The sequence below is a fragment of the Sturnus vulgaris genome, chromosome 10, assembly GCF_052056855.1.
Source record: "Sturnus vulgaris isolate bStuVul1 chromosome 10, bStuVul1.hap1, whole genome shotgun sequence".
Classification (NCBI taxonomy): domain Eukaryota; kingdom Metazoa; phylum Chordata; class Aves; order Passeriformes; family Sturnidae; genus Sturnus; species Sturnus vulgaris.
Window position 1 is genome coordinate 8,409,555 of NC_142252.1, and position 257,972 is coordinate 8,667,526.

At 42.6% G+C, this 257,972-nt stretch overlaps 5 protein-coding genes and 3 long non-coding RNA genes across 16 annotated transcripts; 2 read left to right on the top strand and 6 right to left on the bottom strand.

The window, feature by feature from the left end:
- Positions 1-8,274: 8,274 nt before the first annotated feature.
- KCNE4 (potassium voltage-gated channel subfamily E regulatory subunit 4) lies at positions 8,275-11,373 on the top strand. Its single transcript, XM_014879587.2, has 2 exons — positions 8,275-8,414; positions 8,833-11,373. The coding sequence occupies exon 2, from the start codon at positions 8,859-8,861 to the stop codon at positions 9,348-9,350; it is 492 nt and encodes a 163-aa protein (XP_014735073.2). The 5' UTR covers positions 8,275-8,414; positions 8,833-8,858; the 3' UTR covers positions 9,351-11,373.
- Positions 11,374-33,329: 21,956 nt separating this feature from the next.
- LOC148222629 (uncharacterized) lies at positions 33,330-135,801 on the top strand. 6 transcript variants are annotated; one of them, XR_015805655.1, is made up of 7 exons: positions 33,330-33,528; positions 55,780-55,921; positions 55,995-56,099; positions 110,360-110,540; positions 121,077-121,194; positions 121,919-122,566; positions 127,583-134,548. It is a non-coding gene; the product is annotated as an uncharacterized LOC148222629 (long non-coding RNA). The 6 variants fall into 6 exon arrangements; XR_015805653.1 differs by lacking the exon at positions 33,330-33,528 and adding an exon at positions 55,448-55,572 and having other exon boundaries at positions 127,583-135,801; XR_015805656.1 differs by lacking the exon at positions 33,330-33,528 and having other exon boundaries at positions 55,457-55,921; positions 127,583-127,788; positions 128,389-135,801.
- Positions 133,443-139,204, bottom strand: SCG2 (secretogranin II). Its single transcript, XM_014879585.2, has 2 exons — positions 139,066-139,204; positions 133,443-135,799 (listed from the first exon to the last, which is right to left on the bottom strand). Exon 2 carries the CDS (start codon positions 135,783-135,785, stop codon positions 133,908-133,910), a length of 1,878 nt encoding a protein of 625 aa, XP_014735071.1. The 5' UTR covers positions 135,786-135,799; positions 139,066-139,204; the 3' UTR covers positions 133,443-133,907.
- Positions 139,205-149,322: 10,118 nt separating this feature from the next.
- Positions 149,323-169,503, bottom strand: LOC148222630 (uncharacterized). 2 transcript variants are annotated; one of them, XR_015805657.1, is made up of 4 exons: positions 169,311-169,503; positions 157,354-157,490; positions 150,332-150,482; positions 149,323-149,452 (listed from the first exon to the last, which is right to left on the bottom strand). It is a non-coding gene; the product is annotated as an uncharacterized LOC148222630 (long non-coding RNA). The 2 variants fall into 2 exon arrangements; XR_015805658.1 differs by lacking the exon at positions 157,354-157,490.
- Positions 169,504-173,019: 3,516 nt separating this feature from the next.
- On the bottom strand, positions 173,020-194,908 carry AP1S3 (adaptor related protein complex 1 subunit sigma 3). Its single transcript, XM_014879576.2, has 7 exons — positions 194,884-194,908; positions 193,659-193,753; positions 190,253-190,555; positions 177,126-177,304; positions 175,838-175,946; positions 174,396-174,533; positions 173,020-173,503 (listed from the first exon to the last, which is right to left on the bottom strand). The coding sequence occupies exons 1-7, from the start codon at positions 194,906-194,908 to the stop codon at positions 173,468-173,470; spliced, it is 885 nt and encodes a 294-aa protein (XP_014735062.2). The 3' UTR covers positions 173,020-173,467.
- A 50-nt stretch (positions 194,909-194,958) lies between these two features.
- LOC148222631 (uncharacterized) lies at positions 194,959-197,198 on the bottom strand. The gene is made up of 3 exons (XR_015805659.1): positions 197,063-197,198; positions 196,628-196,651; positions 194,959-195,093 (listed from the first exon to the last, which is right to left on the bottom strand). It is a non-coding gene; the product is annotated as an uncharacterized LOC148222631 (long non-coding RNA).
- Positions 197,199-197,446: 248 nt separating this feature from the next.
- On the bottom strand, positions 197,447-220,427 carry WDFY1 (WD repeat and FYVE domain containing 1). Its single transcript, XM_014879563.2, has 12 exons — positions 220,223-220,427; positions 214,124-214,191; positions 213,324-213,397; positions 212,137-212,191; positions 210,659-210,809; positions 207,917-208,029; positions 205,489-205,615; positions 203,972-204,077; positions 202,498-202,599; positions 201,607-201,737; positions 200,564-200,672; positions 197,447-200,312 (listed from the first exon to the last, which is right to left on the bottom strand). The coding sequence occupies exons 1-12, from the start codon at positions 220,357-220,359 to the stop codon at positions 200,253-200,255; spliced, it is 1,233 nt and encodes a 410-aa protein (XP_014735049.1). The 5' UTR covers positions 220,360-220,427; the 3' UTR covers positions 197,447-200,252.
- Positions 220,428-227,647: 7,220 nt separating this feature from the next.
- Positions 227,648-251,361, bottom strand: SERPINE2 (serpin family E member 2). 3 transcript variants are annotated; one of them, XM_014879561.2, is made up of 10 exons: positions 251,251-251,361; positions 237,638-237,912; positions 236,331-236,450; positions 234,960-235,187; positions 233,676-233,873; positions 231,052-231,250; positions 230,811-230,911; positions 229,726-229,812; positions 229,089-229,172; positions 227,648-228,314 (listed from the first exon to the last, which is right to left on the bottom strand). In XM_014879561.2, the coding sequence occupies exons 2-10, from the start codon at positions 237,891-237,893 to the stop codon at positions 228,277-228,279; spliced, it is 1,311 nt and encodes a 436-aa protein (XP_014735047.1). In that variant the 5' UTR covers positions 237,894-237,912; positions 251,251-251,361; the 3' UTR covers positions 227,648-228,276. The 3 variants fall into 3 exon arrangements, with proteins under 3 accessions (XP_014735047.1, XP_088026833.1, XP_014735048.2); XM_088170707.1 differs by lacking the exon at positions 236,331-236,450; XM_014879562.2 differs by lacking the exons at positions 236,331-236,450; positions 251,251-251,361 and having other exon boundaries at positions 237,638-237,889.
- Positions 251,362-257,972: the final 6,611 nt, after the last annotated feature.

Genomic DNA, 257,972 nt, shown 5'->3' on the forward strand with positions numbered 1-257,972 from the left:
TGTGCCCTGGGCACAGGGGCAGTTTTCCATGGGTGGTGTGGGCACATTCCCAGCATGGAATATGGCAGAGATTCCCAGGGGGCTGCACACTTGGTTCACTTTGATTCCACGTGCACCCCCTGGGTGTTCCTGATGTGCAGGGTGGCCACTCACAGCAATGAGGAGGGAGATGTGAGGAGGGCTTCTCCTTGGGCTTTTCCAGGTCTCTGGGAAGCCTTTCCAAATGTCTTTCATGCAGAAGGGAGGGTTTGGGGATAATGTTAACCTTGGTTAATGTTACATTAATGTCCAAGGTCCTGGTAGTGGATATCAGATTATTCAAATTCCATCAGCTGTCCACACAAGGCTGGATTAGGAGTGCTTGTGTTAACTGAAGGAAATAAAGTTTTCCTAACAGTTAAGAAGAAAGAAATCCTGTCCTGTTAGAGCTGGCATGATCCTGCATTGCTTACAGCCCATTCTTTACATTATGCATTTAGGGATCCTTTCCCTGCCCACTCACAGCTGTGGCTATGAGGACTAATACCAAAATACTGAAACACAGGAACAAATTTCAGGTTTCAGAAATCACAGCTTACTGCTTTCCCTCCTCTGCCTTGCACAATCCCTCCCTCTGGAGAGGATGCATGTGCTGTTGCTGCCTCTTTTGTATACTTTCTGTCCTCTTTGCTGTACACCTGGGTTTCATTCTATTGATGCTTTTTACACCCCAGATTGCTATTTTGTTCCTTTTGTTGTGTTTCTAAAGCAGACTTTTGGAAAAAGAATACAAATAGCTGTTCTGAGCGTTTTAAAAAGTGAGTGCTCTAAAAAGTGAATACAGTCAACAAATGCCAAGATGTAACAGATCAAACTGAAGTGCTATCTTAGTTGCCTCAGCTTGAAAGGGGCTGCTGTAGAGAACAGCAGTGATGTAATCTAAGCTGTGTTTGAAATCCCATGAAGATTTAGGTCAACAGGGTTGAGAGCTGAAATTAATGGATATTTGCTGTAACAACTGCAGTTAAATGTGGAGGTTTCACAACCAAAACTCAAAGGGAGCACTACAAATGTACATGATGCAGAGCTCCTGATGCTGTAGAAAAGTGAGTATCAGAGGGAGAGGGCTCAACATCTGGTATTCATGTGAAATTGAAAATCTCACAAGCGCTGAAGGTCACAGTGACCTGGGATGTTATACTGACATGGCTGTGAAACAAGGATGAGCTGCTTCTTTCTTTGTGAACTAACTTTGCAGGATTGGAAGAAATAACAATGAAAAAAATGTGGGTTGTTCCTCTAAGGCCTTGCAAGTGCTTTCACTTTGGCTGGGCTGGATGTGTGCTACTATGATAACGCTCTGTTCCTTTTATCTCTGCCCTAAACCTATTTCTGGGAGAGGAGAGTGAATCTCCCCCTGCATGTGTTTTCTGTCCTCGGGAGGATGGAAGATCACTGTGACACTGGGATTGTAGTCTCTACTGTAGGGTGTGAGTTCCTAAAGGGTGGAATATTTTTTTATAGTAAATGCCATGATGATCTCCCTCTCTGTTTCCAATCTCTTTTGAATGCTGTGTTTTCAAGAGCAGTGCTAGAACTGGATATGAAATACCCCTTAGTACGGGCAGGTACTTTAATCTTAAGGCAGAAAAATAGACACAGACCATGCTGGAAGCCAGACTGGTACCCTGCCTTGTATTAGCAGTTGTATTCCAAACACTCCCTAAAATCCTGCTGGATTCAGTGGGAGCTCTGGGCATGTCTGAGGCAGAACATGCATTGTTAAATGTTGATGTCTTTACCATTTCTTGATGTATGAAAATTAAACCCTCAAATCTGTGGTTTAGTAGGACTAAGCAAGAGCTGTGTCATTGATTTCAGAGTCTGTGGTTTCCCTCATGATTAAATTTCTGTCTGTTTGTTTTTCTTCTCAAATTCTTTGAAATGTGATCAACTTTGAGAACGGTTACACCTCCGAACCTGGGCAAGTGAAGTCCCTGCCTGTGTGAACTTTGCCCTGTCCATTTCATGAGAGAGGATCCTGCTCCCCTCTTCTCCTGGGCTTCCAAATATCATTTTTTCTAAAAAGCTCAAAGCAAAATGACCATGCCATGTTGGGCTTCCCCATAGCCCACAGAACTGAGGAGGAGGAAGAGATTACCTGGGGTGAGACATGAACTTGTGTAAGTGGCAACAGGTAATGTGCAGCTGCTCCTACTCAAAAAGGCAGCAGGGTCCCCGCTGATGTGAATCCATTCTAATAAAATGTTTCCTGGCACGGGGAATGACTGCATGCTTTCCTATTCGATCTCTGGTTGTGTTTCACTGGACAGCTAGATGTTTATCAGTGGCTCCATGAGCTTTGTACCTTACAATGGGCAACCAGCTCTTAGCTTTACCAATGATCTTTAATTTATGATCTCTAGTCAGGTGAGAGTTCAAGTTGAGCACTTGAATATTTTCAGTGTATTTTTTTGTCCCCTTTATTTCTTATGCTTATGAATTTCTCTTGTTGTAGAAAGTATTAAAATTAACAAAAGAAAAAGAAAAAAACTCAGATCTTCATGCTGCATGCGGAGGAATTTTTCAAAAGCCCTAGAAATATTGATACATATCCCTTTATCTAAAATTTGTAGTTGAAAAGCCTTCACTAATGTAAGTCAAATTGCTAATTCTGAGCAGATTAGAGCTAGAAGCTGTTCAGGGAGAATGAATGGACCTAAATAAGGACCTTTCCATAGCTGGGAGAGCAAGAAGTCTCTTTGCTGAAGAGAAAGGATTGGGTGTTTGGATTTGTCAATGAATTGCTCCTAAACACTGCTAATCACATTAGAAGGCTCTTGATTTTTTTTTGGTGGCATACAGAATTTTGTATTTTGCTTGCTGTTTTAGATCCAGATAGAAGCAAATAATGTTGAACACAGTTGAGCTATACAGAGTAGTTGAATCTATTTGATTCCAAAAGCAAAGTAAGCTTTGAGTTCCTTTTGTTTTTAAAGGTCGTGCATCCTACAGATAATTATATTTGGCAGAAGAAAAAGTAAAGGAAAAAGAAAAAACAAAAGTATTTTCAAATCAAGCATCACTACATTCACTGTGTCACATCAAAGGAAAAGGATAAGGGAATGTGAGGTATCGGTTTCATTTTATTGTGTGGAAATCTATGTTGATAAAATAACTTTGTAACTTGTCTTAGCTACAGGAAACAGAAATGAGGCTGTGATGACTTTGAACTCAGATTCTCATATTAACCACTGAAGAGTTTATATTTTTGAATGTAATTTCTTGTTATTGCTATCATGAGAGTTACCTGTTTCCACTGTTTCCAGTCACTCTTAGCTTTCTGAAATTCAGTTTAGAGGTTGAAAAGGAATGCCTCTCCAAAACTCCAAGACTCTCACAGCACATGCCTTACAGTAAATGCTAAATTTAGTCTGAACTGTTATTACAGATATCATTGAGGTTTTCTGTTGCTTGTCATCTCTCAGGATCTGAAATTATTTTGCCTTTACAGATCTTTGTTGTGTGCTTGGAGAGCAATTGCACACTCCAGATGTGGCTTCTGGGAAATCTCTTGCCACTGCTACAGCTGAGACTGTGAGTGCAGATGGTCACCTTGGCTGTGTTTGCTTCATTGATTAAAATATTTTTTGCTGCCCTGTGTGCAGAGAAGGCCTGAGAAATTTAAAGTTTCATGAATATGGTTCTGCTACAAAGGTTAAATGAAATTTGAATTAAAGCAAACCAAACTCTGAAATTGGAGAGGAGGCTGATGCATTCCTCTTCTGGAGTTATCTTTGCATGTTTTCCCCAGTGAAGGGTGTAAGGTAACAAGGCAGAGCTGTAGCATTTTACTAAGTTTTTTGTAGTTAATAACAGATCAGACCATTACTCCAATTTGGCATCCAGATGGCAACACAGTATATTATAGATGACACTGAGAAAATTGCCATCTTCCTCTAGAAATTGCTTGTGTCAAGTTTATGAAGGATGTCATCTATTTGTGCAGTATGAAAAATAAGGGAGAGTGATGGAAAAGGACACTGAACTTAGAGCCATGTGTGAGTGGCTCAAATGCCAACCCAGCCCTTGTGCCCATGGACACAGTGGTTGTTGCCTTTTTGGGTGGTGATCTGCCAGTGTGTTACCATGCTGTGCCAGCTCAGGAAATTTGTAGGTATTATTAGATTAATTTCACTTAAGTGGCTGAACTGATGAGGCATGGAAGCGTTAAGAGCACATAGTAAATAAATAAATAAATTTCATATGGTTATTACACTTAATAGTGTATTAATAGGCACGTGGCTTGTGCTACTTCTGCCCCTCATTGTCTACTCTGGGAATGAGTGTATTGCTGGTTTTGAACCAGCTTTTATTCCAACACACTCACAGGCTTCACTGAGCTGCACAGAATTTGAAAGGAGCAGGTGCTGATGTTTGTTTTGGGAGAGGCACTGCCAGTAGCTTTGGGGGGCTTTGGCTCAGGTGTGTGTTTTGCAGCAGGACCCAAAGTCAGTGTGTACCTCTCAGCAGGGCAGGTCCTTAAACACAAGACTGGATCAGGACCACACACCTCTATTTTATCATGTCTTCCTTTATGGTGTCAAAAGCAGCTCCAACTTTAATTGAAATAATATATCTGAGGGAAATATGTTGATCATCTTTTTGATCACCATCGGTTGGTTGTTCTTTGCCAACTGTAGTGTTTGGAAGGTCTAAATCAAAAATATGTTCATACTTGTATGGCAAAACTCTTCCTCCCTTTTCTCCCCAGCAGTAAATTACCAAATATTACTTCCATTAAATGTACGTGTGCAAGAAGAAAAATCCCAACAAACCCCAGCTCCTCTGAACTTCCTGTTTCTCTTTACTGGGTTTTTTCAGATGATAACTCTAAAAAAGCATGTACTTGGATACTCTTTAGAGTGGTACTGTCAGCAAACATTCATCAAACAGGCTCAGCTTCCCATAGGAGCTGGCCCTTTAACAATTGTTTGGTGTCTTTAGTCTTATTAACTCACTAACTGGGGCAAGAAAGATAAATGCAGCATCAGACCATGGATTATGCCTGTAATGAAGGGTTAGGCATATATTTTCCATGGCAGCCTGCAGAGTCATCTGGGTCTCTAAGGAGGTTTCATGTTGTCTTCATAATAGATTCTGTCTTTGTTCAGTTTTCTGACTGTCCTCAAATTTTTATTTGGAGAAAGGGCTCACATTATATGATCCCTTAAGCCATGTTGTGAATTCCTGCCCCATGGGATGCCTCAAGCCTCAACGTTTGCGTCCTTTGGTGACGGAGGTTGCTGCCACAAAAGGCTCTCTAGGAGACAGGGACCTTGAGAAAGAAAATCTGGCATCAACAACTATGTTGTGACCTTTTCATTATTGGAGTGCCTGGCTGTTGCTCTGCTTTATTAGCCTGAATGTTTTCCAAAGGGGGAATGTGGAAGGTGGTAGCAACAGCACGAGGGTTATTCTTAAATGTTACAGCCTTGTTTGGGATGGGTGCAAGGAAGGTGAAGAAGAACATGTGAGACCCAAAAAGCATAAGAGATGTGGAAGCGAAATTTCAGGGAAAGTTCTCTGAAGTTTGGGGAAAAAAATTGATCTGAAAGGAAGGAAGAAAGAGGCATCAAAAAAGAAGTAGCTAGTAAGTTTAACTTTAAAAGTACGTCATTGGAAATTAGGCAAGCTTTTTGCTGTGATCAATGGCTTTACAATGTAATTTGTGGCAAATATAATTTTGAAACACAAAACTAGAATGGTGATTTTTAATGTTCTAGGTCTCGTTTTAAGATGAAATATAGTTTCTACAGAGTACAGCTTGAGAAAGCTGACTGATGGTATTAGTAAACAAGTGGCATATGTTTTTCAGGTGGTTATTCCTCTGTGCCTTGCTATCCCTCCTCTTCATGTCTATAGAAGGCTCGGGAATTCCTTGCAGACCTTTTTAAAATTAAACTGTTTTTAAGAACCATGGGCTAACAGATGGAGAAGAGATGTCATCAGCTAGCCAAAGTAAACATAGTTGCAAAGAGTTTTCGTCAATAACTCTGCAGAATTATGCAATCCAATCATCTTTCAGTTAAACTTTTTGGGAATTGCATAAACCTATGGATGTACCTGAGCAGTCTTCCTGTGTTGCTGTTGGGTGCTCCAGTTCTTCTTGGTAATTTTGTACAGAGCTTCACCTACACAAAGACTACGAGGGTTTGGAGCAAATAAAGGATTCTATTTGCACGTGCAGGTGCCTACAGAAGAGCTGGTCTGCCCCTGCTCTGCTGGCTCACTGCTGGGAGCCATGGGGTGTCCGTGCCTCTGGAGGAGCCTTTGTGTCCAGGTGAGTGGTGACACTAATGACACGCTTTAGTTGGTCTTGTTCCCAGGATCAAGCAGCTTCCAAGAGGGTTTCATGGGCAGGGAGAAAGGATTTCTGCTTGTGCTGAGCCAATTTTCATTGACCCAACAATGCAGGCACTTCCTCACGAGTCCATCAAAGTCCTGCATGAGAAGGTCTTGCTAAAATGTGACACATTGTCTTTAATTTTTAAAACCCCCAGATTTCCAGAGCTGAATGGGGAGGGCAGATAGCACATGGAGCTGAGAAAGTTGTGAAGTAAATATTCCCTAAAGTTAACTAGAAAATCCAGAGACTTGCTCTGAGTTCTGCTTTAGCCCACAGCTGATATGCTCTTGTTGCCTGCTCGGTAATTTGTCAGGAACAGGGAAGAAGAATTCAGACTTGGCAAGCTGGTGCTGCAGACAGATTTTGTCAGATGAAATCCCAGTAGACATTAGTCCAACATCAACAGCTCCTGAGCTATCACATGGGAATGCACAGGGAGATAAAACCAACATCCTAAAGGGAGGATCCTCTATTTTAAGGTGCAGAGAGGGCAATCTGGCTAATGTAATTTTTTCCTTTCTTTCTGTAGATGTTCAGAGAAATGATGGAAAATGCTGGTTCCAAACACAGATACAATTCTGTCTTTTCTCCAATGCTCAACTACATCTAAAGTTGCTTAACTTCTCTTTCTTGGCTTTTCCTACATGTGAAGAGAAGTTAATCCTATCTGCCTTTACCTCAGAGGGATTGTAAGGGCAGAGTTTGGAAAAGAATTTGCTGTCTATGCAAAGAATCCACAAGTGACTGCAGGGAAAAAAACCCAGATCTACCGTTGGGAAACTCCAGCACCAGTCTACTGCTTTCTGGAAGTGGAGTGTTCTGTTACATAAACATCCTTGAAGCTTTGCAGAAGGGGTGACATTCACATGTGGGCCCTGACTAATTGGGCTTTGTGTGTGAAGAACGGGGATGGAGAGGATAAGGAAATGAAATCCCTAAGGTGCACGCTGGGCCTCCTTCTTCCCATGGCCTGGGCTGCTGCTTACGTGTTGGAAAGGGGTCTCAGAGCCTCCTGTGCCACTGAGCTGATGACTGGGAACTCTGTGGGCCCTGCAACCCAGGCTGCATCCTAAGTGCCCTCCCCAGTGGGCTGCGAGGAGTCCTGCTCTGCCCAGCAGCCTGCATCCCTCTGCCCAGGAGCTGCTAATGTCCCTTTGTACTTAAATCATCCTTAACTCTGGCCCTGGCCTCTATCTAGGCATGATATCATGCACACAGCATTAACTCTTAGCTGCTTCTATGGAGGCAGAAGGCAGCTGCAAACTTCAGGAGCTCCAAATTGCTCCCTGGAGGAGTCTGCACCCTTCCACTGAGTGTGTGGAGAACCTAGATCTCACAGTTGCTGCTCTGATCCCCAAAGTTAGGCAGCACAACACCCATCCATCCAAAACTCACTCAGTTCTCAGGGCCCAGCTCTGCCCAGCCCCTCACCTGGCAGCAAAGTGGAGCTGCAGCACGAGTTGAAAGTCACCACTTTGTTCTGCACACACTTTCTAAAGCTTTGTCACTAGTCCTGACCAAAGAACTTATTTCCTCCTCTATCTCTTTAGGGAAGACTGTGCATAGCAGACATGTAAATAACTTGGTAGTGTCTAATATAAAATTCACATGTGTATTTTTCTATGTGTTACAAAAAACCACACAATAATGATCTGCAGGTTTTCCATTCTGTGTAGCAGCTCTCAGGGTAAGAGGTCAGATTTAGCAACTGGGATGTTAAAGGAGCAGATTCGCAAGCTGAAAGAGCCAGTGTGGAACTGGTTAGGAAAGAGTAAAATCTGAATTCTCAACTCTTTTTCTTTTCACAGCTGTTAAGAGTTCAGTGGGTTGAACTGCAATCCTTCAAGTTCATCTGTTGACTCCAACACAAAACTATTATAAACTGTGCCTCTAAAACACGTGATGAAACATTTCTTGAGAGCTATTTATTCCAACTGCAGCAGAGGAAAGTTTTCAGAACACCCGGCATTTGGTAGAGGAAAGGTCTCTTGAGCTTTGCAAAAGGAGGAATTATTTGCATACCGGCGTAAGTTGCTTTTTGATTATTTTTTTCTTGCACCACTGAACAAAGCAATACTTCTAACTTTCCCCCATCATGGAAACATGATCAAGTAGCACAAAACTATGTTTAAGTGCCTAGCAGAGAATTTCTATATAGTTTTCTTTCTTTAATCATATGGATCGGGGGTTTTATAATTCAGCATTGAACTCAAGATAATTTAATATTATGTGTTTTCTTTCCTTTAATGTTTTCTGTGTCTGAATAAGAGTTCATTCACTTACAATACTAATGCAGAGTTATAACAGACTGAGTGCTTCAATCAGGTGTGGAGTTCACAATTACAAGGAATAAGGAAGAGTTTGGGGTAACATTTTTCCAGGTGTTTCTTTTACACCGTAGCTCTGAAGTTTGATCTTGCATATCTATTTACATTCTCCTCTAGGCTTTAGCTGTGGTAAAACACTTTCCATGCTGAAGATGGACCATGCAAATGTGACCCAAGCTATGCTTGATGCTGAATCCCCCAGCACAGAGAAGAACAACAGCAACGAGTATTTTTACATTCTGATTGTCATGTCGTTCTATGGGATCTTCCTGATAGGAATAATGTTTGGCTACATGAAGTCCAAAAGAAAAGAGAAGTCATCCAATTTGCTTCTGCTCTACAAGGATGAGGAGAGAGAGTGGGGGGAAGCTGTCAAGCCTCTCCCGACCGTAGCGGGGCTGAAATCGGTGCAGATCCCCATGATGCTGAACATGCTGCAGGAGAGCATGGTGCCATCCCTGTCCTGTGCCATCTGCTCCATGGAAGGCAGCAGCGTGAGCTCCGAGTCCTCCTCTCCAGATGTGCACTTCACCATCCAGGAGGAAGTGCTGGATTCTGAACTGGGGGAAGTGTCAGAAACACCCCTCAACGAGAGCAGCGAGGGCTCTGTGGAAAACATCCATAAGAACTCCTAGCACTCGCAGGGCTCCCCTGGTCAGCTGCCAAAGCCTGAGTGGAGCTCCCACTGAGAACTTGTGGCTCTACTTTTCTGCTCTGCAATGAACTCTGAACAGGTATCTGTGCTCCTGGGCCCAAGGTGTTCCTGAGAGCCGGCAGGACAAGGAAGCAGTGGTACCCAGCTGCAAAGTGTAACTTGCACACAATTGGGTTGCTTAATTTTAACTTTTCCATTATTATTTCTTGCTATGAAAGCTAAGAACATGGTGAATATATATGTATTTTCTAATGAGGTAATTATTACTGGCATGTCTCTGCATATTTCAGAATTCTGTAAATATCTGGGAAATGTTTGGGGAAGTTACCCTCATGCAAATGCCTGGTTCTTAAAGATGATGGGTAATGCTCATTCACACAAAGCTGTGATAGAATAGAAATACTCTTGCTGTGTTTTTCTTATGACAAACCACAGCCAACAGCACATTTGCTCAATGAGGCCTCGAAAGCTGAAAATTTGTTGATGCTGTACTTGAAGGGATATTGCAGCATGACTGGAGACTGACTTTAGGTACAGAAAGAATGAAAGACAAGGCAGAAAAAAAGAGGCATTGGGTTCCTGTGCAGTTTGTAAAGCCTGGGTCCAGACCCATGACGTTTATCTGTGTCTTTGCTTAAGTTATACCTGCACTGGCTGGGTCAGGTTCACCACCTCCTGCTGCCATCCAGCCTGTGACTGAGTTACTAACAGGAAAGATCTTTAGTTTTTTGCTTTTGTATTTTTTAAAGATGCGTACATTTGGTCACGAAAGGCAAAGATCTGTGAGTAAAGGAGATATTAAAAGATCTTTGTTGCAGGCTGTCAGATGTAGAAAGGCTCAAGCAGATGTTGCTCTGTTACAGCCCCTTGAAATATAGGTGGAATTCTGATTGGAATTTAACCTAGTAAGGGTGAATTCCTGGCCCCACTGAAATCATCACTTGAGTCAGGGACCAGCACAAGATTTTGTGCTTCTCTGTTGGAGTTAAATTCTCTATTTGAGGTCAGTAAAATCATACCCATTTACATCATTAAAAAATCTAGACTTTCTACTCTATTTAAGCCAGTGTAGGTAAGCATTGTGTTACATCTTTGTCAGCTCACATGTGACACATGCATTTCTATAAAGCTATTAGTAACTAGTTTTTAAAACCACCACAGACTTTCCCCTTCCCCAATTTAATGGTACTGTGACATTTTTCAAATGCTCATGAAATTTGTTGCTAAATTATTGCACTTTTAAAAGAAGTAAAAATTAATACAAATAAGAAAATATTTCAATCATACTTTATATTTTATAATAACTTATTACAGTGTTTTGATTAGTTTTGAAGCATGAGGGCTGAAGAGCCTGACTCTAAAGCATTGCACAGCAAAATATTTGCAAAATGTCTCCACGTATTTCCTGCACTAAAATAGCTCTGTGATTTATCCACTGGCATTAGAGCTTGAGAGACAGCTCGAAAAGCATGAATGCTGAACAGCAGCCATGAGCTGAGGCTGGAGTGAGCTGTGCTGCTGTGCTGGGAAGGGCTCAGAGGGTTAATGGATGCAGGGATCAGGGATCGCTGTCTCTCTCTAAGCACAGCACAACAAAGGCTCCTTTGTGCTCGCAGAGAGCCTGGTTGGGGCACACTGAAGGCAGCGGGAGGTTTTCCATCGACTTCACTGAACTTTGGATCAGACCATATAAAGCTTTTTGGTAGATTTACTCTAAAAGGGGCTGTTTTAAGTTTGAAAGGAGCCAAATTAAGTTTGGCACTTTGCCTGGAATCACTTGAATCCTGAAACTTTCCAAATGAGACTGACATGTGCAAGTTGTCACATTTTCCATTGCTTTCTCCTCCGTCCTTTACTTTTGGTATAAATGTATTTGTTTCTGTAAAAAACTGATGTATATAATTCCTAACATCGAGTTGTATATAATTGTCTCATGTATTTAAAGTTTATTGTTTCTACTGGCACTAATTTTATTTAAATAAAGAAACACATTTCCTGGAAAAGTCTCCATGCTCGTTCACTACGTCAACTAGATTCCCAGTAACGAGACTGGGCACCATTCCTGCAGGATCCTTTTCTTAGCCTCTTTCTGAAATGATTTTTTGCACTTTGCAGTGCTGCAGCATCGTGTGCTGACTGCAGGGCTGAGCCAGGTGCTCCAAATCCACCTTGGGTCCCTGTTGGATGTTGGCAGCACGCTCAGGTCGTGAGTGTGTGCAAGCAGGGCCACAAGGATCCCCTTCTGCAAAGACCTGGGGGTGCTGGGGAGGCTGGCAGAACTGCTAAGGAAGCTTGTGCTGCTTATTCAGCCTCTGGACATGTTTCCATTTTGAGTTTCAGACTTAGATTTGCATTGTAGCAAACTGAGTGGGCTAGGGTTGAGGTTATGGACAAGTATGTGACACAGATCTGTGATCCCACTGGATTTCCACTGCTTGGCCATGGCACACAGCTTTGACTCTGGCTCTCACTGCTGCTCTGTTATTCCCAGTATTATGCAGAGAGGGGGTTTTCAGAAACTGCCTCCCTAAGAAGGGGATAAATGTTTAGAGGCAACTTTGAACTTCCTTAAATCTGTTGAATTACATGTACAGATTCACCAGCACTAGTTAAGACCTGCTTGCACGGGGTAATTTGAGGTTGTTTCAAAAATCAGATTGCTACATAGTTCTATCTGCTTGCTTTCCCACAAAACAGGCTCCCCAGTGCTCTGCTCTCTTCCCTCACTCCCTATTAAATAATTCTGGGGCCTGGTCACAAGCTTCTGTGGAGCTGAGGCTGCCCATGAGCAAGGCAGAGTTTCCCTGCAGTCTCGCGGGACAGCGGCGTGTCCTGGAATAGCAGGTCAGTCCCGAACGCTCCTCTGCCACATCCACCCGTCCTGCTGCCCTGGGCCTTCAGCCTTCCCACTGCCACCACAATGAATCAAGAAACATCTGGCAGCGCTGCTGATAAGGAGGAAAAACAGAACAGAGAGTAAATTACAGCTCTGCTGCATGGATCGCAAAGGTACCTTATTGCAGCAGTTTCTTGTTTGAAATTGAGCTGCTACAAAGGGAAACACTGCCTGCTTCGGAGCCTGTTTACACTGAAAAGAACTACTAAACACAAAAGTGTGGCCACCTTCTTGCAGTGTGATGGAGCTATCCTTGGGTTGTGGGGTTGGGCAAAGCATGTAGGTAGTTCTGAATGTATTTGCTTTTGTCCTAAGGTGTTTGTCCAAAATCAGTATTTTGATGACACCAGGGAACAAAAAAAAAAGAAGCTAAAATCTATTTTAGCCATGAAAGTTAGATGCATGTGCAAGTGTATGCAATGATGCCTTGAAGACAGCCCAGTGACCCTAGACTGCTGTTATTCCAAAATAAGTGTTGCTAATCTTCAAAAGCTACAGATAGAAGGGGAAAAAAATTGCTCCCATTAATCTTGTTTCAAAATCCTTTTGACTACTAAGGAGTAAAAGGTAATAATATTGTTTTTTCCAAAATGAATGACATTTCCAGTGTGCTTCAGTAACAAAGTTAGATTCAGAGCTAATAGATCTTGGCTTGAAGGGCATGATAATTGACTGTAATTTGACTGAATGGAGGTGATGTTTTTTACAAATGTATTCTTCTTTAAAAGAACACAACAATTAGGCTCCCATTTCTTGGCAGTGCTATACCTCATACATTTGCTGCAGTAGTTACCACATACTCCCTTTGAGAGAAAAGGAGAAGAAGGCCACATGTGACCTGTGTACACAGGCTGGCTCCAGGACCTACTGTGAATAGAAATAGCAGCTCTCAAGGCTTCCAGCTGGGATCTGTGATAGGACCTGTCCTAAATCCTACCAGTGCATCACAGTCAGACACACCTGTCAGGTTACTCACCCAATAGGTGAACCTGCTGAATAAATGAAGGGGGAATGCAGAACCCATCACTTCCCCAGGCACAGGATTTCCCCAGCTCTCCCAGCATGGCTGTGCTCTAGCCCAGGGGAGAGTAAACCAGAGAAGGAACACTAAAGACAGAATCCACATTGCCAGGACCAGAGCACAGGTCACAGATGGTGGCAAGGCCAGGAACCTCATGTGCTACAACTCACTGCAAACCTCCCTCCTTAGCTTGGCCCTCTCACAGTGGGCTCCCTGGATCTCTCCCTCTCTCAGACAAGTGCCCACATTCACACGAATAATCAAATAGATTCTCAAAGAGTTGGAAAGGAAGGAAATGGGTAAATTCTCACGGTCATTTCTGTTTCTAGATCCTCAGTGCATGATGCTGGACAAGGATATGTGCACTGCTTCAGGACAAGGGGTACACAGGTCCCCAGGGAAAACCATGCTTTTATCACAGCCCTTTCAACCAAGAGGTAAAACCATCTGCCTTTAATTTTCATCTTAAAATTTCAGATGGGAGTCCCTAGCACATAAAAAACGAGCATTCTCAGAGATGCTCAAAGTGGGTGCAGCAGAGAATAGTTGGGTGTGCCAGGTGCAATTGTGGCAAAGCTGGAGCATTCTCTCCTGTGTTTTCTGACTTACCATGGTCATGTTATAATCTTTTTAGGACTTGTCCTAGTGGGAAGATGATTTCTTCCTGAGTTAACAGTTGGATCTAAGAGGCATAAAAGTTAGTAAAATGGTTTAGGCTATTGGTTTTCATGCACTGATCATACCTGCCTCTGTGTATTTGGTTGATTTACTTTTGTACTTTTTCCATTTTCACACACCTCTGCAGGTCCTACTGTGTATGGCCAAAAATAGCTGCACTTTCTTAGTGCATTGACACTTGTGTAACCAGCTCAGCTGGGCACGAAAATGGAAAATAGTCAAAAAATCAAGCACCAGTTTTTCAAAGTTTAATATGGCTTGGTTTGGGCAGGGTCTAGTTTGTGTTAGGCCAGGTTAGACTGAGGATTTTGCCACACAAATAAGTGACTAAAAAAAGGATATTGAAGGCAATTGGATGATCCATTACAGTCTGTGTTCCCAGCTCTACCCCTCAGTAATCTGTTCAGCTGGCCCATGCTTCTCTTGATTATTGTATGATGCTACTTATACTGCTGTCAGTGAAAATATGAGATGTTTCTGATAGATATGAAATGCTTGTGAATTTTAGATTAAAGGTATGGTATACACAAAACCCTTGTCCACTTAAGAACAACAATTTTTTTGCCCTCCTTAATACTACTAGGGGCAGCAGTAGTCACTGGCAGCAAATGCCGATTTCTAGTGCTTGGAATATTCAGCTCATCCCTCCTCAGACCCATAGAAGCCATGTAGCAGGGTTTTTTGCTTAGCTGAGACCTGGAGAGCAGGGCAGTAGTTCTGAGATATGGGAGACTAAATTCAATTTCCCCTTTGGTTCCAGGTTCACTGTGGTACTCTGGAAAATTACTTGCTTTGGCCAGATTCCCTTTTATAAACTTTAAAGAAGAGCACACCTTCCCTGCCTAAGGCTGATGGAAAGATAACTAAACTGAGAATTTCAGAGTGCTGAGCTCTGATGGAAAGTGAGAAAAGGCAGAAGAGTTGCTCGTAAAGAAGGAACCAATTAAAGAATTAAAGAATTTCCTGTGGTGTGAGCTCCAGCTGTTCAGATGGAACTATCATGTGATGCCTCCAGGCCCTGCAGCTCAGCTATGAATGCTGGACCTGGAGCAGCCTGCTGTGGGGCTGGTCCCCAGCCTAGCCCTCCCTGGGACAGCTGTGTCTCATCCCAGCAATGAAAACATCAGCTAAACACTGCAGGTGAGAGGATGTGAGACATGCAAGTGGTTTTGAATTCCACCCTAGCCAATACACAAAAGCTTGCTCTTTCCTTCTCCTCAGGAGGAAATACAAACTGTGCACCTCTAAGGATGTACATCCCCCTTTTCTTTCCTCAGATTGGGATAAACTGATCAAACAAGGCTTCCTGTAAGAGAAGAGAGAGGAAGAGGAAAAACCGATGTTGCTACTATTTTTTAACAATATGTATGGAGTGATACAGCAGCACACAGGCTGCCTTGAACATAACACAGGAGAGCCCCTGTGGTGCCTCTTTCCAGGCCTTAATGGAAGACCCAACCCATAATTTTCCTTACAAATACCTGATGCCACAAATTGCCATTGGAACTGCCAGTCCTGGCAGCAGCAGCAGCCACTGAGTGTCAGTAATTGTTTTCTAGCCTCCAGCACTGTGCTGCCACTGCCCTGGGAAACTGGGGACACTCGTGACACTTGTAGAAGCAGGGAGCAGTGCTGGGACTGCTGAAAGCCCAAGCACCACTGGGACATTTCTCCAGATCTGACTTTCCTCACTCATCACTGCATGAGAGCACTGTGCAAATTCAGGGGATGTGCATTGAGTGCATATGGGTTAATTTTCATCAGCTGCACAGGATTTTACACCAAAGGATGCTCTTGGCTTTGGTTACACGGGTGTTATCTAAGAAATGACACTGAGGCCAGTGGGTGATGTGATGGTAGCACCTACCCATGTTTACTGAGAATCAGCTCGTTGTGCCTCCACTGGAGGAAACAGCAGCAAGAGCCATGTCACATTCTGTTTCTCAGGGTCTATCTGCTCAGTGTTAAACATAATTAACTTCAGTCATGTCTAATTAGCTGCTCTTTGGCCAGGACGTGTATCTCAGATGGATGCTCACTGTAAAGATTTTTTTCTGCTGTATTCATCAAGAATTCAAGACCAGATGAAAATAATCATGCAGCTGACTTCTGCAGAGAGGTGCAAATGGCTGCTGAAAGGGCTGACCTTCATCATGCTACAGTGGCAAGAAAAATGTTGCCTTAGAGGTGGCTGCTCAAGGCTTTAATTACTTCAGGTGATCTATAGGCCCTTTACTTACTGTTTGTGTAGACATTTACACAGTGCATTATGCATTAGTTTTGTAATAAAACTAATGAAGAATATTCAATAGATCCCAGGATTTCTTCTGTCAGTAAAAAAGAATTTTTTCCACAGCTTTTCTTCCATGACCTTTAGTTTGTCTTGTGAAGTACTGCCATCAGGAACAAGAACATTATATCCACGTGGAAAGAAGAGTACAAAACATTCATATAGAATAGACAGAGTTTTGGAACGAAAAGTATCCTGTATAGGAATATTTGTGAGATACATGTGTGCCAGGGAGATATCAGAAACTCAGGAGCTGAGAGTAGTAGTATTAGACTCTGAGTCCTTGTATTTATTTTTTTATGATATCTAGACAGACAGTGAATTTTCCCTCATTCTTCTGTTAAGAGCTGTGTCAGTTTGAACTGAGAGAGTCCAATAATTGTACTTATATCTATGTCTGTTCTTGATGTGCCTATTTTTTCTCCCTTTTCTACCATTTTCCTACAGGACCATAGCCCAGGGAAATAATTTTTTCAGGCCTATCCTTGCCTTCTTTTTCTTTACTGCATGAAAGTTATAACTTAAGGCACTAAAGTCAGGTCGAACCTGATTTTTTTCTATTCCTTGGCACTCCTTAATGCTGACTGCTACCATCTCTTGAGTAGTGCAGTACGTGCTTTCCTACCAGCTACACACACTGACATATGGTTACCATCAATTTTATAGGGGCCTGGAAGCACAAGGGATTGTGTTCATTTATCCTGTTATAAAGTGGGGCACAGAATTTGTAACTTCTACACCAGTCACCAGTTCAAATGCAAACCCAGGGCAGCAGTGACCAACCTTGGTGTGGGACTCGATGGCTTTTGTGCCACAGGCTCTGTGAGACCGGGTCCCTCAGCACACTGAAGGAAGTGTTTTGAAGACAAAGAGGAGACATTTTATGCTCCATTCTGCAGAAGCAGGAGCAGGTCTGTACACTGGGTGATGTGAGGTAGCTGCTGAAGGTGCTGGCTGGTGGGGAATGGTGGAGCCCTCCCATCATTGATGATCACTGACACTCCCCAGCTGGTATCTGCTCACCAAAGCACAGCCCCAGCTGGCACCATTCACAAAAGGCTTCTGGGGCATGAGGATGAGAGGTATAGGGGTCACCAGCCCTTTTCTTATGCTGATGGTGATGTTGGAGGCTGAACCTTCTCACAAATGTTACACTCAAAGTGGCATCAGGGTGTGGTGAGGGGAGGGAGAGGTTCCAGGCAGGATTTGGGAACATAACCCTACATGCTCCCCAACCCCTGCAAGCCAGGAATTTGTCTCTCAGAAACAATGTCTCTCCCTTTCACTTTGTGTTTTTTTCCTTTTAGCTCCCTCTGGACTCTGGAAACATGCATTTTATTGCTACACAGCAACTTCCCTGAACTCTATCTGGAAGATTAATGGTTTATTGAAGAACAGGCAGGATTTAGATTGTCATCAAGAGACCCATAAAAGCAAGCATGTAAAAAGTGTTATGGAAACAGAGCGTGGCCCCTTGGAGTTTTCAAGGGTGGAAGCTGGGCTGTACACATGCCCTGCATCCCGCTCCCTCACCCCTTGCTGGGAGCACACGTGGAAGGGCAGTGGGAGTCATTTGTGCTGGAAATGAATGAGTCCCTTGCCATGAAATTTACTGTAAGTGCACCTTTTCACATCAGCTGGGTTTTTTCCAGGCTAACTTCTGCCTTGTTGGTGCGCGTGTGCATCTTGTACGTCACTGGGAACACACTAATGACCATCAGGAACATTTCTTTTGGAATCCTCACAGATATCCCTTGTGATCTAATTTGAAGCACTGCCTGGAAAATGATTAAATCCTCTCTTTGGTCTATGAGGGATTACACGAATCTGCTCTGCTGCTTCGGGCCACAGCCAGCTCATTCCTGTAGACATCCTCGTGCTCCTCTCCAGGGACCTGGGCTCTTAGGGAGTCCTGCACGTAAGCTATTGTTGCATCTGAAGGCCAAACTGTTCCATTTAAGCATGGGTCCACAAAAGTGACTGTGCTACCAAGCCCTAGGGAAAGACAGGGCTGCAGGTTACCAGCTGACACAGTGAAAACAGCACCCTGCTCTAACGCCAGCTACAGCCCTCAGCCTTTTTTACCCCTCATCTTTTATACAAGGTTCATCAGTGGTGATATATTCTGTGTGTGGAAATAATGGCTTCATAAGTATGCCAAGCATTGTTAGCAGTACATGGACAGTTACTGCAACCATTCCCCTGATTACTGAAAATTGGCTGAAGTTGCCTCTCTCCCCATGCTACCATGGGATGTGCATGATAAAGCCCAGACAGAGCTGAGCAGGGAATGCTGGAGCTGTAAAAACACAGCTGGCTTGGAGAATGAGTTCCTTTGGTAGAGGTTTAAAAGAGAACCTCTGCAGATTGTTAGGACAGCTCATCTTCACATATCATTTGCTCCATTAGCTCTGATCCAGCACCTTCCCTCAGTACTTCAGTTTCCATGGGCTTCCCTGCCCTCCTCAGCACCATGGGTCGCTTTCTGTATATCATAGTAGAAGCAGAAGTAAAATTAAAGTATTAAAGGAAATCCTGTTTCTTTAGTTGTCCATTATTCTTCTCAACCCAGCAAAGGTGCAGGTTTGCTCTTGGCTCCTCGCAGCAGTGGGGTTCCCCTGTAAATGGCCTCGAAAGAGCTCCAGTGGCCCTGGATCCTCTAGGTCTTCAGGCATGTCAATGAGGTCTCCTCACTCTGAATCTGTTCGGTTTTTGGTCCAATTTACACCAGATTTCTCACCTTCAGCCACAGATGTCCTCGAGGGCAGCCTACTTTTAAACTGTTGTTTATAGATGCTTGTTATGCATTTTTCTCCCCACTGTGCCCTGGATCAGGTGCACAGGAAACAGGCTGCCCTGACACAGAGCTCTGACCCACACAGGGCAAGCTGGGACCTGGGGTGTCCCAACTCTCCCTTCCCTTGCTGGGGGTGTTGAATCTGTCAGAGGTGAAGAACACTGTTGCAGGGATGGGGCAGGCATGAGCTATGGCCGCACAATTGCCTTTACACAGGGTTTCTGTGCAGCCTCCAGCTGTTTAATTCATGTGTGTGGAGCAACAGGAAGTTATTGAAAAATCTCTTAATTACACTGATTGACTCTCAGAAGAAACTATCAGGTGATAAAAGCCTTAAAATGAGAATTCCTGCCTCCAAGCAAGTGCAGCAAGTGGTGTGCAGCTGGGTGAGGGCTCGCAGCCCCCATGGGGCATCTCTGAGGTCTCTGTGGGGCACAGCCCCAGCCAGTGCTTTTGTAGCTCCATAGCAGTCCCACAGGGGATCTCTGAAAGAATCCTGTGAGTTGCATCCAAGCTTGTGCTCTTTGAGTCCCATAGAAGCCACAAGACCATTTTCCATGTGGCAGCCTGGGGACAGTGGTGGCTCCAGGGCATGCAAAGGGCAGGGGCAGAGGGTGGATGGCCCTGTCCTGGTCCATCAGCCCAGGCTGACCAGAGGAATAACAAACCTGTGATTTCTTCCTTAATCACATCTCCCAGGTGCTGCTGCTCACAACTACATGCTCCTTCATCCCCCAAGGCCTGTGATTAGTCCCCAGTAGCTGTGTCAGGATACACTTCATGGTTTAATTACACATCCCAGTCAGAGCAATGTCTCTAGTTGCTCAGCCTGTCAGGCCCCATTAGCTGAGAGCATCCACGTCCCAGCACTGAGCAGGCTGGTGAGAATGTGCCAGGCTTACCCAATGAGTGCTTTATCTTTGCTGCATCTTTAATACAAACTGCTCTGGCATCTCCACATCCTTTGCAGAGCTCCCTTGTGAAGGTACAGAATGATTGTCCCTGTTCCTGGGACTGGGCTGCTTGTGCTGTGCCCATGGAGGGGCCAGAGGGACGTGGTCACCCTTGTGGTGGTGACCACAGCTGTGGCCTCAACCACAGGGTAATCAGGAAGTATTTCCTCCCACAGGCTAAAGTCTGCTCTAGCTTTGCCTTGTTGATATTTGTGAAACCTCTAATTAGCTGCCCTTTCATTTTGCTTTGTATCTGAGGTTGATACCGTGTCATCAGCTTTTCTCAGGAGTTTTAATATTTCCAGTGACTTATGAAAAGGGCAATTCTGTCAGGCATTTTGTGACCTTTAACTTGGGAGAATGTCATTCTTGAGGATGACTGTGGCCATTTTGTCTGCTGTGCTCCTCATAGTGATAATTTTGTGATAATGGTCACTCTAGAAAACCAGACTGCAGGTTTTTAAGTGTGGACTAAGGAATCCCATAGTGAATTCATTTCTATTCAACCTACATACAAAGAAAATCTTGTTTGTTGTCTAATGCCTATAGTGAGGGACCTCAAATGAGCCAACTGGCCTGCAAAGGCAAAAGGAAAAAAATCTGGTGAATAGTAAATTTGTTGGGAAAATGGTATTTAGGTCATCCCAAAACTATTTGTGAATTCAGGTCAAATTTTCTGAGTATTTACTCTTGGGATTTCTTTTTCTTTTTTTTCCAGAGAGTGGATTATTTTTTTTCCTTTTACTAAACTCAGGGGTTGATACATTTGCCCACAAACTGGGAATCCCTCATACAGTTTCAGTCCATGGGTCTGAAACTGTCATCTTGAATGGAGCTGGATAATCCATTCCCACTGAATTGCCAGCACTTTTGAGTATGTTAGGAAGAAAGGGCAGTACACCCACAGTATGTCCCTCTGGACTTCTGTCCCTACAGCATAAAATATGTATTTCCTGAGCCAGAGAGAAACAAATTACAGACACTCCCTAGTATGGTGGCTAGCAAATACACAAAGGCAAGACTATATCAAATTTCTGCTATATAGTCTGCTCTGACTATAACTGGTATAAAATTGTACAAGGACATCAAGACACTGTGAGATTTGTTCGTCCTGTAGCCTGGCAGCCATAGTGCTCCCACAGGAGATGTGGGTTCTCTCAGGGCATAGGTAGAAATCAGTCTGGATCTGTTGCATCTTGGATTTATTCAACGAAGTAAATATGCTATCATTTCTTTTGCTGTTTAAGAAGCAAATGCTTTGTTGAAACAACTGTGTTTCAAGTAAAAGCCGTGTTGATTTAGTTTTTTATATGGAAACATCAACTTACTTAAATTTGTAAATCATCTTTTTGATTAAAAAGTTATTCACATGAATCTGTCAGAGTGGGGCCTTGTTTGCCAGCTGCTAAAGGAGGGGATACAAAGCAAGCAACTCAATTCACCAGAGCTTGCAGGCTGGGAGGGGAGATGTGGTAAACAGAGCTGAGGCAAAGTAATCTGGGATGTGGTTTGGGTGTCATGAGTCAGGCAGGCAATGGATAATAGGTAGGTCTTTGGCAATTGTGTTAATATTTAAAAACAGCCTGAAAGCCATAATTGGATCTCACTGCCTCAGTGTGCTTGTTAATGGTGCTGCTAGCTACAGCAGACTTTTATAGTGCAAGCATAGGGGAAATATTCAGCTCATGAGACAGAAGTCTGACCTCTTTTCTCCTCAGTCTGTCCTAAGTGTAGAAGAAAAGTGGAGCTAGGCTGACATTTATTTTTCTGAGAAGAAAGCAGCCTGTCTTTAAATTGTTCTTTGAGTTTTTCCATCTGATTTTATAAATGACATGCTATTTTACTGCACCCTTAACTGGAAAAAGACCTTAGATTTTGATGAGAATATGTCCTGTCTTTTTCTCAGTAGCTGCTAGTACTGGGGAAGGGGTGGTGGGCAGAATGTCAGTAGTGAAATCCTAAGAAACACAAATCCATAAGCACAAGATTTTAGATCAGTTCAGGACAACTCTCAGCATTCTCTGCTCATTTCCTTATACATCTGTTTTCAGTGGGAAAAATAAAATTCCTTTCAGAGTCAGGAAGGATGAAAACACTAGGCATAACCTATAAGAAAGTTTGAATTTCAGCTGCATCTCTGCAGTTTTTCCCAGTTAGCTAATGGGGCAGCTAATAGTGGTGTAGTAACATCTCAGAGTGTTGGTGCCTTTCTCCCCCATCCAGTCTGATCCATGCAGCAAACAGCTGAAAGGTCCCCCCATGGCAGAGACTGGGGAGAACCTTCACAAGCATATTTGCAGAGGATTGTTGCATTCCTGTAGGGTCTGGCTGCACAATATCATCCTGGGGAGGGGGAACAGCCCAGAGTGTGGTGGTGAAGCAAACAGGACACTGCACGGTGGGTCATGTCACAGCTCTGTACCTGACACTGAGCTCACTCAGATCCTGAGATGGGCCCGAGTTCATCAGTTTGGATATTTTACATATGACTGAGGAAAGTACCACACAGTTTTAGCCTTAGTGGAAGTGGCAGGTGCCTAATCATTCCCCGTGTACCTGAATTTTGTGCAGCAATTGGTATTTGGTGTTTGCTTCCTCAGACTTGTTGCAGGTTAATGCCCAGCCATTGAGCTCTGATTCCTCTGCATATTAGGATATGCTGATATTTGAAGGGAAATGTGTAATATTCTGGATTTGAATTTGTAAATGAATGCACAGCTTTCCTTGGTTGCTGGTTCACAGAGAATGCAGGAGCCAGCATAATCAGCAGTTCCAGGATTTATCTCTAAACAAATACCAACAAGAAAAAAGCAGCAGTGCAGCAGCTTGCACTGGATATTAATTCTCATCATTTCAGTGAGTAAGTGCACTAAGTAAGGATTTGTCTTAAGAGCTGCCAGACCATGGACAGCCTCCAATCCCATGGCACTGCAGGGGTATCAAAGTTCACTAAATGCATTTACCTGCTAGCACTCTCAGGCCAATATTCCTGTCTTAATAAAAGTACCAACCCTGTTGGACAGCATCTTTGATTTACAGCTGCATGAGAAAATTTATTTATTCTTTTTCAATACAAGAGAAGCCTAGAACAACAAGATAGTCAAAGGGGAATTTTAATGAGGTTGATCTCAGCAGAGGATTTTAACTGAAGCACATGGCTCAGAGACAATATCAAAAGGTGACATGCTTTACTTTTTTCTTCTAGGGGCCATAGCTGCTTTTCTCCTTCCAGGAGCCTGGGGCTGCCCAGTGCAGCCCTGGCTGGCAGCACCAGCCCTGGCACAGCTCTGGGGTGGGCTGTGGCTGCTGGCTCAGGTCCTGAGACAGCCCAGGACAACTGGGGGACTTGTCCTTGCTCTGGGACCGGTGTGCCAAACCTCAGCTGCAGAGGAGATCCTGGGCCATGGAGGCAGGTGTGGGTGAGGCCAATCAGGGTAATAAAGCTTATTAGTGCCCCCAGGAGTTTGAGCTCCTTTCCTACAGCTCTCCTCTTTGCTCTCAGGAGATGGAAAGCTGGAAGATGTTACTTTAAGTACTGCTTGTTTTTGATTCTTTCCTCTAGCTCACATTTGTGATTTTAAAAATAATTTTATTTTATGTGACCTGGAATATTTTTTGCAGTAAGAAAGCTGTTAGGCTCTTCTGGTGGAGGAATTTATAAGTACGGTGAGATCTATTGTGGTACCTTAGCATGTAATAACTGATCTCTGTGGGATGAGAGCTTTTTCAGTATTGGGGAGGTTTGAATGTAGATGCCTGTTACACATCAGGAAAATGTACCCTCTGTCTTGTGAGCTGCTCAGAAAGGATGAAAGGGGTCATACTGGTAGCCTGTTAAAGGTGGGTCAAGTCTAGGAGATCATGGAACTTCAATTCTGCTGCTTTGCCTAGGGCAGCTGAGAAGTTTCTGGTGCTTTGCATGGCAGTGAGTTCTTTTTGCTGCAAAGCCAGGGTTTGAAAGCTGGGATGAGTCACCACATTAGGATGCTGCTGTGTCTCAGTCCCACGTACTGGCTGAGTGACCCAGGAGCCGTGTGTGGGTGGGTTCAGTGGTGTGTGTGTGTGTCCCCAGCTGTGCCCAGTTCACAGAGGATGTGCACACGGGATGCACTGGGCTGATGCTCTGGGGCTGTGTGGCTCACTGCTTCAGTCCTTGGTCTGGCTGTGGTGTGATGTGCTCACACCTCTCAGGTTTGCTCCAACTCGGTGGAAGTGCAGGGAAAGAAGGAGTAGGAGGCAGAGTCATAGATGGCACAATTACCACAACTGCACTGGGCCGGGTCCAGCTTCCAGAAACTAAAGACAAACTTTCATGTGGAGTATTTCTGTGATTTGGTTGGTTGTTTGGTTCTTTTTTATGTTGGTTTTTTTTCCCTGCAAAGCCAGAAAGGTGTGCAAATTCATTGATGAGTTCCCTTTCACTGACAGTCCCTGCTATCATCACTAAACCTGGGCAGGATTTTGTAGATAAATATTTCAAAACTCTTTAAAGGACAATTAAGTGTCCTAAACAGAAGATTCAATGAAAGGTGCTACAGATGGATTTCAGATACACCTTTTATATATCTATCTGTACACCCATATTGACTCCTCCATGTGTGTGTGGTCCTATGGTGCAAGAACAGAACCAGCAGCAGGGAAAGTTCCATCAAAGGGCAGACAGGGTGATCTGAGAACCAGGGTGGCAATCTCAGTGTGCTGCTCTGTTCTGATGTTTCACATGGAACAACCTGTGAGAACACTGCCTCTGTCCCAGAGCACGAGTTTCTTGAGTCCTGTTATATACTGGTTTTGGGAGGTGTTAAAAGTCTTCTGGAGCACCATGAGCAGAGAACCCTGAGACATGGCAAACTGAAGGTGGAAAGAAATGTATGTTTTTATTTTTAAATATCTCTTCCTTGGAAGCTGTGGAGTATACTGATGTGTCCTTCCTGTTGCCTTTCTTCCTAAGCTTTTGTGTGACTTTCTGTCTCACAGCAGCAGCTGCCACCCGGAATTTGAAGGAAAAATTGCAAAAACCACTTATCACCAGTCGATTGGGCTTTGGGCACTGCTTTTATAAAAGGTACGGGAAAAGTTGCCTGGAAAAAAACCTGCCAAAGCATAATTATTACCTGGGGAACTGCCTGTGAAAAGTGATGTGAAGGCAAGCTCAAATCTCAGGATCTAATAAATTACTGACAGAAGAGGCTCCAAAAATGTGAAAACTTGCAAAAAATTCTCAAAGCCATTTTTTTAAAATCAGAAGTTATGAGAATGGCAAATTCTGCTCATAAAGTTCATATTATCTTGCTTTTCATTTTTTGCTCATGTTGCCATGGCACAGGAGCAGTGTGTGGAGGTAAAAGGAATAGTCTGTACTGCCCTCGCCTCTGAGAGAGAGCACGGTGCCACCCCCTCGAGTCCCTGCAGGCAGGGCAGCTGCTGCTCCATGCAGGTGTAAGCTGGCATCAAGCTGTGCTGGACATGGTGCTGTAAATTTGCTGCTGTTGTCACCTCCCTGTTCCCTGCACCCTTCTGTGTAATGGCAGCACAGCCCTGCTTGGCTTTTTTTTCTCTCTGAAGTGGGATCTGCCATCAGGACTTTGCAGTCTGGGAACTGCTCATCCTATGCAGGTCTTGGTGCTCCACCTGACTTATATTCATAGTTTTCTCTCGTTTTCAGGTACTGCCTCATTTTTAGGCAGAATCCAACTTCCCTAGAGGCACATTCCCCGTTTTTGTTCTTGTAATCACAGCTTTATTAGGGTTTAAAATTATCAAACCGACCACTGTGGTCTCTTGCTGAAAAAGGTGCTGAACAACATATATTAGGATGCTGAGAGACTATCCTGTGCAAGCATTATCCTGTGCTCCCTTGGTTTTATTCCTTTCTGTATGCATCCATTCTAGGGTATTCTTGGAGATACTGGGCTAGATGGCTTTTCTGGTCTATCAGGTAACAGCCCTTATCTTCCTAAGCTTTACACACATACCTTACCTAGGGGAAAAATAACTACTTACACAGAAAAAGCTTATTAAATATTTTTGTAATTCCAATAAGATACTGCATTAATGATGTTGTAAGCTGCTCAAATCTATTGGATAATCATAGTGTGATAATCACAGTTAGACTTTAAAGGGATTATTCTCAGCTAATGAAGTTTGCATCCTTTCGTTCTGCAAAAGTCGAAAGAGACATTTATTCTTCCTGTTGTACAGCTAAAGTGAGCAGAACTTGGTAGCTGAAAGCCTTGAGCTGATATGCATGGAAACACAGAATGACAATGTTTTGAGTCACTCTCAGAGAGGCTGCAGGTTCAGCAGATGTGAGGCAGTAAAACTGTATCTCCGTGAAAAGAAAGTTTTTTATGCAAACACTGCTCAGATCAGCTACAGGCTTGCAAGCTGTAACTGGCTTTGCAAATTAATAATTGTGTGAGTAAACCATGACTTCCAAACAGTTTGGCCTTTCACAGGTGTACAGAAAGGCAGGCACAAGCAAACACAGGTCATGGGGAGAAAAGAATCTGGTCACACTTGTAGTGAAAGCAGTTTGTGACACTGCTGGAACTTATCCCACTGGTAGGTCTGTGGATAAGGAGTTTTTAGACAGAGACCCTTAGAGCTGGGAAGAGTATTGTTCAAATTAAGAAGTGATTTTTAGCTCGCCTATATTATGAAGGTTACCTAAACTGTTAAGTCCCTTTCTAGCCACTTGCTTCCAAAAAATTGATGTGACTCCCTGTGATGTGCCACTTTTGGAAAGGGGCCAGTTCTGAGAGATGCAAGGCATAAGGGGTAGCTGAAACTTATTGCCCTCAGTATTGTTTGGGTGTCACCTGTGCAGGTAAATAAAGGGCTTGGGTATCTGTCTTTGCTATAAAGGAAGTTTATATCACTGTAGTCAAAACCTTCAGGTCTACTTAAGGACAGAATTTTGACTACACAAAGGCTCTGAAATTGCTGTTCAGTTTATTTTTAGGAAGTTTTGACTTTCTAATATTACCATAGCAATGGGTGCTGCTGAGACCTGCCCTTGGGCACAACTTTCATGTGTCTGGTCTGTTTGCAAGTGCTTGGTGGGTCCTGGCAGCACTGCAAACCATGGCATGCTGAGGCAGGCTCTGTGTGAGCCTCTGAGAAGGCTCCCAGGTGAGCAGGGGTCTGCATTTAGGTGTCCATGACCTCTCCAAACTCCAGATAACTCCAACAGTTCATTGTTCTGTGGGTATAAATGGTGCCAAGCAAGCAGAATGCACTGACTGTGCCTTGTGTAAGCACAGGGCAGAACTGGGGAAGGGCTCCTCAAAGTGGTGTATTTACTAACAGTAACCTAAGGCTTGTGCTGTAGGTCCCTGGTGTACTGGTTTAATACTTCCAAACTTGCCCCAAAGCTAGTGTGTGTGAAATTGCTGTGCTCATGTGCAGCAGTGCTGAAGAATTCCACTTGCTGGGGCTGATGAGAGTGGCTGCAATGGTTACAGGCTCTGACAAAGACCAAGCCTGGCTGTTCTTGACTCCCTGCTTGTGAGGAGGCAAGCAGGCACTTCAGGCATGCAGGGCTCCCTGGAGCACACACAGGGACAGCACCTTGCTGACTTGTCAGGGACGTTGCTGTGGGTGCCCCATAGCCTCTTAAGATGTCTCTAGTGCTCTCCACAAAGAAGTGGTATTGAGAGACCAGACCTGTTAAATGTAAGGACAATGCTGAGAGAGTGACTCTCTTCTTGTTGCCTGGTGCTTTGCTTTCTCCAGTGTCAGGGAATACTAACATGCATTTTCTTCAGTCCTATCAGATCTTATAAATGGATTTCTAATCTTAAAACTCCAGTTTAATCCCAAAGTACTCTAAATTTGAATTCCAGTCTGTTAAACCTACTTAAGACTTCTACCACTTCTTCTTCTCTGATTGTTCAAAATCCTTCAGTTAATTTTATTCTTAATAATGACCCACATGGCCTAATCACACAGTCCCAGAGTAGGCCATGTACACATAGACTTTATATCCTTCCAACCTGTGTAGTGCAATTTGTGTGTCCTGAGACAAAACTGCACCTGCTGCATTTTATGGCGGAATTTAAAGATTCTTGGGGCTCATACCTATCTGACTTTCTTGGCTGAGCAGAAAGTCTGAGCAAAAATAACTCAAAACCCCCCGTAGCTTTATCTTTCAGGGTGGGTAAGAACAAAGTGTAAAATGTGTGGAGAGGCAGTGCTATCTTATTTCATTGGCATGGATGTTGCTTTAGGATTGTTAATTCTGGCTGCCTTTTATCATTGAGATGTCTCTGCAAATGTGTTTTCCTTTCTTTATTCTATTGTATTATGACTCAGAGATTGTTTAAATATCTAAACATATAGATCACCTAAGTCAATCAAGACTGGATTGTAGATATTTAATTGCCTTATCTGACAGAATTCAACAGGAATTGAGCACACTAAAGTATTTGAAGGTCTGAGTATTTATTTTAAAATTTTTTTAGCTACAAGTAGGACTGGAAAGGTATTTTAAGTTTTCCCTTGCTTGCTCAGCTCCTGACCTGAGCACTGATTTCCCAGGAAGGGATAGGAATGTGCACTGTACATGTAATGGGAATGCAAATGACTGAAACAATGACCTGATCATTTTTTCAGTGCCAGCTGGTACCTGCAGAGCTGTAAGGTGGCAGCTCTTCATGCTGTAATGCTCAGAGTCAAATTTTACCCTCCAGGCCTGGGATGTTAGGGACCAAGCCTGGTTGGCTTGTTGCACTCTGTACTCCCTCCCCATTATTGTCTTTCACAGCCCTGCTGATGGGGGAGAGGGATTTGGCTTGCAGGTGGGATGTTGGCTAGTGCTGAGTTGCTGTAGCTTTAGCTCTGGGTTTTGTGAAACCTCTGATGCTGCAATTTATTTGGGGGCTCTAGGTTTTAGAAACCCACTGGGAAAGACAGTGGGAGTGTATGAATTAAGGTAGGAATGGTGCTCCTTCAGCAGAAGCAATGTAGATAGAAACTGCATCAGGCTGAGGATGGTAAACACTTTTAGCACATGTACATGCCTGATAGGATGGGATATTCAGTGATATTCATGTTCAAAAGATCTTATTTCTTCTCATGAACTGTCTGGTTTCCTTTCCCTTGGAGCTCTTGGTGTTCACTGTCTGAACTGATGATGTGGGTAAGATCAAATTCAACCTGACAAAATAAGTCAGAGGATGTGAAACCCTCCTTTTTTCCAGTCTCCCCTGTGAGCAAACAAATGTCATTTCACCCAAGTGAAAAGTTGTTCTCAACAGGGTTCAGACTTTTAGATTTAGTGAAATTATGTGTTTTTCTACATATGGAGATAGTTTTGGGGTTTGCCTGTGTGGGGAATTATGTTTTGTTTTTCTGCTTGTGATCCTTAAGGTGATATATTAAGAAGGGATTATTCAGTGCTGGCGGCTCATTCTTTCCTGCCCTTCCTGTCACCTTCCTGTAAAACTCTAGGCACCACAGGTCATGGGGTCAGGCAGAGGGGCAGTGCTTGAAAGGGGTTTTGCTTTGTGCAGGGATCCCATGATGCCAGGAGAACAAATGAGTAGATTAAGGGATAAATCCCATTTGTCCCTTTGGCTTCTAGATAATTAAGGATGGTGTGTTAGCTAGGCTGTCCTTATTGCTTTGGTCATAGTCTCATACAAAGACAGAGCTAAGGGCCATGCCTGTCCAGCAGAGGTGTGATGGTGCTAAGGCATCAGTTTTAGTAAGGGTCTAAAACATCAGCTAAATGGCAGCAACAACACCAAGCTGGAGTGTGAAACTGGAGGATCTTCTGGGAAAACAGGAGCTGTAACAGGAACACTTCATTCATTAAGACTCTACAATAAGCATGATTGTAGCTCTGTTTGGGCTGGTTCTTTCTAACCAAAACTTACAACTAAGCTAAAGAAGCAATCTTGAGATGTGATTATAAGGAGAAGGTACTTAAGTGTGAAGTAGGGGGAAGTGGAAAAAATGAGGCTGAGGAAAAGAAGGGTGCCTGTGGGAACAGCTCAATTTATTATTTTTTTCCTTTTTCTCAAATAATCTTCATTATATAACCTCAAGAACTTTGCTTTCATATTACAAGACTTACATACATAAGCCTAAACCTGAAGACATGGTTTTTGGCTTTGCTAGCAATCTTTTAGGAGACAAAATGGGCCCTGAGGACAAAGCACTTTGTTGTTTGCTTATCTTTGGAAGGTATTCATTGTTCTGTATTCTCCCTAGCCTCAAGTAATGTGATCCTAATGTATTGTATTGCTTACAGCTAAATGTAGTGTTTAGTCTTCAGATTTTATAGCACACAGAACTAGCAAAAAGTTTTGCCAGTCAGCTTGGAAATTTCCTGTGGTGAGTTATAAATGGTGTCAACATTAATGTTGGTGTGGGTGAAGGTAAAGGTCTCTGACTCTTTCCAAATCTGGCATTTACACTTCTAAGATAAATGTTGTGTTCTAATTGCATGATACATCACCGAGGCACCCAGCCCTTTCTGAGGATCCTTTTCTGTGGGGCAATCTCCACTGTTTCAAGCGTGTGTGCTGGTGTGACTTGGTCTAACTGCCTTGAATTATTTCTCAGAGAGGTATTGTGATGTCAGAAGAAGTTTTTGAAACAAATCCATAAAAATGAGTAGCAACAAATTGTCAAAGCTGCACAGTGTAGCCTGGGTGTTTTTGAAGGTAGTCAAACAGAACTTACTGAGCTGCTAACTGTGGTGCATAATATATCAGTGAAATTAGCTTTGGTGCCAAAGGAATAACAGATGGCAAATTGATGCTGATTCTTAAGGGAATCTGGCAGGATTAACTTGGGTAAGGATGACTTTCTACAGGAGAAAACTATTAAGCAATTATAATAAACAATATAATTAGTAGTCATGTAGATATGCTGAAGAGGAGATTCACACAAAGAAGCCATGCCTCACAGCTATGATGTTTTTGTAAGATCTCAATAATTAAGTAGCTAATTCTCCATCTGGCTTATGTTAGAGTACTAGAACTTCTTAAAAACCCTAACCAAACAAAAAAATAAACCCAAAACAAGCAAAAAACCCCAAAACACACATTGAAAATTCCTCACAGAGATTGAGTTAGGAGTAAAGCACAAGTATTCCACAGTTGACAATAATACAAAAGGCAGAAAAATAAAATAAGGAAAAATACTAGGAAAATAAAAGAGGAAGCACCTTCATACTTTGTTCTTGTCTCACTTAGTCTGTGCAGTTTTGGACTTTGCATAGTGTTCAGAAATTTCTGTGAAGATATAGAAAATGGTGACATTTCTTAAATTTGGAAGATATGATGTGAGGTAGAGGATGGGAAAGGCAGACCATGGCAGTTTATAAACTCAGAGATATGGAAAAGGTGACTAGTGAAGGCAGATTCAATATTTCTCATGACATGGGGTCTGTAAGTACATCATGAAATAACCAGCTGACAAGTTTAAGACAAACAAAACCCCCCTCACTTTTTTTTCCATAGAAACATAATTAAATGATGGCATGCCTCTCCACAGGATGTTTTGAAGGCCAAATGTTTCAAACCATTACTACACAAATCAATGGAAGAAAAAAATCCCACACAAGGCTCCTGAACAGTAGATACAGCCTCTGGTTGAGGAAGTTCAGAGCTGGGAGGATACACTTGGGAAATATTATCATATATTGTGCTACTTTCTCTAGGCATCCCAGCTGCTGCAGGGGAAAGCAGCAGATTAGAGGGATCTTTGACCTGACCCTGTACGTGTGGTGGTGCTGGGGAATCTCCCTGGTATATTCCAAGGCAGCATCTGTCCTCCTCCAGCTCCCTGCCCTGTGAAAGCCTGGCTCCTGTAGATGGATATAAAGCCAAGCCAATAAAAGCCATTTTCAGTGTCCTCTGCCAGCCCTCCTGACATCAGGAATAAAGAAGGCAGCTCGTCTCACCTCTTGCTTTCTTAATACAGAAGAATTAATTCTGGATAATGAACTAATCTTGGTGGGATTTCTGTTAGTCCAGTGGCTTCACAGCCAACCCGTTTCCTTCCCAGCTTGGTCCTGCAGCCTGTTTTATGCTGCCTGATGAATTTTCCAATTTGTATTCCCAAACAGCAGATTCTCTGAGACATATACCCTTTGTGTGAGGCCCAGCATAAGAAACTTGCCAAAAGTTTACCATAAAATTAAACTAGTAACTGAAGAGTATGTGAGATATTTCAGTAGTTGATGCTACTACTGTTTCACCCACTGTCATTTAAAAGTTTGAGGGTGTTTTGTTTTGGTGGAGGTGGGGGGGCTGTTTGTGTGGTGGGGTTTTTTTTTAAACAGGATTTTAATTCCCATATTTATGAAACAGCTAAAAGAAGTTTTCTCAGATTTTTCAGAAAAAAATCCACCTCAATATCTAAAAATGGAAAATTCAGAAAAAAAATTTGCTTGGACTGACTTAAGCATGAGTGAACACAGAGATTTTGCAATCTTCATATGGTAATGGTGTTTTTATATATTTGATAGCAGCAGGCAACACAGAGGACTTGTGAGAGTCCATTATTTTCCTGTGTTCATATGCAGTAGTGACGATTAACTATGCAGATTCATTGAAGCAGGTGACGATTAGACTGCTTTTTATCCTGACTTTTCAGGAAATTACATTTTATTTCTTGTGTGCTATTCCTAAACAGACCTAAAAATATTTAAATATTCCAGCTTCAAACTAAAAGAATCCAGGCCACATAATTGGATACCATATGGAAAATGTTTAAGTTGGTAGCTTAACATTCATCTGTGCTCTGGTTAGACACTTAGTGAACAGCTGTGGAAGTAAAAAACAGATGAGTAATTGGATCTGCTATCTTTGGAAACAGAATTCAATCCATGTTTTAATTTTCTGTACACTTGGAATGCTCAGCACGGTGCTGATGGGAGCACAGCAGAGCACGGAGCAGGTTTAATGAGTGTGCTGGCTGTGCCACCTTCCCAGGCTGGTGGCAGCTCTCCCAGGAGCCCTTTGATACAGCCATTGGAACTGGGTTGAGGAAATCTCTAGTACTGCTGTCCTTTATGAAGTTCCCCTGGGCAAATACCCCGTGTTCCTGTTGGGTAACATTCTTTGGAAAAGGAATATCCCTTTGTGTGGACTAGCTCAGTTTGTGACTGTGCCTTTGGATTGCAGCTTTCAGGAGCAGCTGATGTTCCTACAAAGGGAGCCTGGCTGCACCACCAGCACAAAAATAGCCTGACTTAGCAGTGAAAGGCTCTGTAGCAGTTGTAACTGAAATTACAAATATCTCAGTCTTCTTTTGGAAGCAAAACAAACCCTAAAAGTTTCTACTTTGTGTAGTTTTTGCTTATAGAACATCTCTAAGAGAGATTTCCTCTCCAATTATTTGACAGAGTTTTATAAAGAAAGCTGTTTCTTTAAAAGAATATCTAAATTGCAGGTTATTTTCCTCAGCAAGGCATGAAACTTCTCCTGTACCCTGAGACATGGTTTTGAGGGGGAAAATGGACAGCTTCTCCTTCATTCTCTCCATCTTCCCACTGCATGTTGAAGGTAAAGGAAAAATATAGTTTTGTCCTTTGTTTGCCAGGGTGTTCCATTTTATATTTGTCCCAAATTCAAGACCTGCAGCTCCTGGTGTATTGTTGCTGCTGCTTCATGGGATTTTCCCCCTGCTTTTGGCCGAGTGAAAGGCACAGCTGGTATCTTCTGCAAAGGGTGTGAGTGGTGACTGATGTGAAATCCCACTTTGCCAGGAGTGAGCACGGTGGTGAATGAGAGCTGGCTGTAATCAGGTTTGGACAAAAGATAAACCTGTGCCAGAGAGCTGCCAAAGGGCCTCTGTTATGTTGGTATTTACAGATCAGGTCAAAACGTAATCTAACAAAAGGGTTCACTTGAGAAGCCCTGGTGCATTTTGACTTGCTCTATTTGTGGTGTGGAAAAGTGATGCTTTACAGAAACTCATTTGAAGAGGGACTGCGGTTCACTCAGGTATTTACTGTGCCTGCTTGGACTTGGATGGGATGAGGGTTTGCTGAGAGACTGGGGAGAAGAAAGGAGCTGGCTGCAAGCACATGAGATTTTGCTCAAATTTCTGAGCACTGAATTCTCTCCTGTATGAGAGAGCTCACAGGGTGGGAATGAAGATGTAAAAGTCTCTGGGGACCATAATAAACCTGATTTTTCTCAGCTAAGTTTGATGGTGATCAAATAGCTGTCTTGGGGCTGGAAAGAATGGCATGGATTGATACTCCTCTAAGTGGGAATTGGAGAGGCTGGACTGTGATGTGGCTCAGGGCAGTTGCTTGTGGACAGCTAGAAAGCTGCTGCCAAGTTATTTGAGGAAAGTGCAAGCTCTCTGCTGTGTTTTTCCAAAATTAAGACTGTTCCCTTTCCCCTACTTAGTATTTTTTTTGTTTTTTCTTGTCCAAAGATGCTTATAAATTAGAAATACTGAGCTCTTTCAGGAAACTAGAGATTTTGTGGGCTGTGCTCTCTTGAGTTCTAAGATTTGTTCTGAGATTATGTTTCTTTGTTTTGGTTTTGGTTTGGTTTGGGTTTTTTTTTTTTTTTTTTTTGTTTTTGTTTTGCCTGGCATCATGCACTGCTTTGTTTATTTACACCACAATGTTCCAGGAGTTGGTTTGTTTGGAGATGGTGGTAATTGCTACTACAGAGATGGTGCTGACTGCTTTTGGCACTGTGCTCTGTGAGGTGCAATTCCTGCATCAAAGATGGAGACCTCTGATGAAATGCACTGCTTTTGATATTGCTGAGGACCTCTCAGAAAAGTCTTTTTTTTATATGCATAAAGGCATCCATTCCCTTACCTCCCTCATTAAAAAAAAAAATAAAAAATCTCTGAATCCCGGTGAAATCAACAGTGCAGCCACCACAGAGAGATGTTAAGAGATGTTTTCACAAGTTTAAAGATTCTGTCTACTCTAGCCATAAGTAACTGGTAAAAGCATATCTCTGATTTTTATTTTTTTTTAAATAATTAAACTCCTGGATTGTGTGAAAGAGCAGTAAGTACCTACTTAAAGGCAATGCCACTGCAGTCTATTCATCTCTTAATAGATGAGACATATTCATCTGTTTGAAAGTGCATTGAGTCAGAGCCTTGTACTGAAACTCCTATTTTGCTTTGCTCAGACACCCTTAACAATCTGATAAATAACAAAATTGCATTAACAAAAGGGAAAATGAGGAATTCTTTTCTTGACATATCCCAACTCCCCCTGGAAGAGCATTTGGCCAAACTCAGGACTGTGGACCTGGCCATACCTTTGTGCATGATCCAGAAAACTGAAAGCAAGGCTTAAGAACTGCCAGAACCTTCCTTGCCTGATGTCCTAGGATGACTGGAAGGAAGGAATGTGTGTGAAAGTAAAAAAACTCCCCAAAACAACACTTACAAAATTTTTTTTAAAAACCAAAACAACAAGACACCCTGTCATTTATTAGGTATTCCTTTCCTCAAAATGCTCTCCAATTCCTTTTCTAATTCTTCTGTTGCCTTTTGAGAGAGCAGTAAAGGAAAATATTGAATTAAACATATTGTGTAACATGTGAACAATGGGTTTTGACTAGAACACATTTCCTTACGTCTTCATGTCCAAATAATTCCTATCACTAGATTGGCTATTTTTAGCTTCTTTCTGACAATTTATCTGCTATTTTAGTTGCTACCTGCAGCAAAATTTGGATAATAGATGTGAATACTAATGGAAAAATCAGATCATCATCACCACACAGAAATAGTTAAGACTACTTTTCCCCATGTGCATTACTCTCTTTTTATTTGGAATAAATTCTATTTTCATTTAATGAGCTAATTAACAAATACTGGGAAGCTTCTAATCCTTCACAGTTTGGCTTAAATTTTTATTAAGAATGGGTATTTCATTTTGGGTTTTTTCCCCTCTGTTTTTATGATTGGCAAACTCTCTTGTTCTGTTTCTGTCCCTGTTTGACATTTTCAGATGAACAGAATGTTGAGTAGCACAGGTCCCAATATAGGTTTTTGGAGTACCTCTCTTCAAATGTATTTTAATCTGAAAATTAAACCCTTGTTTCTGTGATTTGAACTCAGTAATTCTTTAAAGACACTGCTTTATCCTAGAGAAAAGCCAGAGAATACACAGAAGAGTAGTGGCTGTCAAGGCCATTCAGAAACCTGTGTCAGTATCTCTGGGGGAAACCCTGGCGTGCTGAGTAATTTATTAACACACTGATCAATACTCAGAGTATTCTGATAGCTTTCCTAGGCATCACTGTGCCTGAAGGGCTCATTGACTCTTCCTCATTAAATCATATTTATCCAAGTATCTATTGATTCTGACATACAGTAAATGTTTTACTGGCTTACATAAGCAGCAGTCGAATTCTTTAGTCTCTTGTTTGCAAGAGCACCCTTGATCCATTTTTCAGATCTGGGAGTTGTTTGCCCACTCCGCCCCTCTGCAAGTGAGGAAGATTTACATGGCAAGCTGTGCCCTGTAATAGCCAGGCAAAATTTTATACCAGGGTCCCTTAGAGCTCCTGGGTGAACTCTCCCAGCCTTGGCTGTTTATGCAGCTCATGTTACAGAGCTGGGATAAAGATGCCCCTTCACCACTGTGGCTTGAGGCAGCTCCTCACACCGATTTCTTGGGCAGTCTGGCTTAGCAGGTGAACCTGCCTGACCTCCCTGTGCTGCACACAAATGGAAAGAATTCAGTAGTGCTTCTGAAACGGGCTTATCTGCTTAAGTGTTTATGTCTTTATGATCTGCTGGTTTCAGAAACTTTCTGGCAGGCTCCTGGCTCCCAGTACTTTTGAAAAAGTTTTTTTTATTAGTAGTCTTTATACCTACAGCAAGTAGTACTTTATGCCAACAATGAAAAGATTTTTTTAATATGCTTTTACCTTTAACTTGACAGAGTTAATTCCTTTTCCTGAGTTCTCCATCTAACCATATCTTCCACATTTTTTAATTTTTAAAAAATGTATCTTCTTATGTCTGTCCTTCCTCAGAAGTTTAACCACACTGTTGTTTTTATTGCTGCTTTTGGACTCGTTTTCTCTCAGATGGCTGTGAACCGAGAGTCCTTATGTAATGTTTTGAATTCCCTCCCTACTGCATGCAATTCCCTGCTCTTGTAGCTTCTGTTCTAAATTTTCTTTTAACTAAGATTAGCAATTTTTTCTGTAATTTATTTTAGAAAATTTAATATTCTTGTGGTAGAATTCTGATGTGTTTTCTCTCTAGTAATGTTATTAGAATTGACAATAATGTGGTCATCAAAGAGCAATTTTTCAGTGATACAGCTTGAGCTATATCCTGTGCTTGAGAATTACATTTCATGTGTTTTCTGAGGTTGTTTCTGAACTCATTTAAATTTTTGTATTATGCCACCATGGGCTTATCCAGTAAGTACAGAAGTAGCCAAAGTTTCTTGATGTTGTCAGTCTTTGAGGCCTCCCTAATCCTTGGCACCATTCTGTGGTCACTTTCATCATTGTTGCTGGGCTTGACCTCTACTTTAGGTGGGTGCTGTAGGCAAAGTCTATAAAGGAATAGTGCCTCCAACAAGAGAGACCATGTAGCATGGAAATGGAAGCATCTATTCTCTGTGATTTCTGTAATTGTTCAAAATACACTGACCTCCACCACCTTGTCATCCTTAGCAAACACGTCACTTAACATTCTAGTATCTCAAAATGCTTCAGAAACATAATGCTCAGTTTGAGATGTGATAAATATTATATATCAAGTTTGACATTTTGAAGTCGACTTTAGTGTCTGCAGAGGAAAGAACCAAAATCTAAGATTGCAAAACACCTGAGATTTTGAGAAAGCTCAGGTTACTGCATTGAAGCTCAGCTCACCTCCACAGGGACAGTTCTGCTAGTGTTTGTCAGCTAAATAAAGCAGAAATGCTACTTCTGTAGTGGAAAATATGAAAGGCATTTTAGAAAGCCACAATTAGCTGCTCATCTTATGATCTCTGGCAAAGGGCTCCTACTTGAGAGGCTATTGTGAGCAAGGCCAATTTGTTCACTGACTTTCTAGTGTAGAATAACTAATTTACATTACTCAACAGAGCTGAAAACAGCTGATGTTATTAGGAAGAAGAAATAAACAATTGTTGTTGGGAAATGAATGGAACAGTGTATTTTGCCAAGGGATAACTAGATTGAGCTTAGACAGAATTACAGTGATAGTAATGAAAATTGCATAATGAACTAAAGTACTGTGCAGAACAACATGTCTAGCTGTTATGGTAGACGTTGTGCAGCTCAATTGTTCATTATTAGGTAGCTGAATTCTCTGCAGGCTTGAAAAGGCACATGAATAATATTGTGTTTCATAAACTGTTTGAAGTAGAGGTCAGAAGTAGGCTCTGCTGGTACTGCTTTTCATTATTTCATGGTTGGAGCTTGTGTGAAGGTCTGTAAAACAGTTTGATAATATGCTGTTCGTATTGAATGGTCATCTCATATCCAGCAGTTCAATGCAAAAGCCTCTGTGAGGAAAGTAGTTCTTGAGACAGTGTGTCATAGCAGTGAGCAACAGCTTAAGAAAACAGCGTGTGAAGAAATCCCAATCTACAGGAAACAATAACACAAGAACCTTCATTTCATTCCAAAGACCTACCCAGCCCAGCATCTTCTCTGGTGACTGAAAATGGGTGCCTGTCTAGGGGATAATGTGGGAGGCGAGTTAATGAGCACAATTTTCCTGTGAATGCTCTCACAGGCTCCCATTTCCAGCTTGGAGATTTCCTGAGCCAACAGAGCTCCCATGTATTTGGTAACATTCCATAACTCTCCTTCTCATGAACACATGCAGTTTTCCCTCAGACACTTGTCAACTTTTAGCATTCATGATAGCCCACAGTGGAGTTCCTCAGCTTAACTCTTCTTCATGTGAGCAACAGCTTCTTTTTGCTCAATCTGTGGAGGAAAACCCTGATATGTATTTTCCAAAACCATAACCAGCAGTATGGCTAAATCCATGTTTAACATTATTGAAGTCATTCACAAACTCAAGGTGAAACTGGAACTGGGATCAAGCTGAGGGTTTTCTGTGCACTGCAGAAAGTGTCACAGGACCTTGGTTACTCCAAGACTCCCACTGTCACTCAGGAGAATTGTGAATAGTCAGTGCATTTGTGTAACTGCCCTGGCACTGTGTTGGGTGTTCCCTGGGGGTCAGCATCCCTTCCAGATTTAGCCTTGGTCTGACAAGCCAGCAACACAATCGGGCTGTAAGCTGTGGTGAGCACAAGTCCCACACACCTGGGAGTGGGAGAGGTGGGAGTGGGAGAGGTGGGAGTGGGATGAACTAGTTAACCACTCTGCAGGAAATCAGAATTCTTTTTCTGTTACCTTGAATTAGACTAGTCATCACATTTTGTATGGCAGGAAATCAATGTGTTCTGTAGACTTGGAAACCAGTTGTTCTGCACATACCTTCCCTTCTGTTTTCTGATCTAATGATTGCCTGTGGATGTTTATCCAAACTGTTTGATTGCTGCTCTGTGTTTGGTTGTCTGGACCCTGCTGTTGGATCTTGACTTTCTTGTTGATTTGGAGCTCTTTGGATAAGTTTATTTTTTCAGAGGTAGCTAACCTGCTTGGAGTCATGGTCTATGGCTAGACTCCAAGCTTAATTAGTAATAAAATAAAAAATAACATTAAAAAACCCCCCAAACTGGCCTACAGTGAATTAATTTGTGTATTCATTGCTGACTTGGAGTCTGAGTGAAGAGATATATCCATTTTACACAGGGAATAAAGTCTGTGTAAACTAGAGGAGGAGATAATTGCTCATGTTAAAAATCTGCTTCTCTTACCTTGAATTCAATCCACCAGCTCATGTACTTTGTCTTAACTAATATTTCACATGAGTTATGTGGCTTATTGTATATTCAGAGGTCCTAACTGGGATAAAACCTTTTCCAATTATTTTCCTCCATAATAGAGAAAATATCAAAAAAATTAAGGAGAAAATAGCAGAACTCCAGGGCTCAAACAGTTAAGAAAATTTTATCTTCATTAAGAGATTACCCCATTTGATTTCTGAATATTTTCTTTGGCAACAGAGCATGGGCCTGGGTGTTTGAAAGAGAATTTAACTGAAGGGAATGGTTGCATGGGGTAGCCCTATGGAAACTTGTTATTTACTCACATTATCAGCTTTCAGACTTAGGTAAAAATGTTATTAAATAAAGCTGGAACAAGAATACAGCAGTACTGTCCTGCCCTGAATCAATAGCAGGGTTTGACTGCTATGTTTTTTGATCAAGTGCATATACATATATATATATATATATATATATATATATGTATGTATGTATGTATTCACTATTTTAAAAATTGTTTAAGATAGAAGTGAGCAAAGACTTTTCACATAAGGTCTACTGGTATCTAATTGTCAGAAAATTTATTCAAATCCTCCTTGCAATTACCCAAGAAAGAAGCGTTTCTTCTTAGGAAGAAATCAAGAAAAGAAGTGGTTGAAGAAACAACAGATCTAAGTAGCTGGCAGGAAAAAAGGAAATCAATAAAAATGATAAATGGTGCTAGGCTATCCTAGTAACTATTTATGTCTTATACATCTTAGGATGCGCTTCTTATTTAGCATGCTAACATATTTTAAAGTAGAATTAAATAAGTAGCTAGTGCCGTTGTTTTCAGTGAAAATATGTAAAACTGACAAGGATGTCAGCATGATTTAACATTTGTTTTCCTGGCTGCAGGTTTTTTTATTTTGGTTAGCTCTTGAATAAAATGTTTTCACTGAGCAAGAGTGTGACAAATGTTATTTACTATGCTAAAATTTTAAAACCTTTCTCTCCGTTTAGGAGAATCTTTGAATTGTAATTTGTTGCATACAACTCTTTAATAAAAGGTAAAGAGTAGGTTGCTTTGTCATAAACTTCATGTATATCTATCTCAGCCAGGAAAATGTTTTCTGCTGCAATTCCTGCCTTATTCCACCTGTGTGGAAACCAACAGAACCTCTTAGTGCAAGCAGGCTGCAGCACTGCACTGCTGAAGAGTGTCATGCCAAAACTTGAGAGGCTGATGACATTTTAGAGAAAACAAGAATCTTGAACCTACTCATCCTTCAACACTGAATTTGGATGCATTGCTAAATTTTTTTTTTTTTTTAGTAATGTACTGAGTTTCACATTACATCAGACTTTATGTCTGGACTTAAAAATTCTCAGCCTGACTTGCAAGAGCCCAGACTGCTCAAATGCTGGTCTTGGAAGACAGCAGTATTGACCATGCAGGCCAGGCAAAGAGAGGAACAAACTTAGGTTTCTGTTGCAGCTAGAGGAAAGGCTCCTTTCCTCATGGTGAATAGCTGCTCAGGGTTAAGGAAAGTTTGCTTAAATGTGCACCAGTAGCAGCACAATCTCAGACAGGTAAAGGGCATTCTGGCTTGTGCTGACAGTCTTTGAAGTTCAACAGCTAAAAAGATTTCTCATACAGATCAAATTAGATTTAAAATGTATTGTTTTTTATTTGCCAAAATGAAAAATTTAAAATGTCTCCTTTTGGACCAGAGGTCTCAAATGAAAATACTTCTGAAATAAGGACTAAATTAAGATAATTGTTCCTCCTTGATGGTTGTGGAGATGTTAAATGGAGCTGCTACTCCCCTTTTTATTCAACCCATTCAGTTCAGTCCACAATTCTTCTGAATTCAAACTATACATTGCACCTCCTTAAGCATTCAGCTCTTTGCTTTTCTAAGTTATATAAAGTAGCATGGCTCTTAGGGGAAGGGCTGAGGGAGCTGTGGAATACTTTAAAATGTTTGGGAAAGCTTCTTTGGATTTCTGATCCTCTGTCTGCTGAAAAAGTTCAGTGTGGTCCCTTATAAGGCGGTGGAATGGTCTAGTTAATCCTTGGAACTTCCAGCCACCACCAATATGGAAAAAGCAAGTTTAGCATCCAATCTTCATCCAGTCATTTTTCTAGTCAAAACTGTTCTGCAAGCAAGTGACCTGCATATAAAGCAGCATTTTCTATCTGATTAAAGTTATTCTATAGCAGCAGTTGTACCTTGTAACTGCAATTATACCTGGAGAAAAGGTCTACTTTTGAGGATTTAGTTTATCAGGACTTAAAATACTTTTTTGACTGTTTCCAGATGCCTATATCTATGGATTATATATATTATATATTGCATATATTTATATGCAATAAGTGTAAAAAGCTTATTTCCCAGATCAGTAGCCTGCACCTTAAAAAAAAGTTTAGCACCAAAGAAAGAAGTATACATGACCAGAACTTTGTGTTTCACTCATAAAATAAGAGAAATTTTAATTCCCTGGGAATAGAAAAAAAATGCATATTTGAATTTTTAATGAGTCATTTAATCTTCCTCCTTACAAGCTGTTCTTCTCTAAGATCAAGTAGTATTGACTGTACAGTAAACACATCTCTTCCGTTGGTAAACAATTTGGCTGAATTACTTCTAAATACACGTTTAGTATTAGAAATGCTCCTCCCATCCACGAGTCAATCATCCCTGACCAGAGAAATTGTCAAATTGTCTGAAACAATCACCTACACGGAATTTATAGCCACAGGTTAATTTTAAACTTATTTTGAGGTTGGTAAACTTATTTACAGTTGGTAAAATAATAGGTAAAAATTACAATTGCCAGTGAGTTAGTGAGTAAGCTGTAGCTCTGTGGTGTGTGTGCAGCAGGTGGTCAGTGAATAGAGCTGCTGTTATCAGACAGACTCTGCCCTGGGTGGATCTCAGCAGTCTCAGACTATGCTTGAATAGCTGGAAAAGATCCACATCAGGCAAACAACAGCCACGGGGAATTTGCCAGTTCAGTGGGCAAGAAGTCTGAGCTGTCACTCCCTTAAAGTCAGTTCTCCAGGACTGATGTGTTCTGGTTTGTTAGCTGTAAAGAGCACATGGGACTGCACCAGATCTAGGGAAAGAAAAATGAGTGGTCTTGCAGGAAGTGATGGTGTCTGCCTCTTCCATTTCACACGGTAGGAACTCTTCCCTTCCAAGCTTCCCCCACCATATGTAGGAATATCTCAGTGTCTTCCAGTGGAATGTTAAATAATAGAGCTACCATCTGGCACATGACAGTGTGCCTGTCATCCTCTCCCTAAAGGGAAACTCTGTGATGTGAAGTGTCATGCTTGTGTTTGTGCTTGTTAAACACACATTGCTACGCAACTGTGTTAAAAAAGGAATAATGAGAAAAGTGGTCAAAATAGGAGGGAAGGAGCCTTGTGATCATCCTTCATTCCTGGGGGAATTTTCTGGATGGTGTCTGGCTGTTTCTGACATATGTCTGGCTCCAGAGAAGACAAACTCTAGCCTTCACCGTAGAGAGCTCCACCATGCCCAAGCAATGAATATACTGACCACAGTCATCATTACACAAGGAAAATAGCCTTTTACATTTTGGGTATACACTGTGGACAGTCTGAAGGCAAGCATGGAGCCTCTAAGACCTTCGGTGCCCATTTCTGGGTTAAACACCCTGTGTTTACATAAATGTGTATGTACATGCACGTGCAGAAATGGCAGCATGCTGTTGGCATACCACAGGCTTTTGAACTGTCATTGCTCACTAATTGCCAATGTACCTCAGTGGTTCACAATTTGTGCACAACAAACTACATTCTGCTGTCATGAATAAATTATTTAGATGTTTAGAAATTGATGGAATTCATGTTAAAGTTGGGAGGACCAAATTTGCTCAAAAAATAACAGCAGCCACTGAGGGAGGGGGGAAAAGCATAGTAAAGTTTTGTATCATGTGAAGCATTTGTATGATCAGGTACTATGTTATAGATTATTTTATTCAGCACCAAAAAGCATGTGTGATACAACATGTAATTGAAACCAGGTTCCTAAAAATTCCTCAGTCAAGATGAAGAATTGGTGTGAAGTAGTAACTTTAGAGCTGAGAGCTGCTTGTGCTCAGTGCTGCTGCAGAATGAATTTCTTAAATGCAATATACTCTGTTGGGTTGCTTTTCCCCAAACATTTAAATGTAGGTTTCTATGCCCGATTTTGTTCTTTATATAAACTGAGGGTTTTTTTTTTTTTGTAATGAGAAAGGGTATTGATGTGAGGCAGCAGTTTTAAGAGATATCTGTAACCAGGTAGTTAAAGGAAGAAATATCACTTAGCAAGTTCCTTTATGCTGCTGGACATTCAGAGTGCAAATGGTGCAGAAGCCATGCTTTAGTGTCCCCAGGTTGAACTCTGAGACATTTTCCTATATGATGCAATAAGACAATTTTCCTTATGCTATACTAGTAATGCAGCATTCTCCCTCTTTCAACACACTGTACTTCTCACCATTCATGTTTTTATCAAGTTGCTCAATCTCTTTTTTCTGTAAATAAAAATGAGGATTTTTAAAAATGAGAGTACCATGTGAGAATTTGTATGTGGTCCTTTGATGTGAACAAAAGCTGCTTTCCCATGCCTAGTCATCTGTCTCCTATGTAAATAGTTCTGATTGCCAAAATGTTACTGTTGAATTTTATAAGCCATTTGTGAGCAAAGAGAGAATGCATGCTTATTGCAGAATGTTTTCCCATCGTATTCATTTGACATGACTTTTAAAGGCAATAATAAAAAGTATGCTTTAAAGCAATTAACATAGAAATAGTAACAATGCAATTAAAATTTGTCACGAAGTTTTTGATATTAGTTGACAGTTTGTTGCATATTAAACTGAGACAGGAAAGTCTTGCTGTAGCTAAGTGTTTGGTTTGGGTTTTTTTTGGCTCAGTGTACGGCCATTAATTTGGTTTGATCCTGGTGCAGCTTTTGGAGAATACTGGATTAAATGAACTGAATTATTTGGTATGTTTCAAGCTCTGTCCGGGATTCTTTGAGTAAAATTTCCTTGGATGATGGCTGGGCTCCTGTAGACTTTCCAAATGGAACATCTCTCTGCCAGCCACCACAGCTTTGGTGTTATGCTCTCTATTCACAGGCAGGCCCATGTTACTATAATGAGCAACCTGTATTCCTGAGAAAGAAAATGGGGCTAAAAATACATATATACAAAATATAATTTCATATATGAATATTCAGGGTTAAAATCTCCATCTGATGACTCTATACTTTGATGGGTTCAGAAACATTCCTATATCAAACAGGACAAAATTCCTCTACTTGTGTTTGCTTCTTGAATTTGTATTTGGAATGATGGCTCCATACCTCTCTTTCAGTAGTTTTCCATGCAAAACCCTTTAAACTTTCAGAGTATTTTGAAATATGGATCCAGGATTCAGTACGTAGGCCACTTTGTGGGTAGCCAGGGTTGGCTGCCTTCTTTGTTTGCCTTAAAATCATGCAGTTATCTAACTCTCCATCCTGAGAGGAATTCACTTCTCTTTCATGATCATTTATATTCAGAGCTGAAACAGATTAACAGCTTCTAGGGAGCCCTGAGTGTGATAAAGGCAGGCCTCTAATACTCTGATTCCAGCTACAGAAAGAAAATCATGGACTTTGAAAAGGGCAGAGATCCACTTTGTTTAGCTGTGAATGCCTTTGGATACTGTGTAGGTAAGTGACCCTGTAGGACTACTCTGTCCTCTTCCACAGATCATCAGGACAGCAATACACCTACTTACAGCTGTGATATTCTCTGCTTCTTTCTCACAAATGGATACTGCAAACTGTTACTCCAAATGAGCACCCTCCTCTCAGCACCAACAAAGCCAATCTGATTGCTCAGGTATCAGCTTTTTCATGAATGGATGATAAAATGCCACTGAGACTTCTCAGGCTTCTATCCAAAAGCCACTCTCTGCAGGCACTGTGAACAATATAGTTTTTGCTGTACTGTTTTTATACATTTCTTTAATATTTGAAAATGCTACTTCTCCTTGCATGGTTTTGCTTCTTGTTAACAAACCAGACTGTTTCTGGGTCACCTTTCTTCTCTGATATTCCTTTCCATAATGAATTATGTCAAAAGGACTTATTTATTCTGCATAGATAAGGTCTAACTGCAGTAACAGGAAATTTTAGCTTTGTTCTGCTTTCTATCCAGTTTTATATCTAAATTGACTAAGGCATACAGAAATCAGATTAAATGACTTCCTTCAAGTCACGCAGTGAGCAGCTCATTTTGGATAGAATCCCAAGAGGATACTTGTGGTTCCCAGCCCTCCTCTGTAACCTCCAGACCACATTGTCTCCCCAATGCACAGTGCAATGAATTCAGTCTGAACATTAAATTACAGCTTTGGCAATGAAGTAAGGGGTCCCGGGGCTCCCATATTTGCTGTAGCTTGAAATTTCCAGAAGAGTTCCTCCTTGTGGTTTCTACAGCCTTCCCTGTTGACCATGCCCATGGCTGTGGGGCCCAGTCCCACATCAAGGGCCACTGCAACTCAGCTGCCAGTTCTCATGTTAGCCACACAGCAAAGTAAAATGTGCAGTTCTTTGTCACAGACAGAGGATGGCAAGTCATCACAGTGATTTATTCCAATTTTCCTGGCTTTTTCAGTCAGCAAAAGTTGATAGGCAAGTTGATGGTGGATTCCCATCCTCAGAACAATTGTTTATTAGTGGGGAGCTCTGTGGTCTTGGAGAGATAATGAGAGAGGAACTTAAGATCAGATAAATGTCTGTCTTGAGGGAGGGTTTGCAAATAAATGCAAAATGCCTTTGGTTGTTTCAGTAGCCAGGCAATCCTTCCCATTAGTTATAACAAACATTACACGGGAAGATGCCTCTCTAGACTACCTGAAGTCAATATCCCTTTATATCCCTACAGCCTCTGGGGAAGGCTCTCTTTGATGCATCACACTCTTGTGATCTGGTAAGGCTGAGAAAACCAGCCACTTGAATGTTCTCTTTACTGCCAAGCTTTAAAAACTCACTTTCAGAACCAGAAAAGAAAGACTGCAATTCAGATTTTCAAATGTTCTTTGAGGTTCTGTAACTCAAAGACCACTGAAAGTGGTCTCCTAGCTTGTGTGTGATAAGAATTACATTTAAAACATATGCTAAAAATTGATCTGTCCCCTTACAAAGCAGAATTACGTACCAATGATGTTTTGCCTCTGTTAAAGTCTTAAAGGCTGTTAGTCACTTCTGAAATAGAATGGTATAAAGCTAATGATCCAAATAGCAAAATCTATCAGGACAGGTTCTGCTATCCACTGTACTGGAGAAAACCTCTTGCAGTTTCTGATTCCTTACAGAAATATGCGGAGTAGAATAGAAATGGTCCACTCTTTGCAAAAACCTCTCTTTTCCTCAGCAAAAATTTCAAGCTGGTTCAATTTTGCTCCAGAAGAATAATAGATTCGAGTTAGTGTTCTTTTACTTGGTGATTTATTCATCTTATACAGCAAATTGTAAGTTTTTAGTGCATTTCATTTTCTAACTTTTTCATGGCTGTGTAAAACATAATTGTCTTTCCCTCTTTTGTTGCCCTTAAAAATGATGTCGATCTGCCCTGGAATAGTCACCTAAGCTGTAGTTCAGGTCTTTTATGCAGAACTGAGAGAAAATTAGCTTCATGTTAAATGGCAGTAACTTCTTCCACTAGAAAAAGGAAAAAATCATTTCTTTTATATAGCACCATTTTATACACATAGTCTAATATCTGTCTAGTTCATATCACCAAATAAAAATTGTAAAGATACATCAAAATTTTTTAAAAACAAAGAAACCAAGTCCCTTAAAACTGCAGATAATAATACACCCAAAATGCTCCTAAAGAGTGATCTGGGAGTCAGAGCTAATTCTGTATGTGAAGTCAAGTTCCCACACTGAGTGTTAAATGTCCTTTCAGCACCTCTGATGTCACACCACAAACATCTCTTCTTTTGGTGCACTCTGTATAATTAACACATTCCTTTAGTCACTGTCATCTTCCTTCTCCCCCTGCTGCCTCTTCCATTAGCTGGGGCTGGCAATGAGGCAGAACTGGCTTTGCCAGCTCATCTGACTCCTGTGGTCTTATGCTGGCCTCTTACCTGCTTCCCTTGTGCACAGGGTGCTCGGCATTTTAGTCTCAAATATTATTGAACTCCTAAAATCAGGCAAGGTTTAGAGAATGCTTTCTAGTGTGAATGAGCACATTCTTAGCTTACCAAACACAAACCTATCTTTCTTAAACCATATTAAACCACAGTTTACAGTGCTATGACTGTATAAATTGCCATAAATCATATTTTAAGAAAAACAGAAAGCTTCTATATAAAGTTGAAGTTTATTGAAATAACTCTGTTTATCAAAATCGACATGCTTTACCAAGAGCAAGGCATTTTGGTATATATATCTTAGTTTCTTGAAGCTCTTTTTCTATTCCACTCAAGACTATGAGTGTAGATAGGAAGGAGACAGAAACCAAACCATTTAGTCACAAGGACAGTGTGAGCTTGTTTGTTCACTAGCTGCCAGAATGGGAGGGAGTTGCCTCTACTTTTCTCCTTGTTTGTTTACCTAAAGCAGTTTAACTTCTTTGAATGTTAGCAGGAAGGAGCAGGACCTGTATTTATTGATTTATAAACTATTTGACAGTAAAATAGTGGATGAAAGACTCTTCCACCTCCACATTTCCCGTCCTTCCCTACAGCTAACCTGAAGAACAGATCAATTTGTACTAATGGAAAAGTTCTTGTTTTCAAGGATGAGCAGCCTAAACCATGGCACAGAAATGGATTCTGCCAAGCTGGGAGCAGACAGATTTGGAGGTAGCAGAAAAACATTGTGGTAACCCTGGCAATTGTTTATGCACATACTGAGAGACATGATCTTCAGGGAGCACATGTATCTGACTGCAGTTTTAGCTCAGCTTGAGGTGCCAAGTAGAGCACTGCTATAAGCGGGACCATGATTTCCTGGAGGATGCAGGTTTCACACACTGCCCTGCTGTGCCCAGGAATGCTGGAGGTTTGCATCACCACAGAGATTGCACTGTTATGTAAGTGATATCCTAAGGAAAGGCCATGGCAACAGCACATCCCTCCCAGGGAAGGTGGCTGCCTGAGACCCAGAAAAAATGGTGAGAGGAGTTGTTTATAACTAGTCTTCATTGAATTAGGAACCTGAACTCTGGTGAAGTTTTACAGGAGAACCAAGTCCAAAAGAGTCCAGCAGAGGTGGATCCCTTGGCCAGCAGCAATGGGACAAACAATTCTCAGATAAACAAAAGCCCTCCAGCTCTTATGCCAAGGCAAAAGCTTGATCTGTGGGTTTGAGGGTTCACATGAAATCAAAAGAGATGAGCTCTGTCTGGGAGATCAATATAAGTTATTGTTATTCAGCAACTGGATAAAATATTGTAGCAGAGCACAACTAACAAAACTAGTCTGAGAAAGAGTGGGGAAATACATGCACAGCATATAAAATTATTCTACTTAATTAATAAGTTTCTCACTAAATTTTGAAACTTGGAAAAATTTCAGTCTACTCTGGTCAGCCTGAATCAAGATTTCAGTTTGGAATTTAATTGTGCTCCGGGTCCCTTTCACAGAAGAATTAATTGTTCCATAAGTTCAGAAACACTGGTGCATCAAGCTTTCAATAACTATGCAGTGACACGGTGCAGTACAGAGGGTTTTTTTGAATGTGGATTTTCACTGGGGATTGGGCAATGTCAGGAATTGAGGATTTCATTTATTCAGTGCCTATTTTGCTTTCCCTGACCCTCACAGTGCCCTGTTCATTAAGAGTTTTCCTTCCTTGTATGTTTTAACTGGAATAGAATCGGGAAAAATAGAATCATGCTTATGTGAACAAGAACATTCTTATCTGCTTCTGTCCATTCAAAGGCAAATTGGAAGTTACCTTAGAGTGGCTTACACTTTCTCCAGCTATGCTATCCTTTCCTTTGGACTGGGGGCATCACTGGCTCCTTGTGGTACTTCTCTATGAAGTTGTAGACATTAATTCTGTCGTCCTTGAGTTTAGCAAGCAATAATGGGTTATTTGCTTGCAACCCGTTCTGTGCCTGTAATTCAAAGAGACTTTGTGTCTTAACCTACTTTGTATGCCCACAACTCCATCACTGCAGCTCATTTCATCTCTCAACTTTTTCAAATCTCAAATGTCTTGTCAGTGCTCTCTGATGACAATGTGAGGCCCATGAAACAAGAATTATTCCAAACTTTTCTGAGTTAAAACTTTCTGCAGGTTTAGCAACTGCTGAGCATCTTATGTGTCACTCCCATCCTGCACAGATAAATGAGTGTCCCTATATGCATAGATTTGAGATCTAAAATGCAGATATATTCTAATGCAAGAGAAACAAATCGCTTTCTTGCTTTTTCTTTCTGTTGTTTGAAATTCAGTTTTGGCACACTGTATACATACTTCTTCTGGCCACACAGCAATGCAGCTGAAAAAATTGTCACAAAGTTCAACAAAGGGAAAGTGAGAGCCAGGGCTGAGTCATTGCATGTATGAGAGCTGGGAGGAGGAAGCATTGGACTGTACTGACAGAGATTCAGAAAATGCTGAGGAATAATGTATCCCAGAGAATGCTGGCAAACTATCAAGAAATAAAACAAGAAACAAAATAAACCATGGCTCCACAAAGGGATGGAAACCACCCCCCACAAAGTCAGCCAAAAAAACTTTCCATCACAACACGAACATCAGACCAGTTCTCCTTAGTTTTCCCAAGATGAAGCAACAGCAGCATTGATACTTTTAGCAGTTAATTTAAAATACTGATCTAACAGATGCTCGGTGCTGGGCTGTTCATGTGAGCTGGCACACAGGTACTGCTCAGCAGGTGCTTGGAATGCCTGTGGTGAATGTCATGTGTGCCAGGGACCTGGGGGTGACAGTGTGGCAGGACCTCTCAGCACCTGAATGGGGGTGCAGCAGGTCCAGTGAGAATCCCCAGGTCCAGAGAAGAGTCCAATGATCACCAGACAGTCTGGGGACAAGAAGGTGCAAGGCCAAGTGAAGAAGTGAAGGCAAAGTGAAAGTTCAGCCAGGTTCAAAGCCAGGTGCAGTGAGCTTATCACATACTTCAGAGAAAAATCAAATACATCTCCCAATCCAATGGGCAGAGGGTGTCCAAGTGGAAAGTCCAGATGAGACAGTACAAATCCTATTTCTCTCACCTTCCCTGTTTTTATGGAAATTGGATTCAAGGTTGTAGCTGTGTGCTATTAAAGCAACAGCCTTTGGGTGTAGACAAATGAACCTTTAAAGAAGGGAAGAAGTTGTAGAAAAGGTTTATGGAGGAAGGCAATTATGAAGATATCTCAGGACATCAATGTACCTTGTACTCAGCAGAGACACTTGGAGCCTTGAGAGACCTGGGGCTATGTCCCATAACATCTTGCATGAGTTTGAAGATAGTGTGGCTTTTTCCCTTCTGCTGTGGATGTAAGTACTGGTGCTAGGTGCATGTCTATGCACAGGTAGTTGTAGTCACACCTGAGCTCCCTGTCTCAAAGGATAGGACCATCTCAGTGTCTCCAAAGGAAGACACAAGGAACCCTCTAACAGATAGCAGTACACAGCTTTATTTCCTAAGAAATTTCCTTTCTTGTCCTTTACTTTTGCACAAAATTTCACTGTTTCAAAAACAAACTGTTTTCTTCAACACTATGTGTTTTCAAATTGTACACTTGAGATATGGTTTATAAACTTATTGATAACAAATTAAATTGTATGTTCTTTTTAAGTTCATGTGTGCCTTAAAGTACCTGCTGGATCATTCTTTTCTGTGTCACTCTAACTGGTTAAACCAAGCTCCACTCTCCCACATCTTGGACAACCTAGCAGAACAAGCAGAGAAAATACCAGCACTTGTGACTTTATGGGAATAGAGGGAACTTAATTTCATTTTTTAATTTTATCATAGTTGCGTCCTTTGATCACTGACTGTGAGTCATGTGGAATACTTTGGCCTTCATTTCAGTGGATTTGTTTCTTGTTCCTAGTTTACTTGAGGTTACTGAGGGACGTGGGTTGGATTTATCTTTTCTCAGGATAGATTTTTGATTCAAACAAATCAAGTGTAACATCCTTGCTAAGTACCTCAATTTGTGTGTATTCATTTCAGGGTGCCTTTAACAAAGTCGAGTTTGGAAAAAATTCCTCTTTCTAGAGTTTAGTGTCACTATACTAGATTGAGCATTCCTTTGATATGTTGTGCCTCTCCCCAGAAATGTGTTCCTCAAGGATCCTGCATGGATTCTGTGGTGGTAGCTGTCACTAGCAGCCCCACTAGAGCTGCTTCTTGAGCCAGACCAGGCTCGAGTGTTTTCAGGACAAGGGTCAGAACATCCTCTCCCCTGTGTGCTCCAGAACGAGCTGTTCCAAGAAACAATTCCCCAAAGGTCAAACTTTCTGATATAAGAGAAGTTTATAAGAGAGCAGTGGAAATCCTACATAATGATTTTATTAGATTCTTGTCCCTTTCATCTCCCAGAATTCTGTGCTCAGCAGTGTTCTTAGTAGAGATCAGTAGCAAGTAACACTCATGAAGAGTCCTACAGTTTTCTGAAAGCAGAGATCTGTTTTCACTGCACAGTTCTGGCTGCACAGAATTACTGTAAGATTGCCTGAATCTTTGAACTGTTCTTTTTCTCTATAATCCCCATTATCCTTTGGCTTCCACTGAGGAGTTTCACAGAGAATAACTACAGCTGGGCAAATACAAGAGTTCCCTCATTCTCTAGACAGTATGGTGAAGATTGTAGAGGAGGAGGCTTTCCTGGAGGAATCCCTGTGGCCATAGAGGGAGCGTGATTTGATTTGAAAGGATTCATGCCATTGCAGTGGTGGACTTTTTTTTGTTGTTACACTCAGACTGTGATTTTTCATATAATGGCCATCCTGTGGGTCTGAACTTTGAGTGTCATAAAAGCTCCAAAGTAGTCTGCCCTAGCCCTTCTGAGGTAGCCTTAAGGGAATGTCTTTGAGGTCTGGGAGGAAAGACAAGGATTCAGAATACTGGAAAGGGCAAGAACATCAGAAAGAGGTGTAAAGGAAAAGGAGGAACCATAGATTAAGCCCACATTAGAAGTTGTAGATCCTGGAGTAAGTTTGATACTGCCCATAGTAACTCTCAGATATATGAACTTGCTGGTGTTTTCTAGCTGACATCTCAGCTGTACACTCAGTTGTGCATTCGTGGGGTACTTTCCCAAGTACAGGCTAGTGAATAATTAACTATGTACAACTCCATTACAGTAATTGCCAATATTTCATCTTTCAGTGCATACAAATGATATAATATGATCAAATCACAAAACAAAGCAGAAACAGATTTTTTTTAGTAAACGTCTGCTATTCAAGTCAATAGCACGCCTTCCTTCATTGGTATTTGAACTTAAGTTTAATTTTGAAAGTTTAAACTTATTCTGTGCCCCCCAGCAGCTTGTTTGAACTTTGGGGCAGCAGAGTCACATGCCCCTGCAAGATAACTTACAGGATGTAGCAAGAAGTCAACTCCACTTCCCAAAAGCTGCACTGAGCCCCTGTCTGACAGAGACACCTAAAGCTGTCACTGGTTTAAGAAATCCAGTGTCCATAACAGCAATCCTGCTCCTGAAGGAGTTTGCATTCTCTGGCTTGTTTATGTTGAGCATCAGCCACTTGGCACTCCTGTAGTCAAGTCCTTGTTGCTGCTGGCTCTGGCTCTGAATAGAATTGTCCGAATTAAATAAAGTGGGAAGATAGAAATGGATTTCTTGGTGTGCTGAGAAATGTTCAGTGCTTCCCTGTGGAGCAGGGAGCAATGACCACAGCTCAGGCTGTGATGGCCCAGTGCCCTGGGAAGTGTTTGTGCATGGGCAGAGCTGGTGAGGTGCAAGGAAGGTGTTTGTGGCAATGTGCTGGCCAGGTGTGCTCTCACCTGGGCTCTGCCTGGCAGATCTCACCCCAGCTATGGGCACTGCCTCTGGGCTCATTAGCAAGGTTCAGGCAGCTCCAGTAACAGAGTCACGAAGAATTTGGGAGCTGCCTTGTCATGAACTTCCCTGCAGATTTATCCCACAAGTTACCCAGGCTGTGAGCTCCAAGCAGGACCTTTGAGTGGAGTCTTGTTCTTGCTTCTGTGGGTGTGAGGGAGTGTGCTGACATTCCCAGGAGCCGTGAGATGGATAAACATCCTCCTGTGCACATGGGGGAACTGTGAGTGCCTCTCTTGCCCTTTTAAGCATTTAATTGTAAAGGGAATTGCTCTGAATGTCTCAACAGGAGTATTGTAAAAGACATAATTTCATGTAAGGCTTTACAAAGCTGGAAGTGGTTTTCAGGACAAAAGAAAGCTTAGAGTTGTTTTGGGGTTTTGGTTTTTTTTTGTTTTGTTTTGTTTTGTTTTGTTTTGTTTCAGTTAGAAGAAGTGGTAATTACATGTTTTGTGTTTCACGTGAGCTTTGTGGATTTTAAAGTGTTCTCATAAAACAAAGCTCTGTCATCTGTCTCTGCCATCCAGCAATCCAGATCCAGGTAAACTGTTTTAGGATGAGAAACCTTGGAAATATAGGATGCTGGCAACAGGAGCTAGTGAGCCTTCCATGATCTTATCTCCATGTCAAACCTCTTATTTTTAGTTCTGGGATGATTTGGTTTCCCATCTGTGCAGCACAGTGCCTCAGGCAAGCTGGCAGAAGCCTGGGCATGTTTCCACTGGAAGAAAGATTTCCACTGTAGTTGGCCTTTTCTACTGCTAAATGCTTTGGGTTTGATGAATCAGCATTTTCCTATGGAAAAACATTCCTTTGGAGAATTTCCAGTCAGAACAAAACCAAAATCCAACACATTGCAAAATCCCTCAAGAACGGGATTTATTCTCTACAACTGTTCTTGTAAGCGATTTTACTCTTCCTTGGTTTCTCTTTATTATAATAAAATAATAACACAGATGCAAATATCACAGGTAATGGTATTTATAGTGAGAAGAACTATTTTTGCCACTGGAAAGATTATGAAGTATATAGACATTTAAATATAGGACCTGGAAAGGAGGTAAAAATCTTTCAGATTCCTGTGTGGTGAAATCATGAATTTTGAGACCTTATTTTGCAATGCAGCAATATTAGACGTCATGGAAAATAAAAATAGTTTAAACAATTCCGTTTTTTTTTCATTCTCCTCATAAAACAGACTTAAATCTAGGCACATATTATTGAAAATCATAAATTTGTGAACACATGTTTATATTCAGCTCTGGTTGATTTTGACTTCATGTTTCTTCTGACTATCTATCCTGGACCAAAACATAGCTCATGCTGTTGGAAAAGAACTGAGGCCATAAATTGGTGTGGGTGTGAGCAGCAATAAACACAGCTCTTCTCTCTTGTCCTCTATAACACAGTAGGCGTGAAAGAAGCCATTAGTTCAGACTTATAATTGTGGGAAGGCAACTTTACATTTGTCATCCTTCCTTTCACAAATTAGTCATTCCCTTAAAATGAGCTTAATTATATTGTTTGATGGCATGTGTAATGAATGTAGTCCCTTCCTTTTTATTGGATTTACAGTCTAATGCTTCTGAACTCACCTGTGCCTACAGGATTTACACAGAATCTTTCACAATCTGTGTCAGCTCTCTACCTGGAGTTCAGCTAAGCCATAGACAACCCTTTTGCCTTAAGGTGAGGTAGCAAGTTAAGGGTGATTCAGTGACCTCTGGCATCTCTTTTTAAGCAGCTGAAGTTGAAGGACAAGCTCCATGCTCTACCTCATCTCTGAAGATTCTCTCTCTGAATAAAATTATAAATGAAAAAACTAAAGAAGGGAAAAACTCATCGCTTAAGTTGCAATTCAGAGACCAATTTTTGATTCTGCCATTCTTACTGTAGGTAAAAGAAGGCAATGCAATTTGATAGTTGTGTTATCCTGTGAAAAGAGATCCTCCCGTGAAAAAAAATCCTCAAGCTGCCCCTACAATGGAGATGTCCCTGCAGGAGGCATGATTTGTGACTGAGGAGTGTGGATTTGCAGGTAAGCTGGGGCTGGGGTGAGTTGATCTATGACTACACAGGCTCTGCCACTCACAAATCGTGTGTTTCAATAGCAGTGCACTTAATGGTTGTCTGAGTCTGCTGAGTGAACTTCTAGAGGTCCAGGATTTCATCCATCTTCTGCCCAGCAGTCCCTTGAGATGGGACTTCTGTAGCAGGTAAGGCCATATCTCTTCACACATTTAAAATAGCTTGTTGTTTAATGCTGTTTGGTTCCTCTCTATCCCTCCTATTGGGTCTGTTGTTTATGCTGTGTGGAGGCAGAGGAACATTTTAGTTAATTGTGATGAGCTCAGAGATGCAGCCGAAAAATGAGCAATAGAAACAGAAAGATAAAATCCCTTTATTTGACATCTGCCAAAAAGAGAGAGAAAAAACAAAGAGAACTGGAGAGAGGAAAAAATCATGTATTATACCTTTTAAGGTTCTGAGCTGCAGAAAGCAATCACAAATACAGCAGAGCTACTTTGAAGGTTTTAAGTAGCTGTTTGCTGACTATATGTAGATCTGGAAAGAATAAACATCATGAATTGTCTATTTTAGTTAGCCTACTTTAACTAGAAATGAATCCGAGGCACTAATTTCCAAGCATGTTTAGATTCGGAATGAATTGTTTCTATCTTTCTCTAATTGGAGATTCATCTACTTAGAAGACTTTATGCTGAGGGAGCTAAACGTGACTTTTTCACTGTGTAGAAGTCACACAGAATATAATTTAAAGAACTAACTTTCAGTGCCAAAACCAGTACTCCATTTCCTAAGAGACTTGGCATTTGGAGCATGGAGTTCATCAAAGAAGTTGACTCAGCTTTAGCTGAGCTCAAAGGATCACTGAGTTGAATGTGTGACTGCTGGGTGTCCTCTTTAGGTCTTCATTAGGAAAACAACTTGCTGTAAGTTATGGTGACAATCAAGCCTAAAGTTAAACTCCCTCCTAAAGGAGCAGGGTTTAGCTGCACTAAGCCATGCAGTGACAGGAGAACACAGGGCCACAAGAGGATGGGATTTCTCTTTGGATCACTACATATTTAGTGTGAAAGTGCACCTGCCTCAAGAGGCTGCTCAAAAATTCTGTACTCTGCATTCTTTAAACACAGATTAACTTCTTTTGCCTTTTAGGGAGCAGAAGGAACTCAGTATTAGTGGAAAAGTTTCCAGGAGTAGGACTGAGTTTACTTTTCTCCTACTTAGACTTAGAAAAGGAGCTTTTTTTTTCTGGTTGAAAGCACAATTTGAACTGATCTATGGGGTGCAAAGTTCTCTCCAAAGCTCTGATGGGGGTGAGATCAGTTTTGGACTAAGGCTTTCCTGTGAAGACGTTGATGGTTTGTAAAGCACTGTCTCAGCATATGCACTGTGGGCTGGATCATTTGCAGGACATGCTTTATTAGCCTATAGTGGCTTGAAGCATCACTTGAAGCCTGAGCTAGAAGTTCACTGCTGAATTTTCCCAAAGAGCTAAAAACATTTCAGACTTCTTAAGTAATCAACATATTATATAGGCAAAAATATATATGTAAATACTTGTGTAACTAATTGATGTTGTCATCATTTTGTATGAATATAGATATTAAAATTAATACAAGGTGCCTAAATTGTAGTCCACACCAGGTTCTTTTTATTCATTCCAGGCTGGAAATACTGCAGGTATTCCTAGCTCAGGGTGTTACCTGGAGTCTGAAAGGACCCACATTCACAGTTCCAAACCAATCATTCAGATTGCTTTTCTGCAGTAACTTTCACCAAAGTTACATTTTGGGTTTTTTCCAGTTTAATGGAACCTTTGGCTCAGGGTTTTAATGCAGATGGCTTTATATAAATCTTTAATGAATATGTTGAACCTGGGTCACTTGAACTGCTTTCAGATGATTTAATGCTGACTTCTGCTGTTATCAAGATCCCAGGTTGTGACCAGGCACTATTATTTTCCTTTCTTGCAGGAAAATTATATTGCTCAGGAGGGGAATTCAAGGAGGGAAATTTAGCTTATAATTGGATAGTAAGTATCTAGGGAGGGACAAATATTTTTCTCTCTTTCATATATACATATGGTTGTTAAATACTTCGGAAAGTATGTTGTTTTCTGAAACTAGTGAAAGTTTGTTAATAGTAGAAATGGTTTAAAGCAATTCAGCTATTCTAGCAATGCATGCAGAAGTTTTGGAAAATTTTCTACAATTTATTATTTCTGTGAAAAAAAAATGCTTTGTTAGCAAGCCAGCTCCTGCTTCCAGCACCATTTTAGGCCAAACTATCTTGAATTATCCCAGAACCAGCTGTCTTTTTTGGTTCAGATCAGAATGGGCACAGACTGAGCTTTGAATAGTGGCTTGAGATTTTCAGTGGTTTGCTACTACTTCAATTTTTTATTTAAATCACTAATGATCAGTTGATGATTATTATTCCAAGAGTGTTTAAAGCCCCAGTGTCCCATCTGTGAAATTAACTGGTATAGAAACCAGCAGAAAAGTAATCATAGCCTTAATCCCCTGTTCTGTCGCTGGGACAATGAAAAAACTAAGGAGAAGGTGAACATCCTCATTCCACATTTTGAGTTTATTAATAGATTTGCATTTATTAAATTAGTTTTTACTAGACTTTCATTGTGTCATAGGTCAATATTCTATGTTGGTACTCAAAGGGTGGTTCTGGAAGTGGAAAGCAAATTCTTTTTACAGCCATGATTTATCCTCATCTTGAACACTGTATCATATTAACAAAACATTTATAGTGTGAGAGGTACATGAGTCAAAGTATTGCATTAATAGTTTACACTGAAGATGGGCCAGAAATTTTCTGTGGTGTCCTCTGATGTGTATATATAATGGACTGAACAACCAAAAGGAAATTTGAATGTGGTAAATCAAATTGTTGCTCAACTCACCATCAGGAATCAGGAGAAAGTTTACACAGCTGCCTCTCAGCAGCTGCAAATAATAAAGTATATTTCTACCATCCTGTAGACACAAGTAATATTTTTACCTGGGTGAACAGCAGCTCTTGGCTGGCAACAAGTGGAGGAAAATGTCACTTTTTTCCCCTTTTTTAACTTTCTTCTCTTTGAATTATTGACAGTATTTGCTTATTTGGGGTGTGTTGTGTTGGAGATTTTCACCACGTGGGTGCCCTGCATTCATCCTTCCCCAGTGGTGTGGGAGTCCTGTGGGGTGGCTGCTGAGTGCAGTGGGTCTGGCACTGGTACAGAGCCAGGACTCACTGGCCAAGCACCAGCACTCAGAGCATTGCTGGGGTGCCCTGTCTAGATCTCATGTCCAAAGGGCCAGGCTGGATTCAAAATGATATCCAGTTCTGCCATGGGTCTTTTGGGTTATTATGGACAAATCTTTTTATTGCTTTGTTTCTCTGTCTCCCCATAATAAAATGAAATAATGCTATTTACCTTCTTGGAAGAGTGTGGGAAGTTTGCAAGTAGGAAATAGGATGAAAGGCAGCAGTTTTATTTTTAAATATTGGCACTGAATTCTTGAATATTATCAATGATTTCTGAATACTTTCATTTCTTATAACCAGGTCTATACAACCTCAGTTCACCTCCTTCTGCTGACACCTTTAAATGTTCTGCTCCACAGCTGCCACAGAGATTTCTGTAGGGCTCTGGTATCACTCTGGACAGAAGATAGTCAGGCTTTGAGATAAGCAGGCTCTCTGTGGATGCCTCTCTGGTTTTTTGCATGCATTGGAAAGAGCATCAGAAGGAAGTGAGAAGGGGGAAGGAAAGCACAGGCATTTCAGAGAAACAGGACCAAGTCTTTGCTGTAGAGCTCTGATATTATGCTAGTCTGATCCCCTGCAACAAAATATTGGCATGTTATAATCCATGCAGTTATTTTCTCAGTGTGAAGCAGTGATTTACAAAGACTTGATCACAAGCTGCAGCTTTTTCTTCCCCTCCCCAGTGTTCCATCTCCATTTTCCTAATGTGTTAATGCAGAGAACACTGCTTGGTACCATCAGATGTCTTGCAGGAGGACACCTGCCAGGTAACAAGTGCTCCTTTCTACTCTGCATTTTGATTTTAACTGGGGAGTCTCCCCAGCCAGAAAAATGCTGTGCTGACAATCAGTTGCTGCAGATGTATGTGTGACAGTACTCCCTGGAGTATATACAGCTCCTGGCTTAGAAACTCAAAGCTGCTTTCTCTAAGAACAGAAGATGATTTAATATATTTAGAGAGGGGTCTTATCAAGGTTAATCAAATTCTCTGTACCCTCTGCACCCCCATCTGTAATTTCCTTTAGTCAGGAAGTAGATGAGGTCTCAGTACTGCAGCCCTGTGCTGTGGGTGCTTTGTTGTACAGGGCTCTGCACCCTCACCTGCTGTTCAGGGCAGGGGATCTGTGCTCATGGATAGCTGAAAATGGTTCTGCTGCCCAGTACTGCTCTCTGCAGAGCTGGGAGTTTCTGTATACATAGTTCCAGGGCAGAAAAGTTGAAAGGGTTAAAAATCTCATCTTTTGGTTTCTCTGATATATTTGGGGTCTGCATAATGCCAAGTGAATCTGCTGGGTCAGGGCTCAGCACCAAGAGAGCTGCAGTGGAGCTGGCTCTGAACAAGATCATTCCAGTGTCTGGTATGGGGAAGGAGAGCTGCCTCGGCTGCCTTAAAGGAGATGTTGAACCTTAAAGCAGGAGTTTGCATGTCCTAAATAAAGTTAATGGGAGAGCAAGTGTCCCCAGGCCGGGAGCCAGCCTGCACCCCCTGCCCATTGCCTAAGGAGAGTCAGGATTCTGACAGAGGCACTCGGTGGGAATCTGTCATCCTGCAGCATAGCCAGAGGGCAGAGCTTTTCTACACGTAGTATTTATATTTCTTATGGCTGCTTAGAGCATGGTGCTCCTTTTGCTTGTTTTGGCTAGGCCAGGTATGAACTTTCCTTTTGCATTTTCTGGTTAAATTGTTTATTAGCACAAGATATTTGAAGAGTATTACATCTCCTTAGTGCCATGTTAGGTTAAAACACCAGCAAGCAGTGTCTTTAAGCTTTGCATTACCTCATTGTGCGGTATTGTGGTAAATGTTGCAACAAAAGACCAGTCCCTTGCTATGCAATATTGAGCAGAAAAGGATACAATTCAGTACTACTACTCTGGTAGTTAAGCAGAGACCAAGACTGTCATCTTCTGAAGTGGTTTAGCTTCACGGAATTCCCATGAATAAGCTGCAGATCTGACACACCATGGTCCAGCCTGTATCAGCTGAAGGGTAGCAGTGATGTGAAATCCAGGGCTTGTCATTGTTTGGACAACCCGAGCCCTCCCTGAATCATGGAGATGCTAGGTTGAATGAAGAACTTAATGTGTGCAAAGAAAAAACATTTTTATTCATTTAGCATACATAGAATACTCATATGTAGTATAAGCAGCAACAATAGACAAGTTTTAATGATTTTGGTTCATAGGCACTGTTTGGTTTAAAGCCTTTTGAGTGTAATTCCAACCAGACAATGTGAGGAATAGGATGGTGTTAAAAGACTGCCAGGGAAAAAGCATATACACACACAAGATGGAATAAGTCTGTAAAGAAAAGTGTTTTCTATTTAATATTTTGATTTTTTTTTTCCTCTGCTGCCTTGATCTGAACTCAAATCACATCCAATAATATTATTAAAGAATCGCCAGCCATTTTTCATTGCATTGGGAGTGGTTTTGGCAGGACCTTATTTTTTTCCTCAGCTCAGACACAAGTGGGTGGTATTTCTCCTGTGCTTCTGCTGTTATTCACAAATAATCCAGGGTGCTGATCTGTATGTTGGGGGCTTAGTAATCAGGAAATTTATAAAAGGTAATGACTCACCTGAGCCTTCAAATTAAAGATCAGCTATGATTCACCTGGACTCTCATAATTACCTCATTTTAAGTTTAAGACTTTAATCTGTTTTAAATCTAGTTACCATGGAAAAACAACTAAGAAGCCTTGCATATACATAGATTTTGTTCAGTGATACCTGACTTTCTCCTCTAGGGGAATGGGTTCATAATTCTGACACATTTTTATCAAAATAGGCAACCTAAAAAATTTTTTTAAATATGTAGCCTCGTAGGAGATTTATTACATTTGCCTTACCTTATATCATCTTGTATTATATTTGTCTTATTATTTTCAACTGTGAAGAAGTCTTTTTGTAAGCAGGGAAAAAAAATCCAGAGATGGAAAACTACTTATCCAGCCAAAGAGAGTGCAGCTATAGAACAGTTATCTAAATCTTCCACACCATTGTAAAAAATTACCACTTAATTGTCTCTAGTTTAAAAAAGAAAAAAAAATCACAAAGAGAAGTTCTTGGCATATAGCAGGTAGAAATAAGATTTCCATATGAGAATCACTGTTTCCAACTCAGCTCAAATCCTTTTAAAGCTTTTAAAGAATCATTGTCATAACCGTACATTCTCTTCTGTTTATTGTTTAATATTGTGTAGCTTGCAAGTCAATTACTTCACTGCAAGTTTGTGTTTACTCACCTAAATTTAGGCTGCTTTATTTGTTGAGGGTGACTATAATTCACTTAGCTACTGGCAAGGAGGCAGATTCCTGTGTGCTATTCACTGTCTGCTGGTACGTTGGAAAATAGAAAAAAATCTAAATGATCTGGGTGAAAACTGCTTGGGTGTTAACATTTCCACAGGGAAGAGCACTTGGGGTCTAGTGCAAATTCTTTATTGTAACAAGGAGAGGAGTCTTGTCCAAACAAAGTCTAATGCTGCATCATAGAGCCTACGTAGAAAAATTCTGAAGGCAGTCTTGAAATTAAAATTAGACTGGGGGATGTTACTACTTTTTAATGCCCCTTTTATTCTTTTGATAGAAGAGTAAAATCTCAAATGAAGTAAAAGCCAAACCTGCATTAAGAGGCAAAACTGGAAAAACTGATCTGAGAACAAGTAGCTGTAAAGTCAGAACTGTCACTGTGGCAGCCCATATACACTTTGTACCTGAGCACTCTCATGTCCCATTTTTGTCTCGATTACCTTTGGGTTTCCAGACTTGCTCACACCTGAAGGACCTGGAGCAGGAGCTGGGTCTGTGCCACAAGAGAAGCAGAGCCCTGGAGCCAGCCCTCAGTGACCCAGAGCTGTGTGTGTGTAAAGGTGAAGGTCTGGATTCCTGAAGATAGGAAACTTTTCACTGACCTCTAGAAACTTGTCCCTATTTTGAAGACACAGGAAAAAATGGGGTGCAGTTTGAGAAACCTGAAACCCAACTGCTCACATTAAGGAGCAAATACTGGTGGACACCCAGTCCTTGCTTCCATGTTAAAAGATTTGGAGGTATTCCTTGTGTGCCTGGAATTTTTTAGCAGTACTAACTTTGGCTGGTGAGGGTAACATAGCCAGCACATAATCAGTAGCTTGGATACCTCATCTCTCACCTTCTCCTGTTGCTCAACTTTATGCCATTTTCCTTATGTCTCTTTTCATTTTCTGCCAAGCAATTCAGAGTTGCCATCATCTCTTAAAAGTTTTGTGCCATATGAAATTCCTCTATACCTTGATAAATGTACTGTATATTTGTCTTGTACTCCATTTTTCTTCCTCTGCTTCTCCCCTTTAGTTTCACAGCGTCGTTCAAAGACTTTAAACTTTTCCAAACCCCTGCAGGGGTGTCTGTAGTTTGGTAGTGCTTTCCTCTTTCATATTCTTAAAAGCAAAAGTGAAACAAAAGTTTAATCACAACACAGGTTTCCCCTGAAATCTTCCTTTAATGGGGGCGTTCTTGTTTTATTTTCTTTCCACACTTGAAGCTCAGGCTTCTGCCTGACTCAGAAGGGATTTGAAGCTGGGTGCAAGTTATCTGTAGATGAGGGAAAGGAAGTGAGTTTGTTTTGATGCCCATTGTTCAGGCAAAGAGGTAAGTTTCTAGAGTTCTCAAGATTTAGTATTTAACTTTAATATCCATTAGTTGAAAGAGAATATAAATTATATTAGACATGCTTTGAATGGAGCTTTAACAGTGCCTGGATTACATGCTCTTCTGTGGTCAAAATATACAGTAGAAGTTAATTCATATAAGCTGAAGTGTTCATGAAACTCGAACAAATTCTCTAGGGGTCAGTCCTTTCAAGTGCTGCCTTAATTTTGTCAGGTTTGAAAGTCAAGCCCCCCAAACTGTGGAGCCTCAAGTCCACATTCCATGGGATAGTGTGTGCTTACTGGCATTACTGGGTGTCCATGGAAGGCCAGTGGAACAGGGTTTTGACCTGGCCTGTGGCACCAATAAGGCATTGTCTGACAGAGAAATCCCTCTGCTTCTGTGGACAAGGCTGCTTGAAAGCAATGCCCCAAGAGCTGCAGAGACAACACAGAAGAGAGACCTTTCCCCAGATGGGAGAAAATGGGATTCTATGCTTTAAAAGACAAAGCAGCAGAAAATTATTATCACTGTTAAGCCCAAATTTAAACTTGGCTGCTTTAAGTCCAGTTCTATCACCCTGCTAGCATAGGAGTCCAGCAGTCTTCAGCTCCCTAGTGGCACAAATGCATTTGGTATGGTCTGCTGGGTGTACAGTGAACAGAACTTCACTGCAGTCAAGGATGCCTCATTGTGCACCACAGAAATGTCCGTTGAGAATTCAATTTTTCTGTGTGCCCAAACCAGTCTTATTCATTTTCCCTTGGGAATTTCACTAGCAACGACTTCTTAAGAGCCTAATGAGAAACACTGGGCAGCCTCCACAATTGCTATTGGGATCTTCCCAACTTCTTATGGGAGAGCCCACAGTGAAGAGGGTACAGTGTCATTTTCTGAGCAGAGACGTGTCTGTGCTCCTTTCTCTGAGAGGCTTTTTGTAACTTATTTCTTCATGCACAATAGCCAATCTTTGTTCTTCACAGCTCATATTTATGTGGTTTTCTAAAAGCATTGTGTTTAATTCTAATTGGTTAGTAACTTATTGCAACTCAGTTCATTGGTTAGTAGTTGCTAGTGTACATGTTCATCAAAGACTTTCCTCTCTAACCATGTTTACATTCTTGTCTCCTGGGTAGAGCATGGTTCACATGAGTAGAAGTCTTTCTTGACATAGGTGCAAATTCCTTTCTCACAGGAACTTATCAGACTAGCTGTTAGGTGTACTTAGCTGAAATAGCAGGCCTGAGCCATGATTTTAGGAGGGCAACAAGGCTATTATTTTATAAGGCTTTACCTATATGCAACAGCCTTTCATTGAAAACAGAAACATTTTAAATTTTGCTCAGGGCCTTTTTTTCCATTTCCCCTTTCCTTTGAGTTGCATCAGGAACTTTTAAGCCCATTTGCTGTACTCTGTGCTCTCTTTTTGCCTAGGAATGTGTTTGGGTTCAAGATTACCAGTTCTATCAGGACTCAGTTTTGCTCAAACTGTTTCTTTTTTGCTCCATTTCAGGCGTGATCATTTAGAGTGAGTCCAAGCACACTTCACTGGTTAGATTTGAGCAAAGTGGCAGCAGGGAAACCATGACAAACTGACTCACATTTGTGTCCAGACTGTGCATGGCAAGAGGCACAGCAGAACAGTCCCATACGAGGGCTTCAGGCCAGCCAAAAAATACCTTATAGCCTCAGTCAGGGAGCAAGAGTGGATTTCTGTCTCTGTAATGACCCCAGCTTATTCTACTATTTGATGAGCTTTTAAGTCTCTTTAAAATTCCACTTTGGTTGAGGACACTGAGGAGATAGTCAAGTCCAACTGATTTGTCCTCTTTATTCTGGTATAACAAAAAAGGTTGTAACAAATATGTATAACAAAAAAAGGCTAAAGTGTCAATGTAATTAGTCTTTTTAGTAGCTTTTATTTGTTAGCTTACATACGACTTCAGAATTGCAATTAAACCTGGTATGAGAATATTCCATCAACTATTTTTCTAAAAGGAAAGGTAGTTTTATTTCTGGTAAATGTAAACATATTCAGAAGAACAGCATCTCATTCAACAATCCTACAATATATACACTACTTTTTTTTGCCTTCAGTACACAAGCATTCACTGCAGTGATAATGACATCCCACAGCCATGATAATGGCAAAGTTCCTGTCAGTGTTCTTTACACCTCTTTGTCATTTCGGTGGGTATTTCTCCTGTTCAGAACTGCACAGTTTCTTGTCTTTGCTTTTAGCAGAGGTAGCTGTTTTTCTCTCAGCAGAAACTCTACCTCAGCAGCTGTGTGCTCTGCTAAGCTTGTCTCAGGAAGCTCCTGGAAATCTCTTCCCTGTCAGAGCTTTCTGCTTTGCTCTTTGACACAATAATCTTTAAAGCATCTCACAGGAGTATTTCATGAATTTAAGCCCCAAGTGGTATGAGATTGGCATGTGGAGCTTCTAAAACTGTGTGAATGAGAAATGCCTTTTTGGCCTATTTGGAATCACATCAACTGTCTTCATCTTCTCTGCTTAACTTTATAGATGTGATAAGTATGCCTCAAATTTTGTGTATGTAACTGCACAGATTGGAATTTACTTGTTTTTTTTTTTATTCCAGTAGCATGTAAATGATTTCCCATGACATTCCACTTCTGCTTTGGTGTCTTGGACAAGCTGTTTGCAGTGATGTAGTAACTTCTCCAGACACTGGTAAACCTTATGCACAAACCTGCCTGACTCAGGTTTTGCTGCATCAGGTGAAAGCAGGCACATGGTACTCAGCTTAGGGACTAAAACTGGGGCCCGAGCAGATGGGAGGAGCCTTTCTTGACACAGCAGATGATGCACGTTGTGCAGATCCTCTCAGAAAACCTGCCTGCTTGCTTGCTTGCTTTCATCTTACAGCTAAATTCAGTTATAATAATTATAAGTTGCCTACTTAAATCCCTTCTGCTGTTCAATTAGTTGCTGTATTTACCTCACACTTATTCTTAAACCATAACTCTGCACTTTTTCCAACAGCTGTCATACTTCAGTGCAGACTAACCTCTTTAACTTAGTGGGGAGTATGAGTGTGACTGTTTCATACATGCTTTTTATGATCACAGTCACTTGCAAACTCCTTTAAGTTCTATGGGGATAAAAGACTACATAAATCTCTGACTATAGTTATTATGACTATGCTAACAAGAGCTGGCTGAGGAACAAGAAATTCTGTCTTGCAACAGCCTCTAAGGTTTTGAAATTCCCCACTGGAATGAGATCAAATCTTTTACTGTCTGTGAAGTAGAGCTGTTGAAACATCCATTTTCAGATTTCCAAGTCAAACCTTTTTTTAAATTTGGGGTCTTTGTGACTTCACTTGAGACCACAGATGCCTACACAAACTAAACTCTAGATGTCATTAAATAACATTTTATTTAATGAAAAATATTTTGTTGAAAACATTTTGAAGGGCTGTAACATTAATTTCTAGTGTTTCCATTTCAAGGAGAAAACCATACATTCTTATCCTCTACTTGGGAAATGGGAACTTACTGCATTTCTTCATGTTTAGAGCTTTGTAAACAGTCCTAATGGAGATGAGATTAGTAAATAATTGACAGAAGTGTGCATTTAGGGTGTCTACCTTAAAACAGAGTACACAACCAGTCTGAATGTCACTCTCCCTTGGCTTTGTTCACTGCTTGCTTCCTTCAGACACTCATGTGACACTTGCCAATTTTCAGTAACCACAGAAAACAGGTTTTCAAAACACACAGGGAGAACTATCAGATAACACCAGAATGCAACATGCATTGTGACGAAATGGAATTATTAGGTGACCTCTGGGAGAGTGGCCGGGGGGAAGGTGGATAACTATGTGTCTTGAAAGTAAATTGTCCTTCCATTGCCTCAAAAAAAGAATGTGTGAAAGATGTCAAAGGTCTTGCAGCAACTGGAGCTTTCGGACGTGTTGAGAAAGCAGAGCAGCTGCACGAGTTCTGTGAGGCTGCCCACAGGCAAGTGCAGTTCAGAGCAGGGGGGAGCAGCTCACACAATGCTCAGGTGAGGAATGGCCATTTCCTTGTGAATAATTTTGCCACTGATAAACAGGCTTGCATCCAGATTTCATTCTGTGTGTCCTTAAACTTTGCAGAAACAAAGTCTTCAAATATTAGTGTGTTTCAAATGGATTTTTTTTTTTTTACACAAAAGAGATAGCCAGGCACACCTCAGATACGGCAGGGGAAATGAAATCTGGCTGTATGCTGTGTGCTTGGAACCTCTCCATACTTCACAATGGAAAGTTCCCATCTGTGTCATGTGGGACTTGTCCATTATGGTTTTTCTTCATACTCCTCAGCACAAATTTGAAAAATGGATGGGTTCCTTCTGTTAAAGACCAGACAATAGTGCAGCAAATAATCTGTTCACAGAATTACAGGAGAGACTTTTATCTGCATCCAGATCATTATTCTCTTGGTTCTGCTTATATAGCATCTATTTCTCCCCTATTCTTCAACCTTCTTGTGAGAAGAATTCATTGTATTGATTAACTTCTGAATATCTCTTAGGTTTTTGCCATCTGAAATTTCAGGTACTTGCCAGCTCATAGCAAGCAAAAATACCAGGTAGGGATTGTCTGAGTTCAAGCTCTCTTCTGTATTTTCTGGATGAGGAATATTTTCGGCACTGCTAATCCTTTCCACCAACCCTTTTTTGGAAACATGGAGGGCAGAGATAATGGTCTAAGTGAGGAGGGGCAATAAACTTTTTTGATTTCTTGCAATATAGTGATGTGGTAATATCTGGGACATGTCCATGTGGTCTGGTTGTTTGATGTTGAGCGCTCCTGTGTGTTTCAAAGCTGCAGCTAATCATTCCCAAAAGCTAGAGCACACAAAGAAAGTGACTGGAAGGGACAGCTAGAATTATCAGAAATTATCTTTCGAATGGTTTCTCCCAAGTCCTTCTTGTGTTTCCATCTTTCAAGTGTTCCTTTCTCCTATTGGGACACCAAGCCTCACAGAACAGGTGGAGTGGCAGCAATACTCACGTACATAAAATTGACAAGGAAGACATAGATTAATGTTTTGGTTTGAGTGTGGGTTTTCTTGTTATTGCTCTTTGTTTGTTTTATTGGGTTTTGGGGGTTTTTTTGTTTGTTTCTATTAGTTTGTTTTTCTTTTTGTAACAACTAGTTTAAGCATTTCTTGTAACTAGGCTTATCTACTGCTCCTCCAGCAGACAGGAGTGTTTTGTTTATTTTAGCTAGATGGCTAAATCCTTTAAGCCTCTCAGAAACTTACTCCTGCATTTCAAAGAGCTCTGTGAATACAAAGTGAAGAGAAATATAAATATGCAGAGTGAACTGTCACCCTTGCATTACTTACTTATTACTTACTTACTGTGCATTTGCCTGTGATTATTTGAGAGCCTTTGTCTCAGTTAATTTCTGTAGTCTTCGTCTTGCTCTACTTGGACTGCTGCTCTTATTGGCATTCCCATGATCCCCATAATAGCTTTTACAGGATTTCTTCACTTCCAAACCTTGTAAACCTTGCCCTTCTGCTTGATGTTGCTCCCAGTCACTGTAGCAAATCTAAAAGATTTGATCAGAAAACATGTAGTTCCCATTTAAGGACTAAATTGAAGCTTTTCCTGAGAGATTTAGAGCAGGGTGGTATCATGTGTGCATGTCCTTTGGAGCTCAAGAGAAGGCTGTGTTGCTCTCAGGGCACTAGTGTGGCTCTCTATCTCTCACCAGTACCTGACTTAATCAACCATGATGATTTAGTCACCTTGAGCTCTCAGGTGTAGATGTGGCTGGTCAGATAGGCAGGCACCTGTGCTCAGACTAGAGAAATACAACCAGTAGTGTCACACAGTCCCCCATGTCCCACTGTTCTGGTTCTCTCCCTTGGCTGCCTTCTCTCCAGTTCCAACCCAGGACCCAGCTCTGCTCAAATTCTCTTGTGTTTTTTCTATCACTGACTGATAGAGGGAAACACTAGGAAGACATCAGACACTCGTGGGCTGTGTAGATGGCAAAATGTAATGTCTTTTTGTAGAATGTAAAGCAATTGCATGGTTAGGCCATAAATCCAACAAATGAATAGGGTCCCGTTAGTTAAAGGATTTCTGAGATTGCCTCTGCTGCCACTAAAAGCTGTTAAAATGTCACTGCAGGAAGTGACAATCTGCCCATGCAAAAGGAATGTTATTTAAGGTACTACATTACATGGGAAGCTAGTTCCAGAGCTGCTGTTTTAATGACTTTATCATTCACAAATTAACCCCTAAGCACTTCCCTCATGTAAGTGCAGCACACACAATAGATGCATGTTGACACTGCTTTGAGACTTTCTCTTTAATTTTCCTAAAGGTTTTTTTCTTAAATCCCTTTGCACTGAGTCCCCTGGAATCGATGGAGATACCTAAGCCAGTTTGGCAAACCAGAAATGGAGGTTTGCTGCAGCATCCTTGAGGCTTTTTCACCCAGCAGCTGGTGAGGTGGATTACAGCCTGCATAGGTCCACAGGCAGCCTCCTCACCTTTCCCACAATCCAGGTCTTGGGATCTTCTGGACAGCTGACTTTTCTGTCCTTCACTGGCTGCAGGAAGGTGACACAGTGGCAGATTCCCAGGGAAGTGTGACCTGTGGTCAGTGTTGTGTCAGTATGGCCAGCACAGAGACACGAACCTGAACCCATCTTCCTCACCACCACAGCTCTGAGAGGAGCAGCTGGAACCCACAATGGTAAAAATACAGCCAGGGGAGCTGGAAGCATGAGGGAATGTAACCCAGCTGGCTCCTAGAGTTTGCAGATGGACTCCCCCTGGGTTAATCACTCAGCAGCCAGAAATCAAGTGGAGCTGATCCCTGAAATACACTGCGAAAACAGAATAAAAAAAAGGAAAATACATTAAGCCAATCATTATAACAAGGCAAATAAACATGCAAATAAATCATAACAGATCGAAAAGGAGTAAGCTGCAAGGACGTGTTTGTGTTGTTTTTTTTATAGTTCCCACTGAGCTAAGAGGAGAAATTAAAAAGAAAAAACTTAACTGATGTTGAAATCAAATTGCAGCATTCAAAAGAATGTGATTAGAATATTTGTTTATCCACCCACCTCAAACACTCTTCTTCTCTTGGGGACACAAATATTGCAATCATAAGAACAATTTTAATTTACGTGGGAAATACATCTTCATTTTGCCCTACTTATAACTTGCTGAAGGGAGATGAGACCTAGTGTTAGAGGGCACTTTTATGGGAAGCTTCACTTAATAGATTTGAGGGAGAAAACATTGTGTGATCAGTAGGAAATTGCACTTCTACTGCCAGCAGTGGTGTGGTGGGTGTGTGGTAAATCCTTGTGGCAGTTTTCATGTGTGTGATGGAAGTGTTTGGAGTTGCTTGTGCAAATGAAATGAGTGGGATTCTGCCAGCTGTGATGAAGTGCTCCATTTAGGGAAAGTATCACTAGTAGTCATATCCATTGTCTTAATTTTTCATGTGCTTCCATTAAAGAGCTCTAAGATAAAACTTCTAAGTCAGATGGAGAAAATAAACTCGGCTGACATGTCATCCTTCTGTTTTCCTCAATAGTCTTTAGAACTATTATGTATATTATATAAATACTGCTGTGTTCTTTTTTGCAGCTGTTTTCACTACAAAATGTGCATTTTTCAAAACCATTTTTAATGAAAAAATGAACCAAACAATGGGATGACAGCTAGAATAAGTGAGTGAGGGAATACAAGAACTGAAAGAAGGAATCAGAATGATTCTTTCTCAAGGTTACTTCTTAAGTTTTAGTTTGTGACATTGTCTTTGTAATGGCATGAAAATTAGTATTTAACAAAAAATATTAAAATGTCAATATGGGAAAAAGTATTCTTGGTTGGAAATAAATCAGCACAGCACAAGTACTTCAGATCTGCTGGGAAGTTGCCTGAGCTCTTCTGGAACATGGTATGTAAATTCAAGACTTTACCATTCTCTGTATCAGTTTACTGCAGCATTATCCATAATATATAGATATATTTTATCTATATAGAATATAGATAATTATATCTATAATTATTATAATATATATAATTATTTATAATATATATCTATAATTCTGTTCTGAAAGATATCTGCTGAGATGGACACAGCCTTCATTGTTCCCATTTTCTCAGAGAAAAGGTTTTGATCAACCCTGATGTTTCCATGTATCTTCCCAGAAGTTGGTTCCATTTTTCTCCAAAGTCTACCCTATTTCTGGACAGCAAAAGCCAGTGTTTAAATTTCTCCAGTAGAAGGTCAGGTTCTTGAAAAACTGACATTTGTTAATGTGCTTCACTTCAATGAACACAGACGTGCTCCCTTGTCTTACTTTAGGTTGAGACAAAACCAGTATTTACTGTAGGCCTTCAATATGTACATGGGGCAGTACAGTCATGTTTGCAAAGGAGTCCTTGTTTTGTATCCCACCATTTCACTCATACCCAACTTACCTTTTGCTATTTACAGCTGCAGATTTTTTTTCCTTAAAATACGGTTGCAGAAGAATGTGTGTGCATGTTGATGCAGTTGATAGAGAAATTGAGGTAGCATTTCCTCTTTATGCTTCTACTTTAACTGCTAATGAGTACAAGGCAAAACTTTGAAGACCTGTGTTTGGGTGCAAAGACAGTTCCCTGAATGACCTGTAGCAGATAATTTATACAATGTTGGTTTATTCCATTAGGCCCAAATACGTATTTCCCATTTCTGCCAGAGAGCAATGCCAGAGAGCAAACACTGTATCCTAGTGCTCTTTGCAAGGGCATGTGAGCACGAGGCTGAAAACCAGAGACATCTAAATTGAGATTTCGGAGTTATTGGAAATAGCACGTCTCATCTTGGGGTTTAGGCTCACAGAATATAGAGGTGTAAGCTTTGGTAGAGTGTCTGCTTAGTGTATGAGTCTGCATTTTGATTGTAAAGACAAGGAATATTGGCCTGAGCAGGATCTGGTCTTTGTCATTTGATTTAAAGAAATGCAGGGTTTTCTAGCAATGATGTCCAATTTTCTTCTCATACTTTGCTCCAGTTAATTATTTTGAGACTTCTGGATTTACCAAGCTCTGACAAAATTTTACCAGGTGTCAGAGACCACATGTTTGAGAAAGCAAAGATTGTCTTTTTCCTTCATCCAGCTTTCTCATGTCCTCAGTGTCCCATTTAGCATCGTAATTTTGCTGGTAAAAGAAATGTCAGATCAAAAATATTTCATTGGTTGTTGGGGTTCTCTTGTTAAATCCCCTTGCTCCTTAGTGACCTTCTGTGCCACAAGCTCTTTCTGTGTGGAGGGAGATGGATTTCCTGGTGTTACTGAGTGACATCTAAGAGTCTCTCTCCTGGTTGAGAGCTAGCAAGGACGTCATGGGAACAGGCAGTATCAGGAGGATGGAAACTTTCCAGATGTCTTAGACGTCCTTTCGGCAACTGGGCTCTGGTGAGTTTAGCAGCCAAATCTGCAAGTTTTCAAGCTGAAAGATGTATTCTCTCTGCAGTGGGTAGGAAACCTTCTTCCCCACTCACAGCACATGGTGAGATGTGTGTGGAGCTGTGTGTGCCCCCAGGTCCCCCAGGAGCTGTGGGCTCAGGGCCAAAGCCATTGAATTCTGCTGATGGTGCTGCTGGGGGGGCTTGGGGTTAAAACACAAGTGCTTGGTTTGTTCTGGTTTAGAGGTGGCAGCAGGCAGATCAAGGAAGAGTTTTCCAGACTGAAGAATGAGGTGAATAAATAGTGGGCAGAGTGAGAGATGTGGCCTTCAATTGCAGCAGGAAGGTTTAACTTTGATGTTAGGAAAGTTTTTCGGTGGCGAAGCACCAGATTATTATTCTGCATCCTCTCCACACCTGGCCTTGTGCCATTTGTGACAAACAGGACATTTGCAGCTCTCGGTGATAGGACCTCTACAGGTGACTTCAGACTCCGTTTTGAATTATTCAGGTCTCTCAACCTGCATATCTATGGATTGTCACTGGCTATTTCTCTGTACATGAAAGCGTTATGCCATTCACTGCTCAAGAACAAGCTTGTGCTTTCTCTCTGAAGTTCATGAATTTAATTCTGTTCTTTCCTGTTGATATTGGCAAGTATCTATCAGAGAGAGTACCCTGTGTGTTTTCATTGTGACCATCTGTCCTGGTATTAACAAAATGATTGCATAATCCAAACAACAGAATCCTTTGAGGGAGGAAGAAAAAGAAAGATACACACGAGTCATGTGGCTGACATGCACCACAGTGATCCAAATAATTGAGGAATCAGAAATAATAATAATGTATTAGATTTCTCAGTGGAAAAATCCTTGATCTTCTAAGGAACAATTAAAAATATAATATGCAATAAAAGCACTCAACTGTAATACAAATATGTGCCTCAGGCTCCATAGCGTTTATAGAACAAAGTCATCATGGTGCATTTTAAAACTGAGAAACATAATTAAAATGCCTTCTTGACAAGGAGAAGAGACATTCTCTTCCCATTTGACTGACTTTCCTATCTGTTCTCTCTCTGTGGAGTGCACAGGGAGAGCAGGGCCACCACGAGGTCAGGGTGGTTGTGGCTCCTCATCCCTCCAACCTCTGCAGAGTGTTCAAAGCAGCATCTGTAGGCACTGATGTTAAGTGGGCTCTACCTAGAGTGAGACAGATGGGAAATTTGGTTGCTTTGTTGTAATTATTGAGCTGATGAGTCGTACTTGTTGCTTGAAAGAAGGTAAGATTTTAACATGATAGAGAATTTCAGCTGTCACTGACTCTAATTAATCTGTTGGGAAAACAGATTGAGACCTGCAAGTAAAAGTACAGCTGCTCAGGAAACACTATTAAAACCTGTAAGCATCCTCTGTTCTGTTACAGAAAACAATCCATACAAGTTAATTCATGAAGCAACTTCAGGTTGCTTTGTATTCTTTACCTGAGCCTAAGCTGTACAAGTCAGCAGCATAATTTCTGAAAGCATCCTAGAACTGCGAGCAGCTTTGCGATACCTCTGGAATTAAAATAGATTTGTGAGTTTGAATGGGACAAATGCATGTGGTGGTGATGCTTGTGATATTTTTCTGATTAAGAAAAAGACAAAATCTTAAGTTATTTGTGGTGAAGAATGCAAAAAATGCAGTTTTGTTCTAGAATCCCTAGACATAAACTCTGTGTCTTGCTGTGTCCTTTTGCAAATTAAGAGCCAAGCTCACCTTGACTCTGAAAACAGACTGGCAAAAAATTATATTAAGGAAGGATGATTTCTCATTGGCTAATGTTCTCACATGCAAAAGGATGATCTTCTACTATTTAAAAATGAAATTTTGATGATAGTAATGATTCCTTTCAACAGCTGAAGAGGTGATAGCACTTTGAAAAAAATTATAAAGAATGTATATTTTTTACTTCCTTTTTTTTGGTTAGTCTATTTATGCCTTTATCCTATAATTAATTATTTGAATGCAAATTATTTGGTTACGGTGATATTTGTAACACAGATAATTTATTATCTTTGGTAACAATTGTTTTGTCTAATATTTGTCTAATTCTGATTCTTTTAACTTGGTAATGGCTGGGAGAAGCTCAGCCCATTGTCAAAAGCAGAGGCAGAGAAAGAGCAGTTTCTGATAACTGCTGCCTTTGATGTCCATATTCCATATTCCAAGTAGACTATACCTTTGTGCTTTCAGTAATTTACAATAACCAACATAAGGTTCAGTATGCTGGCAAGCAAAATGTAATTTATTTTACTCTCTCAGAGAAAGACTTTCAATGTATGATGTGTTATGGTTACTGGATAAGAGGATCAGAGCTTGGTGTGATTTATATATACTCTCACTAACGTTTTGCCATTTTTTTCCCGTATATGGGAACTGTGAGGATAAAGAGGGAAGATTTGAAAACTGAAGAATATACTTTTGATCTCCAGGGAAACGTGCTTTCAGATAAAAGACTCTTGTGTTGGTAAAAAGGGGCAGCAAAGTAAGACTGGCAAAAATGACTGCTCCTAGAGAAGATGGATGGATCTGCTGCTTGCAAACATTTCATTTAGAGATGATATATTGTGCTAACCTTGGTTCTCTGTGGAACAGCAGGGTAATGTGCTCTTTACTTTCCTTTTTAGTTAGAGCTGGTGCTTGAGGAGAAAGCCAGCTCTTGCTGTGAGCACAGCATTGGTGTCAGGGGTCTGACAAGAGGCCACCAGCTTCCGTGCTGCTCTGAGGCTGGCGTGGGAGAGGGTGGGCAGGAAAACTCTGCCAGGATGGTGACCAGCCTGGCCTTTGGGCCCTTCTCTTCAAGGCATTATGCAAAGGATAATGGCAGAAGGAAGGCACAGGTGCCAGTAAGGACAGGGACAGGAAGGCAGTGCTGTGGCAGCTTTCTGCATCAGTCTTCTCCATTCCTGGTTAGTCCAAAATGGTTTTTTGTAAGCCTCAAAGGTCTTTACTACACTGCTGTTGTTGTAATGATGAGCATAGTCACAGTGGTAAGAAGCCTTTGTGGAAAAATAGAAGAGCTTGGTTCCTTCATCTTTTTGGCCATAAAATCAAGGGAAAATTGCAACAGGCTGTTGAATCCTAGCTAAAATTTTTCCACTAGGATCTGTTCCAGTGGAGAACACACGGCGACTTGCAACCAGATAGATTGTGTCTCAAGTCTGTCCAGCTTGAACTTGGATAACTCAGGAAAGGAAAAAGAGACCCACGATGCTGCAAATGCTACAACAAGTTTTGAGTTTGAAATTGCAGAAGTCCTTGTGCAAAGAAAATAGAAGTACAGTGGAACTGAATTCAATAAAGAGGAGCTGTTGTAGGGGTTGTGCCTGGAGCAGGACTCCACAGCTCCACACAGCTTTATTAACAACAAAGAGAGCAGAACCAAGACTTTTTTAATGAATGTCTGATGCCACAGAAGGGCAGTGAGGAACATTGCTCAGAGCATTGTAAGAAGACCAGCACTTCTGCCTCTCCCTTTCTGAAACTCCATAGTAACTAAGGACAGAAACATATATTGTTTTATTGTGAAGGAAATTAAAACAGGCTCTGACTTGGAGGAAATCTTGCAGAGAAACCAAAAAGACTGCCTTGCCCTTTTTTGTGTTTGTGGATTCAAGGGTCCCTTTAAGTACTTTGGGGGACAATTGGGGGAAACTTGTACAATTCTGTTCCATGTCCTGAGCAATGCAGTGGGTTGTGCTGGACATAAATCTAGAGCTTGCTTAGAGCAAAGGAAGCTTGCACCATGTTGTGCTTCAGAAATGGGAACCCACCCCATCCTCTCATCTCCCCACACCCATCACAGGATCAAAGCTTGCCCTTAAAAGCAGCCTGTAATATGGCTCTGGTTGCTGACATTTCTGCTTTTTGCTATTTATTTCTGGCATTCATTCCCGTGGGCTGAAAGGATGAGAGGTACAATCTGTGTTTTGACAGACTTGGTTTTTATTTCTCATTGAAGTAAGCTTGGAAATGGGCTTCTTCATTGCATTGTCTTATGGACTAGTGGAATGGTTCTTTTTTGTCTTGTGGTGATTGTATTTCTTCCTACACTGGTTATCAGGACTGCATTTTGGATTTATTCATACACATTTGTCACATTTGTCATTGGTTTTCAGCAGCATAAATATATGGTGACAAGAATCAGATCCTTCGATGTGAAGAAGGAGGTGATGACTTACAGTAATGATTTTATCTTTAACAGATTGGGCTGAAGGGGTGAGACTTTACCAGATTAAGTGAATAAATGTGATGTGTAAATGGAGCACTTGTGCAATGAAAACATGCTCACCTTTCTTCAGCAGGCTTTAACCTTTTAGGACCAGTTTAGCATATGCTGATGTAATGCTATCTGTCAGAATCTGCTGTCTTCAGCACCAGAAAAGAGATACTGGTCACATGTGGCTGCTGACCTTGTCAGCTCTCTCACGAGTTAAATGTGAGCTTAAGAATGATGTGTTTCTCTCTGCCCTTAAAAGCCAAATGGCCACATTATGACTTTAATATTTTTTTCTTACATTTCTGAATGTGGATAAAAGCTTTTGTGAAACTTTGGCTTCAGTGCACACAAGAGATATGAAATTACAAAGGCACAAAGCAATACCCACAAGCATTTAATTTCAACTCTTTTACCTAGTCCTTTGTCTTTTTGGGGAAGGGGAGTTGATGTGGGACAGTTTTCAATATCTGAGGTTGACAACACTGTATTTTACAGATCCCTGGAGTAATGACCGTGTTCCTTTTACTGGTCTTTGCTGAGCCCTGAAATAGAGGGTGTGGATAGTTATTATAGAAGCAGAACTGGACAGTTAATATGTTGTTACTTCGAGCTCTTTGCAACTTGAGTAGGCATTACAGCATGGGTTATATTTGACTCACATTTTGAAGGTTACCTTCACATCTTATGAGCACTAGAGACCTTTCCTCCCCAGCTTTTGTTTTTTAAAAGGCTTTTTAAAATCTCTAAGACACTCATGAACTTCAAATTTGAAGTGAGGGTTTCGGGTTTGGTTTTTTCCTTCATGAAGGAATCCTTCTCTTATAAGGAAAATGATCCAAATATATATCAAACCTGGTATCCTACTGAACAAAAGCAGGTAGCATACCAACACAGCCTGGTTTCTTCAGTCAAGCTGTCAGTAGCTAAAACGGTATGGATTAATGACCTTGTATCCCCTCTTTTGACATGCCATGGAATAACAGAAAGACATTTAACAGCAGTCTTTCAGCCTGCAGGATACACACTTCAAATCCTGCAGGCTGCCTCTCTTTTCTGGTGCTCACGTTTCAAGGTGGTAGGTGCTTTTTTAGCATCAGTAGAGGGTAAGGGAGGGGTGGGTGTTTCAGCAGCAGGGTGAGCTGCTGCCTCGAGCTCCACAGTCTTTGGGTGATGGCTCTGATGAGAAGGGTCAGCTTTAATGCTGGACTGAGGCTTGCACTGGCTGATATCTGTGGGGATCTTGGGAAAGCCACTTGGAAAGTGTTGCAATGCAGAAAGCGCTGGAATTGAATCTTGCATCCAGATGGCAAGTTGTTAAAAGAGCTATTTGTGTTTGTTACTTAGTCCATTAGAGTGAAATCAGTCCCAAAGATCACAATCACTTGTGCAACTGCTGTTTGTTCTGAGGCAAAAAGAGCCACCAGAAAAACTCTTTTGCCAACACAACTCAGTCTGTATTCTGGGATTTTACTAACAAAGTTCTGCATCAAGGCAAAACAATGTCTGTAAGGGGCACCAGAAATGCAGGAAAAGTATCACAACCTGCAGAAGAGAAGTGTATGAATTTAGAGCAGTGACAGAAGTATCCCCCACCTTCCAGTGAGGCCCAGGCATGTGCAGAAGTGCTGGTGATTGACTGCTTTAATTTGAAATCAGAAGTTGGCTATTATGGATGTCAACACTAGAACTGGTTGAGCATTCCCACAAACATATTTCTGAGAGGAAATGACGTGGGTCATGTGTATTGGAAACAAAACTCAGAGCATCTTTTGAAACGTTTGTAGGTTTATTTATCTAAAGGCAAACAAAACAGACCAGGAAATATCTTAGCTCTTTCATGGCTCTTTCTACTTGTTAAAGGATAGGAATAACAATAACAATAACCCCAGGAAAATCTGAAATGCAGATATTAAAAATAATGAGCACTGTTACAAACGTCTGAAGGATTTTTCAGAGTGTTTTCCTGGCTGGGTTATTCTTTCTTTTCCTGAGCTGGCTGGAGGACAGCCCCTGTTGTGCAGACTCTGTCCCTTCCAGGCAGCTGTGCTGTGAACACTTTGGGTTTGTCACCGTGAGTCCATAGCACTGGCACCTCCATCCTGTGTGCTTCCCTGGGTGTTGCAGAGCTGATGTAGGGCACTCATCCTCCCTGCAAACCAGCCACCCAAGGGCCTCCCAAGCTCACCTGCAGCTCAGGCTGAGCAGGGCAAGATGGGTTATGCACATCCTTCTTCCTCAGTGTCCACACAAGAGCAAACAGCCTCAGGCTGTGCTTCAACCTGTGCATCCACATCCTCTCAATTGCCCTTCACATCTGGACCCAGTCAGAGCTTGCACACAGCTGTGGAGTGATACCTGCACCATAAAGGGCAGAAGGTGCTCGTGCTACAGATGTGAAGTTGGCAAGAGCCAGAACAGAATTAAAGATGTTTGGGTTGGTTTTGGTTTTTTTCCCCACTACAGTTCAAAGCTGAGCCTCTGAAATAATAGGTGTTGTATGAAAAGGGCTTTTGCACAGAGTAATTCTCTGGAATAGGAATTTGTTTCTAACATCACATACTGTGTTTTCTTTGACCATTGTTGTTGGCTGTCCTAATCACTGCTTCTAAAAGCAGCCAGCCAAGGCCTTGCCCAGGATTTTTACAAGAGGTACCACAGGTGAAGAGCCTAAGCAATTGTGTGTTTAAAAATAGCATCAGTGTGGAGGAGAGCATCACCCCTGTCTCCTGCATTCAGTTCTTCACCAGCTGGGGGAATGAACAGTATGTTTTATGCTGAATGTTGAGGGATCAAGTGTGGTTGAAAGCCATGACCTCTCCAGCTTTCTATTTTTTCAAAGGCTCATTCTTTTCCCTGATGTCATTAGTGTTGCTATGGAGTTTCACAGTGCTCCACTTGGAAGCTGTTCATGCAGTTACTTACACATGCACTTAAATGACTTAATGAAATGTATACAAATTTTTATTGAGATGATCTCTGCTTTAGAGATTGTCTTCAGTCTGCTTGGTAAAATATAAACATTGGGGAAGACTCAGTGTCTGTCATTTGAGAGTTACAATCAGATTTGGCAGAATAAATCAGACCAAAATGTAGGCCCCAAGAGCTTTGGCTTAAAACCCCCAACAAAAAGCTAAAACCTCTTGGTCTGAAGATTTAGTGAGTGATGGACACTGGGATGATGGAAAATGGAACTTTTACTTCACTCAGTGTCAGAACACACTAGTGTTGAGGTTTCTTGTTTCTGTGTCAGGTTTGAGAAGAGGGAAGATCAGTATTCCCTTCCCCTGAGTCTCCACAGGTGCTTGGGTATCTTCACTTTGGTTCAACAAGTTACAGTGCAGTAGGTTACCTGTGAACATTTACTTAGTTCACAGAAATACAAGTCAATTTAAGCTACAGTAAAAGATGTTCAAACTGTTGTCTTAGGTCAAAAGCATGCTGAGAGGCAGCTACTAGGTCTCAGCTGGTACCCAGTGGTTTCTGCTTTATGAATCTGAACTTTGGCCTTCGTCTCAGTTCTGTTGAGATCCGTCTCTGCTGAAGAGATTTGCCAGCATAGCTGTGCTAACAAACAGTCCCTGTGTAGACCCATCTTTTACTGAAGGAAAGTGAATTTGCCATTAAAGTTCACCAGTTCTGTTGAGTGAAATAAGCCAGACCAGCAAAAGGACTTTGAAATTCTGTACTCTTGGGTTTTGTCTGCCAAAGAAATGTCAGTTGTACCTAATTAGTTTACTTATACCAGCAGAGGCTCAAACTGGAGGGTTGGCCTTATTTTCCTTTAGATTCTCTTAATTGTTCCACTTGACATTGAACCTGTGAATGGAAACCAGGGGAGATGGGGTCATTCACAGAGGCTGTTCCACAGTCCTGCCATCCATATTGTGTCACCAAATTAATCATCTTTCTCTACTGAGTTAAGTAATTCCATTGATTTAAAGAGGATTTCTCACTTGAAGAAATCTTCATCACATTCAAACCTAAAACTGCACTACAACAGAGAGAAGTCAGAGCTTGGGTTCAGGCTTGGCTACATTGAAGGCAAATACCATTCACATGCAGGAATGCTGTGGTATAATGTGATTTTGTCCATCATATATGCTGATTACAGATCTGAATGCTTAATCAAAACCCTGTAGGAAATAATTCATGATGATATAGATCTGTAAGCTTAGATTATTGATCTTTAGGCCATCAAGTATTACACATAATTTACTGGGGAGGTCAGTGCTGTTATCTCTAACTTCAGTGCTTTCTGGAGCATGTATTATGGCTCCTCAAGCCTAGAACAAATACCAAATGGGGATCTATTTATCAGATTTATAATTTTTCTGTTCCCAGGTCCCCTGATCACTAGTCTGAGTGATGCAGAATCCCTGTGTCACAAATGCAAGGGAGCTCTGGCCTTGGTAACTAGCCTGGAGCACACAATGGATTGTAAGGAAAGGCTTCTGCCTAGGTGTGGCTCCAGCCACGTTGCCATGAGGATGGAGCAGCATAACAAAGCCTTTTCAGAAATCTTTGTCATGTTCTTGTGCTACAGAGGCTATACATCTTATCCAGTGAGGCAAAGGCTGCTTTTGCTCACAGGAGGTGCCTCACATGGAGCTGGGCTGTAAAGCCAGCATGTGTCAGAGAAGTGAGAGCTGAGCACGCTCAAGCAAGCACCAGCTTTGCAGCCCGGGGTGTACCAGGCCTTCTAAAAGCACCCTTGAAGTTTTCTGGTGTTGTTAATAAGCACAGGTAAGGCTGTGGATGCTCTCTGTTGCCTACCTGCTGTGATGTTGTGCTGTATTTTCTCTGGGCTCATGTTTGCCCCTGTTCTCAGCCCTCTCCAGTGAGATGCTGTTACTGCTCAGAGGTTTGTCACAAATCCTGGCTCCACACACTGCAGTGCAGGTTCAGGTAGAAGAGAAGACTAAAGCCTGGCATCACACCCTGCTCTGCCTTTCACTCTGATGGTGATGAACATTAAATCATTCCTGCCATGGTAAATTATATTTATGTCTTTAAAATAGAAATATATAGGTATTTATGACTAGACAATAATGTTAAGTATAGATTTATTAATTTAATAGACCAAGATGGTGTGCTTGTAATAGGACTGGTTTATTTAATTGCTAGCCTTAACTATAAGTTTAAAGCTACTTCAAACTATGTGGCAAACAGTCTGAAAAGTAAGAATATATTTCCATGCATTCTGCTTTTCCCTACATTAACAAATGTGCTTGTGACCTTACAGAAAACAGAACTGGAGAAGGGAAAGCAATTTCCTAGCATGGACTGCCAGTGTTAGCACACAGGGACATGCCTGCCTGCTCAAGGCACCACAGACAGGGAGGACTTGTGTCAATTCCTTTAATCAGCATTATTGCATATTCCATGCTGTGTGTCCGAAATGTAAGGAGCAATACGAAATTGTGGGACTGCTGAGATCTCCTGGAAACAGATTTTTCATGATTTTATGACCCATCTCACTTCTAGTTGGCCTGGTGTTTGTGTGAGCACTGTCTTTTCCTCTTTGGTGGTTTTAAAGTCTGTCTGAACTGCATTGCTAGAAAGCTGGGCTAGTGAGAGAGGCACAGAGGAAACATGAGTGGCTTGTGTGGATTGCTGGTGCTTGTGTGAGAAATGTCCTTTCAAAAGTAACCCAAGATGAACACACATCCTTAAATCTGTTCTGCATTCTAAATTGCAGAAAATCTTCAATAGGTCTGAGCTCCTGCAAATCTCAGCTAATTGCAATGGTAGCAGTATGCTGAAAATTACCTGTTGTTGTGGTCGACAGAGACAGTGAAGGCTGTATTTCTCTCATTAACTCTCTTTTGCTTTCTTTTCTTTCCATTTATGTTTTAAATTAAGTAGTCTTCTGGCTTTTGGGCAGCTGAAACAAAGGATTCCCCACGCTGGTTAAATAAAAACTCCTTTCATAGTCCCAGTATAAAAGAGAAGAGCTGAGAAGAAATGGGTCACAGCTAGGGATGCACAGCCCCACCCCTCAGTGAGACTCACTCCGAGCTTCCCAGCTGAGCACTGAAATGTGTGCAGCTCTGTTTGCCCTTTTGTTTGATGTCCTCTTCATTTCCTGTTTAAGTGATCTGAAAGTAAAACAACCAGCCAAGGGAAAAAAAGCCCTTTCATGACTACAAACAGGGCCCAGCTGTGTAAGCTGGGCTGCACAGAGCTACCCAGGACTGCCAGAAGGGTCCCTGTGCCTCGGATGCTCTGCCCTGTGCAGAGTAATTGCTCTCTCCTCCCCCTGAATGTCTGCCCTCTTCTAAAGCATCTCTAGCAAGGCATTCAGATTCATTAACTCCTGAGCACAGCCCCTTTTTCATGTCAGTGTCTATCAGAACTAATGCTACTGGGGGTAAGAGAGGGTAGAGGGTACAGGCAGCACAGACAGCAATGTCACATCAGTCATCTGTGCAAGGGCAATAGGAAAGGACTTTGGGGAAAGATTTCCCAGAGCTCCTTTTGATATTGGCACTGGAGGTAAATGACCTGCAGGGACATGACCTGACTGCAGTCACAGCATGACTTGCAGTGGGTGTGTTAGAGTCAGAATAAATTGCAGAGTGTGTCAGTAGTGATCTGTGAATGACACAAAACCAAACCAAAACTTTCTCACCCTGCCTGCTGCTACAGGAATACAGGCTGTATGAGGTGCTGCTTTGAAAGTATTTGCTTTGCTTGAGAGGAGAGAGAAAAATGTAGGAAGGGAAACTCAAGCAAGAGGAATCTAAATGCACGGCTGCAACAAATATAAAAGTTAGACTACATAAAACTAGGTCTCTGCAGACAAGGGGGAGGTAAATTCCCCTCAAGCACCCCAAGCTCAAGTGAAAATGGTAGTACTTAATTCCAAATAAAATCTATTACTGTCTGAACCTGGAGTGTATTGACAAAGGCTTCAGTCTTTTCAATTGACTCAATAGTATATAGTGAAGAGGGAAGAAAAAAATCCCAGACATCTCTGTGCCTTCGAACTTTTTTCAAAGAAAGCAGCAGGAGAAATTCAGTGAATTGATCTTTCTCAGCATAACTTCATGAAGGGCAGCATGGGCAAGGAAAAATATGTTTTTCTTTCTAAAAGAAAAATGTCACCTTCTCACCTACCATTCATAATCTCCTAAGTACTTGATTGCTGTGTGTATAGATAAAGGGTTTGAAAACACAGAATCATTTTCAGACTGATCCTCTGCAGTGGCTTCTACAAAGCCACTTCATTTTTTGCTTCACCTTTGCCATCTGGTGACGGTTTTCTGGCAGAAAATTCTATTTAAGAGCTGTTTTGTGCATTTCCTCGCAGAAGCTGTTCCAGGCAGCAGAAGGTGTTGCCATTTCCTGACCCTCAGCTCAGCAGGGGCAGGGTGCAGGATGGAGCTGGGCATAGCCCAGAGGCGGCTGGGGATGCTTTGTGCTTGCTCCCCAGTATGTCCCAGCAAGGGGAGCCTTCCCGTGCTGAGGAAAGTGAAGCAGGCACTGACAAAACGGGTCAGCATCTCTCCTCGGGGCTCCACTTCCTTCAGCCCCGGTGGGACCAGTTTCCCTGTCCCACCTGGGGGGTGGCCAGGTCACAGAGCTGCCACACAGTGCTGACCTGGGATGCTGCAGGTGTGGGGTGAGAGGGCTGAGACACCTCACCTGCATCCCAGCACGGCTCCCACATCGTCCTGGAGAACCTGGGGGTGCTGTGGCACTGGGTGCAGCTGGGGGCTCTGATGGCAGCTGTGGGCAGGCCTGCAGGGGCTGTGCAGCTGGGGACAGCCCTGCAGGCACCTCGCTGGTGTCTCTGCTCCACCCAAGTGTCCAGCTGTGTGTTGTGCAGGGAGCTGTGCAGGGCCAGGGAGCTGCTCCTGAGCCAGTGCCTGCAGTACAAGGGGAATTGTCCAGGAATATCCCTACTTTGCTTCTCCCAGGCTCTAAACGATGTCTTGGGTTTTAGCTTTTATATTTTTCAGATTCTCTGCTGCTTAGTGTGTAACTCTGAAACTTCATATTAGGTGTTGGTAAGTTCTCTTCACAGGGTAGTTAGACAAAATAATTCCTTCCCAGCTGGTACCCAAAAAATGATAAACAATGGCTAAGGGAAGGGGGCAATCCAGGGGGCTGAGACTTCATAGCCTGGGGCTGTGGTTGGATAATTGACCCCAATATGTAGATGAACCAAAACTTATAAAAGTGTAAAACTCGTGATTGGGATCCACCTTGGATTTGATTTGGGTGTAGCCCTGGCCAGGCTCTTGCACTGCCCAAAGTGTATCCTTTCAATACATACCTATTTTATTCCTTTTAATCTGTCTAGTCTCTGTTCCAGGTCAGCCTTTCCAGGCATCACCATCACTCCTCACTCAGGGACTTATGGCATTTCTGCTGTTCCCTCTGTGCACAATGACCTAGAGCTAGGAACAAGCAGCCATAGAATCCTGATACTACTGAATATGATAACTGGTTAAAATACAGAGACCTGATCTTGTGACTCAGCCCCTGGATTGCATCTTCTCTTTCCTTAATTTCCATAGGAAACTAACATGGCAGTGGAAGGTTACTTGTCTATTATTCCTCCCAAAGCTTTCTTTCTGCTTAAAAATATGTAGTTAACTCCTTTATTTGTTCTTGCATGCTCACTCTTAGAAGGGTCCATGAGCTTGGACAAGGTATATTTTTTCTAGTAAGCACTATATCTGTCTGCACAGTGAACTTCCACACATCTTTCTCTGACTCCTTCAAAACAGCCCAATCCTAGCATTGAATGTTTGGGGTCTTCCTTGGCTTCCTCCCTCTCATATTTTATTTAAAATTCTTAATTCCAGGAAATCCAGATGAGATGAAAGCTTTCCTCTCTAATATTCTAGATGCAAATCTTACTAAATTCCAAGCCCCAAACCAAGTAACACTGTAAACTGGGAATAAAACTTAAATGAAGACAATTAATCACTCTCAAGTCAGTTCAGTAGCTCATACATTCTCTGTGGTCTCATCACATTCTTATTAATGGACAAATTTGCCTCATGCATTATATTCTATACATTACACTGCATAATTAGAAGCTAATAGGAAGCAGTAGGCAGCACGCCAATATTTAGCATTCAGATATCTTTCAGAGCTTCAGTATTTGAGGAAAAACTTGATTATTTCTCAGACACATTTCCACCTGTGTCTAGAAAGGAAACATGCTTTTGGAGTCTCCTTTCTCTAGACTTCTAGATTCTGGGAAGCTGAACTACTTGCATATGCAAAGCTAAGGGATTATATTTGTAATTAAAAGAAATCCTTAAGAGTCATAGATCTATCCAACAAAGGTGATTGTTAGGCCTGCCAGCTGCCCCAGGCTAACCTCAGCTTTAAGAAACTGCAGAAATGTGGTTATCCTAGTCTTGAGGAAAGGCTTAATGGTGGTACCTGGAAAAGACAGCATGAAAAAAAAGCACAGCCCTGCACACTTCTCCAAGCCAAGGCTGCCTGTGACTGATTGCAGGTACAGGAGCCGTGCCCAGTTCACAGGCTGCAGTAAAAACTTAAAATTTAACTACAGAAGCTGAATGTGGCCTTCTGTAAAAGTGAGAAGCTCATCTCTTCAGAGGAGTGAGCATTCACAAGAGCAGCTGATGGAGGATGTTTGCCACACATTAAACATCCCCAGGTAGCTGCTCCCAGCTAACTATGCCCTCAGTTAGGTTTGTTACTTTGAAGAGCAAGGATTCTCCATGTAAAGACAAACCTTATCCTAAAACTGCAATCTGCTCTCTCCAGGCATGGCCTGTTTTATATTCTTGGCAGTTGTGAGACACTGTCTGCAGAACGAAGCTGGGAGCCCTTTAGTGGGGTAGAACATTTGAAAATTTGGTCACCTGTCTGCAAATACCTGCTTGTGCAGTGGCCCCTTGTCCAGGAGCAGGTGCAGCTTGTTCAGTCACTGGTTATGAGCTCAGTATCTTTTATCTCTGTTCCCATTTAGCACACTTTTCCTGATCTCATCCCCTTGCTTGCTGGGTGTGTCTGTACCTTTGCTGCCCAAAGGCTTTGTGGCTGTGTCTTCCTGCTTTCACTGAGAAGTAACTGTGAATCCCCTGTGGTGGTCTCTCACCTCTTCTCTGAGTTATTGCTTCCACTTCTCATGGGAAGCAATCTCCTCTGTATAGAGGAGAAAAAATTATGATTACTTCTATCTGCAAATTTTCTCCATATAGTTTCCCAGGTTACAATGCATGAAAAATTTTGAATCTGTAGAGGTTTTCATAAAAATAAGCTGTCTGAATATTTGTGACTGGCAACTGTTACCATGCCAGAAACCAGTCTACCCAATTCACCCTTTTTGTCTGTGAATAAGGATGCTCATCTTTAGCCAGGTTCCGAATAGGTTCATAGCAATGGAGAAAAAGCCAGAGAAATATATATATTCTAGCAAGTAAGTCAACCTCCCTCTTTCAAAATCCCAAAGGAGGAGAAAGGAAAAAAAAGGAAAAGGAGACACTCACTTAGAACTCTTCCAGAAGCAGTCAAGGATTGTCACTTTTTCTTTTCAGATATCAGATTACATTTATTGGCTTAGTAAACTTTAAGTGTTGGAGACAATAAAAGCCTAGACTTTTTGTCATAAGGTGAGTAGCTCAAATAGCCTAATTTTTCTCCTAACATCTGATTCTCAATTTTCTCCCTTCTTATGGCCAACTAAGAAAAGTTGCCAAAGTTCACTGGCCAAATTGGCTCATTTAACCAGAAGTGAATATCTCACCCACACACTAAACCACTGGGATTTCCTCTAATGTAGTAGATGTCAGCTATAACAAGCCCTATTAATAATTAATTGAGTTCCTATTGGGACTGCCTGAACAATATTCTTTGCTTCTTGTCAAGCCCCAGCAGAGTGCAGTAGCCTAACTTAGTCTGACTGTCTCATGGGCAAGCACATCCATCCAGTGTGACGTGACCACCCTTTCACCACTTTCCCTGTGCCTATGGTTTGAAAACTTCAAAGAAGGGCAGATTTGTCATATTGCCTTGAAATTGTGAGGGCTTAAAACCATGGGGGTGGCAAGACACACGTGTATGTTCTGGTTGATACAGGGTGTTTTAATATCTCTGATGACCTTGCTCTGGTAGCATACCTTGTTACAGGTGAGATGACACAGCCCTTTTGTTTCCCCTGGGGTTCAGGGGTTGCTCCAGGGAGTCAGTCAGGGGTTAGGGTGTGTGATGTCTCCTCTGCTCCTTGAATGGCCAGGATAAGTGGTGTTACTGAGCTGTGCTGTGCTCCCCTGTCAGCCCTGCTCAGTGGGAAATGGGGTGGGCAATTACAGTGTCCTTGTCACCAACTCCAGCTGGCAGGGGAGCCTTGCTGGGGCAGGTGGTGAAAGACAGTGAGACCAGATGTCTCTGATGAGTCTGGAAGCTTTGTTGTTTCCCACATAGATGGAGATGAGCTTGACATGGTGTATTTAGAGCAAGCAGAGCCCTCTCCCTGGCTGCCTCCTGACACCCCAGCCTGCTCCAGGGCTCTGTTTATGGCTGCTGTCTGAGCTGGGGTCCAGGCAAGCTTGGGCTGACAGCACTACTGGCAACAACCAAGGCATTCCAAGTCTTAGACTTAGCTGGAGGGGTTTTATCAACACAAACATGGCAAATCCTAACAGAATCCAGCACTTGTCCCTGTCGGCCCTGTTAAAAATAATAATGTGTTAAGCTGGTCGAATAAGTGGACTACTCACAGTCAATCAGTTTGGGAATTTTGATATGACTCATTTCTTACACTTGCTCTTAGTTACAGCTCTAGTAAGTCTCAGCTGTATAAAAGAGACCTAAATTAGTTTCAAAAGGAGCAGAGGAGGAAAGTGTTTCATTCTCTGATCAGCCCTCAGTTTCTAACCACTATTTTTGTTGTTCAGAGGTATGCCGGAAATAATTTTCTAAAAGAAATGCAAAAAATTACAGAAGCTCGTTAGTATTTTTTAGTTTATTTGTTATATGTCACGAATGTGGAGAAAGACTTATTTTTTTGTATGGGTTCCAAAGGACAAAGGTCATTTGTTTTGCCTGAAGGCTTTAGTCATTGGTGAAGTTATTTTCCTGGTTCCAGCCCTGTTCTTTCCAGGACATGTATCCTGCTATTTGAACTATCCTGTGAGCTGAATAGACTTAGCTGAGCTGGAGTTCATGTCCTGACCTGCACCCAAAGTTGCATGAGATTATATTTGAAAAAACAAAGCCTTGAGGATTTGAGCAGTTTTTGTCTCCCTAAAAAGATAAGGAATACATAAAATCTCTGAATCTGCATACTTTATTCCTCAGCCTGAATAGGTTTTGCCTTTTCATCCTACTGGGATAGAAAATTTGTATTCTCTCAGGATTTCCTGGCTCATGAGGAATCTCAGCTACTGCAAGGCTCATAAGTAGCTGCACATCAACAACTATCTGAAATCCTGTGGAACAAGATTCTGCTTGGTCTGAAAGTGCTGGAGCAGTGAGGACATGAGGATGAGGCTGACAGGGCTCACACAGACCTGCTTTGCTGACAAGAGATGCTAATTTTTCTGAGATACTCTTGAGGTACCTTAAGGGACTCTCCCTTCAGGTGAGAGCATCCACCAAACTTACCCCCTTTTGCCTAGACTGGACCATAAACCTCACCTTTAGAATCACAGAAGCATGGAATGTGTTCGGTTGAAAGGGAAGTTGCAAATCGTGTAATTCCACACCCCCTGCCATAGGCAGGATCCCATTCCCTAGCTCAGGTTGAGCCCATTTGACCTCCCTTAGAACACTTCCAGCCATGAGGCATCCAAAACTTCTCTGGGCAGCCTGTTCCAGTGCCTCACCACCCTCACAGTACAAAAATTCTTCCTAACCTCTATCTAAACTTGTCTCTTTCACTTTAAGATCATTGTCTCTTATCCTGTCACAATCTGCCCATATGAAGAGTCCCTCTCCCTCCCTTTTATACGGTACATTAAAAACCTGCACTATGTCCACTTTTTTTTCTATCCTATGTGTCTTTATAATGTGTAAGGGATTTTAGGAATCACTTGCTTTAAGTCCTCAAACTGCTGTGTAGCAGTGCTAAGGCTCTATCACAGTTTGTTTTTCCTGTGTGAATGAGTTGTGTGTCTGAATCCAACATTTGACTTCAGAGCTCTGCTGTTACTGTGATGTCTTTTTAGTTTCAGGTTTAGCTGGAAATTGCTTCTCGGATTTTGAAATCCCTGCTCAAATTTTGTGAGGAAGAGGGTCTTGAATGGAGATACAGGTTTGAAACATGAAGCTGAATTCTAGTTCTCACCCTGACTTCCAAGGTGAGCAATGTTTTGTTACTGCTGCTGTGTGCAAAGCTGAGGAATCCCAGTGAAAAGCACTACAAAAATTGACTCTCACCTCTAGTGGGAATGACCACTGGAATATCAGCTAAGCTGCTTCCTTTTCCTCAGTGAGAATCAACCACTCCAGGTATTAATTATTCAAAGTTGATGTTTCTTCCTAAATATTGATATTTAGAAAGAATCAAGTGGCCCAAATGGCTCCAAGAATAGCTTCCCTTTGTTATTTTTTAATGTGAACGTTTTAGTTTGCTTCATCATCCAGGGATGTTTTTGCTAAAGCTATATACATCACCCTGCTGAAAGCACATGAAGCATTAAACATCTTAGCCCAATGTTTTAACCTGAATGTTCAGGGCTTGACAGACAGCAATTTCTAAGGTCAAAGTACATCTATTTATGTGTATCTCCAGAGATACAGGTACAAGATTGTGACACATTAAGCTGTTTTTGTAAACAAGCGGCCAGCAAGCTGCCTAACCCATCGATTGCATGTAGAATGCAACCTGCCAGGTAGGAGAGACTGCAACTGCTGCAGGCTTGTCTTAGGTTGCAATGTAAGATATAACCAGAAGTATGTATCCATTACCACCTTCATTAGCTGTTAAAAACAGGTGGGGCAGTGTTCTTTATCTCTTCCATGAGTCATCCCTGATTACTCCCTCCAGGGGGGCTGTCTGCATTAATGGGGTATCAAATCTCACTGCAGGACTCATAGAGTTACATCACCTCATTGTGAGATGCTCCACCCGGGGGAGAAGCCAAGCATTCCTACCTGGATATAATCTGAGATTCGGTGCATCAGGAGAGCACTACCCACTGGATTCCCAGAGGAGAAGAGCTCCATAGTCACCACTGGACCTCCAGAGAAGGACCAGACTTTACTATAGGATTGCTGCTTTGACAGAATCACATCCATCAGTCCAACAGGACTGCAGCCACCATTTAATGGGACTGCTGCCACCACCCTGACCAACAAGGTCTCAGGTCGTACCCTGACTCTGTCAGTTTAAGGCAGTGTTTTTGTATTACTGCCTTTTTCTTAATTTTCCTATTAAGTTGTAATTCTGATTTAGGATCTCCCACTGGTTGACTTTCACACTAGTACAATGCTCTCACATGTTAGAGATCCACCAGCAGCAGCCTGATTTGTTTCCCTGAACACTTCCTTGGGGTTCATTGCAACAGTACTATCAATCAATAAACAAACCTCTGCAGTGGCACCCCTTGTCTGGCTTGTTTAACTTTTGAAAACATGGCTGGGAGAATGGCTGCCAGTACCAAGAATTAAAAATGGAAACACTGTTCTTTTCATTCTTACTCCCCCAAAATGACTAAGTGCCCAAAGTCACCCTTTTCCAGCATGTTTGATTTTTGGAATGGGCTGCAGTCTGAGAGTAATTAGCTGCACACTTTCCTATGGATAGTTGTTTATTAAGTGTTTTTATCATGTTGATAGCCCAGCCTGAGCCCTACAAACAAATGCATGGTGGAAGATGATGGTTGCTCCACATGCAGTCTCCGAAGGCTGTAGGCAGCAGCTGGCCAGGATGAGCTGAGCACAAGTTGAGTGAGCTGTGGCTGTGTAAAAAGCATTTGTCTTAGTAGAGCATCTCCCAAACCATTTTGTGCCATTTGTAAGAGAGGCTGTGAGAAGTTTTCATTTTACTTCATGTGAAAGTCTGTTAGCGTTTCATACAACCAAATTGATTGGTGAGCTCACAGGCAGATACATATTGACTGAACATGAAGACATTTCCTGCTTTTGTCCTGCCCTTGAATGCCAAAACTTTGGGCCTAAACCTAAACTACTTGCTGAAGTACTTGGAAATATTATAATAAAGCCATAAGTGTCTTCCAAATATACTTCATCTTCCAGCCCTGTGTTTTTCCAGCCCAGGGAAAGGAGTCTGCTCAGTGTATGTTGTTTCCCTTTAGGCTGGCAGGGAGGTACTGGTACTGCCAGGTGGCTCAGCAGGGCAGAAGGCCATAGAGGAGCAGGGGTGATAAAAGGTATGGCTCCACAGGTCACTGAAGATCCTGTGTGAAGGTGTTTGTGTCTCTCACCCTCTCTCCCATCTCCACCTGCTCCACTCCATGTCTCTCACTGGACCAACATAGAAACTGATTTAATGAGTGATCTGAAAGCCTCACTGGTTTAATGCTGTGAGAAATTCCCTTGGCTGCTGAAGCTGGCTCCTGGCACATCTCAGTGAGAGGGTGGGCTGTACAGCTGTGAGCAGGAACAGGAGAAATGCAGAGAAAAGGGACAGACTTCTGTCTCAGCTGTGAGCAAACACTGCTGCCCATGAAACTGCAAGCACAGTCTGAGCAGAAAGGCTGATCCAGGACAGAGCCTTGGATCCTGGAGGGTTCCGTGGTGATGGAATGCAAGACATCTAAATCCTACACTTCACAAAGATAACAATTGCTACATGCTATCACAAATCAACCTCCAGTGTCTAGGGTCACTTGTTTCTCTCTAGATGAATTAAAAGTGGAAGGTAGTCTCTTCAAGATGTTTTTAGGGCTTGATAATGAGCTATCAAGTGTTGCTGGGTTACAGTCCCACATATCAGAAGTTGCATTTACACTTTAGAAGAGAGGACAACCTTTCCCTGTGTAATATTTGATGTATTAGAATATACACCATACTAATTTATTTGGATTTCCCAAGCAAATCATTGGGCTAGCTGATTTTGCCTGCTCACATCTACAGGCCAGGATAGTTGCATTTAGATTATGCATGTTGATTTATTTACTATTATGTAAATACAGAAGTGTTGGAAAATATTTATTGATTTAGGAGAGTGTCCCCCCTGCTCCAAGTTTACATGAACTGAAAAGTTCTGCATAAGATCTCCTGTTTAGTATGAAGATATAAAATGTGAAGATTTGCTAAAATTATACACAATCAAAAGCCACATATCTAATTAATAATTCCAAGCACCACAACTAAAGTTATATTTCTGAGGGGATGAAATTTGCTCACCAACGTGCTTTCCCTTCCAATGAGTGAGACATCAGCTTTTATCTAAGCAGCAGTCTTTGTGGCGTCAGAGGGAATTTTGTCTGATTTAGAGGATCTTTGCAGAAGCTCTTCATCCCATTCTTGAATGCTACAGCTTACCAGGACTGTGTTAGGATTCTGATACACTGACTGCTGTCTTTTACAGCCACAACTTCCTGAAATGTCTTTCTCCCAGTCTTCAGTAGCTGTTTGTAGAGAGAAATGAACTGACAGGGGAGTGGAAGAGAAAAAAAAAGGAGAGAGAAAGAAGGAACTTTGCCATTGTGGGGTTTTGGTGGCTGTTTTCACTTTTTTGATAAAATAGGTTCTGGTTTCTCTTCCCTGGAGGACCTAATGGCTGAAAACCCAGAGCAGGGAGAAACCTGGAGAGGTTTGCGAGGCCCCTGTTTGCTTTTTATAAAGTACTAAAATCATACTGGCAAAAGAATGAATTTAACCTTACAGGAACTCAGCAGTGCTTTTGGCACTGACTTCCTTGAGGTCTTTTGGTTACCAAATAAATCAGTGCACACAACAACAAAACAGTGAAGTGAAACCTGATCCCTACCTGCATGTCCAAGCAGCTGGAGGCTCTGCTGGTTCGTTTCAGTCACGTCCGCCAGGGCTGAGAGCAGATAACACATGTTTATTTGATAGCTGAACCACTGTGTGTCTCATTAGCTGAGAATGATTCATGAGCTCTGAGAGGACTTTTCCATCTCTTTATAGTAGCTAAACCCATGCCTGAAGTCCGTGTGAGCCCTGGACTCATCTGAAAAGCCATCTTCCTTGTCCCACACCCCGTGACTCTTCTTGCTACAATTGCATTCATTATTTTCTTTCTTTCCCAGCACTGGTGTGCCCAGCACAGGACTGGACAGCACAACAGGAGGATCCTGGGTGGATAGGAACACACTCCTCAGGAATTACCTCCTCCACAATTCCCTAGACCACCCCCCCCCAAGTTTTCAGCCCGGGATTCCTTTCTAGATCCCGCTTTCTAAAAGTGCCAAGGAGTGCAGTGATGAACCAGACAGCCCAACACTCCTCCTGCTGAGTGCCCACCATCCTGCTGCCCCAAGCGCCTTGCAAAACAGTAAAACAACAAAAACAATCAAAAGGACATGTTTTACAGATGAATAGAATTATTTAATATTTGTAATTGCAAATAGGCACAGAATACCAAGACTCCTTACGAAATTCCTAATAATCAACTGACCTACATTTGCAGACTTTATAATTGCATATGGATTCTGATTTTTGAAGGCATTGTGAGTTGCAAGTTACTAAAGCTATAAAGCACTTTGCAAGGTTTAATAGATACATGTAATTACCCCAGGAAAATAGAATACTGTAATAAAAAGACCTTGAAAATCCATTAGTATAACCATAGGTCCCAATCTACATTCTACAATAAGCCACAATTCAGATGGGAGTTCATCTACAATGCTGGCATGTCAATAAGAAGAAAACATTAGAAGGCTTATATAAGTATTTTTCCTTTAATATGGAAACTTCCAGAAGTCAGCAGTAACTTGAATCTGCTGTTGCCTGAACTATAAAACCAGCTTATTTGAGAAAAACCTGCTGAAGAATTGTCATTTTCTGAAGATGGAGAGACTATAAATGTGTGAGTAAACTTTGTAATATTTGTCTTTTGCTAAAACATACCAAATGTTTGGTTCCCTCCCCTGATACCATGATAGACTGGGGGCATTCCTCTCACAGAGCCAGCAAACTGAGGAAGGTAAAATGAGTCTGAACATTGCCAAGGAATATAAAAGACTGTAACAATTAACTGGGATGGGGAAATTCAGTGTACATGTAAATACTGTTTGACAGAAAGGAAAATGTTACCAATGTTTCTATGTTGGAAAAACACTGGTAAAAATGGGAACTTTAGTGACACATTATGAAAAGCAAACATGGAATTAGGGAAGAAATTATCAAGTTGCAGCAGAAAAATTGGGAAGGTGAAAGACAATTTCATAACAATGATCAATTGTGTTTTGCTTTGCAGGGATAAAAGTTGCAATTTGCAGGTTGTTGAACAGTTTGAATGTTGAATGGTCGGAGAGCTGTTTTCCTTTGACTGTATATGACTTTTATACCCACTGGTTCTCAGAATCCAAAATGCTGCATAGTTATACATGCTCCTGGACAGACAAAATAGATTACCTGCCTGAACTGAAGTACTGGTCATTGTTTATGGAAATCATGGAGGACATGAATGTGTGAGAGGTGTGTTTGGCACTGTACCATGTAAAAGGAAATCTGTGTTTCCTGAGTTTGCATTTCAGGCTTTCAGCAGATCATCACCCACAGCTCAGAAGAGCATCCTTACCCTCACCTGCTGCCCATGTGCTGCTTCCCTGCTCACTCTGCACGTGTGTGCCTCCCTCTGTGCATCCCTGTGCATCCCTGTGTGCATCCCCTGTGCATCCCCTGTGCATCCCTGTGTGCATCCCTGTGTGCATCCCTTTGTGCATCCCCTGTGCATCCCTGTGCAGCAGGTCCAGGCTGGAGCACTGCCTACATCTCTCCCTGCGGATCCTGAGCGCTCCTGGAGCTCAGCAGGACCCTCCCCATCCCGAAGCCCTGGTTCTGAGCTGCCCGGCTGAGGAGGGCGGTGTCCGGCTGGCCTGGGGCGCTCCCAAGCGTGGGATCGTGTTGACCTCTAGTGGCTGTAGCGGGACCTTGGGGCTCCGGACCGGCCATCCCCCGCGACAGAGAGCCCAATACAATGCTCGTTTCTTTTTGTAGGGCATTATCTCACATTCTGCATTTAATCTGTTGATGGCTCATGGGGACTTTTTCCCAAGGTGTGTTTATTTTCCATACAAAATGTCTCAGCTGTCTCGTCTAGGGCAGTGTGCTATAAAAGCCCTAATAAAAAGCCCTAATCCATGTCTTCATGTTCTCCTTACCCTCCAGGAACCTCCTTTCCTGACTGCCCACGATGTGCTTGGGCCCTTTCACGTTCATGGGGAATATGGGTAAGGCTGCTCAGGGAGAGCAGTTCGTGCCTGAGCAGAGTTCTCCCCAACCATTGCATTAGAAACAGGAATGTGACAATTTGCCATGCATATTTCAGATGTGCACTTATCTTCCAGCCAAAGCCTTGAAATTTTTATTGAGAGAGCATAAAATTTCTGACCATTTCACATGCTTCTGTGAAACAGCTCTTTCTGGAGCATTTCTTCTCTTCAGGAGAAGTTCAGAAGAACTGGTGTTGCTGACAGTACAGGCAGAACCAAGGGATCACTTGTGATCCTGTGTGGGTGTGACAGCTATTCTACGGAGTGGTGGCCCCAAGGGAGGCCTCATCATGACATTGCCAGGCTGAAGCTGAAGGTTGGCCCTGTTCCTGTGTCACAAAGCAGACATTCGGCCTCACTAGAGTCTGTGAAGACTGTCAGAGGGTGGCAACGTTTATCCTAAACCTTATCTCATAATTTAGCTGTAATTGAATCCAACCCTGAGAGCCTCAGTTTGGAAAATGAGAAATGGGCTGTCTCTTACATCTCTAACCAAAAGTGGGCATAAATAATTGATAATAGATCAAATTTGCTGAAGTGTATAAAGAAAGTAATCTGTTTTCTTGCCAGCTGTTATGCTGAATAACTGAGAGGTTTTAGTGAAGACGGATGATGATGTTTAACATCAGTCGCTTCATGCACATTGTTCTTATCATTGTTTGTAATTTGAAAATTATGCTGGGGGCTAGACGAGATTAACAATAGGGAAGTGAGTACCAGGGAAAACAATATAACTCTCTGAAATGGAAGAAAACAGAATAATGTGTCTGGCAAGTCACAACAGCCTTGAGGAAGCTTCAGAGCTTGTCCTCCAGCTGTGAGCTGCCACTGCCTGTGCAGGGTCCAGCAGGGCTGCTGTGCTCTGCTGCATTCCTCACACAGACTCTCTTGTAGAGGAACTGCAATGCCAGCACCTTTGCTCTTTTGTAGAGAAGGCAGCTCTTCACTGGCCTCCAGATGCTTACAGCTGCAAAATAGCTGAACTAGAGATTATATGCCTGATAACTTGTATTCTTTTTAGTTATACCACTCGGCTTAAATAAAAGATTACTTTTTTCACACCTAAAAAGAAAAGAGTGAGGTGTAGAAGATCATGACTGCTTGGATAGGGAGATGAGTGTGACACAAATTAATGTCAATGAAGTGATGAGGCTATTTCCTCTCTTCTTGTCAGCCTTTTCCTGCAATTAGAAGCTATTTTGTAACTTGCTTTCCATGTGTAGTTTGAGGGCTTATGATCTTGAGATGATAGGAATCAAACATTCTCCATGAACATTATTTGCTTATGTTGGATCTCATTTGCAAATTAATAACCTACATTTAGTTTTTCTGATCTTAATCTCACCTAACGCATTCTTGAGCAAAGAGCTGCTAGTTTTGGGCTTCTATTTATGGTAGTCAGTATCACAGCAGTGTCTTCGACTTTCACCTTAGGATTCAAGACATCAACTCGGGTGAAATCCCAACTCTTAAAAACAATGGTAAGAGTCCCTTTTGCTTGAGGTGATTGGATTTCAGCCTTTGGCTTTAACAGCTGCTGTAAAACATTTTATGATACATTAACCTTTCCAGCTCCTGCCATTAGACCTCTGAATGGAAGACTCAAGTATGTTTGCTAATTGATAAGCAGACTCTTAAAAGTGCTCAATTGTTAAAAGTGGATTTAAAAAACAAATACAAGAAGGTGATGGCAAATTCATCCAGCTGAAAGGCTGGTTTTGTTTAAACAGGAGGCTTGCAACTTGTGTTGTTCCATCATCAATGTGTTCTTGTTGCCTTCTGCTGTAAAGAACTTTGCTCTAATTAATGTGAGAGTTTGTGTTTATATTTAAGAAGGAAAAGTGTGATTTTTATTTCTGTGGTCTGATTTTGGCAGGCTGCCTTTCTAGTATGCAATTTGAATTGAAACCAGAAACCTTGAACACTGTAACACATTTGTTGACTTCTGCTTCCAGTGCTTTTATTGCTTCTTTAACAGGTGTGCATTCAAATGAAAATAATGTTCTTTCAAAGCCACAGCTGCTATTTGCAAGAGAAAGCTAAAAGTATGTGTATGTGTAGAGAAACCTGTATTTTGTGTTTATTATTAACAAAGTACTGGAAAGTACTTTGTGAAGCTTGTGCTGAATTTCATGCTGCTTCTGAAACTGTCTTCTTCAAATATGTAGTTATGTAAAATCAGGAAATTGAAAAAGGGGGGAATGGAGCATAATCAGATTAATTTGTATATATTGCTGGAGTTATATTACTTGAGATGCTCTGCTCAGAGAAACAGGCTAGAGAAATGTCAAGAAATTTGTACCAGTACTGCTACTGCCTCTTCCCTCCCCACTGCCGTGTTTCATGACTGGTATTGCAAAGCACTGATTTAACCAGGAGGAAGCTGCATTCATCCCTTTGCAAACATTAATATGATTATCAGCCCCCCATGCAGCATTATTATGTATTTGAAACTTGAATGATGAATACTTTCTATGCTGAAAATAGTGATTTCCTAAATTCAATCCAAATCACTTTTGGTCTTTCTAGCTGTGGGATATTTTATGGGTGAACTGAAATCTCCTCAAACTATGGAAACAACCACTGTGTAAGTCTGAGCTACACTCCTTTATAATGACACCGTTTGGCTGGCTTTAGAGTAGTTTAAATTGATGTGCAAGAATTTGCATTCTCTTTTCTTTTTGAAATAACAATTTTGGCATCCTAATCAATGGCTATCAGTATATTTTGTATGTAACAGTTCTTTGTGCATAATTACAGACAAGAAGAGCTTCCCTAGCCTATAAAAAATTTTCATATTTATTCAGAGCAGCAAAACCCATGTACTGCTCGTGAACATCACTGAACATATCTCCATCAGCCTCAGCTTGACTTAGCCTAGCTTCCTTTATAAAAAATAATAAAAATGTATTATTCTATAGTCTTTTTTCTATCCCTGTTAAATAATGATCTAATAAGGGGGAAAGTTGTGCCAAGTGACTACTTAATTTGTCAGAGTACTTGGAACAAACAAAAGTCTGTCGGTTCCTTGTCTGGCCTGTTACGTTACATTACAGTGAAGCATTTTATTTCTGTGGTTAATTTTCTTTATTTCAGGAGCAAAGGCTGAAAGAAGTTTTATCTCTGAGCACGGTGCAGTTCACAGCCAAAACAATATTCCTACCACTTACTGGAAACAGCCAGATGTTTAAATGTCTGCTCTGAGGTGGGAACACTGAAGTTCCCTTCTTGTCCTTGGAGGGGAAACATTTGGGGAGGAATCCAAAACTGGATGAATTAAATAGCAAATCTCCTGTGGAGAGGCTGTTGGTGTTTCAAGATGGAATTCTGTAGATAGAATAATGTATTTTTTGGTTTTCTCTCTTTTTGAACAAAGAGGTTTACACATTTAATTGGTTCTTTTGCCAGGTAGAGTTCAATTGCAGTGAGACATTTTGTTAATGCAGATGTTGGTACCTGTTTTGTATATCCGTGTCCTTGAAGTGTGGTTGTTATAGCAACAGGCTTAACTATTAAAGAGGTTTTAGTCTTATATCTGCTTCACAGAAATAAGGTAATTAGCTTTTTGCAGCATCTTTAAATATCATGCTAGCTAGTACAAGAGATGAGTATCACTTATCTCCCTTAGTAAATTAACTATAGGGTATTATTTTTTTCCCCAAAGGCATCATCTCTAAAATGGGTGTGTTATTAGTCTGCCTAATTTCTTTCTGCCTGAGAGAGAACGTGGGAAAATAATATTTAATCTACATATGCAGTGTTAAAATGTGCAAAAATGGTTACGCTTCAAAGAACTTACAACCTGGATAATTCCAAAAACCAAATTCCAGATGTGGCCTTTTAGCATTGAACATCTTAGCCAAACTTTGCATCTGCACTTCATAATTTCCTGCTCGGTGCTAGCTGTCACTGCCATCATATTGCTCCAAGCCTGTTCTGCACACTGTTCTCAGCAAGAACAGAGTTAGACAAGCAGTCTGGAAAAATGGGTACTTTTGAGATTCCCTCTGGATCTGCTTTTCCCTTAAAATTATTTTGAAATTAAACTCCTCGCTGCTGTGTGAGCTTTCAGCTCAAAATTTACCTGACAGAATTATCTGTGTTAGGATCTGGTTGTGGGAACGATCTCTAAAATCTGTTTTTCCCTTCAAGCAGCAGTATACAGGAAGGGCAAGGTGGGGGAGTGAAGGGAGAAACCTTCAATTTGTGTTTGCATCAAGGGATGTTCCCCAGACAGGAATAATGCAGCTGTGGGAAGCTTTGTACAAGGGGTTCCGTGGTGCCTGCAGTGATGCTGAGCTCCCACTGCTGCCTCTGCAGGAGCTCAGGTGGGGCTGGCCCCACTGGGATGGGGCACAGGTAACCCTGGGGGAGGACAAGCCCTGTCCCTCTGTATCCCTCTGTAAGAGCCCTGGGGAGGACAGCCCAAAGCAGCTTCCCTGGACACTGCATCCTGTGCTCCTGGGCTGGTCCCTCATGCAGATGTTGGGGTGCCAGGCACAGGGATGGGGAGAGGAGCTGTGCTGAAATGCAAGGTTCAGCTGCCAGAAAATGGGCACTGTGAGGTGCTGAGGTCCTTTCTGCAGGCAGCACCTCCTCAGCCACTGCAGGGCTTCCCTCTGACATCCTCCTTTCAGAGGCTGGGTTTTCTTCTGGGTTATGGGGGTTCTGTTACATTTTGGGGTTTTTTTAATTTCTTCTTCCATTGAAATGTCTGAAAAAGGAAAATGTTCAATGGGAAATAATTACTTGTAGGAGGAACTGAGCTTGGACTGTAGTGTGTGTAACAGATTCTGGTGTAGGGCCTTTTGAGACAGCATTGCTGTTATTCTGTCTCTGAGTGAAGCATTTCACTTTCTCAGCTATGTGGTATTGCAGCATCTTGATACCAAGTCTTGGGACTAAGGGTTTGTCTCTTGGAACTTGGATCCAAAGTCTGACAAATACAATGAGGGAAATCCTTCACAATTCTGGGGAGAGCTAGAAAGGTGAGGGGCAGCAGACAGCACCAAGAGGGGAGCAGATTTTGGGGGTATAATCTTTTAAATTGAGAAACCTGAGGTTTAATTTTTACAGTCCCTATTGTGATGATCAGATTATCAAGTTAGGAAAAGCAATGGTGCATTACAATGAGATAATTGCTGGTTCAAAGAGAACAGCAAGAGTTGTAGCTGTGTGTGCTTTCCAGCATCTTATTTGCCCATGGCACCGTGGTAATTGAGCATACACAAATGATCTGAAATTAAATTTGAATATTTTTGCACAAGCTAAATGTGTAGGGTTTTTTTCTGGTATATATGGCCCAGAGCTGCACCAGATATTGATAGTCTTGTTACTAGATGGTATTGATCTAGTAGGTAATACTGATCCATAAGAAATGTTAAATGATATTGATGAATTTTAATTAATTCTTTTTAATAAATGAACTTTTTTTTTTAAATAAACTTCTGTGCTAAGAAGTACTAATAGGGGATCTATGTAATGATTGCAGGACTGTATGTTTACTCTCGTGGCACAGTGCCTGCAATGTATGTCAATAATTGTGGTCCAAAATTAGCAGTTTTGAAGGGTTTGAATGGTTATAATTCACTGATTGTCATATGCACCATTTCAAATCTGTCTAGGGTTGTTACTGAACCTACAGTCCAGCTTTTAATGGTAAGAGGATGATCTTTGGAGACAATTTGGTTTGAGGGGGAATTGAATCTGGGGTGAAAGAAGTAGCTGCTTTTTTTTTTTCCTTTTTTACTTGTCTTAAAAATAGAAATGGAAATCTCAGTCATGCCTTTAATGACAGTCTGCAAATTGATTCCATAAATTTGTGAGCAGTGTTCTGCCACTTTAAAAAGCATGCCAGAACTCATATGATACACTTGCACAATATGACCTTTTATTTTTAAAAAATGTAATTTTCATCTCAGCCTCCAAACCCTGGAGCTTCTGGTTTCAGAGCTGTATTTTGCAGATCTCTGTTGCTCTCTCGACCCATTGCTTCCCTGTAGCTCAGTTAACAGGCCGGTGTGGTATCTGGATGTTTCTTTTTCTGCTCATTAACTGGTCCCTGGAATCCGGGCCACCCTCCCAAGCTCCCCTGCCTGCTGGGCTCAGCAGCTTCCCTGCATCTCCTCCACCCTTCACCGCTGATGGGCTGCACATCTTTGCTGGAGCAGCCTGGAAATTACATTTTGCAGGGCGACCTGCTCTTGGGCTGCCCTAGGAGCAGCACAGCCACTCTGGTACCCAAAGCATCCCTTCCCACCCCAGCCTGGAGATGCAGGAATCCACCAGAATCCTGCAAATCCAGCTCCCATGTGCCTCAGGCTGCAGAATCCATGTCCCACCGGCTGTGACGGTGATTCAGCAGGAGCTCTGGTGACTCACTGAGCGACCGGGGAGATTAAAATCCATTCCTGCTCCGGAGATGACAAGCTGCCCTTTTCGTGCCGCATTAATCCGGGCTGATAAAAACCAGCCAGAATTGTTAACGCGGCCACGAGAGGGAGCTCACAAATCCTGGGAATGCCACGGGGATTTATCGAAATGACCAACGTGTTTTAAATATAGTTATTAGAAATTATACTTGTTTCTTAATTCAAATCAGTTTATCTTGTCCTTTATCGAGTTTGGTTTTTTCCTGAAGTCTTTGGAAGGTGTTAGCAGATTTAACTGTCGAGACAACCATATTCAGGCTTCATTCGTGATCATTCTCTTTATTGAATTTTGGTTAAAATTTAACCGAATTCTGCTCTTAGGCAAGAAAAAACATCCTTTAGAAAACTGAGACGTCAGACATGGCCAATAACTGTGTTCTGTATCACTTAGCATATGCATGTAACCTTCCTTTCCCTATAACTGGACTATACACATAAATTCAGGGGGCTATGTGCAAGGTTCCTTCCATCCCTTTTAGCTCGTGTGGAGCTCCAGAGGAAGGACAAATCTCAAAAGGTCCCAGGCTTTGTCTCCTGTCATGTGTTGTGAAACAACTGCCAGGAGAACACAGGAGGAAAAGGCTCTTACCAGCAAACCCAGCCACTAATTGGTGGACAGTAGAGGGATTTTATCCCCAGCCAGCAGGAACTGCCCATGGAGAGATGACAACCTGGCCTCAGGTCTGATGACATTGAGAGCAGGACACAGCATCAACACAGCTTGTATCCCATGTTACATCACTCAAAGGAGCTCCAAACCTGCATTTATTCTGTAAATTATGGCCAATATTAAATCACATCATAAGAAAATGGAAAAAAACCCAACCAACCAACACCATGCATGAAACTTTCCAAGTAGCAGAGAGAGACTGTGCAGCTGGCACACTGAAGGGAATAATTTCTTGTAATTACAGTTTAAAACTTGGGAGGATTTTTTGGTGTTTGTGGGGATTATTTTCCTCCCTCTTTTAGTTTTCATGAGCAAGTTAACTGAATGTTTCTCCACACCATATACATTTCTTGAGGGATCTTAGAAAGGAAAAACACTTGATGAAAAAGAGTGCAGTAATCGTCAACATTTCATGTATGTATGAAGCTCTGGAGCATTTTCAAAGGCTTTTTTTTCCAACTTAAGTCTCTAAAAGTCTCTAATTGGCTTCACCCTGAGATTATTCCCATCTAGAAGTCTGATGTGTTTCCCTGCATGGCACTCTGTTTGCTCCTGGTTCACAGTGCAGCTGAGGAGCTGGCTGGCTTCTGAGTGATTCCCAGCATGATGACGTTCCTCTAACGTCCTGTAAAGAAGGAACCCTCTTGCTGCTATGGGTCTATTTATTGAACAGGAAGATGCCTTAAAAGCCTTTATTTCCTCTGGCTGCAGCTTCCACAAGAGTCAGCAGGCTCATTAAATAACCATTTGAATGACATACATTTGGGGTGCATTTCCCCCTATGCTGCCAAGCCAAAGAGATTCTAAACATGCCTTAGTTTGATGTGGCTGGAGGTTGAAATGGGATAAAAGAAGGTGGAGTTCCCACTGGCTGTAAGCAAAGGAGCAGAGGGTGGGTGCTCTGAGAGCTCAGCAAAGACTTGAAAAAGCTGCAGCTACAAGAGTACTGAGGTTCATCCAGCCCTCTCACATCCCAATGCTTTGACCAATCCTTGTGCCCAGGCAGAAACCTGGGAACCAGAATAGCCCTTCCTTTTCCATAGCTCCTGTTGCCGTAGTGAAATCATGGATACAGCTTTTTCCAGCCAGCTCCTGGGGCCCAAACCACTTGCTGCTTCTCCTATGCCTGTATGGTGGCTTCATGTGCATGGTCCTTTAGCTGCACCCCAAATTCATCCCCTCCATCAGGCAGATCCCCATACAGTTTTCCCAATCAGATCTGAGGTCTGTACAGGCTGCGTTGGATTCACCTTCTGCTGTGTAATCTGTACTTCCCTTTGCATAACAGTTCCAATGAGACTGGATGACATGGAGTAGAAGATCCAGGCTGTTTCTTTGTCACTCAGGATTGACTTCTGCTGACTAATGCCTAAGAAATTACATAAACTTTTTACAAAGAAAAATGTGCTATATTGATGGAATTTTCAATCTTGTTCAAATGTCAGGCAATCTGCTTGCAGAAATTAGCGTTCTCGTTTCTTGACTCCTCGACCTTAATAACCAATGTAAATATTGAACCAACCTTTTAAAGCTGAGATTACTCATTTAAATCCAATTGGAAAACATGGTGATTGTAAGGACAAAAATGTCAAGGAAGTTGGGGGGCTGAGTTATATTTGCCAGACGTTTTAGGCTTTGAAATCTGCTCATTTCCTGCCAATTCCAAGTCTGGAGCTGTTTGTGGAGATCATTTGTGTTGGCCTAGATGTTACAGGCTGATATGAGCTTTTGTATTTCCTTGTGAAATGCACCATTAGGATGGAACATGTTGTGCTCCTCTGTTTCTGGTTGCTAAGTACCCATTCTTCACAGCTGTACCTTGAGGCAGAAATTTAATAACCCTGTGATGTTTACTGTCTTTCCTACAGAGCTGCAAGATTTCTAGTAATAGGAAGGAATACAGTCAAACAGTGCTTTAACCAGTTGGATAGAGGCATTATGGACAGGTTTTCCTGCTGGAGTGTTATGCATGTATAGAAATTAACTCATGCTTGCCAGTTTAGGTACTGTTCTGCTATTAGTGTGACCCCTTGGAAGTGCACTTTTGCAGACAAATACTGTACTGGAAAGAAAGGGATAGAGGGAAAAAAAGTAATTTTAAATTCAAAATTGCTGTCTTTCCTGAACTAATACTTTATATCTCTGAAGATAACTTGCCTTGAAGCTTAAGACCTGGGCAAATATCAATGCTGTTATGTAATAATATTTAAAAAAATAAAACCAAACCAGTCATCTCTCTGAAAGAAAAAGTCATACCATTCCTATTAAAATGAATGCAAGGGATCCATGCTGTTGGAGCTGAGGAAAGCCTAAAAGCCACCTACAATTTATATTCTGTTTCCTATTATGAATTCTGTTGACCACACCTGTGGTGTTGTGGAATTTCGAGCTTTTACATTGATGGGGATTTAGCACATCAGAGCAGAAGGTGTCTGCTGGTTGCTTGGGGAGATACAGAGAATATCTGTGTGCTAGACAGAACAGAAGCATGTCAGATAAGGTTCCTATTTGTTGGATGAAATCTTTGCCCTGCTTGATAAGATGTTGATGACTTTGATACCTTTTCCTGTCAATGGCAGGGAGGTTGGAACAAGATGATTTCTAAGGTTCCTTCCAACTCAAATCATTCCATATTTCGATGATTCGGTGATTTCCTGGCTAGAAAATGATAAAGGTTTGCCTCTCCTTTGGACCTTCATGCCTTGCCCTTGTGTTTCTAGTGAGCTTAGCCAAGAAGCCCACTTGCAAAACTGCTGGAAATCCAGACATATTCACATCTGGAGCTGTCCAAGGACATTTAGTTTGAGCTTGCCTTTCCCTAGATTCTTATGTGTGAAAAAGCTGCAGTTTATATCTTCCCTACATATTTGCAGGAGCAGCTATTGCTAATCTTCCAAATAAAATTAAATTAGAGCAAGTTTGCACATTTTGATTTGCCACAAAATCAGCATGACAAAATAGCTCCCTAAAGGAAACAAGAGGGGTTTTTTGTTTTGTGTCTTAAGATGAAACAAGATGAAATTGTCTTGCAATGCAGGGATCTGTGAAGGAAGAAGCCCACATTGCCAGAAGGAAGGAGGAAAGCACAGTGCTCCAAAGAGACAATTCTGCTTGATGAGCTGTGTGTGAAGCATGACTGTCTTCAAGCAGAATCAGAAACCATGTGTGATATCTGAATTTCAGTAGAGTGCTCTTCCATTGTTTACCTCTGTTTTGTGTTTCCTCTCAGACCCTTTTCTCTCATCTGAAGAGTCTGGGATTTTTTAAAGAAATATAAAAACGAGTTCCCATTCCAGTTGTTATTGAGCACCTCTGATTTATGGGAAACTAGATAGGAGCACTGTGTTCCTTCACTTTTCATGGATAATTAACTGCCTCAACTATATTTGGACTTCTTTCAAACTGCAGATTTATTTACAAGAATGATAGATGATTTTCAAAGAAAGTTTAATAATAATGTACATCTACTGGTAGCAACTAAATTCTTAATTTCTTAGCTGGGTTCACTCCAGTGTAGGAGCAAATTTTGCTATCCAAAGTAGGATATTGTGGTGAGAATGCAGCTTGTCATCAGCCTTCCATGAAGGGGCTGTGTTCTGTATTCAATATATTTTCTAAGAACTCCATCCCAGGGAAGGCTTAAAAAGACTTATCAAAGCCTTTTGCAGGGCTGTCCTGTGTCTCAGAGGAGGGGAAATCAATGCTGTTTTTCCTCTCACTGAGCAAGTTCTTAGTCTTGGGAAATCTTTGCAAGAATTTATGATAACTTGAAATGGTCCCACTTTGGGTGATTTGGTGAGATACTTTCCTTTCCCCGAAAGAGTGTCTAAGCTTTAGTTGGAGATGAGATCATAATTAAGGTGATCTTTCCCACTCCAGCAATCAAAGCAGCTTTTCAAACCCTTTTTTAAAGTACTGTCTATAAAGCTCCTAAAAACTCATAAACACATCAAAGAGTTAAAAATAACTACTGTTGTTTCCCTATTGCTTTTTCTCCAGTGCTTTGAACTGCATCCTCTAATCTCCTGAATCTCTGCTCACAAGCCCTTCCCACAAATGTCCTTTGCACTCTGTTAAAAACACAATCTACTGCTTTGCCAATATATCCTCACACTTTGCTGTATATTAGCTCATCTTCATTACAATATCTTTAACTGGAATTTGCAGCTGATCTTTGAGGCTTTCCAGTGGAATCAACATTTTCTTATCAAAATAAATTGTTTCCCAAAAGGTTGGAATTGAATTCCTTGCTGGAATTCAACGCCACCAAAAGTGAAACTGATTTATTAATTAATTTCTTTGCCATTTTGTTTGTAGGTTTTTTTTCCCAAGGTGATCTCTGTTGCTTGATTTACAGATGCAAGTGGTAAGCAAGGTGGACCTGTTGTTTATTCTCTGGGTGTGTAGGTCTGCAGCTGGGAAGAATGAGCAGGTGTGTGGATCCTGAGGAGCTCATGTTGCCTTAGGCCCACACCTGATTTTCAGCATAGCCTGGGCCAGGGGTTAGAAATTGGGAAGAAGGGAGAAGTCATTTCAGCTGAATAACTATTTTATCTTCTCTCTGTTTACCTAACTACTGTGCAAAAGCCAGGCAAATCTACCTTATAATCCTCTCTTGAGAGAGATGCAAAGAATAAAGATGGGTGTCAGGTTGGGAAGAAAAAGAGCAGTGACTTGGAACAATCCAGCAGTGTTTACCCACTCTGAACAGCAGAGATAAGAACAAAGGTGATAAAGAAGCTGAAATCCCACATCAACAGCACAATATTAGAAGGGTAATTAAGATTATGGACCTAAGGGTATGAACTGCAATAATGGAAGTGGAGTACCTGAATTTCAGGTTACCTAGGAAAGCAGGCAGGTTGGACTGACCTGTGCAGGCATTGATGAAGCAAAGAGGCACAGATTGATCCCATCCATGCTGGGATGCTTACCTGGAATAGGTGCCTCACCTGGAGCTGGAGCACAGCCTGCCTGGCACCATCAGTTTGCCTGATGGGTAACAGGGCAGCTCCATGACAAGCAACCAAGCAATGGCAGCAAAAGGGTGCTTTTCTGGAGCCAAGTAAGTTTGGATTTTAATTTTGACTCTTGGTTGGTCTTTTCCCCTAAATTCTACCCCATATCTGCAGAAATTTTTGTCTTTAATGAGCCTGTGCAAATTGCAGTGCCAATTGCTTCTTGGATCCTATATACAAATGCACACATGCTGTACCCTGGTCAGTTCTATTTATAACTGAATACTGCTGCTTTGTACTTCAGTGCTCATATATGGCAGCCAACTACAATTAACTAATTCATTAATTAACCAGAGAATTTTTACGTCTAGTGACATGCTTTAGCTTTGCTGTTCAAGGAAGGAGCAGCAGAAAACTGTTCAGATTTTTAAGGAGGCTGGAGTAAAGCTGTTCTGAAAATCTACTTTCCAGCATTTACTATGCCCTTGAAGGATGAATTGAGGCCAGTTGGCAGGCTTTCCTCAACAGAGATGACAAAACTGATAACATTTTATAAGCTCCCACTCCATATTTCTGTTTCTTGTGACTATTCTTAGAAAGAAGAGTTTTTATGGGTGCTAATTATACCATTAAAATGCCAACTATTCACGTCTTCTCTAAGAAAATTGCTGTAATACACATACTCAGTAACACTTCTTTGGATCCCAGTGATGTGCTGGTGGGTAGGTGTGACCCACAGTGAGTGAACACTTGCAGTCTGTCTAAATTAAGGAGAGCAGACTAAAGCAAAGATGATGCAAGAAGCAAGGCACATCCTCTTTCTCTTCTCTGACTGGCCAGGCCTGCATAAATTCTCAAGACCAAGAGAACATTGCCTGAATGCCCAGTCATGTCCTGCCATGGAAAGGTTACAGGTCTCTTGTACTACAGAGCATGTGTACATATTAGTGCCACAGCTTGAATGGAAATACTGGGGTTTGTGCTTTCCTCTGTTTTGGAAGAAATTATGCAAGCAAATTTCTTGTTCGTTGCACCACCTCTAAAGTCTGGTGCAAAATAACTTCCCAGCATTATCAGAAAGGTAGGATGTGCTCCCAGTTCTTAGGATTGTCTCAAATAAGGCATAATATTTGGTGTTTCTAACCTAAATGGTTTTGGGTCCTCAATTAGAGTCAACTTGTAGTATCCTACCCTTCATTCCCTGACTTATACTTGGCTGTTAAAGACCACAGATTTTCCTGCAGACCTGTCAAGTTAAATGAGTCATGAAACAATGCCAGATAAGTAATTTAATATGGGCTTATGAGCCTATTTTGATAAACTTATGACTGAAGCCTTGATTTTTCTGATACAGACATCCCCTTCAGATCCAGCTTTTCCATTTCTTATGTAGTTCTCTTGTTGTTACTTTGTCTGCAGATGGAAACAAACGTGCACAAACGCTATGCAGTGATGTAATGAGGCTGTTCAAAATAAAGCTATCACCTTCACAAGCCTGGAAGATGATTTGGATTGAGATGATGGATGCAGACGCCTGTGAGCTTCAACTTTCAAAACGAAGAGAAGTACATATGAGGCGTCAGGAGCAAAGAGCCTGAAGGTAAGCCCATCACTGCCTACAGAGAGGCCACAAGGGCCCCAGCAAGGGGCAGGGAACAGCCTGAGAATGGCAGTATCTCTATCTCCAGAGAGGGTTTGCCTTTTCTTCTTGAAACATTCTTGGAATCACGAAGTACAAAAACTTACAATTTGTTCTATTAAACATGGGCACGTCACGGTTACTTGTACTCAATGACTTGATGTCTCTTCCCACGTCATGCCTAGAGCAAACAGCAGGTCCCAGTGGCTGGAGAGGGATGGAGGAGGACAAGTGTGCAGCCATTTGCTGTGCCAAAGTGGGAGTCAGGCTGTCCTGGGTCTGTCTGCTGGAACAGCAGCCAGCCCACCCTCCCAAACCTGTCTCATCCAGCCTTGTCTGTGGTTCCTGCTGCACTTGCTGCTGCTGCAATGGCACACAGTGTCTTGTACCAGGCACAGGACAAAGCATCTGCTGTGAGAGAAACATTGAGAAAGAGCATTTTGAATCTCTGTGTGGTGAAAAACTGCTCAGATGTTATCTAGAAAGGTGCAAAGGGACCTTGTTCTTCAGGATGAAAAGCACGAGGCAACCCAAGGCACAAGGGCAGCCTGCAGAGAAGAAATATTGTCTTTCATTGACGTTTCTGGGTGAGTCATTCCCCCTCACTCTGACTCAGCACCGAGCACTGCCACACTCCCCAGAGCATCTCTGTGCTCACAGCAGCCACTGCCCAAGAGGAAGAGCCCTGCTGGGTCTGCAGGGCACCCTGAAGGCTCAGCGTGGTGGCCTGGCCAGGCAGCTGTGCCAGGGAGCCTGGGGCACTGGCTCTGACCCCAAGCTCCTTCTGCAGCCCAGCGCTTGGTGAAGTCTTGCTGACATCTAGCTGAAACCCCGGCTGGCCAGAATTTACTCGAGAAGCTTAGCACCGAAACGCCCAGATGAGACAGGAAGACCTTTCTGTGATGTGTAAACTCTAGATCTTTCCCATTTGCTGGGAGAGGCTGTCTGCATCGTGCTGCACACTTGTGCCCATCTCCCGAGCAGCAGGAGCAGCTCTAGCCCTTCAGCTCTGCTGTTGCCATGGCTTTGCCCCAGTGTAGATGAGATCACAAACTGGCTACCTGCCACGATATATGGGCTTTTGTGAGAGCTGAATTATGCTTGTCATTGTTTGCTTGGGTGTTTTCTCCCCAGCAAGACTAACGGTAGCACTGCTCAGAAAATCCTCACCTTGAGAAAGATGTGGTGTTGATGTTTCCTTTAAAAGGGAAAACAAAAGGAACTAAAATAAGTTAGAGAACCAAACAATCCCTAAATTTGGACACAGTGTCTCAGGGTGTGTTTTCAGTGGTTTTGTCTTCGGTGACATGTCTAATAACTTCTGTTAGCACTGGGCTGAACAGAGTGCTGGGGGGCACAAGGTCCAAGATCAGTTCTCCAGATGTGCCACCAGTAAATCTGGATAGATGGGGATAAATCTTGCAATGCTGATGTTTCCCTTAAAAAAACCAAACCAAAACCAAAAACAACCCCAACCAGTGTATGTAATTTTTCTATTTTGTCTCTTCAGATGATATTGATGAGGCCCTGGTATGGCTCTGCAACAGCCCTTTAGCAGGAATACCTTGGGCAAAAATCTGTCTGGTTTTTAAAGTGCTAAGGGTATAAGTGGAGGTAGGTGAGGTAGGTGTAGGCACAGTTGCAGGAGACATATTTGATGTGCAAAGAAATTTTTCCTTTCCCTTATCCACCTGGCTTATGTGGCTGGGAAAATTTTTCTAAACAGGACTCTTCCTTTCCATTTTGTTTTGTATAGCACCTATATACTGAATGCAGTACATATCATATATGCACAACATTCAGAACTTGTACACTATGAACTAAATTATCGGACTGTCTGAACAAAAATTCTCCTTTTAAAATGTTCCAATGTCTTCTGAAACAGTTAAAATTCAAACATATACAGAAGTGTTGCACCTCTAGAATTCTTTATGTGAGGATGTGTCTTCCTGTAAGAGAGTTATTTTTTATTTTCACAATCCTTTTATTGAGGTTTAAATTATCTTGAGTTATTCAATAAAACCCACGAAATTGCTCTTTACACAATTACTCAGAGAGAGTGTTCCATTATGTGACAGTCACACAGCCACATAATATCCCTTTCATCATAACTTTCTGCTGCCTTTTCCTACTAAGTGTCTGAGAAAGTTAGACAAGTTCAAAATATTCCAGTACTCTTGCTGGCCTGGGTGCTGCTGATGCCAGAAGAAAGTCTGGGTATTTCTGTGTGGCCCAGAGAGCCTGTTTATTAGGATAAATGATGTGCATGTGCCTCACCACCCTAACCAGGATTCTCTGACCTGACTTGCTTTCACAATTTCAGAGCATCTGATTTCCTTTCTATCCTGAGCATTGACTTTCTGATGAGTGTTTTTTCCAGCATTTTTATATGAAAAAAAGTGATGATGGTGATGATGCCAATAATTTGAGACAGACTTAAGTCTAAGGACTTGGTGGGTTTTGAGGAACACTTAGAGGTGTGAGCTTGAGGGGCTCAGGGTTGGAGTCTAGTCCTTATGGGCCCTATAATTCTTGGATCAGACTCTGGTCTCTCTATGTCTCAGTTTCCAGCCTACAAAAGGAAGAAATTTCTCAGTTGCAGTGGGGTGGTGTGAGCATAAATGTTAAAAATCATTAAGCACTCCACTACTGTGGTAATGGAGGCTCTATAACAAGGATGGGCAGAGAGCAAGAAAGCTTTTAACATGGTTCAGTTTAGTTTTTGGAATCTAACAAGTTGGAGCTAAGTCCTTGATGGTAAAAATCAGAAGTTTCACTGATCCGTTGAGAATCTGCCTGGTTGAAAGTTTTGCAGATGTTTTTATGATTAGAGCTTCCCAGACATGAGCAGAAGACTTTTCCTGTGTGGGCCTGTGCATGGTGCACCAGCAGTGGGAGGATTTCAGAGCAGTCTCCTCATCCTGGATTCCAGCAAGATGTTCAAACATATTCCCCTGCTGTGCCTGGTCAATAAGGGCTCAGAGAGTTCTTAAGTCTTGAAAAGCCACAGGAAGGAAAAAAAAGGTTGAATGTGTATCTACCCCTGAAAAAAAAAGTGGTATTTTAAGATACATTAAAGTTTTCTTCATGGAAAACTATGGTTTTACTCCCTATGTTCGCAGGCTGAACTATTTTCAGCCCAATATCCATTAAAGGGTTTGTTGTGCTGATCTGGCTGAATGAATAGCTTAATTATAAACAGTCAAACATGGCAAGAAAATATGAAAAGCTGCAGGTGCAGGTCCCCCAGCAGGGCTCTTTGAAGTCAGGCTCAGTTTTGAATGCTCTTTAGGTTTCACTTTCACCTTCCAGGAAGCCTCCTGGCTGGCAAGGAAGGTTTTCTCTCTCAGAGCTGCTGGCAGCCTGGTTAAGGCCTGGATGGTGGGTGAGGAAGGGATCTGCTCTTCCTTAGCTACATCCATGGTGTTTGCTTCCTGATTCCTTTCTGCTACTCCAGTTTCCCCTGGAATGCCAGTTAAATTGTTTATTTGGTACTCAGGCTGTGGAGAAAGTGTGAACCACAGGCATGGGAGCTGTAGGTTGCTGTGAATTTTTCTCACACTACTGATGGAAATTCAGTGCTTGAACCCAGTTGTGAAAGTTAATTTGGTTTCATAATTTTGGCAGAAAATAATGTGTTAAGAGAGCCAAGGTCATCTTGCCTGGTGATTAAAAAGTGTGTGAGGTCTGAAGAGGCAGTGGGGGATCTCTCCTGTCTTGCATGGCAACTTTCAGCCATCTGCTTGTGAGAGTTTGTCCTCTGCAGTGCTGCAACAGGGCATGGGCAAGATGAATGGGAATGGAGAAAAACTCACCTTTGTTCCCGTTCCCCTGTGAAGATACAGCTCCTTACAGCTGCAGACTGGAGCAGAAATGCCACTGCTGATACCCTGGGTGCCTGTAAACTCAGAGAACTTAATAGTGATGGAGAAGGAAAAAACAACATAAAAGGGAAAGTTAGAACTCATAGAAGGGAAAGTTATTTTCTCCTGAAAATTTACATGTAAAGCAGGAATTATTTCTTATTCGAGCCAAAAATATGAGCAACATATTTTTTTCCTTTACCAGAATAGAAAATATTTCCAAACACATTTATAAAGAATGACGCTTTTTAAAATTAATTTAATTATTTATTTATGTTTCTTGTAAGAAAAAGAAAGCAAAATGTTCTTGGGAGGCTGTAATCAGAATAAAGCACTAAGGGTAGGCTTTATGCTGGATCACATTTCCAGGTTTTTCCATTCTGTAGATGAGCCAGGTGTTTGGAGTTTTCCTGCCTTCAGAACACCAATTTCTGTGCTGCCTTTACCTGGCTCCCTGCACTGGCACACGTGCTCCTTTCCTCTCCAGAAACAAAGGCTGCTGGGGTTCCCTGCTCCACAGAGGAGATCCAGAGGGTAAGCCAGGCTTCAAGGCAGCTCCACTTTCTTTAATTATTTGTCCTGAATGGAGCCACCTGAGCATGTGCCAGTTCCTGGGAATTATGCACTGCCCAGCCTTGGCACCTTACCCTTATTGTTTAGGTGCTGCCTGTTTCTTAGGGACAATTTTCACTTTTGACTTTGTTAAAAATGTTCTAAGTCTTGAAACTTTCTCTCTTTGATGGTGAAGGATATGTTATAGTTAGCCTTTAGCAAGTTTGATTTTTTCCATGACCTTTTATGTGTTATTACTCATAGCAATGTGTGAGAACACTTGCATGTGTAATGAAAGCCATTCTGTCCCTTTATTTAATTCAATAAACATTCATCTAAGAATTAAGATTTTTGTCTCTATGTTTGAGAAAGAGACTTCATAAATAGCAGCCTTTCATATAATCACGTTTTCATATGTCTTCAAGATCAAACATGTCAAATAAATCATACAAGTCAAGCCTCTTGTTCTCCAGTTGGCTGTTGAATGAATGTGCTAAATCTAAACCCTCTCAGGGCCAGAGTTTTGGTCAGAGGCATAAACAAATGCTTCTTCATCTAAGAGCAGAAATTTTTGTCACTGGGTGAAAGTTAGAAAATATTAAAATATAAAACCAAACTGGCAAATAAAAACAGAAAAATGTTTTCCTGTATATGTAATGAGAGTTCTGCAGAATCTTCAACCCATCAAGATAAAAGCATTTGCTCCCACTGCATAGGACAGGCAGGACAAATCAGCTGTTCCCTATTCCATACAAGCTGGGCTTGTGAATTCAGGCCAGCTGCCTGCAGTTAATTGTGTCCTGTGCTGACAGGCGAGCAGGGGAAAGGGGTTTGGAGGTGCAGACCTCCTGGGCTGTCCCCAGAGATGATTGTCCCCCAGGCAGCAGAGCAGATAATGAAAAACGTGGCAGGGAGGGCTGGAAGTGAGAGCAGTGCAGGTTTACCAGTGAGTCATGGTGTAATGCTGGTAGCAGCAGGGTGCTTGCCAGGATGAGTCAGAGCATGAAAGGATAAAGGTACGGGTTCCTGAGCCTGGAAGTGATGGTTAGTGCCTGCTCAGTACTTGAGACACGTCCTTGTGCTGGCTCTCCAGAGAGGAGGCAGCTGGGGGAGCTTTGGGTGGGACACTTGGTGTCCAAGGTGGCACAAGCAGGCTCCACAGTGGAACTGCTATCACTGGCTTCAGCTTGACGCTGGACCTGGGCTGAGATGATTCCCTCTGGTGAGATGTTTCCACTTCAGACTTGCTTTGCAGCACAGGGAAGGCTGACTTGCTCCTGTCTGCAGAACCAAAATCAGCTACTTCCCTGAAAGAAGTGGAAAATTCAGAGCAGCATGCATACTGCTTTATCTGCCTGCCAAAATAAAGCTATTGGGAAGAGAAAGGCAAAAGCACAAGCCTGGAGGAAGGATGATACAGAAGCAATAACAATGTTGTCTCTGATCCTTCACTTCTTTGACAGCCTGGATGCTGATTGATTAGGAATTTGAAGTGCCAGCTTTTCTCTTTGCCATCTCTCCTGTGGTGGTACAGGACTGAGGCATTGCCCCTTGTTTCATGCAGCTCCTGATTTTCTCTTTACAGCATGCTTCCCATCAGAGAGGCAAATACTGATTTTTCTAGCCAGTAAAAGAAATAGCAGTCAAGTCAAGATGCAGTGGAAATGTGTAGCAGGAAAAATTCTAGAACATTTCAGATACCAGTACTCCCCATAGGCTCAGATACACGGGAGACTGTTGCCTGCAGGCCAGTGTGGGTCACAAATGATTGTGCAGGATGGGATTGTGCTCAGGATTTTCTTTTTCCATGGAGTTCTCAGGGCTGTTTTCAGTGCCCTGAGCCATTCTGTTTGTTACTCTTCAGCAGAGTGACTCCTGAGCCGATATTGAGATGCTCCAGCTCTCATCCCCTCCTTGTTTTCCTCTAGGTTCCTCTTGTACCCCCTGTACCTGTGGCCACAAACATCAGAAATCATCCTTGTCACTCCAGCGCTCAGTGGGTGCAGACTTTCCCTTGGGTGAGCTGGGCTCATAAACCAGGCCACGGGAAATAATCAAAAGGTGATTTTGGTCTCAAACAATTTCCCAATGCAGCCATTTGCCTCCTGACACACACCCTGGTTCTGCTGGCCAGGTAAGCTGGGGACACAGGGCCTGAGGTGGCACACAGAGAGTCCAGGGCTGCCTCAGGAATGGCAGCTGGAGCTGCTGCTGCTCTGCCTCCCTGTTGCTAAGGAAGGTTTCTATGGCAAAGGCCCACCAAGAAAGTGAGAATTAGAGAGTTAATGTTCAAACCAGATGAACTTGATATTATCAGCAGGTGGCTTGTACAGGAGAAATAATCTGCTGGAAAGGAAGAGTGGCCGTCTCAGATGCTGTGCAGAGGAGGAGGTGCAGCTGGTGTGTTTGTCAGTTCATCTCATTTTAATGTTGGTAGTTTGTGGTAAATGCAAACTGTTAAATGAAATGTTGGTTGTGAGGTTTTCTCATTACAGGAGTGTTCTTGCAGGATGATAAGCTGCAAGCTTCAGTCACACTTCAAAAATTCTTACTGTCCTGTAGATGTGTCCCCATCAGCTGGGGTAGAGAGTGGGGAGGCAAATGGGACTTGAATCCCCTGAGAAAAATGCTCCAGTCAAAGTGAACTCTGACTACACACAAGACATTTAAAAATCTTGGCATCCTTGAGGCTTGCCAATACCTGAGCATCTTCCTCAGCAATTCCTGGAATAGTCCCAGAGTGGTGCTGGTCTCTTTTCTGTGTGTGCTGCAGAAGGACTTTTGTCTCATCCCTTGTCCTCTGGGGTATCAGTGATGTCTTTGGGCACCGAATCTGGTGTTTGTAGAACTCTGCAGGAGACTGGCTCTCCCACACCTGCACAGGTTTGAACACACAGTTTCTCTTCTCAGGAAAGCATTTCCACCCCTGTGCCAGCTGGAGGCAATCTGGGAGGCACAGAGCTCCTGCATGTGGGACATTGCCCCGGCAGTAGAGGCAGGTCACTGGGGAAAGGTTACAGAGAACAAAAGGACACTTGTCCTTCTCGATGAGGGGCATCATTCACCAGGGATTTGGTTTGTCTGGGGTGGACCTGTCTACTGCAATTGTAATTCAGTGCAAGGACACGGTGGCTGACTGACAGATGGTCATGTGGAGTGGATGCCTGGGACAGCAGGAGACCAGGCTTGGTGCAGGAGGATCCTCCAGTGCTACAGCTCCAGTGAGACATCAGCCCCAGCAGTGTCACAGTGCTGGATTGAGAGCCAGCAGAATGTCTGTTTATCACATGTTATGTATGGGAAATGAGCAGATCTGGGTCAAAAACGGGGTTTCATCCAGGTCCTGGCAGGCTGTAGTTAACCTTCTGTAAATGGACCATCACTTACAGTTTCTGACTGAAGTGGGACTTCTGAGGTTGAGATTGCTTCTTGACAGAAGGTATGTGAAATCTCATGCTACTGAAACTAGTTATCCTTCTTCAGCTATTTCTCAGTGCTGTTGGTCTTCCACTTTTAACAAGATTTACATTTGCTGAGGGGAAAATGCATGATAAAATGGTATCTGCTATGTCCTGTGACTGCTCTGATTGCCTGTAGCCTGCCTGCCCTTCCAGAAAGCTTGGGATAAGCTGCTAGAAGTTCCTTCCCTTCTGTGGTGCTGCTCTGATTTTCTTTCCTTCTGCAATCCTATGGATGGTGCTGCTAATTCACTTATGACAGTAACCTGGCCAGAGGCTGTCCCACTCCTTGGTCATGGTGGCAGAGCAAGAAGATTAAACTCTTGAGGTTAAATGAGTGACCTGGCAGTTCTGCTCAGCATTTCTGTCTTGCTCTGTGGTGAATAGGTGGTGGTTGTCCTTTATGCAGCTGATTAGAAGAAAGTGGTTAGAGAAAAAGCCTGCATTAAGGCCAGCTGCTATTTTTGTTCTGTGTGATGAGAGAAATACCAGCTTGGCCACTGTGCCTGCCTTCCACCTCTCCCCAGCTGGAGGATGGAGGGAGGCAGGGGCCACAGCAGAGCCACAGTGGTTTTCCCATCTACCCCAGAGCCTGCAAGTCCCACAGATTCTCTGTGATCAGAAATATCCCTGTAGGTGAGCCCCTGCTACTGCTGCACTGTGCTGCTGTCCCTGCCCTGTGGTGCCAGATTGCACATTTGGGTTTGGAAGCCTTGGGTCCCTCTGGTGATTCACCCCAGTGCTCTCAGCACCATCCTGTAGACCCAGCTCAGCTCACCTTGCTGCTGGGGAAGCATCTCCTGGTCCCCAGCCCTGAGCTCACCCTGTGCTGTGAGGCTGGCACTGCAGGGAGCAGCTGGCAGGAGGTGTCTCTGCCAGGGAGCCTCCATCTCCCTGACCTCACAGGGCAGAGGGGCTGGACAGCACAGACCTGGGCAAAAGGAGGCACCTGGTTCTGCTCTTACTGACATTTAGGGACATATGTGTTCTAACTTTAACACTGGCTTATCAATGTCAGGGTTGTTTGCACTCTAACTTGAAAGCTAAATGCACTTCAAAGCTGAACTGACTTTAGGTACATTTTTACATACCCTGCTACTGCTCAGAGGCTTTATTTCACACACCTCTTGCATGGCTGCAGAAATAACCACACAGACATGAGTGTGGTCTCAGGGACACAGACCAAGGGCTTCCTCTTTGCTGTGGGGACAGGAAAGAGATGTCATGCTCATCTTGCATTGCCTCAAAGTTACCTTGCTACAAGATAAATAAATCCTTGTAGAGGAAATAATTTTCTCAAAGTTACAAAATACTTCCTTAAAATATTCATCTTACTGATTTCTCATGCTCTTGGATGGTCAGACTTGCACGGGCTTAACTCAAATCCAAGTGGAAAGATTGCTGGTGGGAAGTACTTTACAGTGTGTTGGTTTTAAGAGGTGCAGTAAACCACTATAATGGTGTGCCAATCCTGCAAACTGTTCCATGGGATCAGGACAGATGCTGCATCTGTGATCTGGGCTCTAATATTTCTGACAGCATCAAACCCAGACATGCTTACCACAACTATGAGTTACGATTTTTTTAATAGTCATTATTCATCATTTAAAGATGTAGCTTAAAGACATTACAGACTGTTGCCAGAGCTTTGATGTATAATCTGCAGAGGTTTTTCCCCCCATTAGATATTACTGCAGAAGTGACTTAAACCTCCTCCCTCAGTTAAACAATTCTCTAAATGTCATCACTGTTTACAGTATTAGCAGAGCACTCAGCAATGATGATCTGTGCTCTGACAGCCTGGGAGCCCCTACAAGCAGCAGCAGATTTACACTTTGCTGAAAACTGGCTCATTATCTCCAGCAGCAAAACTCCTCTCATAAATAGTCTGATGTGCTCAAGCTGCAAATGGAGTTTGTATAGAATGTAATAAAATCTACTTCCTGGACACTCTCCTAGGTGTTTTAGCCCTGATTTGTTCTCCATCCACATGCTGAGGTCACCTGGGCACAGGTGGCAGCCAGAGGCACTGGTGTGTGGTGCAGGCTGGAGAGCTGCAGTGGGATGGGCTCCTGGCCACTGGTGTGCCCATGGGCACAACAGGAGTGTCACAGGGAAAAGAGCTCAGCCTTGCCACAGCAAAGCAAGGCCACTGTCCATCTGCTGAATGGCTCTGCAGCTAACAGGGTGCTCCAGGCACCTCCCAGCAGCCTTGCTTTCAGCTGTTATGGGCACACTGCATTTCTAACTGGGTTTCTCCTAATCCTGACTGGCTTCAATTGGGAATATGCCATGCTATATCATCACACACACACGAGGCTGTTAACTGCTAAAGCTGTTATTCTCGTTCCACAGATAATTGTTCAAATTTCACTGTGTCCTTGCCTGGATGTCCGTTCAGAGCACTGAGTTCTTTGGTCTGATTATGTGTTAGGTGAAACAGTTTTCCCTTCCATCAGCTCTGTGTTTGCTGTTTTCATGTCATTGATTGCTCGTGTGCTCTGAGACGGGAAGGACAGGAGCTCCAGATCCGCCTTCTCTCTGTTCTTTCTGACCTGCTGTGCTTCAAGTTTGTTCTTTCTCTTCTGTTGCTTGTCTTCATTTTCTTTTTTTTCCCTCTCAAGTTCCTGAGCTGGAAAAAAAGCAGGCAGCAGAAAATGCGAGAAGGGGAAGATCACTGCTGTTTACAAGTGCTAAAGCCTGTTTAGCATCAGCCACAGAGTGGTTTCCTGAGTAATTGAGGTAAACACAATTCAATTGGGAGTTTTTTTCCTGTGAGATCCATTGTTTGTGGTTAGACAAGAAGGTGGCAGGAAGCACTGTGGCAGTGGGCTGGCTGGGTGCAGCAGAGCAGCCCGTGAGGTGTGCTGGAGAGGCAGGGCTGTGTGGGGCACTAGGGGTGTGACAAGCCCTTTTTCTTGCCTTTCTTCCAAATGACCACCAGACAAGGCACTGTCTCTGCCCAGCCCAGAGCTGTGGTGGTGTTCTCCAGCTCTGGTGCAGAGAAAATGCTTGGTTCCTGCTATATTGGTCAGTGCTCCTGCTAAGGGGTTTGTGTGTGGAGGAGAAGACACAGGTCCCAGCAATCATACCTGGCTGAGTAACACAGACCCAAAAGCTCTCAGAGAGCTCCAGGGTGGGAAACCTATTGCCCAAGCAATTCAGAGACGCATGAATAGCTTTTAGAAAACAGCTCTAAAAGTCAGAGAGAAGTTAGAAATACCTCTGTCTTTCCATTAGCACCATGAAACAGCCACTGATGGTTGCACAGCTTGGGTGCATTACAAACGAAGCTCCCTTTGGCTGGTGTGCTGTGCTGGGGAGAGCTGTGACCCCGAGCCCACCTTCCTGAAACAAAGCTGTGCTGCACTGTGAATGGTTGAACATTTTTCCTTGTCCTTTTTTTTCTGTGTGCTTGTGAGTGTATAGCACCAGAACCTTACAGCAGCTATCATCCATTTACCAGCAAGCAGCTGCTGATAAAGCCAGAATTCATGGAGCAATGTTGGATACTTACAGAGAAGGGCTGGCCCTTGGCTCCGTTGTTTGGAACACAATGCTCTTCATTCAACAAGGAAGGCACAAACCAGTTATAGTTCAACTAATCTTACTAATCTTCTTTTAATTAATCTGTTTCAATGGAAGTTCATTTCCACTTGCACAATCAGCCTGGCAAAGGCGGATACTCCTGCAGAAAGAAATCACCCCGGCAGAAAAATCACTCTTGAGATCAAGCCTAGGAGACATGAGACAAACAAGCAAACCAGATGTACAGAGATAACAGAATAGGAAATTGAAGAACAGTTTATCCTGCTGTCTTTCCTAAGTTGGCTGAGTTGCTTTGCACGTGTGACTAATGTTGCAGAGGCAGCTGCTGCTGCCAGCAAGAGCCAACACCTCATCAGGACGGATGCAGCACCAGCCTGACTCTGCACATGCTGGAGAGCAGCAGGAGATGGAGATGGCTGCTGGGAGTCTCTGAAGTGATCAGAGGCTGGGTGCTTTCAGTTCTCTTGCTTCCCAGTGAGCCTCCTGTAGGCTGTACCTCCCTAGCTGTACATGGAGCTGGTCCTGGGACTGTCTGTGGCATCTGATCAACTCCCACTGAGCAGCTGTAAGTGTCCTGCAACAGCTACCTTGTTTTTACTGAAAACTCCAGCAATGTTTCTATTTTAAATATAGGAACATAACAAAATCCCTTCTAGGTCTGTGGAAAGAGTTTGGAACTTAATGCCCAGTTAGGGCAGATTTTAACACAAGGTTTAAAAGCTTAGAAACAGCATTAGAAAAAGGAGGGAGCTTTAGAGCTTTGCCTTAGGGACAGGACATATTTCACAGAGATGGTCTCTAAAGAGCTGTACAAAGTCTGGGAGACACTGATGGCAGTGGTGGACTCCCACTGAGCTCAGAGCAATCAGATTTTTGCCATTAATTTCTCTGTAGGCATTAACAGAGCACAGCTAGCAATGTAATAATGGATTCTGCTACAGCTCTGCAAAGGGTGAAACCAGAGTGTAGTAAAATTTAATATTTCTCAATAGCAGCAAATGCCCTGAATTGTGAAGGTGCTATAGATATTGCAGAAACATTTGGTAACTAATTGGCCAGAGTACTTGTGGATACTTTTAGCATTTCCTGCTAGAAATTGAACTGAAAAGGCCAAGGCTGATGCAATTATAATCCCATTTCTGTATTTGCTGTGTTATATGACCTCAGGCAAGAGCTGATCAGCCAATTCCTGACTGTGTGTGCGTTGCAGAGCATTGTTTCTCACTCAGTCTGCACCTCTTAGACATTTCCTGGGGCCAGTGTGGGCTGCAGCACCGTGTTCAGGTAGACCAGCACCAGCCCTGGGTACCTCCTGGACTGCTGTGGGCCCTTTGCAATAGCCCCAGATGCCATTTCCTAATTGCCAGCACAGGCAGAGAGGTGGTGGTGGTGTGTCTGGTGCAGGTGGGGTGCAGGAAGCCCATTCTGAAAAGGGGAGCAGCACTGGGGGTCCCAAGGCGTGGGTGAGAAGAGCTTTTACTCCTGGTGGACATGGGAGAGCATGGCTGGGAAAGCTGGCTTGGCAATGCAGAAAGCTCACAAAGGTTTGGTTTCATCTTGGATGTAGCAAAGAAATCAAGAGTGAAAAAACCTCCAGATATTTCTGGAAATCCTCCAGCTATCTGTCTTTAAAGATAACTGAAGAAATAGCCTGTTTCCTCTTTGCTGGCTCGTGTTTGCTACACTGCAAACTTGGCATTCTAAAGGCAGGAGAGGAACGTGGGGACCAGTGACTGGACCAGTCTGAGAGAGCAGGAGCAGATGTAAAACCCAGGTCAGGGTCCCTCTGGTAGCCCTGGCACACTTGCCACCAAACTGCTGGGTGCCCTGCTCCAGTGAGAGGGGATTCCTCTTGGAGGAGCTGATGAGGTGCCCAGGAAAGGGTGAGTTCACCTAAAGGAGTGAACGCACCTGAAGGGGCCATGGAGAAGAGAGGAGAAGGAGAGGGATGTGTTCCCCTTTGGTGGACCCAAAGCTCCAGTTGGTTGCTCCTCCAGCCCTGTGAGCACGTGGAAGATGTTTCACCAGAAAGTCCCTTGGGAATTGGTTCATCTGACAGATACATGCACACACACACAGAGCTCCTGCAAGTGCTGTGCCATCAGGTAAGACTCAAGATCATTCTTTGCAGATGCAGTAACCTGACTCTGTGATTCATTTTCCTCATGACTTGGTGTTAGCATTAGAGCTGCAGCAATTTCAGGTTTGAGGAAGAACCACCCTGTAAGTAAAAGAATAATTTACATGGAAGTAACTAATTGGCATCTCAACACTTTAATATACCTACTTACAACTGCATTTTGTGTTAGAGAGTATTATGTGGGGTAGCTAATGACACTGTCTTCCTTCCCCTTTGAGCTTTCTGCAATGGGCAGAAAACCATGCTGCAATAAGAGGGCTGCTCTCTGCAAATTACTTGCTAAATTGAACTGTATTCTTGAAATTAACTTTAAAAGTCAGTTGAACTGCTCTACCAGCACTGCAGAGTTGAAAATTACATCAAATTCTACATTACATGTGAAGAAAGCAAACTGGCTAGTTCTGGGGAACAGAACTACAGCTTTTATATGCCATTATCAGTAATGGTCCCTGACAGGCTTCTCTGGAATAACAATGCTTCCATGGATGGTAGGATACCTTATTCTTCATGCAGGATATTTTGCATCAGGCTGTAGTTGTGTCTCAACACATTTATATGATATTTAATTCTTCACTAATTCCCTTGCCAGAAGGAATGCAGAAAGCCTCTTATAGATGCTATCAGCTGCAGAAATGCTGAAAAGAAGATCTTATTTTCTGCTTTCTAGCTTAAGAGAGGAGAATATTTTCTTTTCTTGAAAAAAGATTTTTTATCCTGAAAAATTATAGTCCCCTTTGAGTAAAACAGTCTGCAGATTCCTGAACAGGTAAAAACCCTTAGAAGCTAAACAGAAAGGGAATTTTCAGAAGAGCATATAGTTCATTTTATGTTCAGATGATTGTTGCTTTCAGTTTGTAGTTCATTTTTATAGAAGAGCTTTAAAAGCAACTTCAAGAGCTGTATAAAAATTTGTGTTGTGTGAAATGAAGTGTTTGGGATTTGATAATGTTTGGATTCATATAAGTTTTGGAGAAAATGTAGCATGGATAGACTGCAAGACAAGCATGCCTGTCCTTACATGGCCCCAGCCACTACCCCCCGTCTTCCCCAGGCTTGAGGATCAGGCTCATGAAGGAAAAAACCTTCCAGAGCTTGCCCAAAGTCAGGGGGCTGTGGCAGGGGAGGGCAGGGCAGCTCTGTCCCCTGGGAGGGGTCCCCCTGCACCCACCCAGGGGAGGCTCCCCAGCCAAGGTCCAGGCTTGTCCCAAGGTATCCCAGCTCCTGGGGCTGCAGGACACTGGGCAGCTGTGCCCTGCCCGTTTACATTTATAACTGCTCAGTGGGTGGGTTTCAAGGGCTCACATGAGCATGTTCCCGTGGGGAAATAACACTGCCCCTTCAGAGACCTTGGACGTTTTGTCCTTTGGCTCTCCACTCGCTCGGGCTGGGGAACAGGGTCCTGTCCCAGCTGGGCTCCTCACCCTGCCTGTTCTCTGCTGCCTGCTGCTCTCTGGGGCTCAGGGCAGAGGAGAGGCTCTGCTGGGCAGGGACCTGTGCTCTCCAGAGATCCTGGCTGCACATGGAATTGTCACACTCAAACAGGACAGAGACGGGGACATCATTTGTCTCCATGTAATTATTGGTCTAGAGGGCCAAACCTTTGTACTGAATGAAGTCAGGAGAGCTGCAATAAGTTACCCCAGTACACAATGTGGCTTTATAAGGAAAAGCCAACCCCAATGTTTTCTTAGCTTTGCCAAGGCACAGCAGCTTGGAAAGATGAGCTGTTTTAATGTAGGTACCCAGTTTTGGCATCCAAGTTGTGTCACAGTTCCAAAAGTCATAATATTTTTAGAAGAACAGCATCCCTGGCTTTGGTTTCTTTTGCCAGAAAATGGATAAGTAACAGAAGCACTGATGAGCCAAGGCTGGTGCCTTCCTTGTGAGAAAGTCAAGCTGAAGACTTGTGGCAGACCTGGTGGCAGAAGTGGTCCCCCACACCTCATTCCTAACCCATGAATGTCAGGCAGGGTTTTGCCTGCTCTCCTTCCATATTTTTTCCTGTCTTAACAATGGCTGCACTAAAGCACCTGCTGCTTTGTACATCTCAATAGACTTTGTTATAAGGGGGCTGTATCTCTGCAGTGCCTCTGCTCACCCAGCGAGGCTTTATAAAGTACTGCACTCCTTCTTTGGCTCTTGAAAGATGTAAAGTAAAAAGGTCGAGCTATAAATCCAACTTTGTACTCATAGGATATGTAGGAGGACAAATAATTATATCTTGTCAGGCAAATGACTCTTTAAATTATTTCCATCTCCACACATAGAAAGTCACAGCTACTGCAATGTACAGCTCAATAGGTAAAATGTGCAGCTAGCCTAGAATTGTAGTACATCTATTTTCAGGTGCCACAAAACACATGTTCATCAAGAAGGCTATTAAAAAAATAATTTCCTAAAGACATCAGCACTAGGCTATCGAGGAGATCAAGTACTGGGTAATGAATTTCACCAGCAGAATAATGTGCACTATAAAAAGGTGAGCTATGAGGCAAAGTCATTTCCTTAGGAAAAAGGCAAGTGTCTCAATGGTCTTGGCATAGGATAACTATATTCTACTTTATGTCTGCAGTTTGATATGTAAAGTAAGTATTTTTAAAAGGTCACTTCTTTTTTATATTTATAGAACAGTCTGCTGCTGCTTTTGGCTGCTTCTTTGGAGAGGTGCTATAGGGCAGGAGTTCATTTTAAATAATACCCAAGCCAAAGGTGAAGTCCCACCGTTTTTTCCATTCTGGATATTTAAGCTGTAGGAGCTGGTCAGCAAGAACTTTATCCACAATAAAATAGATTCAGAATTTATAAAGAAGATGATTAAGCCATGCTTACTGACTCATGCACTGAGCTAAGTCAGGAGGATGGCAAATGGAAGAAAATGAAATTATACAACCTGACTAACAAATGAGTTACCTGAGAAAGTAACCACTGAGGTGTCAGCTCAAAGATAGAAGGCTCCCAAAGCCTGAGGTTGCCCAGAGGAATGCTCATCTTCAGGCAGTCTCCAGTCCCATTTCCCCAGATGATTCCATTATTCTGCAGCATGGGCAGGCTCCCAATTATCATTTATCTGCTCTATGGCCCATGGTGGTAGTGAGTGGCAGGGATGGGAGCCTCTGCAGTCTCATTCATCACCTGGCTTTAGAGAGCACTTCAACAAACATCCAGTATTAAGTTAAAAATGTAAATGTTGCCTTTAGCAGGGTAAATGAAATAAAGCTAATCACATTTTCTGTGCCTACTTGTGAATGAGATGGATGGGAAAAGGTGTTTGAGCAAGTATTGTTTTACTGAAATGTTCTTGGAAGGTCTTTGTCAAAATATTGTTCCTCAGGAATTTGACCTGCCTGCCAAAATTTATTTTAACATATTTTTTAATATCCAAATTGCTTACCATCCCCTTTGTTCTCATATCTGTGCCTGAACCGTTTTCCTATTTTTCAGAGTTGATACTCCAGCCTGTTTGGAAGGCTGGTGGGGAGAGCTGAGGGGAATCTGGAAATAGCATCCTAGACTGGAGCCAAGAGTCTGATGTGGCTACGTGTGCATGGAGCTCACAGAGGGCACATTGCTCCAACCTGGAAGGAACTTCACAGCCACAGCAGCACTGAAGGAAACCAGAGGTGCTCTGTGGCTTCCCCTGCAAAGTGGTTTGTTTAACACACAGTAAACCATATGTCTGTGCATTGTCACTGTGTCTCCAAGCGTTTGTGCTGGTGTCCCTGACTGTCCCCACACTGGGGAGGGGGACATGGGGCTGCCAAGGCAGTGCCAAGCACTGCTCTGTCCATGGCAGAGGATGCTGGTTCCTGCTCCTCTGGGCTGGGAATGAGCTTCAGCTTAAAAACAGCCTCGTTACGTGGGATATCACAGCATTTCCTGGCACGGAAACAAATAGCAGCAGGCAGCAGAGAGTTGTGTGAAGCTGTTAGATCCACCTGCACTGGGTCAGATATAAATAAGACTGATGCAAAAGGTGTTGCCAAAAGGGGAAGCAGGCAGTAGCTTTGAATTCTTGTGCAGCATCAGAAAAGTGCATTGTGCTGACTCTAAAAGGAGCAAAGGAGAAACAGCATGAAATTAAACTAAATCAGTATTTTTTGTAATAAGGACAAAAGTAACAAGTAATAAAGTTTGAGAATTTGGCGGCTTTCCCTTTTTTCCTTAGTTTTTTACAGTTTTGTCATTCTCAACAGTAATTTTTCTTCTAGAATTCTAGAATATAAATATCCATAAACTTTTCCTTGCAGATAAAGATCCTGTGGATGAAATAGCTCCTTTGTCATGAGGAGGAGGCTCAGGAGTGCAGAAGACAGAACATCTTGGCATTAGAGCAGCCACTGTGCCCCAGCCATTTGTAAAAGTTTGTTCTTCAGTGGTTCAGACCATACACTCTGAGTGAGGAGAGGGCCAGGGGGCTGACATTTAAAAAATATAAATTAGAAAGTCAAAAATGCATTTAAACAAAGTTCAGCCTGACTATTGCTTCCAGGAAAGCAAAGTCTTAGGCCACAGGTGAGAATAAAAGCTCAGCAGTTTGCACAGTAACATTTCTCTTGTCTAAATTACCCAGTGGAATATGGTGGTAGTTGCAGACTTACATACAGAATAAAATTTTCCAATCTAGTTTTTTCTTCTTAGCCTCTTTCAGTCACTATAAAAAAGTTTCTACCTTGTTGCATTCATGTTTGTAAAAAAAAATCAATTGATAGTGTGTTGGGTCTGAGTTAATTTACCCTTGCAGAAAACGGTTTTCCTGTCAGATTATATTTCCATCTCAAAACTTACTTGCAGGGATTTAACACATCTCCTGTTGTTATGCTGCATGAATAACAAGCAAAGAATGTTGGGGTTTCTCCATTTAATGATTTATCTTTGTTTTTTACCTTTTTTGTGTGTGTGTATAAGCTGTTCCTGGCCTGGCTCTCACATATTTAATAGCAGAGTACAAGAGCTGGTAGATCTAAGTGGTTTGTTGTGCTGCTATGACATTTATTAGCAGGTGGCAAAACATGTAGCCATGGTAAAAATGTGTTTCTTTGCAGAAATTATATGTTGCATCTCATCCAAGCAGTCTCATACCTTCTCTTAGGTCAAAGAGGAGAGAGAAAAGTGGGGATGGGAGGTTTCTTTTTGCATTCAGGCTCAAGATATGTACAATGTGAAACTAAATGGTATCTAAAATTTGAGCTAGGAAAAAAGATCCACTTAAAGGAAGTATGCTTCTGGAAAGAGTTTTAATAGACAATAAAGAATGACCATATGTTTCACCCGGAGATCTCAGCAGACAGATGCTGTGCCCCTCCTTTATGTGTGTTGGTATAAGCTTAGAGCAAGAGGAAAATAAACCAAAAAGGCTTTCCCAAGGTGACCCTGAGCAAAGTTCTGTCAGGGAAGGATCCCACTGTCTCTGGTAATGAAGTGTCCCAATGGTGTTGACTTCAGAGCATTAGGAAAACTGCCCTGATGTAGGTGACCTCCTTGAAAAATGTGTGCTCAAATTTGCATAAACACTTTGTTCTCATTAACCATTTAAATGGAGTGGCACAAAATGCACCCCACAGCTACACCAGAAGAGATTTACTTAAGCAAGAAGCCAAACAAACCCGGTGGACCCAGATTTGCTGACATAATCAGGTAGGTACAAAGGTGGTATAAAGCTCAAAATTCCCTTTACATCCTGTCTTGGATTCTGCTCATCCAGCCCAGAGGAGCTGGAGGCTTTGTGCCATTCCCACCAAGGCATTCCATGGGAGCCTGGCTTCTATGCCAGGGTAAAGCATGGGGCTCTCTATTCGGGCTGGTGCCAGGAAGGGTTTTGGGAAGGATACCACTGAGCAGCAATTGGAGGAGCTGGGAAGTTGCCAAACAACCCCTTTTCAAGATCTCCTTCCCCAGGTGTGTAGGACCTGCCTTGTTCATGGGCTGCAGGTTTTTTGTTTTGGCAGAGGAAGACAGAGCTCTGCATGTTGGACCATGTCATTACCCAGCAGATCTGCTGAGTGGCTGTGGGGAACTTTTAAAATAATTGTGCCGTAGTTATTCACCGGGGTACATTACATTTGGAATCAGAGGTCACTTTCCTTTCTTTACAAGGGAAAACATTGTGAGGGAACCTGTAATTTTGAGTACACTAATTCCAAGACATTTGCAGATACCAAGTGGTTTCCTGGAATAACAGCCTCTCTCAAGAGAAACGTCAAATGCATTTAATCAGCCACATTTAGAGCTCTGCTACATCTGCAAATGAATTATTAACCATCTCAAATGTTTTTGAATGATCCAAAAGTCAGGAATAAGGTGGCTCTTCAGCTAATCAGCTCTGATTCAGGGCTTCTCCTTTCCACTTTATGCACTAGAGGCTCTGCACCTGCCTGCTGCTGCTCACTGGAGTTCCTGTGGCTCACATTAACCTCTCTGGAGGCACCTGGGCAGCTGAACAAATGCAAAGTGCAGCTGACATCCAGCTGTGCCTGTATGGATTTATGCATCACCTAGTAAATAGCCACTGCTCAGTGCCGTGGAGCCTGGGGGAAGGTCTGGGATGCTCCAGGGAATGCTGCTCCCACACTGCAGTCACCACTGCACAGCCCTTGGCCACAGAATTCCTCTGCCCCCGTGATGTTATCCATGACCTAACTAATGGAAGGTGGGGCTGGGTCAGGTGTGTCTGGAGATGCAGGTTTGAATCATTAATGTTCTCATTAGTAACAGCAAGAATGGCAGAATGAAGCTGTGGGACAAAGCACAGCTCGGGCTGCTGTGCTCCAGCCCTGGCTCCCCTTTGGCATGTTAATAAAATCATGGCTTATGTCACTTCTCCCGCAAAAAGATGTCTTGTAAAATGCTTTGGGAAACAGTTACAATTGTCACATTACATGCAACTCAGCCCCCTTCCACTGCACGGTGGAAATACCCTTTTAGAAGGAAATAATTGCTGCAATCTCATTTCTCCAGTCGAGGTAATTTGGTTACATTAATTTTTGAATCAACAAGTGTTCTCATTTAAGAGCTCCAGCTGACAAAATAATGGAACCATCAAGAGGCAGATGTAAACAAAGCACTTGCAGTCGCATATGAATTAATGAAAAAAACCCCCAGCATTTACTTCTATGGGTACTAATGAATGAATTCTAGTGTATCTACGAAGAAAAATTACCTCAGATGCTGAGGAAGGTGTTTAGTAGCTTGGTGCATTAGGACCAGAATTTCCATTCAATCTGAGTGTTAGGGAGAGCCTTCAATATGAGGACACAATGAAGCAAGTTTTAGGAGGAAGATTTGAGCAGAAACATTTTCTTTGCTGGACAAAAGCCACTGACACAGAGAGTATAAACCAGCTGCATCTGGGATGCTGTCAAATCATAACACAAAAGAGAAATTAAAAATCTGCTCCTCACTTTGCCTGAGTAAAAAATTGCAGGGTGGTCACTTTATTTTGTATATAATTATAATAATAAGCTTGATAGTGTATCTGTTATGGATTATGCATTCTGTGTGCATTATTATCAACATGACTGTTTGTCCCACTGCACCCATAAGGAAAACACAAACCACAGACAAATGAAAGCAGGAGCAGCCGTGGCTATTAAGAACAATTAAGCACCACACAGCCTCTCTGCAGGGGGAGGCTCTGGAGTGGTTTAATGGAGCAGATCTCATGATGGGATGTACATTTGGATAATGCTGTCTCGCAAATTCAGGTATAACTATCACTCTTCTGTGGAAGCCTTGGTTGCAGAGCAACCAAGAGGCATCTATAGCTACCAAGAGAGTGCTGCCTTTTTAATATTTTCTCATTTCATTTAATTCTAATATAGAGTTGGAGATGAGTTTGTTAGAACTAAAGCACTTCAGAGGGAGATTAGTTGTCTGCTTTCTGTGGCTTGAAGAGGAAAATGTACTGACATAACTTCTTAGCTTGACACTTCCATATAGTTGTGTTAGACAAAGAGTAATTCTGTTATTCTAAGCATGACACCCCTTTTCTTGGTTGTGAAGATGAACCACAAGGTCCCTAATGGCTTGCACATGCTGTGAGTGAGGTGGTCTTCTAAAGAGTGATGTAGTTACCCGTGCCAAGATTAGGATTTTCCGAAGCTTATTTCCTCTTCTACACAGTGTCTGATAGCATCTGTCCTTTTATAGGTTTGTACTACTGGTTTCTTAGATCCAAAATCATTCTGGCATCCAAAATTTTCATTGAGCTCTCCCTAAGAGCTTGGAGGCAGTCAGCTCCCCAGGGCTTTGGTCATCTCAGGAGCCTGGGTAGCCCAGGGCAAGGGAGTGCTGCAGGATAAAGAACGGGACACATGTCATGTGTCACCATGTGTGACATCTCTCCCAGGTGCTACACATACTTGGAAAATCAGGGATTTTATTGTCTGGTGTGTATCCAGGAATAATGTCTGGAACAGGGGCTGAGCTCCTGTAGTGATTGCTCAGGGTAATGGTGACACTGATGAAGTTTTATTTCTGCAGCCTTTGTACTTCATTACACATTGCCTTGCCAAAAATCATCCCCACCCCACTTAGCCCAGATGAGCTGCTGCAGAGTACCACAGGGAAAACCACTTTTAAACTATAATCCTGGAAATGAGCTGTCCAGTGAAAACCACCTCTGACTCACAGAGTTATGCAAGCACATTTCCATCTGTGAAAGAGCCAGAACCTTTCCAGACCAGCTACTGCAGGTCATAACAGGAGCTCAAGAGACATTTCAAGTGTCCAGAGAGTGTGCTGAACAGTAAAGGTTTTCTGTGCGTTTATGTGACGTGTAATGGTCATTTCATGAAAAAGGAAATTATATTTTTATCAGCCAAACCAATTCTGCTCCCCAGAGGGGAGTTCCCTGCCTGCCTTGCCTTGGAGCCTGGCTCTTTCTTTGTGGTTGCCATTGTGAGAGATGGAGGGGGACTCATCTGCAGAGCTGCCCAGAGCTCAACTACTAAGGTTCCATTTGGTATTTTTTCAGAGGTTCATCATCAAGTCTGTCTCAGCTGGACAGATCATTAGTGTTCCTGCTGCTGCCAAGAGGTACTGATATACCTCTTAATTATGTGAGGCTCAATTTTCAACTGAAAATTAATGCAGCTATTGCACTGATTGACTTCAGCAAGCTCTTTAGGTACCCCCTGCCCTTAAGGGTAATACCAGCTGATGTTCTTATTGCCCAGAAAAACACAAGTTTATGCTTAAGAACTTAATTTGAAGGAAAAATAATGTATTTCAGAAGAGTCATCTGTAGAAGTAAAAATATGTTTCCGATTAGTATGACTTTATCAACTGTCACAAAGAAACACAGTCGATTGTCCAGAAATAATTTATTCATCAACAATAAAACACTGAATAGAAAAAGCCTTGTAAATAAAACTATATATATATAATGCTTTATTTTTTTTTATTCGATACTGCACAAAAACCACTACAGACAGTAACAAAATAATCCAATTAATCTTAAAAATTTCAAATTATAGTTGTCACTCTTCATTTATCATGTTTTATTAACAATGCAAAGGTCATTTGTTTACATATTATACTTTTACTTGATATCATTAAATTGTTTCTTAAAACACTTGAAGCAATTTGTTGTTTGCCCCATAATTTATAACATATATCAATAAACAATATAACAGCTCTGAGAAAGATATGCAGACTGTTCAATGGTAAATAGTCTACCATAGGTTGTTCAGTGGGAGAGCAGGAATAAATCACAACTGAATTGGGATAGAAGTCAACACATTGGAGAGAAATAGTACTTGGGGAACAATTACATGTTTTCCATTGCTCGCTTGGTAATGTGATCTCTTTCAAGCTCTGATTTCTCCTGTTTTAGATACTCCAGCACCTTTGCCAGCATATCCTCATCCAGGTACTGCCTGGTTTGTGTGTCATCAGCTTCCCCAGCCACGGAGAGCCTTTTGCTGAGCGAAGCCAGCTTGGCAGCCTCCTGTGGTGCCAGCTGGTTGAGGTGCTCTCGGATGGCCTGCTCCAGCTGCTCCTCTTCCTGCAGGCTGCCCTCGGGAGCTGCAGCAGCGCCTCGTTTCATCTGCTTCGTATTGATCACCTCGGGGTATTTTGCCAGCACCTTTGCCAAGTAGTCGGCCAGTTCTTCATCCTTCTCATTCAGTTTCTCATACTCCGTTTGTCGCCTCTCCAAATCGTTCATCCAGGCAGCTTTGGGGAACAGGTGTCCTTTCAATCTTCTGGGAATGTAAGACAGTCTTGGCAAATCATTTTCTTGATTAAGACGATTTAGAAAGTAGGAGGGGTTCTGGTTAGCTAAATTGTCATTTCCCAGAAGGCTGACAATATCTTCAATATTGAGGTCTTCAGGTAGATTTTCTGGAATAAGAGGCTGCTTCATGTACCCGTTTTTAGAGTTTATATTATTTTTAAATATATCACTCTGTCCTAGATTGGTTTCAGTTATCTCGTCGAGGTCTTCTGGGAATTCCATTTCCTGCTCAGCTTCCAACCTTTCATTCTGAAGCTGTTTTTTTTCTCCAGCTTTCAACATGTCTATTAAATCCTCAGGAGGAATTTGCAAATTTCTTGAGATTTCTATCAGCTGAGCTATAGCCTGAGGATCAAGTTGTTTATCCAAAAACATGGACGCTCTCTTTTCCTCAAGTTCTCCTCCAGTCCTTAATTTCCTGTTCCCAGCACTACCCATCAGCCTCTTCAGGTAAAAATTCATTAGTTTTGAAACATCCTCTGACACTTGATCTTTATTTTCTCTTCTTATTTCATCCTCGAGCAAGCTGAGTTTTCCTGATCTTTTCATTTCATCATCAATCTCCTCTTCATGTTTATCAATTTCCTCTTTGCTATCTTTTATCTCTTCCTGGGTTTGGCTTTCCACTTTTTCCTCTATGGGATTCCAATCTTCTCCTCCAACCACATCTTCGTAGGCGATGTTATTCACTTTATACACATCATCTTCATCATCTGTATACAACTTCTGGTCCTCATCCAGCCTTTCTTTCTTGTGGTTGCTGGGTCCTGCCATCTTTCCCAGCTCCTGGAACACTGACTCCAACGTGGCCAGGCTCTGGGGGGTGTATTGCTCCTCCACGATTTCGTTGGTACGCTTGAAGGGACTGTCTCTTGAGCTGTCTTCATAGTGCCCAAGTGGCATCTTGAGGTACTTTTGCCACCTCTCAGGCCACTTGTAAGCCTCGTAATCATCAGTTACTCCAGCTGGCAAGTTGTTATCTGAGCTCAGAGCGTAAGGTTTATTCTCCTTTGGGCCAGCTTTTGACTCCTTCTCAGCTTGCCGCAAGGCTTCCAGCATTACCTTGACCCACTGGGACTCATCTTCAGTCAAAGAATCCCGTACACTGTCTGGGAGGTGAAGCTGGTCCTTGCTTTCTCTCTGTGGGAGGAGGTATGGGACACTTTGATAAGAGTTGTAATCGGGGCTGCTTTCTCCCTTGTTGGTTTGCTTGCGAAGGTCTTCGATGTATTCCAGTGCTTTGATCATATCGGGATTTGGGAGCCTCTGTAAGTTTTTCATTGCATAGTCTGGATCTTTTTGAAGCAGCTGGTGCTGCTGGAAGGAGGCTGCATCAACCCAACAGATTAGGACAAAGAAAAAGGTGAGAGCACAGGCTGCTCCAGGATGGAAGGTTTTGGTTTCTGCCATGTCTAAAATATTTCCTTTAAATAAAGAAGAAGAAGAAAAAAAAGAAGCTGTTAACACATGGAGACAGGCTTAGGAAACAGAGCTATGCAAGAAATTTCCTATCTCTATGCTCCATGTACTTTATGAACATTAATTGTCTAACGGCAGCACCAAAGTACAAAATACCCATCCTATATAACTCATGAAATGACACATACCTAGATGTCATTCTGATCATGAGAACAAAGCACCTAAATGACAAAAACAGTGCATCCATACATTTAAATGCTGCTCAAAATACTAATACTAAAACTACAGACAGACATATTTTGTGAGATTGCTCCATAGGGCATCTAATTTCATGCCAAGACAATGCTGCTGAATGGTGCTAAACTACAATAAAATTAATGTGATGAAGTGGAGAACATGGCATACAAAATTACTTGCAAGTTTATTTCTGTCAGTACTGATAGTACTGAAGTTATTACTTCCTTTATTTTGCTATTTCATTAAAAAAATTATTTGTATTACAAGTGAGTATCAGTTAATGACTCTATGAGTCATCTTCCTAGGGCAATGATCCTCTCTTATATGAGAGGAAAACTATAATTTATGCTAAAGGTACAGAATAATTTTACTGAATCCTTTAAAGCCCATCTTGGAAATGAGCTCGAGTAGGTAGGTTCTGAACAGTGATTTCATTCATTAGCTTATTCATTCACTTCAGCAGAAATTGAATCAGGTCCCAGGACAGGCAGAAACATGACCACTGGCAAATTTGGTTAGAATAGATCAGAAGAAGCCCATGTCTACTCAGCTTACACCAGACAAAAATAAACTCTGGAACAGAACTGGGGAAAATATGCCTCTGAGAGAAGTAAGATGATTACAGCATCACTGTGCATGAGGATACAGCTGCAAAAGCCCAGCCTTGGAGGGAGCTGGGCACCCTCCACACAGCACAGGGGGAAACTGCCATCAGTCATTCCCTAGGACATGCTCAGGCACTGGTACACTGGGGCCACGGGACAGATTAGACTCTTTTCTGATCCAGTTACATTAATAAAAAAGCACAATAATGAGAAAGGAATGATAAAGATAGAAACTGCTTTGATTAATTGACCTATTTTGGCTCCTTTGGTTTTTGGCTTGGTAAAAGCATCGTGTTGAGACACTGGTGGCTCATGACAGCCAGAAAGAGCCGTGTACACCCGTGTTTACCCTCTGCTGGAAGTAGTGAGTGAGCATGAATATGCTCATTTCAGCTCACTTGTAGATTTTTCCACTCAGTTTTTGTCCTTAACATAATGTGACTTAACTAAATAATTAAAGCACTATCAGTTCAGAGAGCTGCTTGTTTTCCCTCCTTCCGTATGCATGAGCAGGCTAACAGGCATAATAGCAAACAATTTCCCCAAACATTTCTGACTTCAAGCCTGGATACATTTGAGCATTGATTTCACAAATGATTAGTTCAAGAGCTGATTAGACGGTCCCACCCTCCATTTGCCCTGAGACAAAGCCAACACATTGCTTCATTTTCTGTCACAGAAAAGGCACTAGCCCTGTACATAAATGTGTATCTCCATTAAAAAAAAAGCAAACCCCCCCCCCAAAAAAAAAAACCAACAAAAAAACCAACCCCACCTGAACATCACCTAATTTTCTATTTCTGTACCAAATAAGTGAAACTAAGGCTTTCTTTTTCAGCAAAGACGGGTTATTAACAGAGTTTGTTTGATTAGCACATGAGAAATTGCCCTTTCCAGGGGATGGGGGAAGGGAGAATCATTCTATAATCATCTGCCAAGCACCTCCCACTCACAAAGACCAGGAACTCACCCTCCTTCGCTGCACACAATTTGGATTGTTACTGCCTTTGCAAGAGCTGTCAGCATCCCACTAAAATCAAGATGTGTGCAGCCAAGCAAAGTTTAGTTTAGTGTTCCACAAGGATGCTGCTTGATTGGGTATTTCCTTTGCAGGAATAACAGATCATTGGCCCCCTCTCTACATATTTTGTGTGCATTTGCCTCTAGGTCAATTTTTACTTCTAATTTATTGGTAGATGATATTTGAAAGCCTTGTCGAACAGATTTGGGAATGATTTCTTTTCAAAGCTGTGAGTTCAGGTCGTAAATCTTGTCATTAAATATACTGCGCTATCTAAGGTAAGAAGAATCCTCCCCAACCCTTCAGACTTGAACTCCACATTTGTTTTTAAAACGGGACATTTTAGCCTATCTTTAGGAAATATTGTAAACATTCTCTCCTGTGCCTCTCAAAGACAATACTCTAAAACAGCTCTTTTGTCTCCAGATCGATAGCCGTGAAGCCAGTCTAGATGGAGAGCATATTTTCTCCTCTATTAGCACCTAACAAACAGGAAAATAATCTTTTAGCCAACAAATGAAGATGAAGAAGCTTCTCTTTACCAAACGAGGCAATCATGATCAAAATCTAACACATACAAAGGCAATGCAGACTGAAAAAAGTTCCCTTAAAAACAGATACAGAAAATATCTCCTTTCTGGGATGTTTCCATGGTAGCAGTAATTTTCTCTCTCATTCTCCTAGCAATTGTTTCTGATGTGACTCTAATGTTTCCAGTGAAATTTATCTATGAAAACTCATAGGTTTTTCCCATAGATATGCCCCTGCCCTGAGAGTCTTAGGTGAAACTTAACAGCAGTTTTCCATAGGGAAAATAAATATATTATGCACTCTTCCTCCCATTTCTCTTTTGCAATAAATAACACGACTGCAGTGAATTTGCCTTGTTTAAAAGCATCTCTGGCCCTTTACCCTGTGGAAGGAACTGAAAACACAAACAAAACAGCAACGAGGGGTCAAAGCCCAAACCCAGAGCAGTTCTAGTGAACATAACGAGTGTCTGCATGCGGACACATCTGGGAAGTGACTCGGAGGGGGTTTGCACCCGAGGGAACCCCCGCCCATGGCTGTAGCGCCGTGTCGGGACCCGGCACGACCGAGTGCCATCGCTGCCGGGAGCGCTCGGCTTCCCGAGCCCCGGGCGGTGCTGGCAGCACATGGGTACGATAACACAACACCATGCAATATATACAGCGATAGGGATGTAGAGATGCGCTCCCTTGCGAGACCCAGCCGGGTCTCGGTGCGACTTCACCGCTCTCTCGGTGCTGGATCCCCCTGCCCAGCACTGGGGCTCCGCGGCCCCGGTATCCCTGCATCCCTGCATCCCTGCATCCCTGCATCCCTGCATCCCTACGTCCGTGCGTCTCTGCATCCCTGCATCCCTGGGACAGCCCGCCGGCCCTACCTGCGCCGCCGCCGCTCCGCCGCTCCGCCGCCTTCAGCACCGGGACAGCGGCCGCTTATACCGCCCTCGAACGCGTCACGGCCGCGCCCCGCCCGGCCCAGCTCCGCCGGACCCTCCGCGGGCGGAGCCAGCCCAGCCCAGCCCAGCCCAGCCCAGCCCAGCCCAGCCCAGCCGGCACCAGCGGCCAAAGCGGGGGAAACAACGGGGGAAAAGTAAAAAACACAGAGGGGAAAAGCCACGAGATAAAACAAGGAGAGAAAAGCAAGGAAAGGGGGAAAGGGTTTAAAAATAATTTTAAAAAGGCAGATGTGATGCAGCCAGTGTCTTCTGCTTCTCAGTTCTCACAGGCTGGGAGGAAGGACTTGATACACCCGATCTGCACCTCGGGGATGGGTGAGGATGACCCACACCTCCCAGCCAGGGCTGTGGGGCAGCAGCAAAGCTGGGGACACGCAGGGGCTGCAGGTGGGTGTGAGCCCAGCTGAGAGGAAGACTCTGCACCCCAGGGTCAGTGTGAGTGTGTGAGTGTGCCTTGGCAGGAGACAGCCTTTCAACAGCTATGGCCAGCAGGGGTTTTTATTTTTTTTCTCTTTAGCTCATTGACTGAGCTATTGTGGCACCTTTCTGGCTTTGTCACAGGGCAGGGATAGTTCACGGCATCTGTGGCCTTGTCATCAGGTGCAGGAGGCCCTGGAGCTCTGGACCAAGGAGGGATGGGCGCTCCTGTGGGAGGGGGCTGAGGGGAAGGACACCCGTCCATTGTTTGTCTGAGGTAGGTGGAAAATCTGAAGCATGTTGGGGAAAGATAAGGCAGAAGGCTCCTCCTGCCCCAGCAGCCCCCATCCCTGTCTGTGTGCTCTGGCTGTGCCTGTGTCACGGGACAGGGACCAGGCTGGCACTCCTCTGGGTGGGGATGGAGCCAGAGAGGCACTACCCATCCCTGGCACCACTGCCAGGCACTGCTGAAAAGGCCCTCACGGTTTTACCCCCATTGCCAGCACCCAAAAAGGGCAGTGCTTGCACGCCTGGATCAGTGGGGCGAGTAAATACCACCATGCCATTAATCACAAAACACAAGATGTAACACACGGCTTCAGCTGATGCTCAGAGTTTTAGCTTGTTCCTTCTGCTTCCTTTCTATTACAGAAAGGTTGTTTTACTTTGGCTTTTAAATAAGGATTCCTTTCCCCCAAAAATAAATCTTTCCTGACAATTTTGACCTTTTACAGCACAAAATGCAAAAAAACTTAGGATGAATGTACCTTCCAAGCTAATAAACATTATAAAATTAAATTATTGTAAGAACAGTAAGCTAGAAATAATTGTAGCCATGAACAGAAAACAAGATAATCCTGGTTGCATTTGCTGTAGTTGACATGGAGATCTGGAAATAGAGATCTTGTTTCACCTCACGTAGTTTTATGAGCAAATTCGGTATCAGTTTTTGTGCTGAAACTCTTCAGCAGCAGCTGCTATATTTTGGCCCCAGATTCCATCCAACACACTCACTTTCATTACCAGACCCAGGAAGAAAAGAGGCAAAAAAATATTGCATTAGGGCCTGTGATAGGAACCCCGAGGAAGGGGAACAGAAAGGCATTGCTGCAGTAAGCAGAGGGCAAGGTCCAAGTGCCCTCTGAGCAGCTGGGAGCTGTTACTGCTGAACACCACATCCCCTTCAGCAGGGCTCTGAATGCCCACAAAACACAGCTCTGCAGACATTGCTGTCACTCACACACCTCAGTCCATGGACAGAATACTCAATGTAATCAAAACCGACAAACAAAATAATAACAAAAAAAACCCAGAAGAAAATTACTCAATTCAGACTTTCAGGAATTTTCTTGTGCTTCTGCAGGTATTTCCAGCAGGCTCTTGTGCATTCTGTCACCAAATGACTAATACTTATGGAGCAAATTCTTTCCCATTAAATCATCCTGTTGAAACTCATCCATCTATCCCTGATCTTCCGCATTGGAGCACTTTTCAGACAACCCAAATTATTTGGCACATGAGGAAGATTCCATCCTCCTTAACCACTCACCTCAGATTTACAGCATATAAAGTCAGGCAGACACTTGGCTTAGGTCTCTGCTGTGGCTATTCTGGGTTCAGTGGATAAAATTTTCCAAAGGCTCTCTAAAACCCATCTGTCAATTTTACTCCATATCAAAAAGTGTTGCCTGGACTTTGTGCTTACGATTGATTGCATCCACACAGCCCTATAAGGAGGGCCTTACTGAATGTACTTTTTTTGGTCATATTGAATGTACAGCATTCTTTTCCTCAGAATGAGTCATGCAACAGAAAATTGGATCTCTTCTGTCATCAGAAGTTCCATGGCATTTTATACAAGAGTAAGATCGCATCACAGCATCTCTGAATTTTAGGAAATTGCATTAGAATTAGCTCAATATCATCTGCTTAAGCAAAGGGGCTGGGTAATCTTGTTTTTCTGAGTGAATTTTGACCATGCTGCATCCTTTTGTGGATGCTGGGAGCAGCCCAGCTCTATCTGCAGTGATTTCTCTGAACAGCTTGCCTTGTCACATGCTCTAGCTTACCTAGTCATGCATCATGAGAAGATAAAAGTTAATCAATCAACCCTGCACCTTGCAGCAAAACGCTTTTCTTTCATTCCATGCAAGAAGGATGGCATGGGGCTGAGAGGGGAACTTCACTGCAGCAAACAGAGGCTGGGGGGTTCCAGCCCACTCTGTTTTGTCATATCCCAGCTGGAATATCATCATCCCACAGTCAGAGGGAAAAGAAAAGTCAGGAAACTTGTCTTGAGGAGGAAGCATGGTCTGGCACAGGGCCTTGGGTCACTGTCCTTGTGCCCAGGCCCCAGGACACACCAGCACCAGGGGGGTGATGGTGGCCAGAACCACGGCTGTCCATGGGCTGTGGCCTCCCACCACAGCTGCCCAGCTCCCACGGGAGGATGGAATGATGATCCTGCTGGTGTGACCATCCCAGCACAAACAAGGAAGCAGCACGTTTGTCTGGCTGCCATGGCCCTTTTCTAAACACCAGAATGGTTTGCACTTCTGCAGCTCTAGCTCTCTCCTCCTCTAATTGGTGCCACCAGGATCAGCACTGCTTAAAAATAAAGCAGGGTTGTGTCAATATTGATTATTTCCCTCCCTTCTTCTGTTTCTAGTAGCAACTAAAAATAATTTACAATTCATTACAGACATGACATCTCCTGCAGAATAAATGGCATTGTAGCATTTAAAATTCAGTCCATATCTGGCCTGAATATCTTCATTTACTCTGTATATAATGAGAAAGAGGAGGTTTTCTTTCCTCAGAAAAAGCTCATATGCCATCATAGATACAGATTCTTTTAAATTATTTTAATTTTAAAATACTTGAACTCTGCTTGTGTCCAACATCAGACTTGTCATTTTCTGCTCATTTTGCATGCTTGAAAGATCAGTCATATTTGTATGCAAATATTTTTGCTCTCCCTAAATTTAGTGCACAATAAATAGCTCAAATTTCATTTCCAAAGCCATAAGGGGAGGGATAAATACAGCATTGTAAGGAAAAATAAAGGCTTTGCAGTTTTTAACCACAGTCCTTTAAAAGCAGGGATGTCAAGGCAAGTGTCCACTGGCTGTAGATCACTGGGCTTTATTCAACACTGCAACAAGATTAAACAGTTTTAACATCAGCCTGTCCCTGAGGGGACATTTCAAGAACAGGAAAAGCTAAAGGAAAAAGAAAAAAACAAATCTGGAGTTTTATCCAACATTTACTAGTTCAGGATTTCAGGCTGCCCGCTTATAAAAAAATTTACTCTGAAGAGGAGCTTTGGGCAAGGCTTGGCTGCCCCCCCTGCAGTCAGGGTGTGCCCAGCAATGGGGAGTGGTGCTCGCCATGGGAGCCATCCCTTCCCACTGCATTCTGCACCAGGGGTCACCTGAGGCTGTGTGCCACTGCTGCTCGCAGCCCTTCCCTAGGGCTGTGTCACCCCTCCTGCGGTGCCTCTCATCTTCTCCAGTGGCTGCTGCAGGAGCCCAGCCCCGCTGCCTCACTGCTGCTGCCTGCCCAGTCACCCACCCTTACTTTGGGATGCCTGAAACTCGGGATAATCCCATGGGAGAGACCCCCTGCTCAGGGCAGGGAATGGGATCTGTCAGCTCAGCCAGGGCCAGAGAAGCTCCTGGGCTGGAAGGAGCAGCAGATGAATCAAGAGGGAAAGAGTTTACTGCTATACTTGTTCCAGTATAGCAGCCTCCACTTTGAGTACCCTGCACAGGAATAGCAAAACACCAACGGATTAAGGAATATATGCCTTCTCATAGAACCACCAAATTATTTTTGTCTCCAGGCCTCCCACACACATACTCACATATTTTCTTCTATGGAGTTTCAAGGCTTTTCACAAGCCCGTGACATCTGCTTACCAACATTTGGTGTAAAAATATCGATATCTGCTCTGCATAGCTGTTCTGAGTGTTACATTTACCAGCCAGTAAAGATCAAGAGTCTCCTGGGAGCTGGCTGGATCAAACTGTCATGATTTCAGCACTGCTTTGCGTCAGACAGCAGAATTTAAAGTCAAAACACAGATAGTTCAGGGAGGAAGACAATGTGAAGCCCTGAGTCATACCCTGCTGAGGGTGAGGAGAACAGATTAATAGACAGCAAACATGAATGAAACTGAAGAGCTCATTTAGTCATGCGGCTGCTTCTGAAACCCAAAATAGGATTTATTTTTAGTCCTTGGGCATGAAAAGAGGATTTCTTTGCACTTTGCCAAGGAGAAGTTGAGAAAAGAGTTTTAATTAGTGTGGGGCAGACTCCCCTTCGCCTTGACACCCCGAGGGGCTCGGCTGCAGGGCTGGCTGTGCTCAGTCACTGCTCACAGGCTGCTCTAACAACTCATCATCCACGGGATGCTGCACGACCCAGCAACTTACAGCATCATTCAGATATGGAAGAGGCAGCCTTTACTCCAGCCCCAGGCAACTCTCCTTTGCTAAAGTTGAGCCAAAATAGTCTGCTTGTAGCCAGGTGGGGCTTGTTTGGGGAGCTGCACCACTCCTCACTGCTGGCTCATGGGGAAAGGAGACAAAGCACCCATGTCTTGGCAGCTGGAGAATCTGCACAGGTTCACCCCAAACCATTGGAGATTACATAACTGAAACCCTTCAGAGCAGCTGTGGCAACAACAAGCAGCAGCAGCCAGCAAAACCGGTTTGCCTGTGCCTTCCCTGTGCATGCCACCTGTGTCAAGGTCCTCAGCTGGTGGGAGTGCCCAGCCTGGGCTATTGGCCACCCTGGGGTATATGGGTCAGCCAGGATTGCCCTTCAGTGATGTTTTCTCATGAGAGAACACAAAAGTTTTACATGGTAGAGAAAAAAGTTTGTACAACAGTGATCTGTACACACATTTATGTGAGTTTTCATTTTAAATAGAGAAGTGCTTTCACAGCTGTGAATAAGATTAGGTCCATTATTTAGTCCTCTGCTAAATCATTCAGCAATTCTGCTCTGCAGAAATGTCATGATCTTGGGGCTAAGTCATTTCTATTCCTTACTTACATTAAAGCCTCATTAATTTTTACATTAATCACCCATAAATATGAAGAAGCTCAGTGATTTTGGATCTCCATGCCTCTGGCAGAAAAGTGTCCATTTTGTTATGTGCTGCCTTGTCTGATAACACAGGATGGGGTTCAGAGGAGCAAAATTGCCACTCCAAATTAGCACTTCTGTGCTTCCTCTTTTTTTTTTTTTTTTTGAGTCCAACCATTCCCAAAGCACGTGCCAGCATGCTGGCATTACTGCACGTGGGCAAAGGTTCTTCCATCCCCAAGCCATTAGGGCAACAGGTCCTTTAGCAATGGAGCATGTGAGAATTTATATGCTAAAGCTAGGAGGGCAAAAAGCCATGCTCTGCTCCATGCCATAAAACATTATCACAATTTTCTCGTGCATTGTCCTTGTCAGGGTCATTCGTTTCACTGGTTTCATTACAGCCCTTTTTGTGGCCCTAGGTTTGTCCTTTACTCAGTACATATGTGCATGAATTCCAACCCTATTGCTACAGTAATTTATACAGATCTGGGTCAAAATCAAATCTAGTATTTGGTCAACAATGTGACAAAAATAGACAAAAGAGACTCAGTGCAAGGCACAGGACAGAGACTGTTATAGAATTTCCTCCTTCTACGAGAAAAGAGCAAACAATTTGATTTGTTAGCTCGTGTGGAAAAGGCAAAACCACTTCATGCCATGCCCTTTTAAAAAAAGTATATTAAATTAAAAGTTTAGTCAACATAATTATGAGTGGTTGCATCAGAAAGAGAGCACAAATTCATGTCCTCCCATGTGGTTATGGCTATTAGCATTTGTAACATTAGCATCAAAGCAGAAATTTTGTTGGTTTAGTCAGCTGTGGTGACTTTGAATTTCAGGGTATAGACCCGGGGAGAGCTGGCTGGTCAATGGCAGCTGCCCTAGTTCAGTGGCTCTGGAGTGAAATCCAACAGTGTGATGATCTGTGAGCTGCACAATTCCACAATGGGCAAGTGTACCTGGAAAGCCACCATGCTCCATCCAGCATGGGATGGGGTGGGAGCCAGAGGGTGGGTACAGCTGGGTACATGGCACGACATAGCATCCATCCTCTGCTAATATTAAGAGCTCTGTTATCATCTCTAATTTGCTTTTTCTTATCACTCAGTCATGAAAAGGTCTCTTGGGGCAGGAGAAAACTGATAGGCAGGCTGCTCCCTTCTCTGGCAAAAGTCAAAATACAGGTGGGGATACTGTTTCTCCAAACAGGCTCCAATCTACAGGACAACTGCTGACATTTCTGCAAGCTGGGAAGAACATTTGTTTGGATGTCCAAACTGTTTTAGATAGCAGACTCACATCTCTCTCAGCTATAAGAGCCTTGACTGGCAAGTAAAATCCATATAATCAGGTGAAAATACTGTGATTTCCCCCTAAGGTAAATACTTTCAGTCTTACATACCTTACAGGTAAGTGCCTGAGATGGGCTGAGTGTCCTTCCCAGCCCTGAGGCTCCTGCTTGGGAGGGTACATTTTTCACCAAACTTGTAGCTGGTGCCTTTATTTTGAAGCAGTTCTGCTGCTGCCACTGTGCTGCAAAACATCACCCCGGCTCCATCCCACCAGCAGCAGGGCTGAAAAACCCAAAAACCACAGTCCTGGACCTGCTCACAGATGCAACCTGCATCCTCAAGGACTGAGTGGCCATCTTCCAAAAATCCTCCAGGTATCCTGTCATCTGTTTCCACTGAATTCAGCATGATGCTGCATCTCATAGAAGTATTCTGCTCTCCCAAAATAAATGGTCTGAAATTCAAGGCAAAAGCAATTCGTTGCAGCTGTTTAAACTCAGGTCACACAGCCCTCAATGACCTGCTGTCAGCATCACCCTGAGCGTGGCTCACAGTGCTCCTGTGTGGATGTGGGGTCACAGGGAGCTCTTTGGCCAGCTGGGGGTTTCCACTAGTGTACCTCAAAGATGGACCAAAAGGCCAGATGCTCAGCCTGGCACTGGAGATCATGTCTGAAGAACTAAATGGATTACTTGTCCATGCCAGGAGGTTTTCACCACCTGTTGCAGATGTAATATTGATGAGGTTCTCAATTGTACATAACCATTTCATGATGCTATTATATGTGTATAATATGTGTAACACTATAGTATATAGTGTTATAGACTAACAAAACCAAACCCAGCCATTCTGGGTTGCTGATGCTTGCTTTTGATCAGGGAGCCATGACCAATCTGTTTGTCGAGGTGGATTCTCCTCGGTTTCCCCTGACGTGCTGGTGCCTGTTGTGGCAGGTGTGTGCCCCCATGGTGTCATGCTGTGCCTCAGTGCCTCTCTCACGGCTGCAGAAACTTTGTGAAGCTCCTGCTGGCTGGTTCTCACCCTGATGCACAAAGGTCCCTTTCTCACTCCTCATCCTCTCTTCTGCAAGGACCTGGCAGTGCCTGGCAGGTACAGACTTGGTCCTGTGCAGAAGCAGAGCCCCCCGAGTTCCTGAGAAGGACATCAATCCCATCTTATTATATTTTTTGAAGAATGGAGGTATTTTGTATGGGACAGGAAGAAATGGGAAGGAAGAACTGTAATGTGAGGAGACACAGCAGGAGTTGGTAAGTGAAGAAAGCAGCCAGCTGCCAGGGATGCAGCTGCAGTGCCTGAGCCAGCAGAGCACAGAGACCAACTCCTCTGGAAACCAGGGACACAGGCTCCTAACTGGGAAGAACAGATGGTGCAGGAGCTGAGGCAGGAATACTGAGTCTCTCTTTGAGGGTCTGTGCCAAGGAGGTGGGACCAAAGGGTAATTAGGCTGATGAACAGTGATATTAAATTATGAAATGAGGCTTAAAATGTAAGAGAAATCTTTGGAAAAAATTAGTTGAAGGGAGAAGCATAACAGAGTAAATCCCAGCTCAATTAACCTGCAGGGAAGCAGAAATACAGAACCTGCTCCCAAAAGTAAATCCATATAAAAACTCCAGTATGTTTCCTGATTTTGACCCACCAAGCACATATATGAATTCCAGCGATTTATTTGCTTTAAAAAGCAGTAAATCCATAGGATTCAAAATATATGCTTCAGTTGTAATGAGACCAAATATATTTGGAATATGCACAAAATTTAAAATATATCTAAGTGCTTTGAGCAGCACTCAGTGTTTGCTGAATGAGAGCCCTTAACCATGATTTTTTAATTAGTATTGACAAAAACCTTAATACTAAGTTTATGTTGTTACATCTCACAGCTGCATAGACAGCCAGGGCTCAGAGACCGTGTATCAACTGCAACACCCAGACAGCATTAACTTGGAAACCAAACACAACTGCAGAGGCTTCTCTGTGCCAGTAGCATCAGACAAAACCAAACCAAACCAAACCAAACCAAACCAAATCAAACCAAACCAAACTTCTTTTTGTAATTATTCTAACCGAGTCCAACCAGTCCTTTTAAAAAACAATGACACTTCCAGAGAAGAGATCCAAAAAAAAACAAGCAAGCAAGCAAGCAAAAGATTTTCAGGTAGACAGATTATAAAACAAACCTGCAAATCTGATTGCTCTGTTGATCATTGAAAGCACCATCTACAAAGCTGCCCACAATCCACTGATAACTGTGGTATCTTCCCATGGCTATATTGCCTGTTAGCTTAAGACTACTCTGACCTACAGAGTAGCTGTTGAATTCATACTTTGCATTGTGCTGAAGTAAGTCTTAAATTCATAAAGCAACATGAATTTTAATAATGCTGAGCAAGTCTTGCCTGACATATCAGCTGCATTAGCTTAAAAGAGATGGATCACCAAATACCATAGTATATAACCACATGTGCAGAAAATTGTACACACCTGAAAGAGGTGGTTTGATCAGGTTTTTTAGGCAGAAAAGGAATGCAAAACAAAGCAAGCCAGGCTAAGTAGTTTTCTAAGTCCCTAAATTCTTACATAGCACAGACAAAAGTTCTGAGATGACCCTGTGCTTTAATGAGGTCTCTAAGTACTTGGGGTGCTGTAAATCATTCCTCTCCAAAACTTACTTTCAATTGCCATGTGAGTACAGAGGTCTTGCAAAGTAGTTGCCACTCCTATACATTTCTTCCTGCTTCATTTAGAGGCTACCAACATACTTTAAAGTAAAATGGAGCAGCTGTGATATAGAAACAATTCCAGCTGCAAAATAGCATCCTAGAAAGAACCAGGAGCGATTGTTTTGCTTGGTGACATCAGGTATATCCACCTTTTTGCACAGACAGAGAAAGCAGACATGACTGTAATTAGGAGCAAGTGTAGCACTTGCAGGGGACAGAAGTGGAGGATGTTAAATTAACCTTTCACAGACCAATGCTGACACATTCTAACTTTTTTTTTCCCTGCAATCTTGCCTCTCATTCATCACATTTCTGAGCATTCTCTACTGTGTCTAACCCAATGAAACTCAGGCTGGGACCAGCCGAATCTGCTATGAATAGTTTGTATTCCAGTAGAGCTGTTTGTGCAAGGATTAGATCTCATTATACCAGTCTGGGGGAACATACAAGCATTTTCTTCTGGTCTAACCAAGTTCAGGTTAAGAAACCTTTATATGTAAGTAAGAATCTGTCCCTCTGTTTCTTTCATCCTGGTTTGCAGTATTTAACAGCATCCTACTACAGTAGAGTGTAACTCCTCCTACAGAACAACTGGCAGAGCAGAAAAAAAAGCAGCTTCCACTGCACTTTTCTTACCAAGCTTTCCATAATCTTCCTGTAGACTTTCTTGTAGCAGTTCAGGGCAGTCAAAGTCTTGGTGGCCTCACTGCTGAATAACAGTAACTCTGTGACCATTCCATTAATGTTATATGAACAAAAGATCTGTAAGATATTTGCCAGTATTTGTTATCTAGAGGCATTCTGAACAGCCACCTTCACAGAAAATCATATCACAGAGACAAGAATGTTTCCTTGACCAATTGTTTGCTATTCTCTGGTGCAATCCTGAAATATTTTGAAGTGGCTTGCTTATTACTCAAGAAAGGAAAAAATGAGTAAATAAAAAAGGAAAGATCAGAATCAAAGGTTTTGCAGATGATGCAGTCGGCTGACATTCATGACCTCTTGTACTATTTAAAACCTAGACTGAAGGTGCAGAAGGAAAAGGCAGAGTGGCAGATAACTTGCACAACTGATGAAGGAAAGAGAAGTTTCCAAAACTGCAGTGCACACTTTTGCACTGACGTACTGGCAGTAGAGCATTAGTCAGGCAGACAGAGAGCTTCCATCTAAAGCAGGAATATTAGCATGCAGTGCCTGACTACATTGTCATTTGAAGCTGGGCAAGGCGGGCTTATTCTCTCCAGCAAGGCAGACTGATGCGTTCTCCCAAGAATCATGTCTTACAGAAAAATAACCATGAAATATTAATCATTTCCTATTTAGAGCTACAACTGTCACAAATGATGTAGCTCTCTCATGTACAGCCTCTTGCTGAAAAACTGCATGAGGAGCACAGCAAACCTCACCTGCTTCCCGGGCAGAGAACTGGACTGTGCAGCAGGAGCAGGGACAGTGCTGAGTCCTGTGGCCAAACCCAAACCAGCTCATCCCCTGCCCACTGCCAGTTCACCCTGCCTCCCTGCACCCTGTGCCACGTGTTTACAACCAAGGAGATGCTGCCAAAAGCTGCTGACAAGGCTCGGTACAAAGAGAGGCACAGGATTGCCCCACGCACCAGGCAGAGCTCCCATCCCTTACCAGCATCAACCACGGCACAGGAACAGCAGAGCACAGAGGGTGTGTGTATGGCACTGCTGAAAGATCATCCTGGAAGCTCCATGTGAGTCTGGAAGCTCTTCATTCAAGGCTCAGCCTCAGTGCCCCGTGACTTGCAAGGATTGTCATTCAGCTGAAACAGCAAATAATGAGAAATAATGTCTCTGAATAGCTGATAGGCAATCCAGAGCATGGAACCATTTGCATAAAACAGTCATTGTCATTTCACACACGCAGATCTCTGGCAGTCAAAACCTCACAGCAGATCATTCAGACACCGAGGGAAAGAAATTAAATCAGTTGTTTGCTACAAATAACTCATCCAGTTGTATCTGACATGACACTGCCTCATTACTAGAGACTGTCAGTGCTCTAAGGTATGACCTGTGCCCAGGATCTCAGGGCACCAAACCCTGTGTGACATCTGAAGACACATGCTTGGCTGCTACAGGCTGCTGCAAATGGGCCAGGAAGATCAAATTTTTCACAATGGGTCAGGGGGAAAAAGCACTCCCAAAATAAAGGTGATGTTTACTAGACAGAACTGAGTGATCTAGACCACAAGAAATTAATGTCTGTAATTGACTATTTGTAACTGGGACACTTTTGGGTTTGATGATAATTTTGTCTACTCTCAAATACACTTCAGTCACATATTTCGTGGATGTCTTCTGATCTTTCTCAATAACAATTATATCTTTTATTGGAAATAGAGCCTCCTTCTCACAGTACAGCATTTGTTACGTATGCCATTTCTTGAAACTATGTGATTCCGTAGCTCTTTTTCCCTCTTGATATAATGGAAATTGGTTTTGAGACAGAATCAAAACATCCAACTGTTACTCTGTTACCAGGAACTTTTTGGAGACAGAGAGGGAAACCATTTTAATGGAGCTGGCTTCAGTATCCACAAAAGGTTTCCAGACTTTCAGTTCCAGTAATGGTTGCAAAACATTTTCTTCAGCCATTGCATCCAAGTTCATCGGGCTAGAAAGCCTTGAAACACTTGCTAGGACAATTAGCAGTTGCTCTCTAGTGCTGGAAGGTAAATCAGAGCTGTTGAGCATCAACACTCACCCACAGCCCGGGCAAGGAGCTGGGACTGAATGGAGGTGATTAGCCTGTACATGGCTGTGGAGCCATGTCCTACTGCAGGGGCTCCATCAGCTCCCTTTGCCTCCCTGTCCTCACCTTCTCTCCCTGCAGAACAGAGAGCTTTCCCTGCCCATCACAGCTTGAACATCAGGCATTCAAGACTGAAAGGCCTCTTTAATATTAAAAAAAGGCATACAATTTTCAGCAGGTTTTTAGGGGGGTATGAAGGCAAACAACTCAAAGACAGAAAACTGCTCAAAATAAACCACAAGAAAAGAGAAATGTGACATAATAGCCCCTTGTATTGTGACTGAAACCAATCCTCTATGGCTTTGTACAGAAGTTACCTGCAAAAATTTCTGTGTTCTATAGCATTGTGGCATTAGAGTGGGCTCTAGCTCTGAAGCTCAATGAATTTAATACAATTTAAAATATAGTTGTCTACAGCCTAACTAAAGAACTTCTAATAATCTCATATCACAGGCTATCATCTTAAGCTATACCACTAAGACCCAGTGGTGAGAACAAAAAGGCCAGGTTCAGCTATTCAGAGCAGTGAATCTTTTTCTCCTGATGTGCCACGCAGTGAAAGGCACCAACACTGTAACAAATATTAAGAAATCTGTCACTTGCTATCATCCAGCTGGAAAGAACAAACTCCCCAGGGCTCACTGTTGACAGCACTGAAAGAAAGAGCCTCACCTGGAATCACACATTATTTCATCACAGGAAACGCTTCAGTGTGCAGCCCTTCCATTTCAGATATGGATGACAGGCTGTTTTCTGCACTAATTAAAGGATGTTAAAATGAAATCAGCCACTTCTTATTGCCTGTCTCATATTTTGTGTTCACAGGTGTGTTCAAGCACAGCTAGGGGTGGCTAAATATTAACCATGAACAACCAGAAAAAGAAAATCAATAATTTCTAGATAAGTTGCCTTTTATTTCCCCATTCTAGTGACTAGAATTTCATATGCCATTTTCTTATTTACAATTCACATGGCTGAAGCACCCCTGGAACTAATGAATAACCACATATTCAGATTTTCCCCCTAAACTAAAGAATTTATAGGAAATGGAGCACTGGATCCCTGTGGGCAGGTACATATGTATTTGCTGACAGCAAATCCATCCTGGAACTAACACAGCTCAGGGGATGCTGGGGCAGGGCTGACCTGGGTTCACCCCACCAGGGTGCACAGGCAGGCAGGGACAGGTCCCAGCATGTGCTCAGGTGTCACTGTCCCCATCACTCCCTCCCAGGGTGTTTGGGCTTTCTCTCTGCCACAATGCTCCTTTCCTGGAGCAGCACAGAAGGGACAGGACAGTGCTTTACAAACAGCCACGGCTTCACTGCCAGCCTAAGCCCCAGGTGCCCAGCGTGCTCACTCACTGTGGGGGAGCCAATTCAAGGTTGCCCAAGCCCACAGAAATATCTGAGCCCCTGCAGCACCCTCACCCTGAACCCCACACAGCCCCAGCACACTCCATGTGCAGTTACATTTCACTATTTAAGTATATTCAGCCTTTCCACAGACTAGGCTCTTCTACAGAGACAAAATCACACCATGCCCCGAAACCACACCAAACCTGAATCAGAACTGGTAGAAGAAATGCCAAGAATTCCCCAATGGCAGCCAGATTCATCCACACATATTGCTTTGCTGTGGCTCTACTGCCCACACAAATCCCAGCTAAAGTTTGTTCCTCCCAGAAGCATATTACGAAATTCTCAGCTCTGTGAACCCCCCCAGAAGCAGAGGTGAGAGCACAGAGACATTGAGGGTGCAGCCAGGGCAGAGCCCGTGGTGTGAGCACTCCTGCAGGGCCAGTGCAGACAGGAGCACAGAGAGCAGTATTGCCTCTCTCAGGGCTCAGCAGAGAGCTCAGGGCTCTGCTGCTCCAGCCCCAGGAGAGCCCCAGCAGAGCCCTGCTGTGCTGGCTGCTGCTCTGGAGCACACAGCTGACTGCTGGACTCTCCACACAAGCCCTGATGTTAAGGTTTCCCAGGCTGGTCTCTGCCCAGGAAGCCCCAGTTCGGGATCACTTGCTCAGAACCAAACCACCACAGCTGGCACGATTAAAGCCTGTGGAGGGAGACAGCAGGGTAATAATGGATGCTGTCCCCACTGTGTGACACACCAGCCAGCACAGCACAAGACAAATGTCTGCTGCCTCTGACAGGCGCCAGCCAAAATCGTATTTCAGACAAGTTGAATCCATCCATTCCAGTGAAACACTGACACATCCCAGCTTGGAAGCTCCATCTCCTTACTAACAACAGTGAAAGAAAACAGCTCAGATATCAGTCACACAAGTTTATTTTTGCTGTTGGCAAGTTTAGAAAGCGTGTTCAAAACAACATTAAATAATCTGCCTAACAATTCAGAAATATCTGCATTGTTGTGTGCCTCTGATGCAGCATTAATCTCCCTGGAGATGTCTCAGTGGCATGGACTCAACTCAAAAAGCAGCAGTGCAAAACCCCACATGGCACACAGTCAGCTTGTTTGTCACACGGGCTGCTCTCTGGAGCTGAAAGTCTGAAATGCATCAGGATAAGACATTTGGGAAACAAGATCACCAGCAGCCTCTGCATCTGCCTGATAGCAGCACACAGAATAAGGACAAATTAAGAAACACAGGGCCTGCATTTGGATATGTCACAGCAAAGGTTATCTTCGTGCCAACTTGTCACCTGGATTGACTCTAGTGCCTTGTAAGTCTCTGCTAAGGTCACAGAGTTACCCATCTGCAAACAAGAGAGAACACAATCTCAACACTCCCAGGTACAGAATGTCTCTGGCTCAGGTGGCTTTCCCTGTTGATGAAGCAGAGCCACGCAGGTGCTGGGGGTGCACACAGACCCATGTCCATGGCAGCTGCTCCCAGCCCTCACCTCCCCTCGGTTACCACATCTGAGGGTCAATAGTCACAGAAACTCATTGCTGCTGCTGGAGCTCCTCGAGGGGGAGAGGCGAAACCAAGAGTGTTTCTTGCTCCAGGGGAATTCTTGCCTTTATTACCAACGAAAATCACAGAGAGTGACCATTGCAATTTAAAATCCTCTATCTGTGCTTTAACCTCTGTTCCCATGGGGGACTTTTCCAGTGCTGCAATGGAACACCGTGTTGTTCTGCTGCTGTTGAGCAGCACACTGAACACTGGGAGCCATCCTAGTGAAGATAACACTGTCAGGACACCCCTCCAGCACTCTCTGTAGGCTGGAGTCAATGCTCTTTCCAGGCTGCTTCCAAAGAGGCCAAACGCAGGCAGCCCAGCCCACCCAAGGGGCTGTTTGACACTGGGAATTGCTCATCTTGCTCTGGCTGTCCACAGCTGCACTGACTCCACACTTCACATTAAGAGAGCTCAACCTGCATAAGGTGTACACCATCCAAAGTGATCACATTTTGAAAAAATCAACCCAAATTCTGGAACACATTAGTGACGCTGTGTGGAAAATGTCTGCTCTGTAGTATCTGCAGAAGGTGACACCAGGTAAAACCCAACCCGCCCACCACACCCATACATTCCTGCTTATCAGCTCATGCTGAATTTCAGGCATCATTCAGACAAGAGAACAGAATTTTTTTAGCCCATCAACACCAAAGATTAATTATATTTTTAATTAAAACGGCTGTTTTCAGACGGAAGTGTCCTTTATAATATCTCTGTTGTGCTGGAAAGGGATGAGAGGTGAGGAACTTCCTTAAGTGCTGTTGGTACTGAACTCTGCTTCAAGGTACCCCATGCAAGACTAATGCCAATGCATGGGCTCAGTCTTTAAATTCACCTGAAACTTTAGAAGTACCTGAGTTCATATGAAGAAATAGCAGCAGTGGCATTGACCACCATCAGTCCCAAAATAGTTTTAATCATTTCTTACTCCACCTTTACTGTAATTATATGAGCCTTCCTTTGCAATAATTACACGTCATACCATGGACAAATGGCTTTTGATTTAGTGATCTCCTTCAGTAACTAATGGTAACATTAAGACAGTTCTTCATAAAACATTAATGATTAATACATCAATGCATCTAATAGCTAAAGATATTAGAGTAGTTTCTTCGTATTCAATTATTTTCCAGAATGATGGCTCAGGAGGGCTTCCATAGCTTCCATTGGGAGTTCTGGGAAAGGGTTAATCATCCTTCACGAGTCGCTAAGCAACAGTGCTCTGCTCTCATGGCATGTTTTGCCAGCCAGAGCCTTGCAATGATGCAACCTCTCTGCATCTTATCCAGAGAGTTGGCTGAAAACTTGCCTGCCCAAATAGTGAACCCCTGGGCTGCTCACAGACTTAAATTTAGCTTCTGGTAGCTATTCGTTTTCAGATTGATTTATAGCATTTAATTTTCTGTTCCAAAGCATACATTGTAATTTAGTATGAGTTAAATTATGGAAAAGAGGTCTAACTAAAATGTGGCTATATAACTAAGAACAAAGAAGCCCTAATATTCAGCAATATTCAATATCCCACTAATAACTTCATGAGACATGTCAAATATAACAGATTTGCAAGAAATTTGCAGCAATTCAGAAGCCAGGTTCAGGCTTCAGGAATGGTGTCTTCTCTGTCCCAGAGGGAAAAGAGAGCTACAAGGAGGGTACAGGCAGCTTCAAGCAGCTGCACTGGAGGTGCAACCCAAACCACACCAAGACTATCAATCATCCAGAATTACTGAGGGCTGGTAACTCATAAATCAGTCTCATTTATTTATGTTTATCTGGTAATACATAGCTCATAAACACCTTAGTCAGAGGGGAAGATGCATCCTAAAATGAGCAAGACCAAAAATCCATGGACCTGGGAAATACATTTGAAAATTAGTTTTCAGGGACTCACTTCTGCACAGACTTGAGGAACATTTAAATTCACAAACGAATATCAAGATTTTGTTTCAGGCACAGCACATGTAAATCAAGCACCCCTTGCTCAGCCTCAGCCACTATCAGCAACCTCTGTGAAACAACACAAAATCTCTGTGCTGCCAGCATTCACTAGCAAAAACTACTAATCAGATTTAATGGAGCCAGGTTTTGCTTTGTTTCCTGCTAATTTCCTCGCTGCCTTATACAATACAGTCAGACCTGCTCGCAGTAATATCCTGCTCTGTTTGTTATGGGATGTATCATCTCACTGGGGCAAGGAAGGTCTCAGCCCCAGGTCCTGGCTGCTGCCACTGGATCTGAGCAGGAGTCAGGCACAGCCACAGGGCTGGGAAGGCAGCCAGCAGCCCTGCAGATGCTCTGACCCTCCTCTGGTCACTTCACTGATCACTGGATCTCAGCAAAGTAAAAAACCTCAAAGCTGTTCTGGACAACAGCTGGGTTGATAAATGAAAGTATCTGGAGAGGGTCAACAGCTCTCATGACCATGAACACTTTTACTTGGGAGCAGAAAAGATGTCTATGTAAAGCAGAGCTCTGAATAATGACTTTACCTTCTGGAAGGTTGCTCCAAGCAGGCTGGGAGGCTTTGGAAATACTGAAACTAAAGACAAGGTCTGTGTGAAGGAATGTTACATTATATTACCTTGCTACGTAATTAGTGCCTTAAGCAACCAAATCACAAGAAAAAGCATGAAAACCTATGGATCTGGGGAGCCTAACTTCACTGAGAAATAAATGATCCATCTAGCTTTATTTCAGTCTTAATGCTGATGCTGGAATTTATTCCCTGCATTTTGTAAAGACGTTGAAACAAGTGAGCATTTTTTATAAGAATAGTGTGTTAAGTTAGTTTTCATCTAAATTTCTTAAAACAGGAAGACTTCAATATTGATGAAGAACAAAAAAAACCTTTGAGTGAAGGAAGACAAACAGATCCTTTAAACACACACAAGTGTTTGTTTCAGAAAATTCTCTATTTTGTAATGAACAGGGTTGGCTTTTAAAATACCTTGCTCTCTTGCCATGTGTGGATGGATGATGTGAGGAGAGGCTGAGCAGGCTCACACCTGAGACCACATCAGCTTTTGGACTTGCAGCTGGACCAGGGAGTCTTGTGGGATGCAGTCACCATGGGCACTGGGAAACCTGGCAGAAAAGAGAAATGTGTGTGGAGCTGGCAGCATTTCTGGAAACAGAACCAGCAGATGAAAAAAAGAGCACAAAGAGCCAGAAGGAAACTCGAGAAGAGGAAAGCTGAGGGTCGCCCAAAGAGGCAGGGTGGAGGTGTTCCTGGTGGTTATTCCCCTCCTGCTCAGTCACAGGAGCTCAAAGGCACATAAATAAGGCTGGGCACTCTGTCAAGGTCCTTCCTTCACTGTACACTTGAACTTGGTGCTTGACTTGCAAGGCTGATGACATTTAAAATCCACGTCTGAGTTTGTTTCTGCTCTGGAAACTTGCCCAAGCTGTGAAAGAGAAATTCACCTCTAGCTCAGATGTGAACTCCTTTGAAGTCCTCGTGGCTTTTTCAGTCCCTTTTCAGCAATGACCTACCAGCCAAAGGAAATCTGTGCATTTTTAGGCCAGGCTTTCAAACACACTTGTTAAATCTCAGTAGTTCATGGTGTTTCAGAGGGGACAACAAGCTCCCACGTCTTTGAGTGAACTCCCTCCAGTTCCCTGAAGTTAGGTAGGACTCCAAGTGCCCAGGAATGCAGTCAGACTCTCTCAGGTAGTTCCAGCAGCAGGGATGGACAGTGACTCAGTGAAGAGAAGTGGAAGTGAGTCAAGAAGCAGCATTTCCCCTCACTGAGCCAGTGTCCCAGCTGAATCAGGGCCCCTGAACACCAAAGTGATTACATTGGATTTCTGCTGCTTTTTCTGAAAAGAGCTAATGAGATAAAGCTGGAGAGGAGAGATCTGAATGCCCCTCTTGGAAAGGCAAAGCTCCCCACATGCCACCAAGGCCACTCTGTCACACAGGAGTAAAGCACCCTGCAGCAGGGACCTTCACTGCTGGGGCTGCCTGCTTTTCTAACCATGTGAAGACAGAGCTGGAATGGGCCTCTGAAGGCTCCCTCCTGCACAACAGTATTAGAAACAATTAATTAATACCATCTAAATTACTTCTATAGGACCAGGAAATGCACACGGACACCCTGAAAAACAGGAAATCTCAAGTAATGCTCAAATGCATGAATAAGACATGCACTCCCCCACCCCCCACAGGCATGCTGTAATACAGTCAGACAAGAATCTGGGGCACAATCATTCCCTATATTTTGAAAAAAAACAAGCCAAACTGACAGCAGCATGCATTTACTTGGAAACAGCAAGATAGTGTTCCTGTGTGCCATTAATTCACCTGTATTTTTCTAGCCTCCCAGCCCACACTTCCCCATCCATCTCCTGTTTTAGTATCGAGATCAGATCTGGTTTAGCTCACATTTCCACAGAAGTCAGCAAGCCCTCACTCTGCTGGGGCAGGCAGCTCAGGATATATCAAACTCTTCTCGTGCAGTTGCTCCCAGCCATCTTTCACTGAAAACCTTCCCCAGGGGGGGACTGGGCTAACCTGTCACCTGTCAACTTACTTTAAAGGATGACTATTGAAAATAAAGAAAATTAGTTACTTATAATAAGTGCTGACTGGTTTTCTTGGGAAAAATATAATAATTTCTTCAGCAGCACTAAATTCTCATAACCCTACAATTCATTGCTATACTTATAGATCCATATATAGCTACATTTAATATTTATGTCTAGTCAGGCTCCATTTAGCCAGGGAAATGCCACTACATGGAAGAAAGCCATCTGTTCCAAAACAATCAGGTTGACCTTGTTTTGCAGTAGGCTGGATCTAAAAGGACACGTCTTTGTCACTCTGAGGAGACAAAGTGCCACACTCTCAAAATTCAGAGCAGCTTCACGGGGACACTCAGAATCCTGTCACAAAGCCTGGAAGGATGTGATGGGCAAGATCAGGCTGCTAGGGCAGGGGGTGCAACAGGTATTTCCATCTTCATGAGCATGGGCTGAGGGCAGGACAGGTCTGAGGATTCTGCTGGTGTGTCCCGAGGAGCAGGGAGCATTAATCACTGCACCAGGGTCTGAACTACTCTGCCTTTGGCAGCTGTGGGAACAGCTCGGAGCTGATGCACTGGAGCCATCTGATGTGCTGGCTTAGAGGGGACACAGAGCCCTCTGGAAATCCCACAGCGCTTGATCAAGGACGGAAGATGAAAGAGATACTTATTTCTGACCTTAATAGAAAAGAAACGCATCCCCTCAGGCATGGGAGAATAGGAACCTCTGTAAAGGTTTCAACTTTTAAAATTTAACTTTTGAAGCTATTCTTTTTCTTATGAAAGAAACAAAGAACAGAACTATCACAATCCCATCTCTGAGTGCTCAGTCAATAATTAACGATGACACACCTAACGAGCTCTGGCATTACAAGAACTCCCTGAAGCTTTGCTGTGTGAGAAAGGCACTGGCTGCAGCCCTGGGGGCCTGGCAGGTCCAAGGAGCCTGGATGAGCTGCCCCAAGCACCAACTGAGAGGCCAGAGGTGAGTCAAGAAACCTGATAATGTGACCAGCAAACAGCAGTGCCTTTTCCTACACAACCCTGTGATCCCTAAGGAGCAGCAGGCAGGCAGCAAGCCTGTGCTCAGATGAGAGGGCTGAGGGAGGGAACACCCACCCCCCAATGCCACGGGGCTCAGGCTTGGACACTGACACAAGACTGTGATTTATGCCAAAACCTACTGGACGATTTCTGGGTTGAGGAAAGATTCCTGAAGCCATCCTTTAATCCCAGTTTGTTTTGGTCCTTTGTGTTAGTCTTTCTCCAATTATTATTTTTCCAGACAAACTCACATTTTTGCTGAGTACAGAGAGCAAAAGATTAAATGGTTGGCTGAATCAGTCATTAAAAAAAAAACCCCAAAAAGCCTATACTTGCTTTGCAATTAAGGGAAAAAAATGTATCTGGAGAATAGTGAAAATTTTCAAACTTGTTTTTAAACCTTCCAGTCCTTCCCACAGAGAATGCTTCCAGTAATAGAAATGTCAGAGCAAAGGCCATCAGCTGTCCTCATCCACAAGGCAAGGACTCCAGGGGAGGGAGCTCAGAGGCTCCCAGGTGCTCAGGGTTACGTGCAGACCCAGGCTTTGGTGTCCCAGAGGATTTCTTGTTGCTGATGGCTTCTCAGTGTTGTAATACACCTCACATGGCCATTTTCTCTGGGTGGCTTTTAGCAGCCTCTTCACAATGTATTGCTTTCCTGCATCCACATCTTTCCAGAAATCCTTCTCTATTTTTAATATGATATTTGACTACACAATGCATCTGATCTCCCAGAGAACAATAGCTCCTCAGGAGGACCCTTTTTAATGAGCAACTAAAAATAGCATCTTCTGTAGAACCAACATTTGAGACAAAAAGTATTGATTTTCAGAAACTGTATTTGGTTTAGATTTTAACTGGGTTCCTCCTTTTGATTTTGTTTTATTCCCATACTTCCTAAGTTCTTGTTTGATTTCCCCTATTTTCAATATTCCTCAATTTTTTCCTGGCAGCCCTGCTCTGAGACCTTCATTATTGCATGTCATGCAACGTATGCTCCCTCTGCAAGCAACACAATTTGCTTTGCTGACCTTTTCCCCTGCTGTATAAATAACCACCCTAAGCTCTGATATTCAAACTGGGCTCTATCCCATATCCCAGGCTCTATGGCTTGTGATGCTGAAGAATCCAAATCTCACAATATCAGGAGTTAGTAGTAAAGCCAGGTATCCTTCTAATGTCATTTATTTATTAGAATCACATCTTTCAGCATGTAAGTTCCTCCAGGCCCTGAAATTAATAGGAATTTGAACACAGGAATCTCAAAGGCTCAGAAGGCAAACATGAAAAGTTCCAGAAGAGATGTGCCACAGGACCAAAGTTACAAATCCTCCATCCTCAGACACCCTTTTTCTCAGGTTGTGGTTCTGTGGGGAACACACAGAGCCACTTGGTTCGTGATCTCCAATTGCTTGTGACAGGGTATGTACAGAACCTCTCACTTCTGGCATCTGTAAATTGAGCTCTACCACTGCCAAAATCAATGCAAACCTCCTTTCCTCCTGATCACACCTTCCATGGGTTTGACAGCACTCCCTGCAATGATCTGGGAAGCTGCAATCCTCATACCAGAGCTGCTCTCCCCATCCTTCTGGCTCTGGTTTCCCCACCCAGGACTGCCCAGATTCTAATGACCCCTCCTGCTCCCCTCCATAAGGTGTCATGTATCATCTCTGCTGGGCCTTTGCTGTTACCCCTAAATCTCTCAATATTCACCCACTCTGCCACCCCAGCAGGAGGCCTGGCCCTGCTCAAGGAGCGAGGCCAGCTCTTCTGAAAGGGTCCACACTGGCCATCACCATCAGCAGACTGACAGGTGGGCTCTGGAAATCATCTCATCACAGAAATGGCAAATCACCAGCTATTGCAGTTCCAGGACAACTCTCTTCCACAGTGATGTTATCTGGTTTCACCTGCCAGGACTTTTTTTTTATCAATCAAGAATAACTCAGCTCATTGAAAAGCACGTGATAGGAAGCTGTAGAATTTGGGGTAATGTGGGTATGGAGGAGCTGATATGATCAGTTAAACTTTGTACAAATCAATTCAAGAGAGCAAGCCCACAGTAAATTGGCCACAGCGCTGAAAGATGAAAAAAATAGTTTTCAACTAATCATTTCAAAGTTTCTCTTTCAACAGCTGTAGTTAATTAGGTTCTGCCTATATATCCTCGGGCTTTCACAGGTCCATGAAAACAATGCCCAAAGACAGAAAGGTTTATCAGACTCAAATTGTTTTGTTGTGTGGGATTTCTTTCTCGTTATTCGTCTGACAGGCAGAACAACAATTTTCTCGTTACATTGTATAGATAATTAAAGTCAATGTTTTTAAGCAATCCTACAGTCCCAGCACTCCAACTGTGTAGGCAAAGCTAAATCGAATATTTTTTCAAGACCAAGCATCATCCTTCTGTCCTAAGGCAGCTTCAACTGACCACTTAGGGGATGGGATTTCTTTGGGAGTAAAACTGCCCATCTTATTCTTCCTCTGCCTAAAAGGCAGCAGCTCTTGTCCAAGACATTTAAAATTAGAGAGGAAGAGTTCAGCAGTGAAAAATTCACTATTTAGGAATTTATCCAGTTTTGACCTTGTCTGAAATAAAAGTCCTACTCACCCAAAACAGTATCTAATGAATTTTTTGATCATGGAATGTTGGCAGCTGAAGTTTAAAGCTCATCAGAACGAGTGCAACATCTCTTGTCATGATACTGATTTAGCAGCAGCTCTAAATGGTCCAGACACCCCCAGAAGATGTTTATGAACAGAGGAACTATCAGTGAACAAACCTGGGCAACTCTGCTTTCTTTGAGAATACACAAATTTAGGCTATGAGATACATACAGAAACCCAGCCTTCCAGTAAAATCCCTGTCTTGCCCTATCAAGGGCATTTGCTTCCCCAAGAACTCTCTTCTAGAAAACGTAAATATGGTTTAAGTGGTTGTAGATGATGGTCAGAGCTATATTGTATAAGCTTTACATGAAATTGTTAAGTCATGCCTATGCTTGACTGACACCAATGACTATCCAAAAGCTATTTACAGTGGTATCGACAGATCAGTGAGATCATTGTCTTCTTCCCTCACTTCCTAATACCTGGATTCTAGCAGATCCAGGTAAATCAACTGCGTCTTCATAATGAAAACAGAAATTTAATTATTCACAAGCATTCCCCTCGAGCTTTCTCTGGGCTTTTTGTGAATGATTAACAGAGCAGCTGCTCCAGACAGCACTCTCAATCCCTGCTTGCTGGCCTGTTAACAGCAGTGACTCATCAGCACATGACGTCAAAGCCTCCTCTCCTCTGAAATGGCAGGAAGGAGGTTTCATTAAAAAGATAAAAAAAGGTATCAACATAACAGCCTGAACTTCCTCCCAAACACAGGGGTTTGGTCAGAGGTCATCTCTGCTGCTGCCTGAGGAGCTACCCCCTGCCTGTGCACCCACAGCACCTTCGAAGGGTAAACTTCTCTGTTGACTACCAAGACCATAAACATACTTCTCCAGGCACACACTGATTTATCAGATACTGACTGAGAAATGGAAACAAGCCTCCCAGCCTTAGGCCTTCTGGTGAGCCCTGCTTGTGCACCCCACAGGAACCTCCCTGCTCGGCAGAGCTCAGCAGGGCAGTGAGTGCACACCCTCTCCTGGCCCTCCCGTGCTCACAGCAAGGTGGGAGGGCTGCCACCAGATGCTGACACAGCCCAAAGGAGCTGTTCACCAGCCCTTGAAATGCCCAAGTGATGCTGCCCAGAAACTCCTGATAAGGGTGCCCAAACAGACAGGAACAGAAGCATCAAAAAGTCTGGTGGTACCAAACTCCAGACCCTCTGTCCTCTGTGCCTCGCTAAGGTCATGTGAAAATGTGAAGACATGAAAAAAAGCATAAATAAACACAGCCCTGAATTTGTGAAACAAATGAGGATTGAAAGCCATGAAAGTTAAAAGCAGAAGTAGTAATCTAGAAAGGGGCTATTTCTACGTAGTTTAAACTCAGATTTTTACTTGAGACTGCAAGTCCTGTTAGATGGACTGCAGCATTTTACCCAGAAAACCTGAAAAGTGATGGAGAGGGGAACAAGCTGGGTAACTTGAGATTTAGCTCTTACATGGGATTAATTACTAACATCTGTGATATATATTTTCTCTGCTAGCTTTAGGCAGCACAGGCAAGCCCCAGCCTCCTCTGAGCCCAGGCAGCAGCTCTCACTCTCAGCGGGGAATGGCAGGGGCAGGGAATATATTTAGCTTGGATCCCGGCTGCCCGGAGGGCAGTATCACATCCAGTTCCTGAATCCTGACCCCCCCAGCATGGAAGCATAAATACTGCTGTTAGCTCCATCTCTTCACCTAAGTCAGATATTTAGGGAGTAAAGTGGAGATTTGGAAAGTGCATAGGGCAATGTGGGGTTTGTGCCAGACATGGAAAATGCTGCTGGAGTATGGCTGTGCTCTCACTCGAGCTCCTTCCCCCAGGCCTGCTCAGGCTACAGCCACAGTATGAAAGGCAAGGATGACTGAAATGATAGCCCAAACATATGCAACAGAAAAGGTGCAGAAAAAACTCACAGGCCAAGTGTTGCCATGACACCAGCCTCTGCCCAACACACTTTTCTATTTAAAAATAATCATCAAAATCAACACCACCTTTCTGTCATTTTGGTGTGAAATGGGTTTCCTGTCTGACCTTTTGGCTCTGTTAGCATTCTTAGCCTTGGCTCGGTTTAACTGCTTGCTTTTCTGTAGGGTCTCTGTTTACCTGCATTCCAAATCAGTTTTCTCAAATAGATCTGCAGCAGAGATGGAAAGTTCACAGCAAAAATGCCCTCTGGGTGTCCGAGTTAACTTTGGACAACAAACATGCTAAAATGTGAGTGAAAATACTCTTCTTGCTCATCTTTCTAGAACTGATTAGCAATGAAGTTTTCACAGTTTTTCATATGGCTCTTAATCTTGTATTTGGACCCTAAATAACATTCCAGTTTGGAAAAGCACCAAGCTGCCATCTGATCTAGTAGCACAAACACCCTGTGCAAAGCATCACAAACTGCAAAATTCACCTGAGCTAGGCTGAGCTCTGCAGTTACTCAGGGAGGAGAAATAGGAAATACAACACCAGAAATGTGGTCATTCTTCAAACAAGGCCTTCCAACAGACCTTGCATTCCTGGCAGAAGCACACACAGAAAGGAGACAAGAGGGAAAGGTCGTGGATGTGCCATCAGCAGGAGCTGAGGGCTGAGCAGAACACGGCTCCCCTGCTCTGCTGTGCCTGGAGACACGGAGCCCTGCCTTCCCTCTGTGGAAAGGCAGCTCAAAATGAGTAGAGAAAGAAGAGACAGAAAGTGAAGGACAGTTCATGCAAGACTAGACATCAGGAAAAGGAAAGGAAGGAAAACCAAACTGGAGAAAACAGGGAAGGTTTACAAAGAAAAAGGTGGTAAAAGAGAACGGGGGCAGCAGCGATGCACAAAGAGCAGGATGAATGAAAGCTGTGGATAACACCACCGAAAGTATCCCCCTCCAAACAGTGTGGAAACTGCACCTGAAGGCGCCCTGCTCAATGTTCCCCCTTGCAAAAGCCCCTCCTGCCCTGGGCTGGCTGGCCCTCTGTGCCCTGCCCCTGCAGGGATGCTGGAAGCAGGGCAGTCTGCCTCCCCCAGCTGGGACTGGGCACTTCTCTAATGCTCTTGGCTGCTATCCCTGACTAAGAGATTTCCTGCTTCCCCAACCTGTGCCAAGGGGAAGATGCGTGCCAGAGACCAGGAGCACCTCCCTCCTGCTCCTGGCTGGGATCACCTTGGAGCAGAAGGGGAGCAGTAAGTATTTTCACTTTTGACTTGTGCCACACTGTTACTGCTTGGCCTCACACACACAACCCTCAGCAGCTTCACAAAGTCACTTCTAGAAGAAATCCATTTGCTTTTCTGTTAGTTTTTCCTTTTACCAGAGTAATCTGCAAACATTTAGGGTCCCAGATTTTTCCCCTTTAGGAGAGAACTGGATGCTCCACTATGGCTATTATGACAACCTTCTTTGCACATGACACACAGGCTTCTCTGCCTGTTAATGCATGGCAGGACAAGCCAAACAACAGCAAACCCTTATATCTCACTGCCAGCCCCTCGATTCCTTCTGCTGTCCCAAAGGATTTCTCCTCTCCAAGCCAACACATCTTGGGACAGTGTTTGGGCACTTACCTCCTGTTCACCCTCTGTCAGAGACCAGCTGTCCATGTGTGCTCTGAGCCCTCCCCTCCACAGGCTGCAGCTGTGCCCAGCTGTGCTCCAGCACCACACAGGACAGCCAGACAGAAATCATCCCTTTTGAAATTCCTTCCTTCACTGTCTGCCTTCAAACCATACCCCATTTCATACTTTAAGTTTCCTGCCCTTCAGAAAAGCCCTGCCTGTTAGGGGTGAGCTCTTCTGCTGCTTCCCAGCTGGAAAATTACATGTGGAAACCTCACACCCACAGCCAGAACCTGTTAGAATTCTCATACCCACAGCCAGAGCCTGTTAGAATTTAAACCATCTTCATTTCTCATTAATTTTATCTTAAAACATGACTCCAGTGTTATAACAGTGAAAAGAACTCCTCTTTTCCTACACCTGGAAAGAAACAGCTCTTTCCTCAGTGCTGAGCCAGCCAGGAAGGGGGAATTTAAACTCAAAAATGCAGGTACCCCTTTAAAGCAGTCTGAGCTTTCTATCATGTTTGTAACAGGGTAGAAAGTATTTGCTGAATCCAGGCCTCATGCTCAACTGTTTTGTGCAGTCACAGAGTGTAAAAAAACAGAAGAAAGGTATTGTGCTCCTGATTTTCATTGGTTTAGTTGCTGTCACAGTCTAAACTGGCTTATACTGGGCAGTTAACTTGGCCAAATACGGGAGAAGCAGCCTGGCCTGGTAGACAGGCTTCCAGGGAACAGAGATAGGACAGAACTGGAGATAGACAAGGCTTTGATCCAATGAGACCCAGCCCAAGCTGCAGAGGCTGTTGGTCAGAGAGCTGAGCAGCCTGAACTTTCAACCAATCCGAAGTGCTTACCTGGGAACATTAAGAAAGGTATTCAAGGTGAAGTGAGAACAATAAAAGTGCTTTTTGTCACATGGATCAGAGAGTGCTGTGTCTCTGTCTCAGGCACAGTGCCAGTCAACGTTACAAGTTGCTATTTACATTTTCTGACCAACTACTCATCACCACAACTGAATACAGTCCAAGAGAATCAAGGTTAAAACCACTCAATAGCCCATACTAAAGGCACAGCCAGCCTTGTGCTTCACTGCTCCTGAGCATTACCTGGGAGCTGGACAGCAAAACAGAGAACCCCTGAAAGGGCTGCTGCAAGGAAATGAAATACAGGTTTTTCCTTTATCTGTGCCTGGTATCACAAGTAGTACTGGGCTTATTTTGCAATAAAGGAGCTGGCGTTAGGAAAAGCATTTCATCTCAAAGGGAGAGTTTTGTTTCAGGGCAGACTCTTCAGGAATGTTTTGAAATGTCCACCACAGGCTGATTGGAAGAAGTTACAAAAACATCACTCAGAATATAAGTGCAGCTGATCCTGCCTGTGACTGAAGGATGAACAAGATTTCTTGAGGTCTTAAGCTTTCCACTCTCGTACCAGACTTAAATATTGGAATATACATTATGACATAACCTTTTTGACAATTATTTTTATCATCCTTCAGACAAAACTGTCATACTAAATGTTGATATTTCCTCGTATTAACCCAAGCAGAATGAATCAATGTTTTACTACTGGATTTTAAAATAACTTATGATATTTCATTGCTCTCTGCAGTACCTTTTTGCCAGCAGAACATTCTTGTCATTGCCAACATAACAGTGTATCAGCTTTTGCCAAGCAAAAACTCATTATCCAAGTCAGTTTTCCCTCTGAGAAAAGAAGGACCACTTTGTCCTTGACAACAGACACTAGAAAAACCCTCCTTTGCCCCAGTGTAGCTGTCAGTTTACAAATCCAGCCAGCTCCTTGTTCATTTTCCCAGAATATTTCCTTCTTGCTGCATTGTCAGATTGTGCCTTCAGAGCTTTTATCCAGCATAATACTCACCTAGAACCCCACCCTAAGCCCTCTGGAGAAATAAAAAGATCCTTTCATCTGAAAGTTCTGTGAAGATGTTCCCCTGTGACTTGTCATTGTTGGCTCAGCTCAGCTAAGGCTGACTCCTCACTGTGAGCTAGCTCGGAGGACCCTGAAGTGTGATCTCCACCAGGCAGGGAGACTTGGAGCACCTGGTAATTTATTCAAGCAAGATCCTGGTCTAGAGGGCAGCTCAAATTCACAGCAAGCTGTAATGAATTTGTCATCCTGTGTAAACGAGGGATTCTACATTCAGCACTGCTTTTTTACAACAGACACACAAATTCATCTCTGCAGGAGAAAAACGTTCTACTGCCCATTGCAGAATCTGGTGTGTAATGATACATTTTGGGTTTGGAGCAGGAACTCTGGAAGAAAGAAGTTTCAGTGGGAATTCCAAAAGGAGATGGCAGAAGGGTGACATCAACTTTAAAACACCTTTTGTATATTCCCCTCGCCGTTCCTTTCAGCATTAGAGAATAATAATCTTACCACACCAATCAGGAATAATCAGATTTCTCCAAATGGTTGAGTCCACAGAAATGTCCCCTACCTCATATTCCTGGACTCTCTGAAACCTACAATAGCCAAAAGGCAAAAATTCTCAGCTAAACTGCTGCTGCCCCCTGGTCTATTGGGGCATTCCAGACCAGCCACAGGTTTGTCTTCAGTTTGTGGTTTCCACAAAAGTTCAATACATTTTGCAACTGGGAGTGCAAGTAACATGCTATTTATTTTTAGTCAGCCAAAGGATTAGCTTTGAACTATTTTCTTTGAACAAAACCACGTGGTTTTAAGAGCTGCTGAATAAGTAAATAAAAAGAGAAGGTTAAGTGAACTAGACAACAGAATTTGAAGTAACTAAAATTCATGGTATTGTATACTGCTGGTCTTGCTTAGGGTTTGCTGAACACTAATTTCAAGAATAGCTTCTTCCTTTTCCCTCAGCCTGTCTCATTAATCATGTTCCAAGGCAACATGTTTCCATGACAGCAAACATTAACTCTCTTGCAGCACAGCCTGTTATTTCTGCTATAAACACAAAGCTTTCACTACTATACTGTAACCCAGCCCAGCTACCTTCATGAAAAAGATCCCTGAAATACGCTAACAGACATTTAAATCAACAGCTCTTTTTCATTTGTACTGTGATCCTGCTAAAGAACACACACACACTACTGAATTCAGCAGGAATGTCATCAGCTCCCCCAGAAAGACACTGGTACCTGCTCTGAGCTCACGAGTCCTGCCAGCCCTCTAAATCAGAAATACAGTGATGCAGGATGATGATGCAGACTCCATGCTCGTAAAGACACTGGATAAAGTTAATGAAAACCCCACCACATGGATCAGCTGCACAACTGAGACCTTTGGGTTTAGTCATCTCGGCTGGGTGAGAGCAGCATCCCCCTCATACAGGAGCTGTGCTGACAGAAATACCTTCGGACGCACTTTGAGTGGAACAGAACGTCATGGACGGGCAGGGAGGGGAGTTCTCTCTCTCTGTGAGCTGCTTTGTTATTTTGAGGGGACTGAACATCTCTGAGTATCTTTGAAAGCCCCACTCATACTCTGATCTTCCCTTATAAGCCAGCCCCTCCCAACACCACACATATTAGCTCTGCATGCTCCATTACTTCAATGCAGCACAGTGCTAAGCAGAGGATAAAAAACGTGCTCTCTACTGAAAGGACTGTGAAATAAAGGAATAAATAGGAATTCGTTCTTTTATAAGTATAACATGATTCTGTCAAAGCAAAGTTCAGATGCAGCATCACACCTAAACTTTACCGTGAGTTTCCCAAGTGAGGTTTCTGAAAGGACAGGTGAGTTGCAGGAGCAGCAGGGGAAGGTGTTGAAGAGTTTCAGTGGCTCTTGGTAAAACAAAAGCTGATAGGACACAACCCAAAGGTCAGTTTTCTTAAATTATTTGTAAGGATTTACACCTTATAATAAACACTCAGAAATTCACAATGAAAGAAGAAAAAAAAATTATAGGAGTTCGTGAATCCTGTGCAATGCTGCTTCTCTTGCCTCTCACTCACGACGATTTGTCACATTTCTATTACTTTTGACATGATTACACTTATTTTTATCCCAGTCTAATGTTTGTCTCTTTTGCCATGGTATGTTCAGAGGTGTCTCAACTCATGTGTTGCAAACAGTGGCACGACAGAAAAGCAGCTCTGTCCCAACCACTGAGCAGCAAGATCACACCAAGAATCCTCCAGGAAGAGATGCTCACATGAAAATCAAGCAGCTTTTTATTACGTGCAGCTGGTAAGAGTAAGGAAGGAAATCTGGGCTAGCAGCATGACCGTGATTAATGGTTATATTAGTAAATGCAATTTTGCAAACTAGGACATGTGCTGGAAGCTTGTCAGCAAGGTGAGAGTTTAGGTAACAGCAAAAAGTGAGATGAGATGGGGAAAAATTAGAGTCTGCTAATACTTGTTTGGATAATAATTTCATAAGGTTTCACAGAAAACTTTACACTGAGCATTGCCTAGGATAGTCAGGCAAGAAACATCAACAGCAAATATAAATGGCAGTGCTTCAGAGATTAGTGAATAAATACAAAAAGATATATGCACCTCCTGCTCCAAGAAAAATCAAAGAACTAAGACATCAAGAGACATAAATCTTCTGATGAACTATGAACTATGCACTGCAGTGCACGATTCTGTGTAGGGTTCTGTTAGTGGCAATAAGGTTCACAAAGGCGGGAACACGTGCAGTCTGACACAGACCTAAAGGTGACCCGACAACAACTGGGTTTCATTTGAGTTCTTCCTTTTGGAGGAAGACCTGAGTTAACTGAATTCCATTACAACATTACTTAGCTGAGTGATCCCTTTCTCCCTGAAGGCTGTAAAAAGTTTAAATACAAGTTTCATGTTTCAAAACCATCTGTTTTTAAGTATGCAGGCTGTCACTTGCAAGTGTCACATCAACTAAGGCTCACCTGCCTGCTTTGTGGAGCTCTCCTACACCTCTCCTATAAAAGCAGCAGGAGTGTGTAGATGTTTCTTAGAGCATGAACATATTTCAGCACTCCTTTTACAGTACTTAACATGCTTTCCATTCATCTTTGTAGCACAAAGGCAGGTGGCACAACAGGCACACCATATTCCAACGAATCTTTGCATTAGGCTAAGGAAACCAGACTAACTTCTTCACACTTACCAGACTAATTCCTTCACACTTCTCAAGCTGACACTGGATACACCAGTTTGGCAATGCTATTTATTTCAGATGGTACACTGATATGGCTGGTATAAGTACCTCTACCAAGTTCATTATTTTCTTCCATCAGGAATTCTCTTCAACTTGAAATGATGCAGAAAGAAGTCTTCTAGCTCTTCTTAAAATGACGGAATGGACAGGCTTATGATGCCTTTATTTGTACCAAGAAATCTTTTTGGTACTCCTATTTTGATTTAATTCAGAATTCAACCAACACACAATTTTAAGAGTCAGATAATCACAGCATAGCTCCAAAAGGGAGTAAAATCAAACCACTTATGCTTTCAGTAAGTAGAAATCACTTATAAAAGCAAAGAGTGGAAGGAGCCTCTTTGCACATTCTGAAGTGATTTCTTAATCAATTAAACACTGTACTTTAAAAAACTTAATTCCAAACCATGAGAAAATAATACACAAATCATACAATTTCATTAATTTACTATTGGATGTCTTCAGAGCTATTAAAAGCCCTTCAGCAATTTTCACTGTCTTTTCCAGGCTGAAAGTATGCCTTTGACATCAATACAGAGAAAACAGATGGATAAAGTAATTATAAAAAAGAGCAACAGGATGCTATGAACCAGTTTGTCACAATTTTACTAACAGACTGGAAAGCACAGGCAGAATAGTGGGCTAACAATCAGCAAAGTTGTGTTGTGTCCAACTGCCCCCACCCTCCAAACAACCCCCAGTGTCCCTCCTGTAGGAGGAGGGAAGAAGCAATGACAAAATCAGAGTAACCATGCAGGACATTTAAAGATCAGAAAGACCTCTGAAAGAAAATATTGACTGTACATGCCAGAAATCAAGGGAAATGTACATATCGAAGGGAAATGCAACAATGCTTGGACCATTCTGGCACATTTGTCTGACAAATTCCCTAATTTTTGTATAGAATAATTTCATGATTTTGACAGAAACAAAATATCTAGCTGAGAGTTATGGGCTCAGATTAATAGAGTCCAAGGCTCAGAGGAATTCTGTTTAAGGAGGACAATCTCTCTAAGGAAGCCAGTTCAATCAGTTCATAGAGTCTAAACTGCACTGAAAGGCAAATTAACACACCTGGCTCCACACACACACACCACTGCAATGGTTTGTAAAACACAGAAGGGCACACAGCCCAAATGTCTCCTATTATTTTATCCTTTTCACAGCTTGCAAAGTTAAAAAAGCTGATTAAATTACTCAACCTTCACAAAAACAGGGCATCTTCAACTAGTAGAAAGCTGATCATCCCAATAAGTGCATGAATGTGAGACTGGAAAACTCTACTTGGAAATATGGGTTTGGGATACCAAAAGATATACAAGATTATCTTCCAAAGGCTGATTTTTTCTCTTCAGGTTTTCTCCTGCACTCATGTGGCACCAATTCCAAAGTTTGGAGCCTTTGCAGAGGTCCAAGGGATCTAGGAAGGGGATAGGAAAATGAGAAGACAGAAACAGGCCATCTGCATGCAGCAGCTAAAAACGAATTCATTAAACTTAGGAGAAGCCTACCTCCAAACAATCTTCCAGATTAAATGGAGGCATGGAGTGCATTCTAGGAGCAGTTGGAGCAGGCTTATTAGCAGACTAGAGTAGAAAAGTGAAGTGAAAGAAAGGGCAGCCCCAAGAGACACGTATTTCCTTGTATACTTCAAGGGTTAATCTTGTCACAAGTTTGTGAAATCAGGGCCCACAACAATTTGACTTTTAGAAAAAAATTATTATTACAGCAGAATAACCATTACATTCAAAATAATGGACATTTGTACAAAAGTAGAGTCATACAGTCAGCAGTGAACCAAACTAGTAAAAACACCTCTTCAAAATATTGTCAGAGGAGCATGTTGTGATGACAAAACCTGTGGCTAAAAGACGTGATGCAAAACAAGAGCTGAGTCCAGCAAGAAGTGAAACTAGGTTGGGTTGTAACAACTCTGAGAAACTCATATACAGAGTAACACAAAGCACAGAATTGTTAAACCCTTTGCTACATTAGCTGACCTTCATCTTCACCATTATACAAACAAACCCTTTCAGTTATTGGTTTTTGGTATTTCTCTGAGGATCTGGCACATTGGGAAGCAATTTCAGGAAGTGCACTTCAGAGGTGCATACAGCAGTTTTCTCTGCAGGTAGGCAGTTTAACATCAAAATGCAGGCTTGTTCATGTATTCTTCCACTGTCTAGGAAACAACAAAAAAAAAGAAACAACTGATGCATTATGGAATGGTACAGTAATATTCATAGAAACCCTCTTGTTCTCTTTGAGGACAGCTGTAGTTTTGCAGGAAATTAGATATAAGTGATTAAAATGCAGAAATAATTCTGCTTTAAAACATGTAACTGAGTGGTTTAAAATCTGACCTTTAAATCACAGCACAGTTGTGGCTAAACTCATCACGCCAGTGGCCTTTGTCTGAGTTTCATGTGGAAACCTGCTCAACTCCCACAGCACGTCCCAAGTCAGTTCTACCACTGTGCTGCTCCCTTCAGGATTGTGATGGAAAAAAACATGAATGAAACCCATCACAGTCAACTGTTTTGTCATTCCTGGTTCAATGGTACCACCTTATGTTCCAAGTTACAAGGGAACTCCTGCAGGGTTCTGAATAAGGGTTACGTATCTGTGCCCTGCAGAAAAACTACACAGGTGCTTCTGAATGAAATGAGTTTGCCAGCACATACTCTTTCCAATTTTAAATGTTAATAGTAGGTTGTGTTTCCAATGTATTAGTGAAATAGATTTTTCTCTATTTACATATGCATACATGAAATATAACCTTAGATTATGTTCTTATATTAAAGAAGTATCTTAGATACATCTTAAACTATTTCTTAATAAACTCTAGCAGTTAAGCTGCATGAGAGCAAGAGCTTTATATAAAGAGCTTCCAGATGAACCAAGAGGGTTGAATTGAAAGCTTTTGTAACTGCACTAGTGTACCTGTTGTAACTGCATGTAAGACACACTTGGATAATTCAGTACCAGAAGTGCTTAGCTGTGTTTTCATCTCCTGTCAAACAAGGAAGATGTAGGAAGATGAGGTGTTTGCCTTTTGTCCTCCTCTGCCTTACCTCCTGCAGCATGTCAGATTCTTCTATGGCTTTCACTGCAGTCTTCTTTGAAGTCTCTTGTACTTCTCCACCAATTATAAACTCATCAAGAATAAAATAAGCTTTTTCAAAATTAAAGATAATATCCAGCTCGCACACCTGCCAGAACAAGAGGCACAACCACGTTTAAATCCCTTTTACAGTATTATAAGCACTATTAGGCCAGAAGCTGTTGTGATGATCAAATACCCTCAGCATATGTACCCCTGTGGCAGGCAGCAGGTGAAGAAACAAAATGCATGTTATGTAATATTGAAGCTTCTGCACATATTCTCTCCATATATACAGACTTACAGCAAAGATATTCCACTTAATTATTAAGCTCATGCTGGCTGTCAGACATCAAAGCTGACTTCCTTTCCCACTAACCTTATCACAGGTCCTACAAAGCCCTTGTAATATGGGTTACCTACATTCACCATTTCACAGGGCAAGACCATTTCCTGCCCAGTAACAGCCACCAAGTGCTTTTTAGTTTTGAGCCAATACAGACATGAGTCATAGCACAGTGATTTAACTAACATATGAATTAAGCTAGGCAGGATAACTTCAAAAATATTCATAGAAAAGATGGGTCTCTTGTAGTCTCTAAAGACTTACTAAAAGACTTACTTGGACCTTCTTTAAGTCTTTTCTTTAAAAACACACTTATTTTATCTTTTGCCTCTGTGTCCTTAATTGTTACACAGTATTATGAGACAAACAAAACCAGTATATCTGAAGATGTCAGGAAAGAGAATTAAAGTCCTTTAACCTGTTTTGAGTTTTTTCCTGAAGCATTCCCTTCAAATTCTATCCCAAAACAGACATACAAAGCATCAAGATTAATTCTTGGTGAGTGGAAAAAGGATGGAAAAAAAATCTTATCATCATTTCAGCACTGTTTTATAAAATACTCTAATAATAATTAATTTCATTCTGGATTGAGAGCACCTGCAGGGCAAGTGCAGTGATGGAACACAAAGCAAATCAGATGCACATAATTTTGTGCCAGTGATGCCTTAAGTTTTAATTTTTCCTATTCTGCTTGGATGTGCTTTTCTGATGTGCTAGGGTGATGAAGACAAAACAGTCCTATTCCAGTTGAAAACTCAAGGACAGTTTCTTCAAACTTCAGGCCCTAAGCATAAACAATGTGGAAAGAGGAGAGTGGGTTCATGCAAATGAACCAAAACCTACAACAATGTGAGATTTTGTGACCAAGCTCTCCTTTGCTTCCATCTTGGAGCCATCCAGACAGGGGCCACGACTGTGGCACTGATACTGCTAGGGTGCACCTTTTGTAAGCCTCTCAATAAAATACCCATTTTATTCCCCTTAACTCTGTGTGAAGCCTCTGTTCCAGCTTCTCTAGGCATCACCAGACAGACAGGAATGAGTTCATGGGAGAAAGTGAAACCTACGTTTCCAAAGTATCTGTCCAGGAGCTCCACATATCGGTGAACGACCTCTAGTGTCAGGAGCTCATTATCCTGGTCTTCTATTGCACAGCAGAAATACAAACTAGCATACCTGGGGAAACACGGACAAAAACATGGCAGTGAACAGCTGGGACCTCAGCACTCTGCTCATCTCTTACAGGTCATTCATATGACACTTAATTCCTATCTAGTCTCTAAAATAAACATTTTCTTTCACTCTTAAAGTGTCCCAGAGAACACTTTAGAAGATCAGATGATTTAAACAAATTATTATTTCGGTTACCAACTCCACCCTTGGTAAAGTGGGACACCTATAACACTGGACATAATAAAACAGGCAATAAATCAGTAGTAAGTAGTGCTCTTAGGTCTCCTCCATTTGCTGCAATAGCACTACAGTAAGTGGGGTTAATTAAACTGCAGGACAAGCTACCCCTTCTAATTAAAAAATAAAAATAAGGCAAAGGTGAAAGGAGTTACATCTCAGCAAGTCTGCTGATTGTCAAATGACAGTGTTTTACAGAGGGCCAGCATACACGAAGTTGCTTAGACCAAACAAGCTTTGTAACTAACTAACTTGCACCAAAACTTCATGTTTAAACCAACCCAAGAGCTATTAAGCTTGCTGATACTGTGGCTGGAGGCCAACTTGTCACAGTTTCTGGTCAGATGTTTACATCCTCCCTTCACAGCTTGGAACTCAGTTTTTGCTAAATGGCAGATGTTTAATTTACCCAGTGTACTACACATTAAGGCTACATTTGTTTGTTTACAACTTTAGGAGAACAAACAGGCAGTTAGCATTAGGTATCCTGTAACTGGGGACCAGGGATTTCTTTGGTAAAGGAAATGGGAATTAATACTTCCCAGAGCAACAAATATTTCAAAACCAAAATTTGACAAAATTATGAAAGTGCCTTGGAACAGTTCTTTCAGTCTCCACAGCTGATAAAACAGCAGATACATCTCAGCCAGGTACCTTGGGCAATCTGAAGGGTCTAATGCCTTCTAAACATTAATACCTATTAGGTTACTCCTGTTTTTCTCATTTGACAAACGGTGCAAGTGTTTTGCACCCCACAATTACCCTGCTGGTTTGTCCAGGGACACTGCCTTGTTATACCCAGATTGCCAACGGCAGGCTCCTAACTCAGCCCAGCACCACGAGTGTTGTTTGCTGCTTTTCCTTAAGTAAGCTTTTATTTTTCCTCTTCTAGAATGTGTTACTCATATGAATAGTGATTATACGTTCTTACAAAACTACTCACACCTTTTGTAAACAAGCTTGAGGTCTTTCCAGTCAACAAAGCTACTTGTTTTTTGATTGCGAGACAAAATAATCTGAACAATTTCTCGAATGATCTTTTTCTTCTCTTTATCAGGTAGCGTCGTGTACCATTTCTGAAGCCTTAACTTCCCCTGCCGACTGAACAGCAGTATAAAGTGTATCTAGAGTAAACAAAGCAACATGGTTAACACCAGGGCCATGGCCAGGGAAGAGCATTCCTCTGCCTGGCACCAGAAATCCCAGCTCTGGCCACACACCTCCAAACTGGCCATGATGGCTGGACAGGTGTCAGTAAGGTCTGGGGGAGGCTCACCATGGGAAAGATCCCTCCTCTCTCCTGTTTCTTTCCCAGGCAGCTCTCCCCTCCCTGTGGCACATCTTCCCCAGGCAAACCCTTTACATCCTCTCCTGCCCATCCTCCTTACCTTGTGCAAACAGCAGCTTTGCTTCCTTTTCTGCCCCTGCCCTGGGGAACAGGAGGAGCATCACCACTTTGCAGTGGTGAGAAGAGGGCACCACCTCCTCCTCCAGCAATATCAGATACCTCAGCAAAGGGAATAAAGACTTATCCACAACAGGAGCAGGGAAATCAGGATCAGTGTGGCAAAAGACTACAAATATGAAGACTGAGGTAATAATCATAATCACAAACAAAACTATTTCAGATCACAAAACAGCAGGTTCCTAGAAGAGGCAATAAGGGCCAGAAGAAACCTACTTTGGAAAGGAAGCTTGACTGGATTTACTGAAGAAAGCAGGATATTATGAAACTCAGACACCTGTCATGACAAATGACAGACCTCAGTAAGTGATACTGTATTAAATAAAAGACACTATCTATAACTGTTCAAAAATTTCTAAAGCTAGTCATAGTTTCACGAGGTTTGACCGATGATTTTTTCATGCTTAGCATAAGCAGTATTACTGAAATATATAAGAGCCAGCTTTTAAATGCCAGTGGGGCTTTGGAAGAAAAGTATCAATTCACATTTATATAAATAATACTATTAGCAGGTTAAAATAACTGACCATAGTGTATTATTAGCAGTATAGGTAACCTATTCACCCAGATCTGCTCTAAGAATGCAGGACATCTATTTGAGGACAACATCCTTCTCCAACAGGACATCTTCTGCTAAATGGAAAAAAAAAACCACAAACCCACCTGGGTGAGAGATAGAGATGTTTTTAATGGCTGAAGACATCTGAACTGCCCTGTTCTAGCCAGGCATCCTGCTTGCTGTTCTCACTAGTACCAATATCAGGACTCAGGGATTTGCAGGAAGGGTAACTGTAACTATATCCACGTGTATGACAGGAACACTGCCAGCTGTCCATACAGTGGCTGGTGGCTTCCTCTGATCCTGGAGGGACCACGGAGAAACACAGAACCTCACTTTTCTCACCTGCTCCCAAATCCTTGCAAAACCCTGATCTAGCAGGTCTCTTACCACATCCCTCACCATTAGCCTAACCTTATCCTTCCCTAGAGCTTTTCATTCTACACCCTAATCTCTCCTGCTCCATGTTTCCCGTTCCAGTTTATTGCTGTACCTATACTTCATTACTACATTTCCAAGTGAGGATTACAAAGTTAATTGTTAATTACAATCACTATCAAGATTACAATGCAGATTTCTGTGAAGATACAATCATTCCATACTCTGGTAAAGTCCAAACAGAGAAGTCAGAGAAGTTTCTACACAAAAGGAAAAAAAAAAAAAAAGCTACTGGATTTTGAACAAAGCATTCATTCATAATTCAGAACCATTCTCTAGCTATTGAGTTGCACAGTTGTTGAGTAATCTGGAGTTCTGACTATACTGAGAAAGACTTCAAATGTGGAATCATTTTCGGGAAAGGAGGAAGTTTTAGTTATGTGTGTTTGTGGCAGGATCTACTCCTGGAAATAAGGCTCTTGCCATCATTAGTCTAATGTGCTTGATAAAATTACAAGGACTTTATAGCTGCCTTCTGATGAGTCCTACAATACTCTCCAGACAAGCTTGCTAAATAAAAACAAGCATTCTGCTGGCAGGACACATGGCCTGACTACAGTGAAGAGCAAAGCACGATGGTTCTGCCTTTCTCTGCTCATATTACCAGCTGGGTTTTGACATGGGAATCTTCCAGCTGCCAGGGCTACCCCTTCCCAGGGGATGTAGGGACAACACTCACTGTCCATACACTTGCTCATTGAGAGGAGCTGGCTGAATGAAAGGCTATTTTGCTTGCTGCACAGCACATTAACTCCAAAGCCCTTATAAAGATGAAGGTGCTCTGAAAAGCAGAGCATAGGTTCCACAGATAAAAACAGCAGGCCAGCAGGAGTCCATCTAAAAGCCACTGGGTACAGGCAGCAGCTATTTGATAAACAAATTTCTAAAAATATGGTGAATCATCAGACAGGAGAGGATGATCAGATCTGACTGAAAATGCAGGGAATGAGTCAATGAATCTCTATCAAAAGCTGACAGCATGTTCAGCATGAGACTGTGAGTTTTGTGGCATCCTTTGCCTGCAGTGTTTCAACAGGAAAAGAAAATTAAAAGGTATTCTGGTTTAGGGTCAGCTGCTGGACCCAAGAGACCTTAAACCTGAGTGCCTGCATGTAATACTCATATATCTGGAGAACTGCAACCTTATGCTTCTAAAAGGTTAAATACCAACAAACCAGGGAATCACTGTGATTACCACTTTCTGCCCATTAATTACTTCAGGATGTTATGCTTTACCCATAGGAAAGTGAACTGCTTTCCACTTAAAACTGCTTTGAGAACTGTTTCTTCTACACATGCAGATGATGTCTCACCACCACTTTTATGAGCTCAGGGAATGCTCTTTTCAATCAGAAAACATTCATTAATTCTCCTAAATGCATAAACATTCAAACACAAGCTCCAAAAATCTCATTGTTTGGGTCTCCTGTTTCACACTGTCTCATATGCAGACTATAATAATTGCCTCACTTGGCAATTTTATTATTACAGTAATATATACAGGTAGAAAATAGAGCCTTTAATGTAGCACAGTTCTAAATTTTATAGTCTGCAGCAAAATAGTGCACCCTCAAGCCTAGGTACATATCACTGGCCAGCCAAGAACTACTGTAACAAAACAATGTATTAGAAAGCTGCAGGTACTTAGAAGCAAAAATATCATGTGTGGGGTTTCTCCTCTTTCAGTTCTTCCTTTTTTCTAATTTCTGAAGCCCCTTCAATCTGGGGAACTCTGGAGGAGGCAAATAATACATTCTTAAAAGGTTAAATGGCTTTCACCATTTTCAATTTCAATATCCAGTGCTGTTGCATTCAGTTCAGCTTGGCTCTGCCCAGCCCCACTGTCACGACACAACACACTCCTCACTCTCATGCCTCTGTCCATTACATTGCACTGGAAAGACTCTGATGCATCAATAAACCTGGTAATGTTGAAGTACTGCACAAACACAAATCTAACAGCTCACCTGTTCCTTGCTCCTTAACTGTGAAAACATATTTGCCTTCCTATAGTGCTGATGACAAGACAGATATTAAGAAATTTTTGGTTGGTTTTCAGCAGCCAAACTGCAAATAGTGGTAGAATATCCTGCAATGCTTTACTCATCTTTAAAAGTTCTAACTCCAGAGGAAAACAAAAGCTAATGACTTGCTACAAGCAGAATACCTTAGAAAGCAGAGTGCTTGGTTCCCTTTCTTACCATCCCAGGGCATGCTGGCTGTGAATAACAACCATCAGACCCAGGGCCCGTACCAAAGGGAATTTTTAGGTCTGACACTGAGTGGGTCAGGATGAGGAGTAGTTTCTAAGAGAGCACTGGCTTCCTTCACATGTGGAGTCTGTGGAGACAAGCTTTGGTCTGGGAGCTGAGAATAATTTTATTAGCTTGTTTTACTGAATCAGACCCAACCACCCACAGCAGTGTGCAAAATTATCTCCATAAACGTCAGAAAGTAATCCAAATGACAGCATTTGCTATTTGTAGGCTATTGGAAAAATAGTTTGTTGGGGTATTTTTTAGATCGAACATTTAAACCAGATTTCTAAACTGGAACTCTAACCCCTTCTCATGCATCTATCAATCAACTGCAGCAGTAAGTTACTTACCAGACTGGAAAGTTATAGGGTCTTCTGTTCTATCAAGATCTACAAAACTGTACCAGGATAAAGACCAACACCCTTAGTTTCAGGGCTACAAGAAAAAAAATCTAATGCTAGACTTTGACATGAAATAATTTATCAATAAATAGACAAGAAAAATGCAAAATAAAGAAGGTTTGCATATTCATGAACAGCAAATACAAGAGGGATAGATAAAACTAACGCTGATTTTTTTCCAGCTTCCTTGGGAGACCTTTCCTTTCTTAGCTAATGGACTGTAATAATCTGATAAGCAGCTCACCCAAGCTTGTCTTCTGGGCTGTTCCCAGCCAGGACTGCAGGTCCCCTTTGGTACAGCCTTCCCCACTATTTGGCCATTATACACTTCAGACTGATCAAACACATTACAACTGGCTCAGTAGTTTCAAACTTGGATCATTTTTGCCTTTATGGAGGGTTTAAAATTTAACCTAATCTGCAACAATTAGTACAACTGTCTAAAGGGCTGTATTCCATTACATACACAACAAACCTGCTGGGGGGGAAGATAAAAATGAATACACGGGAAAGGGGCTTTCCTGGCTCTCTTCTTCCAGAGTCATTGCTCCAGTTTACTGTTTAATAACACAAACATGTAAAAGATGCCCCATTTCTTCCTGCAAAGTGATCTCCAGGAGTGTGCAAGAGGCTCACTGTGAGAAAGAAGAATATGCCCTAGAACTGCTTCTCCTCCTCTTATAATTCAACCTGCATAGCATTTGCTGACTGGTTCCAAACCTGTTCTGTGGCATCTGGCTTCTCCATGTCCCTGGGGGAGGAGAGGAGGATAGAGATGGGTACTCATCGAGGAGCCTCAGGGGAAGGGAGGCAGAAGAGGAAGACTGCAGAAAAAAGAGCAAGAATCCTCTTTCCTGTCTGGGTGTGTGGTTGGGCAAGGATTTGCTTGGTGAGGCAGCTCTGTCACTCCAGCAGCTCTCATTCCACTTTCTCACTCATTCTGCTTTTTCTCACTCCAGGCTTTCATTCTGCTTTAGCTGTAACCTCTCCAAATTCTCCAAAAATCAAAGCCACCTTTATAAAGACACCCGAAATTCACATGTAAGTAAAATTTGCAAATTAGGAATTGCTATCCTTAAACAGACATCGTGGCAGAGTGAGGAAACTTTCAGCTTTCCTTAAAGCTTTCTGTAGGGGAACAGACAACACAAGATATGCTAAGCAGTGAAAATTCCCAGACCACATAAAATGAAGAGGGATGAAAATCCAGGCCTTCAGCTGCCAGCAGAAGCCTGGGGAAAACCAGACTGACTGGCTGTACCTGGTGGTGAGGAAGTGACTTGCTATGATAAAGTTCTTTTTTAACTTACTCTGATACCCCTGAAGTCTGCTTGATCTGCTGCCACTGTTCTAGTCTAAAAGAGTTCATATTCTGCTTCTCTTTTACTATTTTTCATTCATTTCTCTGATTAAGAATCTGTTTCCCAACATAGACAGCTGTCCAAATGTTTTTCTCAGTATTCATTTTTACATCACAACTGAAAATGAACAAAACCTACTTTAATTAATTTTTCTCTTTTACAAAATAGAACATTCACATTATTCCAGCCATAAGCTTTTTTAAATCTCCAAATCATTTCAAGAATAAAAAATCTTTTGTTTAGTGAGGTTCTTTTTGTTTTGTTTTGGAGGGGGAGAGGAAAGTAAACACTGACATTTTTTAAAAAACGTTGTGAACACACAGTTGGTTTGGAATGCCAGGTGCTTAGGGTGAAATGAGAAGATGTGCTGAACAGACCTATTGACCTATTAACATTCTACCCACATCAGGACAAGACAGAATACTAGCACAATCAAGTACAGATATTTTGGTATTCTGCTGTTACATGAAATCCCCTCTGGCTACTGACCTTTAATAAACACTCTAGAGTTTCAGACATCTCTAAAGCAAATATGTAAAATTCAAAACAGACTACTTAATTAAAAATATTAATTTCCTAACTTGTTTACTCTGTCACTAAAACATTTATTCACAGCAGCACAGGAGCTGACAGATGTTTATTAAATACTATTGGCTCTCAGCTTTAAAATTTCAAACACGTACTTAGTCTGCATGATGTAAGCAAGTAAGAAAAAAGAAAATATGCACAAACCCAGCAACACAGAAATCCTGAAGCAGTATATTGCTCCCTACCTGGCACAGGATTCTTCCTCACTTAATCTCCATTAGGAACATTTCTGAGCAATTTCCTCCAAACAATACATCCAAAGTCCATGCAATAAAAGCTGTGCCAGATCATTACAGGCACACGTGACCATAGTTACACATTGATTTTATGCTTTTCATGATGCAGAAGTCACCCTTATCTTATTACCAAAGATTTTAAATGGACCAGCACATCAGCATTTTAGGGGTATTTACAATATATGGTATTGATCCAGACAGCAACAACCTTCTCGATAGCCTCACTTGAGTTAAATAGAAATATAATCAAAACAGTAGAGCTGAGCTCAAGCTGCTCCCTCCTGATCCCCAACTAAGGACCAGAAAACAAAGCTCAAGGAGTTTTCCAAGTGCCCCATAAGTGCCCAAGCTCCCTGTAGCTCTGCTCCCACTCATCTCTACATGCAGCAGGTTGAGTCCTGCCGACCTTGGCTCATTCCTCATGAACTGGTGGCATTCCTTCACCAGTGTCCTCCCTACAGCACAGGCATGCCTGTGCCTCCTCCTCACAGACTGGGCTATCCCACCAACAGGATGATTTCCTGCACTGCTCTAGAGAGCAAAGACAGCACAGCTTTCCAAAACAGCTCCAAAGGGGTAGATTCAGGCAATGGCTTCCAGTTTTTACATAAGATAATTAGTCTTACTTTTCTTAATTTTTTATTCCTGTGAGTGGAATTACTCCAGTTTTCAGGTAATAAGCAAGCACAGACCCAGGCTGGAGTACGTATAAAAGCTGCCTCAGGCTCTGCAGGCCAGGGAAGCAGCCACACCACTGTCCTTCAGTGCTGTCACGGGACAGACATAGCAGGGATATGAGATGGCTAAGCTCACAGAAAGCATCAGTTTGAAGAGATTTGAAACAATTATTAACTAGGTAATCACATCCCTTCTGCCTCCTAGGCTGGGCTCTTAGAGGTGCTTTTATTTGCTTACATGTTTTAGGGAGGCAGAGGACATCTTCATTAGGTTACTACGAGGAAAAGACCCCCCCTCCTTCGGGGGAGAGGCTGAACAAGCTACCAAGAGCCACCCCTAACTCACTACAGCCCCAGTGCACTTTACAGGCACAAGAAGCTATTTTTCTAGCTTCTTCCTTGAACTCCAAGTGAAGAAACAGAGCTAAAATCTCACCCAGTGGATTCCAGTAAAAGGTGTAGCTCTTTTAGTTTCATTTCCACTTTGCCTTATCAGTTATTTGCAAAGCCCTGCTACATGATGGCACCGCAGTGCCCTGCCCTTGCCTCTGACCTCTCCAGGAGCAAAGTCAAAAACCTTGCTCCCAACAAAGATTTCCACAGAAAACCCGAGCTCCAAGAGGACCAAAGATCCATGCGAGTTCAGATCATGTTTGTAACTCTGAAAGAGCACAGAATAAACTTTTGGAAACACTGAAGCATTTAATTTAGGGATTTTCAATTGAGAAATTCTCAATTTTCCCTTTTAAAATGGGATTTTTTTTCATTAAGGAAAAAAACCAACATGGATTTAACCTAAGCATAAACATAAAAGAAGCAACCACTGTTTACAGAAGGAAGGGCCAGAGCAGAGAAGCTTCCAAAATGTTCTACATGTTGGCCCAATATTTGGCCTGTAGAAGGAGAAAGAATCACAAATTCATTTTGTTATTTATCCAAGTCCTGTCATGAGACCTGAAAGAAAGGAAATGCCTGAGGTCCTGCCTCTTTCCCATCCCATCTCCTGAGCCAGAGGCTCGTTGAGTTTCATGCAGCACTTCCCACAGCTTCTCTAGAGCTCAGAGCACACAGGCACTCACTCAGCACTTCACCCGTTCTCCCTCCATCACACAGCCTTGCACACAAAGGCACAACATGGTACATTTCTGCATTTTACTCAAACAACAGCGAGTCTGTTTCCTATTCCTTTGTAGTTTGTGCCCAGGGGACTAAGCAGCGGATGGTGACCACAGAGCTCCTGTGCTGGCTAACAAGCCACTGAGAACTGCAAGTGTCTGAGCAAAACTATCCCCAAGCTCCAAAGGCAAGCAGCAAGGCAACAACAGGCACTTACTGGTTAGTGAAGAGGGATTTTAATGCTCTCCCTAACAGATGAGAGCAGATGGATGTCCTACATAAACTCAGCAAGCCAGAGAAGAAAAAAACACTGGTGCATAGAGTACCTGGGGTTATGTCTGTAATATTAAGAAACACACATCAGGACATTCCAGGCCAGACAGGCACGTCTAGCCAGAAAGGCACGCCAAGCTTGCCTTCAAACACACAGATGTAAATTACACCTTCCCATCCTACCCCAATGCCTCTGCATGCTGTATTCCTACTCCCAAATGAAGTGCCATGCTTGCAGGACTGGATCTTGCAACTCCCTCTCTACACTGAAACATCTGCAGAAATGCAAAGGCCCAGGGGTGGCTACTCAAGAAACCACAGAGCCAATGCAGCCAAGAAAATGCAGAAGACAGCCTGCAGGAATAGGACAGTAGGGAAATGAATGGGCAGAGATGGAAATTAGTAACTGGGCACATGTGATACAGACATAATTCTTTTCACACGAGCAGTATTGTTTTAATTTAGGCATCACTAGCAAGACCACGACTGGCTCACAGAAATGCCTGATGTGGATGCCAAAGCATAAATCTTGCAAATACTTGAGGGAGGGGTAGCTCTATCTGCCCTCCCTGACTCAACAATTTCCTCAGTACTTTCATCACATTGTCCTTTTGTGGCTCTTGCAGGTAACTGGTGGCTTCAGGAGGTCCATGGGATCGTTTATAAAGCATGAGATTTTGAAGTAACTGAAGACACGGAAAAGCAGCAAAATCCATCATTTTCTTGCCTCATGACAGACCCAGCCGCCCATTATCCCTTCAGCCTTCTTCCTGCATTTGCCCCCCCTAAATGCCATGGCTTTCTCTAAAGCCCTCTAGGCATTCCATCCTAGTAACTTTTGGCTCTGACATGCCTGCAATTTTCTTATTTTTGAGAGAAAACCTATATATCTTTTAGAAAGCAAGTATTATTACATTACTGATTATTAAGCAAATAATCAGCAGATGATCTATCATAACATTTCCTCTGTTTTCCAAGAATGAGCTTATTACCCAGGAACAGTAAGATGTGAATGGCAATTCCTGCACGGCCTGAGCAGGCTCCAGTATTAAACACTGACAATCTGTAATGGTCATGGGCACTCAGAGAAGGAGCATCCAACACTGGCAAGTCAGAGATTATTTCCAAAGAACTTTAAAAAATCCTCACAAATTCCACAAAAGGCTATTTTGCAGCCCAATTGAATGATAGGGAGTAACTGAATGCCAGATTATGGATCAGCCCCTGAGCTGTACTCTGATCTAAGCAGTTTCCAGAAGGGCACAGGCATAAGGAACAGGGCATGTGTAAAATCACTCTTATAGTCCCATCTCCAAGAATCACAGGTTTAAGAATTATGGGACAGAAACTGCATCCAGACAATCCATCCGTGGCCCCGCCCTCTATGAGCTGCCTATCTACTGGTATACCCACAGCATGACTGGATTGAAAAAAAGTCACCTACACTGGGTGAAAAATACTCCCTTTTTTTTATACATTTAGTGCCTAAAAATTTCACAGGATGTACCCTGATTCTGTGTGCAGCAACCAATCTTTATAGTGTTCATGATTTCATGTGTTTCTATCACTTCCCCTGCAGTAACATCTTTGCAAGCAGAAAGTCTGTCAACTCAGGATCTTCTCAACAGGATGCCATTCCATTGCCATTATGTACTACCACAGTAAAAGTTCACTGCAAGACAATTTAACAAGGAAATACCACTTGAACTTTTTTTGTCATGTAGCATAACAACTGCTGCCTTGAACAACAGACTAATTGATTTGTCATTTTCTCTCCTCTCATCTGTTCTAATCTGTTGCCCTTCTTGTCTTTCAGAGCTAAATGCCTAGAGTTCATTGTCTTTGTGAGGCTAACACCCAGCTGTATCATGAGTGGAAAATAAGCAGTCATTCTTGCACAGTAAATTCTGTGCAGCATTGAAAACATATTTTGCAGATCTACATCCATTTTTACTTTAGGGCATTGAGAGTGTTGATGAGATCAATATTCAGAAGAGCAGAGAGTTCATTTCCAAACACTAGGCGGGTATCAGCAGCTGCAGTCACAGCAACTAATATTTCCACCCCAGCTTCTAGATCAGTGACTGGTTATCAAATGTCTTGCTAAGTGGAAACAGTGCTTGCCAACTCCTTTTCTATTCAGGCCAAGTGCATTTTTAGAGCCACTGTGCTCAACGGGATTCTTCTGATCTTTCTCCAGGGTTTCAGATCATGCCCACAAGTACTAATTTGTCTCCCTGTAGTGATGAGTACCACAGGTAGGAGGGAATCAGATCCTTTACTATACAGGCACCAATTCTGCATGAAGAGCTATGCAAGCAGAAGCCTGCATTTATTCACAAAAGTAATCCTGATAACACTGAGGCAGCAATAGGATCAAGGTGTTGCAACACTTACAGGCACAAGACACTACAGCAACACATGTCCTTGGGGAGACTTATCTTTTTCTCCTCTGTGCTCTCTCCCCACTCTTTGACTTTGTTGAGGCAGCAATCCTTCATGACATGTATCTCTGCTGCACCCACATATGTCAGGAAGCAGAATTCAGTCTTGCTAAAGTAATTAAAAAAAAACATGTCACAAAGCACAAGATGGGCATAAAAGCTGTGTTTCTCAGCTGGATAGGAAGTCAGTTGTGCTAAACAGACTTGTCCCTGAAAACTTGGCTGGAAATTTGCAAGAGAGCAAACAATTGGAGCAACCCTCTGGCTAAGACATGGTACCATTTACACAAACATCTTTAATTCCATCTCAAAACACAGAAAAGGATAGCAAGCACAACTCTGTCATTCCAACAGAGGAACGAGTCTATGAAAGGTTTAAATGTCCTATTGAAAGTTCATCACTTTCAGAGCCTAGATTAAGGCTTATTCTTGGTTTGTAACCCAGCAAACCCTTTTTTCTTGACTCATAACCGAGTGCTAACAACCTCTTTCCAGAGACTGGATAACAGAGAAATTTAAAGCTAGAGTTCCCTGACAAAAGTTTCATCAGCACCAGATCCTCAAGAGAACAGGGTAAGGCTGACAGCAGTAATATAATGCAGTAATATCAGCAAGTGTTTGTGCTATGGCCTCAAAAAACGGAAAACCAAAATTCTTACTTGTAAGAATGCACACTCACCTTGTAAAATTCTAACCATCAATACAGCAGCCAGACTCCAGACCGTCAACAAGCAGCACTATTGTAAGCAGCGCTCCCCTGGGACTATCGTGAGTGCTTTGAAAACTGGCAGTTGTGAAGTACATGCATCAAGGAGAGTTCTGAGATTGATTCCCTGAAATCAGCTCCCATATTTACTGACCTTCAAGGGCAAAATAGGAACTCCAGTTGTTTACATAAGCTTTACCAGGGGGAAGTGGGTATGTAGGGCTGTCTCGGGGTGTAACCAGAAAAGTTACACCTCTACAGGGACTTAAGGTGTGGAGACTGCATTACCATCTGTAAACTCATTACTGTGCATATTATATTTGCAAATATAATGACAGGTACACCTTTCTAAATACAGGGACTAACACATATTTAGCATTCTGGCTAAACCGCTGAAGAGAAACAACATAGCTCTGCCTTTGAGGATAGAGACAACAGCACTTGACCTCCACTGAAGGAGTTGAGAGGCTTCTATTCAGCTGCAAGGCCAGTAACTGGTATTACAGGTGCACACAATGGGCAAATTGTGCAAGACAGCAGCTTGGGGCATGCCCGAAGAACCTGCCTCAAGCCTGAATTATCAAGCAGTGAGATGGTTTCTCTGTTAAGAGCCATCAATGACCATCTCACTACTTGGGAGCCTCCAGTCCCCCCGAGGGAAAATCTAGTCATTGTTCTCAGGATGCTGGCCATCATTCTTAATAAGAGAGCATCCACAGCAACCTTTTCTGATCTCAGCAAACTAACACCAAGCGCTGCACTGAGAGGCAAAGGGTCTCCCTTCCCGGATCCTGCCCTCTAACCTGAAGGGCCGTTGCCCCTTCCGAGCCCAAACGAAGCACTGCCAGCCCTGGAGCCGGTGACCGATAAGACAAGGCTGGTGACCGATAGACAGTAACAAACCCATAGGCTCTCTAGTTGATGCATTACCTGATGGAAAGGTGCAGCTAAATCCTAACAAGTCCCATCAGACCCGGCAGTGGTGCAGAAGCACCCGGGCTGGAGGTAATGCTGCTGTCCAAGCCCTCCACTTACCTGGCACCTGGGAATACAGCCGGGGAAAAGCTCTTCCCAAGGATCCCGTCGCAAGAAAACCCACTGCCCAACACTGACCCGCTCTGCCACCAGCCAGCCTAAAGCAGATACATCCATACGAAACATCACTCGGCCCTTCTCCTGGCACCGGAATCGACTTGCACCTCAGCTCCTCGAGTTACAGGAAGACTTTATAAAACCTCTCTGTAACAGCCTTGTTTTCCTGGTTGTCTACGAGAGGCTCTCGGCGTGACCCGAGCTCATAGCGAGGGTCGGAAAACAAAACGGAAAAGAGCAGAACTTTCATTTCCCCCAAGCAGGTGCAAACCTCGTTCGAACCCGCCAGGCAATGGCTTTGGGCGTGCCGGCGCAGCCGGTGCCGAGGGGCGCGGGCAGCCCCGCTCCGCCCGGCCTCGCTCCGCGCCCTCACAACGCGCCCGTCGAGGGGCCCGGCGGGGCACGGCCGGCTGCTCCCGCCCGGCCCGGCCCCGCTCCGCTCGGCCCCGCTCACTCACCATGGTGCGGCGGCTGGCTGGGAGCCGGCCCAGCCTGGCCCGGCCGCCTCCGTCCCGCCCGCCCCGCTCAGGTGAGGCCGGGCCGCATCGCGCCTTCCCACAATGCCCCGAAAGGGAACTCCCGGCGCCTCCTCCCGCCCTCCCGGGAGCGCCCCGGGGCACGGGCAGGGCTCTGGGGACGGCGGGGACCGGGCTCCACACTCCGACAGCCTGGGTGCTGACAGGCCGGCTGTGCCGAGCCCCCACCCGCTGCCCGGTACGTGCGTGAACCGCTCCAAGGGCCCCTTTCTCACCTCGGCATTCCTGGCGTTAATAAAACGCGGTTCAAGTCATCCACTGGCTCGAGCTACTCCCCTGTCAACCATTCATGCCCTAAAGACATGGGTAGATCGACAGGCATGATTGCTCTGCTGCCCATCTCCATCAGAATGGAACTCTGATACTTTTAAATACCTTCGGTGGCTGGGCTTGGCTCACCGGTGGGTGCTTTGTGATGCAGCTGGATGAGAGGGCAAGACTTCAGCAAATCCCTGTGACCTGTGGCAGGGATTTGCTGATAAGCAGCTGGTGCCAAAAGAATGTGCAACATCCACAGACTCAGCACTTGAATCGAAAGATCTAAATCCAGGCCTAAGGCTTCTCAAACTTGTATGAGGAGCTTAATCCAGATGCAGACTACCACCCGAGCATCAAGTGAGAAGACTTAGCATGCTGAAGTCCCCATGTCTGTAGTCTAAAGTAGAGGCATTTCCCAGAGCACAGCATGCATCAGTTCAGGATAAGGATCCCAACTGCTCAGGCAGGGAAGAGCTGTGCCCTGCTCCTGGGTGCAGTGGTGCATATGAGCCATCAGTGAGAAAAGGAAAGAAATCCAAAGGGGCTTGGGGTCTTCAGGGATCCCTGTGGTGTCAAGGACAGCCCCTCTGCAGCCTCTGGCTTCAGAGAAGGGAGGAAGATCCCTGGCCAAAAGCAATTGTGCATGTACTGCTGAGAGGGCAGCTGGGTGGAAATCTGCTCCCAGTTGGAAATGCAAATTTGCAAGAGTAGAGTGCAAATGCAGGTGTGTGCTCCTTATTCAACAGTACCGTGGAGGTAACTTCCATATTTCCCTAACTGTGCATGAGCCTACTCCTCTCAGCCCTCCCTAAGTTTTGGTTTGGTCTATATAAACACACTGTTCCTGTCCTGCTTGCTCAGTTCTGATTTCTGCATGTCCCAGCCCCAGCCCACCAAGCAGCACATTGCATGCTGTGCTGTGATGCTGCCGGCCGCCCAGTGCTCTGCTTTCACTTCTGGAGTCACCACCAAGTACAAGGCCCAGCTGCCCCACAGATCAGTGATGCTTCATGGGCTCACTTCCCGAGTACACACTGCAGGCCCACAGAGCAGCACTATCTCCAGAGGGCAGGAACACCTCACCCCTCGTGCTGTGGGTGCAGCACACACTGTGCTGTGCTGCCAGACAGCACTGGTCTCACTGGTTTTACTGGGACTCCATCTTGCCTTCAGTGAGCCTGCCAAATATAAACTTAGTGCAATCACAATCTGTTAAAGTAGACCAAAACCTTTTACCAGATTCTCTGAAAGACCCATGCAGAGTACCACAGTACCCACACTGCCTCTCCCAAGAGATAAACACCTGCCTTCCCCACAACCATGTTCATACCCCTGTCCTTGCACCCCCCAGCTCTACCTGCTGTGGCCTATGCAGAACAACAGAAGGCTGACTCTGCATTTAAACCCCAAACACTCCCTTGGTGAACAGGGAGTGTTCACAGATAGCACTGCAGCTCTGGGAAAGCCAGGTCTCACAGAACACTCAGAATTGGATTTGCCTAGCATACAAGAATGTGGACACCACAGTGCAGCTGTACTACAGATATGAGACATCAATACTTTCATCTCCAAAATGAATTTAAAATTAAGGAATGAACATATCCCTCACTCCCTGCCTGTGTAATTTACTCAGGTGATGGACAATAATATTTTTTTGCTTAACAACTATTTCCCAATAATTTCACTTTTCTATACGAAGACCTTACCTAATTAGGTCATAAACTCAAGAGAACCAGCCTGCTGCTTGTGTGTTTTTGCAAGTAATCAGAAAAAAGTGGAAGCAGCAGCAAATACAACATGTATAGCATGAACATTAAGACCATGGGCCAAAGTCAGCCCATTATAGCCAATCTTGGAAGTTGACAGAGAGAAGCCCTACAGAAACAAGCTTGCAGATATAGGATCATGCCTAAATTAATGCTTTCCAGCTCAGAAAGCCAGGCTGCACTTAATGACTGCCTAACTAGCCATGGTAAGGACTTGGAATTCTCCCCTCCCGCCTCTCTGCCACTAGCACTGTGTAGCTGCATAATTTTCTGATAAAGAAGATAACCATCAGTAGTTCCTAGCTGGGAAGTTTGAGCTATTAGTGTCACTCAGCAGTGGGAACAAGGGGAGGGAGCTGAGGCACACACTTGTGCCACACACTTGTGCCAGGTGAACCATTGGGGTGAACTTATGACAGTTAAATGCCATTACATGAACTTCCAGTGCTTCCCTTAGGCGCAGTTAGTTAACTTGAACATGAATGTTTGCACAGTAATGCATACTTATTTCTCTAACTCAAAACTGCTGCAAAAGGCAGTTTTGAGACCCTTCTTTTTTTGCTTCCTTTTCTGCGTGGAAGGAGCATGAACATTTTCTTTCTTAAGGGTTCTTTGAAACAGGCTTTTAAGAGAGGCAAGGAGCTTTTTACTATTGTGGCATATTTCATACTCTTGGCTTGTATTCCACTCTCCTAGCAGCCTGTCATGTTTGGAAGTAGAAAACAATCATAATAAGAGTTAGAGTGGGTCGTGAACCTTGTGTGCCTACATCTGATGAAAAAACTTCCCTAGCTCCTAAGTATCAGTTTTGGTGGGTCTGGGCATTATTAATGTGAAAAGGAGTAATTGCTAAAATGTCAGATGCCTAAACCTGCAACAGGCTTTGTCTTGGGTCCTCCTAATCTCTGCAAGCTTTGTGCGCTTCAGAAGCTAATCTTGAACCATGTAAGTAAAGCTATATATTCAGCAGTGATTTACAATTAATTGGGAAGTTATTTTTCTGTGCATTTTAAGAGAACAAATCCTGTCAGCTTCAATTAAGAGACACAAACGACTGTCTAAAGAACAGTAGGGAACGAACAAAATCTAACATTCTCACTTCCTTCTAAACAGAACTGCACAAGCTTTCCTTCTGAAAAAATCCCAAACCACCCTTTCATTGCAGAAAGAAGCCTTTTCACTGACATTGAGTACCACAGTAAATGAGACAGAACACTGAACACTTATTCTGATTCTAGCCAGCAGATGCTTTGGTGTTGTTTTTCAGCACCTGAACGGAGCTCAGACTACTTCAGGTAAGTTGCCCTATGCAAACCAAGGAGCTGAGGCTGATGAACACTCCACTTGGTGATTTTATAGGAGACCTGCTGTTCAGGTTTTTTACCACTTGATACTAGGTCTGTGGGGGAAAGAAAAAAAAACTTTAAAAGCCCAATTTAAATTCAGCTGCAGGAGGTAGCTTTTAATTGCACTTTGGATCAATAGAGAAGCAACCTAACACTTGCACTTGGTTACTAGGCAGGGCTTGTACTTTTCCAGACTGCTTTTCCTTATTTGCTCACACAGTCTGGATTCTCCACAATTTAAGTGCAGAACAAAGCACTCATATCACTAGAGCACATATCAAATTAGGTATCTGTGCCACAGATGCTGATACCTTATCAGCAGCAACATGTTCAGTAAATTGAAGTAATTAGTGTTAAAAGTGGCAATCCAAATCATTATAGCCTGTACTAAAGTGATAGGTGTACACAAGTGTACGCAAGCACTTAAAGAGTGTCAAGTAGCATTTTATTTGATTTCCCAGCTGTATAAAATTAAAAGCAGGCCAAAAGGTAGACAGGCATTACCAAAGCTCCATTAAGAACTTTTCAATCCAGAGATAACGTGTTGTTGTAGCCCTCTTGTGTTCAGTTGGATTAACAGCTATTAGATACACAGCATCCTTCCTTACCTCCCCAAAAACACAGCTCTGCATGCCTTAACCACACTGCCAGTCAGTTCTTTGTCCTGTACACCTTTACTCAGTTTCTTTAATGGTTTTCCTCTTTCCATCATGGTTGTAAAATTGAAACCCATTCAGGTTCCCCTGCTCCCAGATAACCCATGCTCCTGAAGCAGCAGTGTGCTCAGCTGGTATATTCATACCATAAAATGGGGAACTGCTGCTTTGGAGTAGGAGGATTAAAGTACCTCTCATTGCCTGCAAGCATGCTGATATTCCCAGCATTTTTCTTTTTCATTAAAGGACTGTAATGAACAAAATTTACAGCCTTGTTTCTCTCTTTCAGTTAATGCCTGTGAGTTCAAGTTTTAAATTGAGTGTCCCACAAACACCATTTAGACACCTGCAATTCTCTACCCTTGCAGTAATCACCCTGACATTCTCCAAACTCTATTGACAATTCTGTTTATTCCACACCTTCCCTGCCAATCACCAAGTTATGGCTGCACTGCTATGGGTGCCTAATGGGATGGAGCCTTGTAGTTGAGGATAAGGAAGTGGGTTGTGTCTTAAAGCACACTCACCTTCCATGTTTGCTGCCTCGGCCATCCTTCATTCAACTACTGCAGGAGAGATCAGGAGGCTCAGGTGAGCAGGGCAGTTGTGCAGGAGAGATCAGGAGGCTCAGGTGAGCAGGGCAGTTGTGCTTCAAGAGCTGCTATCACCTGTCTCAGGGAGCCAAACTCCAATAAGGATGTGCTGCTGTGGAGGAAACCTGGAGAAGGGGCCGTATACTATGGAAGAAGGAAAGAGAAATGAATGAGAACAGAGAAAAGACAAAGGACAGCACTAGAACTGACAACCAGCCATGGCTTAGCAGAAATGCTATCACAGAGTACAGGCAAGCAGTGCCCACTCTGGATCAGCTGCACAGGTACACCTGAGCTCATGAAAACTTCAGAGTTTTGACAGATACACACATGTAGATTTTGAGAGCAGCTGAAAACAGGCTTCAGAAAGAAAACTCAGTATAGCTAGTGCAAGGCACAGTATCTTCTTTACTTGAAAGACAGCTAGAGTAGCAAAGCTGGGAGTAAGTTAAACCCTAATGTGTGTTTCTCTATAAACAAGGTAAAGAGGAGAAAAACACGTACTTTCACAACCCGTAATTTCTTTGTGATACAAAGCAATTTAGGAATGAATGTACCAAATTTTCTGCAGACAAGCCAGTCAATCCCACCAAAATTAATATAATGCATCAAGAGTAAGTCAAAGAATATGCTTCTACTTCTTTGTGTGAGCAGATTATACACTAGAACTTGTCAAGGACCCTAGGTAAAAATGTGAGTCAGACAGCAGGTAGTTACAGCAACTCAGAGCTGCTGATATATTGAGGGGAAAAGGGTCATTAATAGAAGCAGAAAGCAAAACTTCAAATGACCCCATAGATTTCAGTTTATTGTTTGATATTTAATTTTTTTAAAAAGTGGTATAGATTTTATTACTGATATTGATACTTCCATTGCCAGAGTAATAAAACAAGTAACATTGTCTTTGAAGCTGTCCAACAATTAGCTTTTTCATATTAAAAGTTGAGCAAACTACACAGCTACCTAAAGCCCATGCCCTTACATCTTCCAAAGGGACAAAAAGCTTTGTAGGATCACTTGAGAACAGTCACTTAAGAGATCCTTGATCCTTGCCTTTTGTGAACGAGAGGCAGAGAAAGCCTTCAAAGGCCACGTTGAAACTCCCTGTAAGATGGCTAGTTGACGAAAAACTCAGTTTTTAAATGTTAGGCTGGCAGAAATTCATCCTTTTCTGTAGTGTTTGATCACAGTATTTCACAGTTAGCCAGATCATTCAGAACTGAGGAATTGGTCAACACAGATAAAAAAACCTTAGAGAGCTTTCCTTCTCAATTCTGTAGTAGTGAAATCTGATCAACATAAAGACCTGTCCCTTTCCTGCATCTGGTGTATTCTTAATCTCCTCAATGAGTGAAGTCGACACTAGAGGTACTAAGACCTGGCACAACTATCTGAAATTTAAATGAAGTTTTCAATAACAGGAATTTGAGAAGTGATCAACTGTGCATTCTCAGTTAGAAAACCAATACATCTATTTCACTTTCATTCTTTCACTCCAAGGACACCATTTGCAATTCTCCAGCATCTTCAACTTAAACTAGCGTTCATATGCCTTACTCAAAATATAAGATGGTCTCCATAGACATCTAAATAGGCTTTTCTGACTATAGATAAGCAACAGCTTCATTTTTTCCAGTCAGTTTTTGTTGGAACTAGAAAACATATTGTTGGAATTTACCTTGGGAAAGGTGAGACGTTTAAGCTGTTAAAAATGAGACATATCATGTTAAAACACAAAAAACAAACAACAACAAACTCCCCCCCCCCCCCCAAATTATCATATACTACACAGGCTCTTCAGCCCTCATTCAAAGGTGGCAAGTTTGTCCAACTCTTCCAGATTCCCTCTCTGGCTCCCAAATACCCCAAGGAAGCAGTGAGCCACACAAAATAGTCATCAACAAAGGCACCAACATTCAAACATTCCAAGTGTTACAAAGCCAGCCAGTGCTGTATTTGAGCCTGTGAAGGCTGAGTAACTGTGAGGGATGAGGATGCTTTCCAGTTTATCTCCATCCTTTCCCTGTGAGAAAGTATCATGAAACAAGTGCAACCACCTTGTGTGGCTGCAGTTTGTGTCCTCTGTATATATTAAATTGTAGTCTGTGCTCACCCCATCCAGCAAAATAAGCATTTCTTTGGCACCTCAGACAGGTCCAAGGCATCCCAGGAAAGGATCCTGTGATAAGAACCTTTGCAGAGCCCTGAAGGGGAGCCAGATGAACCAGAGAAGATGTCTGTATGAGCTGGCAAGCAGAACACAGGATAGGGTTACACATCCTAGCTGGGCTCACACAGCAGTTGCTCATCTCTCAGCTCAGTTCATTGTGGGCCTTTGACCTGCTGCAGCTCATTCAGTTCCAAGACAACACAGCAAACAAGCTCTCCCAGGAACCTACAATTTGTACATGGGGCATGTAAAGGAAAAGCCAGAGCACAACATGCAGATTGTGCTTTCACAGGATGGAAGAAAAACTGATCATCCAAATAGACTAAGTGAATATCAAGAAATATTTTATTGTACATGTAATCAAAGTTTAAAAAACAGACAAGGAGGAGCAAAGGACAGATTTATCTAGATTCTCTTAACTATGCAGGGTACAGAAATACAACTAGGAAAGAATTACCACATATTAGTACCCTTTGCTCCCCTTCCCTGCCCCAATGGAAGGGGTTACACAAGCGAGATCTGTAATGCTTCAAATCAAGGCTTCTCAGTAAATTGCACACTTGAGCTGACATAGTTGAAGTATGTTCAGTCTCATGAGAGAGTGTGTGCCTTCAAAATAGTTGTTTATAAACAAAACTACTCTCTCTTTAGTGGTTTGTGAGCATTACTCATTCAACACCAAGAGTATACTTAAAAGACTAATGATTTAGTGGCCATAATTGTCATTATATCTGAACCAACACTATCTTTAAGTATATCAGTTATAGAAAATAGATTCCTTAGGCGGTAGAGAATATATTATCTAGTGGCAAAAACATAATGTAAAGAAGCAGAGGAAGTATTCACAGGGAAGGGAGGGGAGAGCTGTGTGCTGAACAGGGGCACATTGAGTAATCAGAACTGAAAAAGCTGAGTTCTGGAGTGCTAACTGCAATCACACCTCAGCATCATGGGTATAGGTTTCAGAATGTCTGTGTTGAAAAATATGGTATTCATTGCACATCTACATCAATCTCCCAGCTTAACTCACACCCTAGATCCTCCTAGCCTATTACAGTGGGATATTAAACAATTCTAGCACTCTAATTCATGTTCTGCCTTACATGCTGTGAGGAAGAAGGCTTCTGTTCTCTTCCAGAATCAGACAGGACGAAGTCTGAAAGTGAATGCAGAGAATTATCAGAGCTCATTCACCCCTGCAACACTTCCCTTCCTAGTTTAGAAGGGTGAAGGCCTTCATAGCATAAAGCTGCAGCTGTTCTTCCAGTGCAAGCGGATTTTCTCTCAACAGCTTAGAAATAAGCCTTCCCAAAAAAACCTAAGCTATACAGCATGTAGCCAGAGTTGAATCAAATCAGTTGACAAGTGCTAAATCCTGGACTGAAGGCAAGAAAAGTTTCGGGATCCCCACAAAAGATGGTTTTGTTTATTCTTCAGTGTCCCAGTAAGGCTAGCAAATTAAAAACTCTTCACGAAACTTCCACAGAAGGCCCATGGAAAAGCAGACAAAGTAACAGTAACTATCATATGCTGTATTCTAATGCCCTTTGGAGACTATCAGATTTTTGGCTTAAAATGCAAGTGAATCACGATGTATTAAATGATCTTAATCTATTTCAGCCTACAGCATGGTCCAATGCAGATTATTAGTGTCAAGTTACACACTTAGGACTTGAATTCACTAATACTCATAGCACCACTTGATTGTTGCTGTAAGTAAAGACAGTCTAACCCTCAACTCTTCTGCCAGAAAAGAGCATATTACCTTTGATAATTGTGTACCACCACCTATTCCAGACCAGCAGACCTACTCTTTTTTGTCCTCATACATACTGCATGTTTTCAGAAAAATCTTAACAGCTCCAAGCTTGAACTCTGTGACATATCACCTTAGCTTCCAAAGTTACAAGATAAATTCTCCTTTACAGTATTCAAATGCAGGAGATTCACTCACCTGACAAACCAGTTTACTGACAGTATCTCTCACTTGTTATTTACTTTATGTGCCAACTGCACAGTCATAAAAGCCTCACAGCTCTTCTTCATACTTCTCAGCTTTGAAACAGGAAAGGATCAATATAGGTATCTCAGGATTAACACTCCTAAGTGCAGGGAAAAAAGCAGCTGTTCTGTACCTCAGTAATTATTGCTCAGTATTTATCTGTTTTAAGCAACATCAAGACAGTATTTGAATTTATGCTGTACTTTAGCAGAGACAGGTTCCCTAACATTAAAGAACATCAGCCTTTCCACAGAATAAGCATGTCTAAAATTTAGCTGGCCATTTTTTCTTAACCATTCCTTGTACAAGGCAGACGTGTTTAGGTTTCCATTCTAACAACATTACAGTTGTCAAAGTATATGGCTCATACCTGTGGCCAGTCTTTAGAGTAGGTGGACTGCACGTTTTCATAACTACAGAAGTTTATCAGCTATGCTAAAACACTACATAAAAAGCCCAGGATTATTTGCAGACTCACCAGCTACCTACACAGAACAGCTGTTCCACAAAAGTGATTTCACTAACAACTGAACTTGAAGACAAACACTACAAGAAAGCCAATAAAGGATCTTGTGTGATCAAAGGTTCTCTTACTATCTCACCTGAATGAAGCTACCTTCCACTTTAAACTATCTCCTCCTTCCATAGCAATAACCAACAAACCTTTTGGAGGCAATTTAGACAGCGACTTCTCAAAAACATTTCAATCGAATTGCTTTTTGGAAGAGAGAATAAGTTATTTTACTATTTGCACAAATTGAATTGACTACACTCATTTTACTCTGGTAATGTTTTAGCTACAAAGTATCTGTACAAGATATATCAGCAGAGATAGCACATTGTTAACACTACGTATGTAAACTGAGAGACAAGAGGTCCTTTCATCCAGGTGTCATATTGCAGATAAACGGTTTTTGTCAGTCCGAGAGGCTGCAGAACCACACTTCAGCACCACGGAGATTCCCGGGGAGCCCAATAGAAAAGCTGTGCTCTACAAGGGTGACTGTCCATCCTGGAACAGCAGCAGGAGGAGAATCAAGCAACCAGTCTTGAGGAGGATTCTTGAGGAGGATTCCATTCATTCGGTGCATATTGCTGTACATAAGGTGCATAAACTTGCCACGGAGGAGATCAGCGGGAAGAGAAGCCAGTGGCAAGGCTGCAACCAACTACTGGCGTCATGTCCCAGATCTGGAAGACAATTGTGGAGATTCACACAGCATTAATGTCAGACTCACAGGTTTTTCTGCAAGAGCTGCACTCCACACAGTGGAATTCCAAGTTATTTCCTCATTCAGCCACAGAAGAATAGCCTAGCAAATGCAATTCCTTCTTTCCACAATAGATAGCTTGTAGCAACAGTGGTCAGAAAGAACAAATATACAAAAATGAACTCTCTATTCAATACCTCTTAGAAATGCAGGAAAGAGATGCAGTGATACCTTTACAATCCGGTCGCTCCCACAAGTCACCATTAGCCCTCTGGAGATGTCCATGGACATGTGTGAAATGTTGTGTTTTCCTTCATGAAAGGTTGCCAAGGAAGTACGGCTGCACAAGAACAATTGAAAGCCAGCCATCAGATGAAGCTTCATGGCATCATTATACCAGTGCAAAATTAAATAAAATTAAGTTGCTCAAGTACTAATAAATCTATTCCAAGAGCTGCAGTGCCATTTTAGAGAGGACAATTAAATTAGCAAGTCATGCTAAGGCACAGCTTAAGGAGTTGTACAGGTGTGACAATTCCTGGCCTTCTGCAGCATGACTGTTAATAATGCTAGAGCAAAGTGGGATACTGAGTTAACAAAGTCAAGCTCAGCTACATTTTCCCAATGCTGGCTACAGAAGCTAGCTAGGGCACAGCATCCCACTTTTCAAAAAAACCTGCCAAGCAAACAAAAACTCCCAACAAATAACCCAACAACACAACAAAAAAACCCCAAACAGTCCCAAAATTTTTACATCTGATTACTCTATTCATATCAAGAGAAAAGGGATTCCTTCATTTCTAAGACAAGTTTAATGAGACAGCAAATGATGTTTAACCTGATTTGCTTGCCTGGGGAAAATAATGTTGAGCTCTGAAGAATATTCCCAAAGTTTTTAGAAAGTGTACATGAACTAAAGCACATACATTCTGGCAGCTGTAATGCACTGTCTGGCACCCACTTAGCAATGTTAAGTGCAATCAATAGCTTTTAACTAAACTGAAATGTTAAGACAAATATTTCTCAACTTTAGATCTGGCTCCTGGAAAAGAAGAACTAACAAGGATAAAAGTGTTGTAATGCCACATCTGATCCAAATGTGCTTGCAGAGGCAGATGGGGAATCTCTGCCATCACAGTGCTTTCAGTCCCCAAGGCCTAATAGCAGAGAGTCAGCTCAGTGTGTCCTGTAGCATTGTGTGTGGATATGGAGCAAGCCCAAGGGTTTCTGCACACCAGCAGAATTACTACAGTTTATTACTCCCTAATACTCACTCTTCATCCTTGATGGACTCAAAACAGGAATCACAGACACGGACCTGGAACTCAAATCCCATGATTGGGTAGCTCGACCGTTTGGTGCTGCACTTGCCACACACTGCTTGTCCACATTTTCTGCAATGATGCTTCATGGAGGAAGAAAATAACAAATAAGTCACTATACTATGTCACTTGACCACCGTACAAAGTGTCCACTGAACAACAAAACCAACAAAGCTTCTGTTTTGTGACCTGTTAGAAAGCACCCTGTTAGGAAACGTCCTACTTCTTCAACCAAAGACCAACGTCCCTGGAGTTCTGAGCAATCTTTTGGATCATTAATGGATTTATCTCCATACTCTCTGTGTATATCCTCTTCTCCTGCAAGCTCCTTCTGGGAGAAGGGAAAAAAGAGGGTTGAACAAGCAACCCAGTTAAAAAACAGTCTAAGGAAGCCAGGAACTGGTGAATGTCTTGGTGCCTGTCCAGTCCCTTCTTAAAGAAAACTACCTGGAAAGCTGTCACATTCTGGTGCAGCATGAACAACAGAGCCATTAGTGCTTCATTGGAGTGAACATCTTGTTCAGTTATGGGGCACTGTTTGTAATTTTTCATAACACTTGAGGATTAGCTGTCCACAGTTCCAAAGCATGGGAACATTCAGAGAAATCCAATGGAACACTCCTAGCACAGCCTGGTTTGACCTGTGACAGAAGTTAGATGCAACATTTTCACAGAATTTGGAAATGTCTTAACAGTGCCTAGAAGCTGTAACTTCTCAATATATCTCACTTCAAAGCAGCCGAAATACCAAGAGTTGAAAAGATCTACCAGCCTTAGTGGTCTTATGTTTACATTTTGCTCAAGTGCCAAAGTACAGCTAAGCACTGAAACCAGCCATCTCACCTGTCTCAACCCTATCGTCTTAGTGTCCCACATTTGCTTTATATTCCAGAAGAAAGGTTGTTCACACTTCTGACAGGAATCACTTTCTAGCCATTGAGGAGCCTACAAAAGAGCAGAAGATGTAAGCAATCCGAATTGTCTTCCCTTGTACAATAGTCAAGGAAGTTTGTTTCAAGAACCCAAAGAAAAGTCTTATTTGGAAAGATGCCCTGGTTCAGTTCTGGACATTACAACAATAAATTGCCTAGAGCATGGTACAAAGAAAGTTTAGCACAAAAACCCCAAACCCAAGAACACAGTTATTGGTTACCTACACACCTCCTACACTTTTTAAGCCTACAGGAATATATTATGTTACTGCCTTAATAAGAAAATTCATTCAAACATCTAAGTTACTATGCTTCAGGCATTCAAAGACTGCTGCTCTAGTTGTCTGGATGGCTTTTAAGGACCAGTGCAGTCCAAACTGTTGAAGCTATGAGGGAGTAATCCCCTCTAAGAAAGGGGATATCCAGAAGTAAATTCTGTGAGTAATTATCTTTTCTACTTTCATGGGATTGCAGTTTGAATAATTAGGAACTCATCTGCATTTTCCATCCTGCCCACATCTTCGTTAAGCATCCCTTCTCCCACCCACACACTTTTCCTGCCATAAATGGACTAGGCCAAATGAAAATAGAGCTTTTACACATTTCAGCTTTCTCAGATACCTTAACTGAACATCCTGGTAAGAGACAGAGAGGCACAATATTTTTAGTACATAGACTTGAATTTCAACATGTATATTCTACACAATTTTATATATTGCATTTGAACATGTATATTCTATACAACGTTATATATCTCATGAGGAAGTCTCCCTGAGACTTGACGGGGAAAAGCTGGAACAACACAGCATTTTTTTCTTTTCAATTCACTCACATTGCTGACAGTAAGAAAACAAAAGCATTCTCAATTGCACCACCATGGATATGAACTGATGCAGAAAGAAAGTGTATGGCCAGGTCAATTGCTGTGTACTGCGATCTTTAAAAAAAAAAAATGTTGCCTGGGGACCGAACTTCTGCTTCTGAACAGCATCTCAAAATACGCCTCTCACTTCTTTACCTACTTGGACACAAGTTGAGAACTTATTTCAAGACTTTTGAAGCACAGTCCATTGGTTTCTTTACCCCAAGAGTTTGACTGCTTTTAGATTGTTCCAGAAGCAAAGGCCACAGCCATTCCAGTGAACCTGTTGTCTCCTTGATATAAAACTCTAAGCAGTCCCAAGCATCCCCTGCACTTTTCCTGTCCTTAGCACCCATTTACTACGATGCAGCATGGACAGCCACTAGAACAGAACAGGTTTCAATAATATCATTCAACTTGAAATGCCAGACAATATGAGGAAAACAGCTTACAGAATTACTAAAGCCACATTAGTCTCTGAAAAGGAGGAAAAAAACCTCTCTGACCTATGACATGACCTTACCTCTTCTCGGCTGATATCCATGTTCCAAACAGCAATTCCCCCATCAGCTGAACAGGACACCAGCTGCCGTGTCAGCTGGATGTAGCAGATAGCCTGCACCTTGTCACTGCGAACAAAGCACACACTATTTACCCACAGGTATTTAAACAAGGCTTGCTTTCCCAGCAAACCCTGATTTATACTTGGAAATAAAGCTACTGAGGAAGCTCAAAACTGATTTCCAGTTCGCTAAGTCCACTAAATAGAGCTCTGAGGATGAGTGAATAGATGCTGTCACCTGAGCACTACCCAAGCATCAGGATGTTGCTGAGAGTGTTCTTATAGGGCCTGACCAAAATACAACAGGTACAGTTCCACCTTAACATTTGCTGGCCTGTAAGCCCTGCTGATGAACTGAGTGTCAACTGGCTCAGAGTGCATGTGCAAATACTCTTCTGTGTTGGCAAGGCGAGACACTTGTCAAAACAGAGACAACTGGAAAAATAAAGAGAAATATTTGTCTCAAAATGCAACTAAGCAGCAGACAGAGGTTCCACTTTTTCTAACAAACCACAGTAAGTCAGGCTGCAGTTGCAAAGCAAAGTATGAAGAGGACTTAACTGTTACAAGTCTTCACCAGGACACATGAAGCAGCAGTAACAGCAGTATAAAGCCCTCCAGTTAATGACTTCAGTTACCTTTTTGTAACCAAGATTCTATTATTAATTCTTTAGCCATAAAACTAAATCCTCAAGGTTTAACAAGAGTTCTATGGCTAAGGCTATCAGTCTTGATCAAAGGTGGATGGAGGCATCTATAGAATTAGACAAGAGGAGAACACACTATACAAATATCTTTAAATATAAACAAGATCTCTACTACCAGTGCATTTCTAAGTAGAATATGTCTTCAGTGGTGAACTGCCTGTCAAACTGAATTAGAGCCCTACATCTAAAAGTGGCAGCTAGTGTTGGGTCTTTAAAAATTAGGAGTTGATTGTTACACACAACTATCTCAACTTCAGAAGAGGGGAGACATGACACTTTCTGAAGTAGAGAGACTACTCCTGTAGTTTAGCCAATCAGTTATCACCTCACTGAGAGAAAGACAGAGAGAACAGAAACCTGCTGAAGCTTATTTTACATGTAAAAATGAACATGCTTGTAACACAAGGGTTCTAGTCCTCCTCTCACAGGTAACTCAGTGCAGCATTTACAATACAGACACATACAATTTTTACATAAAGGCCAAACCAGATGATTTAGGATTTTTACCCACCTCTTTCTATACACTACTTCTGTGTTACTTCTAAACCATGGTAATAAGAACATATTAAACATGAACAAGGAAAAAGATTTATCAGCAAAGCTTTCCTAGTACTGATTATCCTTCTTCCCCTTCAAAGTACTCAGGGTTCTGCAAGGAGCAATTTTCTCCATTATTCACAATGATTCAAATATCTTGCCACGCTATTTAGTCTTCCTGGGACTAAGTGTTTATTACAGTACATGTAAGAAAAATAAGACTCCATTACATACTGATGTCCCTGGAGCAGCAGCGTTCGACCCTTCCTTCCACCAATATCCCACATGATAATGCTGTGGTCAGAGGCACCTGAGAAGAGCAGCCGTTGGACAGGATCCCACCACAGGGAAGTAATACTCCCTAGGAAAGAACATTCTGCAGTTAGATGTAAGGGACAGGCTCCCCGACACAGTGATGCCCTCCTGGAGCACTAAAGTGAAACCTGAGGTACTGCCTTACTCCAGTAACATATTGAAAGCCTTAAGGCAAAGGAAGCATCCATCAGCAAAGTGCAGTCCTGACAAAGAGGCAAGGAGTACTGGACAATAGAACAGATGTCCCTAAGAAGACAGATATAGCACCAGCCACAAAGTCTGAGTTCTGCCCCTTGTATTGAGTAGGTGATCTTAAGAGTTGCCAGACCGCTAAGTGAGCTTTGGAAGATAGAAGTACTAACACTTGCCAAGCAGAAACCAGTATCTTCAACACAGTGAGGTGCCTGATCAGTGCTTGCAGCACAGCTCGCAGTGTTCTCAGGTATAGAAACTCCCTAACATAACAATTTATAACCTTAAAATAGTTGGACTAAGAAACGAAGTGACAACTTCACTGCTGTTAGCAAATCTACCACTACTCACTAAATTACAAAAGTAGATTTCAGAAGGCCCAGTGTGACTGTGAATTAGTCAGGGATAGAAAGAAATGAGTCATCTGACAATAGCAGCCTTATACTAAAACCATACCCATGGTTAGGTAGCCAGGAGACTAAAGGAGTAATTTTGTTACTCATGTCATCTATAGCTGTGAAGTTGGGACATTTTATTCCCTTGCAGAGATCCTTCCCTTTAAAGAATCCTTTCATTGCTCAATTGTCATCAAAAGCCTTGTTAGTCCGAAACAAAGATGATGAATGGCAATTAAAGCCCAAATCTTTCCAATGCTCTGAAGCAAGAGCTTTTTTTTTTTTTTTGCCTTCTTTAGGGCTATGCTGCTATGCACCAAAAACGCACTAACTTTGAGTATTATCTCAACATTACACAGAGGAGGCTGTTATACATGGTGAATTCTGGAAGTTGAGAACAAACTCTGAAACCATTTAAACTGCAAAGCAAACACTGCTTGCTTATGAAGTCACACTTAGCAAGAGCTAGAAAGTAAACAAGATGAATTCAGACTTTTTAAGTCCGTCAAACACAACTGCACTCAAAGAAGAATTAGATGCCATTTAAGTTTGGTTACTAGATCTTGAGACTATTACACAAATATTGTGGAGGAAAAAAGGTTACATATAATCTGATTCGCTTTTAAAAAAAAAAAAGGAAAATAGATGAAATAACTAATACTATACCAGTTGAAGAAAAATCTATTTCTGCCCCTGAAATAATCTTTTATGCTGGCCTCAATTCTTGTTTTAAGGATCACAGTCCCCATACGGAAATATATGAGCCACAGTTGGCTGCTGTGTGGACAGCACTGCTGAAGTTGGTTCCTGGAAGCCCATCACAACTCAAGAGACAGAATACACTACAAGAAAGTGCCACACAGACACACTACTTACAGACTAACTGTAACATCCACCAAGAAGTTGCATTTGAACCCAGACTAGTGAAAAATCATAAAAAGGCAAAGGAGTCTCTAGGGCCAAGAGAATTATTTTGCTCTAAACAGAAACAATCTGAAATTCTCGTTGAAAGCAGAAGAGACGTTTATCACTTGAAAAATCTCAACTTGCCTCCTGCATTCCAAACCAGCTGTATCATTTTACAGTCATCTGCAGATCAGGAATCTACCCAGCTTTAACAAAGCCTACTCTGTACTTTCAGTTGTTAAACAAGGCAGTCTTTTCCAGTGGGTCAGAGACTCATGACCCAGTAGTTCATCCCTACCCACATGCAAACTGTCCATTGATTTGGAAGTTGCAAGTACCACATGGGAAAAGGCACTGTCTTGTTTATTTTTCTCAGCATATTATTAAGTTACAGTTTATTCTTTGATTTGCATTCTTGCCTTACTCATTGCAGCAGATGATGGCTCTGTATCATGCTATGGACCACTTGATTGTTCATTTGATTAGCTGTACTATAGAGGATGGGACATGAGCTTTAGACTAAGCAGTTTCTCCAATGTTAAGGAGACTAAAGCTTTTAAAGGTGGCCATCTAGTGGATAACTCGTGTTTAACTGAATGCATGTGTTTACTTTTATTTTTCATCTATAATAAAAATACCTCCAGGTATTTATAAGGCTAAGATTTCCCTTCAGCAAGAATGTGTTTGTTCTTTAACAGGAAGTCAAGTATAGCTTATGATAACCACTACCCTGGACTGGTTTTTCATCTGGTATCTACTCTTAAGAGGCAGATATGCAACTGAACATCTCACCTCATCTTACAAAGAGGTCCCATATCTAGGACAAGTGGCTTTAAGACACAGAGTTACTTTACCTTCATGCCCTTTGAGGGTTGTGATTACTGAGCAGGTATTCTGCTCAAGCTTCAGAAGAGTGATCTGTCCAGAATAATCACCAACAAATGCATGCTGAGTTTCATGATCATATCTGAACACCAGTCAAGGAGAAACTTCATTTGTTCACAGAGTATTCTGCATGACTGAAACAGTCAGCTATAGAGTCTAAAAAAAATGGAAAAGAATATTTTAATATGCCAGATAAATGTTTGCATAATTACTTTGAAGTGGTTGGAAACTGTAATAAACCTTTTTGATTCCTTTCTTATCACACTTCCCTACATGTGCAAGTAAAACTGTACAGAAAATAAGAGGGAAGAGTTTTAGAAAGCCACTGGAGAAAGCCATGAAATAATCCATGCCCCAGTTTAAGGCAAGTCAAGTTGCTTCAGGCCATTTCTAGCAGATATTTACAGAATATATTCATGCTTGTCTACAAGATGCCAAAACTCATCAGGATACTTGTTGCAGTGCAAAGCTCTCTGTAACCATTAGGAGCACCTCACTGGACATTGGGCAGCATTCAGTCTTACCTATATCTTCTCCAATAAACCCTCTGTTTTCTAGCATGGTACTACTTGATATCCCCAGGAGAAGAAAACCAAGATACAAGGATGCTGACCCTCCAGAGTGAATTCACCTTACAGTGGAAGTACACTCCCAATGTTCTAGCTATTGCCAAGGTAAGACTGTCTCATTTCTTGTCCTGTTCTCTGGACTTCCCAGTTTACCAATTCAGGTCCTTGAGTGTCGTATTGAAAACTGAACTCATTTCAGAAAGGATTCTATCAGTTAACATTGAGATAAAAGCCACACCAATCCTAACATGGGATCCATTAACAAGGTAGCACACTGGGCAAAAGCATTACACCTCATAACAGTTCTGACACTTATTTTTGCCATGATGCAACTATGAACTCCAGAAAGCAAAGCATGGCCAATGGAACTAGATAATCTGCTGCTTTTAGAAGACTTTTGTGATTCAGAATATAAGCAAGGGCTATGAAAGACCTATGCAGCTGACATCACATAACCCAAGAGCTGTGTATAAACTTAGGTGCCCTCCTTGAACCACACAAAAACAAGCAGCAGCTAGAAAAGTAGCCTCCAGTATCCAACAGAAAAGGCTAACTTTAAAAACACAGTCTACCAGAAAACCTACCACCCTAAGTGAAAATGCAGAGGCTTTGCCATATTCCAAAATCTCTTAAGCCTTCAGGATCTTGAGATAAACAATTTGCTTTCAACAAATCTTCTAATTCCCTGAACATACAATCCTTTCTTCATCTTGGAAGTTCAGGCTTGCCTTATCCCCACTAATCCAGTAAAGAATAGGCACTCTGCTGTGTTTTTCAGAAGCTTACACATAGGATCATTAACAAACAACTTCTAAGGAACTTCCTGATAGGGAGGCCAAGCACCTAGTATGCACACCAGCAAGCTGGTTCTTCCAAACACAAATCCAAAGGCAGGTTAATTACAATGGATTTTCAAATGTCAGGTTCTTCAGTGGAAATTTATTTTATATTGATATAAAAGGTCATATTCTTTTCTCCATTTTACTAATAAAATGTGTCAGTATTTGCAATAGCATTAGCTATAGAAGCCACTGAATTCAGTGAGGCTCAGACTGTTCACCAGACTGCTGTGAGCTGGTCTCCAACACACACACCAGCTTTAACCTATTCTGTGCTGCACTCAGCTGAGGTGAACTGCACATGGAATCTTTTGTGGGACACAACTCCCCTGGACTCTGAAAAAGAGCAGCAGTACAACAGTACAAACCTGACAGTTCTTCAGTCAGTAAGGCAGGGTCTGCAGAGATGGGAGACCTCAGAAGGCCAGACATGCAGCTGGCAACTGAGTTTTCCTCCCAGCTTATCAGGATACAGGCATACAGCCACTCTAGAGAGGGCTCATATTTTCAAGAGATGTTATTGACCAATGTTTCAGCTTTTGAATCTTGCTACTTCTAAAACATTATTGCCATTAAACCTTATACAGCAACCAATACCTTCAATTACTGTCCAGCCACATCTAAAATGCCACCATTAACAAGTGCTAAAAATAGTTTTAGAATTTCCAGTATTTAACTTGCTTTCAAAAGTTTTGATATGTTAACTACCTTTCAAGCTAGGGTTTGTAAGACTTATACATAGGGTAAAGAATGCCCTGAAGTACTTAGAGCTCAATAGACAACTAGAGCATCTAAGCTGCAAATCCTGCAGTTAAATGTAGTTTACAGAAAGCAAATTGTACACAAACAAATTACTACTGGTGAATAAAGTTTCAATGTACCTGGTAGCTTAAAGTTAGAAAGCATTAAGTTGAGCAAAGACAGAAAAATTAAAGCAGCCCAAAGGGTTTTCATGTTTTATGCTCTAGAAGGACTCAAAGGCACACTGGCACCTGTTGAACCAAGTGACTTGCCCAGGACATCTACAGGCCAGGCTATAGATACAGTCACTGCCACGAGATGCTACAGACACCTCAAAATTAGGAGCTAGTACAGATTGGGATTTCTGCAGCTCAAGGTTTCTTCTGCTATCTAAAAACCACTAACAGAGATAAAGGTATTAAACTTCTAATGAGAATAAAGGTTGGCAGACTTGCAAGAGATGTCACTCTAGTTTTTATATGTGAAACGCTGGGAACAAACTGAGGTAAAGGAACAAAGTACTCTTCCAGCTTCAAGGTAGCAATCATTTTTTAAAGGATACTGTAGACATGAAGCCCAAGAGGTGAAGTAATGTCTCCCCAGCATGCTCCCACTCCTGGTGCACATCCAGCTGATACACTTGTCATGACCTGTGCTGATAAGCCACTCTGATGACAGGCAGAAAGTAATAGCAGACACTCGATTCTGGTGAGCTGCAAGAAGAAAAAGATTCCAGCTATTTTTCCCCAAAAATCAAAGTGCTGTGTACTTCCATTCTAATTCAGACAGACAGAGGTTGAAGATGGTATCTAGGCAATGCCCTTTTAACATTATATTATACTTGCATCTAGGCTGAATGAAAAAGTTCCTGTAGTTATGTTTAGGATTTGCCTTCTGAATAGCTTAAGTGAACCAAACCCATCACTCAGCTGATGTAAGCCTTTCTCCCAGAGACAGAGAAGCTGAGTTCAGTCCAGATACCTAAGGTTAAGGAACAGGCAAACCCTCAGCTTCCTCTGGTTAGCTCAGGACTTCTGGGAGTAATGCAACACATCTAAAAACTTGAATTGCTTTACTAAATGCACCTTTTCCTAATCCCAGAGAGCTATGCTCACATTCATAATTCTAAGCACCTGAAAGTGCTTGGCATTCAAACTGCTTCCTGTGACAGCAACCAAATCCCACCCAGCTTTGTTGAGAATGCTGCCACTAAGCAAAAAAAAAGTTACATGTGCTTTAGAAAGAAGCCTCCCCCACCCCCCAAGATGCAAGTACTTCCCTTGACTGAATTGTCAAATCATCTCCCTTAGGATAAAGGGAGGTTTTGTTGCTTTAAGAACAAGGTCTTTTTCTCCCAAACATGAACATTGCTTCTATCAGTGTCAGGGAGTCACAAGACAAACTGCACTTTGTTTTGCTACATAATCTGCAGTCTTTAGGAGCTTCCTTCAGGGCTAAAATATTCCAATTTTAACCAACAATTGAGTTTTGTATTTCTCTAAAGGATGTGTAGACAAATGATGAAATTAGTATCTCTGTAAATACTAGAACAATCCCACAAACCCTGTTTCCCACATATTGGAAAAACAAGCTCTTTTTCATCCCTGTTGCTCTCCTAGGATGACAGAAGCAAAGGACTCTTACCTTGAGCTAGGAGTAATCAAGCCCATTGATTACAAGAAGTAAAGAGAGAAATTGCAAATACCAAAATGCACCTTTAGAAAGTTCTTACACCAACACTCATGGAGTACAACTACTCTAGCTGAAGAGCAAAATCTGAGTCACTAGTTCTGGCTCATTACACTTGCATGCTAATGACGTAGTGAACTTCATGACAATGACTACAACTTGGACTCAGCTGTCTGACAGAATGTTTTTCTTATGGCAGTTATCCCCCAACTAAGTGACAACTATAAGATCAGTCAGAGTTAAAGCATATCTGGATTGGATTAATCTGTGACTGCATCCAGATTTTGCATTGTAGATACCTTCCCTTCCCATCTACACAAATATTAGTGTAGATAGTGGTTAACAGTTTACCTGGATAGGTCTTCACAAAGTTCATCTTATTAAAGTCCTCAGAAATATGAAATTCCTAAAAGCAAAGTGAAATTGTTAGAAGATACCACAGTGGCATAAGCAACATTGATACCCAAAAAGGAGCAGCAACCTCACAGACCAAAATTTGCATAGCAGCAGTATATCCCACAAAAAACAGGCAGCTTCTCAGGCTGGAGAAAAGCACACTGAAATACCAACTGTAAATATAAGGTTTTAAGTGAAACGGAATTTCAACAGGAAACATCCTTTCAGAACTGAGTTTGCTGAAGGGAGATTATAGGAAGAGGTAAGATCTCATCTATCCCCAGCAGGAGCAAACAAAACTGTATCTTGTAGTACTTAGGATTTGTATGTTTTTGACTTTACAGTGGACAGGTTTAAGTGACAGTGTTCTCTATTTGATCCGTTAGATTTAATGAAATTTTACAAGCCTCAACTTGAAATTTCCAGTAGTTATCACTAGAATTCTATGCAGTTCTTCATAGGCTATTCATAGCAGTTATCTGCAGAATCACTCTTTATGACACTCATGCAGTACCCTGGCTCCTTATGAGGCAGTTATTATTTTTGACCTTATTTTCATACAGAAAGGAAACCATTAAAGCATCTGAGAGTCACAAGATTCCCCTCCTTTACCAAGAGAGGAAGAATAAAACCCAGTTTCTGTTCTGCCAAGTGTATGCTCTCCAAGACAGGGACAGCAATTACAGCAAGAGTATAGAAAGAGAGAAGAAAGAATTCCCAGCAAGAAAAAAAAAAATGAACCCCCAGCCTCTTGTAATTTTAGAGCTAGCGTTGAAATTTCTACATCATAAAAAGATCAGCAGCAAGCAAATCCAGAGATGTGTGCATGGCAGGATACAGACAGATCCACCATGGCACTCTGTCCAGCTTACTGTACTCCCCTCAAAACTACTCCTTGGCAAAGTGTAATTGTTTGGGTCCACTGCTGCACTACTGGCTCAAGGGCTCACATCTAACCAGAAGAACCTTTGCTTTGCAGTCCTCCCACATACATCTCAGCTGAACTGTCAAGAAGCTCAGCCATTTAGCAGTAGCTGCATTCCAAAATGAATGGAAAGAAAACAGACTATCAGCTGCCAGCAACACATGGACAATCTGAGCAATTCTAACCTACATTTGGAAGAAAAGTCACAACAACTTACCATGATAGCTCCATTATCCTGGCCAACAAATATCCGTCTGCTGTCATGATGATAAGCCATGGCAGAACATGGTGCTGTGAAAACAAGAAAGTACATTACAGTATTTAAATAGAGGTATTAGGATACACATGACTTTTATTAAAGTCAATTCTTTTACTCAGGACAAAAGATGTTTAAATAGTTTGATAGAAACTAGTCTGCTTAGCTTACATCCCTTGGAAAGACAGTTCAATTCCCATGTGTGGAGCTGAGGAACATGACTACTGTAACTCAGACATACCAACAGGAACAATATGCAAACAGGATTTCCTGCCACAAGGTCGAACTCAGCAAGAGGAATTTTACACAGGCTGAAAGCTGAGCTAACAGCATCAGCTGGTTACACTTAAGAACTTGAACTCACTAAAATTATCTCAAATGCAGCCCTGAAAGAGAAAAATGCACACCTTGGAAAGCTGAGAGTATTCTTACGTCTCAACTTTCAGCTAGTGGTTAGAAAAGCTCACTTAACTGGCAAGACAAGTTACTTGCCATCATTTGAGGCACCTCCAGCTGCAGATCCACAGTGATTTACATGGTGAAGGATGTGGTTCTGACAGAACGCTGCCACAGAGCTCACCTACCATGAAGCTAGTTTCAAATCAAAGTCTGAGCTAGATTTGCTGCAAAGCTCCCAAAATCAAGATCACTGAGGGAATCCAGCCCTTGGGGAAATAAGAAGGAAGTATTCCTACACACAGCACAGGTACAAAACCCATACTATGCCTGGCCACCACTTACCACATCCATGTTGTACTTACATGCCATGGTGTGATAGATGCTGGGCCAGTACTGTCCACTGTCTCTCTTCAGCCATACTCGGATTGTCCTGTGTCATGGGAAGAGCAGGGAGAAGCCAGCTGTAAGTGCATCACCCCTTGCATCTGAACCACTTCATGGCTTATGGATCAGCTCCACTCCCCTTAGCTTTTGTGCTACTCAAATATAACAGAGGAATGACGTAACAGAAATCACAGTACTAAAATACTGCTCTAACATAACAAGAATATTAGCACTAAGAATAGGCACCCTTGGATTTGGAAAAGTTTTCTTCAAAACTATTCATACATGGAGTTTCAGTAAGTATGCAATGGAAATACTATTTCAGGTCACCTCAGAAATTGCTACAAATTGCATCCCTTTACCTCCTTCTTGGCTCTGGTTGATATAAGTCAAATTCAAACTGCAGAAACTTTCTATCTTTGGCAGACCAAACCACAGTTAGTTTATAGCAGATTAAGTGTCTGATACATCAAAAAAAAAATGCAAATAATTTCATTACAGAAGTCCAAACTTCTTAATTTTTACAGCATCTCTGCATAACTCACCCTTCAGCAAGTCAGATACTGAATATTAATAACAGAAGCACCTCATCTTCTAGACCAGCACATTACTGACATCTTCATCCTCAAATATTAAGAATCCATAGAGGACGGCATACTAACTCAGTATTATTTCCTCTAAGCCATGCCTCTAACCTCTCATGTAGGAAGACAAAGGACAAGCAACGTTAGTTTCTGTTGGTTTGCACTGCTTCTCTGCTCTAAATATGATCAGGATGGATGAGCCAGTCAAACGGAAACTGGAAAGCTGACAAGATGACTTTGACAGCATGCTAAGATTCTTTATAAAATTGGCTTCAGTTTGCAACCTTCCACAATCTCTTAGAAGGAAAGGATAAGTGGTCTTGAGAACATTTAGCATTATACTACTCTGATGAGTGTCAAATCCTGGGAGGAGGGATATAAGAGTGCCAGCAAGGAAGTGGAAAGCAACTGTCAATTAAAAACATTCCTACAACAGACACACTGAAGGGAGTCTATCAAGAAGTTAAGAGCACGCATGTAGGCAGTGTCAAGGTTAATTCAAGTTCTCTTGAAATTTCCTCTCCAAACCATTGTTTGCCTTTTTGTTACTGTTTAAATCCAACTTCCTCATTGCTAAATGATCTGTAAATATATGTACCTGGAAACACTGTCAAGAGGCTTCACTGAGATGTGCTGTTCTATTTACTGTTAGCTAATCAAAGTTCTGGTATTTAGAATTCTCTAGAAAAATACTAGGGGACTGACTAGTTAGACATCATGTAGGATTGACAGTAAAGAGTTTAACAAAAAGAGCACAGGAGGGGACCAGTCTCTTGCACCACAACCAGAGCTTTTCAGAACTTTTACTGCTCAAGATACAACAGTAGCATTCTAATTTTGCAATCCATTTAAAGGCTCTTCTTTAAAAGACCATTCAAAACTGAAGTAGACAATACCAACCCTTAATGTATTACTTTTTGAAAACTTGAAAGCAATACAGCTGAGCATACACTGCCCAAAAACAATGATTTTAGATTTAAAAGCAGTTTAAGGGCATATGTACATTAGTCTAGTCCACTAAATATTTTGCATTAAGATTGTCTCTTAAAAGCTATCACTTCCTCTTTACAATAATTAACAGCCTGCCTTATTTCACCACTTCAGAAGAGCAGTTGCTATTTTTTGGTAACACAGATTACGTGAAAAACAGTGTTTTCAAGTCAATCTAATGATGCCAACCTATTAGCACAGGTTAGCACCTATGCACCTTTATCAGCTTTTAAACTTGCTTTTTAAAGCAGCTCCATCATGCCCAAACTGTTTTGACATCTCAGATGGTGGCGTCCACCCTCACTAATTCAACTCTTTCACTTCTAGGCAAACACATGCAATTATATTTTACTTTAAAAAAACTACATGGTAAGTTATCATGGTGATCAAAATCATGCATTGCTGATTTTTCAAAAGCAGGCTTAGCTTTCTCTCAGTATTGTGGTTAATTTTACTGAACTAGAGTAAAGGAACCAAAGATTTGTTTTTTTCTAAGAAATTATTTAATGGGAATACAACTTCTGTCTTGATCATCAACAGAACAGTCCCTAAGTGAAGTCGGGAGCCTAAGCAAAGAGCTGCAAGTTAGCAAAATTAACTTCTGAAAGCTTCTTATTTTGGTTTAAGTAAGATTTAGACTCCACTCGCCCCGTGCTTGCAAAGATAAGCTGTCAGCTTTAAATCTAATTATATAAAGCTCTGACTGAGCAAAATTTGAAGATATCATTTCATAGTAGTCAGCAAGTGACCCGTGCCAAAATGCCTCTTCTCCCTGATTCTCTCCTACAGACCTGTTTTTGTGATGCATCTCCTTATGTTAGGACAAATTAATTTGTGAAATACTAGTTCTTAAAGGACTAGAGAAGCCCTCCAGTAATGCTGCTCCCACAATCTCCTTCAACCACTCAATTGCTTTGTTATGACAACTGCCTTAGAGTCCTTAGCACTTTCCTCAAAACTTGGTGTTTATTTAATGGGGAATCCTGTGCTCAGTACCTGAGAAGAGCTGGCTACCACTCACTTCTCCTTAAGCATTCCTTACTAAGGGTCCGGAAAGACACAGGGTTGTCTGACAGCAGTCTCAGTAAGGACGTAAAAACGCCGAAACTCATTAAGGAACACCCAGAGATAGATACAGACTTCTTAAATTCTAGACTCGGGTCTCTGAGAATGGCAAGAGGAAACAAAACTTTTTAAAAAGGATTAAAAATTACCTCCAAACTTCCCTAACACTCAGTATTGAACCAGAAGCTGCTTTCAGCTGGGCAGCAGGCACCTTTATAGAAGCACAATTCAAAGGGGTTTTGGCACAGGATTTTTTAATATAATATAAAGAAAGACACTCAAAAGCCATCTTCAAGCAACACTGACTGGGGCCTTGCCATTTTCTAAAAGTTTTTATTGTTCTCAATCGCTGTTTCATTTACAGAGTGAGTAAGCACCCAACAGTGCTGGAAGAAAACCTTGAGGTTTAGGTTTAAGAGCAGAGACAATGCTGTGTCCCAACACTGTTTGTGCTCCTGCTACACAAGCTGCCCTCTGAAAACCAACAGCACAGGTGCCAAGGAGGGAGAAGTGATGAAAGACCAACAGTCAAATCCAAACCTGTTCCAATACCAGCACTGCTGCACGTTACTACACAGCTACACCAGCCCTGTTCCCAGCACTGCATCTTCCTAACTCTTTCAAACCAACAACTGCTTTCCTACCTAACATCAACTACTGAACAGTTGTTTTCCCAGAAGGAACAAAATACTGCCTCTTTCTGGTAGTTTAACTAAATCCAAAATATGTATACTGTTACCAACCTTGTTCCCAAAACACCAATAGGAATCTGGTTTAATCACACAGTGCAGTGGAAGCTCAAAGACACAGCTAATAGTTTTTATCAAATTTCTGCTATAACTAAAAAATGTTTTGACCAATATTTAAGTTTCATAAACAAAAGAGCAACAAAAGCTAATACTGTACTTTAAGCAGCTACTGATGGTCACCAAACACCAGCATTGAAATGTGCCAGTGACTCCAGAGCTCTTGTTAGCCTGCAGTAAACACATTAGTTTCATCTTGCATTTAGGGTCTTGTACACAGCTTATCATCCCTCAGCATTCCCAGCTGCAGCTGGGAAACACTCCTCTTGCCTTAGCTATTTGTCTGCTGAGGGACACACTGCAACAATTCCCAACACTGTCTTGCAGCCAGGGTCAGACAAGATGCCAACAGGGACACAGAGTTAATCATCCTTTCTAGATAAGTTCTGAGAAAGCTTCGCAGATGGCAAGTGTCCTGCTGAAAAATTCAATTGGGAAAATTAGCTCTTTGTCTCCTGCAGGCACTTTTGTTTCTTTTTTCATCTTTAAAACTTTTTTTAAAAATCGTAGAATTTTGTTGGTATTCACAGATCTACTACAACATTTTTTGTATCCTCTGAAAAAATAACACCATTACTTTTCATTATAGGAAATATAATTTAAAATAGAAAGATATGTAATGAGTAGTTCTAATGAGAGAATAATCTCCAACATTCCCAGAGAATGTTTGTGCACCAATGTTTTCCTCACTACCCAACTTGTAAACACATTCCTCTGACTGGTTATTATGAAATACTTGACAGCCTTAGCTGCATTAAGATGCAATAAAAAATACTTCAGCCCTGTTCTTAGTACACACAGCAGCGCTTTCGCTCCTTGTACTCTGCACTTTGCTGCCAGTAGTATAATCAGTTACGCAGTATTGACACCTACACCTCACTTGTAGCGAGCAAACGGGGAGCACTGTTTGACAACATGTTGAACTGCAGGTGAAAGCTCTGATGTACTGTAGGAGGTATCCCAGATTAGAGGTAATACAGTGCAATGGTTTCTGAAAGTTTAAAGATTTAAGCAATTTCTCATAGTAAGGCAGGTGACACAAATTCAGCCACAAGTCCACAGACTCACTTGGAAATTACACACACAAAGGTGGGCAGTGGCCTCTGCTCTCCTTGCACAGGTCTGTATCTGACATCAAAACTTGCCCAGGTAAAGATGCAGCTCCATCCTTGGCTCTTATCAGCAGTCTAAGCATGCAGACTGCTTAACCTTTGGCATTAGACTCTGTGATTATAAAGCTGGCACTGTCTGCCACAGGCAAGCCTCTGCAAGCCTGTACCATGAAACTCCGTGAAGGCTGAGCTCTGATACGGAGTCTGAAAATCACTATCCTCTTCTCTCCTTCAGGAAGCCCATCAAAGCAAACTGAACACAAACATAAACAATGACACCTAAGTGACTGGAAGGAAAGGAAGCTGCCCATTCCCATCCAAAAGCTGTTATCCAACATGTACTGCACAAAGCCATCTCCACAGGAAGGGATGACATGAACCAACTAGACAGCTGATCTGGTTGTACTTTTTGACCTAAAAATAAATGCCTGAAAACACAGTTCAGGTAACTGTGCCCTGCTGATTTTCAGCACTCATACCCTCCTATTTCTCACAAGGTCAAGCTTTTCAAACAAAAATTCATTCAAATATTAATGCAAATATAGTTTTTAAAGTTTTACAGTATAACAGTAAAATTATCCCTGCACCAAGCTACACCTCAAAGAATGCACTTTTAACATCACTCTTTCAAACGGAGGCACAGTTTCTTAAGAAGCATCTCCCATCCCTCTTCACTTTTAAGAGTCGCTTTCCACATAGGACGGGTGAAATTCCACCTCTCGCTATACGCTGCAGACCCCTCACCACTCTCCTGGCCACAACCCTCTGTACTACCTGCTTCCTCATTTCCACTTTCCCTTTATCTGAATAACTCCTTAACAACGTCACCAGCTTCTCTGGCAGACGTTTCACATGCTATGGTTCTCAGCGCCGAGAATCAGGATCAGAATCTGAAGACACCTTCCCTTGCAAGCAGACAGCACCGTGCTCAGCAGCTCATCACCCCTCTCCCCTCAGATCTGCCAACTCACTCCCTGAGCGGCTCACAGCGAAGCAGGTTTGGGACCTGCACACTGAGCTATCAGAACGGGCTCGTTCCGCGCGGAGCAGCTCGGGCAGCTCCAACTCTCCCGACAGGCAGGGGAAGCAGCGACACACTGCAAGTGTTCCAGCCAGCAGAGCCGAAGGCCGAGGTAAACATATTCCCTCCCTGCTGGTTCTGCTCACAACCTCTGCAGGACCCATTCACACCCAGGGCGAGCTGTGCCTTTCCAGCTGCTCCGCAGGGCCAGGGCAGCGCGCTCGGAGCACAGCAACGTCTCCCGCCGGTGGGACAGTGTCAGCCCCGCGTCCCGCACGGGCGGGCCGAGCCAATCCTCCCTCACAGCTGATAGCACCTTCCTCCCTGGCACCGCGGCTCCTTCCGCGATTTCCTTACGGCTGCAGGCACGGCGTCCCTGCGCGCCTCCCGGCTAAGGCACAGCGCACACACGGATTCCCCTCAGCAGCCCCCGCTGCCCCGGCTCCCACCCCAGCCCCGCGGCCCGGCCCTGCCCGGCGGGGAGCGGGCCCCGGGTCACCTGTCCTCGCCGGCCGTGATAACGCCGTCTTCCTTGGGGATGAGGAGCGCGGCGCTCACGGCGTCCTGGTGCCCCTCGACCTTGCTGAGCAGGACGGGCCGGCGGCTCTGCGGCCGCGAGTGGATCTCGGCAGCCATGGCCCGTAACGCTGCGTGTAGCGGCGCCGCCCCGCCGGCCCGAGGAGTCCCGAGTAGCGGCGCAGCCCCACCGCGCGCCGATGGCGTCACGGGCGGGGGCGGGCCGCCGCCAGCCGTATTCGCTAGAATAGAAGGGCCCTCGGGGGCCGTATTTCATAGAAGAGCGGAGAAGTCAATCTGGCGGTGGGGGCTCCGGCCGCCTGCCCGGGCGGGACGTGTCCCTTCCAGTGTCCCCTGGCTCAAACGTGGGTTTCTGTGGCCTGGCTGTGCTCTCCCGTGGGCTCTCCAGGAAAAGTCGTTGCCGTGACCCCGGCTCAAGGAGCCAGTCGCTGGCCATCCCCGCTGGCATGGGGCCACCGCAAGGCAGCAAAGGAAAAGCTGTTCCCCCAGGAGTAATTGACGGAGGGATATGGGCTGAGGCAGGATGTGTAGTCACAGGAAATACATTAGCTCCTTTCTGTCTGTTAAAGCAGCTGTAATCCTTCATCCTATAAATTCTTAAGCAGCTGGATTGTGCTGTTATTTTCTCTGTGTTCGCTGCATGGGAATGTTGCCCACGTAGCTGGGTAACCAACAGCAGAATTCCTCCCCTCAGTGCTTGGTTTTCTGTCTAATATCTGAACAGCAGCATTTGGATATAGCCAACACACACTGGGCTGAACTGAAAACACTCACTAGGAGCTGGGTGAAGCTATTTGTGCTCTGCATGTCCCAGACAGAGCTGAGCCTAAAGAGATGAGCTCCAAGATGAGGTGCAGACAAACCTCCTGGAGCAGGGTGCTGGGGACTGTGCCATTTGATAAGCTGTCACGGACTATGTCACACACCTGCAGTCAGGGAGGATGAATGAGGCTTCCCCAGGATCCTGGGGGAGAACAGCAGACAGCAATTATCTTTCCCCTGACCTGTATCAAGAGAGGAATTGTGTAGCTGAGAAAGCCAGTAAGGGAGATCGGCTATACAGCAAAGAAAACAGACACAGGAAGAAGATACATATGGTTAAATACACTCTGTTTTGGCTCAGTTTTTCCCTGCTTCCTTATTTTTCCTCTGTATTTCCAGAGTGACTTGATCACTGAGAACAAGAGTATTACTCCAGGTCTGGCCTAACAAATCATCCCAGTCAAGACAACAGGCAATGACCACTTAAGCAAAACACCTGGCAAAGCTGGATCTAAAATTCTCCAAACACAATATTTCAGGCCTGGACCACATTTGCTGTGCAGGGTTTCCCTGTCTTGCGAATAGCAATGCAGTGCTTGGTCCAGTGGACATACCTGTAGTCAGAATGATAATTTGTGATCCAAGCAGACACCAAAAGGCACCTTGTTGCCCAATGCTCTGGTTATTATTCAGACTTGTACACACCTATTCCTCTGTTTTTTAAGCCTGGCCTGCCTAGCTCCTGCCAGTTGTCATGAGTGAGTTTGGCTCTCTGCCCGAGGAGGGGAAGACAGTGCTCTCCACATACAGAGGCCTCACAGCACGGATTCTGAATGAACGTGCAGCTCTAGGATGGCATATCCACAGGGGAATGTTTTCAAGAACTACTATCCAAAAACTTTATTTGATGACTAGTGGTTATGAGGTCTTTTTAACCTTCCTTTCTTATCACATGAGACATTCCCTCCGGCCTCATCATCTGCTACTCATCATCCTGCTGACCTTGGCTAGGGACGTGTGGCGCTATTTCGGCTTGGGGGTACATCCATCCTTCTACCCGCTCTTCCGTCTCCTGCTGGGACCGCCAGGAGGTCCGGCAGGAGCGGGGAATGTGCAAATCCCCGGTGTTTTCCTGTCCCGCCGGGCCCCGCTGAGTGAGGGACCGGCCCCGGGCCCGGGCCCCGGGCCGCGCCGTGCGCGCAGGTCCGCCAGGGGGCGCTGCGGCCGCGCCGGGCCCGCGGCTGAGGGACGGAACCGCCGGGACACGGGGAAATGTGGAGATTGGGAATATGGGGATATAGGGACAGAGAGACAGGGGGATATTGGGACAGGGGAGATAGGGACAGGGGAGATAGAGACAGAGAGACAGGGGGATAAAGGGATAGGGGATATTGGGACAGGGGAGATAGAGACAGAGAGACAGGGGGATAAAGGGATAGGGGATATTGGGACAGGGGAGATAGAGACAGAGAGACAGGGGGATAAAGGGATAGGGGATATTGGGACAGAGGGAAATGAGGACAGGAGGATGTGGGGAAAGGGGTACCGGGAATATATGGGGCAGGAGGAGAGGGGAAGAACGGGACCAGAAGATAGAGGGAGATGGGGATGGGGACAGCAGGATATCGACATATGGGAAGATAGGGACGGGGAGATGGGGACAGCAGGAGATGTGAAGAGGGTGATGGGGACAGTGGGATGTGGGGAGAAGGGGATATGGGGACAGGGAGACAGTGGGATAGGGAGACAGGGACAGGAAGATATAGGGCAGGGGAGAGGGACAAGAAGATATGGGGTGACGGGGACAGGAGTACAGGAACAGCAGGATATGGGGACAGGTGGAGAGGGGAACATGGGGAAGTAGGATATAGAACGGGGATATGGGGACAGGAGGACACGAGGAACCTCCTGCTGAATCACTGCCTCGTGCAGAGGCCAGCCAGGTAAAAAAGTCACCTGTTCAGCCCCTCTGCTTGACCATGCTGCTTAGAGAACTCTGTAAAGAGCTACCAACAGGAAAACCACCAAAAAAACCCCCCAAAAAACAGAACAAAACTGTTCAAATGCCATCATTTTGCCTCAGAATAGATTTAGAGGGGCTTGGGGGGTTTTTCTTTTGGTTTGTTGTTATTGTTTTGATTTGGGGGCTTTTTTAAGTCCAAGGTGGAGCATTGAGGGTGGCAGTGCCCTGTCCCCCCGAAGCCCCATTGCTGCTGGGGACAGCTGGCAGCCAGCCTAGTCCAAGGGCAAGAAGGGCCAGAGGTGACACAGGGCTGTGCTTCCCATGGGCACACAGCTGCCAGCAAAGCCTTGAACAGGCCAATTGCAATGTCTTCACCTCAACCATTTCAGGGAGGAAGAAGAGCCCAGGTTGGTCAGATATAGCAAAAGTCCTGCCTTCCCCCCTCTCCACCACCTGTTTTGATCCCAAATCAGCCAGCACACATTAGTCTGGAAGTGAAACAAATGCTGCCTGTGATCCAAGGAGACAAACCCAGCCCTTCTGTCTAGGACAGGGTGGCTCACAGCCAGTGTAATTAACTGATGGCCACAGGCTCCAGGTGCTCGGTGCCCCAAAGAAAAATCATCTGATTCACTCCCTCTATTGCACAAACACCCTTCAGGAGCTTAAACACTTAATTACAGGGAACATGGTGCATTAGGAGCCTAGATCCAACATTCAAGGGAGATGCCATGGATTTAGCAACCCAAAAAGACTTGAGGAAGATAATCCTTGGATCAGGGTTGAATGTGCATTGGAAGCATGATGGAATGAAAATGACACTGTGTTAATGCACAATGCATGGCATATGCATCCCAGACAGGGCCTAATCTTTCTTCCAGTCTGTATGAGTTATCCTCACCATGGCCTTGAAAAGCCAAAATTAGCATCCCTGGGAACTTGAGCACAATCTGAAGAAAAGAGAGGACAGCACAGCACTGAGCTGGCCATCCTGCTGTGAGCTGGCAATACACACCCATCAGTACTCCAGCAGCAGCACACAAGTGTCACTGAACAGTGCCCACCTGGCATAGCAGCAAGGCCAGAAACAAGAGCAAGGAGAATGCACTCTGTCACCAGCACCACCCTCTAGGGGAGGAGGGCAACTGCAGCTTCTACCCTTAGGTTCCCCTACAGCCTTTGACAGGGGCTGATCTCCTTCCAGGTAGCACATCCAATACAAGACCATCACAGCTTCCTGGCTCTACAGTAATAATGGAAATTAGAAGTGTTAGACAAGTTTCAACCACTGCAGGTATTGGTATTTATTACTAATAAATGCACACAGTTTAAACTGGTGGGGCTAAGCTAAAGGGCTTTTAGTTTCTTTGAAGCATGAAGGAGAGTTTTAAAATGTTGCTTACAAAAGAGGTATTTGAACTTCTTGCTCTTTTTCATCTTTATTAAGCCACGTTGCTGCTGGGAGGCAATGCAGCCATGTTTTTAAGAGATTGCTGTCAGAAGAAGGCTGCCAGCAGAGAAGGTGCTGTGATGCCAAAGGGTGAACAGCCATTATCCCTTTACATGGGCTGAGGAACTGGCCCTTTCCTTCACTCTGCAGTCTGTCCAGCAAATAGGACTTGAAATCAACAGTGTTAATGAAATGTGGAAGTTGTAAAAGAAAACCAGCCTTTTTAGAGTTCTCTGAAGTTAGAAAAACAAAGTCAAGACATAGTTTGGCAAATTAATAGCCTGCTATTTTACCTGTTAATTACTTCATGACTAACTACTTTCTTCATTACATACCTGGCTCAGGAAACGTATGGCAAGGTTTACCAAACACTTTCTCCTTACTTACTCTCTAAGCTAAAGCAACTGTAATCACAAGCATTTTCCAGTCATTCCCTGTCCAGGGTTTCAGTGTCAGTCTCTCAGGGCTTTCCACCTCAGAAAAGTTTACAGAGGATGTGCTTTTAATCTGTGCTTTTAAAGACTGAGAAACAGGCATCTGTAAAGAGCAGCCAGGAAGAGCAGACAATGAGACATCCGAGCAGCAATTGTGCATCTTCTGCTTGAAGTTACCCATCCATTATTACAATAAGTTTTGCACTTTCATGGTCTCTATTCTTCCTTGAGGATGGTCCCTTCCCAACCCTCCTACCCTCAAACATCGAAGGGCTCAGGCGCCCAAAACAATCTCAGCTTTGCCAGGATGACTATGTTCAACTGTGAAGCAGTTGGGAGTAGAGGAGGAATACAGGCTGAACCAAGCAGCATGAACATTCACCTTGACAGTCCTAGAGACGAAGATGACTTTGAAAAAACTTAACATGCAACTTCTACTGTCTGCAGTCAGATTCCCCAAAGCCTTTCAAGAGCAGCTAACACACTGCCACATTAAGGGTTAACAGACTACAGTAAACACTGCCTTAGTGCTAAAACATCACACTCAACTCATTACTCTGTCAAGTAGGACTGGAAATTTTATATTAATCAGCTCTCAGGATAGAAGAGCACAGTGCTTTTACAGCACTACTAAAGAGGAAGTTTTCAGCAGCTAACCTGGCCCTCACCTTCCAAGGCTTTTAACTCCTTTCCCTTCACCCCGAGTTCCTCTACCCAGTTTATAGGCAAATACCACGAGCATCTTAGTTCAAACCTGCATTTGAACTTTTCTTTTCTAGCACTGAAAAAAACGTGTTGCCTAGGAGTAGCAGAGCTGAACTCCCCTTTTTCTGAGTGGTGACACACTTCACCCTTGTACTGCAGAAGACTGAAGCTCACCAGGAATATCTGCTACATGTAGCATTCCCCCTCAATTTGCTCAGAGCTCATCTTGGGCAGGTAGTCCTGGCTCCAGCAGACTAAATGATCTCGATCACCTTTGCCAAGCCACCCCCTTCACTGCCCACTTTCGGGAAAAAAAAAAAATAAAATACCCAGTTACTCACTATTCATGCTCTAAAGCAATCATCTTATTTTGCAAATTATTTCAGGACTAACAGAAGGGAGTGACAGTTGTTTACACAGAAATTGTGCTAAGGCAAACCTGAAAGCTTATGTCACTGCATTTTTTTTCTTGCCCAAACCTAATCCCAAACCTGCTTGCTGCCCAGAGCAGACAGTGCTGCTGTGTGTAAACCCTGTGGGAGTTCACCTTCAATGCCAACCCTGTAATATTTGAATTCTTAACACAAACATTAAATAGAAGCGACTGGAAAATTAATTCTCATATTGCAATTTTATTTTGATATTGAAACAGCTATTACTCTGAAATACAACCTCAGACTGCTCCAGAGTCCAAAGATGACATCTTGTACCTCAGTAGTTAAAAAAATACGATGCGTGCGTGAATTAAGTCCAGCTTAGGTTCTGGTTCTGTAGTTTCTACAAGACAACATTTTTCTATTCTTGCAGGACAAACTGTACCCAAGACAGATGCAAGACAAACCAATGCAAATGTCACTGTAGTTGTTTACAACCCAGTAACTATTCTGTTGTTACTTGTGTTCCTTAGATCCACGAGATGTAAGGAACTGGAGAAAGGTGTGGCTGGGTTAGCCTGGAGAGGTCTCCTGCTCAGGACCAGAATCTTTAGTTACATGGTTCCCATATTTAGTTATTTTTTGTTTGTTGCTTTTGTTTTGGTTTTTTCTTCCTCACCGTCAGGGTTCACTTTCTCTTCAATAAGACAGGAAGACAATGAGGCCATGCTAGTTTCTCCATTCACCTATTGTAGGAGACCTAGCCCACAGCATGCAGCAGGAACACCCCTTTCCCAGCTTAAATGGATTAGGTGGTAGGCAGCCAATACAGCCCATAAAACACCCTATGATTTATTCTTCTTGATGATCAAGGGTGTTCAACTCAAGCAGGAAAAGAGGGGCAAACATACTTGCTCAATATCTGACAGCATATTATGAGCTCTCAGCCTGGGATTTGGACTGGCCCTGCCCAACACATTCAGGTATTTTCAGCTGGAAACATTTTCTATTCATCTTGTTTTCTTACCTGACCAAGAGGCTCAACACTCGTTCACCCTCCACTTTATGGATAGATGCTACAGGCACCTACTTCCAACCAGGGCTGAGTCTGCTGGAATTTCTCCCCTGAGACCAGCAGGCTCCTCTCCCCCATGAGTGTGCCCTTCAGAGCTGCCAAAGATTTAACTCACCCACCCAAATCCCTTGGCTGCCACAGAAGTAGTACAACAAAGAACCATCTGTGACAAGCCAAAGGGATTTACTGCTTATTTTTTGGAAAGGGTTTTGCACTCAAGAGAGTCCTGCAAGGGGCATGAAGAGATGCCCATGTGCATATAAACTGCATCATAGGAACAGGAGGAAAGGCCCCAAGGGTGCACTGAGATGTCCTCATGAAGCAGTTTTCAGCAGTAACTTGGGCATACCAAAACAGTTCTCTTCAGATACCAAACCTATGGATAAATTCATCCACAGCAGAATGACATCAAAAAACATCATCAGGAGGGACTAAAACAAGCAAAATCCAAACAACCAAACAAATGTCACCATAAGAAAACCAACCAATGCCCCCCTACACACAACAAAAAGGTCTCACAAAACATCTCCCTCCTCCTTTCACCATTCTTAAAAGTAAATCTCAGACAATTACACAGGGCTCTTAGACTCCAATATCTATCAGCACATCCACAATCCACAACACTGACTGTTCATAATGCAATTTTATTTCTTTCCTTTGTACAAAAACAAATATAAAATTTAAATCCAATAGAAAGTGTATACTAGCAATGACAAGTTTACATTACAATGAGACAGGACAATGCGATGTGTATTAAACACCACATCAGTTTTAAAACTTTCCATGATACATGCACTATATAAAAACTGCTAGAACTTTTATTCTATTTCTACCAAGAATATCCAGGTACCAAGATACTAAAGAACCAAAAGTAATCTTGATAGGTGGTATCTACAAAATTAGACCTTTTCCACACACAAGAAGAAACCAACATTAATAGAAACATTTATCATTCTTTGTTAAAATCCTCTCACAAAAAGCCATACATAAAATTCTTAGTAGATACAGAAAAAGCTCAGAAGCTGTTAGCATAGGTAACCATTCAGTAGTTTAGAGAATCTTTTAGACATTTTGAAGAGATAGTGTAGTTTTCAATGTGTATTTTCCCCACAAAGCCAGAACTGTCGACTCCTGTTTCAAAACCTAGTCAGTGGTTAAAACTAGCTCTTGAGTGAAGTCAAAGAGTAGTGTACAAAATATTTAACAGAACAGGGGTGTGCCTGTTTACTTCTTGAAGAAAGTCTTTTCCACATTCAAGGTTTGTTTATTTGTCCCATAAACAAGATTGTACCTGAGGGATGAAACAAAAACAAGGATTACCATCATCTGTAAATAGAGTTAAACTTTTCAATGAAAGCATTAAGTCCACAGAGCACAGCCAGGCCACCTTGTCAGTCTTGTCCAGCCTTGCTCTCATCTGTGAGCCCAGGGAAGCGCATGTTTGGATAGGTGGCCAGCTCCTATTTCTAGAGACACACAGCCCTGTTGATGCTCTGTGGAGCCCTGGGCTGGGGCCTGCTGCCAGCAGCCTGCTCTTCCCCCAGTGCTGGCAGCAGCACCTTGTTCCCCACTAACTGACATATTGATCATACGTCACTGCAAGAAGGGCAGTGCTGCTCTAGGAGTCAGCCCATACTGCAAAGAAGCCATGAGCACTATATTGGTACTTGCTTATGTTCAGAGCAGGCTGGAGCAGCACCCTGGATCCCCAGCCCCCTATTCTGCCTTGGCCCTCACTATCTGACTATCCAGAAATCTGGGCCCTATTCACCAATTCAATATCAACAAAGAGCTGTTTCCTCTGCACTCAGGGGAACTATGACTGTTAAAGACTCTTCTTTTATATCCACAAACCTGCCATGCTTGCTTCTGTTAACTTGACAGCCAAAATGTATCTTTTCCCTGTTCCAAGTTGCATTCCCAATAAAATAATCTAAAACTAAAGGCATAAAAATGCACTTGCAGGAACTTTTTTTAATACTTATTCAGTATAGTGACTTTTGTCACTATTACATAGTTGATTACTCAACTACTAAGCCATAAAGTATTTACAGATGCTGCTTACCTGTAGGATTGTGCCGGATGAAAAATACAAATGGTCTGTCTACTATGAACCAAGGAGGGGATGACCTGGCTATTAAAATTGCAGCTTGCAAAAAAAAAGAAAAAACAAACAAAAAAGTTTTAGAGTGAAACAAATCAAGCACCATAATGCATTATATACTCTATTGAAGTAAAGTTTCCTTATAGATATATACATGCATGCTTGTCTATATATACAAGCTTAAATAGGTGCAGACAAATGCCTAAAATGCACCAACTTGGACATTTATAGCCACACAGGTCACATGTTATTCTTACAGGAAGCATTTAAAAACACATAAGATCCACAGAGAGCTGGAAGTCTTGGGTTGTCACCCAAAGGCTGCAGTAGTTTACTCCTCTTTGTAACCTGGATAACCAAAACATGGTACCAATGGCCTGATATAAAGTCTAAGCTATGAGAAGACACTTCTCTAGAAGTAAGCCCGTTAATATTTCTTACAGTGATCAACACTGGCAAGTTGAGATTTTACTGAGAAATTACTTAAAACCCATTAACTGATGTGAGTCCGAGCATATTGCTGCAGTGATCTCCAAGTGGGCTATCTTTGCTTAATGAAATTCTTCCAAGTCTGACAGTTATCAGTACAACTGCTTACTTGTTGCTGCAGAGGCTTTGGTTCCATCTTCACTAACTTCAATTTTTGTCTTTTGCAGAACATTAGATACATGAAGACCTTCTGTTCCTGAAAGACCCAAGGAGAACAGCATCTTCAGTAAAACTCAGAGTCCTGAAGTACTTTGTAGCTAAGCAGCTCTGTCAGCACGGCTCAGAATACTAAAAGCTGCTACAATCCTGCTGGAATCCCAAAGTCGCAGTGCAGAACAATACCTTTCAATACAGTCAAAGTGAGTCATTACAAAAATAGGGAGTAACTTATCTTACTCCTCCTTCCTCCCCATTTACTAAGTTTTCTTATTGATGGTTTAAGTTAGAAGTGCTCACATGCATTTTCAGTTTTAATTTTTAAAAAACTGAAAAAATTTGTTATCTGAATTTAAAAGTTACACTCCCATTGTGTCTCAACTCAGGGAACAAAAGAAGCACTTAGCAACATACCTTGTTTTCAGTGAAACACAGGAATTTGTTTTCAAATTAAGCCAGCACAAGGTAAACTGTTTTGTTAGACAGCTCTATAGAAGCTAATCAGGATTTTAATGAAAGCAGAGAAGAGAAATAAGATGACATTTTACAGCCATGAGTTCAGAAGTGTTGACACCCCATTTTCAGATACTAATATTTACAGCTCTGAGTTGGTTCAGTCCCTTGAAGTGTGTTTTTCATACATGCTTTCTTACAATTCAAGAAAAAGTTACTAAACATATTCAGGCAAGGTTACACACTGTAGTTGCAGTATTTGCTACGGACTAAGGTATAGCATTGTTTAAGCCCTGCCAAAGATTTCAGACAATGCTCAAGACCCTCAGGTTGCACTATCAAATCTCAAGAAGCTGACCAGCATGATTTACTGTTGTAATGTAAGATAAGGGACAAAAAAAAAGCCACTGCAATGCTGAACAGAAGCAAGCAGTTATGCCTGGCTGGTTACAACATAAAACCAGCTCAAATGTCATGGCAACACTTAGCCAAGAGAAAGCAGACAACTGCATTGGTAAAGCAGCACTTTATTCAGAGCTAGAAACTATGAAGGACCACCATGAATTAAAACAAAAAAACCCTTACTTGTTATTTTTGCAAAGTTTGCCTTTGACTGGTCAAACATATCTGTAATACCAAGTGCTTGCAGAGGTTCCTTTAAGTCTGTTTCTGCTTCTGCTGTAAATCTGGTTGGAACAAAAAAAGAATGCATCAGTATTAGGCAGGAAAGTCACCTGAAGTATTCCTTCTCCTGTATCAGATGAAGTACATATAAATAACCCCCCAAACACTCCCTGAAGAAGGAATGGATTATATAAGTACTTACTTTGGCAAAATAACCTGCACTCTTTTTGCTACCATGGTTGTCATCCAGCTTCCTATTGTTTTTGTGCTGATGTGGGGGATGATAGCAGAGAGTGGCGTTGTGCTTTCAGTGGGCAGTGCAATCAGCATGCTGATCATTTCCCCGTGGTATGGCAGCTCAATGATGTTGTACCACAGCTCATTCGGGGTACTTGTAGTGCCTAAAAAAAAATAGAAACAAACCCAAACAAACTAATGAGCCATAGCCATTTTAGCCTTAAATCTTTACCTTAACACAACTACTGCTAGAAAAGTCTGTCAGGAAAGCTTTGCCCACATCTCAAAACCAACTCTGAAGTCCCAGACTTCCTGCTGGGCAACCCTTCAAAAGGCATGGGGTCTGTACTGATGCTAGTAGGACATAAAACACAGACAGGATGATACCATGGAGCAAACACTCATTTAACATACATGCTGTTTCCCAGACAAATCTCACCAGCCCAGTGCAGCAAGCCAGCTACGTTAGAAGGGACCAGGTCTGTGAATTAGCTAGATCTCTGCTTCAGATCTCAGCTGTACCAGAACCAACTGTGAACTGAGAATAAAAAAAAAGGCAAGGAATAGCAGCGGACTATCTTTGCAAACTGAAGAGGATTTTGCAGACAAGCTTTTTCCTCCAAGAGTTATTGCAAAATCTCCCGGTTCCTGTCTGAAGGAGTCTGCCGCATTTGCTTAATAAGGATCTGATTAGGAAGCAATCTGAAGTCTTTCAAGATAGTGGGAAGCAGCCACTTGGAGAAAGTGCAAGAGGCCAATTAGATGAGATGGAGGGAGATAGCAATGAATCCAAGTTACAGGGAGAATGTCTTTGAGACACCCTCTCCCCCTCCAAGCTCCCTTTGCTTACTGTGGGATTTCTGGCATGTGGCTGGGAAGCAAATGTTTTTTATAGTGGTTTCAAGTTAAAATTTGTCAGTTTACCTACAGACGGTATTTCAGGCAAGCTTTTAGGATAGCAGCAAGATCTTATCTTTCCCCTTTCTTCACCTAAATCTGTACTTGTCAGCCCAAGCCGAAAATCAGCAACTTCATTACAAATTTAATCTTGTTGCTAGGGCCATGAAACCTGCCCTAAACTCATATTGCTACAAAACTGGCAGTACTGCACCTCTGTTTTGCAGGAATCATGTCAAAGCTGGCAGTTTCACTATTCCTTTTATTATGGCAGTGGTTCTCAGGCTGGAGCCTACACATCTAACACTGGTTGCAGAAGTCAGCTGCAGGACAGTCACACAAGGCAAACTGTCCCACAGGTAAGGGCTGCTTTCCCGATTTGCTACATGCTGTTATTACTGAGACAAACTGAACAGAAGAGGAGCTCAGCTTCAGTCAGTTGATGGGACTGAAGATACTTCAGATACTTAAACTTTTAAAGATCCCATTGCAAGCATAGATAAAATAGAAGCCCTGTGTTAGGAAATTCAGAGATACAAAAACTCCAACGAGTCCTCAGCAAATAAGTAATTCAGCAGTATTTCTTCCTTTCCAGCCTTAATAGTTTCTTAGCTTAAACATAGAGCAATATAATGGATATTATAACCATCATCAAAAGTCAAAAGCCTTCAAGATAGTCTTGCTAAACACCACCTTAAGTTATGAACTTCTTTGAAACGCCAAAATTAATATATACTGCAGTAGGCTTCCCTACCTCCCCCAGCTCACACTTTCAGCAGTTAAAGTATTACATTACACTTGCTCTAATATACGGGTTTGGGACAGAGTCACAGCTGTTTACTTTAACGTAAGTCTACTAACAGTAGTTGAGCACTACCAACAGTAAAACTAGGCATTTAAAAGCACAGCATGTCTTGCTTTCAGATTTATAGCACGCTGTATTCTCAGGCCTATTTCTCAGACCGTATCTAGCACACACGGAAGGAACTAAGTTCCAGGCAGCACTTCTTAGAAGGATGCAACACAAGTTTTTAATCACAGCATCCATCTTACTTTGACCACTAAAATCCCCATAAGGCTGCAAACTGGAGCTCTGAAGTACATTGTCAGTCACATCAAGCTGCTGGTGTCAGCTCTGAGAATCTCTGATGGAAGTCTGGCAGAACCTGCTGAACTTCTTTTCACTTGTGACTCAATCTGAAGAGCAGTTTCACACCTCAGGAGACAGAGCCAACATTCTAACCCAGCTCCTCTGGCTCCCATAGGACTGGAGACTGTGCAAGTCCCATTTCTCTATCTGCAGTAAAATATAAACTCCAGTCTCTCTCAAATACAGCTCACCACCAGGTAAACCTCTACCATTCTGCCTGTTGGCAGCTTTCCTTTATTCTCAGCCCTTATAAACATGCATTTTTCTTTCTTACAGCAGAGCTAACTAACATGCAAATTTCTTAATTTGGGTACTTCAGACTTTCCTTTTTGAAGGCAAAGGGTAAGGCAATACTTGACAGATCATCCAACCTTAAGGCAGCTGTTAAATACCTTGCCCATGCCTCAGCAGCAGGAGACACTTCTGCAACACAATCCATCTATATCAGCTACAAGAAGCAACAGCAAGCTCTTGTTTCAGTTTGAAAGGAAAAAGCAAATTCTACACCCACTGTTGGTGGTCGTGGGAGTCACTGAGCTTACCACAGCGGAAGATGGACAGCTGGGACAGCATAGGAACCTGGTAAGTCTTCCCATCAGCTCCATAAAACGGGCGCTTCTTTGTATTTTCAGGTCGAAATCGTGATTTCCACAAGCCCTTGAAATACACAGCATTCACCAAAACCAGTCTGGTCAAACTGCCTTCAATATCATCTGGAGCTACAACCTGATCAATCATACCTAGAAGAAATAAAGAAATTCTTGAGTGTTTGCTGTCATTAACCCTGGCCAACTGTTTTTGAGGAACCTGACACATATTACTTCAGACGCCTTGACCTTCGAGTGTGCCAGCTCCTCGTGGGAAAATATATTTAAAATGCATAAAGTCAATGGTATTCTTTGTCAAAAAGTAAACTTTTGGGATAACTAGAAATAAACATATCTTGCTGATAGCCTGATATTTTAACAGCCAACAAGGCTTTACCCTTTCCAGCATGTAAGCAGATCTAAGGCTACATGGAACAGTTTCAGCTGAAACACCTCCCCCTTCACACACTGCTTTCAACATTGCTATGCAAAACTGGTGATGTGGTCGAGAAGGAATTTGACAGCCTCATTTCACAAATACCACATCCAACATCAGTAACACACTCCTCACATCCAAGAAGGGAACTTGTTTTAGCTTCAAAAGGTACCAAACATAGTTCACCTAGACTGGGAACGTGCTGCAAAATGTGGTCTCTGGCTTTAGCATATGTAGGCTTGACAATTGGTTCAAGAGACTTGAAGCATGAGGAGTTCTGTCAAGGCAGGGTTAGTTAAGAATCCTCCAGTAAATGCGAGTCCTAAAAACAGGGTTATATCTCAGGCCAGTTTAGGGCAGTCAGAGCAAAAGCTGAACTGCCCTATAGCTTCCTATAAGTCTGATTCACTGAGTAAAACATCATATGCTCTGATTTCAGACAATCAGAGTTGCCTGAAAGCATCTATGTTTGAGAAAGCAAGGACCCAAGACAACTGTGCTTGGATTTCTCACCAGTTACATGAATGCAAAGACAAGAAAAAGCTGCTCTGATCCCATGGACAGATGGACACACACCCCAAACACATCTCTCCAGGCTACCACACAGGCACATCTGCTAGGACAACAAGACTGCTGGTTCCTGACCCACCAGCTCTAAAACATCACACTAATGCCAACTAAAAGATAGTTTAAAGCTGCAGAACAGAGCTTTCTCTACTCCCTATCTTTCTCCAGTATTGCCATCTGAATTGGAGGTCTCAGACACCACCCTGTCATGCACAAAGGCACTCACCAATACTCACCCCTTGTTTCATTTTTCACCCATTGGTTGATGGAATCACTTGCTGCATTTGGGTCCTCGAAGTCCACGCTCTTGACACTGCACTGAAACACCTCTTTGTTCCTTGTAACAAAAGGCACTTCCATTTTAAAGCCACTCTTTGCAAACACTGCATTAGCAATTGTTACAATGTCTTTATTCTTTTTTGAGACTATCAGCCTGTTTATCTTCTTTAAGGCTTTACCAACTCCTAGTTGGAAAAAACAGCAAGTTTAATTTAGAATAATATGATAAACCAACTTTATATGCAACTATTAATGACATGAAAAGTCAGACATTAAGTGCTGGACTAGAAAAGGAAGACCAAAGCAAACAATCTGAAAGGACTTCCAAAATACCCATTTCTGATGTCTCATCTGCATAACGCTACTGACTCCCAGCAAAAACATGAGCCTCCACTATGCCTGCTGCACCTCCAGCTGTCTGCTCAGAATGTTACAGACAGCACCTGGGATTACACTGAGGTTCAAATATTAGTGCAGAGCTACAAATCACGCTGTTCCACAGAACAAACTGTTCCAAAAATATTTCATATCCTATAAGCCAGGTCACTTGTCAGTTCTGTGACAATGACAAAGAGTCAAAGAGTCAGCCTGCTCACTCAGAGGTCTGCAGGATTTGCATAACAAATGGTCTGAGCCTCAGAATGTAAAGCAAAAATTGTTTTCTTTACTTTCTTTTCATTTACTGGACAATAAAGAAAGCTGTCAAGATTTTTATAATAAATTTCCAAGTTGAGTCTTAGTTTCCTTAAAGACTAAGTCCTGGCCTAAATCAGCTACAAGCAGGAGTTAATCTCTTAACACATGAGCTTGCCTCTAAAAAAAGGAAAAGGGAAAGTAGTAGGTTCCAGTGCTTAGTCAAGATCCTTAGGGCCTGAAAGCAGATTGTATGAAGTACTTGCTATCTCCTTCACTGTGTGTGAGGGAAAGCATATGGCAGCACAGAAGAACTGCTATGTTCACCATATCCAGTTCTCTTGTGTTATGCCTTTATCAATGAGTGCTTGTCTACACAGGGAAGCTACTGCCAGGCAGGCAACTTCATGTTCAACCATGGTATCAAACAGCATCATTGGGTGCCTGTTATTAATGGGTTCCCTCTGTTTCACAATACAATTTGGGCAGAAATATTTCCTGACTACTTTCTTATGTAGACAAACAAGAGATATGAAAGGAATAAATTAGTTCAGAGTTATCCTCTTAGCTGCACATAAGAAAAAGCCTCAGATGGCTTTGCTGTTTCATGTATCACGAATGCTTTAACAGCACCACTGGTATGAATTTCTACATGTTCACTCTCCATTATGGGCAAATTCTTTTGGAGAACATACCATAACAGAGGTTCTCAAACTGTATTCTGTGAACCACTGGTGGTCCACGGAGCACTTGCTGGTGGTCCGGGGAGAGCTGGCTGGTCTCATGATGCTGGCTCTCCTCTTTGCTTCCAGCTGCTAAATTGCATTAAAAGACAGCTAAAGACAAATTAAATACTTTTCAACTATTACCTTTCCAAAGAAGCAGTTGCTACAGTTGCCAAAGGACTTTAAGGTAGCCATGAATAAGAGCAGGGAAAACCTGTGCAAGGACATATGAGCATTCCATAACAAGTCTCCAACCAGGTATTGGCTACCCTTCTAAGGTGTTTGAGAACCTCTGTGTCTCACAGTTCGGATTAGGAAGTTTGAAGGCCAAATAAAGACAGTTGATATAATGCTTTAATATTTTTGCAAGTACTTAGATTTTGGGCATTCAAATGTTCCTAGAGCTGATTATCCCATGAAGAGATTTCAATCTACATCATTTAGACGTTAAAGTGTCAAATCATTTTGTTGTACTTGAAATCCAGGACCAAAACAGCAAAGCAAATGAAGACAGGACATCATGTTATATGACAACACTGCTCAAGATTTAAATGTGCACTTACCTCCTGGAGGGTTTTCTATTCTTGGAAGTAAGGCAGAATGCTGGCACTAAGATGTTAAGTCTTGCTGGCAAACACTCACAAAAATAGCATGCAAATTAAAGCTGTAACAATCTTCAGCCTACTCCCTCTGGAGGGGCAGACATTGGCAGAGGAATACGAACACAGATGCATGCAGTGTCAGGCACAGGCAAAGAGAAATGGCTGTTTTAAGAAGAGGGCACTACAAGAACTACACATACAGGGATTCTGACAGCAGAAACACACAAACAAAACTGAAGAGCAAAGTGAACATATCAGTTGTATGGTTAGTTTGCACTGCTTTCAGTGAGGTGCCAAGAAATATCCTCTTGTCCTGTTATCTATGAAGTGGCACGTTAAAAGTTGTTCAGTATAGCCTGAAACAGAGTACTGCCACCTTCCTGCTCAGAACTAACACTGGACCACCATCCGCCCTGTTCTGGAACGCCAGTTCAGCAAGGAAAACCACAGTTCTAGCCAGGGCCCTGAAGCAATTAACCAAGCTGCTTATAAGCCAGTTTGGGTATATGTAAATGCCCTTGCTCAAATTGCCAATTAACTTCAAGCATGTCCATTTTGTGCTTTGGTAAACAGAGTTAATTGGTGCATGATGCAATCTACCACACTTTGAAAGCCATCTCATACATCATGAAGAGTCTGACAAAACACACCCAAAACCACCTTAGGATCACTGACCATTTACACTGTATCTCATCATAGTTGTCAGCTGCTTCTTTGTCTTGCCATCAGCTCCCAGCTGCAACACCCCCAGGACTGAAGCAATCCCATGAGGAGAAACAACAACATTGTCCTGAGGCTTGGCTTTCACTATTTGATTGAAGACCTGGATTCCAACATCAGAGCTAAGCTCTTCCAGAGGATAAAAATTGAACTGGGAACATACAGACATTAAAGTCCCAAGAACAAAGAGGAGTGAAAAGTGCCAGTTCATGATTCCTGGTTGGAGATACCTGTATAAGAAAACAAGAGGGGAAAGTTAAAAATGCTGTACTTGTGAAAGCTACTTAACATAAATTCTTATTTACCTAAAGGGCAGGCAAGTCTTGCACACCCGCCACACACCATTCACAGAGCTCTGGCAATGGAACTCACACCTGTGCTTTACTTACCACTATCAAGATTTTGGGTCTAGGGATTTCTAAGTGCAGTGATAATCATGACATAGCTAGGTATCAGTGCCTACATAAAGGACAAAAGCCTTTATATAACCAAGTTAGGAGACTACCTCCCACCACACCCAAGCTCAGATAGTTTTGTGTTTCGGTTAAATGAGCCTTGCCATTCTATTTAGATTGCCCTTTATGGTAAATGAGTGTTGAGAAGTGTTGTGGTATGGTCCTCACCCACTAGTATGTGATGCACAGTATACCTCATAGATCATTTTCTGCAGTGAACAGAGGCATATATACATATGCAAACGGACCTTCTGTTGTGGGAATTTACACCTGCCTAGAACAAAAAGAGTTAGCTGCATAATTGCCATTCTCAACAACGGGAACAGAGAAGAAAATTTTAGATTTTAAAATGCAAATGTTGGACTTGGATTTCAACCTGTACTTTTCCATTTAAGAAAATAGAGGACCTAGTGGATACAGAATGAAGTTAACATTCAAAATGGGCATATTATCATCTGCAGGTCCAATGCCTGACAGAACTAAGTATCATTACCGATGAGCTCCAAAGAATTGAAGCACAAGCAGCAGCAACATTTTGTTCAGGACCCTTCAGCAACTGATTACAGAGAGCCAAGCCCAAATATCAAACACTGAACACTGTAACTACTGGGCTGTATTTCCTCCTCGTGAAACTGCATTCAACCCTTTTTGTTAGGGCAAAGAGATACTTAGAGAAACATGAAATAGTCTTCAATTTCCTTAAATTACATTCCCTGTTCACAACAACATTTTTACGATATTTCATTTGCACAGTTGACAGCCCTGACTCCCATTTCCAGACCAGCCAGGAGCCTGCTCCCTCACCGAGCTGACTCCAGAAGACAGGCTGCAGAAGGTGTACAACTGAATGAAGTGTTACTTGAATAACACATGTAAAAACAGGTCTCTGCTGCCCAGGAGCCCCCTGTGCAGCAAGTGCGGCACATTTACTGTTCTAGGTGCAGCACCCCAGGGTGCTGGGGCACAGCAGAGCCACAGCCTTGTCATTGCCAGCCTCCTCCCACCCACCCCAAGGAGCTGTGCCATCCAGCCTACCTACGCTGCGAGTTCAAACCATGCTGGAGCACTTGACTACCAGAAAACCAGCTGGTGTTTGTACAGATTTGTTTAATCGTCTTTTAATAGCATGTACTTTAACTGTGCTAAAACACTTGAAAGCGACAAATACAGCATTTCCACTTTCTTCTGCGCCGTTTCAGGGTACAAAGTTGGCTTTGTGGAAGTTTGTCCTTCCGGAATAAACCAAATGCTGCAAATGCAATAATGCAGGCGTTTAGATATCTTTCTGCCCCGAATCCAACTTTAGTATACTTCTGACCAGAAGGAACTTGTTGGACTGATTTAAGTTATACAAGAAAAAGTGAAAATGCTGTCCCCTACGAAGTGGGGTAACAGCCACCCAATAATTAAGTCTTATCCATCAACCTACTAATCCCCTAGGCAGTTCTGAAGTCATTTCAGTGCAATTACTTCCAAAGGAGCTTCATATCAGCCATCCACTACAATTACTCAAGCTTAGTCCAAAACTTAGACTGGACTGGGCTAGCTGCAGCTGAGACTGGCAGTAAGAAAACCCAAGCACCATGGATTTAGTTTGTGACCCCCTGAGGCTGGTTACATGAGTCACTCTCAGGTTTGTGTTGTACCCTTCATCACCAGATACAGCAAGAAAATGTCATCGGGAGAGTCAACAGCCTGACAGGGAAAGTATACTTGCACTTTAAAAGAAAAAAATTATAATTGTTAAGGAATATTCTTCAGTGTTCTTTGATACTAACACAAACCACCTGAAACCTTCAATTTTGTTCTTAAGGGCAAGGATTGCCTCTCTCACAGGCAGAGGCTCCACACTGATGGAGGAGGCACTCCAAGAAAAGTTAGGTTTAGGGCTAGCTTTTAGGATTTTCTTTGCTGGTTTGGTGACCATCTCTTCTCCCAAACCTGGAAACCCAAGGGGTAGTTTAAACAAATTCTTAATCCTGATATTAAGCAGACTTATACCTCGACCTAGTATCTTGGCAAAAAGAACTTCAAGTCCCTAAAACTATCACAGTCTTACTAGATGCACTTAGAAGCAAGCAACAGTTCATATTGGTGCAATACAACCTGTCCCACATAGTGATGGACAGGGACAGTACCAGATAATCTCAGAGCACAGTTTGAAAACCAGGCTTTTGACCAAGGCAGCTCCATCTGATCCTGACAGCAAACCACAGGAAACTGGGCTATTTTGAGGGCAATCTACACTTGACACATTATATGGCAAAGAAGCATACGATGAGGGCACAGACAGGAGTGACACTTTGAAATCAAATGAAACAAAAAAAAATGTTTCATTGTCATTTATCAACTTCATCTGCACAAGCCTAACATTAACCAGATCTTTCTCTTCTTGCCTTTCCCAGAATATATTGCAAATCTCAAGTTTTCTACTGCAATGGTAACAGTCCCTGACAGACTCACGGTGATAGCCTTGCATTTTCCTCATGACATGTGAAACCTCATCAAAACAACCCAACTCTGCTTCCAAGGCCACTGCTGCAGAATTTTGTGTTTTTCTTATTTTTGTTTCAATTGATTACCTCCCACATCTGGTTTCCACAGAATTCTCCCTATTTGCCTAACCTCTCCCTCCTGACACACCATTAAGATGGGTTGGTCTATGTTTTGGAGCACAATCTCTAGCAGATACCTATTCAGTAAGTGAAATAAAGTCGTGCAGTGCTCTGAGCATGGAAAAAGTAAAACCACTTTTCATCACAATTTATGGAGCAGTCACTTCTTGGCCTGGCCCTGTTATGGCCACTGCATACCTTAACCAGGAAACTGGGGAGATAACTGTATCTTTGAGAAGAAGTGGCATCCCTGTAATTTAAGTTTCCATCATGGATTGCAGTAAATTCAACTCCTATGCAGTTCAGTATCAAGAAGTGCTTTTGCATATCCTGAAAGAAACAGCTTAAGCACATTGCTGGGAGAAGAAATCCAAAAGGATGTATGATGTGTAGGATGGAAAACAGCTGACCTGCTATACAGAATATCAACAAGCTTTCAACAAGCTTTCATAACACTGAAGCTAAAAGCTTAGTGATAGTTAAATCTGAATCTAATGCTTCAGAAAACCAAACAAAAACACAAGCTAGGCATTTTTTTGCCTATGACCTTTATATTTTTTACAGTTAACTGAGAAGGAGGAAAGTGTATAGGCGAATTCATTTACATAAATGTGGGCTTTTGAAAGATGCTGGATCAAAAAAAAGTCCCTCTTTAGGGTAGGCTGCCCACTTCTTAGACTGAGCACTTACAGGAAGGACAACATCCACAATTTAAACTTCTCAACATGCAATGGAAATAGTGTCACTAACCCAAAGAAACGTAGCCAGTGTTATCACACATTGCAATTTGTTATGCAAATCCAGTTCTTAACCCTAATGCTAGAGTTTCTGAGCAAAAGAGATCAGTGTCACACCTTTATCTAAATGAAAATTGCCATTTCCACAGCAAGCACACGGAGAACTCAGCTCCCCCGCCTCAATGAACAGCACCACCTCAAGTCCTGCACAGCACACTGAGGTACCAGTTATAACTATCTAACTGCAGAGCCTAGCCTAAGCCACAAAAGAATTTTTAGACAACTATTCCAGTCAGGCACAGAGCTCCGGGTAAGGCAGAAGAGGAAAAGAACAGCATGTCCTATGTACACCGATGGTTCTGTGTTGTTTTCATGACAGATGATGGAAAGTCTTCAGGCTACCAATCTTGGGATTAGCACAGCTTCATGCTGATGTTGCAAACACTAACTCTCAGACATACTGGGCAAGATACTCAACTCTCACGAGGCTCAGCTAGTCAGATCACCCTCACAGTAAGTAGTTTAAATTTTTTTGATTAAATTATTATAGAGGTAGTTATATCAACAAAGAAGACACGATGCTGTCAGCCTTTATTTATAGAATGCTTGTTACAAAAGCAAAGTTATATTAATACAGACCGTTTAATCTGTGTCTAGAAAAGCATTTGGTGGAGCAGGGAAAAGTTACATCTTCAGCCTCAGGCACAAAAAACTGCTAACAATGAAAAGCCTCCTACAGTAAAAAGCTAACTTAGGAAGGATTTCATTTTCAGAGAGCCAAACCAAGCTGCTGCAGTCTTCCCAAGAGGAAGAGAAATTAGTTTGGTTTAAGATCGGAGGCAAAAACACAATCTGAAAAAATACCCGTATTTAATATAGAAGTTGGAGAAAAGGCCTGTCCCAGAGGCTGAAGAACACTTTGCAGCAGATTGGGAATGAAATAATGAACCATACATAGATTTTTAGATATCGATAATGACTGCACTATGAGACACCTCCAAGTGTTTATTTTGAAGCCTGACTCCAACAACAGTCACATATAATCCAAAAGGCTCCTTCTTGCAGTTGCAAGATTGATTTTGCAGTTTCTTTAAAGATATATCAAGCATAAGGAAGTTTAGATATCAGACTGCACTTCTGTGAATATCTGTAACCAAACAGCAGCAAGCACAGCTGAAAGGACTAAAACTGAAGAGCAGTCTCATAGCATTGCTGGTCTCACTGTACTAAGCCCAAAAACCTCAGATCCCCTGAGCCCACGTGGCAGGCACTGGGCAGCCTGTGTGACCAGAGAAATTCAGCCTGGAACAAACATTCAGGGACCTCTCCAAGTCTGAGATGTTGATGTTTCCATGCCACTGTCATCTGGGCTACTAATTTAAAAGTCTTATTTCAACTGACATATGAGCTGAAAGAAAGCAGCGTCACTTCAGGCCAACTGAAGATTTAACCAACTTTCTTCAGCAGGACTGAATAAATACTCAAACTTGTTAACAGTCATTAAAGGAGCTGGCTGAACACACAACAATTGTTTTCTCCCAAGCAAGGAGACCACTCTGGTTGCAGTGGGAAGGTCATATGCAGGGTCTCGTTTTTCAGCTGATGCCCACTCAGGAGCATGGTAAAACACTCCAGCCTCTTGGTAGGCTTCCCCCCACCTCACAGGTGCTCCTGACTCCCCTTCTGCCTAAGCCTCTTACACACCAAAGCCCTCAGCTTCAATATCCTCTCTTCATCCTGAACCTGAGTTCAGCCTGCTGAAGTTCTGGCTTCTTCCACATGACAGACCTGGGAAATGCTTCATCTTCCTTCCACGTTTTCTGGTATGTCCTGAATGTTGGCTCTCCCTTTTCATCTCACAACTCCTTCTATTATTACTCAATACCTGGAAAGTTTAGTATATGCAGAGCATTTCCAAGAAACAATGAGTGCTAGGTTTTAAACAGCTCAATACTCACATTGCTCTGAAGAGGAGTAAGATACTGTCAACAAGATATAAACATAACCTGTACACAGAGATAAGCTGGAAGTGATGGGTTTTTTAACGCATTGGTCTGACTTCAGGCACAACAGCCAGCATTGCACAAAAATGCAAGAAGCATGGTATTGGTTCTGAAGATTTCCTCTTCCAACTGTAATCCTGCTAGTCCTATTTCTAGTTTTTAGTGCATTCTGGAAAGCCTGTTCAGCTGTGTCCAACCAGCCTCCCTGCCAAGTGGGAATTTCCCTGCAGAGCACCAGCTTGTAAAGCCAGCTGGTCCCACATAGGAACCATCTCTTTGTCCAAGCACTGCTCCCACATGAGCAGGAAGTCAGAGTTCAGTGCTTCTTCATAAAGAGTCCTGACCACCCCCACCACTCTGGGAATTTCTGTTGAGCCTGAAGTGCAGAGAGACCAGCTCCATTTCAATCTGTCTATAGCCTCATGACCAGGGTCTCCAGTTCACAAGCCAGACTAGTTTTTCTCACCACTATCTTCTACAGCATTTGGTGGTGGTTCATAGAAGTTAATTACAAAGATCAATTCCACATCATGCAAAGCTGACCAGTTTTTTACTTCACCACTGAGTTGTAAATGTACAACAACTACAGAGGCACTATTCAGAGTTTCAATAACATAAATAGGCATTTATGGATCATTTGCTTTTACTTCTATCTCTCATTTAGACATGATTTAAAAAGCCAAATTTAGCTCTGCTTCATGAAGCAAATACAGTTAACAGGGCAGAGGGGCTTATGGAAACTATTATGGTACTGCCCAATTCTATCACCATTTTCAAATTTTATGTGTTCTCTTGTTACTGTAGGCTCAACTACAATTGCTAAAGTTTCTAGGTATTATTTATTCCTGTATTTAAAGCAGCTTCCACAGAATTCCCCAAGATCTAGTATCAGGTCTTAGGGTATCAGAAAGATTAAAGAGAATTATGTTCTTAATTTACTGGTGTCCCTTCATTAAAGAAATGGTTTGGTTGATCTCAAGTTCTTTATGCAATGTGGGTATTTTAACATAATGAAGAAACAAGCATGGGACAGTCAGCTCATCAAGACTAATGCTGCAGAACCAGTTTCCCCAAAAGAGGGAGCACAGCAGTATTTCACAACACAGTGGAGAGGCTATACCCTCTTCTCTGGACTCACCCCAGTAGAGGCAACAGGGGTTCCACAATCATAGCATTTGCCTAAACTCAAGCTCCCACTTTTAGGGGTTTTTTTTGTGCAAAGAAAGGCCTCGTGGAACCACAGCTCCCACATTATTGTACATTAACAATGCTCACTTTGCAACCACAGGCTTGTTAGGAACCAAAGGCAAGCCTACAGCATTGCAAGCCACCATTAATAAGGTACAGTGTATTAATTCTTTGGCAATGGGCTGTGTAACTATACATTTATGAAGTAAATAGTCTACAAGATGCTGGACTAATGGTTGATGTCTTATCAGGTACCTCATCGCCACCTTGACCCAAACCTCTGCTTTAGGATTTTACCATCTTTTCTTCCTTAAAAAATTACTAAAGGGAAACCAAAACCCAGTACCTTTATTCATTTTCACTTGTTGCAGGGATCTTGGGTGTCATTTGATAGCAAGACTCTCATACCACTACATTCCTGGAGTGCAAACAAATCTGGTTCTCCTTTTCCCAAGTAAATGTTAATCTGCTGGCCAGTGACACATGCCCTGCCCTCTTGCACCTACAAGGCCGGGAGGGTAGAAATAGACTTGAGGAGATAGCTCCATGGCCACTTAGCAAGTGTGCTTGGAGAAGACTGAATGCCAAGACCTTTCAGGACACATCCTTCTTCAGAAGGGTTAAGACACCAATAGCTGTAACACTTGGACTCAACTGTCAGCAAAGAAAAAAAACAAAAAAAAAAACCACCCATGTAGGAAATAAAGAAAACTAAAGATATAGAATTGAGTCCTCAAGCCCATAGTTAATATTTCAGAGCTTTGACAAGGCATGTGAGTTCCTGCAGAGCAGAAGAGAGATGACTCCCTTCAGATTCTACAACTTTTAGGTTTAGGTTACTCTACAAAAGAAGTACATATATTTCCTATTAAACAATGCTACAAAGCCCAATTCCTAACACTCCACACTCTACGGTTCAGTCAGGATTTACAGCATAACTGAAAATTAGGCTTTCTATGGAGCCACAGTGTTTTTCCATTATTTACAGTTTTATTACTCCTGGGAAGCTGAGAGAGGTAGCAGGATCTATCAGCCACATAACATCTAACTAAAGGCAACACATGCTGGGTTTAGAGATGCCCAACTGGTAACAGAAGATGGAGAGACAGTCTCCCAGGAGGGCTTTCAGAAACCTTACTTAAAATAATGCAAGTAATATTGAATTGCTTTTTTTAGTTGCATTATTTAAAGTTTTTATTTATCCCTCCTCCTTCAAGAGGAAAGACTACAGCAGTAACAGTATTGGCAGTTCTTTAGAGTTACATACTGTCAATAGTCATTTCACTATAAAAATGAAATAGAACTCCAGTATTCTCTGTTCATAACAATGACATTTATAAAAACTTGCATTTACACAAACTCATTGATAGCCAAAACCTGATACTTTAAGCACTTGTACATAGGGAATGCTACCAAATGACAAAATACTTGGAGAGATCAGGAACACTGTTCTAACCATTTACTGCACTTGTGGTTGAAGATCTGCAGAGTAATAGCTGACTAGCCTTTTATTTATTTATTAATCACACGGTACAACATTAGCAATCAACCACTTCCTATTTGCAAGCTAATTTAGAAACCTTAGCTAGGTAAAAAAAAACTAGATAATAAACATAACCCTTAAAGTGTAATGTAGCCGAGTTATTAACATTTAAGAGGAAAATGGTATATGGATTTTCTGTATCCAGGACAGCACCACTGAAACAGACCTAGGCTCACAGGCATGTGAGATACTAGTTTTTAGTGGCCACTTCTCAACCATTCCAGCCTTAGCTTGAAGGTTACCCAAAAAAGATAAGGACATTCACATTTCTCTTTACAGCACAGACATTTACTTATATTAATCTTTCCCCCCGCGAAAGCTCCAGAAGCAGAACTAGCCAACCACAAGAGCATCAGAAGTCTCAGATGCTGTAAGGATGCAGGAATGAAGCTTTGTGCTGGGAACCCTGTCCATATGCTCAGCTAGACACCTCCGGAGTCATCTGCAAGGAAACTTACATTAACGAGTTAATAAGAGAATTGTCAGCTATTTAAGAAAACACTCTTCTTGTTAAACAGACGTCACTTCTGACTGATCTCACTGGCTTTACTACAGGTTTCTGGGAAGGCAAGACTTAAATTTCCACAGTAAAAAAAAAGGGGACAACTGAGTATGAACCACGCACAAGAATTCTCCAAGAGCAGGTCGTGACCTGATATATTAAACTGTCTGATTCAGTTCAGCTTGAGAGTTTGTAGGCTGAGTTGTGAGCTGTGTTGGCTGAGTCTCCACAGAGTCCATCACTATTTCTGTAACGCAGATGACGAACCTCTGCAGAGGAAGTCGGCAATTAGCTGGGAAAGCAACCTCTTCAACTGAGCTGCCAGAGCAGCTGGAGGCCTCAGCTTGTTTAACTGCTGAGAAAGACACATGAACGACTCTTTCTGGAATAGAAGGCTGTACAGCAAGATGGAGACATACAGCTTACAGATAATGCACTAACTTATACATAGCATTTCTTAGATTGCTGAGGGATGTAAAGTTATAGGGTAACAGAACAGAAGAGGAAAAATTAGTTATGTTCAGTTCTCCTCTTGGTTTTGTGCCTGTAACCTGTCAGAGTCAATGGGAAACTGCCCCTCTCCTATTCAAACAAAAAGCCTCAAACCCCATTTAGCCTTGGGCCAGCAGAAGCTTACAGTTCACACCAGATGACAAAACCATCTCAGAAGCAGAGAAAAAAAAAATTAAAAAAAAAAATCACTAAATACATCAACATCCCTTCTGCAAGAACAAAAGCTTAAAGAGCAAGTTGTTAAATAACACAGAAAGCATTTAAGTAAAAAAAAAAAAAAAAAAAACAGGTTTGGTCAAAGCTACATAGCTGATGAACGTAAATTCACATCCCCTGTACATCAGCCAAACTAAGAGCTAGAATGTACCAGCATTTCTCACTAGTGCTTCTAGAGACCCCAGGGTGATTTATTACTGTAGCTTACAGTCTCTTGGTAACTCATGTCTTACAAACCAACATACCTGCATGCCAAGTCCACAACAGCCTTGAACAGGCTTCTTCAGTTCAGCACTCATTGGCCATCACTCTTGATGCCTTCACAACTGTTTCCATGGTCCCATAATGCTGAAGAGAATTTCAGGTTGCTGTTTCTAAAGCCCAGGATGACTACAGTAGACTGCCTGAAGCCCATACTTTACATCACATAGCTGAGCATGGTCAGCAAAACTGACATTTTCACCACAGGAAGATAATTCCACAAGATGAACAGGCTTTCACTTAAACTGCTTTGTGGCATAATTATCGGACCCCAGCATAAAGCACCTTCTGACTTCAGCCTGGAAATCGGGGAAAAAACATCCTTCTGGCCATTAAAGGTGAACACCAAACCAAAGAAAAGATAAAGCAGCTGCCAAAACGCATGTTTTTCCACAGACACTGCTCAAGGAGAGGTGCTAATGGATTTAGAAAGCATTTCGGTTAGCATTTAAGTGCACTTCAAGGCCGTGATAAACAGCTCAAGAACCTATGGCTTATACTAGCATTGCCACTAAAATTGGCCCACATATTTCCAGTCCATGATTACTGGCTCTCACTTCAGCAGAGACCTCAGCTCTGCTTGCAGAAGCATTCACAGAAGTATGAACTAGTGTCTATCCCTAAAGAGACAGGAACAAGCAGAAGACAGGACAGCTTTTTTTCTACCACCTCTTTTGCTCTCCTCCCACCCCTTTAACCATCACAGAGGAGACACACCTGAACACATACATGATTGCACATATTCAGTTTTCTAATTTTTACACAAAGAAGCTATCCACTTTAAAAATAATAAAACCTTCTTATATTTTCAGTTCCCTAAGTTATATTGAATCTTTATACTAAATCTTTAAATTCGTATGTAGGTGATTGACTACTCCATGTTACTACTACCTGCTCTTCAAAGCCAAAAAGACAATTCTTTATATCACTACACTTATTCAAAATATGTTTATGGCTAGTATAGGTGCATTGAATTACATGGTTCTTACAGGCCAGCACTTTGCTGTAAAACATGATTTCTTAGCTATGTCACAGGTGACTGGGAAGATGCCCAGAGGCATGTAAAGATGATTGTGTCTAGCAACTCTTTGCAGATTAGTGATGATTATCCATCTTTTCCTTGTCTTCTCATGTATAAAACCTTGGACCCTAGAGAATCGCAGAATTCAGTCAAGAAACTAAGTTGACTGGAAATGTTTTGATGATTAGAATTAATTTCCCCATAATTAGTATTACAAAAGTATGCTCTTTCATGCATGCTTGAGATTAAGCACTTCAAGCAGCCCAGACAACCCTGACCTCAGTTTCCAAGAAAAGCCTTCCACAGAGCCCCAGCTTTTTCAAGAATGAGCACAATAGTTCCTATCAAGACTCAAAAGCTACAACCAGTTGCATAAGCCAGGTAGATGCTGCGCCCATCACCACAAATCCCCACCCAGAGCTCCCTCTGAACTGATCCCTTGCTGTGGATACATGCAATTTATAGGCATCTCCATTGTAATAACTAGCAGTCAGGTGAGGTGGTTATTTTTCAGTATTCATACTGACACATTCACTTCCATATAGTCTAAAAATACACGGTACAACTTACTGGGCTCTCTGCTTGACATTTTTCTGCCTAACAGATGCTGGTAAGAAACTCTAGGTTGGGAACACGTTTCTGCCTGTGTGATTTAGACACTCAGGCTAAAAGTCTCCACATGCCACTAAGACATGCTGTTCTCCCGGTTGTCAATGACAACACCAAACAGACGCTTCAACACTTCTGTATACACCTTGAGACAAAATCCACTGCAGGTTTCTGTTTTCTTCTTTGTTCTGACATGAGTTTCTATTGCCTCCCACATGAGATACATAGTGCCATAGACAGATATAAATATACGTGTGACTATAGTGATGGCCATATCACCAATCGAAGCAGAGGAGTTCTCCTGCCATCCTCACATCTGGGGAGCACATAAAACAGCAATGCCCAGAGAAGCTGCCTTCCAGCATCTCAAGAGCACTTGACACAATTTGCTTATAGGCTGTCTGACATACGACTTGCCTGAAATTGTAAAAAGCTGTGGATTAGCATTCATCACTCAAAGTTTGCTCCTGTGCCAAACAGCTGCTATTCTCATGAGTTTAATCACACCCCACAAAATGCTAGATCTCTAACCTTGTACATCTTATATGCAGTTGAATTAATCCATTTAATAATTCTGCCTTTTTATTTGCATTGGCCTTTACCTCACACTCCAAAGACTCATCTGAGCACTCAGCAGACATGCAACTGCTTTTCGCTTTCCTCAAGGATGTCTGCAGCTTGTCCGAAGCTACACGGCAGCACAGCTGCTTACACCTACGTACATTTTGTGAAGAGTTCCTACGAAGGCAGGTTTCTAATGAATTCCTGTGGCAAGCTGGAGAAAAGACATTACTAAATGCTCACACCAGAGAAAGTGAAGGAAGACGAGGTCATTTTTCAGTGCATTGGGAAAAAAAGTCAATCTGCCAGGTTTCTCTTTCAGGAAGTTGCCCAAGAATGCGATTACAACCACAAAAGCCAAACCATGTTCAGAATCATATGCAGGCATACTGAGAAAGGGGGAGAGAAATAAATCACACTAAGGCCTCTAATCCATAAACAGATATCCCTTAGTTTTAAAGGAAATTCAGTATTTTAACACCTATTTGCTACTTCAGTGGTTTCTCCAAAGGTATTTTTCTGTTAAGATCCTCCAACAATTGCACAGTACTGAGCCAAAGTATCAAGCATCATTTTCACCACGAGACAAAAGGACTCTGCATTTCCAAATCTTCCCAGAACGCGATACACGAAGCAGTTCCCACATGACCCCAAAGTGAGCCGAGGTTAGTTCTGGCTAACCAGTTCTCCGCTTCAGCACACAAGGTGATGCCACCAGCCCTATTCAAATCCTGTTACAGCATCAGAATATCACCCCTTCCTCCCCAAAGGGCAACGGCCGTAAATGTTTCTACCCCGTTACTCTGTCATTCGAAACGCCAAGAAAATTTCAATTACTAACTGAATTATGATTTATTACTTTTATTTAGCACCATCAAGCTCTCTTTCACAGCAGACAAGAGACACGAATGAAAACGAGCAACTTGCAGTTTCCAAGCTCTCCAGCACAGCCGGTGCTCGGGAAGTGCCCACCTCTCCCGCACCCGGGAGCGAAGCGTCTCCCGCGCCAGCGATGCTGCTCCCCGCGGGCTGCCAGCCTTAAAACCCGCTTCTTTTGGGGAAAAATCCTCCCTGCTTTCCCATAGTCAACATGCAGAAGAAACTCAGCGCGCCAGAAGCCCCGCTCCCGGCACAGTGCCCGCACACCCGGCGCAGGGAAACTTGTGAGAGCAGGTAAGAGACACGCACACCGAGGAGCCGCCGGAGCGACCCCCTCGGCCTCCGGGCTGCCACCAGCCAAACTTTGAGTGCCCCGGCTGCTCCGCCCGGTGCCCCGGTCCCCTCCCGCCCGCCCCTCCGGCGCAGCCCCGCTCTGCCCGCCCGGCGCTCGGCGGCGCCGCTCACCTCCCCCGCCGCTCTCTGCTGCTGCCCACGGCCGCCGCTGCCCCACCGCCCCGCGCCGCTCGGCCGGAGCAGGCGGCGCCGCCCGCTATTTATAGGGCCCGCGGCCGCCCCGCCCGCTCGCCCGCCCCTCGCCGAGCGCCGCGGGCCCGCCCAGGGCAGCGCTGCCCGCGGCCGGGAGCGGGATCGGGGCGGGGGGCGAGCTCGGGGCCGTGCTCCGGCTGAGCTCCGAGCGGGCTGTGACCCGGAGTGCATCGCCCAGCCCGGGGATCCCCAGGGAGCGTCCCCAGCCCCGCTGGCGCAGCGGGAGGCGCACCAGCCGTGTCGGGGAGAAGGGGAAGCCGAGGCAGCGGTGGAGGTGCCCACGGGGCGAGGAGAGCAGGATGCCCAGAGGGTGGTGAGGGGACAGAGACCACCGAGGCCATCGCCATGCGGCCCCTTCCCGGCACTGGCGTGCTGGGAGGCTGCGGGATTTTTGACCTCCCCACAGCAGCCAGGCCTCCCCGAGTGCTCCCCACCGCACCCATATTCTCGCTAAGGGATGAGGAAATACCTCAGCCTCTGACCTCCATCCCTTGTGTGGCACTGGGGTTTTAGTGTTAACAAACAACCTGAGGGATCTGACGGACGGAAGTTGCTGCTTCAGAGTAATAGCACGGGTACAGAGCCGGGCGGCAGGACAAAAGTGTAAACCTGGGAAAACACATGTTAACACTGACTGGCAGCTCTAGACTTCTTGACTGATAAAGCACAAGAAGGAATTTCCATTCTTTGTACAAAAACAGTAGTGCTGACAACTTCAGTGTGTTGGTGCAGCAGTGGACAGCACTGCCTCGTTAAGTCATTGTTTCTGCTCCTGGTTTCCAAAAAATTTTCTTGCATGGCACAGTTCAGCTTTGAAGAAACAGGATGAGTATGCAATAAGCCACATTTCTTCCCTGAGGAGTTTGGACTTCTCTGGATAAAAAAATCAAAACAGCCCATCTCCTGGCACAAGCCGGAGCAGCAGCGAGGGCAGACGGTCTTTACTGTGGAGAGCTTTGTGCCCATCAAGGTGGCTCTCTCAGTGCAAGGGCCCTGTGCCTGGGCAAAACCAAAATGATGGAAGGATGGATGAGAGAGGTGGCACAGCAAGGCAGTGCACAGAGGCAAGGAGCTCAGCCTCAGCCAGGGCACGGGGAATTAGGCCAAGATAAGGTGCTGGTGCTGGAAGGCTGGGCTGGGCTGTGGTTTCTTCATGGGCAGCACCAGCTGAGGTGGACATTTGTTAGGCTATTTACTAAGCAGCTTGATTTTAAAATTTTAATTATAACTTAGCTTCTTTTCCCAAAATGTTTCATACCATCATTTCTACGCAGATCCAATTCTGAATTGAAAATAGAGATTAATTAAGAAACCAAAAAGCCCACAAAAATATCCAGCAACCACCTTTTGCATTATATTAGCAGAGACAACCCTTGGGTATCCATTTTCTCTCAGGCATGAAGGCAGAAAGCTGTGTAGACCATATTAGATCTCCTGCTCAACTACTCAGCATCATGAAAAGCACATGGGAAAATACCACTGAATGATTTTAGGAGCATTTTGGTACAATCTGGCTTATGGAAAGGTAGCAGAAGAGCTAGACCCTGACTAGCTAGCTGACCTCAGAACTTGGAGCAGGAAGCCTGGTTCCATTCTGACACTCTGAAGACCTAAGCCAACATCCAAGCCCCCAAACACCCTCAGCTTGGATCTGAACCCAGCCTCTGCACGTGCAGGCTTTGTAGTCTGTCTTCAGTAGAAATGGGACAGGGAAAAGGAAGCTATGTTCCAAGCAAATGGCATGAAATTGTCCAGGTTTTGATTCCATCCAGTTTGGACAGCACAGTTCCAGTCCAGTGAAACTGAAGCTAAAGAGTCAAAGCCAAAAGTGCAGTTCCTCCCCTTAGTTGTTGCCACATCACCCACAGCTCATTCAGTTCCTGGCTGTGGGCAACCACGTCCCACCCAGGCAAGAAGTCACTGTTCCTTCTCCTTAGCAAGTGGTTTTAGTGATCAAATTTGTCCCCACTAAACAATTAACAAGCCAGGCTTTTTGGAAAGAGTGAGGCACCACACCTACTGAGTACTTTGCATCAACAAAGAACTAATTTGTGGAAGTCAGGTAAAAATAGCTGAAGTCAAGAGGAGTTTGAGGTGAAGCTGCCTGAGATTTACCCACCCAAGCGAACAGATGCCAAAAGGGGAGCACTATCATCCCCTCCTTTTCCCCCTGCCCTGCTCAGGGTCTCAGAGCCTCACCAGCTCTGCTGCCTGCCCAGTCCTTGTGTGAGGCATCTCATCCTGGCAGGGGAAAAAACAACAATGAGCCTCTTTTTCTGAATTTATTCTCTGATTCCTTTAGGTGGGCCACACTTGGTCGCTACTAGAATTAATTTCATAGATAAGTACCTATGCACAGAGATGAAAGATGCATACATGAAAGCAAAATTCACTGACAAGCTGTATGTGCTGTGAGGCTATACTTAAAAGCAGAGAGGTTCTTCAGATGGTATCTCACCTTAGAAAGGGCAGATTTCAAACCATACACCACATTGCTAATGAGGATACAGGAAATCTCATCCATTTTTCCACTTGATGCAAAACATCTCTTCCCACAAAGGGAAATGTTGATGTTCCCCTGTATGATTTAGGCTGAAAGAGGAAACTGACAGGCAGAAAGTCACAGTGAAATAGAAAAACTGGCTCCAACACAAACAAGCCTAAGCTTGACAAAATAGGCTGTAGTTTTAACAAGCAGGTTAGGAGAAGACCAAGGCGGAGGCCTTTAAAGAAATTTACTGCCTTTTGAGGCCAAAAATTTGAAAGCAGCATTTCTCAAGCAGTTCAGATAGGAAATCCTACATAAAAGGGAAAAAAAGAAGAAACTTCCCAGTTCTCATCCATGTTTTATAAAGCTAAAGTAAAAAAAAAAATATGGTAAAAGTGATAAGCCTAAAGAATTTATTGTTTCATGTATGGTTTTGACAGGTTGCCAAAAGAATGGTGCTGTTCTATAGAGAGTAGAAGAAATGACATTTTCTTTGCTTTAGATTGTTATAAAATTTTCAGTTCTTTACAAGCCCCCAGATGGTTTTTATAACCCCTTCAGGGGTTGCAACATATTGACTGAGAAATACCGATTTATATAGCAAACTCCACTCCCTTATTGCTGGCAAAAATTACTGCTTTGTATCTGTGTATACACACAGTGGCTCAATATAAATAAAAACCCAAAAATAATGAGATCTGAGGCAAAATCCACCACCTGGCAGTACATTAAGTTGGATGAAATTTCCCTAAATTTACACTGGTGTAAATAAAAGGAATATTTGGCCCTAAATCTTTTAGGTGAATTTGGGATTGAGGATTAAAAAGTTTGTACTCTGTTTCACCCTCTAAACAAGCAGGCTGACTTCACTGGTGTCAGAAATAAGGAAACATATCCAATCAACAATTCTTCCATTTTTTATTGGCTTTCATTTTGTTCATCTGCAGTGTTTTAACTGGGAACTATTGGTGCCTTGGGACACAGCTTACAGCAGAATCACCAAAGCAGGTGACCTTAGCACTATAGGAGGAGCAACCCTGAAATGCTTTGCCTGTATAATAATTACTGAAGCAAACAGGGTGTCCAGTTTTGGGGTTTGATGGACCACTATAATCATCTGTATTTTGTACATTCACGAGGGTATAAGAGAATTCTTACTGAATGGTGACTTCACAAAGAATGTCTAGGTCCAGAATGGACCATGAAGACCTCATATCCCTTGGGGGACTAAGGCTGAGCTTTTGCTCCATTCCACACTCCTGTACAATCAGGCTGGTAGTTTGGCTCACTGGGTGAGTCTAGTCACTGCTGAGACTGCCTAGGTAAAAAATGACCACAGTACCTGGTGCTGTGCTCCAACTCACAGCTAGGGAGGAGGTAACACCCATTCTTCCTGTACCTCAGGGTTAGGTGGTCACTTAGAACACAGGGAGTGGGATTTTAATTCCAAGGAATGCAGGAGGAGAGTTGCTGGTGTTCCCAGGAGAAGTCTCTGTTCACTCTATCAGAGGCTTTCCTGAAGAAAGAGAGATTTTGGTGCCTTCCTACTTTGCAATAAAGAATTAAAAACGCATTTGAGCAGGCAGAAGGAAAGGAATAACATGGCATCGTAGCTTCATATTTAAATCATCCTTTGGGAGGGTGGAGACTGCAGTTCTGCTCCTGGCTTGCCAGGCAGAATACTTTTGTATTTTACATTAGTCAGCCAGTGGATAAAATACATGAAGAACCCTTAGGCTGGTGAGAAAGTTTAACTGATATCCTTGTACTCAGCATCTCCTCTGCTCCTTTGCATTGCAATACCTCACTCTTCTTGGAGCTGAGCCTTAACCTGTGCCCTGTAGCTCTGCACGGGGAGAAACAGAACTGCTGCACTAAACTTTCTGGCAGTTTTCATTATGCAGATTTTGAAACCTTTAGATCACAAACTTTCTCTGTCAAGGCACGCACACAGCTCCCAGCTCCTTCAGCCCCTGTCTCGGCTGAAGCCGGCTCACACTGATATTAAAGCAGCAGTGAGCTGCTTCCAGATTACCTTGGATTTGTGTGGATTTAGGGCTAAGTCCGATCAGCGAAGCTGCTGCTTAAACTTTTGCGCACTGCATTTAAGTTGTAGGACCCAAGTGAGCAGAGCTGGCGAGGTTTTACTGTTGGTTCAACTCTTCCTGCGCACTTGGACAGCTGTTAAAAGAGCAGGCAGCAGAACAGCTCCAGACCTGAAAGAAGGCAGCAAAGCAGACTTGGCAGAGGGAAAAAAGCACAGGCAAGTCAGCTGGCTCAGGGGAGGCAAGTCAGAGGAATGAGCCCAATGCACAAACAAAGCAAATGGCAGCCTGTAGGCTGGCCCAGGTCCTGTGGGGCAGAGCCGAGCCCTGGCCAAGGCATGGCTGCTTCCCAAGGCCGAGACAGACGTGTGTCGACAACAGGGTCAGCAAGGGGGATGATGTGAATGAATGGCACCGGTTTTTGGCTGAAATTTGCCTGTTCCTTCAGGCTAGAAATTGTGCCATTTGCCATTGTAAATACCCTATTCAAAAACACGGTCTCTATGGCACTCAGCTGAAGGACTGAAGATCTCATCTGCAACTCCTCAGTGCTAGGAAAAGCCAGCGCTGCTGCGTCAAACCTAAATTAACTTCCCTGGCTGTGGGCAGGATGTAGTGCTTAAACTCCTTTGACATGTATTTCCTAGAGACAAATGGCAATTCCCTCTGTGGCCCATCATTTACTATCTACATAAAAGCAGAAGGAGATGATTAGAGTGGGGGACTGCCCTGCTCCTGCTATATTTAGTGCCCTGTCAGCTCAGTCTATAACATTCTGCTCTTCAGTTGTAAATAATACTCTAAGGAGGGGAATAAAATGAATATCAAACATGGAGAAGCTGTTCTAGAAAAGCAGACAAAAGACTGTAGGTCCAGAGCACACAGGAATAAACCTTCTGCTTGGGTTTCAAAGATGAAGGAGGCATTAATGGAGCTCATCCCTCCTCCTGCCCCATGGCTGGGAGTGATAGAGGGTTGCAGTCTTTGGGGTCTTCCAGCAGAAAGCTGAATAAATCAGTCTGGCTGGCTGGCTCCTTCTGCCTGGCACCTGACAATATGGTCTGACGTGAAGGCTTCCAGCACTATACCTAAAGGAATTCTCACATTTATATTTCAAAGAGTTCTGGGAGGCTGCACATATTTCTTTTACATGTATGTATTTAAATCTATTCAAATTTGTTCCTCTTAAGAGTGAATTCCTCATCATAAATCATCATCGGGACTTATTAGCTTAAACTCTACACAGCAGACACTTGTAAGGAAAAATACAAACTATATGTATACCATGAATAATCCAGTGGTAGCTGGACATCTTACAGCAATAAATAGATTTCCTAGCAACAACCTCCTGAGGTAAAGTGGAATATTCCCATTTTACAGAACAGTAATGGAGGTGGTCAGTCCCTGACTGTTGTGGAAATCTGTAGAAATGACCCCAGATCTCTAGTACTTCAAAATCTTTGCTAACTCACAGGACCAGCTTCTTCCAATAACAGATGGAAAAGCAATGCATAAAGGAAAAGAACTAAGAAAAGGGTTTGGTTTGGTTTGTTGCAAATGAAGAGTAAAAGAAGAAAGCCATTAACAAAGCATTTTCCCATGTGATTCAAATTAGGGCAGCCCATAATGGCTGAAGACAATTGTGCTTTTATTCTTTTTCAGTGATATTTTCAAATTTGGGAAAGTTTTTGTTGTTCTTTTGCCATTCAACATAAGTAAGTTGAGTTTGGTTCCACCACCAGAATGATTCACTGCACTGAAGAAATTCAGAACATCCCCAGTAGAGGAAGTACATTACTAAATTTTAAATCTTGACCACATCAATACAGATTTTTCTGTGCCGGGAAACAATTTGTCTACAGTCTAAAGGAAATGCTCTCTAAAAAATGAAAAATGAATCCTTTATTATAAACCCCACTTAAGGTCACTGGGTTGTTGGGGTTTTTTTTGTTTTGTTTTTTTTTCATGAGTAAGAAATGAGTAAAAATAAACAAACATCCTTTTGGATATGAACCAAAAAGACATATAAAACATTAGTCAGGCTTTTAGCCATAACCTACTTGGAGATCCACGGTTTCAGTGAGTATTTGGTCATGCTCTTCAGGAAA

Coding starts and splice junctions, on each gene's coding strand:
- KCNE4 (XM_014879587.2), top strand. CDS start 8,859: ATGCTGAAGATGGACCATGCAAATGTGACCCAAGCTATGCTTGATGCT.
- SCG2 (XM_014879585.2), bottom strand. CDS start 135,785: ATGGCAGAAACCAAAACCTTCCATCCTGGAGCAGCCTGTGCTCTCACC.
- AP1S3 (XM_014879576.2), bottom strand. CDS start 194,908: ATGGCCGAGGCAGCAAACATGGAAG. Junction 190,556..193,658: donor AGCTCCTTGGTTTGCATAGG/GCAACTTACCTG, acceptor TATTAACGCCAG/GAATGCCGAGGTGAGAAAGG. Junction 174,534..175,837: donor TGGACAGATACTTTGGAAAC/GTAGGTTTCACT, acceptor TTGTTCTGGCAG/GTGTGCGAGCTGGATATTAT.
- WDFY1 (XM_014879563.2), bottom strand. CDS start 220,359: ATGGCTGCCGAGATCCACTCGCGGCCGCAGAGCCGCCGGCCCGTCCTG. Junction 213,398..214,123: donor CATCTATCACACCATGGCAT/GTAAGTACAACA, acceptor TTGTTTTCACAG/CACCATGTTCTGCCATGGCT. Junction 210,810..212,136: donor CTTTGTGAAGACCTATCCAG/GTAAACTGTTAA, acceptor TTCTTCTTGCAG/CTCACCAGAATCGAGTGTCT.
- SERPINE2 (XM_014879561.2), bottom strand. CDS start 237,893: ATGAACTGGCACTTTTCACTCCTCTTTGTTCTTGGGACTTTAATGTCT. Junction 233,874..234,959: donor GGTGAAAAATGAAACAAGGG/GTGAGTATTGGT, acceptor TATTTCTTCTAG/GTATGATTGATCAGGTTGTA. Junction 231,251..233,675: donor GCTGTCCATCTTCCGCTGTG/GTAAGCTCAGTG, acceptor ATTTTTTTTTAG/GCACTACAAGTACCCCGAAT.